The sequence below is a fragment of the Pleurodeles waltl genome, chromosome 4_1 (genome assembly GCF_031143425.1).
Source record: "Pleurodeles waltl isolate 20211129_DDA chromosome 4_1, aPleWal1.hap1.20221129, whole genome shotgun sequence".
In the NCBI taxonomy this organism is placed as follows: Eukaryota; Metazoa; Chordata; class Amphibia; order Caudata; family Salamandridae; genus Pleurodeles; species Pleurodeles waltl.
In genome coordinates this window covers 177623540-177911897 of record NC_090442.1, presented here as the reverse complement: position 1 = coordinate 177911897, position 288358 = coordinate 177623540, and the positions used below count along the sequence as shown (strand labels likewise).

The 288358-nt window shown below is 47.6% G+C and overlaps 1 long non-coding RNA gene across 2 annotated transcripts; it reads left to right on the top strand.

Moving 5' to 3' along the window:
- The first annotated feature begins 133287 nt into the window (after nucleotides 1–133287).
- LOC138287516 (uncharacterized) lies at nucleotides 133288–272408 on the top strand. Of its 2 annotated transcripts, XR_011202229.1 has the most exons (4): nucleotides 133288–133381; nucleotides 154171–154474; nucleotides 270546–270605; nucleotides 271814–272408. It is a non-coding gene; the product is annotated as an uncharacterized lncRNA (long non-coding RNA). The 2 variants fall into 2 exon arrangements; XR_011202230.1 differs by lacking the exons at nucleotides 270546–270605; nucleotides 271814–272408 and adding an exon at nucleotides 160019–162085.
- The last annotated feature ends 15950 nt before the right edge of the window (nucleotides 272409–288358 follow it).

The following is a 288358-nucleotide window of genomic DNA, read 5'->3' as shown; positions in this document are numbered from 1 at the left end:
TGGCTCAGAGCCTTATATGTGATACATTATTGATGGCAAACACTGCGATATTGAGCAGTCCGACATCTACGCATGTTATGTGCTGCAGGGTCCAACCCTTTGGCATGAGCTGTCACAGATAGTGCACACCCTCGACGCGCAGCATCTTCTCACAAGGGCTATAAGTTTCAATCCCAGTACCGGGTTGGGGGCAAGATCGGCATGGATGGATGAGAGCCCTTTACGGGATACATTATTGATTGTAAACACTGTGATATTGTGCAGTTCAACTACCATGCATGTTATATCAGCACCTTTGAGCAATTATCTAGAAACCATCATACAGATACGAAGCCCGACCTTTTGGCGGGAGCTATAATACTTGATGTGCGCTTTCAGCACAAAGCGCTTGCCTAATTTCAGAGACTATTTCTAGTGGGGTGCACGATTGGTTATGATGTATGATAGCCTACATTTGATACCACAGATAGAATGCCCTGAACCGGCTAACTTGATGTCAGGTTCACCCATGACGTGTAATACATTAACACATTGCGTATGGGAAAATAGGTGTGAATTTGATTGGAACTAACCGCTTTGACGCAGAGTTGGACCCCTTGGCGGGAGCTATCAGGCCTGGTACATGCCTATATCACGCAACCCCCTTGCACTAGCTCTACCATCTTGAGACACTATTCCTGGGGGTGTGAAAACCAACACTATATATAAAAACCTATGTGTTATTCATTACATGCCACAACTTTATGATTTATTGCCAGTTTAGAATACTACAAGTAGTCAGCATTACCCGCAAAGACCACTGGTGTACACACATGAGATGCCCTTTCACCACTTTTGTGATTAGAATTAGGCTACACATTTCGGGGACACTGAACATTACCTCAATTAAGGCTGCACAGACACTCAAGTTCTTTTTTATTCTCAGCTTCCACAGTGGCCTACACCATGTTGGTGTATAGTAACAATGTTTCTGTTCTCTCTTCCCTTTAATCATGAGTGCAGATTAATATATTTGTTGAACACCGCAAGCCCAGTGTTATCCCCATTGGGAGCATCCTTCTGATTTGAGGAGGGTAAGAGTCGTCCGACCTACTGTAGGACATCTGTTTTGTGACATGTGGTTGTTAGCATGTCTCATGTTCCTTTGAGCACTGAATTTGTTTGAGGGGTTCCACTGTGATGCTTGACATCTATTGACACTTGACAAATTGTATTACTTGTTGTCAATGTACTGTATGAGTAACACATTCTTCTTACTCCATTTCCAGGTTCCTGCATTGATTACCATATCATCAATTAATCATATGGTATGTGTCTACATGATACTGAGGATTAGGTTGTTCGTTCATAGGTCCTGACTGATTGTGAATAGATCCTTATGACAACTAGAGCGAGAAACATGTTGACAAGTGTAGGAAAGTACCATCTTGCCTGGCATGTTACCCCCATTTTTCACTGTATATATGTTGTTTTAGTTGTGTGTGTCACTGGGACCCTGTTCACCAGGGCCCCAGTGCTCATAAGTGTGCCTGAATGTGTTACCTGTGTAGTGACTAACTGTCTCACTGGGGCTCTGCTAATCAGAACCTCAGTGGTTATGCTCTCTCATTTCTTTCCAAATTGTCACTAACAGGCTAGTGACCAATTTTACCAATTTACATTGGCTTACTGGAACACCCTTATAATTCCCTAGTATATGGTACTGAGGTACCCAGGGTATTGGGGTTCCAGGAGATCCCTATGGGCTGCAGCATTTCTTTTGCCACCCATAGGGAGCTCTGACAATTCTTACACAGGCCTGCCACTGCAGCCTGAGTGAAATAACGTCCACGTTATTTCACAGCCATTTTACACTGCACTTAAGTAACTTATAAGTCACCTATATGTCTAACCTTTACCTGGTAAAGGTTAGGTGCAAAGTTACTTAGTGTGAGGGCACCCTGGCACTAGCCAAGGTGCCCCCACATTGTTCAGAGCCAATTCCCTGAACTTTGTGAGTGCGGGGACACCATTACACGCGTGCACTACATATAGGTCAATACCTATATGTAGCTTCACAATGGTAACTCCGAATATGGCCATGTAACATGTCTAAGATCATGGAATTGCCCCCTCTATGCCATCCTGGCATTGTTGGCACAATTCCATGATCCCAGTGGTCTGTAGCACAGACCCTGGTACTGCCAAACTGCCTTTCCTGGGGTTTCACTGCAGCTGCTGCTGCTGCCAACCCCTCAGACAGGCTTCTGCCCCCCTGGGGTCAAGCCAGGCTTGTCCCAGGATGGCAGAACAAAGGACTTCCTCTGAGAGAGGGTGTTACACCCTCTCCCTTTGGAAAATGGTGTGAAGGCAGGGGAGGAGTAGCCTCCCCCAGCCTCTGGAAATGCTTTCTTGGGCACAGATGTGCCCATTTCTGCATAAGCCAGTCTACACCGGTTCAGGGACCCCTTAGCCCCTGCTCTGGCGCGAAACTGGACAAAGGAAAGGGGAGTGACCACTCCCCTGACCTGCACCTCCCCTGGGAGGTGTCCAGAGCTCCTCCAGTGTGCTCCAGACCTCTGCCATCTTGGAAACAGAGGTGCTGCTGGCACACTGGACTGCTCTGAGTGGCCAGTGCCACCAGATGACGTCAGAGACTTCTTCTGATAGGCTCCTTCAGGTGTTAGTAGCCTATCCTCTCTCCTAGGTAGCCAAACCCTCTTTTCTGGCTATTTAGGGTCTCTGTCTCTGGGGAAACTTGAGATAACGAATGCAAGAGCTCATCCGAGTTCCTCTGCATCTCTCTCTTCACCTTCTGATAAGGAATCGACTGCTGACCGCGCTGGAAGCCTGCAACACTGCAACAAAGTAGCTAAGACGACTACTGCAACTCTGTAACGCTGATCCTGCCGCCTTCTCGACTGTTTTCCTGTCTGTGCATGCTGTGGGGGTAGTCTGCCTCCTCTCTGCACCAGAAGCTCCGAAGAAATCTCCCGTGGGTCGACGGAATCTTCCCCCTGCAACCGCAGGCACCAAAAAGCTGCATTACCGGTCCCTTGGGTCTCCTCTCAGCACGACGAGCGAGGTCCCTCGAATCCAGCAACTGTGTCCAAGTGGCCCCCAAAGTCCAGTGACTCTTCAGTCCAAGTTTGGTGGAGGTAAGTCCTTGCCTCACCCCACTGGGCTGCATTGCTGGGAACCACGACTTTTGCAGCTACTCCGGCCTCTGTGCACTTCCGGCGGAAATCCTTTGTGCACAGCCAAGCCTGGGTCCACGGCACTCTAACCTGCATTGCACGACTTTCTAAGTTGGTCTCCGGCGACGTGGGACTCCTTTGTGTAACTTCAGGCGAGCACCGTTTCACGCATCCTCGTAGTGCCTGTTTCTGGCACTTTTCCGGGTGCTACCTGCTCCAGAGAGGGCTCCTTGTCTTGCTCGACGTCCCTTCTCTCTCCTGGTCCAATTTGCGACCTCCTGGTCCCTCCTGGGCCACAGCAGCATCCAAAAATGCTAACCGCACGATTTGCAGCTAGCAAGGCTTGTTGGCGTTCTCTCGGCGGGAAAACACTTCTGCACAACTCTCCACGGCGAGAGGGATCCGTCCACCAAAGGGGAAGTCTCTAGCCCTTTTCGTTCCTGCAGAAACCTCAGCTTCTTCTGTCCAGTAGAAGCTTCTTTGCATCCACAGCTGGCATTTCCTGGGCATATGCCCATCTCCGACTTGCTTGTGACTTTTGGACTTGGTCCCCTTGTTCCACAGGTACCCTAGATTGGAAATCCATCGTTGTTGCATTGTTGGTTTGTGTCTTTCCTGCATTATTCCTCTATCACGACTTCTTAGTCTTTTGGGGAACTTTAGTGCACTTTGCACTCACTTTTCAGGGTCTTGGGGAGGGCTAATTTTCTAACTCTCACTATTTTCTAATAGTCCCAGCGACCCTCTACAAGGTCACATAGGTTTGGGGTCCATTCGTGGTTCGCATTCCACTTTTGGAGTATATGGTTTGTGTTGCCCCTATCCCTATGTGTCCCCATTGCATCCTATTGTAACTATACATTGTTTGCACTGTTTTCTAAGACTATACTGCATATTTTTAGTACTGTGTACATATAACTTGTGTATATTTGCTATCCTCACTCTGAGGGTACACTCTAAGATACTTTGGCATATTGTCATAAAAATAAAGTACCTTTATTTTTAGTATAACTGTGTATTGTGTTTTCTTATGATATTGTGCAAGTGACACTTGTGGTACTGTAGTAGCTTCACACGTCTCCTAGTTCAGCCTAAGCTGCTCTGCTGAGCTACCATTTTCTATCAGCCTATGCTGCTAGACACCCTATACACTAATAAGGGATAACTGGGCCTGGCGCAAGGTGCAAGTACCCCTTGGTACTCACTACAAGCCAGTCCAGCCTCCCACAACAAGTTTTTGATAGTCAGTGTAGGGATTAACAACACTTGACCTCTTGAATCAGTCCCTAGAGTAGGGGTACATGACATACAACTAGTCATACTTGGAGGAGATTGTGTCATTGTACTTAGATTCCCCCCATTTTTAGTTTTTAACCTTGACATGAGCTCCATCTTCATAATAAAGGTCAGTCCCACTGGATCCCCAGAGTCAATTTTAACAGCTTTTTCACCAATCCCACATTCTTACACTCACCATCGGCAATAATTTCTAAATGATCTCCAACAAAGAGTTCTCTTCAGCAGTCCGTCAGGCATTGCAGTGCCGGCCTGACGAGGAGCATAGCCCGATGATGAAGCATGTCACCAAAAGTTTAGTGAGGGCTCTTGTTCTGACTACATCTTGCTTGTAGGGACCGGCTGACCTATCCCCTAATTGGTAGTGAGGATCCTTCCTGTGAAACTGTGCATTCTTTTTAGGTCGAGCATACCAGTGTGCAAGCGATGCTTTTCCGATGTGTTGGTATGTATCTGGGCTTTTAACAACACCCACCTCACGCCCATCACTACCACTCGTTCGTGGGATTGCCCTTCAAAAATCCTTTGATGACATTGGTGAATGGTTTACGTCTGTCCTTCCTTGGGGAGGTTTTGTTTCCGCCTTGGCTATCACCCCAGTTACATGGCTAATTGTACGTTTACCGATAAGTTTGACTGCGAGCAAACTTCTTTTTCCTTCTTTGTGTCTCTTCACACTAATGCTCATGGCATCTGTGGTGCTGTGAATTGGCTTGCTTATGTGAAACTGTTTTACTTTTCAATTTATGTTGCAAGAAAAGTTTGGTTAGGAGTTTACAAAGCCAATAGCTCTAACTCGAGCAAATGCGAGATCCATTGCATTGCAAATGCTTGTTTGTTTTTGCGGAGAGCCTGGACCAGCCAGTAGCCTTCATTAGTAGGAGGCTACTTCCCCGGGAACATAGGTGGAGTGCAATTAAGCGTGAAGCTTTTGCTGTGGTCTGGGACCTAAAAAAGCTGAGACCCTACATGTTTGGGATTCACTTCCGGGTTAAGACAGATCACAGGCCCCTCAGATGGTTAATGCAGATGAGGGGTGAGAACCCAAAACTATTGAGGTGGTCTATCTCCCTACAGGGAATGGACTTTACAGTGGAACACTGCCCTGGGAGAGAGCACGCCATTGCTGATGGTCTGTCCAGATTCTTCCGCCTGATGAGGAGAACACCCATGAGGTTAGGTACTTCTCCCTACTTTCAGCTGGGGGGGACACATTTTAGACCTGGCATCCTTGGGGTGGTCTCCCCTGTCTTTTTTGGCTCTACGTCCCATGTTTTGACTGTGGGCTGGACTCTGTTTTTGATACTCTGGGCACTTTACCACTGCTAACCAGTGCTAAAGTGCAAGTTCTCTTGTGTAAATTGTTTGTGTAATTGGCTTTTCCATGACTAGTATATTTGATTTAACTAGTAAGTTCCTAGTAAAGTGCACTAGAGGTGCCCAGGGCCTGTACATCAAATGCTATTAGTGGGCCCGCAGCACTGGTTGTGTCACCCACATTAATAGTCCTGTGAACATGGCTCAGGCGTGCCACGGCAGTGTCTCTGTGTGCAGTCTTGCACTGCCAATTCCACCTGACAAGTGTACCCACTTGCCAGGCCCAAACCTTCCCTTTGTGTACATGTAAGACACCCCTAAGTTAGGCCCTAAGTAGCCCCATGAGCAGGGTGCAGTATTTGTTAAAGGTGGGACATGTCCTGATGTGTATTATATGTTCTAACGTGAAATACTGCCAAATTTGTTTTTCACTGTTGCAAGGCCTATCTCCCTCACAAGTTAACATGGGAGCTGCCTTTGAATATCCTTAAAGTGCAGTTTCCCTTTGAGAGCAGATAGAGATGTGGAGTTTGTGGTCTCTGAACTAACAATTTCAACATACATCTTTTGGTAAAGTTGGTTTTTAAATTGTTTGTTTGAAAATTCCACTTTTAGAAAGTGGGCATTTTGTTGCTTAAGCCATTCTGTGACTTTGCCTTCTTATGTATTCCATGTCTGGGCCAGACCGACAGTTGGGCTGTTGTGAATCCCCTCTAGACAGTGACACACAGGGTGCTGGGGTGTAGCCTGCATATTTTGATGGGCCATCTGGAGTGGAGAGAAGAGTGGTAACTTACACCTGAATGGGCTGTTCCTGCCCTCATACAATGCAGTCTCCAACCCCCTGGTGTGTGTCTGGGCCAGGCCTGGGCAAAGCAGGATCTTGTGAACAACAGAGATGTTCCTTTGAAAGGGATATAAGTAGTGGACCGAAAATCCAGGATTTTCAGATCACTTATGGAACCAAGAGGAACATATGCCAAGGAGAAGAGCTGAAGAGCTGGAGGAGGAGTACCGCCCCTTTGCTTGTGACTGTGCTTTGCTGGGTTGGCCTACAGTTGCTTCTTCTGCTTGAAAGAAGACAAAGACTGGACTTTGTGGTATATTCCTGCTTGTGAAGAATCTCCAAGAGCTTGAACTCAACTTGCCTCCTGTTTTGAAGTCTCAGGGCCATCAAAGACTTCCTATGCAAACACCTGGACTCTCTGCGAGACTCCTACCCTGCCAAGTGGTGCCCTATTTAGTCCCTGGGCCTTTGAAAGGTGAAGCTGGAAGAAAAAGAATGAAAATTCACCCACAGGAAGCCGTGCGGAAAAACTTTTGAAGCACCACCCGCTTCGCAGCTAAAATCGACGCTCCAGCTACATCATGGCTGGGAGATCGACACATCGCTGCTGGAGAATCGATGTAACACCCACCTGCGGCTGCTGATAACATCTCAAACCACATGCAGCACAGTTTTCCGACACCGTGTGACCGGATTTCCCATGCATTGTCGCTGGGTGTCAAAGTCATCCTGAACCTGCGCGAATCCGAGGTGCCCTTTCCGGAAATCTATGATTTACTCTCTTGCAGGGAGAAAACTGTTGCATCACCTACCCGATCGGAGAAGAAAACAATGCACGGCCTTACTTGCGAGTAAGGAAATTACACATTGCAGACTTTTCCAATGCACGCTCGCCTGTGCGGCTTTATTTTTGATGCAAACCAGGTACTTTGTGTAGAATCAATGTTTCCATTGTTTTCTATGAAGTAAGACTTTTTACTTTGAAGATTCATATCTTGACTTGTGTATGTTGGATTTTTGTTGTTTTGGTCTTGTTTGATTTAGATAAATATGAACTATTTTTCTAAACTGGTGTGGTGTCCATTTTGTAGTGTTTTCACTGTATTACTGTGTGTTGATACAAATAATTTACACATTGCCTTTGAGATAAGCCTGACTGGTTCTGCTAAGCTACCAAGGGGGTGAGCAGAGGTCGTCTTAGGAGTGTAACTCTCTTACCCAGACTAGAGTGAGGGTCTCTGCTTGGATAGAGTGCAAACTGACTCCCAACCAGAGAACCCATTTCTCCCGAGAGGCTTTTTCCTCTTTCTATGTGTGCTGAAGAATGCAGCACACAGAGAAAGAGGAAAAAAACAAGGAGAAATAAACTTATTTCTCTTCTTTACACCTCTATTAGAGAGGCATATTTTTTGCTGCATACCCAGGTTCACAAGTTCTTGTAAAAATGGGAATGCATCAAAATCCATGGATATTGCATGGGAACCTCACACAACACCCATGGAAATGCCTCCCTGTTGCAGTTTAATGTATTGCAGCGATTTGCACTACATTACATTACTTGAGATCTATGAAGCCATGCAGGGCCACTAAAGTGGTCTTCCGTGGCTTCATAAATTTCACTTAAGGTTTACTTGGCTCTTGCACCCAAACGTATGGTGCAAGAGTGGCGCAAACCAGGCCATTAATAAGGCCCCCATTGTTAAGCAATTGTTTAAACCATTTTATCATAGTATTGTTATTTACTTGGCAAAAAAAAAAAACTTAATACAGTGCATTTCATCATCTACCTAGTCTAATCAAATATTAAAATATTTCAATTGCAAGCAGACATTTGCCCAATTACATGTATAATTAGTCAGAGATTAAATTGAAAACCTAAATTTAAGATATACAACTTTAGCTACAACTGGTTCAATATAATGTGACTAATATTCCTAAATTAGGCTTAAATTCTATGAATTTACAACCAGTGCCACCGAGCCACTTCTTATATGCACCATTGACCTCTTGTACAAACCTAGCAGTAATCAAATGAGTCGAAATCTACAACTCAAATATTCTCAGATTCTTAAGCAATTTGCAAATGTGCCTAAGCTAGCCCAACAATTGACTACCTTCTAGGTTCAAAATTTCCCAGAGCACATCCGGATATACACACAGTTGCACCCAATACAATACCCAATACAAGACGGGTCTTCACTTGGCAATCATAACAACGTTCATAAATAATGGGATTGTCGAAGTGCTAAAGGGCAATCTAAGGAGGTGTTTCAGAAACAAGTCAGATGCATGTGTGTCTCCATAGTTAAGTGCTGTACAGTGTGGCACTTTGGACCTAAGTCGTATAAACCTTGTTGGAGTGTGTTTTGTTAATCAATATTAATATCAAAATTGCAATATATTGTGTGATGAAACTGCATAGAAAATGTGTTAACGTAGAAAATAATGCACGCGTTGAAATGTGCCCACGGGGAGTGGCTACCAATGTAGACGAAAACTAATGAAAAGCTTATTAATTCTGAAATTATATATGCAATAATGTCTGAATTTGTATTAGTATATCATAGATTGCTTTATTAAATCAGAAGCCCTTAGCTTAGCGAGGGTTTGGGCCTAGCTGCCTGGCCTCATAGTGAATTGTATTTTCTAACGTGTAATGTGGTGTTTTCCTGAAGGACACAAAGCTGTTTTTTTCCAGGAGTTATGTGTGTGTAGCCCTTAGTAAATTCTTTCTCATGAGAACCGGCTTGCTCAAGGCAACATTCTTGCTAGATGCAACAGTGTAATTTGTAACAGGTGCAAGGTTAACCGTACTAGGAGAAGACAATGATGACACTGACTGGAGCGCAAAGTGTAACATTTTCTACCTGACATTCCAACTGTTAAAGACGTCAATAACTTGGAACAATCCGCGACATGGGAACTACAAATTGTGGAAAGTTCTAGTAGGGTACTTGTTGGATTATTGGCTAGAGATAATAACGCACCAAACTTCATCCAATGAGGAATTAGGGAATAGTTGGACAGTTTTGATTTAACGGTGTGACCCAAGAAGAAACCGTCTCACTTCACTCCAATTCACTCCATTTCGCCATCTCCATTTGTCATTCCTATTGCTCTAGTGTTTTCCTGAGTTTATTCTGAGTACTTTAAACGCATCCTCTACCCCATTCTTGCTTGATAATAACTTCTCCTCTATCTGAGGGAAGTCATCCGTTCTGGAGTTATGCTATAATGAGACTCTGCCCCGTCCTTTCTCTGCTGATAGTGAATCGACTGATGTCCTGAGGACGAGAACTGACACTGTTTGCTGATCTGTTGGATTGGTAACTATCTGATGCAAATTGTAATTGTCTGTTTGCCTTTTCTTTCTAGGTACCAACTGCTAATTTGATAGAGGCCTTAGTTTAGATGTTTTCCAAATTCGTGTTCACTAAATGTTTTGCATGAAGCCCAACATGCGAATGCTAATTTGGGGTTAGTTAAGGCGCTGACTAATATTTTGTGCAAATAGACAAATGACTGAGATCTTGCTTTGTTGATTCATGTACTAATGAGACTCTGCTAAGTTGATTCATATAATGATGTGCCTAGACGCTAAATGAAATTAGTAGATGCATTGATTAAAATAGCGATTTGATTATTGATTGGATTGTTTTGGTGTGGATTTACTGCTAATGAGACTAACAGACATGATATTAGAGTGTAACCAATAGGGAAATAAATATCTTAACTTTTGACTAAACTCGTGTGGTTATTCGTGCCTGAGAAGTCAATGGTGTGTTCAATAAAACATTTTATTAAATGTTTATCGACTAGTGATTGTTGCTATTGATTGTTTTTTGATCTATTGATTGTTGATTGGTTGTAATTTGCGCGGTTTAATATGTCGATGGTGAAGTCGACGAGTCGAATATGAGTCAAGGTGAGTGATTGAAAATTTCGCTGGAGAGTTGGTGAGTTCTAAAGTGCACTAGAACAATAATCCATTGACAAGTCGAGAGTAGAATTTGCGGGTCAAGTTTTGCTTGCGAGTGCGGGATCTGAGAAGGAGAGAGTAGCTGCCGAGGCTAAGCAAAATCTCTGTAAAGTTCAGAAGTGATTGTGTTACCCTTTCCTGTAGTAAACCTTGCAAATTTGAGTTTATTTGTTTGGTGCTCGCAATATATTGCACTACTTTGTGTGAATCGAGAGTGGGAAGACAAGCCACAAGACTTTGGCCCTCATTACAACCCTGACGGTCGGTGTTAAAGTGGCGGTAATACCGGCAACAGGCCAGTGAAAAAAAAAATGGGATTACGACTGTGGCAGAAACCGCCAACATAGACAGCCACTTTAACACTCCGACCGCCACTGCGGTACAAACAAACAGTGCAGCGGTCACCACCAACAGACAGGCGGGAGACAAAGTGCCGCCCACCCTATCACAACACGGCTATCCGCCACCTTTTCCGGGGCGGAACCAAATCGAATAAAAACACGGTGGAAACAGTACACAGAAGGGAAAACACTCACCTCTCCACACCCCACGAGGAACCAGGACGCCATGGAGCCTGAGTTACAGATACTGCCGGCGAAGGCCTTCCTGCTCCTCTATCAGGAGCTTCAACGACGGCGGCGACGACCACGGTCAGTACTGCACCTACAACACAGGGGAGGGGGGAGGGAAAATAGAGTGACACACACATGCGGCACACAACACCCCCACCCTCACCCACAACACCATACACACAAATACATGCTGCTACATTACAAATACATGCTGCTACATTACATATACACCCCCATACCCCCCCTTGAATAACGCAAGGACAAAAGGAAATGATTGTCACGATTGCATTCAATAAAAATACATAAGTCAAAAGTTCAAATCCAGTATATACAATTATGTACACCAACTACACAAGTCCGGATAGTGCACAAATCATTGTCTGTTGACCACTGGGCCCAAAATGCATGGACGAGGCCCACACTAGATACCTGACTCCAAACGGAGAGAACACTGGAGGGGCATCACATAGTAAATATACAGGCACATCGGGGGCACTTCAGCCTGATGAACGCATGATGCCACTGCTCCACGAGGGGTCCCCATGCCCATTGATGTATCTTGGGGAGTGCAAAGCCACAGTCTCTCAAGTCTTTACAGTGGGTGGTTTGCCCACTGCTTCCTCCTGGGGAGTGCAAAGCCACAGTCTCTCAAGTCTTTAAAGTGGGTGGTTTGCCCACTGCTGCATCCTGGGGAGTGCAATGCCACAGTCTCTCAAGTCTTTACAGTGGGTGGTTTGCCCACTGCTGCACCCTGGGGAATGCAAAGCCACAGTCTCTCAAGTCTTTACAGTGGGTGGTTTGCCCACTGCTGCACCCTGGGGAGTGCAAAGTCACAGTCTCTCAAGTCTTTTCAGTGGGTGGTTTGCCCACTGCTGCATCCTGGGGAGTGCAAAGCCAGAGTCTTTCAAGTCTTTACAGTGGGTGGTTTGCCCACTGCTGCATCCTGGGGAGTACAAAGCCAGAGTCTCTCAAGTCTTTACAGTGGGTGGTTTGCCCACTGCTGCAGCCTGGGGAGTGCAAAGCCACAGCCTCTCAAGTGGATGTCAGTCTCCACTGGTTCTGGAGGGGGCTTTGTGCCCAGAGTGCTTCATCATGCCAAGGACTATGCCCAAAGGGCTTCATCCTGCCAAGGACTGAGGTAGTGGATGTTATACTCCAGTGGTTCTGGAGGGGGCTTTTTGCCCAGAGTGCTTCAACCTGCCAAGGACTGAGGTAGTGGATGTATCTCTCCACTGGTTCTGGAGGGGGCTTTGTCCCCAGAGTGCTTCATCCTGCCAAGGACTGAGGTAGCGGATGTGATACTCCACTGGTTCTGGAGGGGGCTTTGTGCCCAGAGTGCTTCATCCTGCCATGGACTGAGGTAGTCGATGTAATACTCCACTGGTTCTGGAGGGTGCTTTGTGCCCAGAGTGCTTCATCCTGCCAAGGACTGAGGTAGTGGATGTGACACTCCACTGGTTCTGGAGGGGGGCTTTGTGCCCAGAGTGCTCCACGTGCATTGTGGCTGGAACAAAACACTCGCCTGGGTGTGTGTGCCACGAGATTGCCGAGGTACAGGTAGGATGATACTCCATGGAGGCAGAGACATACCCCCACTGCTGCCGCTTTGCATTCCATATGCAGGTGACAACTGTGATGACAGTGATGGTTCATGGAAGCTACCCAGAGCCCACGAACTCACCACCAGCCTCAGACGACTGACCACTGGGGATGGTAGCCATGTCTGCGGTGGTGCCACTGTCTGAGGATGTCACAGGGCAGCTGGCGGTGCTTACGGCAGTGTCAGTGGCGGAGGTGCTGGCTGGGGGCTCTGTGGCGGCGGTGCTGGCGGCAGGGTCTGTGCTGGCGGTGCTGGTTGCGGGCACAGTGGTGGCGGTGCTGACTTCGGGCTCTGTGGCGGTGGTGCTGGCGGTGGGGTCTGTGGTGGTGGTGCTGGCTGCGGGCTCAGTGGCGCGGTGTTGGCTGCGGGCTCTGTGGCGGTGGTGCTGGTGGCGGGGTCTGTGGTGGTGCAAGTAGCGGTGTTCTCCGCCGTACAGGTTGGCGTCGACGTGGATAGAAGGTGTGACACTGGTCCCTCAGTCGGTGCCACCATGCCCTCTGCTGACCTTTTCTTTCAGTTTTTGGCCCTTCCCCACCTTTGATGGCGGCACAGCTGTCTTGCCACTATCCCCTTTCGTTTTCCCTGACCCCTTGGTGGCAGGTGATTTTGGCTTCTCCCTCTGGGATGTGGACACCTTTTTTACTTTGGCAGGTGGCGGAATGTCCTTGCCCTTGCTCCGTGGCACTCTGGCAGCCCTGATGGTTGGTGCACTCCAATACCTCGCAGTTGCTGGCACCACTGTGGCTGGGGATGTGGTGGCTGAGTGTGAGAAAGTAGCCTCTTTCTAGCCTTGTTACCCCCACTTTTGGCCTGTTTGTGAGTGTATGTCAGGGTGTTTTCACTGTCTCACTGGGATCCTGCCAGCCAGGGCACAGTGCTCATAGTGAAAACCCTATGTTTTCAGTATGTTTGTTATGTGTCACTGGGACCCTGCCAGCCAGGACCCCAGTGCTCATAAGTTTTTGACTCTATGTATGTGTTCCCTGTGTGATGCATAACTGTCTCACTGAGGATCTGCTAACCAGAACCTCAGTGGTTATGCTCTCTCTGTACAAATTGTCACTAACAGGCTAGTGACCAATTTCACCAATTCACATTGGCATACTGGAACACCCTTATAATTCCCTAGTATATGACTCCGAGGTACCAGGGTATTGGGGTTCCAGGAGATCCCTATGGGCTGCAGCATTTCTTTTGCCACCCATAGGGAGCTCTGACAATTCTTACACAGGCCTGCCACTGCAGCCTGAGTGAAATAACGTCCACATTATTTCACAGCCATTTACCACTGCACTTAAGTAACTTATAAGTCACCTATATGTCTAACCTTTACCTGGTAAAGGTTGGGTGCTAAGTTACTTAGTGTGTGGGCACCCTGGCACTAGCCAAGGTGCTCCCACATTGTTCAGGGCAAATTCCCCGGACTTTGTGAGTGCGGGGACACCATTACACGCGTGCACTATACATATGTCACGACATATGTATAGCGTCACAATGGTAACTCCGAACATGGCCATGTAACATGTCTAAGATCATGGAATTGTCACCCCAATGCCATTCTGGCATTGGGGAGACAATTCCATGATCCCCCGAGTCTCTAGCACAGACCCAGGTACTGCCAAACTACCTTTCCCGGGGTTTCACTGCAGCTGCTGCTGCTGCCAACCCCTCAGACAGGTTTCTGCCCTCCTGGGGTCCAGCCAGGCTTGTCCCAGGAAGGCAGAACAAAGGACTTCCTCAGAGAGAGGGTGTTACACCCTCGCCCTTTGGAAAAAGGTGTTAAGGCTGGGGAGGAGTAGCCTCCCCTAGCCTCTGGAAATGCTTTGATGGGCACAGATGGTGCCCATCTCTGCATAAGCCAGTCTACATCGGTTGAGGGATCCCCCAGCCCTGCTCTGGCACGAAAATGGACAAATGAAAGGGGAGTGACCACTCCCCTGACCTGCACCTCCCCTGGGAGGTGCCCAGAGCTCCACCAGTGTGCTCCAGACCTCTGCCATCTTGGAAACAGAGGTGCTGCTGGCACACTGGACTGCTCTGAGTGGCCAGGGCCAGCAGGTGACGTCAGAGACTCCTTCTGATAGGCTCCTACAGGTGTTGCTAGCCTATCCTCTCCTAAGTAGCCAAACCTCCTTTTCTGGTTATTTAGGGTCTCGGCTTTGGGGAATTCTTTAGATAACGAATGCAAGAGCTCATCAGAGTTCCTCTGCATCTCTCTCTTCACCTTCTGCCACAGAATCGACCGCGGACTGCTCTGGAAGCCTGCAAAACTGCAACAAAGTAGCAAAGGCGACTACTGCGACCTTGTAACGCTGATCCGGCCGCCTTCTCGACTGTTTTCCTGGTGGTGCATGCTGTGGGGGTAGTCTGCCTCCTCTCTACACTAGAAGCTCCGAGGAAATCTCCCGTGGGTCGACGGAATCTTCCACCTGCAACCACAGGCACCAAAAGGCTGCATCACCGGTCCTCTGGGTCTCCTCTCAGCACGACGAGCGAGGTCCCATGAACTCAGCAACTCTGTCCAAGTGACTCCCACTGTCCAGTGACTCTTCAGTCCAAGTTTGGTGGAGTATCCTTGCCTCCCCACGCTAGACTGCATTGCTGGGTACCGCGTGATTTGCAGCTGCTCCAGCTCCTGTGCACTCTTCCAGGATTTCCTTTGTGCACAGCCAAGCCTGGGTCCCCGACACTCTAACCTGCAGTGCACGACCTCCTGAGTTGTCCTCCGGCGTCGTGGGACCTTCCTTTGTGACTTCGGGTGAGCTCCAGTTCACTTCACTTCGTAGTGCCTGTTCCGGCACTTCTGCGGGTGCTGCTTGCTTCTGAGTGGGCTCTTTGTCTTGCTGGACGCCCCCTCTGTCTCCTCACACAATTGGCGACATCCTGGTCCCTCCTGGGCCACAGCAGCATCCAAAAACCCTAACCGCGACCCTTACAGCTAGGAAGGCTTGTTTGCAGTATTTCTGCACGTAAACACCTCTGCAAGCTTCTTCACGACGTGGGGCATCCATCCTCCAAAGGGGAAGTTTCTAGCCCTCTTCGTTCTTGCAGAATCCACAGCTTCTACCATCCAGTGGCAGCTTCTTTGCACCAACAGCTGGCATTTCCTGGGCATCTGCCCACTCCCGACTTGATCGCGACTCTTGGACTTGGTCCCCTTGTTCCACAGGTACTCTTGTCTGGAAATCCATTGTTGTTGCATTGCTGGTGTTTGTCTTCCTGGCAGAATTCCCCTATCACGACTTCTGTGCTCTCTGGGGAACTTAGGTGCACTTTGCACCCACTTTTCAGGGTCTTGGGGTGGGCTATTTTTCTAACCCTCACTGTTTTCTTACAGTCCCAGCGACCCTCTACGAGCTCACATAGGTTTGGGGTCCATTCGTGGTTCGCATTCCACTTCTAGAGTATATGGTATGTGTTGCCCCTATCCCTATGTGCTCCCATTGCATTCTATTGTGACTATACATTGCTTGCACTGTTTTCTATTGCTATTACTGCATATTTTGGTATTGTGTACATATATCTTGTGTATATTTGCTATCCTCATACTGAGGGTACTCACTGAGATACTTTTGGCATATTGTCATAACAATAAAGTACCTTTATTTTTAGTATATCTGTGTATTGTGTTTTCTTATGATATTGTGCATATGACACTAGTGGTACTGTAGGAGCTTCACTCGTCTCCTAGTTCAGCCTAAGCTGCTCTGCTAAGCTACCTTTTCTATCAGCCTAAGCTGCTAGACACCCCTCTACACTAATAAGGGATACCTGGACCTGGTGCAAGGTGTAAGTACCCCTTGGTACCCACTACAAGCCAGGCCAGCCTCCTACACTGAGGTGCTGGGCTGGGACCTGTAAAGCCTGGCCCTAGGGGAAAGAGGGTGGGGAAGTGTAGGGAAGAGGTAAATATTAGCCAGGAAAAGTGTTTTAGACACACTGGGACGGGTAGATGGAGGGGATTGGGGAGTGGAGGTAGAGGTAGTGGTTGTAGGAGGTGTACGTCTGCTGAATTTGGAGAATACAAAAGGAAGAAGGTGGAGAATGCCACAGCACTCGCACATCAGCACAGGTTTTGTCAAATGTCCATCAATAGTAGTCTTTTCAAGCAGCAGCTAGTTGTGGGTGCCAGGCTTGCCACGCACCTGCCACCTCAGGTGTCAAGAGACCACAGACTGGAAACCAGTGAGTGGTTGCATATACAATGTAAACAAAAAAGGCCAGGGCACACCCAAAGTAAATCCCCGTATTGTGGATCCAAGTGGTCATTCAAGAAAAGTCAAAGTCCAAAGAACAGGTGACACTGGATATTTATTGCCAGGTGAAGACAAGTGGTCAGTGTTCCAGTCAAAGACCACATAAAGCAGAATCCTAACAGCAAACATGCGACATGTGTTTCGTCTCCTAGACTTTGTCAAGGCTGTGAAATAAATAGACGATATATACATATAGATGAAATCGGACGTTAACTACTCTAATATCCACATACAATATAAATTTAGAAAAAGGCCAAACCATCTAGCCCGGTGTAACTGAAAATCTCATATGAGAAGAAATTCTTGAGTATATTTAAAAATAGTGAATTGTGGCATAGTTTAAGGGATGCGCATCTTGGATGACCACTTGGATCCACAATACGGAGATTACTTTGGGTGTGCCCTGCCCTTTTTTTGTTTAGTCTGCTGAATTTGGGTGAAGGTGCATGGGCTGGAGGTTATTGTGAGGTGGATGGCTGTTGGGTGGGTGTGGACCTGAGTTTGTGTACTTTGGGAGGAGGGCTCACAGACACACTGGGAGAGGACACTGGGGATGTGTGAATGGTAGTCGGGGTGGTGATTGAACGTGAGCGGTTCTGTGGTGATGGGCGTGCTGGTGATGGAGGTAGTCGCTGAAGATGTAGTGCATGCAGGTGTGAGTGGAGACGTGACTGGGAGGGAGGAGGGGGACACAGTTTAGGCAGTGGATGTTGGTATGTGTGCATGGGCATGATGCTTGTGTGAGTGCCTGTGGGATGTATGGTGCTTATGTTTGCCTGAGCCACCCTTGTGTGTTGATGTGTGTGCATGCTGGTCTGATGGTGTGCTTGGGATAGGCTGAGGTACAGGGGATTGGGTCTGGGTGGAGGACGTTGGAGCGGGGAGGCTGGACACAGGGACAATGGCTGCCATCAGTGCTGAGGCCAGAGCCTGAAATGCTCTCTGTTGGGCTGCCTGGCCAGAATGAATGCCCTCCAGGTATGTATTTGTTGCCTCTCAACACACTGGAAGGCATTCAGAATGGTAGACTGCACAACAGTGAGGGATCTCAGGAGGTCAATAGCCTCCTCACTGAGGACAGCAGGGCTGACTGGGCGCAGGGCCTGAGGTGCCTGGAGCGAAGGAGATGCCTACCCTCCTGGGTGAGTGGGCACGGGACACACGCTGAGGGGCTGCTGGGAGGGCGGTGCTGCTAGGGGGTCGGTGGATGTACCTGTTGATGGGGGGCACAGAGGGGCCCGCCACCTCAAGAGAGCTCCCATCAGAGGAGGAGTTGCTGTCACTGCTGTCAGCTCCTGTCCCTGCCGTGGAGCTCCCCTCACCCTCCGTCCCACTGGTGGCTTCAGACTCTGTTGTTTCGCCCTTCAGGGCCAAGTGGGATGCAGGTCCCTCCTGCTCCGGTGCCACTGCTCCTCTGCCTGATGATGCTATTGCACACAAGAACAGGCAGACAACAAATAGGCTGGGGAAAGACAGAAGAAAGACATGTTCAGTGCATGCAACACCACTACCGTTGGCGTACACTACAGACACAGCAGCCCTCTGCACTACGCCATGCACTTATAGTTCCTAGATTAATCACATGCCCATGGGGTACAAGGCCTAAGCCCGATTGCTGCACACATGGAAGTCCCAGGAGCTTGACTTGGTGTAGATGGCACTAACCACTAGTGGGGTTGGGGTGCCACTGAGCCTGCCTCACAAGGGACTTTGCCTACCATAATCGCCCTAGCCTAGGGGAATCCACTGCCCAGCTCCCCCAGCCAGACACCTCCAATGCACGCTGAGTGAGGTCGGATGTGACGGTACTCACCCCCTTGTGGCCGCTGTGATGCCCTCAAGCGCCCATCCAACTCCAGATACGCCACCGCCAGGATCCAGAACATCAGGGGGGTCATGGTGCGACGGGCACCTCTCCCACTTTGGGAGGCCATACCCAGCTAGGCCTCTGCCATCTTCTTGCTCCAGTGGCGAAGGTCCTCCCATTTGTTCCGGCAGTGGGTGCTCCGTCTGTGGTGGACCCCCAGGGTCCGTACGTTTTTGGCGATGGCACGCCAAATATCCTTCTTCTGGTGGGCGCTGACCTAGAGGAATAGTACAGGGGAAAAGGAAAATCTTTACCCGTCCGGACCGTCATACTCATTGGCCCACGTTACCACCCTTGCCCTAACGCACATACACTCACTGTCCGCACATGCAGGCCTCAGTCCCCCCCCCCATGTATCTTCCATCCACACCACTTGAAACAGGCGTTGCCCATGCAGCATGCTCACAGTGTACTCACCTGTTTGTCTGGAGGACCGTACAGTTGTGTGTACTGGGGGAGGAACCCATCCACTAGTTTCGCCAACTCCTCCGAAGTGAAGGCAGGGGCCCTTTCCCCAGACACATGAGCCATCGTCGCTTCCAGACTGAGGTCACAGCAGCACTTGTGGAAGGTCAGCTATCAAGTGAGTGAACAGACAGAAAATGGCGGTCACGTCCGCGGCGGTGCATACCGTCACCGCCGGTGCACATCGTCATTGGCTCCTCAGACCCTTAGGGTCCAATGTTAACCAATGCAGGATTGCACCGCGGTTTTCAACCGCCTACTGCGACGGTGTACAACGCCAGTGCAGTTACCTCATATCCCCTTGTTCCACCTTACAGGTCAGGCAGCCGCCATTTCAGGCTGCCACATGGCATTAATATTAACTGTGTCACACCAATGTAGGCCTTGAATATACACAGTAACAGGCACATTGTGCATTAATAAATGTGTGCAAATGACATTTTGTGATACCTCAGTGTTGGCTGACTCTCTGCTCGCTGTTCTCGTCCATAGGGCACGTCTGCTGGGGCAGGTGATGAGATGGCGGCATCCTCCGGTGTACAGACCGCTGGTGGACCTGTTGACAATGGAAGAGAGACATGTAATAGTCACCTACAGACTTGATCGTGCAACAATCCAGGAACTGTGTGCCCAGTTGGAGCCAGACCTTATGTCAGCTATCCGCCATCCCACAGGAATCCCCCCTCTAGTGCAGGTCCTGTCAATGCTCCATTTCCTGGCAAGTGGTTCCTTTCAAACAACAGTGGGCATTGCATCAGGAATGTCCCAGCCAATGTTCTCTAACATGTTGTCCAGAGTGTTGTCTGCCCTGCTGAAACACATGCGCAACTACATCATGTTCCCTCAGGTGGAGGATTTGCCCACAGTGACAGATGACTTCTATGCCCTGGGGCATATCCCCAACATCATAGGTGCCATTGATGGGACACATGTAGCCTTGGTACCCCCCGCAGAAGTGAACAGGTGTACAGAAACCGGAAGAGCTACCATTCGATGAATGTGCAGATGGTGTGTTTGGCCGACCAGTACATCTCCCATGCGAATGCCAAATTTTCGCCTACATTCCGCTTACATTCTGAGGAATAGGAGCATCCCTTATGTAACGGGGCAACTCCAGAGGCACCGTGTGTGGCTAATAGGTGAAGACAAGGACCCTGTACAGTGTGAATAGGTGTCTGGGTATGGGGTTGTCCCTACGGGTTAGTGTGTGTCTAACAGTTGTCCCTCGACATTTGCAGGTGACTCTGGTTACCCCAACCTGTCATGGCTACTGACCCCAGTGAGAAATCCCAAGACAAGGGCAGGGGAACGCTACAATGAGGCACATGGGCGAACTAGGAGGGTGATTGAAATGAGCTTCGGCCTCCTAAAGGCCAGGTACCGGTGCCTCCATATGACAGGCGGCTCTCTCTACTACTCACCAAAGAAGGTGTGCCAGATCATCGTGGCCTGCTGTATGCTGCACAACCTGGCTTTGCGACTGCAGGTGCCTTTTCTGCAGGAGGAGGGTCCAGCTGGTGGTCTTGTGGCAGCTGTGGAACCTGTGGACAGTGAAGAAGAGGAGGCAGAAGAAGATGATATCGAAAACAGAAACAACATAATCATGCAACACTTCCAGTGAGACACAGGTAAGAAGATGTCACTTCCACCCACATCTCATACTATTGTTGGAGCTAGCATAAGTCTGTCATTTTCACTCAGTGTATGGACCCTGACTTGTCACTTTGCATTTCCATTTCACAGATGTGGGTCCCTCTTTGTGTCCTCTACTATATTTCCTCCAACCCTACAGCTGTGTTACATCGGTATGTGAACAATTAAATTGACATTGCTATATTCCATGGTTATTACAATTACACGTTTGTGAAAGCACAGTCTGACTCCAGATTGTTTTGTGATTGAAGTGTGTTTATTTCTGTGCAAATAAGTGGAGGGGGTTGTAAAATGGGCAGGGGTAATGGGGAAGGAATGTTCATGGCAGAGTGCAGTCTATTTGTTTCACAGGTGCATTGTCCATGGGGGCATAGGAAGTGGAGCAGTGGCAGTTTAAGGATGGACAGGGTGACAAAGTGGGACAGAAGGGTGACATTCAGGGGGGTCTCATTTCCTGGCGGGGGTCTTGGCAATGTTCTCTGTCTTGTTCCTGGATCTCAGAGACCGTTTGCGGGGTGGTTCTCCATCTGCAGGGGGTGGGGTGCTGGTGTTGTGTTCCTGTGGCGGTGCCTCCTGTCCACTAGCGCCGGCGGAGGTGGAGGGCTGTTCATCATTCAGGCTAGTGTCAGGGGCCCCTTGTTGTGCCACAGTGTCCCTCCTGGTGTTGACAAGGTCTTGCAGCAACCCTGCAATGGTGACCGGGGTGTTGTTTATGGACTACAGGTCCTCCCTGATCCCCAGATAGTGTTCCTGATGTTGGAGAGGGCCTTGTGGAGAGTGAGTTCCCTGGGCCTGTCCTCCCCCTGTCACACAGCAGTCTTCCCAGTTTCCCTGTTTTCCTCAACCTCTGTCCCCTGAACCGTGTGCCCACTGCCACTGCCCCCAGGTCCCTGATGTTCTTGGGTTGGTGGGTTTGCCTGGGTTCCCTGTAGTGGTGGACACACTGCTACTTGCCGTTCTTGGGGACAGAGGGATGGGCCCGCTGGTTGGGTGCTGTGCTGGTGTTTCGTGTGTGGGGAGGGTCTGTGGTGGCTTGTGCCAGTGTCAGGGGTACCGACTGTCCCGAGGTCCCTGATGGGCTTCGCTGGCCATCTTGATCCAGTTGTGCAGAGCTGCTGTCATCACTGTGGTTCTCTTCTGTGGGGGGACTGGATATGTCTGGTACCTCCTGTCCGGTGACGTTGGTTTGGGGTCCTGCAGGAGTGTAAAGGCATGATTATTGCATCTGTGTGTGCCTTTGTGTGCAATGGGTGAGTGACCCTGTACTCCAGTGCTTGCATTCTTGTCTTGGTCCTTGTGTGATATTTGGTTTGGGGTCTGTGTGGGTATCTGTAGTGGACAAGCTTTGGTGATGGGTGTCCATGCTTTGGTGTTGCATGTAGGGCTTGGTATTGGGATGGGTGGGTTGTGATAGTGGGGCATATGTGAGGTGTTGGAGTGATGAGGTGAGGGTGAGGGTGGGAGTATGTGACGGCATGCAGGTAGGGTGGGGGATATAGTAGTAAAGCTTTGACTTACCAGAGTCCAGTCCTCCTGCTACTCCTGCAAGGCCCTCAGGATGCAGTAGTGCCACGACCTGCTCCTCCCATGTTGTTAGTTGTGGGGGAGGGGGTGGGGGTCCACCGCCAGTCCTCTGTACAGCAATCTGGTGTCTGGAGACCACGGAACGCACCTTCCCCTGTAGGTCGTTCCACCTCTTCCTGAAGTCATCCCTTGTTCTTGGATGCTGTCCCACTGCGTTGACCCTGTCGACAATTCTTCGCCATAGCTCCATCTTCCTTGCAATAGATGTCTGCTGCACCTGTGATCCGAATAGCTGTGGCTCTACCTGGACGATTTCTTCCACCATGACCTTGAGCTCCTCCTCAGAGAACCTGGGGTGTTGTTGAGGTGCCATGATGTGGCGTGGGTGATGTGTGAGGTGGGGTCTGTTGTGATGTGTGAGGGGATGTGTTGTTGTGTGTTGTTAGAGGTACGTGGATGTTGTATGAGTGATGGTGTTGTGTGTCTGTGGATGCTGGAGTCGTGTATGGTGGTGTCTCTCTCTGGAGTGGTTTCAGAATTCTGGTAGTAAGGGTCTGTGGGTGATGTGGGTGTGTTTTTTATATTGGATTGGGTGTGTGGGTGTGGTGTATGTGCCAGGTGTGTGTATTTTGAATTGTCCAATGTGGTTGTGTTTTGTAAATGTGTGTGTATTTTGAGTGCGGCGGTGTGACTGCCAATGGAATACTGTGGTTGAAAGACCGCCGCGTTGATTCGTGGGTCGTGATAGTGTGGGCATATTCCTGTTGGCGTGATGGTGTCGGTTTTGTTATCGCCAGTTTATCACTGACCTTTGGTGTGGTAGACTTATATGGGTGTCTGTATTATGGCGGATTCCGAACTATGGGTCTTAATAGCTGTAGCAGAATTCCACGGCCACAGCGGTAGGTTGGTGGTCTTCAGCACGGCGGTAACTGCCATTTACCGCCAGGGTTGTAATGAGGGCCTTTGTCAGCCGCAATGTGTGTGAGTGTGATGTCATTGGAGCGGCGCTGGGATAGGCTGGTTAGAGAGAAGGGTCGCACACGGATTGGCAGCCCTCTGTGAGAAGGTAGGCAAAGAGAGTTCTGGGAATTAAAGTCACTTCCTGATTTGATTGTGAACAAAATAAAGGACTTAGGGCCAGATGTAGCAAGCAGTTTTGCCCATTCTGTGTCTATGGGAAAATGTGTTAGTACATATGGCCCTTAAAGATGAAAATTTTCAAGGCCTTAAAGAGCGATTTGAGGGGAGATGTATATATTACCACGAGTGTAGGGGAGGTAACACTGCCAGAGGGTACACCGGCTTACCTTGTAATGGATGAAAAGGGCGTCGCGCCATTTCTTTGGTTAAAGCAATGGTGCAAAGCTACAGAGAAAGAGGAGTGCTTAGCGTTTCCTGAAAACGGAACGTTCAATTTGAGGGTTTTAGAAAATTTGCGGAGTGTGCTGAATGATCTGAAGCTGCCTCCGAGACCAGCACAGTTTGAGGCGTTAGCAATTTGGGAACTAACGGCAATACGGCAACAGCAACAGAAGTTTGAGAGGAGAATGAGGAAAGCAGTAAAGACACTAGCGGAGGCTAGTTGGGATAGTGTACAGAGAGTTTGGAGGAGAGAGACAATAGATGGAGTTAGACTGTTTCCAGCAATAGCTCAAGAGGGTGAAGACAAATGGAGGAAAGCTACTTATAAGACGGACAAAAGTCCCTCCCAAGGCAAAGAGGTTAGGAAGCCCTGGTCAGAGGTAGATGATTCAGATGATGATGAATTCCTTAATCAGTTACTTAATGATCAACCACCGCCATATGCGATAAACGAAAATACACCAAGTACCAGTGCATGTCCTGCAGGTTTGATACAAGAGTAGGTGACAATAAATCCGACACAGGTTAGACCTGTCTCGACACAAGCCCCAGTGCAGAGTAGTTTTGGTGTGTCCACTGCCCAGGTTATGCAACCTCAGTTGCAACCGCCGCAGGTTCAGAGGCTTAACCCTGATGTACCTATTTTAGAGACTGACACTCATCTGATGGTGCCGACAGAGCAAGTATATGGGAGACCAAAGTTGACTCAGATTGAACCAACTCCACCTTTACTGACCCAGGTACAGCCGCAAATGATTCCGAGATATACTTTGGTCGCAGGACCGCAATCAGACATGACACCAGTGATGAGCCAGAATATGGGAGTTAGTCTTCCACAGGTTTTGGGAAACAGACAGACACCAGATGACATATCTTTGCCTATTACAGTTGGTCCACCAGTGCCGTTGTATGCGCAGGTGAAGCCTAGTGTATGCGATCAAGGGGCAATGACCCAAGATATGACAAGAGGAGGGTTAGTAGGAAGCTCCCCAGGAACGACTCCAGTGAAACCGACATTTGAAAGATCTAGGTCCCTGTTAGATTTCAGTCTGATTGGGGCTCCTCTAGAAGCCATGAGACAGACAGGTTCTAGACTGTTAACTCTGCAGATCTCGAGTGCGAACGTACCACAGACACCTTTAGTGCAGGCTGGGAATATCTTGTTGCAAGGTCTAACAGCACAACAGCGGACCGATTGGTTAGACAAGTTTAATACTCCACAGACTACTCCTGTAGCAGCAGGGAGAGCGGAAGGAGAGGTGTACCTGAACCAGATGAGGTTGTGTATGGAAGCCAATGAACTTGTTGAAGGAGGCATGGGTGTGAACAGGCTAGAGTCATACACAGAAGCAGAATTGAGGTATTTGCGTCCAAAGATAACCAGAGAGGTGAGCAGGGTGCACCAAAGGTTGGCAAATTTGGCAGATATGTACGGTGCAGATTTAGAAAATACCAAACATCTGAAAAGGAGTTACAGGTTAGATTTTGAGCCAAAGGATTTTGAACACATGAGGACTGCTGGAATGAAAGCGCACCTTAAGGAGTATACTGCAAAGTGCACAGGTTTGGGGAGCCTTACAGAAGTGGGAAGGCAGATGGGTAAAGAAAAGAGACAAGAGGAAGAGTGATTGCATAGAACAGCCAGCTAAAACATTACCGTATACAGGCACGGGAAAGATGTTACCAATGAGAGGGACTGTCGAAGGGGTTCTCGTCCATGTACCTTGGACTAGAGGGAATATTCTGTTATTTACGAATGATGTCCCCAGGCTGAGGGAGAAACCAATAGAGTGGTATCAGCAAACGGACAGGTTTGTGAAACTCGCGAAGTGTCTCTGGGAAGATCTGAATACTCTCTTTGAGATCATAGTTCCAGTCGATTTGTGGATCGAGTGCAAAAGGAGTGTAGATTAGCCGACTGAGGAACCGGCAAGGGACAGAAACACAGGGGCGCCGTCTCCTGATGTGATGAAGTATTATTATAAGGTGATTGAGATTCTGTAAATGAGAGCTTCGCTGAAGAATATTGATTGGCAAAGGATTGATCAAACGGCTCAGGAAGTCAAGGAGTCGATACATGCTTATTATGAAAGGTTGTTGAAGGCGTTTAAGCATTACAGCGGTACAGAGGTCATTGAGGCAAAGGACATGAATCACCTTGTGTTCAGGTTCATGGAAGGGTTGAGACCTGACATTGGCCAGATGATTAAGAATCATCTGATTTGCTGGCAGGCAAAGCCGATTGATGAGGTATTGCAGTATGCGAAATACTGTAGTGACGAGATTGAGTTGAAGCAGAGAAAGTTGAAGGAGAAAGCGATGGTGATGCAAATCAAGGCAGCACAGACAGGGATGCAGGGAGGTTTTCTACAGCAGATGGTGGAGCAGCCGCAGGGAAACAGGATGTTTCAGGCGCAAGTGAGAGGTAGAGGTCGAGGAGGTTTTGTGAACCGTAGTCCAGACTTGAACACCGTAGTAGTTCAAAATGATGCACAGGGAATGAAGAAGATGTTACCTTCTCATGCTTGCGGGGTTGTTGGACACTGGAAGCGGGAGTGCCCAATGGTGGTGCAGGATGGTGTTACTCAACAAAGCAATGATGTCAGTTCATTTCAAAATATGAGAGGGCCAAGATTGAGAGGTCCAAATCCAAATTTTCAGAATAATGTGAATCAAGTGCAGGGTTTTCAATCTATGCAGCAGGAGCAGATGCCACGTATACAGCCAATGCAGTTACAACAAGCGCAACAGCAGGTTCCCATGGTACCTAGACAGCAAATGCAAGTGCCTTTAGCCCCAATGGAACAGCAACAGGTGATGCTTCCTCGAAAGGTCGCAGGTCAAAGAGTGAGTAAAAATCACACAGTGCAACAGTACCCATTGCGTGGTGAGAATGGAATAAAAGATGAATGGTCGGATGAGAGTTCAGACAGTGAGGAGTGTAGGCTTGCAACGTCCTTGGAGGTAGATCAGAGAGGACCCTATGTTCAGGAGAAGGTAATGGGTCACAAGGTTTCATTCTTGGTTGACACAGGAGCTACACGCTCTACACTCAGAAGTGCAGAGGTTCCGAAACAGCCCCTTTCGGGACAGACAGTTAAGGTAGTGGGAGTAGCAAACCAACTCTTGACTAACCCGATCACAGATCTGATTCAGGTTGAGCTTGGCACTTTCCAAGGATTGCACAGATTTGTAGTTTGCGATTCAAGTCCTGTGTCCTTACTGGGACGGGACATAGGGCCAGATGTAGGTAGGAAAAATTTAGCGAGTCGGAAATTGCGAGTCGTTGCGACTCGCAATTTCCGACTCTCTAAATGATATCCAAGAAGAAAAAGCGACTTCAATTTGCGACTCGCAAATGAAGTTGCACCGCAGATTGGGAGTCTGCTGTTTGCGAGGTCGCTTTTTGCGAACACGCTAAAAACGAACACGCAATTTGCGAGTGGGTGTCGCAAATTGCGACTGTGCTGGAAATTGAATGCAGGTGCAGCAGAACACTCTGGAAAACACTTCCTGGCTCCTGATGATGACATCACAGCCAGGAAGTTTACAAGTACACCTTGGAGGAGGGAGGACCACACCCATTTTAAACTGCTGAACTGCAAACAGAAAGAACAGCAGCTACCATGGCAGAGACACCAATAAAGCGCAAACTGAAATTTGCAGACAAAGAGCTGGAGGTGCTGACAGAGGAATGCTGCCAGCACCATGAACAACTTTTTGGGAGGGCAGCCCTCAGTGTGCCAGAGGTGGAGAAGAAAAGAATCTGGACGGAAATACAAGACAAGGTGAACTACATGGGTATCAGCCACCGGAGTATAGAAGAGTTAAAGAAACGGTGGTATGACCTGCGCTCCCGGACCAAGGAGAGGGTGGCAGAGCGGCTACGGGAGATGAGGGGCACTGGAGGGGGACCGTCCACTATACCACCACCCACACCCCTGGAGGAAAGAGTTGAGGAGACCTTGGAGCCAGAGGCAGTGTGCGGGATGGGAGAGCTGGACACTTCAGAGCCAGGACCATCAACCGGTGAGTACCATGAGACATGGATGTACACCCATATATGCCATACCCCCACCCACCTTGTACACAGCAGCATGCAAAACCAAAATAGCTCCATTTCAGAGTAGCAACCACCTGCATGGTGCATTATGGGCAATGTAGTCAAGTAGGCAGTTGATAGGCAACAGTTTATTAGGAAATTGATAACAGATGGTAGATACTGACAGTGTGTTCCCTATGTCTCACAGGTCTTCCACACGACACCACAGCCAGCCAAAGCGTCCAGGGGCCAAAGGTCAGCAACCAGCCTGCAGAGGAGTCAGGACCAGCCACCACAGGGACCTGCACCACCCACACACAGTCCCCTCATGATGCACCAGTTGCCATACTGGTGAGTGAGCCAGTACCTGGTCCCAGCCACAGTGCCACTGTAGATGACACAGAGCCTCCACTGCGTCGCAGGCGACATGTAAATGTACCACCAGAGCCGCAGGCTGAGTCAGGGGACGCCTCCATGTCGCCCGCAGCGGCTGCACTCCTACGGGGTCAGTGCCTGCAGACACTGGAGATAAGCAGAATATCAGAGGCCATGCGGCGCATGGAGCAAAACCAGAACAGTGGGATGCAGCTGGTACACACAGAGCTGCAACAACTCAACACACATGTCGGCGACCTTGCACTCTCAATGAGACAACTGGTGGCAGAACTCATAACTGAGAGAGATGGTGCAAGGCGTTGTGACAGGCAGCTACTGCACTGGCTGGACCGCATGTCTGCCTCCATCGTCAGGCTGGCAGTGAACACCACTGGCCTTTCAAGGCGCACGGCCAGCCTCCAGGTAGACATGGGCCACTTTGCCAGTGATGTGGCACGTGGACTGGGACGTCTCAGCCACGCCGTGGATATCATGGAGGCCCGACAGGTGGCTAGGGGCGCGGATGACATGCCGCAGGACAGCGAGGAGGGCTCCACCATCAGCAGTGTCTCAGCCAGTGACACCAGGGTGTTGCGCAGTGGTAGCACAAGGCAGGGCACTGCTGACACACCAGGTACCAGCCATGCTGGGCGAGGCCAGCGTAGAATGGGAGCTCCGCACTGTCCTGGGGTAGAGGCACATGATGTCAATGTGTCCTCATGCCAGGTGGACTTTTACAGCCCCTGAACTGTAGTTAATGTATAGAGTTTTTTGGTGCACATTATTAAATCCCTTGTATGTTCCACTTCACACCTGGACTCTTTGTGTGTGACATTAGTGAGTGTGGTGACAGTTAGCACGTACCTTCCAAAGTATTGGTTTGCAATGTGGTCCCGTCTCAGTCTGCCTTGATTTGCAATGCTTCTATCCCCATGATGGCGATGTGGTAGCTCTTGCTCTTCATCCTCTGAATCTGGGTCTTCTGGGGTGAGAGGTAGCCCACGTCTGGTGGCAATGTTGTGCAGGATAGTGCATGCGCCAACGATCTTGAAAGCTGTTATTGGGGTATACTGGAGGGCACCTCCACTTCTGCGGAGGCATCTGAATCGTGCCTTCAGCAGTCCAAAGGTCCTCTCTATGATATTTTGGGTCCTCCTATGTGCACTGTTGTATCGCCTCTCTTTCTCATTGCTGGGTGTTAAGTACGGGGTAAGTATACATGGTCGTAGTGCATTTGCACTGTCACCCGTTTGGCACAAAATGCACAATGTTAGCTGGGCATAGATGGGTTCCACATTGACCTGTGTGTATGTCTGCAAGGTGTATTCAGCTATACCTAGGAGGTATCCGTCTCCAAACTCCCCACGTTCTAGGCGTTGGTGTATCCCACTGTGCCTGAAAATGTAGGAGTCATGTGTGCTCCCTGGAAATTTGGCAACCACGTAAGTGATAACATAATGGGCGTCACATACCACCTGGATGTTCAGTGAGTGGGTACACTTCCTGTTGCGGAACAGATATTCCAGATTTTCAGGAGGGCAGATTTGTATATGTGTCCCGTCCACACACCCTATTACATGGGGGAAGTTGGCAATCCTGTAGAATTCCAACTTGGTGCTGTTGATTTCTGCCTCATTCCTGGGTATGTATATGTATCTGGACATGTGTGTGAGTAAGCCATCTAGGAATGCTCTGAAGAACCGTGAGAGTGCACTTTGGGATATCCCACCTGCCACAGCAATGACCCCCTGATAGCTACCCGAGGCCAAGAGGTGCAGTGAGCATAGCACTTGCACATGCGTAGGGATGGTGCAGCCGCGCACAGTCAGGCGTTGAAGCTGTGGATTGAGTAAATCTATTAAATCTAATATTGCTGCACTGCTAAGTCTGTATTTATCATAAATCTCCTCCTCAGTTTGTTGGAAAAGTGTCTGCCTGGTTCTGTATATCTTTTCCTGTCTCTGGCTCCTTCTCCTCATCTGCTGTGCGGTGTGGGCTCTCCTCCTCATTGCTATCACATATATCTCTGCCATCTTGAGTAACCCAGGTGCCTTCTGGGTCTCCTTTTATACTTTGGTTCTGGTTACCACCTGCTCTGAGTTAGTGGTAAATGGGAAGTGCATAATGGTTTTTTTGCGACTAGTCGCAATTTGCGAGTGGCTATTGCATTTGGTTTGCGACTCGCAAATAGCGACTTCCTATTTGTGGGTCGCAAAATGGGGTCACTATTTTTGCGAGTCGGTATTGGCTCGCGTCACATTTTGCGAGTCAGAAATGGGATTTTTGCATCCCGTTTCCAATTTTGCGGGGTCGCAAATTGCGATTCGGGACATTTGCGACTCGCAAAAGTTTGCTACATCTGGCCCTTATTGTGCAAGACGAGGTGTTCCAACACCTATTCCAATGAGGGAATTGAGGTACAGACAAACAGTGATGATGAAGGGGAGCAACGGGGTTCAGAGCCTGAAGCGGAGACAACAGATGAGGAATATCCTCTGATTAACTTCTTTCCGATGTTTACCGTGGCTGATCTCCCGGCAAACTTACAGAGTTACAGGGAACAGTTCAAGAAAAGGTGTGGGGCTTGACAGGGAAAGACGTAGGGTTGGTAAAAGGAGTAGAGCCAGTCTAAGTCAATGTGAAGTCTAACGCTGCGTTCCCCCAGATACTGCAGTATCATATGGCGCAAGATGTCCTTATAAAGGTTGTGCAAATCATTGCAGATTTTGTGAAACAGGGAGTCCTGAAAGAGGTGGTGAGTAGCCCGTGTAACTCACCTATAATGGAGTTGAGAAAGCCTTGTGGGAAGGTTCGAATTGTTCAGGATTTGAGAAAGATAAATGACATAGTGGTGAAATGTTGCCCAGTGGTACCAAATCCAGCTGTGATTATGTTTCAGATTCCATGCGATGCAGAATGGTTCACAGTAATTGATCTGTTCCAAGCGTTCTTTTCTGTGCCTCTTCATGAGGACAGCCAATTTCTGTTCAGTTTTAAATTCTTGGACAAAGTCTACAGTAGGTGTCGAATTCCTCAAGGGTTTTCGGAGTCACCTTCCATATTCAGTCAGATACTGAAGAAGAATTTGGAGTCATTGGCTGCCTTTCCAATCGACTGTAGTGCAGTACATTGATGATCTGTTGATCGCATCTAAAACAAGGGACGAGTGCAAGTACGATTTGATTGCCTTGCTGAATCACCTGGGAAAGAATGGGCACAAGGTTTCCCTGAAGAAATTGCAATATTGTCAGAGAGAGGTGACGTATTTGGGTCATCAGATAGAGAAAGGGTTGAGACAGTTATCCAGATAAAGAGTAACTGCAGTGTTATAGATGAATCCCCCAACGACGTGGAGCTATGTCAGGATGTTTCTAGGAATGGTGGGTTATTATTGCCAGTGGATCCCAAATTTTTCAGGCATTTCTAAACCATTGCAGAGACTGACGGTCAAGGTGAATCAGGACGCCATAGTGTTGGGAGAGAAGGAAATGAGAGCGTTCACTGAGTTAAGAGAGAGCATGTGGAGGGCTCCAGCTTTGGGTATGCCTGATTACACAAAGTCTTTTGTTCTGTTTTGTTATGAACGTGATGCATGTTCTTTGTCTGTCTTGACACAGGTCCATGGAGGTGTAAAACGACCAGTAGCTTATTTTTCAGCTACTTTGGACCCAGTTGCAGCAGCCTTACCGGGTTGTCTGCGTGCAGTAGCAGCAGTTGGACAGAGCCTCACACAGTGTGAAGGCATAGTGATGGGACATCCTCTAACAGTCATGGTCCCTCACTCAGTTGAGATCCTCTTAACCCAAACAAAAACGCAGCACATGACAAAAGCAAGGTTGACGAAATACAAAACGATTATATTGGGGTCACAAAATGTAACGCTAAAGAGATGTACAGTATTGAATCCGGCAACTTTGCTTCTAAGTGAAAATACTGAGGTTGAAAATATGGAAGATGTAGGACATGATTGTCTTGAGGTAACAGAAATGTGCACCAAACCAAGACCTGATATTAAAGATACCCAATTGGAGAAAAATTACCAAATTATCTTTGTCGATGGCTCATGTTTGAGAGACCCAGTAGGCGTACTGAGAGCTGGATATGCTGTATGCACGATTTCTGGAATTCTGGAAGCATCCTGGCTTCAAGGAGTGTATTCCTCTCAGGTAGCTGAACTGGTAGCTCTTAACAGAGCTTGCCACATTTCGGCCCAGATGAGAGTGACTATCTATACTGATAGTCGATATGGATTTGGAATTGTTCATGATTTTGGCGAACTATGGTCACAGAGGGGTTATTTGACCTCTTCTGGCTCGCCAGTGAAAAATGGTGAAAGAATAAAAGAGTTGTTGCACGCAATTCAGTTACCTCATGAAATTACAGTGGTGAAATGTAGTGCACACCTGAAGTCGCAAGACTTTGTTTCAATGGGAAATGGATATGCGGATCAAGTCGCAAGGTTTTGCGCATTGAACTGTATATCGTTTAAGGATCAATGGGAATTGTTGCCTGAAAAAGAAAATGAGACATGTACAGGCTATGCATTGAGTGTGATCGACAGGGTAGAAGAGCTGAGATTGTTGCAGGGTTGTGCCAGCAACGATGAGAAGCGTTTTTAGGTTAGAATGCAATGCGTACAAAGACCAGATGATTTGTGGGTTTCAGATGAAGGGAAAATGGTCTTGCCGAACAGTCTCTTGTCACAGTTTGCAAGGTTTTATCATGGCCAAGCACACATTGGGAGGGATGCCATGATCAGGTTGTTCAAGACTGACTGGTTTAATCCAAAATTTAGACAAGCTGCAGAGGTAATATGCCATTGTTGTATCATTTGCCAGCAGATGATCACTGGAAAAGGGACTGTGGTGAATCTGAGCCACATTGGTAGAGCTGGAAGTTCATTTAGCAGAATGCAATTGGATTTCATTGAGATGCCTGTGTGTGGAGGGTTGAGATATGTGTTAGTGATTGTGTGTATCTTTAGCCACTGGATTGAAGCTTACCCAACGCGTAGAAATGACAGGCTCACAGTGGCGAAGCTGTTGCTTAGGGAATTGATACCGCGTTACAGGTTTCCGATCTCTTTAGAATCAGATAGGGGAAATCACTTCAACAATAAGGTGGTCAGGTTACTGTGTGCATCATTGAACATTGAGCAGAAGTTGCATTGTAGTTACCGCCCTGAAGCATCAGGACTAGTGGAACAGATGAATGGTACCCTGAAATTGAGACTGGCGAAAATGTGTGCAGCTACGAATTTGAAATGGCTCGACGCATTACCTTTAGTGTTAATGTCAATGAGAAATACGCCTAACAAGAAAACAGGACTGTCTCCACATGAGATTCTAATGGGTCGAGCTATGAGACTGCCTGCAGTGCCTGCAAATGCTCTTGTGAATATCACGGATGATATGGTGTTGGACTACTGCAAGGGTCTGGCTGATGTGGTCCGCTCTTTTTCCCACCAGCTGGAAGCTACCACCCTGCCACCAATGAATTATCCAGGACACAACCTGAAAGTTGGTGACTGGGTTGTCATCAAGAAACACGTAAGGAAGACGTGTTTGGAGCCACGTTGGAAGGGACCTTACCAAGTGATACTAACGACTACCACTGCTTTGAAGTGTGCAGGAGGTCCAAACTGGATCCATGCCAGTCACACGAAAAAGGTGACGTGTCCAACTGATGAGGAAGTTGAGTTGTTGAAAGTACCAACAACAGACAAGGAAGTCTCAGGGCCGGAGGGTGATCGAAGGGGAACTGAGACTGAAGGAGAGCCCGCCGAGGACGGATTGGTCACTCCAGTCAGAGACGAAGGAGAAGAGATCCAGAGGGGTGACGGTGAGCCTATCTCAATTGGGGCGACAGGGGAGCCTAGTCAAGGAGAGGTTCTCCCAATAGTAGACGATTATGAGAATGAGCCAGAGCACTTGACAGACCCAGAAGGCAAAGGAGTTGAGGTGGAGGAGATTTAGAGGGTCCAGACTCCGCCTGAGCAGATTGCAGGTCCTTCGAGCGAAAATACCCCAGAGCAAAGAGAGGAAGAAGGGTTGCCACAGGAAAGATCAAAGACTAAGGAGTTACAGAAAGGAGACAAGTGGCGAGAGTTACAAGTCAAGAGGGGAAAAGTGGTTGCCGAAGATGCAACAGAGGAAGAGGTAGACACCACAAGGAGAGAAGACCTAAGTGAAGGAGAGCTGCAAGGTGATCGCAAATTGAAAAGGAAGATAGTGGCGAATAGAAGGTACGCAGGTCCTGAATGGGCGTATGCAATGACAGCTGAATGGCAACAGGAATTCTTGGCATTCTGTTTTGATCGAGAAGTCCCAGGTCAATACTTTGGCACTTTAGTTTGGCGATAGAATCTGAAAAAGGGTGTAGAGACTTGAGCTGCTATTGAACTTGATAAAAGAGACTGAGAAATTACCGGATGAGACTTTGAGAATCTGAGTTGACTTTTGAAAACCGATTTTTTGACAAGCTGCTAACCGGAATTGACAAAGGATCCTGGGAGTGAAATTGAAGCTATAAATAATTGCTGAAAGAAGATTTGCAGAGAATTACTGACCATTCCTTTGTTGTTGTTGTTGTGAATTCGCAGAATTCGCTATTCTTCACTTTCTGATTCTTTACACATCATGGCTAACATTAGGCAGGAGAATGTAGAGAGTATGCGTTGTAAATACTTAGGTGTTAGCTTAGGCATTTTGTGTGTAATATTCATTGTGTTTGTGATTGTGAGTATGACACTAATGGATAATAGTGGGACTAACAATGCTACAGTTCTTGCGACTACCACTGCACTAACAGCTTGGGAGAGGTTTGAGCTGGATGAGAGATATTTGCATGAGGGAACTAATGCAAAAGGGGAACTATCTATTAACGTTTTCTATCGCTTGCTGAGTGAGTATGTTGAGACAATGGAAGCGAAAGATTGCTTTGTGTGTACACAGATTCTTGTTTCAGTACAAGAGGGGGTTACCTATCACAGCTTGTCGTTAACTTATTGGATAAGTTGTAGTCTGATACTAACAAGGTTTTATAACCAAGAGGAGATCCAATATTTTTACTCTAATCATGATTTGGTGTTTTTATATGTACCTATAATAGAGGATTTGAGTGGGATAGCTAGATACTATAGTATGAAGTTAGTTAAAGGATTCTTTGAGCTGACATTGACAATTAGTACATCTTATGCACATCGTAATAATTTGACATGCTTGCTTACCCCTGTAGAGAAAAGCTTTTTAGATCACACGGAGGATAGAAGTGAAGCATTAAAGGGTAAATTAGAAAAAGGATTACAGCAGTGAGCTTTTGCTAGTGTTGAAAGTTATGGCTTTAGATGCATTACACATGGGGAAGTTTTGTAAATCTAGACCGAAATCATATTATGACAGTATGTTTGTGGAAATGAGTGAATGTAAGCATGTGTTTTTGTTTCAGAGTAAATGGACGTTTATGTTAAATAATCAGAATCCGGTAATCCCAGGGATCTACTATATATGTGGGCGTAATGCCTATTACCGTCTTCTAAAGGGATGGTATGGGACATGTTACTTGGGGATAGTTTTCCCAAATATATACCAACTTGACGATTTGAAAAGGTTTCCGAAATTGTCTGAGTTACATCGTACTGGACAGAAGAGAGAAACTGCTGCTGGTGTAGTGGGAGACATATTTGGAGCAATAATTCCTTCAGTGGGAGTTATCTTGAACTATATAAAGATTTGAATGTTGTCTACTATTGTGGACAAAATGCTGACAAATTTCTCAGGAGCTATACTCCTAATGGATACTGAACTTGCTGCGGAGAGGGCGATGACTCTTTAAAACAGACTTGCTTTAGACATTCTGTTAGCGAAAAATGGATGAGTTTGTAGGATGCTTAATGAGCGTCATTGTTGTGCATATATACCAGATAAAAGTAATGAGATTAGAAGTATGCTTACTAACTTGACTAGGGATAGTACAGATTTGAAAGAACTGAAGGAACCTGGTGTTTGGGAAAAGGTTGAAAGAGGCTTTGCTTCAGTGGGAAATTGCCTTAGCAACATTTGGCATGGGATAGTGTCTAAAATAATACAGGGAATATTGATTGTCTATTTGGATTATGGGTGGCATGTAAAATTAGCAAAAGGATAAAATTGAATAAGGCGAAAAATAACAAGAGGAGGGAAGAAAAAGAAAGGGAAAAATTGTTTAGGGAAAAATTAAAGGGGAAGCCAATAAGTGAAGAGATTGAAATGAAAGCGTTCTGAATAATGTAACAATTGGTGGGTAAGGTTTTGTGTGATGACAAATGTCATCAGAGGAGAGATTGTTGGAGTGTGTTTTGTTCATCAATATTAATATGAAAAGCTTGCAATATATTGTGTGATGAAACTGCATAGAAAATGTGTTAACGTAGAAAATAATGCACACGTTGAAATGTGCCCACGGGGAGTGGCTTCCAATGTATACGAAAACTAATGAAAAGCTTCTTCATTCTGAAATTTTATATGCAATAATGTCTGAATTTGTATTAGTATATCATAGTTAGAGTTGTGTGTTAAGAGTTTGCTTTATTAAATCAGAGGGCCTTAGCTTAGCGAGGGTTTGGACCTAGCTGCCTGGCATCATATTGAATTGTATTTTCTAACGTGTAATGTGCTGTTTTCCTGAAGGACACAAAGCTGTATTTTTCCAGGAGTTACGTGTGTGTAGCCGTAGTAAATTCTTTCTCATGAGAACCGGCTTGCTCAAGGCAACATTCTTGCTAGATGCAACAGTGTAATTTGTAACAGGTGCAAGGTTAACCATACTAGGAGAAGACAATGAAGACACTGACTGGAGCGCAAAGTGTAACATTTTCTACCTGACATTCCAAGTGTTGAAGACGCCAATAACTTGGACCAATCTGCGACATGGGAACTACAAATTGTGGAAAGTTCTAGTAGGGTACTTGTTGAATTATTGGCTAGAGACAATAATGCACCAAACTTCATCCAATGAGGAATTAGGGAGTAGTTGGACAGTTTTGATTTAACTGCGTGACCCAAGAAGAAACCGGCTCACTTCACTCCAATTCACTCCATTTCGCCATCTCCATTTGTCATTCCTATTGCTCTAGTGTTTTCCTGAGTTTATTCTAAGTACTTTAAACCCATCCTCTACCCCATTCTTGCTTGATAATAACTTCTCCTCTATCTGAGGGAAGTACTCTGTTCTGGAGTTATTCTATAATGAGACTCTGCCCCGTCCTATCTCTGCTGATGGTGAATCGACTGATGTCCTGAGGACGAAGACTGATGCTGTTTGCTGATCTGTTGGATTGGTAACTATCTGATGCAAATTGTAATTGTCTGTTTGCCTTTTCTTTCTAGGTACCAACTGCTATTTTGATAGAGGCCTTAGTTTAAATGTTTTCCAAATTCGTGTTCACTAAATTTTTTGCATGAAGACCAACATGCTAATGCTAATTTGAGATTAGTTAAGGCGTTCACTAATATTTTGTGCAAATAGACAAATGACTGAGATCTTGCTTTGTTGATTCATGTACTAATGAGACTCTGCTAAGTTGATTCGTATAATGATGTGCCTAGATGCTAAATGAAATTAGTAGATGTATTGATTAAAATAGCATTTTGATTATTGATTGGATTGTTTTGGCGTGGATTTACTGCTAATGAGACTAACAGACATGATATTAGAGTGTAACCAATAGGGAAATAAATATCTTAACTTTTGACTAAACTGGTGTGGTTATTCGTGCCTGAGAAGTCAATGGTGTGTTCAATAATAAATGTTATTAAATGTTTATCGACTAGTGATTGTTGCTATTGATTGTTAATTGATCTATTGATTGGTGATGTCAAGAAAATATTTTGTATTGGGAAGTCTCCAAACGTGGTCCAAAGGTTTGTCTGCCTAAACGCGTCTCCTGGTAAGTTTACTTTTCTAGGCTCTGACGCGCTAACAACCTCCATTGCCAGAAAATGTAAACACCTATCCTTGTCTTGAGCAAAGCACACATTAGCCCCAGCACGCTCCATCACATTCATCCTCAACCTGGCTATTTGTTTTTCCATTTCAGAACCTGGGCAAAATAATTTCTTAAGTACGTAAATTCCTGCACTTATCTAAAGGGTAGAATTTATCCTAAAATTACTTGTTTATACCTTTATGCAGATTGAAGCATCATCAGTTTTGTTTTGCTTGTGTTAACAGATAAACCTTTACTAGAGCAGAACTTGTAGGAGGCTGGCTTGGCTTGTAGTGGGTACCAAGGGGCACTTACACTCTGTACCAGGTCCAGTTAGCCCTTATTAGTGTAGAAGAGGTGTTTCTAGCAGCTTAGGCTGATAGAAGGTAGCTATAGCAGAGCAGCTTAGGCTGAACTAGGAGACATGCAAAGCTCCTACTATACCACTGGTGTCATATGCACAGTATCATAAGAAAACACAATACACAGATATACTAAAAATAAAGGTACTTTATTTTTATGACAATATGCCAAAAGTATCTCAGTGAGTACCCTCAGTATGAGGATGCCAAATATAAACAAGATATATGTACACACTACCAAAATTATGCAGTAATAGCAAAAGGAAGTAATGCAAGCAATGTAAAGTTGCAGTAGATTGCAATAGGAGCACATAGGTATAGGGGCAACAAAAACCATATACTCCAAAAGTGGAATGCGAACCACAAATGGACCCCAAACCTATGTGAGCTTGTAGAGGGCCGCTTGGACTGTAAGAAAACAGTGAGGGTTAGAAAAATAGCCCACCCCAAGACCCTGAAAAGTAGATGTAAAGTGCACCTATATTCCCCAGAGAGCACAGAAGTAGTGATAGGGGAATTCTGCAAGGAAGACCAACACCAGCAATGCAACAACAGTGGATTTCCGGACCTGAGTACCTGTGAAACAAGGGGACCAAGTCCAAGAGTCGCGACAATGTCGAGAGTGGGCAGATGCCCAGGAAATGCCAGCTGAGGGTGCAAAGAAGCTGCCACCGGATGGTAGAAGCTGTGGATACTGCAAGAACGAAGAGGGCTAGAAACTTCCCCTTTGGAGGACGGATGTCCCACGTCGTGAAGAAGCTTGCAGAGGTGTTCCCACACAGAAAGACCGCAAACAAGCCTTGCTAGCTGCAAGGGTTGTGGTTAGGATTTTTGGATGCTGCTGTGGCCCAGGAGGGACCGGGATGTCGCCACTTGGATGAGTCAGGGAGCCCTCACAGAAGGAGGCACCACCTGCAGAAGTACCGTAACAGGCACTTGGAAGAGGAGTGAACCAGAGTCCACCCGAAGAGACAAAAGGGAGTCCCACGACGACAGAGGACAACTCAGAAGGTTGTGCACTGCAGGTTAGAGTGTCGGGGACCCAGGCTTGGCTGTGCATGAAGGAAATCCTGGAAGAGTGCACAGGAGCCGGAGCAGCTACAGATCACGCTGTACCCAGCAATGCAGTCTAGCGTGGGGAGGCAAGAACTTACCTCCACCAAACTTGGACTGAAGAGTCATTGGACTGTGGGAATCACTTGGACAGAGTTGCTGAGTTCCAGGGACCACGCTCGTTGTGCTGAAAGGGGACCCAGAGGACCGGTGATGCAGTCTATTGTTGCCTGCGGTTGCAGGGGGAAGATTCCGTCGTCCCACGGGAGATTTCTTCAGAGCTCCTGGTTGAAGAAGGAGGCAGGCTACCCCCAGAGCATGCACCACCAGGAAACAGTCGAGAAGGCAGCAGGATCAGCGATACAACGTTGCAGTAGTTATTTTTGCTACTTTGTTGCGGTTTTGCAGGTGTCCTGAGCAGTCAGTGGTCGATCCTTTGGCAGAAAGTGAAGAGAGAGATGCAGAGGAACTCTGATGAGCTCTTGCATTTGGTATCTGAAGAACTCCCCAAAGCAGAGACCCTAAATAGCCAGAAAAGGAGGTTTGGCTACCTAGGAAGGAGGATAGGCTAGTAACACAGGTAGAGCCTATCAGAAGGAGTCTCTGACGTCACCTGATGGCACTGGCCACTCAGAGCAGTCCAGTGTGCCAGCAACACCTCTGTTTCCAAGATGGCAGAGGTCTGGAGCACACTGGTTGAGCTCTGGGCACCTCCCCTGGGAGGTGCAGGTCAGGGGAGTGGTCACTGTAGGAAAGTACCATCTTGCCTGGCATGTTACCCCCATTTTTCACTGTATATATGTTGTTTTAGTTGTATGTGTCACTGGGACCCTGGTAACCCAGGGCCCCAGTGCTCATAAGTGTGCCTGAATGTGTTACCTGTGTAGTGACTAACTGTCTCACTGAGGCTCTGCTAATCAGAACCTCAGTGGTTATGCTCTCTCATTTCTTTCCAAATTGTCACTAACAGGCTAGTGACCATTTTTACCAATTTACATTGGCTTACTGGAACACCCTTATACATCCCTAGTATATGGTACTGAGGTACCCAGGGTATTGGGGTTCCAGGAGATCCCTATGGGCTGCAGCATTTCTTTTGCCACCCATAGGGAGCTCTGACAATTCTTACACAGGCCTGCCACTGCAGACTGAGTGAAATAACGTCCACGTTATTTCACAGCCATTTTACACTGCACTTAAGTAACTTATAAGTCACCTATATGTCTAACCTTTACCTGGTAAAGGTTAGGTGCAAAGTTACTTAGTGTGAGGGCACCCTGGCACTAGCCAAGGTGCCCCCACATTGTTCAGAGCCAATTCCCTGAACTTTGTGAGTGCCGGGACACCATTACACGTGTGCACTACATATAGGTCACTACCTATATGTAGCTTCACAATGGTAACTCCGAATATGGCCATGTAACATGTCTATGATCATGGAATTGCCCCCTCTATACCATCCTGGCATAGTTGGCACAATCCCATGATCCCAGTGGTCTGTAGCACAGACCCTGGTACTGCCAAACTGCCCTTCCTGGGGTTTCACTGCAGCTGCTGCTGCTGCCAACCCCTCAGACAGGCCTCTGCCCTCCTGGGGTCCAGCCAGGCCTGGCCCAGGATGGCAGAATAAAGGACTTCCTCTGAGAGAGGGTGTTACACCCTCTCCCTTTGGAAAATGGTGTGAAGGCAGGGGAGGAGTAGCCTCCCCCAGCCTCTGGAAAAGCTTTCTTGGGCACAGATGTGCCCAATTCTGCATAAGCCAGTCTACACCGGTTCAGGGACCCCTTAGCCCCTGCTCTGGCGCGAAACTGGACAAAGGAAAGGGGAGTGACCACTCCCCTGACCTGCACCTCCCCTGGGAGGTGTCCAGAGCTCCTCCAGTGTGCTCCAGACCTCTGCCATCTTGGAAACAGAGGTGCTGCTGGCACACTGGACTGCTCTGAGTGGCCAGTGCCACCAGGTGACGTCAGAGACTCCTTCTGATAGGCTCCTTCAGGTGTTAGTAGCCTATCCTCTCTCCTAGGTAGCCAAACCCTCTTTTCTGGCTATTTAGGGTCTCTGTCTCTGGGGAAACTTTAGATAACGAATGCAAGAGCTCATCCGAGTTCCTCTGCATCTCTCTCTTCACATTCTGCCAAGGAATCGACTGCTGACCGCGCTGGAAGCCTGCAAACCTTCAACATAGTAGCAAAGACGACTACTGCAACTCTGTAACGCTGATCCTGCCGCCTTCTCGACTGTTTTCCTGCTTGTGCATGCTGTGGGGGTAGTCTGCCTCCTCTCTGCACCAGAAGCTCCGAAGAAATCTCCCGTGGGTCGACGGAATCTTCCCCCTGCAACCACAGGCACCAAAAAGCTGCATTACCAGTCCCTTGGGTCTCCTCTCAGCACGACGAGCGAGGTCCCTCGAATCCAGCGACTCTGTCCAAGTGACCCCCACAGTCCAGTCACTCTTCAGTCCAAGTTTGGTGGAGGTAAGTCCTTGCCTCACCTCGCTGGGCTGCATTGCTGGGAACCGCGACTTTTGCAGCTACTCCGGCCCCTATGCACTTCCGGCGGAAATCCTTTGTGCACAGCCAAGCCTGGGTCCACGGCACTCTAACCTGCATTGCACGACTTTCTAAGTTGGTCTCCGGCGACGTGGGACTCCTTTGTGCGACTTCGGGTGAGCACTGTTTCACGCATCCTCGTAGTGACTGTTTCTGGCACTTTTCCGGGTGCTACCTGCTGATGAGAGGGCTCCTTGTCTTGCTCGACGTCCCCTCTCTCTCCTGGTCCAATTTGCGACCTCCTGGTTCCTCCAGGGCCACAGCAGCATCCAAAAACGCTAACAGCACGATTTGCAGCTAGCAAGGCTTGTTGGCGATCTTTCGGCGGGAAAACACTTCTGCACGACTCTCCACGGCGGGAGGAATCCGTCCACCAAAGGGGAAGTCTCTAGCCCTTTTTGTTCCTGCAGAAACCGCAGCTTCTTCTGTCCAGTAGAAGCTTCTTTGCACCCGCAGCTGGCATTTCCTGGGCATCTGCCCATCTCCGACTTGCTTGTGACTTTTGGACTTGGTCCCCTTGTTCCACAGGTACCCTAGATTGGAAATCCACAGTTGTTGCATTGTTGGTTTGTGTCTTTCCTGCATTATTCCTCTAACACGACTTCTTTGTCCTTAGGGGAACTTTAGTGCACTTTGCACTCACTTTTCAGGGTCTTGGGGAGGGTTATTTTTCTAACTCTCACTATTTTCTAATAGTCCCAGCGACCCTCTACAAGGTCACATAGGTTTGGGGTCCATTCGTGGTTCGCATTCCACTTCTGGAGTATATGGTTTGTGTTGCCCCTATCCCTATGTTTCCCCATTGCATCCTATTGTAACTATACATTGTTTGCACTGTTTTCTAAGACTATACTGCATATTTTTGCTATTGTGTATATATATCTTGTGTATATTTCCTATCCTCTCACTGAGGGTACACTCTAAGATACTTTGGCATATTGTCATAAAAATAAAGTACCTTTATTTTTAGTATAACTGTGTATTGTGTTTTCTTATGATATTGTGCATATGACACTAAGTGGTACTGTAGTAGCTTCACACGTCTCCTAGTTCAGCCTAAGCTGCTCTGCTAAGCTCCCATTATCTATCAGCCTAAGCTGCTAGACACCCTATACACTAATAAGGGATAACTGGGCCTGGTGCAAGGTGCAAGTACCCCTTGGTGCTCACTACAAGCCAGTCCAGCCTCCTACATTGGTTGTGCAGCGGTGGGATAAGTGCTTTGAGACTACTTACCACTCTTGTCATTGTACTTTTCATAAGAGAAAAATATACAAAACAAGGTCAGTGTATATACACATAGCCAAAAAGTTTTGCATTTCCTCTTTTCACTCTTTTCTAAGTGCTGAAAAGTACTTCTAAACTTTCAAAAAGTTCTTAAAAGTTAAAAAAGTTTTTTTCTGTCTTTCTAAAAAGTTCTGAAAACTTTTTTCTCTTTTTCTATCACTTTAACTCTCTCTAAAAATGTCTGGCACAGGCCAAAATGTTGATCTGTCCAAACTTGCATATGATCACCTTAGCTGGAAAGGAGCAAGGAGTCTCTGCATAGAGAGAGGTTTGAGTGTAGGGAAGAATCCTTCCTTGGAACTGTTAATTAACATGCTTAGAAAACAGGATAAGGCTAAAAGTGCCCCATCTGTTGAAAAAGTAGCTAATGGTTCTCAATCTGATCCAGGGACTCCCCCAGGAAAAGATTCTGGAAAGAAACTTCCTAGCCTGCCCATTACTAGACAGTCTAGCATAGTTGGTAATGATGATGAGCCACACCATACAAATAGTGTTGTCTCACATCATAGCAAAAGCATTTATTCTCACTATACTGGTAGTGATGTTTCTGTTGGCCAAGCTGTTAGGGTGGCTTCTGTAAGGGACAGGTCTCCTTCTGTTCAATCCCATCATACCTCTGTATCTAGGAATGTCCCTCCCACCAACCCTGATGACAGAATGTTAGAGAGGGAACTCAATAAGTTGAGGGTGGAACAAACCAGACTGAAGCTTAAAAAGCAACAGCTGGATTTGGATAGACAGTCTTTTGAACTAGAGAAGGAAAGACAGAAGTCGGGTTTAGAAACCCATGGTGTTCCCCATAGTCATCCTGCAAAAGAGCATGATTCCAGGAATCTGCACAAGATAGTTCCCCCTTATAAGGAGGGGGATGACATTAAAAAGTGGTTTGCTGCACTTGAGAGGGCCTGTGTTGTACAGGATGTCCCTCAAAGGCAGTGGGCTGCTATCCTATGGCTATCATTTAGTGGAAAAGGTAGGGATAGGCTCCTTACTGTGAAAGAAAATGATGCTAATAATTTCCAAGTTCTTAAGAATGCACTCCTGGATGGTTATGGCTTAACCACTGAACAATACAGGATAAAGTTCAGAGAGACCAAAAAGGAGTCTTCACAAGACTGGGTTGATTTCATTGACCATTCAGTGAAGGCCTTGGAGGGGTGGTTACATGGCAGTAAAGTTACTGATTATGACAGCCTGTATAACTTGATCGTGAAAGAGCATATTCTTAATAATTGTGTGTCTGATTTGTTGCACCAGTACTTGGTGGACTCTGATCTGACCTCTCCCCAAGAATTGGGAAAGAAGGCAGACAAATGGGTCGGAACAAGGGTGAACAGAAAAGTTCATACAGGGGGTGACAAAGATGGCAACAAAAAGAAGGATGTTAAGTGTTCTGACAAGGGTGGGGACAAATCTAAAAATGAGTCTTCATCAGGCCCACAAAAACACTCTGGTGGGGGTGGTGGGCCCAAATCCTCTTTTAATCAGAACAAGGAAAAGAAACCATGGTGCTATTTATGTAAAATAAAAGGCCATTGGACAACAGATCCTAGTTGTCCAAAGAAAGGCACCAAGCCTCCTACCACTACAACCCCTACTGCTACACCTAGTGTCCCTACTAATAGCAGTGGTGGTGGGAGCAAACCTACTAATAGCCAATCCAAGGGAGTAGCTGGGCTCACTATTGGTAACTTAGTTGGGGTTGGCCTTGTTAGGGAGGCCACAGAGGCTGTGTTAGTTTCTGAGGGGGCTATTGATTTAGCCACCTTAGTTGCTTGTCCCCTTAATATGGATAAGTACAAGCAGCTACCCCTAATAAATGGTGTTGAGGTTCAGGCCTACAGGGACACTGGTGCCAGTGTGACTATGGTCATAGAGAAACTGGTCCACCCTGAACAACACCTACTTGGTCACCAGTACCAAGTAACCGATGCTCACAACAACACACTTAGCCACCCCATGGCTGTTGTAAATCTCAACTGGGGGGGGGTTTACTGGTCCAAAGAAAGTTGTGGTAGCTTCAGATTTACCTGTAGACTGTCTATTAGGGAATGATTTGGAGACATCAGCTTGGTCAGATGTGGAGTTGGAGGCCCATGCAGCAATGCTGGGCATCCCAGGGCATATTTTTCCTTTGACAAGTGCTCAGGCCAAAAAGCAAAAAGGACAGGGAAGCTTGGATCCTGGAACAATGGACCAAGTGCTCCCTAAAGCTAGGGCTAGTAGAAGCAAACCACTTCCTACTATCCCTCCCTCTACAGTGGATTCTACTTCTGAGGAAGAAGAATTCCCTCCCTGTGCAGAACCTACACCAGAGGAGCTCGAAGCAGACACTGCTGAGCTTTTGGGTGAAGGGGGGCCTGCCAGAGAGGAGCTGAGTGTGACACAGCAAACCTGTCCCACATTAGAGGGTCTCAGACAGCAAGCTGTCAAACAGGCTAATGGGGATGTCAGTGACTCTCACAGAGTTTACTGGGAGGACAACCTCTTGTACACTGAGCATAGGGATCCTAAACCTGGAGCTGCCAGGAGATTAGTGATTCCTCAGGAGTACAGGAAGTTCATCCTAACCCTGGCACATGACATTCCCCTAGCTGGACACCTGGGTCAAATGAAAACTTGGGACAGACTGGTTCCATTGTTTCATTGGCCTAGGATGTCTGAGGACACAAAGGAATTTTGTAAGTCCTGTGAAACCTGTCAAGCCAGTGGCAAGACAGGTGGCACCCCAAAGGCACCCCTTATTCCACTGCCTGTGGTTGGGGTTCCCTTTGAAAGGGTAGGGGTTGACATAGTTGGCCCCCTTGACCCTCCTACTGCTTCAGGCAATAGACTTATCTTGGTGGTAGTGGACCATGCCACAAGATATCCTGAAGCTATTCCTTTAAGGACCACTACAGCACCTGCAGTGGCAAAGGCCCTCCTGGGAATATTTTCCAGGGTGGGCTTCCCAAAGGAAGTAGTATCAGACAGGGGAAGCAATTTCATGTCTGCATACTTAAAAGCCATGTGGAAGGAGTGTGGTGTAACTTACAAGTTCACAACACCCTATCATCCACAAACAAATGGACTGGTGGAGAGATTTAATAAAACTCTCAAAGGCATGATTATGGGTCTCCCTGAAAAACTCCGCAGGAGATGGGATATCCTTCTACCATGCCTCCTTTTTGCCTACAGGGAGGTACCCCAGAAAGGAGTGGGCTTCAGCCCCTTTGAACTTCTTTTTGGACACCCTGTTAGGGGTCCACTCACACTTGTAAAGGAGGGTTGGGAACAACCTTTAAAAGCTCCTAAGCAGGATATTGTGGATTATGTACTTGGCCTCAGATCAAGGATGGCTGAGTACATGAAAAAGGCCAGTAAAAACCTTCAGGCCAGCCAAGAGCTCCAGAAGCAATGGCATGATCAGAAGGCTGTTTTGGTTCAGTACCAACCAGGGCAGAAAGTGTGGGTCTTGGAGCCTGTGGCCCCAAGAGCACTCCAAGATAAATGGAGTGGACCCCACACAATTGTTGAAAAGAAGGGAGAAGTCACCTATTTAGTTGACTTAGGCACTGCCAGGAGTCCCCTTAGGGTGCTCCATGTCAACCGCCTGAAACCCTACTATGACAGGGCTGATCTCACCCTGCTCATGGCAACTGATGAGGGACAGGAAGAAGACAGTGATCCTCTACCTGATCTCTTCTCTTCCACAGAACAAGATGCTCTTGTGGAAGGTGTAGTTTTGGCTGATTGTCTTACTGCTGAGCAGAAAGACAATTGCATAAATCTCCTAGATCAATTCTCTGAACTCTTCTCTACTGTGCCAGGTACCACTTCTTGGTGTGAGCACACTATAGATACTGGAGACAGCTTGCCTGTCAAAAGTAAGATCTATAGGCAGCCTGACCATGTCAGGGACTGCATAAAGCAAGAGGACCAGAAAATGTTAGAACTAGGAGTGGTTGAGCACTCTGACAGTCCATGGGCTTCTCCTGTGGTATTGGTACCAAAACCCCATTCCAAAGATGGAAAGAAGGAAATGCGGTTTTGTGTAGACTATAGAGGTCTCAACTTGGTAACCAAAACTGATGCTCACCCTATACCCAGGGCAGATGAGCTCATAGATACACTGGCATCTGCCAAGTATCTAAGCACTTTTGACTGGACTGCAGGGTATTGGCAGATCAAATTGTCAGAAGATGCTAAACCTAAGACTGCATTTTCAACCATTGGAGGACATTACCAGTTTACTGTAATGCCTTTTGGTTTGAAAAATGCACCTGCCACTTTTCAGAGGTTGGTGAACACAGTCCTGCAAGGGCTGGAAGCTTTCAGTGCAGCATATTTGGACGATATAGCTGTCTTTAGCTCCAGCTGGGATGATCACCTGGTCCACCTATGGAAAGTTTTGGAGGCCCTGCAAAAGGCAGGCCTCACTATCAAGGCTTCAAAGTGCCAGATAGGGCAGGGTAAGGTGGTTTATCTGGGACACCTTGTTGGTGGGGAACAGATTGCACCACTTCAGGGGAAAATACAAACAATTATTGATTGGGTTCCCCCTACCACTCAGACTCAGGTGAGAGCCTTCCTAGGCCTCACTGGGTATTACAGGAGGTTCATTAAGAACTATGGCTCCATTGCAGCCCCTCTTAATGACCTCACATCCAAGAAAATGCCTAAAAAGGTATTATGGACAGCAAACTGTCAGAAAGCTTTTGAGGAGCTGAAGCAGGCCATGTGCTCTGCACCTGTCCTGAAAAGCCCTTGTTACTCTAAAAAATTCTATGTCCAAACTGATGCATCTGAATTAGGAGTAGGGGCAGTCCTATCATAACTTAATTCTGAGGGCCAGGATCAACCTGTTGTTTTTATTAGTAGGAGGTTGACCCCTAGAGAAAAGCGTTGGTCTGCCATTGAGAGGGAGGCCTTTGCTGTGGTCTGGGCTCTGAAGAAGTTGAGGCCATACCTGTTTGGCACTCACTTCATTGTTCAGACAGACCACAAACCTCTACTTTGGCTAAAACAAATGAAAGGTGAAAATCCTAAATTGTTGAGGTGGTCCATATCCCTACAGGGAATGGACTATACAGTGGAACATAGACCTGGGAGTAGCCACTCCAATGCAGATGGACTCTCCAGATATTTCCACTTAGACAATGAAGACTCATCAGGTCATGGCTAGTCTTATTGTCCTTCGTTTGGGGGGGGGGGGGGTTGTGTAGGAAAGTACCATCTTGCCTGGCATGTTACCCCCATTTTTCACTGTATATATGTTGTTTTAGTTGTTTGTGTCACTGGGACCCTGGTAACCCAGGGCCCCAGTGCTCATAAGTGTGCCTGAATGTGTTACCTGTGTAGTGACTAACTGTCTCACTGAGGCTCTGCTAATCAGAACCTCAGTGGTTATGCTCTCTCATTTCTTTCCAAATTGTCACTAACAGGCTAGTGACCATTTTTACCAATTTACATTGGCTTGCTGGAACACCCTTATAATTCCCTAGTATATGGTACTGAGGTACCCAGGGTATTGGGGTTCCAGGAGATCCCTATGGGCTGCAGCATTTCTTTTGCCACCCATAGGGAGCTCTGACAATTCTTACACAGGCCTGCCACTGCAGCCTGAGTGAAATAACGTCCATGTTATTTCACAGCCATTTTACACTGCACTTAAGTAACTTATAAGTCACCTATATGTCTAACCTTTACCTGGTAAAGGTTAGGTGCAAAGTTACTTAGTGTGAGGGCACCCTGGCACTAGCCAAGGTGCCCCCACATAGTTCAGAGCCAATTCCCTGAACTTTGTGAGTGCGGGGACACCATTACACGCGTGCACTACATATAGGTCACTACCTATATGTAGCTTCACAATGGTAACTCCGAATATGGCCATGTAACATGTCTATGATCATGGAATTGCCCCCTCTATACCATCCTGGCATAGTTGGCACAATCCCATGATCCCAGTGGTCTGTAGCACAGACCCTGGTACTGCCAAACTGCCCTTCCTGGGGTTTCACTGCAGCTGCTGCTGCTGCCAACCCCTCAGACAGGCATCTGCCCTCCTGGGGTCCAGCCAGGCCTGGCCCAGGATGGCAGAACAAAGGACTTCCTCTGAGAGAGGGTGTTACACCCTCTCCCTTTGGAAAATGGTGTGAAGGCAGGGGAGGAGTAGCCTCCCCCAGCCTCTGGAAATGCTTTCTTGGGCACAGATGTGCCCAATTCTGCATAAGCCAGTCTACACCGGTTCAGGGACCCCTTAGCCCCTGCTCTGGCGCGAAACTGGACAAAGGAAAGGGGAGTGACCACTCCCCTGACCTGCACCTCCCCTGGGAGGTGTCCAGAGCTCCTCCAGTGTGCTCCAGACCTCTGCCATCTTGGAAACAGAGGTGCTGCTGGCACACTGGACTGCTCTGAGTGGCCAGTGCCACCAGGGGACGTCAGAGACTCCTTCTGATAGGCTCCTTCAGGTGTTAGTAGCCTATCCTCTCTCCTAGGTAGCCAAACCCTCTTTTCTGGCTATTTAGGGTCTCTGTCTCTGGGGAAACTTTAGATAACGAATGCAAGAGCTCATCCGAGTTCCTCTGCATCTCTCTCTTCACCTTCTGCCAAGGAATCGACTGCTGACCGCGCTGGAAGCCTGCAAACCTGCAACATAGTAGCAAAGACGACTACTGCAACTCTGTAACGCTGATCCTGCCGCCTTCTCGACTGTTTTCCTGCTTGTGCATGCTGTGGGGGTAGTCTGCCTCCTCTCTGCACCAGAAGCTCCGAAGAAATCTCCCGTGGGTCGACGGAATCTTCCCCCTGCAACCGCAGGCACCAAAAAGCTGCATTACCAGTCCCTTGGGTCTCCTCTCAGCACGACGAGCGAGGTCCCTCGAATCCAGCGACTCTGTCCAAGTGACCACCACAGTCCAGTGACTCTTCAGTCCAAGTTTGGTGGAGGTAAGTCCTTGCCTCACCTCGCTGGGCTGCATTGCTGGGAACCGCGACTTTTGCAGCTACTCCGGCCCCTGTGCACTTCCGGCGGAAATCCTTTGTGCACAGCCAAGCCTGGGTCCACAGCAATCTAACCTGCATTGCACGACTTTCTAAGTTGGTCTCCGGCGACGTGGGACTCCTTTGTGCGACTTTGGGTGAGCACCGTTTCACGCATCCTCGTAGTGCCTGTTTCTGGCACTTCTCCGGGGCTACCTGCTGCTGAGAGGGCTCCTTGTCTTGCTCGACGTCCCCTCTCTCTCCTGGTCCAATTTGCGACCTCCTGGTCCCTCCAGGGCCACAGCAGCGTCCAAAAACGCTAAACGCACGATTTGCAGTTAGCAAGGCTTGTTGGCGTTCTTCTGCACAACTCTCCATGGCAAGTGGAATCCGTCCACCAAAGCGGAAGTCTCTAGCCCTTTTCGTTCCTGCAGAAAACGCAGCTTCTTCTGTCCTGTCGAAGCTTCTTTGCACCCGCAGCTGGCATTTCCTGGGCATCTGCCCATCTCCGACTTGCTTGTGACTTTTGGACTTGGTCCCCTTGTTCCACAGGTACCCTAGATTGGAAATCCACAGTTGTTGCATTGTTGGTTTGTGTCTTTCCTGCATTATTCCTCTAACACGACTTCTTTGTCCTTAGGGGAACTTTAGTGCACTTTGCACTCACTTTTCAGGGTCTTGGGGAGGGTTATTTTTCTAACTCTCACTATTTTCTAATAGTCCCAGCGACCCTCTACAAGGTCACATAGGTTTGGGGTCCATTCGTGGTTCGCATTCCACTTCTGGAGTATATGGTTTGTGTTGCCCCTATCCCTATGTTTCCCCATTGCATCCTATTGTAACTATACATTGTTTGCACTGTTTTCTAAGACTATACTGCATATTTTTGCTATTGTGTATATATATCTTGTGTATATTTCCTATCCTCTCACTGAGGGTACACTCTAAGATACTTTGGCAGATTGTCATAAAAATAAAGTACCTTTATTTTTAGTATAACTGTGTATTGTGTTTTCTTATGATATTGTGCATATGACACTAAGTGGTACTGTAGTAGCTTCACACGTCTCCTAGTTCAGCCTAAGCTGCTCTGCTAAGCTACCATTATCTATCAGCCTAAGCTGCTAGACACCCTATACACTAATAAGGGATAACTGGGCCTGATGCAAGGTGCAAGTACCCCTTGGTGCTCACTACAAGCCAGTCCAGCCTCCTACAGTCACTCCCCTTTCCTTTGTCCAGTTTCTCGCCAGAGCAGCGCTGGGGGATCCCTGAACCGGTGTAGACTGGCTTATGCAGAGATGGGCACCATCTGTGCCCATCAAAGCATTTCCAGAGGCTGGGGGAGGCTACTCCTCCCCAGCCCTGACACCTTTTTCCAAAGGGAGAGGGTGTAACACCCTCTCTCTGAGGAAGTCCTTTGTTCTGCCTTCCTGGGCCAAGCCTGGCTGGACCCCAGGAGGGCAGAAACCTGTCTGAGGGGTTGGCAGCAGCTGCAGTGAAACCCAGGGAAAGGTAGTTTGGCAGTACCCGGGTTTGTGCTAGAGACTCGGGGATCATGGAATTGTCTCCCCAATGCCAGAATGGAATTGGGGTGGCAATTCCATGATCTTAGACATGTTACATGGCCATGTTCGGAGTTACCATTGTGACGCTATACATAGGTAGGTACCTATGGACAGTGCACGTGTGAAATGGTGTCCCCGCACTCACAAAGTCTGGGGAATTGGTCCTGAACGATGTGGGGGCACCTTGGCTAGTGCCAGGGTGCCCACACACTAAGTAACTTTGCACCCAACCTTCACCAGGTGAAGGTTAGACTTATAGGTGACTTATAAGTTACTTATGTGCAGTGAAAAATGGCTGTGAAATAGTGTGGGCATTATTTCACTCAGGCTGCACTGGCAGGCCTGTGTAAGAATTGTCAGAGCTCCCTATGGGTGGCAAAAGAAATGCTGCAGCCCATAGGGAACTCCTGGAACCCCAATACCCTGGGTACCTCAGTACCATATACTAGGGAATTATAAGGGTGTTCCAGTATGCCAATGTGAATTTCAGCTTAGGCTGAACTAGGAGACATGCAAAGCTCCTACTATACCACAAGTGTCACTTGCACAATATCATAAGAAAACACAATACACAGTTATACTGAAAATAAAGGTACTTTATTTTTATGACAATATGCCAAAGTATCTTAGAGTGTACCCTCAGTAAGAGGATAGCAAATATACACAAGTTATATGTACACAATACCAAAAATATGCAGTATAGTCTTAGAAAACAGTGCAAACAATGTATAGTTACAATAGGATGCAATGGGGACACATAGGGATAGGGGCAACACAAACCATATACTTCAAAAGTGGAATGCGAACCACGAATGGACCCCAAACCTATGTGACCTTGTAGAGGGTCGCTGGGACTATTAGAAAATAGTGAGAGTTAGAAAATTAGCCCTCCCCAAGACCCTGAAAAGTGAGTGCAAAGTGCACTAAAGTTCCCCAGAAGACAAAGAAGTCGTGATAGGGGAATAATGCAGGAAAGACACAAACCAACAATGCAACAACGATGGATTTCCAATCTAGGGTACCTGTGGAACAAGGGGACCAAGTCCAAAAGTCACAAGCAAGTCGGAGATGGGCATATGCCCAGGAAATGCCAGCTGTAGGTGCAAAGAAGCTTCTACTGGACAGAAGAAGCTGAGGTTTCTGCAGGAACGAAAAGGGCTATAGACTTCCCCTTTGGTGGACGGATCCCACTCGCCGTGGAGAGTCGTGCAGAAGTGTTTTCCCGCCCAAAAGAACGCCAACAAGCCTTGCTAGCTGCAAATCGTGCGGTTAGCGTTTTTGGACGCTGCTGTGGCCCAGGAGGGACCAGGAGGTCGCAAATTGGACCAAGAGAGAGAGGGGACATCGAGCAAGACAAGGAGCCCTCTCAGCAGCAGGTAGCACCCGGAGAAGTGCCAGAAACAGGCACTACGAGGATGCGTGAAACGGTGCTCACCCGATGTTACACAAAGGAGTCCCATGTCGCCGGAGACCAACTTAGAAAGTCGTGCAATGCAGGTTAGGGTGCCGTGGACCCAGGCTTGGCTGTGCATAAAGGATTTCCGCCGGAAGTGCACAGGGGCCGGAGTAGCTGCAAAAGTCGCGGTTCCCAGCAATGCAGTCTAGCGAGGTGAGGCAAGGACTTACCTCCACCAAACTTGGACTGAAGAGTCACTGGACTGTGGGAGTCACTTGGACAGAGTTGCTGGATTCGAGGGACCTCGCTCGTCGTGCTGAGAGGAGACCCAAGGGACCGGTAATGCAGCTTTTTGGTGCCTGCGGTTGCAGGGGGAAGATTCCGTCGACCCACGGGAGATTTCTTCGGAGCTTCTAGTGCAGAGAGGAGGCAGACTACCCCCACAGCATGCACCACCAGGAAAACAGTCGAGAAGGCGGCAGGATCAGCGTTACAGAGTTGCAGTAGTCGTCTTTGCTACTTTGTTGCAGTGTTGCAGGCTTCCAGCGCGGTCAGCAGTCGATTCCTTGGCAGAAGGTGAAGAGAGAGATGCAGAGGAACTCTGATGAGCTCTTGCATTCGTTATCTAAAGTTTCCCCAGAGACAGAGACCCTAAATAGCCAGAAAAGAGGGTTTGGCTACCTAGGAGAGAGGATAGGCTACTAACACCTGAAGGAGCCTATCAGAAGGAGTCTCTGACGTCACCTGGTGGCACTGGCCACTCAGAGCAGTCCAGTGTGCCAGCAGCACCTCTGTTTCCAAGATGGCAGAGGTCTGGAGCACACTGGAGGAGCTCTGGACACCTCCCAGGGGAGGTGCAGGTCAGGGGAGTGGTCACTCCCCTTTCCTTTGTCCAGTTTCGCGCCAGAGCAGGGCTAAGGGGTCCCTGAACCGGTGTAGACTGGCTTATGCAGAATTGGGCACATCTGTGCCCAAGAAAGCATTTTCAGAGGCTGGGGGAGGCTACTCCTCCCCTGCCTTCACACCATTTTCCAAAGGGAGAGGGTGTAACACCCTCTCTCAGAGGAAGTCCTTTGTTCTGCCATCCTGGGACAAGGCTGGCTTGACCCCAGGGGGGCAGAAACCTGTCTGAGGGGTTGGCAGCAGCAGCAGCAGCAGCTGCAGTGAAACCCCAGGAAAGGCAGTTTGGCAGTACCAGGGTCTGTGCTACAGACCACTGGGATCATGGAATTGTGCCAACAATGCCAGGATGGCATAGAGGGGGCAATTCCATGATCTTAGACATGTTACATGGCCATATTCGGAGTTACCATTGTGAAGCTACATATAGGTATTGACCTATATGTAGTGCACGCGTGTAATGGTGTCCCCGCACTCACAAAGTTCAGGGAATTGGCCCTGAACAATGTGGGGGCACCTTGGCTAGTGCTAGGGTGCCCTCACACTAAGTAACTTTGCACCTAACCTTTACCAGGTAAAGGTTAGACATATGGGTGACTTATAAGTTACTTAAGTGCAGTGTAAAATGGCTGTGAAATAACGTGGATGTTATTTCACTCAGGCTGCAGTGGCAGGCCTGTGTAAGAATTGTCAGAGCTCCCTATGGGTGGCAAAATAAATGCTGCAGCCCATATGGATCTCCTGGAACCCCAATACCCTGGGTACCTCAGTACCATATACTAGGGAATTATAAGGGTGTTCCAGTAAGCCAATGTAAATTGGTAAAATTGGTCACTAGCCTGTTAGTGACAATTTGAAAGAAATGAGAGAGCATAACCACTGAGGTTCTGATTAGCAGAGCCTCAGTGAGACAGTTACTCACTACACAGGTAACACATTCAGGCACACTTATGAGCACTGGGGCCCTGGTGAACAGGGTCCCAGTAACACATACAACTAAAACAACATATATACAGTAACATGCCAGGCAAGATGGTACTTTCCTACACAACCCCCCCCCAAACGAAGGACAATAAGACTAGCCATGACCTGATGAGTCTTCATTGTCTAAGTGGAAATATCTGGAGAGTCCATCTGCATTGGTGTGGCTACTCCCAGGTCTATGTTCCACTGTATAGTCCATTCCCTGTAGGGATATGGACCACCTCAACAATTTAGGATTTTCACCTTTCATTTGTTTTAGCCAAAGTAGAGGTTTGTGGTCTGTCTGAACAATGAAGTGAGTGCCAAACAGGTATGGCCTCAACTTCTTCAGAGCCCAGACCACAGCAAAGGCCTCCCTCTCTATGGCAGACCAACGCTTTTCTCTAGGGGTCAACCTCCTACTAATAAAAGCAACAGGTTGATCCTGGCCCTCAGAATTAAGTTGTGATAGGACTGCCCCTACTCCTAATTCAGATGCATCAGTTTGGACATAGAATTTTTTAGAGTAACAAGGGCTTTTCAGGACAGGTGCAGAGCACATGGCCTGCTTCAGCTCCTCAAAAGCTTTCTGACAGTTTGCTGTCCATAGTACCTTTTTAGGCATCTTCTTGGAAGTGAGGTCATTAAGAGGGGCTGCAATGGAGCCATAGTTCTTAATGAACCTCCTGTAATACCCAGTGAGGCCTAGGAAGGCTCTCACCTGAGTCTGAGTGGTTGGGGGAACCCAATCAATAATTGTTTGGATTTTCCCCTGAAGTGGTGCAATCTGTTCCCCACCAACAAGGTGTCCCAGATAAACCACCTTTCCCTGCCCTATCTGGCACTTTGAAGCCTTGATAGTGAGGCCTGCCTTTTGCAGGGCCTCCAAAACTTTCCATAGGTGGACCAGGTGATCATCCCAGCTGGAGCTAAAGACAGCTATATCGTCCAAATATGCTGCACTGAAAGCTTCCAGCCCTTGTAGGACTGTGTTCACCAACCTCTGAAAAGTGGCAGGTGCATTTTTCAAACCAAAAGGCACTACAGTGAACTGGTAATGTCCTCCAATGGTTGAAAATGCAGTTTTAGGTTTAGCATCTTCTGACAATTTGATCTGCCAATACCCTGCAGTCAAGTCAAAAGTGCTTAGATACTTGGCAGATGCCAGTGTATCTATGAGCTCATCTGCCCTGGGTATAGGGTGAGCATCAGTTTTGGTTACTAAGTTGAGACCTCTGTAGTCTTCACAAAACCGCATTTCTTTCTTTCCATCTTTGGAATGGGGTTTTGGTACAAGTACCACAGGAGAAGCCCCTGGACTTTCAGAGGGCTCAACTACTCCTAGTTCTAACATTTTCTGGACCTCTTGCTTTATGCAGTCCCTGACATGGTCAGGCTGCCTATAGATCTTACTTTTGACAGGCAAGCTGTCTCCAGTATCTATAGTGTGCTCACACCAAGAAGTGGTACCTGGCACCGTAGAGAAGAGTTCAGAGAATTGATCTAGGAGATTTATGCAATGGTCTTTCTGCTCAGCAGTAAGACAATCAGCCAAAACTACTTCCACAAGAGCATCTTGTTCTGTGGAAGAGAAGAGATCAGGTAGAGGATCACTGTCTTCTTCCTGTCCCTCATCTGTTACCATGAGCAGGGTGAGATCAGCCCTGTCATAGTAGGGTTTCAGGCGGTTTACATGGAGTACCCTAAGGGGACTCCTTGCAGTGCCTAAGTCAACTAAATAGGTGACTTCACCCTTTTTCTCAACAATTGTGTGGGGACCACTCCATTTATCTTGGAGTGCTCTTGGGGCCACAGGCTCCAAGACCCACACTTTCTGCCCTGGTTGGTACTGAACAAAAACAGCCTTCTGATCATGCCATTGCTTCTGGAGCTCTTGGCTGGCCTGCAAGGTTTTTACTGGCCTTTTTCATATACTCAGCCATCCTTGATCTGAGGCCAAGTACATAATCCACAATATCTTGTTTTGGAGCTTTTAAAGGTTGTTCCCAACCCCCCTTGACAAGTGTGAGTGGACCCCTAACAGGGTGTCCAAAAAGAAGTTCAAAGGGGCTGAAGCCCACTCCTTTCTGGGGTTCCTCCCTGTAGGCAAAAAGGAGGCATGGTAGAAGGATATCCCATCTCCTGCGGAGTTTTTCAGGGAAACCCATAATCATGCCTTTGAGAGTTTTGTTAAATCTCTCCACCAGTCCATTAGTTTGTGGATGATAGGGTGTAGTGAACTTATAAGTCACACCACACTCCTTCCACATGGCCTTTAAGTATGCAGACATGAAATTGCTTCCCTTGTCTGATACTACTTCCTTTGGGAAGCCCACCCTGGAAAATATTCCCAGGAGGGCCTTTGCCACTGCAGGAGCTGTAGTGGTCCTTAAAGGAATAGCTTCAGGATATCTTGTGTCATGGTCCACTACCACCAAGATAAATCTATTGCCTGAAGCAGTAGGAGGGTCAAGGGGGCCAACTATGTCAACCCCTACCCTTTCAAAGGGAACCCCAACCACAGGCAGTGGAATAAGGGGTGCCTTTGGGGTGCCACCTGTCTTGCCACTGGCTTGACAGGTTTCACAGGACTTACAAAACTCTTTTGTGTCCTCAGACATCCTAGGCCAATGAAACAAGGGAACAAGCCTGTCCCAAGTTTTCATTTGTCCCAGATGCCCAGCTAGGGGAATGTCGTGGGCAAGAGTTAGGAGGAACTTTCTGTACTCCTGAGGAATCACTAATCTCCTGGCAGCTCCAGGTTTAGGATCCCTATGCTCAGTGTACAAGAGGTTGTCCTCCCAGTAAACTCTGTGAGAGTCACTGACATCCCCATTAGCCTGTTTGACAGCTTGCTGTCTTAGACCCTCTAATGTGGGACAGGTTTGCTGTGCCACACTCAGCTCCTCCCTGGCAGGCCCCCCTTCACCCAAAAGCTCAGCAGTGTCTGCTTCAAGCTCCTCTGGTGTAGGTTCTGCACAGGGAGGGAATTCTTCTTCCTCAGAAGTTGAATCCACTGTAGAGGGAGGGATAGTAGGAAGTGGTTTGCTTCTACTAGCCCTAGCTTTAGGGAGCACTTGGTCCCTTGTTCCAGGATCCAAGCTTCCCTGTCCTTTTTGCTTTTTGGCCTGAGCCCTGGTTAAAGCAAAAATATGCCCTGAGATGCCCAGCATTGCTGCATGGGCCTCCAACTCCACATCTGACCAAGCTGATGTCTCCAAATCATTTCCTAGTAGACAGTCTACAGGTAAATCTGTGGCTACCACAACTTTCTTTGGACCAGTAACCCCCCCCCCAGTTGAGATTTACAACAGCCATGGGGTGGCTAAGTGTGTTGTTGTGAGCATCGGTTACTTGGTACTGGTGACCAAGTAGGTGTTGTTCTGGGTGGACCAGTTTCTCTATGACCATAGTCACACTGGCACCAGTGTCCCTGTAGGCCTGAACATCAACACCATTTATTAGGGGTAGCTGCTTGTACTTATCCATATTAAGGGGACAAGCAACTAAGGTGGCTAAATCAATAGCCCCCTCAGAGACTAACACAGCCTCTGTGGCCTCCCTAACAAGGCCAACCCCAACTAAGTTACCAATAGTGAGCCCAGCTACTCCCTTGGATTGGCTATTAGTAGGTTTGCTCCACCACCACTGCTATTAGTAGGGACACTAGGTGTAGCAGTAGGGGTTGTAGTGGTAGGAGGCTTGGTGCTTTTCTTTGGACAACTGAGATCTGTTGTCCAATGGCCTTTTACTTTACATAAATAGCACCATGGTTTCTTTTCTTTGTTTTGATTAAAGGAGGATTTGGACCCACCACCCCCACCAGAGTGTTTTTGTGGGCCTGATGAAGACTCATTTTTAGATTTGTCCCCACCCTTGTCAGAAGACTTACCATCCTTCTTTTTGTTGCCATCTTTGTCACCCCCTGTATGAACTTTTCTGTTCACCCTTGTTCTGACCCATTTGTCTGCTTCTTTCCCAATTCTTGGGGAGAGGTCAGATCAGAGTCCACCAAGTACTGGTGCAACAAATCAGACACACAATTATTAAGAATATGCTCTCTCAGGATCAAGTTATACAGGCTTTCAAAGTCAGTAACCTTACTGCCATTTAACCACCCCTCCAAGGCCTTCACTGAATGGTCAATGAAATCAACCCAGTCTTGTGAAGACTCCTTTTTGGTTTCTCTGAACTTTATCCTGTATTGTTCAGTGGTTAAGCCATAACCATCCAGGAGTGCATTCTTAAGAACTGTAAAATTATTGGCATCACTTTCTTTCACAGTAAGGAGCCTATCCCTACCTTTTCCACTAAATGATAGCCATAGGATAGCAGCCCACTGCCTTTGAGGGACATCCTGTACAACACAGGCCCTCTCAAGTGCAGCAAACCACTTGTTAATGTCATCCCCCTCCTTATAAGGGGGAACTATCTTGTGCAGATTCCTAGAATCATGCTCTTTTACAGGATGACTATGGGGAATACTGCTGCTGCCACCATGGGTATCTAAACCCAACTTCTGTCTTTCCTTCTCTATTTCTAAAGACTGTCTATCCAAATCCAGCTGTTGCTTTTTAAGCTTCAGTCTGGTTTGTTCCACCCTCAACTTATTGAGTTCCCTTTCTAACAATCTGTCATCAGGGTTGGTGGGAGGGACATTTCTAGATACAGAGGTATGATGGGAATGAACAGAAGGACACCTGTCCCTCACAGAGGGCACCCTAACAGCTTGGCTGACAGTGTAATGTGAGAGCACATCATCTGTATGATGTGACTCCACCTCAGTAACAACTATGCTAGACTGTCTTGTAATGGGCAGGCTATGAAGTTTCTTTCCTGAACCTTTTCCTGGGGGAGTCCCTGGATCAGATTGAGAACCACTAGCTACTTTTTCAACAGATGGGGCACTTTTAGCCTTATCTTGTTCTCTAAGCATGTTAAGTAACAGTTCCAAGGAAGGATTCTTCCCTACACTCAAACCTCTCTCTATGCAGAGACTCCTTGCTCCTTTCCAGCTAAGGTGATCATATGCAATCTTAGACAGGTAAACATTTTGGCCTGTGCCAGACATTTTTAGAGAGAGTTAAAGTGATAGAAAAAGAGAAAAAAGTTTTCAGAACTTTTTGGAAAGACAGAAAAAAACTTTTTAAACTTTTAAGAACTTTTTTGAAAGTTTAGAAGTACTTTTCAGCACTTTAGAAAAGAGTGAAAAGAGGAAATGCAAAACTTTTTAGCTATGTGTACACACACTGAACTTGTTTTGTATATTTTTCTCTTATGAAAAGTACAATGACAACAGTGGTAAGTAGTCTCAAAGCACTTATCCCACCGCTGCACAACCAATGTAGGAGGCTGGACTGGCTTGTAGTGAGTACCAAGGGGTACTTGCACCTTGCACCAGGCCCAGTTATCACTTATTAGTGTATAGGGTGTCTAGCAGCTTAGGCTGATAGATAATGGTAGCTTAGCAGAGCAGCTTACGCTGAACTAGGAGACGTGTGAAGCTACTACAGTACCACAAGTGTCACTTGCACAATATCATAAGAAAACACAATACACAGTTATACTAAAAATAAAGGTACTTTATTTTTATGACAATATGCCAAAGTATCTTAGAGTGTACCCTCAGTAAGAGGATAGCAAATATACACAAGTTATATGTACACAATACCAAAAATATGCAGTATAGTCTTAGAAAACAGTGCAAACAATGTATAGTTACAATAGGATGCAATGGGGACACATAGGGATAGGGGCAACACAAACCATATACTCCAAAAGTGGAATGCGAACCACGAATGGACCCCAAACCTATGTGACCTTGTAGAGGGTCGCTGGGACTATTAGAAAATAGTGAGAGTTAGAAAATTAGCCCTCCCCAAGACCCTGAAAAGTGAGTGCAAAGTGCACTAAAGTTCCCCAGAAGACAAAGAAGTCGTGATAGAGGAATAATGCAGGAAAGACACAAACCAACAATGCAACAACAATGGATTTCCAATCTAGGGTACCTGTGGAACAAGGGGACCAAGTCCAAAAGTCACAAGCAAGTCGGAGATGGGCATATGCCCAGGAAATGCCAGCTGTAGGTGCAAAGAAGCTTCTACTGGACAGAAGAAGCTGAGGTTTCTGCAGGAACGAAAAGGGCTAGAGACTTTCCCTTTGGTGGACGGATCCCTCTCGCCATGGAGAGTCGTGCAGAGGTGTTTTCCCGCCGAAAGAACGCCAACAAGCCTTGCTAGCTGCAAATCGTGCGGTTAGCGTTTTTGGACGCTGCTGTGGCTCAGGAGGGACCAGGAGGTCGCAAATTGGACCAGGAGAGAGAGGGGACGTCGAGCAAGACAAGGAGCCCTCTCCGCAGCAGGTAGAACCCGGAGAAGTGCCAGAAACAGGCACTACGAGGATGCGTGAAACAGTGCTCACCCGAAGTTACACAAAGGAGTCCCACGTCGCCGGAGACCAACTTAGAAAGTCGTGCAATGCAGGTTAGAGTGCCGTGGACCCAGGCTTGGCTGTGCACAAAGGATTTCCGCCGGAAGTGCACAGGGGCCGGAGTAGCTGCAAAAGTTGCGGTTCCCAGCAATGCAGTCTAGCGAGGTGAGGCAAGGACTTACCTCCACCAAACTTGGACTGAAGAGTCACTGGACTGTGGGAGTCACTTGGACAGAGTTGCTGGATTCGAGGGACCTCGCTCGTCGTGCTGAGAGGAGACCCAAGGGACCGGTAATGCAGCTTTTTGGTGCCTGCGGTTGCAGGGGGAAGATTCCGTCGACCCACGGGAGATTTCTTCGGAGCTTCTAGTGCCGAGAGGAGGCAGACTACCCCCACAGCATGCACCACCAGGAAAAAAGTCGAGAAGGCGGCAGGATCAGCGTTACAGAGTTGCAGTAGTCGTCTTTGCTACTTTGTTGCAGTGTTGCAGGCTTCCAGCGCGGTCAGCAGTCGATTCCTTGGCAGAAGGTGAAGAGAGAGATGCAGAGGAACTCTGATGAGCTCTTGCATTCGTTATCTAAAGTTTCCCCAGAGACAGAGACCCTAAATAGCCAGAAAGGAGGGTTTGGCTACCTAGGAGAGAGGATAGGCTACTAACACCTGAAGGAGCCTATCAGAAGGAGTCTCTGACGTCACCTGGTGGCACTGGCCACTCAGAGCAGTTCAGTGTGCCAGCAGCACCTCTGTTTCCAAGATGGCAGAGGTCTGTAGCACACTGGAGGAGCTCTGGACACCTCCCAGGGGAGGTGCAGGTCAGGGGAGTGGTCACTCCCCTTTCCTTTGTCCAGTTTCGCGCCAGAGCAGGGCTAAGGGGTCCCTGAACCGGTGTAGACTGGCTTATGCAGAATTGGGCACATCTGTGCCCAAGAAAGCATTTCCAGAGGCTGGGGGAGGCTACTCCTCCCCTGCCTTCACACCATTTTCCAAAGGGAGAGGGTGTAACACCCTCTCTCAGAGGAAGTCCTTTGTTCTGCCATCCTGGGACAAGCCTGGCTTGACCCCAGGAGGGCAGAAACCTGTCTGAGGGGTTGGCAGCAGCAGCAGCTGCAGTGAAACCCCAGGAAAGGCAGTTTGGCAGTACCAGGGTCTGTGCTACAGACCACTGGGATCATGGAATTGTGCCAACAATGCCAGGATGGCATAGAGGGGGCAATTCCAGGATCTTAGACATGTTACATGGCCATATTCGGAGTTACCATTGTGAAGCTACATATAGGTATTGACCTATATGTAGTGCACGCGTGTAATGGTGTCCCCGCACTCACAAAGTTCAGGGAATTGGCCCTGAACAATGTGGGGGCACCTTGGCTAGTGCCAGGGTGCCCTCACACTAAGTAACTTTGCATCTAACCTTTACCAGGTAAAGGTTAGACATATAGGTGACTTATAAGTTACTTAAGTGCAGTGTAAAATGGCTGTGAAATAACGTGGACGTTATTTCACTCAGGCTGCAGTGGCAGGCCTGTGTAAGAATTGTCAGAGCTCCCTATGGGTGGCAAAAGAAATGCTGCAGCCCATATGGATCTCCTGGAACCCCAATACCCTGGGTACCTCAGTACCATATACTAGGGAATTATAAGGGTGTTCCAGGAAGCCAATGTAAATTGGTAAAATTGGTCACTAGCCTGTTAATGACAATTTGAAAGAAATGAGAGAGCATAACCACTGAGGTTCTGATTAGCAGAGCCTCAGTGAGACAGTTAGTCACTACACAGGTAACACATTCAGGCACACTTATGAGCACTGGGGCCCTGGTGAACAGGGTCCCAGTGACATATACAACTAAAACAACATATATACAGTGAAAAATGGGGGTAACATGCCAGGCAAGATGGTACTTTCCTACACCACCGGATAGTAGAAGCTGTGGATTCTGCAAGAACGAAGAGGGCTAGAAACGTCCCTTTAGAGGATGGATGTCCCACGTCGTGAAGAAGCTTGCAGATGTGTTCCCACGCAGAAAGGCCGCAAACAAGCCTTGCTATCTGCAAGAGTCGCGGTTAGGGTTTTTGGATTCTGCTGTGGCCCAGGAGGGACCAGGATGTTGCCACTTGCATGAGGAGACAGAGGGGGCAACCAGCAAGTCAGGGAGCCCTCACAGAAGCAGGCAGCACCCACAGAAGTACCGGAACAGGCACTTGCAAGAGGAGTGAACCGGAGTCCACCTGAAGAGACAAAAGGGAGTCCCACGACGCCGGAGGACAACTCAGAAGGTTGTGCACTGCAGGTTAGAGTGTCGGGGACCCAGGCTTGGCTGTGCATGAAGGAAATCCTGGAAGAGTGCACAGGAGCCGGAGCAGCTGCAAATCACGTGGTACCCAGCAATGCAGTCTAGCGTGGGGAGGCAAGGACTTACCTCCACCAAACTTGGACTGAAGAGTCACTGGACTGTGGGAGTCACTTGGACTGAGTTGCTGAGTTCCAGGGACCACGCTCGTCGTGCTGAGAGGGGACCCAGAGGACCGGTGATACAGTCTTTTGTTGCCTGCGTTTGCAGGGGAATATTCCGTCGTCCCACAGTAGATTTCTTCAGAGCTCCTGGTGCAAGAAGGAGGCAGGCTACCCCCAGAGCATGCACCACCAGGAAACAGTCGAGAAGGCGGCAGGATCAGCGATACAAGGTTGCAGTAGTCGTTTTTGCTACTTTGTTGCGGTTTTGCAGGCGTTCTGAGCAGTCAGTGGTCGATTCTTTGGCAGAAGGTGAAGAGAGAGATGCAGAGGAACTCTGGTGAGCTCTTGCATTCGGTATCTGAAGAATTCCCCAAAGCAGAGACCCTAAATAGCCAGAAAAGGAGGTTTGGCTACCTAGGAAGAAGGATAGGCTAGTAACACAGGTAAGAGCCTATCAGAAGGAGTCTCTGACGTCACCTGATGGCACTGGCCACTCAGAGCAGTCCAGTGTGCCAGCAACACATCTGTTTCTAAGATGGCAGAGGTCTGGAGCACACTGGAGGAGCTCTGGGCACCTCCCCTGGGAGGTGCAGGTCAGGGGAGTGGTCACTTCCCTTTCCTTTGTCCAGTTTCACGCCAGAGCAGGGCTGGGGGATCCCTGAACCGGTGTAGACTGGCTTATGCAGAGATGGGCACCATCTGTGCCCATCAAAGCATTTCCAGAAGCTGGGGGAGGCTACTCCTCCCCAGCCCTGACACCTTTTTCCAAAGGGAGAGGGTGTAACACCCTCTCTCTGAGGAAGTCCTTTGTTCTGCCTTCCTGGGCCAAGCCTGTCTGGACCTCAGGAGGGCAGAAACCTGTCTGAGGGGTTGGCAGGAGCAGTAGCTGCAGTGAAACCCTGGGAAAGGTAGTTTGGCAGTACCCGGGTCTGTGCTAGAGACTCGGGGGATCATGGAATTGTCTCCCTAATGCCAGAATGGCATTGAGGTGGCAATTCCATGATCTTAGACATGTTACATGGCCATGTTCGGAGTTACCATTGTGACGCTCTACATAGGTAGTGACCTATGTATAGTGCACGCGAGAAATGGTGTCCCCGCACTCAAAAAGTCTGGGGAACTAGTGCCAGGGTGCCCACACACTAAGTAACTTTGCACCCAACCTTCACCAGGTGAAGGTTAGACATATAGGTGACTTATAAGTTACTTATGTGCAGTGAAAAATAGCTGTGAAATTATGTAGGCATTATTTCACTCAGGCTGCAGTGGCAGGCCTGTGTAAGAATTGTCAGAGCTCCCTATGGGTGGCAAAAGAAATGCTGCAGCCCATAGGGATGTCCTGGAACCCCAATACCCTGGGTACCTCAGTACCATATACTAGGGAATTATAAGGATGTTCCAGTATGCCAATGTGAATTGGTAAAATTGGTCACTAACCTGTTAGTGGCAATTTGTAAAGAAGAGAGAGCATAACCACTGAGGTTCTGGTTAACAGAGCCTCAGTGAGACAGTTAGGCATCACACAGGGAACACATACATATAGGCCACAAACCTATGAGCACTGGGGTCCTGGCTAGCAGGGTCCCAGTGACACATAACAAACATACTGACAACATAGGGTTTTCGCTATGAGCACTGGGCCCTATCTAGCAGGATCCCAGTGAGACAGTGAAAACACCCTGACATATACTCACAAACAGGCCAAAAGTGGGGGGAACAAGGCTAGAAAGAGGCTACTTTCTCACAGAACTCGCCTAACCTATTACGTTCTGTAAGCCAATAGGAGTTTTAGATGTCAGAAAGGTGCCTTCTGCAAACAGAAGTGTCACAATTGTTTTCATACCAATACTGAGGTCATCGTTATGGCAAGACTCCACAAACGTCTTTATGTACAAATACAATAGCATGAGAGCTGACGACCAACTCTGCTGAAAGCCTGGGTTAAAACAGAAACACCTTGTGGATTCCCCAGTAGGGCCCCAACGAATTCTGGTGAAACTCCCTATGTGGAGTCTAACAACAGATACAAAATACACAGGTGGATTCCTTGCTCTGATAACGAAGACCATAAAAAATACCTGGGTACATTAGCAAGGAGATTTCTATGGGCAAATAAGTAATGCAAACTCTTTATGCCACTAAATTGCTCAAGGGCGACAATCAGAAGGCCTTGGTCACCAACGACTCGGGTTCATCTATCATTTCTAGTTTCCTGTCCCAATGCTAATCAACAAAAAATATAAAATCAATCACGGTTTTAGAGAAAACGTTATTAACTGTAAAAGTGCCTTGGAAAGTCATGGATGCACGCTGCCGACTGACTTTCTAATGGAATTTTAATTTTCTCTCGACCAAAGCAGAACAACTCCAAGTTCAATCTTCGCCTTCTTCGGACGTGGCTGACTAGTCCTCATTTGGTTTGAAGGAAACATTAAAGTCACCAGCTGCAACTAAGATAAGCTTATGCCTGTTCCTCATGTGATCATCAATATTATGAAGTCCAGCATCTAGGGAAGAGAGTGTTTATGACTCTTCTTCGTGTTTACGCACTCTGTTATAGATATTACAAGGCAGGATCTCAATGCCCAGTGAAATGTGTAGAATGTGTAGACTCGTTTTCATCCTTCCCAGGAAGTAAATGTTTCATGGAGATCGAAGGACCTTTTGACCCAAAAGTAGTGGGGTGAATCATCAACAATTCTATATCAACACCACCCCTACAATAACGACACCATGACCAATGTGGCCACAGAAGGAAAACTCCAATCAGGAATAAGGTTCAAAGCTTTATTTTTCTAACCACAAAGTTAATATCAAAAAGACAATGAGTAAAATCAAATTGTAAATATATATGATCACCATAGGCTGCCTAAAGCAGTGAAATAAGTTCAAACAAATTAGCATTAACACAATTAGGCATTCAAGAAGAATCAGTCATATCATTAATTAAATTAACTGAGATACAGAAACATATCTCAGGTCAGATTGTATCAACACTTGTCAAGTTTAATTAAGCAGAGTATGCAAAATTAGGGCTGGAAATAGGTTGTCGCTACAGCTAACCAAATTAGGAAATGCATGTGTGGGGACAGACACATGCGGGCAAAAATACAAAAAGGAGACAAAATAAGTTGAAAAAATATATCTTGGACTACAGAATACTAGCCAGAAAAATAAAAAGAAGTGAGTGTCAGCATGATTTATTCTATTCTATAAAAAGGGACATGTTAAGGGAAATGAACTGAGAGAGATATACCTCTCCAAGGGACAGCATTCAGAGATTCTTCATCAGGAAAGAGTCTGGATCAGCATCAAAGTTTACTCAGAAGTGTCACCACAAGAGAGAAAGAAAGACCTGAAAGTCTGATGAGGGTCTGTGGATCTGAGAACTTGAACTAAACTTTCAAAGTCCATTCCTGCTATAAAACATATAAATCAAATTGAATCACCAATCTAATGACATCATGTCATGCAAAAAGGGCATCATCCAATTATAAGCAATGGTGATTCCAAAGTTGCAACAGATCATCAAATTCTCAGACTTTCCCTGAGAACCATCTTCCATCCATGTGAATCCGTAACGTTGTAGCAACATTTTGATCATGTTAAGTCTACAGGCCTGGATGTTTCTTTCCAAGTTCAAAAAAATTAAAAGTCTCTGTGCAATTGAACAAAGAACCTATTGCTAATTGCAAAGCTTTTCATGAGAACAGAACCTAGAGAAAAAACTAATGTAAGGAACAATGATTCATTACGTTTTCATGAATGTAAAATACGAGCTCTGCAGGCCTCATTTAAGCTAACATAAGAAAAATCTATTTCATTACAGTTAATCATTACAGTTTAATAAAACATGTGCAATATAAATGTATAAATCAGTAATATCAATAATTCATTAGCATGAGCAATACATTTTACTTTAAGTGATAACTTTGTCAATACATTTTAGGAAATGTGGCAGAGGAGTGCAATTGTTTTATTTTTGCACATAACTTTAAACTCATAAATCACACATTAAGCATTAGAAACTGAAATTTGTTTGAATACTAGCAATTAGTCTAAGGTCTAAATGAAACCTTAACATCATTTTATTTCACTAACATATTGTTTCATAAGGAAGCAAAACTGTGATCACCAACAAATGCAAACTGATCACAAGCATTTCAGTGCAGCTTTCTATGTTAGGCTGTCAAAGATGAGACATAAATCGTCACCTTCTGCTGACGTCTGGATCACTAAAATTATCATTAAAATTTACACTCCATCAGTCCCTCCTTTGATGTCAATCTATGCTGTCACAAAAAGGGCACAATCTAATTTCAAGGAGACTACTCATAAGTTCAATGTCTTTTCCGGGGTTAGGTGTGCTGTAATTCTTAATTGAGATTACAATAATAAATGCTTCTCCTTTTCTCCTCTTCTACATTTCTATTTCTTCTCTGTCTTAGGTCTTTTCTCCTTGCACATTTTGTATAGTTTATAATCCAAGTACAACTGAGGCAAACAAAGCCACAACCAACACTGGTTTCAAGAGCATTCCCAGTACTCCCCTTTTCAAGTTTCCAAACCATTTTGCAATGGTTGAAAAATCATTACCTATTTCCTCCCATGCACTAGTGGCTGTCGGTTCTTTCAGGTCATTTTTCAGGTTAGTGATGTTTGAGATAAAGGGGGTTATTCTAACTTTGGAGGAGGTGTTAATCCGTCCCAAAAGTGACGGAAAAGTGACGGATTTACCACCAGCCGTATTACGAGTCCATTATATCCTATGGAACTCGTAATACGGCTGGTGGTATATCCGTCATTTTACCGTCACTTTTGGGACAGATTAACACTCCTCCAAAGTTAGAATAACCCCCAAACTTCCTTATCGCCTTACTCTTATCCGGTATGCAAATGCATCAATGCTGCATATGTATATGTGCATGTAAAACTTTAAGACTCCACCCTTCTTTGCAATTAAGATGTCTAACGCAGGACGATTTGGCAAAACCTTCCATCTCACAGCAACCATTTCAGTGTCCATTAATGACATAGCTCCAGCATAATCAGTAGATACTATTGTTGATAATTTCCTAATCTTGATATAATTCAAGAATACTCCAACTGATGGAATGATGGCACCAAAAATATCTCTTGTAATCTTCGCTGCACCAGCTCCTCTCTTAATTATCGAATTCAGTTTCTCTTTCCAGACTGGGCTGTCAAAACTATCCATATGATTAATCTTTGGAAATACTACTCTCAGGTAACAAGTACCATATCAGCCTTTAGGCAGTTTGTAAAAGGCATTTTTACCACATATGAAATAAACACCTGGTATGGCGGGATCTTCTCCATTTAACATAAAAGTCCAAACACTCTTAAACAAAAAAATGCATGTCTACATTCACTGGCACCTACATAACGTGTGTCTGTCTTTGACTTTGGTCTATATATCCATAATTTCCAAACATGTTGCAAGTCTAAAGCTAAATAACCTTGCTTACTGCTACCTGAAACATGTGCAGGGTCTTTTTGCCAGACTTATAAAACTCCTCTTATTTCTATCTTGGCTTTTGATAATTTCCTTCTGTCATCTACTTCCAATGAATTCCTTTTCTACTGGTGTATGAATTCATGTTAAATTGTTCCTTTGTGCATAAGCAGTTCAAAAACTCAGGGTTGGTTCAAAGAAACTTCCCACAATATCAATATTTTTAGCTTTAGCCACTCTACTCAGATTCTGATTAATAGGCACAAAAGAAAATACTAGGTCATGATTGGAATAGAAGTATTGGATATACTCTTGGTCATACACCTGTGTTAGTAACAGAACAAGAAATCCCATATGTTAATGGCAAGCTGTGATAAGTGCTTCCTTCCTGATCTGATGAAGGGATCTGGGTACCAATATAACAATCACACACTTCCATAATTTCAACATACTCTTACAACAATTTATGATAAACATTTCATGTCAAACTTCCTTTACAACTGTCAGTGTGTAACAATCTCTCATATATACGAGATCTCGTTCTGCAGTTGAATCTCTTACTCTCTTAGCATTGGTGTAATTGTGCTCTCAATCTCCTCTTTCACTGGCAGACTCAGTCCAACTATCAATAAAATACTCACAACCTGACAGACTGTTGCTAATCCTGCACACACATACTTCCATTTACTCCTTTTACCTTGATATGGTTTTATGGCGTGTCTAGACTCAGACCAAAATATTGAATTAAAAAATAAAACAGGCAAAAGCGGCTCTCAATTAGTTTACAACATCTTTTCTTTTCTCTATGTGAGCAAAGTAAATACCCAAAATTAAAAATGTATCTTTTCTGTTTGCAAATGTTCAAAATCACTACCAAAAGTGTCAAATGTCTCTAATAATAAACCATCTGCTAATCACTTATGAGCACTTCTAGCAAAAAAGTGTCTCTGTTCATCAGGCGGCAATGAGATTTCGAAGTTCAGTTCTTAAGCAATTCCAGGTTCAAAAATGTGTAGCTGAAGTCGAATTGTCAGCACAAAAGGCAATGAACCCCATCTCCCAATCATCAGCTGCATAATAAGTCCATTCAGGAGCTGAATATTTTCAACTGGGCATTCCTTTTCTTTTTGACCTCCTTGCTACATGACCTTCAATATCACTATCACTTTGACCTAACTCTTCAGTTACTTCAGGAATAGCAGGAGGCACATTTATCACTGGGTCTGGACTTTTCTCGAGCCACTGGCCTCCAAACACTATTCTTTTCTCAGGCACGACTGGGATTTCAAAGTTAGCAGGAGCCAACTGACTTTGACTCGACCCCCCTGCAGATTCGACTGCAACAGACTCAGTCAGAGTTTCACCAGACCATGCATTTTTTTGCAAAAGCCACTTGTTCAGTCCCCACAGCTTGGCTGACCTGGACAACTTCACTTACTGTATCTAACCCAGGAACAGGCACTATTGGGTTGAGGGGAGCTGAAACATTGTAATTCTGGTTTGTGTGTATCCAGTTCTGTAGACCAGCAACTTGGAATGGCCCTTTCCAACGTGGCTCTAAGCATGACTTTCTTACATGCTTTTTCACCAGAACCCAGGTTCCAGGACTCAGGTCGTGACACAGGTCTTGTTGTGGTTGTGCAGTTGCTTCTCCAACCTGGAGAGATAAAGAATGAACCACATCAGCTAGTTCTTGGCAATAATCCAGCACTAAGACATTGGTAATGTTCATAAGTACATTTGCGGGCACAGCTGGCAACCTCATAGCTCTCCCAATAATGAGCTTGTGAGGGGACAATCCCATCTTTCTGTTGAGTGTACTGCGCATGCTCATCAGGACAAGAGGCAATGCATCTGGTCATTTCAACGCTGTTGATGCACACACCTTTGCCAGTCGAGACTTCAAAGTTCCATTCATCTGCTCGAATAATCCTGAGGCTTCTGATCTGTAATTGCAGTGCAATCTTTGCTCAGCTTGTAAAGCTGTACACAACAATTTTATGACTTCACTGTTGAAATGAGTTCCTCAAGAAGTCAGAAAGCCGAATCGAGGTATCAATCACTTCAAAAGCAGCTTTGTAACAGTGAGGCTATCATTCCTGTGAGTTGGGTAAGCTTCTAACCACTGAGAGAAGACAAACACCACCACCAACACATAACTCAGCCTATTGTACATAGTCAATTCAATGTACTCAAGTTACATTTGGTTGATGGGACCTCCCGATCAACCTTTTCGTTGACATGTTACCCATCTGTGACACATTGCTTGATTAATCAATCTGAATTGGGGGTTGTACCATGTTTGTCTAATTGTCATGATCATTGCATACCTACCTATATGTGCCTGTCCATGGTGGTACCTTGCCATCTGACACAACCCACTGTTTGGCAACCCTGCTTTGCCCTCACTGGAAGCCCAAACTTCATCCTCATCTCTCTGAACACAACCAGCTCCCCTCCAACCTCTGTGTTCTTCTTCTGCGACTTCTTCCTGCAATCTTTTGACTTCTTCCCAAGTATCAATTGCTGCCATAATGATGTTTTGATTTGTCTCAATGGCGCTGCATCTATCACTCCATTCCTCATTAAAGGGTGTGTAATGAAGAGTGCAATCACGTGCCACTTGGTCAGCATAGGCATTCCCTAATGAGATATAATCATTTGACTTTTGTTGTGCTGCACATTTGACAACTGCAACTTTCACAGGTCGCTGTAATGCTTTCAACAATTGGTAAACCCATTCACAGTTTCAGATAAGTGATCAAGAAGAGGTCATGAAGCCTTTCTGGGACCATAACTGTCCAAAATCATGAACGTCACCAAAACCATACTGGCTGTCAATACAAATGGTTACTTTGAGCTGTTCCAAAGCACAGCATGCTCTAGTAAGAGTAACCAATTTGGCTACTTGGACAGATAAGACTCCTTGTATCCATGACGCTCCTATCACACCTGAGAGTGTGCAAACTGCATAACCAGATCTCAGATTTCCATCGGAACAGGAGCCATCAATGAACAATGCATAGTCATTTTCATATATTGGGGTATCTTGAATATCAGGTCTTGGTTTGGTCCACAGTTCAGTCACATTGAGACAGTCATGCTCCATCTCATTCTCGAGGTCATTTACATTTTTAACAGGAATTGATGAGAGCATTGCTACATTCAGGACATTACATCTTCTGATGTTGACATTGAGGGACCCCAAAAAACCTGCTCATAGCAAGTTAAACAAGCATTGGTCAGGTACTGTGTCTTCGTACAGGTCAAAAGAACTGCAACAGAATGGGGTACAAAAACATTCAGGGGATGACCCATGACAATGCCTTTGCACTGTCCTCTACTGACACTCACGGCGGCCAGGGCTTTTAACCCCTTCGCTGCCAGGCCTTTTCCCCCTCCTGTGCCAGGCCTTTTTTTGGCTATTTGGGGCAGTTTGCGCTTAGGCCCTCATAACTTTTTGTCCACATAAGCTAGCCAAGCCAAATTTGCGTCCTTTTTGTCCAACATCCTAGGGATTCTAGAGGTACCCAGACTTTGTGGGTTCCCCTGAAGGAGGCCAAGAAATTAGCCAAAATACAGTGAAAATTTCATTTTTTTCAAAAAAATGGGAAAAAGTGGCTGCAGAAGAAGGCTTGTGGTTTTTTCCCTGAAAATGGCATCAACAAAGGGTTTGCGGTGCTAAAATCACCAGCTTCCCAGCTTTCAGGAACAGGCAGACTTGAATCAGAAAACCCAATTTTTCAACACAAATTTGGCATTTTACTGGGACATATCCCCATTTTTACATTTTTTTGTGCTTTCAGCCTCCTTCCAGTCAGTGACAGAAATGGGCGTGAAACCAATGCTGAATCCCAGAAACCTAACATTTCTGAAAGTAGACAAAATTCTGAATTCAGCAAGGGTTCATTTGTGTAGATCCTACAAGGGTTTCCTACAGAAAATAACAACTGAAAAAGAAAAATATTGAAATTGAGGTGAAAAAAACAGCAATTTTTCTCTACGTTTTACTCTGTAACTTTTTCCTGCAATGTCAGATTTTCAAAAGCAATATACCACTACGTCTGCTGGACTCCTCTGGTTGCGGGGATATATAGGGCTTGTAGGTTCATCAAGAACCCAAGGTACCCAGAGCCAATAAATGAGCTGCACGCTGCAATGCGTTTTCATTCTATACCGGGTATACAGCAATTCATTTGCTGAAATATAAAGAGTCAAAAATAGCTATCAAGAAAACCTTTGTATTTCAAAAATGGGCACAAGATAAGGTGCTGAGGAGCAGTGGTTATTTGCACATCTCTGAATTCCGGGGTGACCACACTAGCATGTGAATTACAGGGCATTTCTCAAATAGATGTCTTTTTTACACACTCTCTTATATTTGGAAGGAAAAAATGTAGAGAAAGACAAGAGGCACTAACACTTGTTTTGCTAATCTATGTTCCCCCAAGTCTCCCAATAAAAATGATACCTCACTTGTGTGGGTAGGCCTAGCGCCCGGGACAGGAAATGCCCCAAAACGCAACGTGGACACATCACATTTTTTGAAAGAAAACAGAGGTGTTTTTTGCAAAGTGCCTACCTGTAGATTTTGGCCTCTAGCTCAGCAGGCACATAGGGAAACCTACCAAACCTGGGCATTTTTTAAAAATAGAGACCTAGGGGAATCCAAGATGGGGTGACTCGTGGGGCTCTGACCAGTTTCTGTTACCCAGAATCCTTTGCAAACCTCAAAATTTGGCTAAAAAAACACATTTTCCTCACATTTTGGTGACAGAAAGTTCTGGTATCAGAGAGGGGCCACAAATTTCCTTCTACCCAGCGTTACCCCAAGTCTCCCGATAAACATGATACCTCACTTGTGTGGGTAGGCCTAGCGCCCGCAAAAGGATATGCCCCAAAACGCAACGTGCACACATCACATTTTTTTAAAGAAAACAGAGGTGTTTTTTGCAAAGTGCCTACCTGTAGATTTTGCCCTCTAGCTCAGCCGCCACCTAGGGAACCTACCAAACCTATGCATTTCTTAAAACTAGAGACCTAGGGGAATCCAAGATGGGGTGATTTGTGGGGCTCTGACCAGGTTTTGTTACCCAGAATCCTTTGCAAACCTCAAAATTTGGTTAAAAAAACACATTTTCCTCACATTTTGGTGACAGAAAGTTCTGGAATCAGAGAGGAGCCACGAATTTCCTTCCACCCAGCCTTCCCCCAAGTCTCCCGATAAAAATTATACCTGACTTGTGTGGGTAGGCCTAGCGCCCGCGACAGGAAATGCCCCAAAACGCAACGTGGACACATCACATTTTTTTTAAAGAAAACAGAGGTGTTTTTTGCAAAGTGCCTACCTGTAGATTTTGGCCTCTAGCTCAACCGGCACCTAGGGAAACCTACCAAACTTGTGCATTTTTGAAAACTAGAGACCTAGGGGAATCCAAGATGGGGTGACTTGTGGGGCTCTGACCAGGTTCTGTTACCCAGAATCCTTTGCAAACCTCAAAATTTGGCTAAAAAAACACATTTTCCTCACATTTTGGTGACAGAAAGTCCTGGAATCAGAGAGGAGCCACAAATTTCCTTCCACCCAGCGTTCCCCCAAGTTTCCCGATAAAAATGATACCTCACTTGTGTGGGTAGGCCTAGCACCCGCAACAGGAAATGCCCAAAACGCAACGTGGACACATCACATTTTTTGAAAGAAAACAGAGGTGTTTTTTGCAAAGTGCCTACCTGTAGATTTTGGCCTCTAACTCAGCCGGCACCTAGGGAAACCTACCAAACCTATGCATTTTTGAAAACTAGAGACCTAGGGGAATCCAAGATGGGGTGACTTGTGGGGCTCTGACCAGGTTTTGTTACTTAGAATCCTTTGCAAACCTCAAAATTTGGTTAAAAAAACATATTTTCCTCACATTTTGGCGACAGAAAGTTCTGAAATCAGAGAGGAGCCACAAATTTCCTTCCACCCAGCGTTCACCCAAGTCTCCCGATAAAAATGATACCTCACTTGTGTGGGTAGGACTAGCGCCCACGAAAGGAAATGGCCCAAAACACAACGTGGACACATCAAATTTTTTCATAGAAAACAGTGCCTACCTGTGGATTTTGGCCTGTTGCTCAGCCGTCACCTGGGGAAACCTAGCAAACCAGCACATTTTTGAAAACTAGAAACCCAGGGGAATCCAAGATGGGGTGACTTGCGGGGCTCTGACCAGGTTCTGTTGCCCAGAATCCTTTACAAACATCAAAATTTGGCCAAAAAACACTTTTGCCTCTCATTTCTGTGACACAAAGTTCTGGAATCTGAGAGGAGCCACAAATTTCCTTCCACCCAGCGTTCCCCTAAGTCTCTCGATAAAAATGGTACCTCACTTATGTGGGTAGGCCTAGCGCCCACGAAAGGAAATGGCCCAAAACACAACGTGGACACAACACATTTTTCACAGAAAACAGAGGTGTTTTTTGCAAAGTGCGTACCTGTGGATTTTGGCCTGTAGCTCAGCCGGCCCCAGGGTGGGGCAGAAATGGCCTAAAATAAATTTAACCCCACCCTGCAACCCCCCCCGCCCGGGAGCGACCCTTGCCTACGGGGTCGCTCCCCCTGCGTGACATTGGCGCCAAAAAAAAAATCCCCGGTGCCTAGTGGTTTTGAAACGGTCTAAATACAATTTGCCCCCCAGGGGAGCGACCCTTGCCTAATGGGTCGCTCCCCATCTCTAAAAAAATAAAAAATAAAAAAAAAACACAAAATAAATGTGCCCTGGCGCCTAGAGGTTTCTGACCCCCTGGGGGCAGATCGGCCTAATAATAATAATAATTTGCCCCCTCAACCCCTCCCCCCGGAGCGACCCTTGCCTACGGGGTGGCTCTCCCTGCGTGACATTGGCGCCTCGTCCAAGGCACAGAACAGGTTAAACAGCCAGACAGTGCAGCCGCTACAAGATCAAGGGCCTCATTTACAAGAATCTGACGCATCATCTCTGATGTCTCAGATTTCTTGTGCTGCCCTACACTCCCCTAACAAGGCCAAGGATGTACTGTAGTCACAATACAGACCTCCATGGCACATGTTTTCACAGATGCGTCAAGGATTCTGACGCATCTGTGGAGCTAAACTGACGCATTGATGGACTAGAATCAAAAAATGACACTACTCCAGCAATGCATCCAGCTTCAGAAGCGAGTGGTTCTTGGACATCCAACTTCTATGGTGGACCCTGCCGGGCTATAGGAACCCAGAAAGAAGAGAACAGGAGAGTATATTGTCGACGCCATATGTGGTGCAGGAGTATTGAAATAAAAAGACATGAAGATTTGGCCTGGGGGGCTATAACTCCCAGCAGTGCAGTGTGGCAGGAGGGCCGCCAGGAACTTCACCTGCACCCGGAGGTGCATAAAATTGACTATTTATCCCTGCTGCTCAGTACGTGAAATTTCAGCCAGGGGTGTCCTGATCCACAACTCTCAGCACTGACTATTCGGCCCCACTGCGTAGAACGTGGGACGCATACCCGGGCAAAGAGGTGGCCCGTCGTCACCTATTATCACCAGGAAGAGGCTGGGCCCATTCTCTTGGCCTCTCCCCGTTAGGACAGGAAGGTATTTCCGTCTGAGTGTACTCTCAATATTTAACTAATTGTTTATACATTATATATCATACATCATATATCGTCATGGTCAAAAGGAAGAATCAAGGGATAAAGGATAGCGCCCAGGGAACGCTCAGCACCATTCTGGACTCCTTTTTAGTAGAGGCGGTCGGTATGGTTGATAAGGAAATTGATCTAGCTGAGCATCGTTTGTCCCTTGATTTGTGGGAGCGCTAAGCTAGCTTTGTAATCTCTGAGGTGCCTCTGAGAGAATTGAGCCAATGGGTGAACAACTGAGGAGCACTGGTCCAAAGAATGTGGAACCAAATGTTCAGTTAGTTGATCAGGAGCAGGGTTATAATTTAACTGGGAGAACTACCTCCTTCGTGGATATAACAGTTCAACCCCCTGCAAAAAGCAAACAGCAAACCAGGAATTTAAGTACAAAGGAGGTTTCATGTTTGGGCAGAGTCACTGAGCTCCAATCTGCAGTTAATACTGTCAAATTAGAAATTATAAAATTTATGAAAACAGTTATGTCAGGCTTGCTGTTGCAAGTGAGAAAGACTGTTGAAGCTTGCTTAATCCCCCTAAAGGACAAGTTGCAGGCTGTAGGAGGCTGTCCCTCTATGTAGTGTGGAAAACTAGGCACACTATGTAGGGGGTCTAGGCAACCACACGTTGGTTACCAGAGGTAAAAATCAGATCACCTGATGCCCCAATTTTTATGGTTGATGGTTGAGAAGTTAGGCTAATCCAGGAGATGGGCTAAGCATTTATTGTACTCATAGTATCAATCATGCATCCACCCACACTCATTTAATAACTCGAGCCCAAATTTAGAAAAATACTTTTGTTTTTTATAAAAATTTTAAGACCAGGATGGCGAACATATGTTAAGTACTTTTTCAGTTAGGAGTTTTCAAAGTTTTGATAAAGTTAGTCTTTCTGTGCGTAATTACGCACCATGGGAATCAATAGGCTGTCACTTTTAAAAATGCATTAAAAATCGTACAGTTGGGTTATCAGTCTCTTCTTTTGCAGGATGGTCGAAGCAGACGGTAGACACACTGTGCCAGCTGGAAAGCCTCGGGCGGCTCCCAGTTCTGGTGGGAGCAGAGCTGGGAAGTCTCTTGGCACAAGGCCACTTGGAGGGGCCACCTGGAAAAGGAGCTGGTTTGCATATTTAAAGATGGCGCCTTGGAGTCCCCTTGGGCTATCAAAGTCGCAAGGGGTTAGCGGCCCGTGGCACACAGCTGGTTCCATGATACTGGGCTCGAGGCGGCCGGATGAAGGGCGAGTTGGAGGTCTTGGAAGCTCTGCGCACTGGAGCTCTTTGGAGCTGGAGGTAAGTCTTCTTCTGGGGGCCTTGCAGGATGACGAGGTTGCTTTGGTGGGAGGTCCAGTGTGCTCCTGAAGTCCCTTGACCTTGACGAGGGCTTCCTCCTGGTCAGTAGCAGCTCAGGGAGAGCTGTTTTTGCTGTTGTGGGACGTGCACTGACCTAGGGTATTTGCACAACTCTGCCACAGGAGGCACAGTACCACCAAGGTTGGCACACTTTCAGGTCTTGTCGGGGCTGTTATTGGTGTGCCATTGGGTCTGGCTGCAACTTTCGGTTGCAGAGATATCTGCTAGGTCAGTGAAGTGAGCCTCACCGGTTTGCTGGTTCTTGCTGGTTTATTTTTCTTTTTGAGTGGTGCCTCCAATCAGAAGGGAGATCTCCGGCTATTTGCAAAGCCTGGGAGTCCTCTGGGTCTTTTGATGTGGGTCCTGTGGTCAGCTCCTCTGCAGCGGTGATTGTCGGGACTCTGGTGCAGCAAGTAGGAGTCTTAGAGCCTCTTCTGGTGCAGCAGGTTCTCATGCTGTCGGGTTCTTTGGTGCTGTCTTCTTTCTTCCTGATGAATCTAATTACTTGGTCTAAGGGTGCCCACTAAATACTGAATGTAGTGGATGTTTTAGGGGGAACCTGGGAATGTCCAATGGTACACTTACCTTTGGGTGGCTACACCCACTATAGTGACCACTTCCTGTGGAAAGGGCCACTGCCCTAAACCTAATTGTCTATTTCCTTCCATTCCAAGATGGAAAAACTGAATTTGAGGGTCCACTTCACAGGCAACACTGTAGGGGTGGTGCATGCTAGGTGAGGCCACTCCTCCTAACCTTTGTGTGGTTTCCCGCCTTTGCTCCCTCCAAAAGTAGGGGTTTGCAAAGGGGGAGGCCATCTGCTACTAGCACCAGGCCTGAGTATCGAGCTTCAAGGGCGGTAGCCCTTTGAAGCTCACTGCCAAGGAAGTGCACATTCCTGAGTTAAGGGGTGTTGGCTCCTCCACCCAGGAAGGCATTGTTTTACAAACCAGAGAGAGGGCTCACCCCTGAGGTTTGGGTATTGGCTGTCTGGATGTGGCAGGCTGGCTGGGACCAGTCAGTAACCATGCCACGATAGTTAGCTTTTGCGTGGGGCACATCTAAGGTGGCCCCTGGGTACATTTTTATAATAAATCCAGTACTGATACCGGTTTGGATTTATCATTCTGTGTTGTTTGACACCAAACAACCCAGGGTTTACAGTAGCCATTATGTAGCTGGGAACCTCGTGTTGACCAGTGTCCAGCACATACATTAAAATGGCTGCTCTGTTCACTTACTATGTCCCAGGTTTGGTAGGGACACAGTGGAGGCATATTACTCATGCAGCTATGCCCTCACATATAATATGGAGCACCCTGCGATAAGGATGTAGGGCCTGCTAGAGAGGTGTCTTACCCATAGTAATGTATTGTGGACAGGGCACACAGGTAGTGCGCCAAGTCGAGTTTGTGGTTTAGGTTTTCACCAGGACACACAGCCTGCTATGGCAGTGCTGGGCGCATCTGGCTGTATGGCCCTAGAGGGTGGCACAATCAGTGCTTCTACCCTCAGGGGCCTACCCATAGTACCCCATGCCCTTTTACTAGGGACTTATAGTGGTAGCTAAAGGTGTATCCAATTACCTTTACAATGTTTTAGGAAAAGAACAATGGCACTGGGAACCTGGTTAGCATGATCCCAGTGCATTTCAGCACAGGTTGTATTCAGAAACTAGGCACAAAGTGTGGGGTTACTGCAACAAGGTGCCAGTTTCCCACAAAGACGATCAAGGCAAGTGTTGCAGATTTGGCCACCTTGCACACATTGGGTGCCCCAAATGGTAGTGCTGTTACTGCAAGGCCTAAAGAAAGGGATTATGCTGGTCAAACATGTATCAGTTCAAGGGGAGAGAGAAGCTATCTTTGGAGTCCCTGCCAGTTTCTTTGGGTGACTCCGACAGTGTTGTCAGTGGAGTTCGTCAGGATGTTAGGCAGCCTATTCCTGGCTTTAGGAACCATTTCAGTTCTCTGAAATCTTCCTGCCCGATCTCATCAGCAAGTGCTAAATCATCTATAGGAGAGAAGAGCTCTAGTCACCTATATCTCCCACTAGAGTATTGTCCATATTTTGCTAATCTAATTAATGACCCCTGCATGCTACCTCGAGTGGAGGAATCCATGGTTCAACTAAAAAACAACAGACCTCATTATCACTTTGGCAGTAAATCCCGCTTACCGTCACGCTGACGGGCGCCAACATACCGCTGCGGTGGCGGATATCCATTCGCCATATTATGACACACACACACCATTCCGATAGAATACAGCCACATACACAAATCCGCCAGCCCAAAGGTCAGTGATAAATTGGCAGTCCCAAGACCCATACCATTACGCCAACAAAACAACGCCCATCACATTATGACCCACGAATCACCACGGCGGACAATCAATGGCAAAACCATTGACTGTACATACCGCCACGTTCAGAATGGACACCCACATACAAAACAACACTACATTGGGCAATACTAAAAATACACACCTAACACACATACACACACCAAACCCACACCACTATAAAACACACATCCACATTACTCACAACCCCTTACGAATAACAATTTCCACCAGGAGACTGAGAAGAAGAGCACAGAGACAATAAGATACACACACCACTTATACCCGTACACCCCTCACGCACTCCACATCACACACCCCACCACATCACCCAACACATCCTCACCAACACACATCACACAACACCTATGGCACCACAAAATCATCCCCATTTCACTGAGGAGGAGTTAAGGGCCATGGTGGAGGAAATTGTCAGGGTATAGCCACAGCTCTTTGGAGCACAGGTACAGCAGATATCCATAGCAAGGAAGATGGAGCTATGGTGGAGAATCGTGGACAGGGTCAATGCCGTGGGACACGACCAAGAACAAGGGACGACATCAGGAAGAGGTGGAACGACCTACGGGGGAAGGTACATTCCATAGCAGAAAGACAACAGCACGCCAAACAGAGGACCGGCAGTGGACCCCCACCTCCTCCCCCACAGCTCACAGTATGGGAGGAGCTGGTACTGGCAATACTGCATCCTGAAGGACTCGCTGGAGTTGCCGGAGGACTGGACACAGGTAAGTCAATATTTACTACCTAACACCCCCCAATACCTGCATGCTATCTCACATCCACACCCTCACTCCCTTCACTCCACTCCATCACACACACTGCACCTGCACATCTCACTAACCCCAATGCCAAGCCCTGTATGTCATACCAATGCATGGACACCCCTCCCAGCCCTGCATGGATACCCATCACTAAAGCATGCACAGCATAGTGAAACTAACAATCCCACAATACATCACCATACACTAACAAAAGCTGGCAGGGCAGCACCAACCATAGAGGGGAAGCTAGGGAAGTACAAATGTCATACACTTGAAGCATAATACAACATTTGTATCCTCACAGATACACCAGCCAATGTCAGTGAAGAGGAGGTGCCACCACTATCCAGTCCCCCAACATAAGATGCCCCCAGTGATGACAGTAACTCTGGACTTCTGGATCTGGAGGACATTCCTGCCCCATCAGGGACCACTGGACATGCGGTCACCCAAGCCCATTCACAGACCACCACAGAGCCTCCCCCATCAGGAACCAACACCACAGCGCCCACCCAACGTACCCAAACCTCTGTCCCTAAGACACGTCAATCAGCAGTGTGCCCACCTCTACAGGGACCCCAGGCCACACCTCGCCCCCAAGACAATCAGGGACCTGGGGGCAGTGCCAGTGTGCACACCCTTTCAGGGGACAGGGGCACAGGCCAACATGGACACTGGGAGGACTGCTGTGTGTCATGGGGAGGACAGGACCAGGGAACCGACTCTCCAGGAGGCACTCTCCGAGATCCTGGGACCCTACCAACATTTCCAGGATATGATGGGCCAGGACCATCACCAGGAGATGGAGACTCTCCTGATTGTCCCCCTAGTGTCCCACCCTGTCACCTTGTCCACCTTGAACTGCCATTGCTCCCCTTCCTATGTCCCCTTGGACACTGCACCTGTGCTACAAGCAGACTGGAATAATACCCTGGACTTTCCTCCATCATCACCCCATTCCATTGCACTTTCCCCTCTTTTTCCTTGCACTACAATAAACACCCTTGGATAAAACTCGACTACTAGTATTTCATGTATTTCAAATTTGTATTGATTGAAACAGCTACATCCATTGCAAATGAACTGTACATAGTGAGAACATAGAATGAATGACCTGTTGCTGGCTGTAGTGAGCACATCAGGACATTGTTGTCATATCACCAACATCTGTAAAATGATAATCCATAGGTGACAGTAAGTAGAGGTAACAAGTGGGTAATGCCAGCTTGCCACTGCCACACAGAATACAACAATGGTCATAGAAATGTGAATTTGCTCTGTCTCACCTGTGTGTCATTGGAAGTACTGATGGATCACTAATGTTCTGTTGTCCATATCCTCATCCTCACTGTCCTCAGGGTCCACTGATGCCACAGGGGCATCTCCAATCTCTTCCTCCTGCAGAAAAGACACATGGCGTCTGAAGGCCAGGTTGTCCAACATGCAGCATGCCACTACTATCTGGCAGACCTTCTCGGGTGAGTAGCACCTGTCAGATGGAGGCACCTGAACCTGTCAGATGGAGGCACCTGAACCTGGCCTTCAGGAGGCCGAAGGTCCTCTCAATTATCCTTCTGGTTCACCCATGTGCCTCATTATAACATTCTTCAGCCCTTGTCCTGGCATTCCTCACAGGGGTCAGCAGCCACGATAGGTTTGGGTAACCAGATTCACCTGCAAGTATTGAGGGACAACATTTAGCCACACACTGTCCTATCTGGTTAACAGCAGAGGCAAACACTAACATACACTGGGTGGGGACCAAGGCTCGCCTGTAAGCCACACCCTGTGCCTCTGTAGTTGGCCCATCACATTTGGGATGCTGCTATTGCTCAGAACAAAGGCATCATGCACCGGCCCAGGATATTTCGCACTGACATGTGAGATGTACTGGTCCTCCAGGCACACCATCTGCACATTCATGGAGTGGAAACTCATACGATTCCTGTACACCTGTTCATTCTGCTGGGGGGGGGACAAACGCAATATGTGTTCCGTCAATTGCCCCAATAATATTGGGGATATAGCCCATTGCATAGAATCCGGCCTTCACTGTGGTCAAATCTTCCACCTGGGGGAAAGAAATGTAGCTGCACATGTGTTTTACCAGGGCAGACAACACTCTTGTCAGCATGATTGAGAACATTGGCGGTGGCATTCCTACTGCTGAGCCCATTGTCACTTGGAACAAACCTGTTGCCAGGAAATGGAGCACTGATCGAACCTGCACAAGAGTGGGCATCCCAGTCGGATGACGGATAGCTGAGATCATGTCAGGCTCCAACTGGGCACACAGCTCTGTGATTGTGGCCCTGTCCAGTCTATAGGTGGGTATAATGTGCCTGTCCTCCTGTGTAGCTAAGTCCACCAGGGGTCTGTACACGGGGGTATGTCTCCATCTCCTATTCATCCGTGGTGGTAGGTATCTAAGGGGCCCAAGAGTGAGTAGGCTGTCACAATTTGAACAACTATACCACAACAGCAGTCCACATCCTTCAATTATGTATTGGGACAGTGTAATTTTCTTTATCGGCAGGCCTGTTCACCCCCCCTGAAATGGCGACCACCTGTCCTGTGTGGAGGGACAGGTGGAAGTGTGGTAATTCCGTTGACATTGTGCGGCTAGGCTGTTGACGGTCGTAAACCGCCTTTCAATTCCTCATTGGATAATATTGGGCCCTATGGTGTACAGTGGCCAATGGGGATGTACACCGGCGGTGATGGTGTCCCCCCCGCAGACATGGCCGTCATTTTCTCAATCATTCCTTACTTGTTTTCTGACCTTCCACAGGAGAAGACCTACACTGCATGTGCTACTGGGGCCTGTGTCTGGAACCTATCATGGCCCGTGTGACCAGGGAAAGGGCCCGAGCCCTCACTTCAGAGGAGTTGGAGTGACTGGTGGATGGGGTCCTACCCCAGTACGGACTTCTGTATGGGCCTCCAGACCAACATGTGAGTACACTGTGGGCACGATGCATGTGGCATGGATGCATGGGGATGTGTGCAAAGGCATTGTGTAAGGGGTGAATATCTATTGGTGGTGTACCTGCGTGCGCTGGGCAATGTGTGTGCCACTGGTGATGGAAACGGGCATGGTGGGTCATGTGTGTGACAGCCTGGACTGTTAGTTTAGTGGTGTTTTCCTGTGTTTATTGCTTCTGCAGGCAGGTCAGCGCCCATCAAAAGAAGGGTATATAGTGTGCCATTGCCAAGGACATGCGGACCCTGGCGGTCTATGGCAGGCTGAGCACCCACTGTCGGAAACGGTGGGAGGACCTGAGACGCTGGGCACGGAAGACCACGGAGGCCCAGCTGGGGATGGCCTCCCAACAAGGAAGGGGTGCTTGTCGGACCCTGATCCCCCTGATGTCCTGCATACTGGTGGTGGTCTATCCTGAGCTGGATGGGCGCTTGAGGGCATTACAGCAGCCACAAGGAGATGAGTAAAGTGCCCATCATTACAACTTACGCATTGTAGGGTGGTATCCGGGTGGGGGATGTGTGTCAGTGGGTGCCCCTAGGCCAGGCCTGACATTGCAGAGTAGGTCCCATGTTGGCCAGGGTTCTGAAGTGATAATCCTGCTACCTAGCTTATAGGCATCCACAACTGGTCAGGGCTGTGTGGGTCCCAGGTGTGCTACATTTTGCGGTATGTGCCCCTCCCCATGCCTTGGTGGCTAGCATCATAACTGGTAGTGCAATGCATAGTGCATAGGGCTGTTCCCTGTGTGTGACGGTGGTGTGTACGCCAACAATGGTGTTGGTTCAGCCATTGACCCAGCGTATCCTTTGTCTCTCTCCCCCCTTTTTTGTTTTGTCACCCTGTCCTTATGTGCATTAGCATCATCTGGCGGAGGAGCAGAGGCACCGGCGAAGGAGGGCACTGCATCCCACAGGACCCAGGTGGCAGAGTCCACCGATGCTCAGGGCATCAGTGGGACGGAGGGCAAGGAAAGCACCATGGTGGACACAGAAGGGGACAGTTCTGACACAGATACCTCCTCCGATGGAAACTCCCTGGTGGTGGCGGACACCTCTGTGACCACCCCAGCTACAGGTACCAGCACCTCCCTCCCAGCAGCCCCTCAGCGAGTTGCCCGTGCGTGCTCACCCATGAGGGTGGGCATCTCCTTCTCCCCAGGCACCTTAGGCCCTTCCCCAGTAAGCCCTGCTGCCCTGAGTGAGGAGGCTATTGACCTCCTGAGATCCATCTCTGTAGGGCAGTCAACCATTGTGAATGCCATCTAGGGGCTGGCAGCCCAGATGCAACAGACTAATGCATTCCTGGAGGGCAGTCACACTGGCTTGGCGGCCCAACAGAGACCAATCCAGGCTCTGGCCTCCTCACTGATGGCAGCAATTGTCCCTGTTTCAACCCTCCCCCCTCCAACTTCCTCTTCCCAATCCCATTCCCCTCAACCCCAACCTATCCCAAGCACACAGGCAGACAAGTATGCACACAAGACAACACACAAGAGTGCTACAGGCAAACACAAGCACCACACTTCATCCCACAGGCACTCACACAAACACCATCCAGATGCAGACATACCAACATCCACAAATTCCACTGTGTCCCCCTCCTCCTCCACATCCCTCCCAGTCACGTCCACACTCACACCTGCATGCACTACATCTACATCCACTATCAGCATCACCACACCAAGCAGAACACACACCTCAATGGCAGACACCGCCACAACAGCCATGCACCCGTTCCCTGTGTCCTCTCCCACCGTGTCTGTCCCCCCCCCCTAAAGGACACAAACACAAGCACTCACACACACAACAGCTATTCACCTCATATCAGCATACAGCCCATGCACCTGCACCCAAATACAGCAGACATACACCTCCAACAACCTCTCCCTCATCCTCTCACTACCACTACTCCTCACGCCCGAACATCCCTAAAAAGCTTTTTCTTTCCCAAATTGACCTCTTCCCCACACCTCCTCCCCATCCTTCACATCTGGCCAGGGTGGAAAAAACCCAGGTAAGCACCTCAGCCACCCAGTCCACGGGCCCAGTAATCTCCACACCTACTCGTGGTGGGTAAGGATCCAGGGCACCTGGCAGCCTCAAGGAAAGGGGGCCAGCCCCAGCTGCTGCCCAGAAGGGCAAGGAGCCATCCCCATCTGCTGCCCAGAAGGGCAAGGAGCCATCCCGAGCTGCTGCACGGAAGGGCAAGGAGCCAGCACCAGCAGGCAGGAAAGACAAGGGGCCTAGTGCAGGGACTCAGACGGAGCACCCACCACCAACCATGGTTGTGCAGCCACCACCACCAGCAGTACCACCACCACCAGTGGATGTATTAGTGGTATTAGTGGTGGTAGGCTCAGGAGCTTTACCTAGGCAGGACTTATCCCCTGGCCTATAGCCTTTACCTCTGCACACATAGCACCAGGGATGTATTTATTGTGTGCAGAGTGAGAAGAAGAGGAAGATGATTTATCCCTACTCCCAGAAAAGTGTTGTGGACCTGAAGAAGGATCTTGGTGCTTACTTTTATCCCCAAGCTTATCCTGAGATTTTTCACCATCATTCTTCTTTTCTTTGTCACCCCTGTATGGCCTTTTCTGCTCACCCTTGTTCTGACCCATTTGTCTGCCTTCTTTCCCAATTCTTGGGAAGAGGTCAGGTCTGAGTCACAAGATACTGATGTAACAAGTCAGACACACAACTATTCAATATATGCTCTCTCAAAATCAGATTATATAGACAATGTTAATCCGACACTTTACTGCCATTTAACCAACCCTCCAAAGCTTTCACAGAACAGTCCACAAAGTCATCCCAATCTTGTGAAGATTCCTTCATGGTTTCCCTAAACTTGATTCTGTATTGCTCTGTAGTTAGGCCAAAACCATCAATGAGTGTATTCTTTCAAATGTTGTAGTTGTCTGCATCCTCCTCCCTAACAGTGAGGAGTCTGTCCCTCCCTTTGTGAAAGAAGGACAACCAAAGTATAGCAGCCCACTACTTTTGAGGGGCCCTTTGAACCTTACGGGCCCTCTCAAGTGCAGCAAGCCACTTTTGAATCTCATCCCCCACTGTGTATGGGGGAACAATTTTGTGTAAGTTTCTGGAGCTAATGTTGTCCTCCCTGACCTCATGAGTCCTGAAACTTGCAATGCTGCTGCCACCATGGGGAACTAACCCCAACCCATGCCTTTCTCTTTCAATTGCTAAGGCTTCCCTATCTAGGGCCAGCTGTTGCTGTTTCAGCCTCAGACTAGCCTCCTCCAATCTCAGGTTTCTGAGTTCCCTTTCTAGGGGGTTATCCTCGGGGTGGGAGATGTGAGACCCTTCAGAGACTAAGGTGATATGAGAATGGGCAGAAGTAAATCTCTCCCTAACTGGTGTAACCCTAGTGACCTGGCCTCTAGGTGTGAAGTGTGCCCTACTTGTGTGAGACCCCTTATGACATTGGAGGTAAATCCCACTTACTGTTATGCTGACTGTTGCCAACATACCGCTGCTGCTGTGGATATCCATTCACCATATTATGACATACATGCACCAATCCGTCACTATTCAGCCACAGATACAAGTCCGCCACACCAAAGGTCAGTGATAAACTGGCGGTATCAAAACCCACACCGTTACGCCAACAGAACAACGGCCATCACAGTATGACCCAATATAAGGTCCTCCCAGTATCCCCTCAGCGAGTTGCCCGTGCTCGCTCACCCAGGAGGGTGGGCATCTCCTTTGCCCCTCGCACCTCAGGCTCTGCCCCAGTGAGCCCTGCTGCCCTGAGTGAGGAGGCTATTGACTTCCTGAGATCTATCCCTGTAGGGCAGTCAACCATTGTGAATTCCATACAGGGGCTGGCATCCCAGATGCAGCAATGCAATGCATTCCTGGAGGGCATTCATGGTGGATTGGCGGCCCAACAGAGATCGATACAGGTTCTGGCCTCCTCTCTGATGTGAGCCATTGTCCCTGTTTCTACCGTTCCCCCTCCAACTTTCACTTCCCAGTCCCATTCTCTTCAACCCCAAGCTACCCCAAGCACACATACAGACGAACATGTACACAAGGCAACACACAAGAGTGGCACAGGCAAACACAAGCACCACACTGCCCATACATCCTGCACATATGGACACGGTACCAAGGACACAGCCCAGCACCTCAGCCAAAAAGTCCACAGAGACAGTGGTAGCACCACCTACTCGTGGTGGAAAGGATACCAGACCAACAACACAGAAGGAGAATGAGCCAGACCCACCAGGGAGGAAAGGGAAGAGTCCTGCACCAGCTGTGAAAAAGGGGAAGGGGCCTGCACTAGTTGTGAAGAAGGGGAAGGAGCCTGCACCAGCTGTGAAGAAGGAGAAGGAGCCTGCAACAGCAGTGAAGAAAGGGAAGGAGCCTGAACCACCAGCCTGAAAGGGGAAGAGCCTATCCACCCCTGCCAAGAAGGGTAAGAGATCCACGACCCATGGACAGGAGGAGAGGAGGCACTCTGCACCAGCGGAAGCTGTCAGGTAAACACCACCACCACCACCAGCTGTCAAGGGGTCCCCACCGCCAGATGTGGATGTGCAGCCATCATGAGTGCAGGGGCTGCCCAGGAGCCTCCTCCAACCACCACCACAATGCAGCCATCAGTGAGTGCAGGGGCTGCCCAGGAGCCTCCTCCAACCACCACCACAATGCAGCCATCAGTGAGTGCAGGGGCTGCCCAGGAGACTCCTGCAACCATCACCACAGTGCAGCCATCACCGCCGGTGGACGCCATGTAGGCCACCCTCCAGGGGCTACTTCGTGGGCTGCCCCTTCCAGAACCAGTGGGGTAGTCACTCACCTGAGAGACTGTGGACTTGCACTCTCCAGGACAGAGCAATGGGTATGTTGACCCCTCCAGAACCAGTGGGCAAGTCACCCACTTGAGAGACTGTGGCCTTGCACTCCCCAGGACCAAGCACAGCAAGCACAGAGCATGATGCCCACTCCAGAACCAGTAGTGTTGTTCCATCTGCCTGCTGAGGTGCCCCCCGTTCCCATTCCCCCTTAGGTGCCTGCCTATTTTCCAACTGATGCCCCTGCATTGTTCCCACCGCGTTGGTGCAGGTAAAAAGTGGGGCCTTGGACATTAGCCTATGGCCCTGTGGCCCACGCACAATATGGACTGGGCAGTGTCCCTTGAACTGTACATATGTATAAACCATTACATTGCATTTTCGTATTTCTACTGTGTTGTTATTATTACACTCACTTTTGCACAGTCCTGATGTCCTTGCATTCTTCCTCAAGGGTACGGGGTAAATATGTTTAATTACTGCAGCTCATTGTGTGTATGGTGTTGGGGGTGGGGGTGTGTGTTTTCGTGTGTCACTCTCTTTTTCCTCCCTCCGTCCCCTGTGTGCTAGGCGGCTGTACTCACTGTGGTCGTCTTCACCATCGTAGGTGTTCGTGGTGGAGCAGGACATAGAAAATCATTGGGAATATTTGAAGTTCAGGCTTCATGGTGGTGTGGTTCTTTCCTGTGTCTCCAAAGGTGAGTCCTTTCCCTTCTGTGCAGTGTTTCCGCCAGGCTTTTGATGCCGTTGGAACTGCCCCGGAAAAGGTGGTGGTTTCCAGGGTCTTAATGTGGTGGGTGGAACATTGACTTCCGCCTGGCTGTAGACGCCTATTGCCGTGGTGGTTGTTGTATCCACCCTGGCAGTCGGTGTGGTAAAGTGGCTGTCTATCTGAGTTCTCACTGTCATGGTCATAATTTGGCGGTAGTTACCGCCAATCTGTTGGAGGTATTACCACCACTTTATCACCAACTGCCAGGGTTGTAATGAGGGCCTCTGTGGTTTGTTAAGGGAGAGATCTGTGGAAGGACCCTCCCCTGGATCTTTAGGACCCACTCCTGAATCTACCTGGTCAGAATCCTCCTCTGTCTCCTCTTCTGGCTGTATATGACCCTCTGTATGCTTCTGGTCACTTTGTGAGAGGAAATTCAAGAGGAAATCATTGAAGGGTTCTTCCCATTCCCTAGTCTTCTTTCGAAACAGAGACCCCTCAGCCTTTTGAAATTAAGGTTTTCAGAAGTGGTCTGGACAACCCTAGGGGTAGACTCTACAGAAGACATAGACCCTCATTATGACATTGGCATTAAGTGCTGCTTACCGCCATGCTGACTGCTGGCAAAATACCGCGACCACGGTGGTAAACCGCTACCCGTATTATGACCCACATATAGAAATCCGCCAGTATACAGTCACACACACAAGTCCACCAGATCAAAGGTCAGTGATATACTGGTGGTACCAAAACCCACACCATTACACCAACAGAACTACGCTCACGGCATTATGACCCACGAATCACCGTGGCGGACATTCAACCGCAGTAAATCATTGGCGGTACATACCACTGAGCTCAAAATACACACAAAACAACACCACATTGGACAATTCAAACTACACACACCTGACACACATAAACACACCACACCCACACAACTGTAAAACACACACCCACATTACACACAACCCTTTACCGCTACAAACAATTTACAACAGAGAGAGAGATACACCAGGAGCACCCACAGAACCAAAGTCACAGAACACCATCACCCATACACCATCCACGCACCTCACAACACACACCCCAACACATCACCCCACACACCCTCACACACACCACTCACACTACACCCAGGGCACCACAAAGACACCCCAGGTTCTCAGAGGAGGAGCTAAGGGTCATGGTGGAGGAAATCATCTGGGTAGATCCACAGCTATTCGGATCACAGGTGCAGCAGACATCCATTGCAAGGAAGATGGAGCTAAGGCAGAGGATCATGGACAGGGTCAATGCCGTGGGACAGCACCCCGGAACAAGGGATGACATCAGGAAGAGGTGGAACGACCTACGGGGAAAGGTGCGTTCTGGGGCTGCAAGACACCAGATAGCTGTACAGAGGACTGGCGGTGGACCCCTACCTCCTCCCCCACAACTAACAACATGGGAGGAGCAAGTCTTGGCAATCATGCATCCTGAGGGCCTGGCAGGAATAGCAGGAGGACTAGACTCTGGTAAGTCAAATCTTTACTACTTTCACCCCCATGCCTGCTTGCCATCACATACCCCCACCCCTTCCCTCACCCCCCTCACCCCACCACCTCACATACACCCCACTATCACAACCCACCCTTCCTAGTACCCAGCACTGCATGCAACAACAATGCATGGACACCACTCACAGCCCTTCATGGACACCCATCACCACATTAGCACACTAGTGACAATCACTTAGCCAACCAAATAACAACTCACACAAACCAAAGCTGCCTTGGTAAGAACAACCATAAAGGGAAACATACCCATGCACAAGATGTCACACGCAGAAACAATAACACTGCATTTACAGCCCCACAGGACCCACACAACGTCACCGGAGAGGAGGTGCCAGCAACATCCAGTCACTATTGTATTCTACAGTGTTTGCACTACTTTTCTAACTGTTTACTTACCTGATTTTGGTTTGTGTATATATTTTGTGCATTTTACTTACCTCCTAAGAGAGTATATCCTCTGAGATATTTTTGGCACATTGTGACTAAAAAAAAGTACCTTCATTTTTAGTAACCCTGAGTATTGTGTTTCTTATGATATAGTATCTATATGATATAAGTGGGATAGTAGGAGCTTTGCATGCCTCCTAGTTCAGCTTAAGCTGCTCTGCTATAGCTACCTCTAACAGCCTAAGCTGCTGGAACACTGCTAATCTACTAATACGGCATAATGGACCTAGCACAAGGTGTAAGTACCAATACGTACCCACTATAAGCCAGGCCAGCCTCCTACAATACCTCACCCCAAGACCCTGAAAAGTAGGAGAAAAGTACCACTATTTCCCCAGAAACACACTAAAATTGTGATAAAGGATTTTGCAAAGAACACAACAGTCTGCAAAGCACTGAAGATGGATTCCTGGATCTGATGACCTGCAAAGGAAGGGGACCAAGTCCAAGAGTCACACAAGTGTCCAGGGGGGCAGGAGCCCACTAAACCTCGGATGAAGGTGAAAAAGGGCTGCCTCCGGGTGGAAGAAGCTGAAGATTCTGCAACAACAGAAGATGCCAGGAACTCCTCATTTGCACAGAAGATGTCCCGCGGCATGCTGGAGGATGCAGAGTTGTTTCCATGCAGAAAGACCACAAAGAAGCCTTGCTAGCTGCAAGAGTTGCGGTTGAAGAAAATGGGTGCTGCCTGGCTCAGGAAGGACCAGGAGGTCGCTCCTTGGAGGAGGAGACAGAGGGGGCACTCAGCAGTACAGAGAGCCCATGCAGAAGCAGGCAGCACCCGCAGAAGCACATGAACAGGCGTTCAGGAAATCCGAGCATGGCGGTCATCTCAACACTATAAAAGAGGGTCCCACGAAGCCGGTGGTCAACTCAGCGAGTTGAGCAATGAAGGACAGAGTGCTGGGGACCTGGCTATATTGTGCACAAAGGATTCCTTGCAAGAGTGCACAGAAGCCCTAGCAGCTGCAGATCACAGAGTACACCTGATTACTGTCTGGCATGGGGAGGCAAAGACTTCTTGGCTTCCAGTGCAGGGTGAAGGCAGACAGCCCTCAGAGCATGCACCACCAGGAAACAGTTGAGAAAGTCTACTGGATTAGGTGCTACAATGTTGCTGGCAGTCGTCTTGCTACTTTGTTGCAATTTTGCATGCGTCCTGGAGCAGTCAGTGGTCGATCCTTGGCAGAAGTTGAAGAGAGGGATGCAGAAGAACTCTGGTGAGCTCCTGCATTCGTTATCTGACGAGGAACCCACAGGAGAGACCCTAAATAGCCCTCAGAGGAGGATTGGCCACCTAACCAGGTAAGCACCTATCAGGAGCGGTCTCTGACATCACCTGCTGGCACTGGCCACTCAGAGGCCTCCACTTGGCCTCACACCTCTGCATTCAAGATGGCAGAGATCTGGGACACACTGGAGGAGCTCTGGACACCACCCCTGGGGTGGTAATGGACAGGGGAGTAGTCACTCCCCTTTCCTTTGTCCAGTTTCGCACCAGAGCAGGGGCTGGGGGATCCCTGAACTGGTGTAGACTGGCTTATGCAAGGATGACACCATCTGTGCCCTTCAAAGCATTCCCAGAGGCTGGGGGAGGCTACTCCTCCCCAGCCCTTAACACCTATTTCCAAAGGGAGAGGGTGTAACACCCTCTCTCATAGGAAATCCTTTGTTCTGCCTTCCTGGGACTGGGCTGCCCAGACCCCAGGAGGGCAGAAGCCTGTTTGTGGGTTGGCAGCAGCAGTAGCTGCAGTGAAAACCCCAGACAGCTAGTTTTGCAGTACCCGGGGTCCATGCTGGAGCCCCGGGGATGCATGGGAATGGCACCCCAATACCAGATTTGGCATTGGAGGACACTTCCATGATCTTAGACATGTTACATGGCCATGTTTGGAGTTAACATTGTGAAGCTACATATAGGTATTGACTGATATGTAGTGCACATGTGTAATGGTGTCCCCGCACTCACAAAGTCCGAGGAAACTGCCCTGAACTATGTGGGGGCACCTTGGCTAGTGCCAGGGTGCCCTCACACTTAGCAACTTTGCACCTAACCTTCATCAAGTGAGGATTGGACATATAGGTGACTTATAAGTTACTGAAGTGCAGTGAAAAATGGCTGTGAAATAACGTGGACGTTATTTCACTCAGGCTGTAGCGGCAGTCCTGTGTAAGAATTGTCTGAGCTTCCTATGGGTGGCAAAAGAAATGCTGCAGCCAATAGGGATCTCCTGGAACCCCAATACCCTGGGTACCTAGGTACCATATATTAGGGATTTATAATGGTGTTCCAGTGTGCCAATCAGAATTGGTAAAAATGGTCACTATCCTGCAGTGACAATTTTAAAGACAGAGAGAGCATAAGCACTGAGGTTCTGGTTAGCAGACCCTCAGTGACACAGTTAGGCACCCCACAGGGAACACATTCAGGCCACAAACGTATGAGCACTGGGGCCCTGGCTAGCAGTGTCCCAGTGAGACATATAAAACAGACTGACAAATAGGGTTTTCACTAGGAGCACTGGGGTCCTGGCAGTAGGATCCCAATGAGACAGTAAAAACACCCTGACATATACTCACAAACAGGCCAAAAGTGGGGGTAACAATGCTAGAAAGAGGCTACCTTCCTAAACACATGAAGGCCAACTGGCTCCCTACACAAAATGGCCGCCAGCCACATGGTCCAGCAACAATGAGCAAGGAGGCACAGCCACAACAAAGAACATATACAGGCCTGAAAGCACACTGGCTGCCTACACAAAAATTGCAACCAGGCACATGGTCAAACAACAAGCAGGATGAATAGAAGAAAACAAAAAACACATATTGGACAATACTTGACTATACAAAAAGGGCCCCTGGCCACATGGCATGGGAACAATCATCATCAATCAGTGTTTATAAAGCGCAACTACTCACCCGTTAGGGTCTCAATGCGGTCGGGGGTGGGAGTGTAGCATGTACCGGAAGGTGGATTAAAAAAACCATGTGTTCAGTTCCTTCGTGAAGATGGCGAGGGAGGTGGTTTGTCTTATAAGGATGGGTAGGGCGTTCCCAGCAGTGGCTGCAAGGTAGGAGAAGGAGCGTCCTCCTGTTCTGGTTTTCCTGATGTAGGGTATGTAGAAATTGAGTCGCTGATGAAGGTAGGCTGGTCCAGTGTTGTGGAGGGCTTAGTGTGCATAGGTGAGTATCTTGAAAGTGATTCTTTTCTCTATGGGGAGCCAGTGCACTGTATGTAGGTGTTGCGAGATGTGGCAGTGTCGGGGTAAGTCGACGATCAGTCTGGAGGTGGGTGTTCTAGATGTTTTGCAATTTGCGTGTGAGTTTTTTGTTGATTCCGGTGTAGAGTGTGTTGGCGTAGTCCAGTCTGCTGGTGATGAGTGCGTGTGTGATAGTCTTTCTATGTTCGAGGGGGATCAATTTGAAGGTCTTGCATGGGAGGTGGATAGTGCTGTAGCAGGTAGAGGTGACTGAATTGATCTGATGGTTCATACTGAGGTCGAGGTCCAGGATGATTCTTAGGTTGCGGGTTTGGCTGGCGGGAGTGGGCAGGTTTCCGAGGGTGGGTGGCCACCAGGAGTAGCTCCACGCGTTGGGTTGAGGACCCAGGATGATTACTTCGGTGTTGTTTGTGTCGAGTTGAAGGCAGCTGTCTCTCATCTAGTTGGCGACTGCTTTCATGCCTTCATGAAATTTGTGTCTGGCCTTGTCTGGTTCATTGGCATAGGATATGATGTTTATTCCATAGCTTCTGACGATGGCGGGTAACGGGTCCATGTAGACATTGAACAGTGAGGGAGGATCCTTGGGGCACTCCGCAGGTTGTGGGTGTGGGTTCTGCGAGGAAGGGGGCGAGTCTCACTCGTTGAGTTCTGCCAGAGAGGAAGGAATGGATCCAGTCGAGAGCCTTGTCTCTGATGCCGGCTTCGTGGAGTCTTCTTATCAGGGTGTGATGGGAGACTGTGTCGAAAGCTGCAGAGAGGTCAGGTAGGATAAGTGCAGCCATCTCTCCCTTGTCCAGTAGGGAGTGGATGTTGTCTGTTGCGGACAGGAGGGCTTTTTTGGTGCTGTGGTTTGACCTGAATCCTGATTGGGAGAGGTTAAGGATGTTGTGGTTTAAAAATGTGGTGAGTTGGCTGTTGACTGCTTTTTCAATGACTTTCGCAGGAAATGGAAGTAGGGAGATGGGCCTGAAGTTTCTGAGGTTGGTGGGGTCAGCCGAGGGTTTTTGAGGAGGGCGTTGATCTCGGCGTATTTCCAGTTGTCGGGGAGGTGGCAGCAGCTAGTGAGCAGTTGATGGTGAGGCGGAGCTTGGGGGCGATGGTGTCTGCAGCTCTGTTGAAGACGTGATGGGGGCATGGGTCTGTGGGGGTGCCGAAGTGTATGGACTTCATGGTTTTCAATGTATCTTTGGTGGAGAGGGATGTCCAAGTGGAGATTGTAGATGTGTTGGTGTCAGGGTTTGGAAGGGGAGGTTCTGTGCGTGGGTTGTCCTTGTTGAAGCTGTCATAGATGGTCTTGATTTTGTGGTGGAAGTAGGTGTTGAGTCTGTCCATAGGTCCTGTGAGGTTGGGATGTCCATTGCTTCACTGTTGGGTTGGGCGAACTCCTTGATGATGCTGAAGGCGGGAGCCATAAATCTCATGAAAAAAGGGGGCGGGTCACAGGGCAGCAGTGGCGGGGGAGTGAGAGAGGAGGGACAGCGAGTGTGAGAAGAGAGAGAGCGGAGTGAGGGGAGAAAAACAAGGAAGAGATAGTAAGCGCAGAAAGCCAAAGACACAAAAGATACACAAAAGGAACAGAACACAAAAGGAACAGCACACAGAGTAAAAAGAGGCAAAAGAGGAAAAAAGAGAAAAAGAGGCAGAGGGCAGCCTAGCAGAAGAGCAGAGTTCTCCCACTAAACACCAGGGATGAGGCACAGGCAGAAGCCTGCGGATAGAGGAGGGCCTTGAACTCCTGACAGAGGTCAGAGTTCAGAGGAGAGAAGGGCTTCACTTGCCGGTGGAGCTACGAGGTGGCAGAGCAGTTCACTGACTAGATCAGTGGCACATGGTCAAACAACAAGCAGGATGAATAGAAGAAAACAAAAGACACATATTGGACTATACATGACTATACAAAAAGAGCCCCTGGACACATGGCATGGGGAACAATGACAAATGGTGGCCTGTGCAAACATTCTCACACACTGGCTAGAGAAAGAAGGCATTGGTACAGAAGAAAAAAACAACATTAAGTCACCAATTCCAAAACAAAATTTTAAATGGTCTAAAAGAGTACATTTTACAACAACACACATCATACAAAGGCATCAAATATATTACCCCACCATACACTGTTGGCAGAAAAAAAACATGAAATCCGGCCAAAAGGCATTTTGTAATTATTTAATCCAATGCCATCCATGGTCTAGATGATGTTTCAATTCAACAGACACCACAAACAGTTGTTTCATCATGCACCCACGACTAGTACTGTTCTGGGCCTACAGCTGTAAGGCCCATGCTATTAGCAGACTAGGCCTCATAACATAGTGAATTAAATGAATATTGCAACATTATAAAACATGGAGAAAATGTTCTGAACTGTGAAACATTTTTCCTTCGAAGAAGAAAAATGACAAGGAAAACAATAACTACTAGGCCCCTACTGAAACTACCACCCACCACAATAAGTTTTAAAAATCAACTAAAAGTACAGATAAATCTTGGTGCATTCTCTCTATCAAACAAACACGTTGTACAATACCATTATACAAGTGTTTTGGAACTTACTTGTTGAAATCTCAAATACAATAAAGTCCTTAAATCCAATGAGACATCCAGGAGACCAAAAACATGGGTTCTTTCAGCTCGAAATCCAAATGAAAAGTAACCAGGAGAAGGGCAAAGCACTGGGAGGAGCCTGCTGGACAGGAACAGGAGGTTGGGATCTCTAGGGCACTTCCTGTTGGTGAACAAAAAGTAAATTAAAAAAGTACTATTCCCACAAAAAAATTAACACAGTCAATTAGAGAAGGTTTTTAAATCAAAATTGTCTTTTTGAGGGGATTTTAGCTGCTTGAGCTTCGCCAGGTTGCAGCCGCAGTCGATTGCGCTCACTCGTGTTCACCTATGTCACAAAAAGACACGCCGGAAGTCACTGGCATGGCACAAAATCTCACAGTCGGGTACAAAATCTCATTTGTGCTCGCGAGTGACCGGAAGTCTCTTGTCTCGCTTCCCGCACACACAAAATGACATCAAGCGCGCCAACGGGGGAAAAACTCTGCTCCGTTGCGGAGTCTATTGATAACTCTGCATTCTCCGTGGGATGAGGAGTTGCTGAATTCTGCAAACTCTGCCAGCGGAGTGGAGTTTTTTGCCCAGGTGTAGGAAGGTACCCCCACTTTTGGCCTGTTTGTGAGTATATGTCAGGGTGTTTTTACTGTCTCACTGGGATCCTGCTAGCCAGGACCCAGTGCTCATAGTGAAATCCCTATGGTGTCAGTGTGTTTAATATGTGTCACTGGGATCCTGCTAGCCAGGACCCCAGTGCTCATAAGTTTGTGGCCTATATGCGTTCCATGTGTGGTGCCTAACTGTATCACTGAGGCTCTGCTAACCGGAACCTCAGTGTTTATGCTCTCTCTTTGCTTTAAAATTGTTACTGCAGGCTAGTGACTAATTTTACCAATTCTCATTGGCACACTGGAACACCCTTATAACTCCCTTGTATATGGTACCTAGGTACCCAGGGTATTGGGGTTCCAGGGGATCCCTATGGGTTGCAGCATTTCTTTTGCCACCCATAGGGAGCTCAGACAATTCTTACACAGGACTGCCACTGCAGCCTGAGTGAAATAACGTCTACGTTTTTTCACAGCCATTTTTCATTGCACATAAGTAACTTATAAGTCACCTATATGTTTAACCCGCACTTGGTGAAGGTTAGATGCCAAGTTACTTAGTGTGTGGGCACCCTGGCACTAGCCAAGGTGCCCCCACATTGTTCAGGGCAAATTCCCCGGACTTTGTGAGTGCTATTGGGGAGACAATTCCATGCATCCCCGGGTCTCTAGCACAGAACCCGGGTACTGCCAAACTGCCTTTCTGGGGTCTCCACTGCAGCTGCTGCTGCTGCCAACCCCTCAGACAGGTTTTTGCCCCCATGGGGTCTGGGCAGCCCAGTCCCAGGAAGGCAGAGCAAAGGATTTCCTCTGATAGAGGGTGTTACACCCTCTCCCTTTGGAAATAGGTGTGAAGGGCTGGGGAGGAGTAGCCTCCCCCAGCTTCTGGAAATGCCTTGATGGGCACAGAGGGTGCCCATCTCTGCATAAGCCAGTCTACACCGGTTCAAGGATCCCCCAGCCCTGTTCTGGCGCTAAACTGGACAAAGGAAAGGGGAGTGACCACTCCCCTGAGCAGTACCTCCCAGGGGAGGTGCCCAGAGCTCCTCCTGTGTGTCCCAGACCTCTGCCAACTTGGATTCAGAGGTGTTGTGGCACAATGGACTGCTCTTTGTAGCCAGTGCCAGCAGGTGACGTCAGAAACCCTTCCTGATAGGTGCTTACCTCTTTCAGTAGCCAAGCCTCCTTTCTTAGTAGCCAAACCTCCTTTTCTGGCTATTTAGGGTCTTTCCTCTGGGCTATTCCTCAGATAACGAATGCAAGAACTCACCAGAGTTCCTCTGCACTTCCCTCTTCGACTTCTGCCAAGGATCGACCGCTGACTGCTCCAGGATGCCTGCAAAACTTCAACAAAGTAGCAAGACGACTACCAGCAACATTGTAGCACCTCATCCTGCCGGCTTTCTCGACTGTTTCCTGGTGGTGCATGCTCTGAGGGCTGTGTGCCTTCACCCTGCACTGGAAGCCAAGAAGAAATCTCCAGTGGGTTGACGGAATCTTCCTCCTGCCAACGCAGGCATCAAACTTCTGCATCACCGTTCCTCTGGGTCCTGACGAGCGTGGTCCCTGGAACATAGGAGCTGGGTCCAAGTGTCTCCCACAGTCCAGTGGCCCTTCTGTCCAAATTTGCTGGAGGTAAGTCCTTGCCTCCCGACGCCAGACAGCAAACCTGTGTACTGCGTGATTTGCAGTTGCTCCGGCTTCTGTGCACTTTTCCAAGGATTCCTTTGTGCACAGCCTAGCCTGGGTCCCCAGCACTCTGTCCTGCATTGCCCAACTCGCTGAGTTGAAATCCGACGTCGTGGGACCCTCCTTTTGTGACTCTGAGTTCACAGATCTTCTAAGTGCCTGTTCCGGTACTTCTGCGGGTGCTGCCTACTTCTGCGGGGGCTCTCTGAGTTGCTGAGCGCCCCCTCTGTCTCCTCCTCTAAGGGGCGACATCCTGGTCCTTAATGGTCCCCGGCAACACCCAAAATCCTCAACCATGACTCTTGCCGCTAGCAAGGCCTGTTTGTGGTATTTCTGCCTAGAAACACTTCTGCAACATCCAGTACCCCGTGTGGAACATCTTCCATCCAAAGGAGAAGTTCCTAGCCCTTTTAGTTGTTGCAGACCCTTTTGCTTCTTCCACCCGGAGGCAGCCCTTTTGCACCTTCATCCGGGGTTTGGTGTGTGGTACTGAAAATTCTGGACCCGTGTTATAAACATCGTCGTATCACAACGATTTTGGTATCAGCAGACCGAGAATGATTAGAATAGTATGCACAAGCATTGTATTCATATTCAGGTGACAAAATCACCCGAATATCAGAGTTTCCGTCCTGAAACTCTGAGGTTCCATTTAAACGACAGCCATTTTGTGATTTCCCTCACATAGGCCAATGACTAATGCCGAAAACAAGTCTGAAGGACACGTACATCTTTGCTGACTCTTCTGTGACCTGGGCAAGCTGACTCCACTGCCTGAAGCCAAACCTGTTCGACCAGTTTCATTCCCAGTGGCTGAATGAGATTAGTATCAAGGCACAACACATCATAAAACCTTTAATCACACACAAACCATGCCTAATCTTACACACACCTGTCCCTGTTTCTTTCTTTATGACTTGCTTTACAAGGAGGAGGTGCCTGTTTATATTGGGGGTCCGTCGATATCTGATGAAAGTACTGAGCCTTGCCGGGTAATTGATTGAGGGCTGGACAAACTGAAATATGGCTTGTCATCATAACCCTGCTATTTCTTTGTAGTGAAAATATGTGAATGGTCAACTGTAAAATAAGGAATGTTTGCCTAAAGCATAATATTTTGTATAAAAGAGAAGGTTAGCTTTGCAAGGGGAGCAGTCTCCTGAGAATATACACTGTGTTGTACTTCTAGGATACCTGTTACTGGCTGCAGCCAATAAACAAGATCTTTGACTTCACCAAGAAGACTCTGTGTTTCTGTAGTCTGAAACAGGAAGGACTCGAAGTCTTAGGGTGTGTTCCCTGGCACCACTGGGTTCTGAAAAACCCAGTACTTCAGGTGCACCCCCCGGACACTTTAGTGACTCTTGGACTTGGTCCCCTTCCTTTACAGGTCCTCAGGTCCAGGGATCCGTCTTCAGTGTTTTGCTGGTGCTTGCGGTTCTTGCAGAATCCCCTATCACGACTATTGTGTCTTTCTGGGGTAGTAGGGTAAATTTACTCCTACTTTTCAGGGTCTTGGGATGGGGTATTTTGGACACCCTTACCGTTTTCTCACAGTTCCAGCGACCCTCTACAATCTCCCATAGGCCTGGGGTCCATTCGTGATTCGCCTTCCACTTTTGGAGTATATGCTTTGTGTTGCCCCTATACCTATGTGCTCCTATTGCAATCTACTGTAACTTTACATTGCTTGCATTACTTCCTTTTGCTATTACTGCATATTTTTGGTATTGTGTACATATATCTTGTGTATATTTGGCATCCTCATACTGAGGGTACTCACTGAGATACTTTTGGCATATTGTCATAAACATAAAGTACCTTTATTTTTAGTATATCTGTGTATTGTGTTTTCTTATGATATTGTGCATATGACACCAGTGTCTACCTTTTGCATCCTATTGTGATTCTACATTGTTTGCACTACTTTTCTTACTGTTACTTACCTGTTTTGGGTTTGTGTACATATAATTTGTGTATATTACTTACCTCCTGAGTGAGGGTATCTTTTGGCATATTGTCACTAAAAAAAAGAACCTTTATTTTTAGTGACTCTGAGTATTGTGTTTTCTTATGATATTGTGCTATATGATATAAGTGGTATAGTAGGAGCTTTGCATGTCTCCTAGTTCAGCCTAATCTGCTTTGCTATAGCTACGTCTAACAGCCTAAGCTGCTATAAACACCTCTATTCTACTAATAAGGGATAACTGGACCTGGCACAGGGTGTAAGTACCACAAGGTACCCACTATAAGGCAGGCCAACCTCCTACACCAGGCCTAAAAATAGTGTGTCAGCATGATAGGTTCTATTCTATAAAAACAGACATGTTAAGGGGAACAGCTGAGGGAGATATACCTCTCGAAGGGACAGCATTCAGAGATTCTTCATCAGCAAAGCATCTGGATCAGCAGCAAAGTTCAGTGAGAAGTGTCATCAGTAGAGATGCAGAAACAAAGAGAGAGCTGAAAGTCTGAGGAGGGTCTGGGGATCTGAGAATCTGAACTAACCTTTCAAAATCCATCCTCAATATAAAACACCTAAGTCATATTGATTTGTCTGTCTAATGGCATCTTCCATCCTTCTGAATGCGTACCATTGAAGGAGCATTTTGTTTCACGTTAAGTTCACAGGCCTGGATGTTCCTTTCCAAGGCTACTAAATTAAAAGTCTCTGTGCAATTGAACAAATGACCTATTGCTACTTGCAAAGCTTCTCATGAGAATAGAACCTAGAGAAAAACTCACATTACAGTCATCACTTTTACATGACTACAAAATATGAGCTCAGCAGACCTCATTTAAGCTAACATAAGAAAAATCTATTTCATTACAGTTAATCATTACAATTTAATAAAACGTACAATATAAATTTTTAAATCAGGAATATCAATAACTCATTAGCTTGAGCAAAACACTTAACTTTAAATGATAACTTTATCAGTACATTTTAGTCAAAGTAGCAGAGAAGTGCAATTATTTCATTTTTGCACATCACTTTAAACTCATAAATCACACATTAACCATTAGCAAATGAAATTTGTTTTGATACTAGCAATTAGTATAGAGTCTAAATTACACCTCAACATGATTTTTATTTCACTAACATATTGTTTAATAAGTAAGGCACAATTGAGACCAACAACAAATGCAAATATGAGCACATTTAAAATGTGTGTCAATGCAGCTTTCTACATGAGGCTGTCAAACATGAGACATAAATTATCACCTTCTGCTGACATCTCGATCACTAAAAGCAGTACTAAAATGTATGCTCCATCAAATGTTAGTAGTCCATGCTGAATATCTTGTTTTAATCTTACAATCAAGTGCAATGTTAATTCAAATAGTCAAGGCCTTCCTTTCATTGATTGAGCAGCTGGGCTATTAAATGAGGTCAAACCTGTCTATGCGGGGAAATTAAGGCGTAAGATTCATCAAACACATAGATCTGTTGATCATCAATAATAACTGGTATCATAACAGTCTCCACAGTCTGTGCTCGAGTGACGCACAGGCATTTGTTGCCTTAACATGGTGAGTAATTAACAACTCTAGTCATGTGACTTATGTGGCTGACCTGCTGGAATTAATTCCCCATGACTCATTCAAGTAATCAGGACTGCCAAAGTAAACAGCACTGTCATAGTCAAGTGAGAGGTAATAAGGGCTTGAGCAATAGTTTTTCCTAATTAATCCAGAAGCAGAAGAAGATCTTTCTGTGTATTCTGAGAAGGAAAAAGCAGATAGATGCTACCTGATTGAGTTGACTGGAGAAGACACATTTTTTATCAAATAAGAAACTTAAGCTATTGGGAGATTCTACAGGCAGTAGAGTGACATGGATGGATTGCTTAAAATGTGAAATTAATTTCTTCACTGTTACTTTTGAGGCAGTGTCCCTCATCCATTTGACTGCCTGTTGCGTCTGTGGCTTTTCAACTGCCTGAGCACCTAAGAACTGTTGTACTTTGCGGGGTCCCTCAGTATTTGGGCCTCAGAAGATGACATATTGTATTGTATTGTATTGTAATAGTATTTATATAGCCCTTTCTACCTCTGATGAGGCATCAAAGCGCTTTTCAGCGAGTAGCACGCTACTCCGGAAACCAAAAGGAATGGTACATAATTACATATATATATATATATATATATATATATATATATATATACACACAAACACATACATACACACATGAATACACACACATATACACACATATATGTACATACATAAACATATTTAAACCATGAGTAAATATACATTAGTTAAACAAGTTTAAAGAGTATGTGTATAATTTATTGTTATGACATAGTAGCGATACATATTTCCTAAAGAACTATACATATCTAGAATATACACATAATCAGATATAAATATTTATCAACACAGGCATATGCAGTCCATAGCTGTTTGAATATAGTGGTTATGAATGAAAGAGCCAACTCTTGAGTAGTCTTCTGAGGCAGCTGAAGATTTATGAGTTTTCAATGTTTTTGGGGCATTCTAATTTAGGTAGTATTTGTTTGTCATTTGCACAGTTGTAGCATGTGAGTTGAAAATCATTGATCAATTCTGGTAATGATATCATGTAGATGTTGAAAAGCAAAGATGAGATGATTGATCCTTGGGGGTCCCCTGCTTTTGTGAGGTAGGGTTTGGAGGAGAACAGGGGAGAATAGATGATATTAGTCCTTTTTTGAAGGTAGGATGTAATCCAGTCGAGAGCAGTCCCTTCTGTGCCAGCTTCATGGAGTCTCCGAATTAGGGTGTCATGGTCAACCGTATCAAAGGCAGCCGAGAGGTCCAAGAGAAGTAGTGCAGTCGACTGTGTTTTAAACATCATGCCAGATAGCTATGAGTGCCGATTCATTGCCTCTTCCTGGGTGGAATCCAGTTTGGTAGTCTGAAAGTATAGAATTGTCTTCAATGAATTGTGACATCTGGGTGAATGCGGCTCTATCAGTTTGCCCAGGAAAGGTCCATTTGTGATTGGTCTGTAGTTGTTGGGGTCCTGCGGGCCTAGATTTGTTTTCTTTAATAATGGTCGTGTGTATGCCTTTTTCAGGTCTACAGGAAAAGTTCCTGTGGTGAAAGAGTTGTTGATGAGTCTTCTTATAGGTGTGGCAGCAGAAGTAGATAAAGAATGTTCTTGAAGATGTGTGGTGGACAAAGGTCAGAAGGGCAACCAGAAGGTCTGCTTGCTTTGACCAAATCCATAAATTCACCTTGTGATATTTGTTTGAAGGACTTTAGAGGCTGGGTTGGTTTATTCTTAGAGGGTATTTTAGGAAAGGGGTTAGTGCTGATGGTTTTCTTCTGTTTTAAATAGGAGTCCAATGTGTCTGCCTTGGTTGTATAATGAATTGCCAGTTTGTAAAATCTTGAATAGTGGGATGACTTCCTTCCATGCATGTAGGTTTTCGAAATTCATTGAGAATTTTATAAAATTCTTTGGTTGCAGATTTAGCATTTTGAATTCTGTCTGATTAGTACCTTTTTAAAGCTTTTTTGATTGATGATTTGTATATTCTGTTAAGTTTGTGTAACTGCAGTTTGTCTTGACTGTTGTCTGTTTTGAGCCAGGTCTGCTGCAACTTTCTGATTTGTTGATTTATCTTTTTAAGTTCTGTGTTGAATATAATAGCTAGTCCACCTCCTCTCTTGCCTATATGGTTTTGTGTGATGGTTTGATAACCTGGAGGAAGGGATTCATGCAACACTGGGGCCATGTCATCTCCTAACCATGATTCCTTTATGAATAGTAAGTCAGGTTGTGTGTCTGTGAGCAGGTCATAGATGTGGTGCTTGTTTTTTTAGAGTGACCGAGCATTTATGAGCTGGCATTTTAGGAAAAGTGTGTTAGTGGCAGTGGTGTTTTGTTTAGGAGAAGGGTGAGCAGTATATTTTGAGGTTGTAGCAGGTGTGTTGTTAGTTGCGATAACTGTGTGAGAGTCACAAAAGTCTTGTTTTTCAATATAGTGTTCCTCTTCCAGCAGGTTTAGGAGCCATTTTGTTGGGTCTGTGTGTGTGGGTGGTGGATTTGATAGCTGAGAGAGACATGAAGAGTATACTGTTTTTTGTAGGGTAGCCTTATTATGTAATATGCAAGGGGATGCGAAGTTGTTAAGAGTGACATGTTTATTTTGTTTGCGTCTGTTTAGTGTGGAAGGGGTATGGGTTAGGGGTGGTGGAGGAGCATTGGATCATGAAGTAAGGCTCTAAATTGTGCAATGGATGAAAGGCGGGTGAATGAATGTTGCTGTGTTTGGGTGCTTGTGGTAGATGTTTGTGAAGTTTGAGAATGTAGGGGTAAATATTGGACAGAATTTGTATTTTTTGTGCAGTCATGAGGGTGGGAGTGGGTGTGACGATAAGTATCATGAAAGTTTGTGTTGATTTGATGTGCTGATGTGTGTGGTCTGTATTGTTTTTGTAGAATAGTGAGAGCTGATATTGATGTAGTGGTTTTCTTTGAGAGATTTGTATGTGAGTTAGTGCTGATGAGTGGAATTAGAGTATTACAGGGGGTACTGATGTGTTTTGGAGATGAATGTATGAGGTGTGTAAGAGGGGATGAATGTGTGTCTGGGGAGTTTGTGTTAGTTGTGATGACTGGAAGAAGTAATATGTGTGGTGGAGTGGAGTGTGAGAATTGTATGGTTGTTTCTAATTGGTGAAGAGAGGGGAAGGGCATTTGTAGATGGTGTGTTGGAAGGCTAGGTTTAGGAATTGTCATGATGAAAGGGGGTCTGTGTGGAGCAAATAGAGGATAGTGCTGTAGGTTTGTATGAACAGGGAGTGTGTATCTGGATGGCTGAAAGTAATGTATAATGTGGTTTTGTGTTGTGTGGGCGATGGCAGGTTGTGTTAGTGGGAGTGGACAGAGTAGTGTTTGCTGTGAGAATGAAGGTGTTTTACTGTTGTAGTTGTGGTGGATATGTGTATAGGTATTGTACATGGGGTATCTTTTGGGTGATGAGACATTGCAAACAGGCCCAAACAGGCTCTCTGCCCTTAGCCACGACGCCCGGGCTGAGACGCCCTGAGCCCTAGGCTTAAATAGCCCTACTGGCCAATAGAAACCTAGTCCTAACCCTAACCAATCAGATTTATAGCCCTAAATCTCACAACTAATGGGAAACCCAACCCTAATTACCAATTATATCCGTAATCCAGGAACCAATCACAAGCCCAACCCTAGAACCAGGAGCCAATAGGAATCTCAACCCTACTACCAATTACAAACCCAACCCTAAAAACCAGGAACCAATCGGAATCTCAACCCTACTACCAATCACAAACCCAACTCTAATCCCTAAACCAATAGAAAGACCAGCCCCCAACAACCTATTACAACACCATATGCAAAAACCAATAGAAATTATATAAGGGTCAAGTTAACTGAAGCCCTGTGGGAAGGAAGGAGGGAGTTGCTGCTATATTCAGAATCTCCTTGGATACGGACAGGCTGGATCCACACTTCCAAGCTAGCAGAGTCTACTTTCCAGGTAAGGGAGAGATTGCAAAAAAAAACACATGAAGCCTGGAGCTTGGAGAGTCTCTCACCTGGACCTGTATCCTCTCGTGCTCTGGGGCTTCTGGTTGCTGTTCCTTCCTTTTCAACTCCAAAATGGCAAACACCCACCTGAGGATTTGCAGCGGCCTTTCAGGATGATGTCAGGTTTTCGTTCTCTTCTCTTTCCCCTTTCCATCATGTCTGTTACGCTTTTTTTGACATCTTTAGCTTTAGATAGAGACAGTTACTCAAGGGCACTTGCCAATCCCATATTACTGTGTGTGGTGCCATTGCGGCTTCCCAGAAACAGTCATCCATACATCAGATAGTGGAAGGCCCGGACTAGATTACAGGTAAGCATCTAGACGTGAGCACCACCACAGTCATGCAGGTGCAGAATTGTGATACAGATGACATGCAGATTATAATCACCGTCTCTGAGAGTCTGTCCTCTGTTCTTAGAGATAGTGATGATATTCTGCATACAACATGATGTGGAAGACAAAAAAATGTAACCAGAGAGGCAAGTAGGGTTATGTATATACATGTTGAAGAGATAGAGTCAGGAAGAACAACCCAGGGAGCCCCAAGGAGAGAGGAATTGATTTGGAGCGAAAGGGAGGGATGTAGACTGACATGTTTTCAAAACAGAGTGGGAATGAGCCACCTCAGAGCCTCTTCAGAACATCTTTATAGACACTGATTGTGATAAGAATGTTGTGAGACACCATTATGAATGCTGCTAATATGTGAAGCAGTATCTGAGCAGTTTTGCTCTCTTGAGCTTACAGCTTTCTAAAATCATCCATGACTGATAAAAGTGCTGGTTTGGTGCTTCAGGCCAATACAACTCTGATTGGGCTTCATCCAGTAAATGGTTAGATTCAAGATAGGTGGACAGTTGACTGTTTACTGCGTTTTCGAGAATTTTGGATGGAAAAGAAGGGACAGAAGTAGGTAGGTAATTGCTAAGTATACTGGGGTTTGCCAAAGGTTTTTATCAGAAGGGGAACAATGACTGTGTGCTTCCATGATTTGGGTACACTGAAAGACTGAAGAGAGAGATTAAACATATCTGTTACCAGTGGTGTAGTGAACCACTACTTTAGCCGCTGAAGCTGGGGCTGCAACTGGGCCTCATGGGCTGTGGGACCGGGTCCGGCTAGAACCCTACCTAGTTGTTGATGGTCCTTTTCTGTATACAGGACTGCAGACAGAGGGCTTGTAAACAATACTGTTAAGCAGTACGAGGACAGAGGGGTGTGGGAGGTGGACTAACATTAAGCAAAGGAAGCAGAAAAAGAGAAATGAGGAAATTATGACAATAGGGACATTTAAAGTGTAAGAGACAAATATAAAAAGTAAGCAAAAGAGAATGGAAAGAAAAGGTAAATTTGAGAGACAAAAGATGGATATACGAACGAACAGGAGGAGAAAGGAAGGATGGATGAAAGACAATGTGAAAGGAATAAGGAAGAAAAGGTGAACACTAGCAAGGAAAGGTGAGAGAATAAATGGATGGATTGGTGAAAGGATAGATGGAAGACTGAAAGGATTGATAGGTAAAGGAGTGAATGAATGGAAGAATTAAGAATGGATGAAAGTATGGGCACATGGACATATTGATTGTAATTGTGCGAATGAATGTATGTATATATGAAAGAACAAAATGATGTAATGGGTGAGTGGAAAGGAGAAAGAATGGACAAATGAATGGATAACTAAGTAGAAAGGAGAAAGGTGGTGTTGGAGGATAGATTATTAGTAGGGGTAAACATGCACCTACTATTAGTAATTTGGCCACCACCCCAATATAAGGTCCAGTCAAGGTCTCAATACATTGGCCTTGGCTCAATTCTTGGTAACCGTCTGCAAGCAGGCAGTCTTAACTTAGGAGACAAGTATATAAAACATTTAAGTATACCAAAACAGTAAATAAAAAAAACAACAAACAATAAAATAAAAACAGGAAGTAATTTTTATCTTTAAAATGACACCAAAACAACAAAAATCCAATATAGGGAACTGAGGATATGAATTTTTAAAGATTAAATAAAAGAATATGCTTTCTAGTGCTTAAAACCCAATAACGCCAACCGGGGACATCTTGTCACACTAGACTGTGGTCAAGTCACAATTTGAGGCCAACCGTGATGCAGCCCTGCAGCTAGAGACCTCAGTCAAAATTGTACCTTCGGATTTAGTTGTTTTCTTGAGGATTTTCTCCAAACGTCGTGCGGTCCTCACCAGCAAGTCAACTATTATGCAACATTGTTGGATTGCTTTTCCGCGAGACCCCGGTAAAATCCTGGAAGTCGAGAGCTCCAGAGCTTTCAGCACAACAAACCTGAAATTCAGGCCAGGTCGTGGTTGAAGGTAGTTGGCTAGGTCTTGATTTTGGGTCGGCCTACTTATGGAGCTTTTTCCAAAAGTTGCTCCAAACTTCTCAAAACTCCTGGAATTTCTTCCTGAAGTGCCTCATGAGGGTTCAAAGTATCAAAATCACAAATCCAAGGGTCTAGACCCTCTGAGATGGTCGTTGGAAGGTTGGACTATAATTCCTACAATGCATCTGACAAATCCTCATAAGTCCACTGGACACACTCCACACTCTCTTGATGGAGATGGTGCAGGGAAGCTCTGTTAACCTGTTGCTTTCAGGGAGTCCACTCCGTAATCCTTTAGGAAACAAGACAAAGTCCTCTGGATGTAGTTCCTAGTGGCTAGCAGGAGTAGTCCTTCAGAGATCAGTTCTTTGGCATGTAGACCAGGGTTCCAGCAGGGCAGTCCTTCTGCTTGCAGTTTCAGGGAGCAGATGTGAATTGCTATGCAGCCCTCACAGTTTTATTCAATGGTCTGGGGGGACAAGCAGGAGGGCACCACTGTCCAACGAAATGCAGTGTGCCACCCCAAAATATGACAGCTTCCTCAAATGTGTGGTATATTCTTGTCCGACAAAGCACTACACTTTAAAAATCCAAGATGGAGGAATCCTTTCCAGATTAGTAAAACCTGGCTAAACAGACCTACTGGTGTGGCTCATTTACATTAACACCCCCCTCCAGACCATCTGCAAGTTTCATTCCTTGGTCTGCCATCTGGTTGTGGGGTACAGGAAGAGGGGTTCGGCCTGGCTAGCATCCCTTACTGTCCTGTTCTTTTTGAAGCCCAGTTTGATTTACCCAGACCCCTTTCTGGCCTGTGCTCTGCAGCTGCAGAGCTCCCCCAACCAGATAACCTGCGCTCTACGCAGGCCACGTATGGCTCATCAAAGCAGCCTGGCTAAGCCTGTTAAGGCTGACCAATCAGGAGAGGCTGCTATAAGGTTGCATTTTGGCTCACAGAAAAGAAAGTCGTATAACTTATTTTCTGCAATAGTTATGATAAATTCAACAGTGGCGAATTGTTAGATTTATCATGACCAATCTTTTGAGTTCTTGAATGACATTTCTAGGTCCTTCCTAGCAATAGTTATACTTTAATAAAAAATGTCCAATGTTTTGCCCCCACCTGGGCATATAAATATTCTTAATAATGCCCCTGCTTATAGTTACATGGTACCCCACCCCTGAGGCACCATGGGGAGACCTTAGGGGTGACAAATGTAAACCTAAGGTGGATTATCACATTGGAAGTACCTTTAATTCCAAAGTAAAATTTGCATATATTTCACTTTTAAAGACAGTCTGCAAAGCAGGGCTGTCTTTAAAATTTACAGCAGGCAACACAGCAGTGCACATTCCAGTGCAGGAATCTACTGGGCCTCTAAACCTCCCTGCCCTATAATATACTGGAGACTTATAGCTAGTTTGAATCCCCCATGCCTTATTATATACTAGGGACTAGAGGCCTGTCATTGCCAAGTGTAATTATAACTATTACCATATAACTTTTAAGTTAGAGCACTGGCCCTGGGCCTGGTTAGCAGGACCCAGGGCATAGTCAGAGTCAATTACCACCAGTATCTGTCAGAACAAAATGGGGTGAACAGGGCTAAAAGGATGACTTTCTCACAGATGGATGGAAAGAAGATGAACAGGTAAGAGCAACAGGTTTACTTGGTTTTTAAGCTTGGTTTGATTGGTGTTATGGTTCAAGTGGGTGGTATTTACTTTTCTGGCTACTCCCTTGTCTCTTAGGATAGGGTACAGAGGCCCAGATTTCTACTTGCTTTACATTGAATTTGCGTCTTTTTTTTTAACGTTAATTCGGAGCAAACCGAACTCCAAATTTATACTTTGGCACTAGACCCGTCTAGCGTCAAAGTTTTGGATTTAAAGTAATTTTTTGTTAGCAGGAAACTACCTTGAGTCAATGAGATGCAAGCTAGGCGTTCCTGTGTAAAAAAATGAAGATATGGCCTTACAGCCATATTTATCCCAGTGCTAAAATCAAGCACAGGGGAGGGAGCTTTAAATAATGGCGCTAAGCTTGCTTAGCGCCATTATTTAACGCCTGGGTCAGGGCAGGCGTTAGGGGATCTGTGAGCCAAATTCCATGGTCAAAGACCATGGAATGTGCCCACAGGTGCCCCTTCCTAATCCCAGGGACACCCCCACCCACACCAGAGGGACACCAGAGGATGGGAGACCCCATCCCAGGTAAGTAAGGTAAGTACAGGTAAATATAGTTTTTTTTTTTTAAGTGCCATGAGGGGCCTAACTTGGGCCCCCCCTACATGGCATTGGGCCAATGGCCTTGCCCAGGTGCCCTTCCGTAGCCACAGGGACACCCACACCAGAGGGACACCAGAGGATGGGGGGACCACACACCAGGTAAGTAAGGTAAGTACAGGTAAGTATTGTTTATTTATTTTTAAAATGCCATAGGGGAGACTATCTTCATTATGTTCATGGGGGTTTTACATCAAAAAACGACTCTAGTGTGGTTAGAGGCATTTTTATGCCTCTGGTCATACTAGCGTCATCCTTTAAAGCACAACCTCCTGTTCCCCCTAGGCCTCCCCCACCTGGCTAGAGTCCTATTTTTATGATGCTAGCTGGGCCTTACCACCGGCTAAAGTCATTCCATAAATATGATGCCCGGCTGGTGTCTTGGAATGGTGCTAGCCAGCGGTATACTTTTTCACGCAAAACTGCGTTCGCACATTTTTGCGTGAAAAAATATAAATATTCCCCAGAGTGTCTCTGAGATGTGAGGTGGACATGGGTCTAGCATTGAACCTCATTTCATGGGATGAAGAAGGTTAGAAACATTTTGATTGGTGAGGTCAGAAAAATTGGTGGAATTAATTGTGAATTTAGAAGCAAGATTAATGAATGGTAAGGTTTCAACTGGAATTTCCTGGGTAACAGATGCATGGACAGCAAAGATTTTATTGAAAAAGAAGCAAGATCATTGCACAGCTTCAGCAACACTGAAATCAAAATTTAAGAGGCATCAGGTTGAAGAACACTTTTTACACTAGAAAATTTAGCTCAGTGGGAACTGAAGAACGTTTCAATTATGCAAGCGAAAATCAGATGTCTGTGAAGATAGAATAGAGTGTTGATAGGTTTAAAGCAAGGCTTTCCATCCTTTTTTGCACTTAGTATTGTAGCACTTATGCCAACAACGGTCTAATTGCATGCCGTGATGCTTGGCGGCACAGAGTGCCACTTACATATGACATATGAATGTATAAGTATGTATGTGTGTATATGTACATATTGCACAGTGGCAGTCACCACCATAGTTATGCTTAGGTCAGAGTTTTCATAGGAAGAGCGTTTGTTGTTTCGCTAATATGTTTGGTGCTATTTGACAAATCTTTACAACATATTCCTACAAAAAGTGTATTAATTTCAGCTCCTTACTAGAAAGTTTTGTGTAATTCATCAAGCAGGGGCCAAGTAAAAAAGGGGTGTTCCATTTACCAAATTAATTCCCATAGGAAACTTTCTGAAGCTATAAAGGAAAACACGGCTGAACTGAATTATACTAAATTTGGCAGAAAGTTAGAACTTTACTCAAAGTATATTTTTTGTCATTTGGTGTAAATCCATTCAGCTGTTTTCAGGAATTTGTGTTTTAAAAGGTGCTCGTGGGGGGTCATTAAGGTATATACTGGTGCCCAGGTATACTTTGATTAGTCACTTTAAAGGGGACTAATTAATCCTGATTGACTGCCCAGAACCTGTACAATATGTTGTGGCAGCGATTACGCACTCGGGTCACTGCATACTGAAAATGAATTAAAAAATATATATAAGGGGGCAGGATGAGCACACCCTGACCACAAGAGGGGTGCGGGAAGGTCCCGAGTGGTAAGTTTTGAGGGTAATAAGGAGCACAGACAATGATGTAATTTGAGATGTCATCAGTAATGTCGTCAGTTATGTAATTTAACATGTCATGAGTGATGTAATATGTGAGGTAATAAGCATAACTGTAAACACTTGGAAGGATGCAATGTAAATTTAACCCTAATGTAATTACTCCCAATGTGAAACTGTGTAAAGACTTACATAAATTTCCCTTTATTCTCAGCCTTCTTTTCCCCTGTCATGTGCTCATCTGCTAATCTGAGAAATATGTGTGCATGTGTGCATGATGGTGAATATTCATTTTGTGCACTTTTTTGCACAACTGCCAAGTTTTCAGTTTGCTTATGTGTGATATTTCTGTACTTACAGTGTGTCTATGCATGACATTTCAATACTCCCTGTGTTTCACTTTGAATGACACAATAGCAAGAAACAAATGAAAGCAATTAAGCCCAGGTGATAAGGTTATGTTAACTAATTAGCCCATTTTGTTCATTGTAATAACTTTCTGAGTGAGGAGGTGACCCTGTTGGTGCTATGAGGCTACCTTTGAATCAGGAAGGAAAGGCTGGAAGAAATATGGAGGCCTATTTACAAGGAGCTTGTGCCGCATCTGCGTCATTTCTTTTGATGCATCGGCAGTGCATTCAGAGCTTCATATTTACAAAGTGGCGCTAGAGGCCTCTAGCGTCACTTTTCTCACTCCTGCGTCATTTTTTACTAGCACCAGATCCGGCTGTGTCAGATAACGACAATGACATGCAAGGTAGTCTTTTCCTCTTTAAAAACTACACAGAACTGATGCAGACGTATTGACAAGGAAATCTCAAAATGACACTTCTTTGGCAAAAGACGAGCTGAGTCTCAATAGCATAAAAATATTAATGCATTGTCATACCAGGCATAACAATGATGCATTTGCACATGGCCCATAAGAAGAACATACCCAAATCACTCTGGAGAGCTCTAGGATACAATGGACACATTCCTACTGCAACTTGGAGCCCCAAGAAGACCACCAATGTAGGAAAGTACCATCTTGCCTGGCATGTTACCCCCATATTTCACTGTATATATGTTGTTTTAGTCTATGTGTCACTGAGACCCTGTCAGGCAGTATGTGTTCCCTGTGTGATGCCTAACTGTCTCACTGAGGCTCTGCTAACCAGAACCTCAGTGGTTATGCTCTCTCTGCTTTCCAAATTTGTCACTAACAGGCTAGTGACTAAATTTACCAATTCACATTGGCATACTGGTACACCCATATAATTCCCTAGTATATGGTACTGAGGTACCCAGGGTATTGGGGTTCCAGGAGATCCCTATGGGCTGCAGCATTTCTTTTGCCACCCATAGGGAGCTCTGACAATTGTTACACAGGCCTGCCAGTGCAGCCTGAGTGAAATAACGTCCACGTTATTTCACAGCCATTTACCACTGCACTTAAGTAACTTATAAGTCACCTATATGTCTAACCTTCACCTGGTGAAGGTTGGGTGCAAAGTTACTTAGGGGGTCATTTTGACCCCGGCGGGCGGCGGGCGCTGCCCGCCTGGAGGGAACCGCCATATGGCCGCTCCGCGGTCGAAAGACCGCGGAGGCCATTCTGGCTTTCCCGCTGGGCTGGCGGGCGACCGCCAGAAGGCCGCCAGCCAGCCCAGCGGGAAACCCCTCCCCACGAGGAAGCCGGCTCCGAATGGAGCCGGCGGAGTGGGCATGTGCGACGGGTGCAGTTTGCACCCGTCGCGTATTTCAGTGTCTGCTAGGCAGACACTGAAATACCCAGTGGGGCCCTCTTACGGGGGCCCCTGCCGTGCCCATGCCATTGGCATGGGCACGGCAGGGGCCCCCAGGGGCCCCGCGGCACCCCCTACCGCCATCCTGTTCCTGGCGGGCGAACCGCCAGGAACAGGATGGCGGTAGGGGGTGTCAGAATCCCCCATGGCGGCGCAGCAAGCTGCGCCGCCATGGGGGATTCCCAGGGCAGCGGAAAACCGGCGGGAGACCGCCGGTTTTCCCTTTCTGACCGCGGCCAAACCGCCGCGGTCAGAATGCCCTGCGGGGCACCGCCAGCCTGTTGGCGGTGCTCCCGCCGACCCTGGCCCCGGCGGTACTGAACCGCCGGGGTCAGAATCACCCCCTTAGTGTGTGGGCACCCTGGCACTAGCCAAGGTTCCCCCACATCGTTCAGGGCAAATTCCCCTGACTTTGTGATTGCGGGGACACCATTACACGCGTGCACTGTACATAGGTCACTACCTATGTACAGCGTCACAATGGTAACTCCGAACATGGCCATGTAACATGTCTAAGATCATGGAATTGTCCCCCCAATGCCATTCTGGCATTGGGGGGACAATTCCATGATCTCCCGGGTCTCTAGCACAGAACCCGGGTACTGCCAAACTGCCTTTCCGGGATCTCCACTGCAGCTGCTGCTGCTGCCAACCCCTCAGACAGGTTTCTGCCCTTCTGGGGTCCAGGCAGCCCTGGCCCAGGAAGGCAGAACAAAGGATTTCCTCTGGGTGTAACACCCTCTCCCTTTTGAAATAGGTGTGAAGGCTGGGGAGGAGTAGCCTCCCCCAGCCTCTGGAAATGCTTTGATGGGCACAGATGGGTGCCTATCTCTGCATAAGCCAGTCTACGCCGGTTTAGGGATCCCCCAGCCCTGCACTGGCGCGAAACTGGACAAAGGAAAGGGGAGTGACCACTCCCCTGACCTCCCAGGGGAGGTGCCCAGAGCTCCTCCAGTGTGTCTCAGACCTCTGCCATCTTGGAAACAGAGGTGTCTGTGGCACACTGGACTGCTCTGAGTGGCCAGTTCCAGCAGGTGACATCAGAGGCTCCTTCTGATAGGCTCTTACCTCTCTTGGTAGCCAATCCTCCTTCCTAGGTAGCCAAACCTCCTTTTCTGCCTATTTAGGGTCTCTGCTTTGGGGATCTCACCAGATAACGAATGCAAGAGCTCACCAGAGTTCCTCTGCATCTCCCTCTTCACCTTCTACCAAAGGATCGACAGCTGACTGCTCAGGACGCCTGCAAAACCACAACAAAGTAGCAAGACGACTACTAGCAACCTTGTATCGCTTCATCCTGCCGGCTTCCTCGACTGTTTCCAGGTGGTGCATGCTCTGGGGGTAGCCTGCCTCCTCTCTGCACCAGGAGCTCTGAAGAAATCTCCCGTGGGTCGACGGAATCTTCCCCCTGAAACCGCAGGTAACAAAAGACTGCATCACCGGTCCTCTGGGTCCCCTCTCAGTACGAAGAGCGTGGTCCCTGGAACTCAGCAACTCTGTCCAAGTGACTCCCACAGTCCAGTGATTCTTCAGTCCAAGTTTGGTGGAGGTAAGTCCTTGCCTCCCTATGCTAGACTGCATTGCTGGGTACCGCGTGATTTGCAGCTGCTCCAGCTCCTGTGCACTCTTCCAGGATTTCCTTCGTGCACAGCCATGCCTGGGTCCCCGACACTCTAACCTGCAGTGCACAACCTTCTGAGTTAATCTCCGGCGTCGTGGGACTCCCTTTTGTGACTTCGGGTGGACTCTGGTTCACTTTTCTTGTAAGTGCCTGTTCAGCCACTTCTGCGGGTGCTGCCTGCTTCTGTGAGGGCTCCCTATGTTGCTGGGCACCCCCTCTGTCTCCTCTTCCAAGTGGTGACATCCTGGTCCCTCCTGGGCCACAGCAGCACCCAAAAACCCTAACTGCAACCCTTGCAGCTAGCAAGGCTTGTTTGTGGTCTTTCTGCGTGGGAATACCTCTGCAAGCTTCATCGTGACGTGGGACATCCATCCTCAAAAGGGGAAGTTCCTAGTCCTCTTCTTTCTTGCAGAACTCCAAGCTTCTTCCAACAGGTGGCAGCTTCCTTGCACCCTCAGCTGGCATTTCCTGGGCTCCTGCCCACTCTCGACACTGTCGCGACTATTGGACTTGGTCCCCTTGTCTTACAGGTACTCAGGTCTGGAAATCCACTGTTGTTGCATTTCTGGTGTTTGTTCTTCCTGCAGAACCCCCCTATCACGACTTCTGTGCTCTCTGGGGGTGGTAGGGTCTTGGGGTGGGTTATTTTTCTATCCCTCACTGTTTTCTTACAGTCCCAGCGACCCTCTACAAGCTCACATAGGTTTGGGGTCCATTCGTGGTTCGCATTCCACTTTTGGAGTATATGGTTTGTGTTGCCCCTATACCAATGTGCACCTATTGCAATCTACTGTAACTTTACATTGTTTGCATTACTTCCTTTTGCTATTATCTGCATAATTTTGGTTTGTGTACATATATCTTGTGTATATATCTTATCCTCATACTGAGGGTACTCACTGAGATACTTTTGGCATATTGTCATAAAAATAAAGTACCTTTATTTTTAGTACTTCCGTGTATTGTGTTTTCTTATGATATTGTGCATATGACACCAGTGGTATAGTAGGAGCTTTACCTGTCTCCTAGTTCAGCCTAAGCTGCTTTGCCATAGCTACCTTCTATCAGCCTAAGCTGCTAGAAACACCTCTTCTACACTAATAAGGGATAACTGGACGTGGCACAAGGTGTAAGTACCTCTGGTACCCACTACAAGCCAGGCCAGCCTCCTACAACCACCACCAGCATTACCACCACCACTTCCACCTTCACCACCATCACCACCACCTGCACAACAGAGGCAGCACAGGAGAAGGGAGGGGACATATCAGCAGAGGATTACCGTCATTGGCCTCAGGGAGGAGGATGTCATTGCCCATTAAAGATTCAGGAGGAGTCAATTGTCCAGCTCCTGCATCAGATTGCACCATCGCGGCATACAACATTGCACGGTGCGTGAACATCCCTCCGCAGAACAATCTACTGGCTGTCCTACACATGCTGGCATCTGGAACATTCAAACCCACTGCAGCCAGAGTGGTAGGAGTATCCCAGCCATCCTTCTCTGCATTCCTCCTAACTATCCTGGATGCCATCATAAGTATCACCCCCCTGTACCTCATCTTTCCCAACACACCGCAGAAACAACAGGATTCAAGTAAGGCTTTAATGCCATTGCAGGATTTCCACATGTGTTGGGGGCAATGGACTGCACCCTTGTGCAACTGATGCCTCCTGCAGCTACAGCCCACCTGTACCGCAATCAGAAGCACACACATTCATGAACGTGCAGGCAATCATGGACCATTAGGGCCTCTTCATCAATGTCCTTGCAAAGTGCACAGGGAGTGCTCATGATTCTGTCATAAATGAGCGATTACAGAATGGGAGATATGGGAATGGCCTACTGGTTGGTAAGTATATCTGAAGTACATGACTCACCTATTAACAGTAAATAATGTATAACAAAATAGCCATCTCTGTGTTTGGTGACGGAGACAGTGCATACGTAACAGGTGTGGGCCTACATACTTGCACCATACTACATGGCATATGTGGAACACAAACCAACAAGTCATATATGTTGAGACCGCTTACTCCACTGTGGGCCACATGTACAAGCAGATGGCATTGCTGGAGCATCAATGTCCATTACGCACTGGTGGAGCAGGTCTCCAATTCATATATATGAGCCAATGCAAAGTCTGCCTGCGTGCCCTTGCATAGCCTCATAAATATGGAGTAAGGCAAGCCAGACCAAAGTGAAGCTTTGCCTCACCCTACGTCAAGGATGGGTTCCATAGGCCTTGTAGTGGGTTTTCCCATGCAACAACGATGATCTTACACATTGTCACAGATCCAAGGATCTGGGCCCTTGGACTGTTTGCAATTAGTGTGCCTCACAAGGGGAGGTGTAATGAGGAGAAATAACGACATCTCCTCGTCATTACTACTTTCTATGTGTGCATTCTGCAGGGCACATAGTATGAGAAAATTGCATAGTTTCTTAGTTTTTTGGCGCAGGAATCTGTCCCTCAAAGCTCAAATTATTTGAGATCAAAATGCTGACACACGTGCACCATGGTGCAAGGATGTGTGTGTTGGCAATGGTCACTGATGGTGCATATGCGGAACAACCATGGATGTGCTGAATGTCAGTAATTTGGCACATTCCCACCCTTCCCTTTGTATGCAGGGAAGCACAGCCAAGTGACATCATGTGCTACCTTGTGGCAACAACTGGCAAATGAGGCCCTGTGCGTGCATCCAGATGTTTGAAAGATCCTCACTAATGCTGAACTATGTGAAATGGTGTGAAGAAAGGGACTCCCTTTCTGTTTTCTGTGTGTCCACAGTTAACTCCATTGGTCATGAGGAATGTGATGCATCCATCCCAGACCTGTGAAACTGAGAAATACAGTCCTATTGTAACCTGTCAAGATCATGTGCATCATGCAAAATGACATTCTTCATTATATACACAAGTCCCATCCAATGTGCCCACCATTTTACGACACACATACCACTCTATCAGTCCTCCAAGGCTTCAGAATGTGCAACAGGGTAAAGTCTCATGCACTAAGTACATCTCACTGGACAGGCAGCCACGCAGTCACCTTGGGAATAATGTTCCTGTATTGGAGCAATGCTGCATATTGTGTAACAGGGCAGGCAGCCAACCCGGGACACTGAATCATGTGGAAAATATGTCCTACACTGTCCCCAAGCAGTGTGGCAGTGTAGTGTGGTTTGTGTACCAGTTGCATTGTATATCACAAGACTCCCACATATCTCAAACCCCTTGTGTACTGTCTACGTAGTGGACATAGTACACTGCCATGTGTACACTATCATGCCCCATATTGACATCCAGTCACTACCCTCCCCATGGCAGTAACTACTGAACAACAGTGACTCCAACTCTCACTGCCAAATATGTGTGAATGAAGTACGAAACATCCCCATCCCCAGCCACAGGTAGAAAATGTTGACATGTATCAGTCCAGAAATGTCAATAGTAGTCATAAACAGAGAAAATAGATGAGTGTGAGAGATTTGTCTCCTCAATGGCTTATTGACTCTCGTTACTGGTGACAAATCACCACCTTCATGTAATTGGCACTCACAAGTATGTAAAATATTAAGTGTATCACAGAGGACAGTACACCTGTATGTGTAGTACAGTGTCAGTCAAATTTCAATTCAACTTGTATGCCAAACAATGTCATAGCACGTCTCATACTGTTGGCAAAGTGTATCAGTCAATCAGGACACATAACAGAATGTATATGAATGTAGGGCCATCACCTGTCATTACTATTTACTCATTTTACCACTCCTTTCTTTGAGGCTGACCAAGGATACTATCTGCAGCTGTGGGTGATGACTCATTATAAATACCCCCAAACGGAAGCCCAGCAGACCTTTAATCATGCCCTAAGCAGGACCCGGTCCATAGTAGAATGGACTTTCTGAGTCCTCGAGTCCCTCTTCAGGACTCTGGATATGTCTGGGGACGATTGCTCTACTCGTCATCAAAGGTATGCAAAAGGTATGCAAAATCCTACCCATGTGCTGCATATTGCACAAATTTGTGTGCTGACAAATCTACATGGGCTGATGCCAATGAGGAGCAGGAAGTGCCGGATGATGAGAATGAGGTAGATGAGGAGCAACTACAAAATGTCCCATCAGTAGCAGCAACACAGCAACATGGCTGAGGGACCGTATAGTGAAAAATGTTTTCACCAGTGCGTGAGTGACTTTCACAATGTCACAAAATTATGACCAAATGAAATGGGGTACACATATAAAAATAAATATATGAGCACTACTAGTGTGTAAGCAAGTTAACTTTATAGTCACAGTAAACATCTACACACTCACATCACATCTGCTAGTAATTGCCACACAGAAAACATATGTAGCTACGTGTGACAAACAGCATTGAAAAACATCTGGAACATCCAAAATAGTGTAGTTGGCAACAACCTGTACCAAATATTCCTCCATTGTCAACCACAATGAACACAAAGTGTTAACTTAGATAGTGAGCTATTACTGTGTGTGTCTCATGTACAGCTAGCCATCAGTACGGCCTTATAGTTGTGGAGGATAGTAGAGTTTACTCACAGTATGATGACTGTGAAGTGATCTACATATATGTGTATGGGAACACAGCCCAACCCCTACAATCAGCCTCTGCAACATCCAAATCTACAAACACATATCATATACATTAGGAGATCTCATATCACACATACAAATATTAAATTCTATACTTGCTAGTGCATGTGTGTCTCCCTAGTAACAATATACCCCCATTTGCCCCACTACGCCAAGATGCCAATGGAAAGAGCAGTGATGTAACCTACCACGTTGGTGAGTTTTACTCAGATACAAACGATGGCTTCACTCCCTTCAGTACATTCTTAGTGTGAATGTGAAGACACAACCCCAAGAATCTGAGTATGAAACATATGTTTATCATAAATCACAAAAAGCAAGGTTCATCCACCCAAGGTGTCAGGCATTGATGCATCCCAAGATATAGTGTTTGAATGTGGCTGGAAATTTGCAAGTGAGCATCATGTCTGAATGAATACCCATCAACCAACTTCAAGTAATCACACATTAAAGACACATATTGTGATGGGTGTTAATGGCAAACATATTTATGATTGGACTACACCTGACTAGTTGTGTCTAGACTAGCTGGCCTTGTGATCCACCAATTATATAGCAAGCCTGTGGGTAAAGACAAGGAGCCGTTGCATGTGCAACATATATCCTAAAAAACAAGGCCATATAGTCGCTGTTTGTGTAGGACAACATGCTATGGTGTGTGTTTCTGAAGGCTCTCTGATAACCATTGGTATGCACATATCAACATGGTTCATCAATGCCACCACACATACATAGCAAATGTAGAGAGCCAGTTTGTCCCCTGCATGCCAGTTATACCATAGAGTGGCTGAAACACACGCCTGTCACTCCCTGAGTGGGTATACTGAAACCACAAAACATCTTAGGATAGCAAGTTATATAGATATTGGTCTACGTACCACAGTTCAGTGACGCTGGTGTCACACCACTCTTGGCTCATCTGGTGGCACAAGCCTCTCAAGAATATCCATGAGGCCATGCAAATTCTAGCAATGTGGCTCATCCTGGACTCATAGCTATGGAGGAAATGAAGGCACCCCAAGAGGCTCCCTGGTGTTACTCTATGTAATGGGTGTATTGCAGGGAACTTATTGTTTCATTATTGCTGGACATCCCCATGGATAATCAGGATGAGTCATGTAAACTAATAGATGCCAACATGGGGCTGAGGAAAAAGGCCCAAACCTCCATCCAATCTGCTGTCAACTTGCATTAGAGTTCTCTCCACACTTTCCTGCACATACACCATTCATGGAATAGTCCTACATAGCTAATACGAGCAACAGAATGCAGGACACATGGAAACAGATGAGCCAAGGTCACATCAATTTATACATCCTTGTTCAGACTCAACTGGGGATGTCTGACGAGTTTGGGACTGTGTCATGTCCATATGAGTCTCATTACCTGTCACAGTGTCAAACTACATAGGTGTTGCATATGAACACCCACTGCTACGCACAAGCAACACGGCCTTGATGCAGAGTGTAGTAATGACGTGATGTACGCTACCTTGCTGTCCTCAATATTTCAAAGGTCACGCCAAGGCATGCATGGTGGTCTAGCATTGCGCCATCAGCATGATTGAGAATCATGTGTCCCCAAATGATGAAAGTTTGACTATCCTGGGCACCTTCACATGCTAGCCAAATTGAAAATGGTATTTTCAGTGCCACATTATTCACTCCAGGTGCTGTTTAGTAGAAGTGCTGCAGATGCACAATGGGCTTTTGCATACACTTTATGGTCCCCCGGGGTCCCCCGGAAATGCCTGAAGGTGCTGCATGTGCTCATGCCAACACTTATGACAAAGCTGTGGCTTAGGGATACTTTTACTGGAGTGGCATCAACAAAGGTACACCATCTTGTGAAGGGGTACGTGCCACATGCTAATATGAAAATCACTCTGATTTGGACTGTACTCTGTGCGTAAGATATGGGGCCAGAGGAAAAATCAATCTCCAGAGGTGCACTGGCAGTGCCTCCCCTGATGAGATCCCCCTCGAGGTGGGAATCGGTGCATATGACCCCATTCGGGCATCCCCTTCCTGTTGGGTCCAGCCAGCCACAGCCTTGCCTACAAGGCAAGCTGTAACCCCCTCCCCAAGTTGCCCGACAACCTGCTGCCTGCACTGTGGTACACGGCACAGATGGCAGACGGCTGCGCTGTCTTAGATGCGGATGCGCTGACCCCATGCCAGTGCAAGTTTGTGGCATCCCCAGGGGGATCTTAAGCAATGTAATCAGGTGCCAATACTTATTTGGCACACAGGGCGCCTCTTGTAATGTATGCAGTTGTGCTAACAGAGGGATTGGACCCTATGCGTAGTATGATCCCAGTAATGCATGCACTCTCACATACGTACACTTTCAACACACATTACATACATGTAAAGACAGTAAGCAGGGCACCTCAACTATTCACAGGCAACACAGCACTCCCTGTAAATGTTTACATGCATTGCACAACACAATACACAGAAAAACACAGATTTGCACCATTGCACCAAAAATAAAGACGTGCTATCCTAATTCGTATTTTTTACAGCCATTGCATCAGCTGAAACAGCGCTTCACAACCAAGGCATCTGAATTACTGCATGATGCTTTGTCAGGCCTTGTGTAAAATCCATGCATTGGCTGGAAATTGACACATCTGCTGAAAACATGATGTATCCGCACAGGAAGTGATGCAATGGATCAGCCATGCTCAAACCAGGAATTGTGAAGTTACTTTCATTTTGATTTTTACTCACAGTCCATTTGTCTGTGCTTGTGAGAAGGTATTATCTGGTTGTGGTGGAGAGAGAAGTGTTGTTTTCGGAGATTGCTGTACTGTTTGTTGCCCCTGTAGTGTCCCTAACATTTAAATTGTCCTTTGTAAAAGTCTATTGCATTGTTTTGTGCTGTGTTTTGTCAGGTGGATGTCTTTAGAGGTATCATTGTTGTTAAGGGTAGTTGTGAATATTTTTGTTCTTTAGGGTTTGTTTTGTATCAGATTCTGGGGGTCATTACAACCCTGGCGGACGGTGTTAAAGGTGCGGTAATACCGCAAACAGGCCAGCGGACAAAAAAAGGGAAACCGCCAACAAAGACAGCCACTTTAACACACCGCCCGCCACGGCGGTACAGACAAGCAGCGCGGCGGTCACCGCCAACAGACAGGCGGAAGACAATGTACCGCCCATAGTATCACAACCCGCCAATCCGCCACCTTTTCCGGGGCGGATTCACCGTGGATAAAAACACGGCAGAAACAGTTCCTGCAATGGGAAAACACTCACCTGAACACATCCCACGAGGAAGGACTCCATGGATCCATAATTACAAATCCTACCGGCCCTTGTATTCCTACTCATCTACAAAGAGCAACGCCGGCGCCGGTGAAGACAACAGTGAGTACTGCACCTACGACATAGGGGAGGGGGGAGGCAAAAGTCAGGGAGACACACACGCAACACCCCCACCCCCACCCCCACCCTCGCATATTACAACACACACACCAATGCATTTACAAACATCACAGTAACAACCCACAACCCCCCCGGAAGAATGCAAACACAAAATGAAATCAGTTCAAACATTGTAATGTTTCAATATACATGTCTCAAATATATACAGAAATATGATAAAATCATTCAAAAGTATATACATTACGAGAAGTAGTGCGCTATGCACATATCAATGTCCGTGCACCACTAGTCCAAAAATGCATGGGCAAGGCCCACAATAGATACCTGTCCACAAACAGAGAGAACACTGCTGGGGCATCAGAGAGAAATACAACAGGCACCTCAGGGGGAAGGGAAGGGGGGGCACCTCAGCCGGATGAGTGCAACGCCAGATCCACGACGGGGCTCCATGCCCATTGATGTATCCTGGGGTGTGCAAAGCCACAGTCTCACAAGTCTCTACAGTGGGTGGTTTGCCCACTGTACCATCCTGGGGAGTGCAAAGCCACAGTCTCACAAGTCTCTACAGTGGATGGTTTGCCCACTGTACCATCCTGGGGAGTGCAAAGCCACAGTCTCTCAAGTAGATAACAGCCACCACTGGTTCTGGAGGGGGACTGGTGCCCAGACTGGATTAGTCTCCCCATGACAGTTTCTGTCCCGTCACTGTCCCAGCTGCACATGGGATAACGATGCTCGATGTGGCGGTCTTTTCCTTCTTCAGCGGTGCATGCCCTGTTCAGCGGTGCTTAGCCATGGCGGTTCTGGACTGTTCAGCGGTGCTTAGCCATGGCGGTCTCAGGACTGTTCAGCGGTGCTTAGCCATGGCGGTCTCAGAACTGTTCAGCGGTGCTTTGCCATGGCGGTCTCTGGACTGTTCAGCGGTGCTTTGCCATGGCGGTCTCAGGACTGTTCAGCAGTGCTTTGCCATGGCGGTCTCAGGACTGTTCAGCGGTGCTTTGCCATGGCGGTCTCAGGACTGTTCAGCGGTGCTTTGCCATGGCGGTTCTGGACTGTTCAGCAGTGCTTTGCCATGGCGGTCTCTGGACTGTTCAGTGGTGCTTTGCCATGGCGGTTTCTGGACTGTTCAGCGGTGCTTTGCCATGGCGGTTCTGGACTGTTCAGCGGTGTTTTGCCATGGCGGTTCTGGACTGTTCAGCGGTGCTTTGCCATGGCGTTCTCTGGACTCTTCAGCGGTGCTCTGCCATGGCGGTTCTGGACTGTTCAGCGGTGCTTTGCCATGGCGGTTCTGGACTGTTCAGCGGTGCTTTGCCATGGCGGTTCTGGACTGTTCAGCGGTGCTTTGCCATGGCGGTCTCTGGACTGTTCAGCGGTGCTTAGCCATGGCGGTTCTGGACTGTTCAGTGGTGCTTTGCCATGGCGGTCTCTGGACTGTTCAGCGGTGCTTTGCCATGGCGGTCTCAGGACTGTCCGGCGGTGCTTTGCCATGGCGGTCTCAGGACTGTTCAGCGGTGCTTTGCCATGGCGGTTCTGGACTGTTCAGCGGTGCTTTGCCATGGCGGTCTCTGGACTGTTCAGCGGTGCTTAGCCATGGCGGGCTCTGGACTGGGCATTGGTGTGTGCCATGACGTTCTCTGGACTGGGCATTGGTGTGTGGCATGACGTTCTCTGGACTGGGCATTGGTGTGTGGCATGACGTTCTCTGGACTGGACATTGGTGTGTGGCATGACGGTCCCTCATTGCCCAGCGGGGCTGTGGCTGCCGGGGCCCTCCTGGGCACTGACTACGGCGGTGGTGGTGGTCTTCTGGCCAGTGACGATACTTGGGCCCTCCTGGGCACTGACTCCGGCGGTGGCGGTGGTCTACTGACCAGTGACAATACTTGGGCCCTCCTGGTCACTGACTCCGGCGGTGGCGGTGGTCTCCTGACCAGTGACGATACTTGGGCCCTCCTGGGCAATGACTCCGGCGGTGGCGGTGGTCTTCTGACCAGTGACGATACTTGGGCCCTCCTGGACAATGACTCCGGCGGTGGCGGTGGTCTCCTGACCAATGACGATACTTGGGCCCTCCTGGGCACTGACTCCGGCAGTGGTCTCCTGACCAGTGACGATACTTAGGCCCTCCTGGGCAATGACTCCGGCGGTGGTCCCCTGACCAGTGACGATACTTGGGCCCTTCTGGGCAATGACTCCGGCGGTGGTTTCCGGACCAGTGATGATACTTGGGCCCTCCTGGACAATGACTCCGGCGGTGGCGGTGGTCTCCTGACCAATGACGATACTTGGGCCCTCCTGGGCACTGACTCCGGCAGTGGTCTCCTGACCAGTGACGATACTTGGGCCCTCCTGGGCAATGACTCTGGCGGTGGTCTCCTGACCAGTGACGATACTTGGGCCCTCCTGGGCACTGACTCCGGCGGTGGTCTCCTGACCAGTGACGATACTTGGGCCCTCTTGGGCACTGACTCCGGCGGTGGTCTCCTGACCAGTGACGATACTTAGGCCCTCCTGGGCAATGACTCCGGCGGTGGTCCCCTGACCAGTGACGATACTTGGGCCCTTCTGGGCAATGACTCCGGCGGTGGTTTCCGGACCAGTGATGATACTTGGGCCCTCCTGGGCAATGACTCTGGCGGTGGTCTCCGGACCAGTGGCGACGGTGCTGGCGGTGGCGTCCCGGCCGCCGGGAAGGATGCCGCCCTTCTCCGCTGTGATGCTCACACCAGGCTGTGCAGACTTCTTCTGGCCCTTCCCCACCTTTGGAGGAGTCACAGCTGACTCTGCTATCCCCCTGGGACCCCTGTGAGTTGTTTTGCCTCCAGGAGTCTTCACACGGTCCCGTTGGCCACTTTCCAATTTCAGAGCCTTTACAGGGGGTGGACTGGCAGTGCCTTGACTCCGTGTCACACTGCCTGCCCTGGTGGCCAGTGCACTCCACACACCTTGAACACGCACCACTGGTACTGGATGCTTTTTGGCTGAGGCACTACGACGGGACTGATGAAGTGGAGGGGGTGGGGTGGGGGCAAAAAGGTCAACTTTACAGAGGGACAGTTTCTGACTAACACTGGGATGGGTAGCTGGAGGGGGTCTGGGAGTGGAGGAAGAGGAGGTGGTTGTAGGAGGTGTAACTTTAGGTGTTTTGGGTGCAGGTGCAGGTACTGGAGGCTGTTGTGAGGTGGATGGCTGTTGGGTGGGTGTGTGCCTGCGTTTGTGTACTTTGGGAGAGGACGTCACAGACACACTGGGAGAGGACACAGGGGATGTGTAAATGGGAGTGGAGGTGGTGAGTGCAGGTGAGCGGGGTGTGGTGCTGGGTGTTCTGGTGCGAGTCCTGGTGCCTGTAGATGTAGTGCATGCAGGTGAGAGTGTAGACGAGACTGGGCGGGAGGAGGGAGATGACGAGGAGGGGGACACAGTGGAGGCAGTGGATGTTGCTGTGTCTGCATGTGGGTGATGCTTGTGTGTGTGCCTGTGGGTTGTGTGGTGCCTATGTTTGCCTGAGCTACTTTTGTGTGTTGAGGTGTGTGCATGCTTGTCTGATGGTGTGCTTGGGATAGGCTGGGGTACAGGAGATTTTTTTATCGACGTCCAATGCTATAGTGGGTAAAGGGCTATTCTGTTGTTTATATGCATGGATTGATTGAGCGAAGGATAATTCACATGTGCCAAACTAAAAAACATACCGTTACTTTAGCATTACGGTCGTTTTTTCTCCTATACAATATTTCTGAGATCATGAGTTCAATATGAATTTATGTTGGGATGGAAAAGAGTAAGGTGACATCTGAGAATTCCAAAGAATAGTTGGTTTTCTTGTACTTCTTCCGTTTATGGCTGTACCTAGGAATCAATAAATATATGTTTTTTTATGGCTGATATAATAAGACTCACTGCGAGCTGAGTGTCTATTGAACTCACCATGTCATGGCTTTTTTATATGATTATTAATCCACAGAATTTTAGCTCCTAGTTCTGACAAGCGATCCTTATTGAACCTTATTCTGAAATTGGGGATGGTAAGCAGAAACTTTTTTAATTAATCACATGAGTGTTTTTCCTTGAGCACTTCAAGTTAACATGTGCACTAGTTTTTGTGACTGTATTTTCACTCACGTTGATTCACCATGGTTTTCTGTTTGTATCTATTTAGGGTACCTTATTTAACGAGATGAACTGAGTAAGTGAAAACATTTTTTTGACTACTTCAAGTTTAGTTTTTTGGAGAAGTTTCTTATCCTGAAGAAGCGTCACTGGATCCGGCTGGACCACCCAGACGCGAAACATGTAGACTTAGTAGAGTGAGGTCCCATAATTGGTTTTCTCCTCCTTCATATAGTGTGAGTAGGTGAACATCACATTCACCTAGTACTCCTCTTTTTTGTGTTTTAATCTTGGTCCCCATCATATTAATTGCTGATTAAAATAATGACTCATGGCTTGTGATGGTGAACCAATTTTAATTTTCCCTCTCTCTCCATTAATGCTTTGGTACCAATGACTGGGTACCCACTTGAAAACTAATTTATTTATTGTTTTCATTTTTGCTACTATCTGAGCATTCTGGTTAAGAGCAGCCCATCGGGGGAGCCCGTCAGGCATTGCAGCACCAGCCTGATGAGGAGCTTTCCCAATGATGATGCCAGTCATCCATTGTGATGCATGAGGGTTCTTGCTCCTGGAAGATTTGGATCGCACTTAGTATTTTCCTATGAATAATTTCTTTTTGGAACATTGTACAATTTTTCTTCAATGGTTATAATGGGAGGCCGTACACTGGACCATTAATCTCCCTGGTCCCTCCTTATTTAACTTTGCATACATGTACAGTAGCTTTACTGCGGGGCCTTTTAAGTCAAATTCCAATGAGAAGTTTTTGACTTTTCACTCCTTTTTTTGTATCTAAACTGGATCCAGGAACATCCTATTATGAAAGACTTTCAGGGTCTAAGTTTTGATGATGACATGGTATCAGCCATATTACAGACACCCTCCATCCTGGGTAATGATGATTCCTCTCCATCTGGCAGTCTTAAGGAAGATTGGAACAAACTCTCCAGCCTAAAAAGTGAACTGATTAAGACAGTCATGCATGGGACCATCATTACTGAATACTTATGTGCAAACATAGCACCTAATGGCTTGTTAGTGTCCAATATACCAAGGATTTTCCTACATGATTTAGCTTTTAGGAAAGATTGGGCACAAATCTCCTGGAAGTGTACCAGAGATTGGTTGGTATTGATAATCAACACTTCTAAGCGTATTGCAGATTCCATCACTATACAAATCAGTACTATGGAGAACACCTTAAAGACGACAGTTACATTGACAGCGTTCAAGTGCCGCCTTACTGAAATCAATGCAGAATTAAATGAGACAAAAGATTTTCTTACTCAGCAGAAGATTACAAAACTGCAAAAAGACATAGTTAAGTTCATCAGGGAGAAGGTTTACCCCTATATAAAAGAAGATTATGACATTGACACTCAGTCACGTTCTTCTGATGAATCCACTGGTTCTCTTAAAAGATCTCGCCAATTCAGTAGGGGGTCATCATCTGATGGATGGAGCTCTGATGAAAGTTCACAACCTTTTTACAATTACTCTCCGTATCCCATGAATCAGTCTATACCTTGGCAACCACCTTATCCGTTCTTCCAGCCCCGTCCTTTTATGCCATTCACGCCTTTTTTAGGCCGCGGCCGGGGCAGGGGCAGAGGCAGAAGAAGAGGAAGAGGCAGAAACGTTCAATGGTCCAAGGAAGAACCACAAATGGTGACCAGGAGTCACACAAAGAACCCAACACCAAGAACCTAGTGGTCAACCTATCTCAGAGAAATCTTACAGTTGATGAGACTAACGTCCTTAATAGAGGTTTAGGGTTTGTTCCTACTCCAAATGAAGATTTCTTCCACCTCAACATTGAATTAGCTCAACTCTTTCGAAAGATTCGTCTCCATGTGTTCTTCAAAGACAAAGCAGTTGAACCAGGAGGTGACACAGGCCTAAGAAAACCCTCCACCTTTTTACCTCCTGCTATGTCTATGCCAAGCGAAGTACTGACATTCGAAAAAGCAGTCTTAAATGACATCTCGCACCTTTGTCCAAAACATCCTTTCATTAACATTCCTAAACGGGAGAATCAGGCACTCCACCAACTAGCAAATGACCCCAATATTGTGATCAAACAAGCCGACAAAGGGGGAGCCATCGTGATCATGGACACAGTAGAGTATAGACGCGAATGTCTACGCCTTCTAAGTGACACAACTTATTACACAATGATCAACAGAGATCCCACTGAGAGACTCCAAATTCAAATTAGAAGTCTATTAGAAGAAGTAAAAAGCAATATATGGATCTCCCCTAAGGAAGCTGAATTCCTTGATACTATACATCCTAGAATACCGTACTTCTACTGTTTACCAAAAATTCACAAGGGTATTCAACCTCCACCTGGACGACCAATTGTGTCAGGGATCGGTTCGGTCCTTGAACCATTGTCAGTCTTTTGTGACCAGTTTTTTCAGCCCCTGGTAAGACATTCTTCCACTTATCTCCAGGATACTAAGGATGTCCTTAATCTCATAGAATCTGTGAATCTGACTTCTAAAGTACAAGGGATCATCACCCTTGATGTGGAAGCTCTTTACACCAATATCCCTCAAGCAGCTACCTTAAAGGTATTTGAATCAGCTTTACGGAATGAATCTTCTATTACATCTACACCTATCACTTTCATTATGCAATGTGATACTTTGGCCCTGACGGAAAACTACTTTCAGTTTGAGAAACAGTTCTTCCATCAGACTAGAGGTACATCTATGGGCAGTACTTTTGCTCCCAGCTTAGCATGTTTATATATGTACAATTTCGAAAAGAAAAATATCTTAACACCAACTAATTCTTTTCAACAAGCTATTCGCCTATGGAAGTGTTATATAGATGATATTTTGATCATCTGGCAAGGACCACTATCACTGACGAATGAATTTATCACGTGGATTAACTCTCTTGACCCATACTTGAAATTTACAGCTTCAGTTTCATCTACAGGACTGCCATTTTTGGATCTAATGATCACTATTAACAATGGGTCATTGAGCATAACCACCTACCAAAAACCAACCGATCGAAATAGCCTTCTCCTTTACGAAAGTCATCATCCGAAACAGCTTCTTGTGGGCTGAATGATGACATTCCCTGGACTACTCTCTCATCATAATAGATGTCTTTGAGAATTAATTTCATCGCCCAGTTGTATAGTTTTGGAATTGATCTGGGCCTTACTTAATCCTTTTTGCACTGTCTCTAACATAATAACCCTGTTAGGTGGAAAATAATAGCACCTTAATGTATTCCCTCTCCCCCGCCTCCGCTTGTCTTCTATGTAAGACAAATAAAGTGATGGAGTAAGAATACACTGAATGACAGTTGTCTTTAAAATCTTTTTTTGCTCCTCCTTTACCCTTGTGTCATTCACTTTCCATATATTTTATTGATTTTTTATCCAGCAGTACTTATTTCCTCCTAATAACTCTAGCCTTTTCAACCTGTCCATTCAGTTTTGGACATTTTTTGAACGATCCGCCACTATCGCGGTTTACTTTCCATTATGATTACTATCGAACTACACGTAGTCCTTTTTCGCTTTCAATGACCACGGGAGCCTATGTTGGCTTCCGGGTCCCGCGGATCTGTTCTTTAAATGATCCGACCAGACTCTGCGCCCGTGTTTTGGAGGACGCGCGTCAGACGGGTAGGTGAATCAACCTACACGAGGATACCAGAAGTAAGTCCCCGCAACTGTCAGACCCAAGATTTGGGTTTCACGGGTTGTTTTTTTATCAACGTCCAATGCTAGAGTGGGTAAAGGGCTATTCTGTTGTTTATTTGCATGGATTGATTGAGCGAAGGATAATTCACATGTGCCAAACTAAAAAACATACCGTTACTTTAGCATTATGGTCGTTTTTTCTCCTATACAATATTTCTGAGATCATGAGTTCAATATGAATTTATGTTGGGATGGAAAAGAGTAAGGTGACATCTGAGAATTCCAAAGAATAGTTGGTTTTCTTGTACTTCTTCCGTTTATGGCTGTACCTAGGAATCAATAAATATATGTTTTTTTATGGCTGATATAATAAGACTCACTGCGAGCTGAGTATCTATTGAACTCACTATGTCATGGCTTTTTTGTATGATTATTAATCCACAGAATTTTAGCTCCTAGTTCTGACAAGCGATCCTTATTGAACCCTATTCTGAAATTGGGGATGGTAAGCAGAAACTTTTTAAATTAATCACATGAGTGTTTTTCCTTGAGCACTTCAAGTTAACATGTGCACTAGTTTTTGTGACTGTATTTTCACTCACGTTGATTCACCATGGTTTTCTGTTTGTATCTATTTAGGGTACCTTATTTAACAAGATGAACTGAGTAAGTGAAAACATTTTTTGGTCTACTTCAAGTTTAGTTTTTTGGAGAAGTTTCTTGTCCTGAAGAAGCATCACTGGATCCGGCTGGACCACCCAGACGCGAAACATGTAGACTTAGTAGAGTGAGGTCCCATAATTGGTTTTCTCCTCCTTCATATACAGTAGTGTGAGTAGGTGAACATCACATTCACCTAGTACTCCTCTTTTTTGTGTTTTTAATCTTGGTCCCCATCATATTAATTGCTGATTAAAATAATGACTCATGGCTTGTGATGGTGAACCAATTTTAATTTTTCCCTCTCTCTCCATTAGTGCTTTGGTACCAATGACTGGGTACCCACTTGAAAACTAATTTATTTATTGTTTTCATTTTTGCTACTATCTGAGCATTCTGGTTAAGAGCACCCCGTCGGGGGAGCCCGTCAGGCATTGCAGCACCAGCCTGATGAGGAGCTTTCCCAATGATGATGCCAGTCATCCATTGTGATGCATGAGGGTTCTTTCTCCTGGAAGATTTGGATCGCACTTAGTATTTTCCTATGAATAATATCTTTTTGGAACAGTGTACAATTTTTCTTCAATGGGTACAGGAGATTGGGTCTGGGTGGAGGAGGTTGGAGGGGGGAGGCTAGACACAGGGACAATGGCTGCCATCAGTGCTGAGGCCAGAGATTGCAGGGTTCGCTGAAGGACAGCCTGACGAGAATGAATGCCCTCCACGAATGCATTACCGTGTTGCAACTCCCTTTCTTCACCCTGGATGGCATTCACAATGGTAGACTGCCCAACAGTGAGTGACCTGAGGAGGTCAATGGCCTCCTCACTGAGGGCAGCAGGGGTGACTGGGGTGAAGGTGATGCCCACCCTCCTGGGTGAGCGGGCATGGGGTGAAAGCTGAGGGGCTGCTGGGAGGGCGGTGCTGGTAGGGGAGGTGGCGGCAGTACCTGTAGAAGTGGGGCGCACAGATGGTGCCGCCACCACAAGGGAGCTCCCATCGGCGGACGAGTCCGTGTCGCTGGGTGGTGATCCGGTGGCCTACGTGAAGCTCCCCTCGCCCTCTGTCCCACTGGTGCATTCAGAGTCCGTGGTGTGGCCCTCCATGGCCATGTGAGATGCAGCTCCCTCATGCTCTGGTGCCACTGTACCTCTGCCTGATGATGCTGATGCACAAAAGAACAGGGAGACCACAAAAAGGGGGGGGGAACGACAGAAGAAAGACAGGTTGAGTGCATGGCATACCGCTACCGTTGGCAGACAATACAGACACAGCAGCCCCCTGCACTACGCCGTGCTCCTGGCCTCTACAGATGCAATTTCTGGGATCTGGCCTACATGGCTATGGTGGACTTCTGCACACATGGATGCCACAGGGGCATGTATACCTGTACTTGGCACTCTACTGCGGTGGGGTAGAGTGCCACAAGGCCTGCATTACGGAGGGGCCTAGCCTACGTATTTCTGCCTGGCCTAGGTACACCCACAGGCCTCCTCCCACACCCAGACCCCTCCACTGCGCGCAAAGTCCGCAGAATGAGAGTGTACTCACCCCCTTGTGTCTGCTGTGATGCCCTAAAGCGCCCATCCAACTCAGGGTAGGCCACCACCAGGATCTGGAACATCAAGGGGGTCATGGTGCGACAGGCACCCCTCCCACGTTGGGAGGCCATCCCCAGCTGAGCCTCCGCCGTCTTCTTGCTCCAGAGGCGAATGTCCTCCCATCTTTTCCAGCAGTGGGTGCCCTGTCTCTGGTGGACCCCCAGGGTCCGGACGTCCTTGGCGATGGTACGCCAAATGTCCTCTTCTGGTGGGCGCTGACCTACATGACATGCACAAGGGAAGAAGAGTAGTCATTACCAACTGCACCGTCAATGTGAGTGTCCCCCCTCCCTACCCTAGCCATGTGGCACATTCATTCACATGCATTAATGTTCCCTGAACTCTGCCCCCTTCCCTCTTACAACCAGCCCTCTCCACCCAGGCCTAGCCCATACAACGTGCTACCTGTGTACTAACCTGTTGGTCTGGAGGACCGTAGAGTAGCGTGTACTGGGGGAGGACCCCGTCTACTAGTTTCTCCAACTCCTGAGCAGTGAAGGCAGGGGCCCTTTCCCCAGACGCAGCAGCCATCGTCGCTTCCAGACCGAGGTCACAGCAGCACGTGCAGTGTAGGTCCTCTCCTGTCGAAGATCAGGTATCTAGTGATTGAACAGATAGAAAATGGCGGTGACGTCCGTGGCGGTGACGTCCGCGGCGGTGCGTATCATCACCGGCGGCGCACTTGTTCATTGGCTCCTGGGACCCATAGGGTCCAATGTTAACCAATGCAGCATTGCGCCACAGTCTATGACCGCCTACCGCGACGGTGTGCAACGGCAACGCAGTTACCCCACAATCCCATTGTCCCAGTTTAGAGGTAAGGCAGCCGCCATTTCAGGGGCCCACATGGCTTCATTTACTTCTGCGTCACACATAGCTAGGCCTACACTCAACACACATACAGGAAGGGTTTTGTGTTTGGTGTCGTGTTCTGTGCAACTGTGGGTACGTACCTGGAAAAAAGTTCACCCTGTGGTCGCTGTTGTCCTTCCTAGGCACCGTCATTTGGGACAATTGAGAAGATGGCGGAATCCTCAGGTGTACCGACCGCTGGTGGACCTGTTGACAATGGAGGAGCGACATTTAATCGTCACCTACAGGTTTGACCATGCCACTATCCAGGAACTATGTACCCAGATGGAGCCAGACCTGATGTCACCAATCCGCCATCCCACTGGAATCCCCCCTGACATGCAGGTGCTGTCAGTGCTCCATTTCCTTGCAAGTGGCTCTTTTCAGACAACAGTAGCCATGGCATCAGGGATGTCCCAGCCTATGTTTTCCAACGTGTTGTCCAGAGTGTTGTCTGCCCTGCGGAAACACATAAGGAGATACATCATTTTCCCTGAGGTGGAAGATTTGGCTACAGTGAAAGGTGACTTCTATGCCCTTGGACATATCCCCAACATCATAGGTGCTATTGATGGCACCCATGTAGCTCTGGTCCCCCCCCCACAGGAATGAACAGGTGTACAGGAACCGGAAGAGTTATCATTACATGAATGTACAGATGGTATGTTTGGCAGACCAGTACATCTCGCAGGTAAATGCTATGTTCCCTGGCTCAGTGCATGACGCCTACATCCTGCGGAATAGCAGCATCCCTGATATGATGGGTCAACCCCAGAGGCACCGTGTGTGGCTATTAGGGGACTCTGGTTACCCCAACCTGTCCTGGCTATTGACACCAGTGAGGAATCCCAGGACCAGGGCAGAGGAACGGTACAATGAGGCCCATGGGCGGACTAGGAGGGTGATCGAACGCACCTTCGGCCTCCTGAAGGCCAGGTTCAGGTGCCTCCATATGACAGGTGGTTCCCTATTCTACTCACCGAAGAAGGTGTGCCAGATCATCATCGCCTGCTCAATGCTTCATAATCTTGCTTTGCGATGCCAGGTGCCTTTTCTGCAGGAAGATGGTCCAGATGACGGTGTTATGGCAGCTGTGGAGCCTGTGGAGCCTGTGGACAGTGATGAGGAGGAAGCTGAGGAAGAAGACAACGACAACAGGGAGTCAGTCATACAGTAATATTTCCAGTGAAACACAGGTGAGAACATTTTCATTTTTACCATTACATTCACTGTCACACTTCTTCCTCTATCCTGTGTGTAATTTCATAGGATTATTTGGTAACAGAGTTGTTCCTTTACATTACGGTTTCACAGGTTTGCTTACCAACGTGTGTCATCTGCATGCATCCTTCAAGGACTTGTGATGTGTGACATAGGTATGTTGCCTTTACAACTAGAAACGCATTTTGACGCTGTCATTGATAATAAAAATTTCCAAAACATAGACTGACTCAACATTGTTTTGTGGTTCAAGGGTGTTTATTGAAGTGCTCAAAAATGGAGGGGGGTTGTAAAATGGTGATGGGTGATGGTGGAGGAATGTCCATGGCAGAGTCCAGTCTATTAGTCTCACAGGTGCACTGGCCATATGGGCAAAGGAAGTGGAGCTGGGGCAGTTTACGTATGGACAGGGTAACAAAGTGGGACAGTGGGAGGACAATCAGGGTGGTCTCATTTCCTGGCGGGGGTCTTGCCATCTTGCTCTGTCCTGTTCCTGGATCTCAGGGACCGCTTGCGTGGTGGTTGTCCGTCTGCAGGGGGTGGGGTGCTGGTGTGGTGGTCCTGTGGCGGGTTGTCCTGTCCACCAGCGCCTGCGGAGGTGGTGGGCAGTTCATCGTCCATGCTAGTGTCAGGGGACCCTTGGAGTGCCACGGTGTCCCTCAAGGTCTGCTGTATGTCCTTCAGCACCCCTACGATGGTGCCCAAGGCGGAGCTGATGGTCCTGAGCTCCTCCCTGAACCCCAAATACTGTTCCTGCTGGGTGGGTGCTGTGCTGGTGTTACCAGAGGGTGGAAGGTCAGTGTTGGGCTGTGCCTGTGCGAGGGGAACCGACTGTCCCAAGGCCCACGATGGTCCGGGCTGGTCATCAGGATCCAGTAGGGCAGAGCTGCTATCGTCACTGTGGGCCTCTTCTGTGGGTGGAGTGGAGTTGTCTGGACCCTCCGGGGTGGTGACGGTCCTTCGTGATCCTGCAGGGGCATAAGAGCATGATTATTGCATGTGTGTGTGTCATGGTGTGCAATGGGTGGGTGAGCGTGTACCCCAGTGCAAGCATTTCTGTGTGGGGGCTTGTGTGATGATGGTTAGGGGTTGCTATGGGTATGTGCAGTGAGCATGCTTTAGTGCTGGGTGTCCATGCTTAGTTGTGTCATGCAGGGCTTGGTGTTGGGATGTGTGGTTTGTCTTCTTAGTACATTAGTGAGGAGTTTGGGTAATAGGGGAGGGTGTGAGGGTGGGGGTGTGTGATAGCATGCAGTAGGGTGGGTGATAAGATAGTTACGAATGAACTTACCAGTGTCCATTCCTCCACTGACTCCTCCGAGGCCCTCTGGATGCATGATGGTCAAGACTTGCTCCTCCCATGTTGTTAGTTGTGGGGGAGGACGTGGGGGTCCGCCGCCAGTCCGCTGAACCACGATGTTGTGCCTGGAGACCGCTGAATGCACCTTCCCCCGTAGGTCGTTTCACCTCTTCCTGATGTCCTCCCGATTTCTTGGATGCTGTCCCACAGCGTTGACCCTGTCGACGATTCTTCGCCATAGCTCCATCTTCCTGGCTATGGATGTGTGCTGCACCTGTGAGCCAAATAGCTGTGGCTCAACCCGTAGGATTTCCTTCACCATGACCCTGAGCTCATCCTCAGAAAAGCGAGAGGGGTCTTAGGCGTAACATGGGGTGGTGTGTGTGATGTGTGGGGCGGTGTGAGTGTTGATGTGTGTGGATGTTGTGTGGGTGATGGTGTTGTGTGCCTCTGTGTGATGGGATTGTCTATTCTGTGCTGTCTCTCTGGCCTTCGTGAATACATTTTGGTCGATGGGGTTTGTGGGTGATGTGGGTGTGTGTTTTATATAGTGTTGGGTGTGTGGGAGTGGTGTTTGTATGTGTATCAGGTGTGTGTATTTGGAATTGTCCAATGTGGCGGTGTTTTGGAGATGTGTGTGTATTTTGAGCGTGGCGGTGTGTACCGCCAATGGAATACCGCGGTTGAAAGACCGCCGCGTGGATTACTGGGTCGTAATAGCATGGGCGTGTTTCTGTTGGCGTGGAGGTGGAGGTTTTGTTTTTGCCAGTTTAACACTGACCTTTGGTGTGGCGGACTTGTGTGGGTGTCTGAATTTCGGCGGATTCCGAGATGTGTGTCATAATAGCTGTGGCGGAATTCCGCGGCCGCGGCGGTGTATTGGCGGTCTTCTGCACGGCGGTAAGCGCCTTTTACCGCCAATGTTGTAATGACCCCCTCTGTTTGGGAAGGGACATGTTGGGGAAGGGAATGGCACGTACTATGAATGCCCAGAAGTTTGTAGGTTCCTGTGGATTATCACCACTACCTTCCCAACATAGTAGCCAGTGATGGACGGGTCATCTACGGATACAAGATGAAGACGCGAAGTTCAGGTGGTAGATGGTCCGGTATCACATGCAGAGGCTCCTTGATGTAGACCGGACAACCCACCAACTGAAACATTGCTGGGCGAATGTTAACAGCTGGGAACGTGACTCCTGGATTAAATTGAATTCCAAACTGGTGAAACTGTTGGTAAGTACACCTAGTCTGTGAATTCTTCTTTAGGTCTGATTTGCCTATAGATGGTTTGTGCTCATAGTGTCTGTGGCTCACATATGTTCTATAGCAAAAGTGCCATGCCCCCACAAAATATTGTTTAAAAGACAAAGCATGCCACAGAGGCATTCAAACACTGGGCTGTCATGAGCCCACACTGACCAGTGGCCCTATCATACCTAGTGAACATTTTCTCTGTTTGCGCTATGGTGCACATGTCAACAGGCGTGCTGTGCGTAAACTGAGAAAGTGTGCACCTTTCCTTTTCGGGTACCTTGCATTGCCTTGGCATACATGCTCTTTCTGGAGCTTTTTATGTTGTTTATGTCTCATGTAAATGAGGCCCAATGTATGTTACCTTATCCAAAGGTCTGACAGGTGGAATTGTTACATCTGAACACATCTCATACATGTTGGTGTTCACTTTCTAAAAATTAACCTTTGGGGATGCACAGGATATGTAGGGTCAATGTCTAGCACTATGCAGCACTGACAGATACTGATCTCCATTAAATGGAAGAACAAGGATGACTAATGTGTGATGTATATAGTGTATTCATGTACATGTAGATAAAAGACTAAGGCTATACCTTGCTGAGTGTGGTCTGGGAGTTATGTAGGCGCAGAGAGCCATGAACATCTGCTACCCTTGTGAACTTTTGTAGTAGTGAGTTATTTGAACTGATTCTGCAATGTGTCCACTTGATGCATATTTTGGCTCATCATGTGTGTGTACACGTCAGTCTGCCTTACCAATGTGTATTTTTGAGGCATGTCACATGAGCCATTTGATTTGTTACAACCGGAAGGGTTACATAGCCAATTGCTATGCATATGTACTATGCTACACTTGACCACAATGTACAGGTTCTGCAATCACGGTGCAATGTATCATGTTATGTCTTGTAGGTGGACCTGAGCCTTACACAGCCGGAGAGGTGTAGAGCTTCAAGGATCCAGACATTACTAGTAAGTGTCATCCTGAATGCTTATTGTGAAGTGCAAGGATTGTGTGTGATGCTGGATGCTTTACACAGTGCCATGTTCAATGTGCATCCCTTACACTAAAATAAACAGGTAACACAAAGATTTGAACAGAAATGTAGACGTTAATTGTTGGATATGCAGTCACCTCTGACTAATTGCAAGGTGGATTTATTTGTTATCAATGAGGGACTACATGATTGATTGTCTGATTGAAGAGCAATGACCACAATGCCATAGTCTGTGAACATATGTGGTAGTGAATTGATAGGTGAATATGGCTGGGGATAGGTAACCTAACAAATGCATTTCAGATGCACAAATCTACTGTTGTTGTTCACATTGCAATTTCTGTCCGATGTGCATGGCTACTCCACATAGGAGGGGGGATTCACACCACAGTAATAACAGAAAGACTATGGTGGTAATTACGAGTTTGGCGGACACATGTCCGCTACGCCTGCAGTGGCGATCCGACCGCCAACAGGCTGGCGGTGCAGACCGCCGTAATACAACTGTGGCGGTGAACAGGCCAGCACACACCCAGTACACCGCCTGTACCACCAGTGCGAACCGACTACCAATGACAGGGTGTATTAGGGATCAGCACACCACCCCGATTTCCGGGGTGGGCCAACCTCCACGCAAAGCATGGCGGAAAGGAACAGTATAAACGGAAACACTCGCTGAAGGAACACAGAGGAGGTCACCGACGACATGGAGCGTGAACTGGAGATCTTCACGATGCTGGTACTGGCTATCTGTCTCCAGGACATACAGCACTGACGAAGACAACAACGATGAGTATCCTGCCTACCACGCAAGGGAGGGAAGGGGACAATTACACATCCACACGCCACACACACCCCGACTGCCACGGCCCCACACAAACACATCCACAGCAATGCCCCAACCCATAGACAAACACATGTACACACACACACGCACACTCACAATACACTCACTCACAACCAGAACACACACCATGCCCCACACACATGACACACATACACCACACATACACCAAACAACAGCAACCATAAACACGTCACGACACAGATACCCAGCCACACACAAACTGAACACAAAACCACGGCTGACACAAACACCAGGCAGAAGATGACATACCAGACACACATATCGCATACAACCACAAGTGCCAACCACACATACACTGGTAGCATACCATGACGCCATCGTCCATACCACTCACTCCACCCACACCATGCACAACAACTGAACAGACATCACAAAAAAATACAAACACACATACCATCCACACCAACTTCTAAAACTATCACCACACAAACAGCTTTGCACACACAAATAGAGACTGGGCCAAAAATGAAAAATAGAAGTGATGCACCCACACAAGCACAATACACATGCACAGATGGGGACAACGATGCACATACCTGTGCAAACGAGGCAGCCATAGTCAAAAGCAAGACAACTTGATCAAAGTGCACCAACTGTGCTTGTTGTCCAGATATGTTAAATTAAAGTTGGCAATCAAGAACTATTTACAAACAGGCCTATTGGGCAGTTCAGAGGTCATGACCATGCGGCCAAACAGGCACAACAAGGCCCCAACTTGACTCCTGACTCGACCATGGTCTCCACAGGGCAGAGGCATCAATGGGGCAGGCACCTCTGGGCGCAGGGGGAGAGGTTGGTGGTCGGGACTAAGGTCATGAAGTAGGGGGTCTTGGGCTTTGGTGGGGGTGGCTTGGGCTTAGGAGGGGGGCTTTGTCATCGGCTTGGGAAAGAGGGCTTGGCCTTAGTACCTGATGGAGAACGGTGGATGTTAGCAGGATCAGGGCTCTTGCCAGGTGTCTTCTTGGAGGAGGAAGGGACATGAGAACTTGAAGGAAGGTCCAGGGAGGAACATGAGGTGGAGGTCCTGGGGTTGGGGAGGCCACAAGAATGTGCAGGGACAAGATGGGGTAGGCCAGGAGGTTCAGAAAGGTCAATGCGGTAAAGTAAACGTTTCTTTGGAGCACAGGGTGGGGCTGAGCAAACAGGGGTGGGAGCAGAGGTAGAGGGAGTGGTCGTAGGACTTGTACGTGTGCTGGACGTGGTTGCAGGTGGGTGCTCAGTCTGCTTGTGTGTGGTGGGTGAATGTGGGGTGCCTGAGTGGGTGTGTTTACGTGTGTTGGGAGGAGGTGGGTGAAAAAAGGGTGGGAGAGGACAAACAGGTCGTGTGAATGGAAGTTGCGGTGGTGTCGGCATGTCTGGTGTGTGTGCTGCAGGTGTCTGTAATGGTTGTTGTGGTGACTGCGGGTGTGGTGTCTGGGGTGCATGTCTGGGTGACTTGTGTTGTGATGACTGTGTCAGTGGGGGCAGGATCTGAGAGTGAGGATGCAGTGCTTGATGGTGGGTGTGGTGAGGTCACTGTAGGGGAGGAGGGGGTAGGGGAGACAGTGGAGGACGTGGCTGTTGTTGTGTTTGCATCTGTATGTTGAGTGTGTGCATGGCTGTGGTGTGACTTGTGGTGCCTGTATGTGTCCTTGTGTGGTGTGTGTGTTGTTCTGTGTGCATGCTATTTGGCTTCTGTGCTTGGGATGGGTGAGGGGAGAGGAGTTCTGAATGGGGCACAAGTGGAGGGGGGACAGAGGTACCAGGGATACTAGCTGCCGTCAATGAGGAGGCCAGAGCCTGGAACGATCTCTGGAGGCCAGACAAGGCACCATGTATGCCTTCCAGGTAGGCATTGCTCTGCTGCATCTGGGATACCAGCCCTTGGATGGCATTCGTGATGGTTGTCTGTCCCCCAGAGATGGTCCTCAGGAGGGCAATAGCCTCCTCATTGAGGGCAGCAGGGCTGACTGGGGCAGGGGCTGAGGTGCCTGCAGCGAAGGAAACGCCCAACCTCCTGGGTGAGAGGGCACGGGCAACTCAATGGGGAGCTACTGGGAGGGTGGTGCTGGTACGGGTGTGGTGGATGAAGATATTGTTGTGGTGGTCCCAGAGGGGTACGCCACCACCAGGGAGCTGCCATCGGGGGAGGAATCAGTGGTCCCCTACAGAATAAATGCACATGTCCTGCAACTCCAACTGAGTTATCCATTCAATGTTCAGATGTCATGAGTACCACTACGTCACTTAGCAAGACAACCGGAACAGTACCTGACTGACTGTACTATACAATTCCCACCTTACCTGGGCACACATGTCCCCTACACAACAAGGTAACATAACCTGGCCAAGAAGCTGAACACCTGCATATCCTGACACCTATGAGTTACTATAACAGCAACCTTTCACCACATTGCCTACCATCCCCCCAGTACAGTTGGCATGCAGGACTGTGTGAAAACTCACCCCCTTGTGGCTGCTGTGATGCCTTTAGGCACCCATCCAAAGCTGGGTAGGACACCACCAGTATGCGAGGGGTCAGGGTCTGACGTGCACTCCTCCCTCGTTGGGAGGCCATCCCCAGCTGGGCCTCCGCGGTGTTCCGGGCCCAGCGTGTCAGGTCCTCTCACTGTTTCCTGCAGTAGGGGCTCCACTGGCTCTAAACCCCCTGGGTCTGCACGTCCTTGGCGAAGGCTCGCTATAACCCCTTCTTCTGATGGGCCCTGACCTGCATGGGAGAAATTTGGAATATAGATTAATTTAGACTGACCACACGCATGCTGACTGCTGACATAGGATACAATTGCACTGACAGTTGACAACAATACATTCCATCTTCCTATAGGTACACATTGATGGCCTACTCCACTACTCCTATACGCTTGGCAATCCTACATTCACACACCTGCACTCAAGCAATCATACTCACTGCTAGGACACTGTTCATCCGCTCACCAGCTCCTTTGGTCACCCATACAACTTTGCTTACAGGGGTAGGACCCTGCCCATAAGCCTCCTCAGCTTCTCCTGGGTGAACGCTGGGGCTCTCTCCCCTGTATCATGTGCCATCTTCCTGACCAGATGCAGGACACAGCAGCACATGATTGGAGTAGTGGTCGTGGTTAGTGCAGGAGCCAAGTGGCTAAGGGAAATCAAGATGGTGGTGAAGACTGCGGCAGTACACACCGTTACCACCGCCCCCCATTGACACCAAAGTTAACCAATGGAGGACTGCACAGCGGTACAGAACGCTTAACGCAATGATGATTTACACCAGTGGAGTCATGTCACATCCATCTTTCCTCAGCATGTAGGACAGACGGCCATCATTTGAAGTATAAAAGAGTGCAATCTCTACGCGCTCTCCATGCTGTCATATCTTCCTCAACATGTCATGCACACCAGTCATACACAGCAATACATGCCATATGTGATGTGTGGCATAAGTTATCTGCATTTGTAAGTTGCATGGCACCGTGTATACATGTCGATTGTCACAGTGTTAGCTGCATGCATCCCTTCCATTATGTGAAGGCTACGTTTGTGCTGTTGTGTGTGCGGTGACATCATCCATAATGTGTTGGTGTGGTGAAATATGTGTGTTGTCCCTCCCTAGGTACCGGAACGACACATCATATGGACCTACCATCTGAACCGGATGACCATACATGAACTGTGTTCCCAGTTGGAGCTAGATCTGCTGCCAGGTCTAGGTAATCCCTATGATATTCCACCTACTGCGCAGCTACTATCTGTGCTACATTTCTTGGCCAGTGGGTCAATTTAGGCGACAGTCACCTGGGCAGTAGGTGTGTCACAGCCAATGTTCAGTAACATCTTAAGGGATATCCTGACTGCCTTGCTGAAACACCTCCACACCTACATCAAATTTCCCCAAGTTGCTACTTGCCCACTGTGAAATCAAATTTCTATGCAATTGCACGGATTCCACATATGACTGAGGCCATAGATGGCCCCCATATTCTCTTGATTCCTTCCAAGAGAATATTCCAGGGTCAATGAACAAGTGTACAGGAATAGAAAAGATATCACTCCATTAATGTACAGGTGGTGTATCTTGAAGACCAATACATCTCCCAAGTAATTGCCAAATTCCGCGGATCTGTGCATGACTCTTACATTTTAAGTAACAGCAGTGTCCCACACCTGATGGCACAACTACAAAGAGAGAGAGCCTGGTTTGTGGGTGAGTGAGATGTGAGAGTACAGTAGCTGATAACCTGCCTTTCTGACTCTTTGCCCTCTTCACAATGCTGACATTGTCTGTGTATTCTCACTCTTCCCAGGTGATTCTGGCTATCCAAACCTGTCCTGGCTGTTGAGACCAGTGAGGTATCCCAGGTCAGGGAATGACATTTGCTACTATGAGGCACATGGAAGGACAAGAACAGTTATTGAAAGGACTTTCGGCCTCCTGAAGGCAAGTCTCCGGTGCCTGCATTTGTCAGGCAGATCCCTGTTCTACTCCCCAAACAAGGTTGCCAGATCATCGTGGCCTGCTGTATGCTGCACAACTTGGCACTAAGGAGACCTGTACCCTTACTGGAAGATGAGGAACAACATGATCCACCCGTGGCAGCTGAGGGCACAGAGGACAGCAATGAAGAAGGGGAGGGTGATGTGGACTCCAGAACTCAGCTCTTTCAACTATACTTCCAATGAGTTGCAGGTACATTTAGCCTAATGTTTCCTACAACATTTCCTACGTGGAGTTGTGTACAGTTGTAAGATTGTACAACCAGTGCTGGAGACACAGCAGTGTATGTGTGGTGCAATGTGTGTACTGTCACATACCCCTTACTGCTTCATATGTTTGATGACTCTCAAAGGTAGTTCCCACATAGAAGTTTTGTTTTCCTGGATATGTTTCCTGCCTTCACATGTATGGACTGTTTTACCTACAGTTGTACTAATTTGAAAGATGCATATGTATGTGCATAACTGGTGTATAGTACAACTGACAAATGGTAATACTGGTCAGTGAATAAGTGACAGTACTCTGGCATTGGTGTTCAACTTTGGACACAATGCAGGTACATGTGTCATTCAACAAACTACCTAAGTGTATGCTACATATTTGTTCCTCATAGGTCTTACTATGCAGGGATACCCTTTGCCATGCCTTGTACAAGGAGTATTAGGACATTCCTAGTGCAAGTGTGAGGAACCATTTCTCAGATTTAGATTGTTACATGCCTGCAGACATTCGCCCTAACCAATTTCTGGCACTGTTTAATATTTGACATAAAGTAATACGTCACATGCATGTATTAGGAATAAAGCACATATACTTTGGGTGTGAATGTACAACTTTTAATTAAGTGCAGCTACATAAGGGATGGTAAAATACAAGGGAGTGGGCAGATGGTGGACGGAATAGTCTGTTTGGTGTTCACAGCTGTTGGTAGCACAGGTCCAGAGTCCATGGGGCCATTGGGTTATGGAGGACGGACAGTAGATGGTCAACAAGGTGTGTCAGTGGGACACAAGGGAGACAGTACAAGAAGGGATCACTTCCTGGTGGTGGGTTTGGTCATGGCTACAGTTTCTGAGGTATGTCTGGTTGGACAGCCACGTTTGCGAGGGGGTTCTTGGGCAGCAGAGAAAGGGGTGCTGGTGTCCTGTGATTTCCCTGGCAGGGCCACTAGTCCACTACCAGCAGCAGATGTGGAGGGCTGGGGTGTCTCGTGCCTTGTGGATGGGGCCTGCATGCAGGTAGAGATCTCATGCAGTACTCCAGTCATGTCCTGCAGCACCCCTTTGATGGAGGCCATGGTGGCATTGTGGGCCTGCCATTGCTCCATTACCTCCTGATGGTGTAAAGTCTGCAGCCTCTGGATCTTGTGCAAAGTGGGCAGAATCGGGCCCATCCTGTCCTGTGTGTGTTGGGAAGCTGACAGAATTTGGGAAATGGCCTCATGGCCAGTCGATACCCTTGTTTGGCTACCCCCTTTTCCCACAGATGGCCTCCCACTGGGCCGGTCCCCCTGTGCCTGTGACCCGGTTACAGTCATGCCACTCTCATTTGCACCAGTGCCTTCATCGTCTTGCCTAGTGACAGGTGGTGACTCTGGTATCTGTGCAGGTGGCACAAAGTGGCTGAGCCAGGGACACTGGTTTGTGGGCATTGGGCCACAGCTGTTGGTGGTGGCTGTGTAGTGAGGGTCTGTCTGGTGGGCTGGGTGGGGCTTCTGGAGGGTGACTGACCAGAGGTTCCCGATGGGCTAGGCTTCTTGTCCAGATCCAGACATCTGGTGTCATCACTGGGGCCTTCTTCTGCTGTGTGACTGGCACTTCCTGGCACCTCCTGGTAGCTGCCATGGACAGTGTCACCTGTGGAGTAAAACAAACCAAGTTGATTGGGTGTCCTGCAGAGTGTTTGTCTGTGTGTTAGCTGGGTGCCAGTAGTGTTCAACAGCTTCAAGGGATACGGAATTGACAGTTATCTGTCAATGGTGGACATTGCACATGTGCATTGCTTGCACACATTCGCAGTGGCATGTGTTTCCTTCTGTCTCTGTCCTTTGTCCTGTCATTGCCATTTCCCTGTCAGCATCTGCCACCAGTTGATTGTGCTTACATCCCCATATATCTGCATGCAGGACTCCCATTGGGATGGGTGCAGTGCATGGAATTAGTGGGATGTTTGATGCATTGTGGGACTTGTGTTTCAAACATTACAGTCAGGGACTGGTGGTTGTGTGCTGATTGGTTGGGTCGGTGTTAGTGAGATGCGTGGGCATACAGGGGATGGGTGTGGGTGGTTGATGGGGTGTCTTGGGTTCGGTACAGGGGGACGGGATGACATGCCTTTCAGGTGCAGGTGGTTGGAGGGGTATTTCATTGACTTACCTGAGTCCAGTCCTCCAGTGAGTCCAGTGAGGCCCTCAGGATAAAGGATTGCCATGACCTTCTCCTCCCACTCAGTCAACTCGGGGGGAGGTGGTGGGGGACTATCACCAGTCCTCTGGATGGCAATCTGGTGTTGTGATGCCATTGCCCGGACCTTCACCTGCATGTCGTTCCACCTCTTTTTGATGTCGTCCCTTGTGTGTGGATGGTTTCCCACTGCATTCACCCTGTTGACGATCCTCTGCCATAGCTCCATCTTCCTGGCTATAGATGTCTGCTGGACGTGTGAACTGAACAGCTGGTGCCCCACTCTGATTATTTCATCCACCATGGTCTGCAACTCCCTGTCAGTGAAACAGGAGTTCTTAGCTGGTGCCATAGTAGGTTGTGTGGGGAGATGTGTGATGTGGTGGTGGTGTTTGGGGTTGTGCAGTGTGTGAGTGAGTTGGTGGCAGGTGTGATGAAAATTGAAGGCGCAGTTGTGGGATGCGTGGTTGTGTGTTTGTGAGTTATATGTAGCGTGAGGTGTGCAAAGATGTGACTTGAGTTTGTGGTGCCCATTTCCAGTTGGTCAGTAGTTGTGTGGCTCATGTAGGAATAGCTCAGGTTTGTGGGTATTGTAGGTGTGTGTTTTATAGTGGAGTATGGGGGGTGTGAAGTGTATGTATGTGTCTCAGGTGTGGGGTTTTCAAATTGTTCAATGTGGGGTATTGTTGGTGAGTCTATTTTGTGACTGCGGCTGTCTGTTCCGCAAATGGCGCACAGCCGTTGCATGACCGCTGTGCTGATTTCTAAATCGTATTTGGGAGGGCGGTTTAGTTTTTCCCATGGCAGTGCCAGATTCTGTGCAGCCAGTTTCCCACCGTCGTTCAGCCTGGTGGGGTCTGATGCTTCGCTCTTTTCTGGCAGAATTGCCTTTGGGGTCGTATTACAGCATAGGTTTTCCGCGTCCACGTCAGTCTTTTCACAGTAGACTGAACTGCGGTTGGTGGCAATTACCGCCAAACTTGTAATGACCACCTATGTGCCATATTTACAGGGTCAAGACAAGCCATGCAGGATGACTTTATGTAGTCTTTTAAATATGGCAATGCTGTGAGTGTACACATGACCCTCACAAAAAATGAGATTCTGCTGGAGCATAAAACGAACAATGTGATTCTGCTACTCATTGAAATCAAGCAGACTGTGGACAGATAGTCACACCCAAAATGAGCCACTGGGGCCCTTTCTTCCCTTCCCTTGTACATATTTTTTTTTTTTAGGATAAGCTATTTTTAAAGCTTAGTTTAGGTTCGGTGTTGTAGAATAGGGTAGGTACAGCAGTTTATAGGTTTTAGTAAGGGTGGGTACAATGTTAGGGTTTGGGGTACTTAGCTTTTTTTGTGGGTGGGGGTTGATGTGTAGTATATGAGTTTATAAAAACAAAATACAACAAAATCTAAAACTTAAAAAATCATTAAATATATATATATTTGTTTAGGATTATATGCGTAGAGAGTTGATGTATAGATGTAGTTTCTGTTGTCTTTGTCTGAAGATGTGTTTTGAGGGGGTTGATGTTTGTCATGTTGTGTTAAATGTATAGAGTAAGGTAGGTTTAGTTAAGGTAGTTGTAGTTAGTATTTAGGATAAGGTAGAGTAGGTTAGGTTAGACTTGTTAGGTTTTGTAGGTTAGGTACTTGTAGTCATAGAAATGTTTAAGGTCTCATTTAATATCAGTGTTTGCTACATATAAGTGTACACCATGAATTACTGTGCAGCTGTTAGCATGTCTTCTCAGGTAATGTTAAGTACATGCCTTTGGCTTTGCAAGGAGTGTTTGGCAACATGTGGATGACTAGGTGATTTACCTGTGGACAGGTACCTGTCAGGTTGGCAATGGAATCTCATGAACTATCTACAAACATTGTCAAGCAGTGCACATAACAGTCTGAATGTGAATAAATACATAGCCCAAAACAGGTATTCACATGCAGTTGCTCTGTGTGGGTAAGTCATGCAACATGCATTGGATGGGTGTTGTTTTAAAAGCATTCTCCCTAATCCAAGGATTTTTAACTCACACACTGATGCCTGCCCGTTACACACTCACACGTGCATCATTTGCTTGTCATGGCAATAGTATTTGGTTGCTACTATTCATTGGTAAATCAGCCTGCTGGGGTGTAACTTAAATCATCTTTAACACTGACTGCTTGATACCTGTTGCACTTCATGCTTGCAAGCTTGTTCAACTGCTTGCTAGTCAACATGCACATCGTGTTAACCAAATATGAACCAAATATGTTTCACTCTGTCTGTGTAGCTCTGTCCCCAGCTCCAATTGACACATGTCCCTTTTGCAAGTAGTTGGTATATTTGTTACACACAATGCACCATGTTCAACTTAGTCCTGACACAAACACAACACACAGGTTGTACTAATTGCTTTTATTTAAATGTGCAAATAATTAGAAGGTTCACAGGAACAGTTAATAGGACAACAACCCCAAAAATTGTATAGAGCCAGTGGGTGTCCAGACAGAGTCCATGGGGAGGACAAGAGTGCTTCAGTGAGGGAGGAGGAGGAGGACCATATTGTCATTAGGGTATATAGAACACATTGACAGTCCACAAATTTGTGAGGTCAGCAGGTGGAGAATGAAATTGGGGACAGTTTCAGTTGATGTTACACTAGCGTGTTCATAGGCAAAAGTGAAACTGGAAATGTGCCACAGAGAAATGCTACTGTTGTAGGTTAATTTTACACTCTGCTTGGGCACACATATTGTAGTTTAGCTTAGGCCTGTGGCCTGTGCCCTGTGCCCTTTCACCTGCATATGCGCTCTGATTTCATTTATTCAGTTGTATTAATTTTAGTTAGTCTTCTTTCAGTGGGGATGTTTTTATTTTCTAATCAGCTGTAACTCTGTGATTCTGCAAAATAATAATAATTATTATGTGCACAACACTTCACCATGTACCTCTGTTCAACCCTGACAAGAATAGTGCATGATAATCCTGCTAGCAATTCTCACCACAAGAGTTTGTAAACAGCTGACACTTATGCACGTACTCACATCAGGCCTTCTCAAGGAACAGAAAGTTTCTCATAAAAACACTGTACAAGCCAAGGAGCAACAGGGAGGTCATTCTGGCCAGCATGTCCATCCACGCTGCTTGCCATTTTATTGCTGACCTCAGCCCTGTCTCTACAACCGGCCTAGGAGACAGCAGGCAGACCCCTATCTTCCAGGCAATGGGGTGGGTGCTCCTGTCATGGACTAAATATGGACCGATTGGGCTATCGCCATTATGCTCTTGTTTAGGCATTAGGGGTTAGGTAGAATGCATCTATGTATGTTCCTCCAATATGTTGGAACTGTTTATTTTCTTCTCACTAGTCACCACCATCCTAATCCTGTTATTTCTCTTTGCCCCAATAATTGCAGCTCATATATTTGATTATAGATTGCAGTCTTTTCACTAAATGTATTGAAAACTATCCTGTCTCCTTTTCTTTGGCCTATGTGTGTGTATGAGACCTTTTGTTAAAGAGAGAAACGGGTGAGATTTATCAACCACAATTTCCCCTGAGAAGTCATAGAGTACCATGTGTCAGTCTGCCACAAATCACCTTTTCCTTCAGGTTTAGGTGAGTGCTGCTAGCTAGCCGAAAGGTTTGGGTGACAGTTGCCAAGACGGTGTGAGATTGACTTAAACGGTGGTGCTGCCACCCCCAATCCAGCAGTCTCATTCCAATAACGAGAGTACTATGACATGGTGCAGCCAACCTTGGAAAGGCACTAATTATACAGGTCTCCTCAGTATCTCTGTTTCATACATACTAAAGGTACCCTACATACTATTATATGGAGACATCTGGGGTTTTAGGGATAATCCTCCTCAGCTGAATAGGGAGTACCTATCTAGGCTGTAGGTTGTTCAAGTTTGAACCATATAAGGATTTCCCCATTGGTGTTCCCGACTTTGATACCTAGTCCTTAATATGGCACAACCAGTAAATATTCGAGAAAACTGTAGACAAGCAGTTACACCATTTTTTTTTTAGCAAATGGATTAACAAATGAGGGCAGGGATGTCACATTCATAGCTGAAGTTTAGGACTCGTTCAGAACAGAAATATTTTACTCATGAGCTACCTTCCCAGAAATAAACGCTGATTCCAGCACATTTCATACATACAGAATAGCGAATGTAACACAACAGTACAGAGAATACCAATATTTAAAAGTACCTTTAAATTACCAAGAACACCAAGACGGGTTTAATGGCGCCCTTCCACATGTAATGCAACCCATTAGGTTAGGTCCCTCAAGCAATGACGGTCCAACATGTCCAACATTGTCCACATATACACCACATCCCAATTTGTAAGCTTTGTCAGTAGCTGAAGTATGCACATTATACAATGAGCTAGTAGCAATATATAGACGATCAATACAATTCGTAATCCAGGTATAAATCAATTGGCCGTTACAGGGATACATCCACACTGTCCATTTAATAATGGAAAAATCACCCACTGAGCAGGAGAAGATTCTATTCTGGGATGTGCAAAAAACAAATCAGCTGGAAGCAGTGTCTCCCCATACTGGACCCCAAGATAAACATAGAATTGTCACAATGTGCTTGCCATTCAGAATGGTTTCCTCAATAGAGTACTGCGTCACTTGGAGCACAGTCTTTGCCACAATATATACCACTGCACATGGTACACTTACAGTTGCGAATTTACCTGAAGTGTTTAAACAAATTCAAAATAAACATGGGGCAGCCCCGGCCCTGGATTTGGGATGACACTGATGCGTAATTTTGACACAGTGTCTACAATAATTTTAAGCAATATGAAAGGGGAAGCAGCAGCACTGGCAATTCACCAGCTTCTCAGCAAGACCAGGAGCATGAGCTGCCAAAGATTATTTCCGAAATATATACTAGTATAGGTTGGGATAGTCTGGGGGCCAGACCAATTAAAACCATAGAGTACTTCCACTAAGGAGAGTACTAAGCAAGCATAAGAGAGCTCTAAAAAACATTGGAATAAACAAAAAATAAAGATAGGAGAACTCAAAGACGAGAATCTCCACCACCAGAGACCTGAAAAAAAGATATAACTTAGAAATAGGGAAACATTAAAAACACCAGATATATATCAATATACTAACATTATCCAATCTCATTCCTTCCAGGACACACCAGATAAATGGAGCGACAGAGGAGGGCGGTCAGAGCATCGAAGTCACTATGTGAAACCAAAAAAAGACCTTCACAAAAAAGGAAGAGAAACTGCCACAGCAAAAGACCCAGTTTATAAAGAAAAATGGTGACATCAATTTCGTCAAAGATGCCAAACGTATGGAGAATGTTGTTGAAGAACAGGACTCAGGCAGTGACTCTGCTAGACAGCGCATCAGAGGTCACAATATGTCGTCAGAGTCTTACGGATCTTATGGATGTGACACACGACTTTATTGAAGTCAAAACCGCACACAGGTATGCAGATTAAAGTTTCAGATTTAGGGAGACATAACGTGTACTATTAAAGTAATCTTCTGGATAACATTAACACAAAATTATGATATTTTATTGGCAGAAAAAGATTGGCCACCTGAATCTGTCCGCATGCTCCCGCAAGGGAAAGATGTAATTTTGCCTTTGTTCTCAGTCCTACTTCCACACATAGTAAATTAAGCCGATTGGGCTTTGGCACAGGCTCCTGAGCTGTATTGCAACCACGTAGGGTGGGATAGAGATTCCCTCTACGGTGTGATACCAATTAGAGCCACTCCACAGATCTAGCCTCAATATCCAATTAAATATGAAGCAAAAGCACCCCTGAAAGAAATTCTCAAACAATGTGAGGCCCAGTGAGTAATAGCGACCTGCATCTGTGCAATAAAACCCGTTATGTGACCGGAATAACCCATTATTCCCAGAAGCAAAACCTGACCATTCATATAAAATAGTCTTAGATTACAGACAGTTAAACAGTCATACAAGCACATGTGCAATCTGTAGGAAGCTGACTCTGCATATACTATCTAAAAGTGAGAGACAGTGTGAACAGAGTCCAGGGGTTCCCCAAGAGGCTTGACAGAGGCAATAATAGATAATACTAATGCTCTATTTGTGGTAGTGTGGTCAAGCAGTTAGGCTTATCAAAGGGTAGTGTTAAGCATTTGTGGTACACGCACAGGCAATACATGAGAACATACACTCAATGACAACTCCAGGCCAATAGGTTCTTTATTGTGAAAAATATTATTTTCTTAATTTAATGATTTAGAACCACAAGAGTCAAATTGCATGTAATGACATTAAATGTAAGGTACTTTGCATAGGTATAGATAGAACTTTGAATCAAAACAGTAACGTACACAGTTTGGCATAAAATGGCAAGAAGCTATTTTAAAAGTGGACACAGTGCAAAATTAAACAGTTCCTGGAAGAGGTAAGTACAGGTTAGTTTTTGAGGTAAGTAAAGCACTTACACGTTCAGTCTCTGGGGCATAGGCAGCCCACCGTTGAGAGTTCAAGTCAACCCCAAACACCCAGCACCAGCAACATACGGCCAATCAGGTGCAGAGGTCAAAGAGGGGCCCAAAAAACATAGGCGCCTAGGGAGACTAGGGTTGCTTCGTTCCAGTCTACAAGCAGGTAAGTACCTGCGTCCTCAGGGAGCGGACCAAGGAGATTTTGTAGAGCACTGTGGGGGGTCCCAAGTAGGCACACAAAATACACCTTCAGCAGCACGGGGAGGCAAGGTGCAGTGGGCAAACAAGACTTCGGGTTTTGTATAGAGAACAATGGAGGGACCCGGGGTCACTCAGACGATGCAGGCAGGGCACAGGGGGGCTAGGCACCGACTGGGCAAGGGTGAGGGCCGCATGCTGGTCACTACTGCACCAGTGGTTGGTTCTTCATGGGCCTGGGGGCTGCGGGTGCAGTGCTTACTCCAGGTGTCGGGTTTCTGTGTTACTGGGCAATCGCTGTTAGGGGGGTCCTCTGGATTCCCTCTGCAGGCATAGTCGTAGGGGTGCAGAGAGGTCCGCTCAGGGGGACACGTCGTCGGAGTCACCTGGGGGTCTTCTCTGCTGCGTTGGTTTCTCTAGACACGGGCCAGGGGCGTCCGGTGCAGAGTGGTAGGGACTCACGCATCTGGAGTGAGGTGAGAGTCCCTTTAAAGATGGTTTCTTCTTGTTGCTTTAGACAGGGCCGCTGTCCACGGCAGTTTCTTGGTCCTTTGGAGTTGCAGGGCAGTCCTCTGAGTCGGCGGAGGTCGCTGGGCCCGCAGGATGCGTCGTGGTGCAGGTTCTTTGAGTCAGGAGATAGGCCGGTAGGGCTGGGGCCAAAGCAGTTGTTTTCTTCCTTCTTCTCTGGGGAGTTTTCAGGTCAGCAGTACTTCTTCTTGTTAGGTCGCCAGGAATCTGATTTTCTGGGTTCAGGATTTAGGGGTATGTTTAGGGCTGGAGGGCAGTAGCCAATGGCTACTGTCCCTGAGTGTGGCTACACCCTCCTTTTGCCTCCTCCCTTTGGGGAGATGGGCACGTTCCTAATCCTATTGAGCTAAATCCTCCAAAGCAAGATGGAGTATTTTCTAAGGAGGGGGTCACATCAGCTCTGGTCACCGTAGGGGTGGACCTGACTGAGGGGATGACTCCTTCTTGTTTTTCTCATTATCTCCTCGGGACTTGCTGCCAAAAGTGGAGGCTGTGTCCGGGGGTGGGCATCTCCACTAGCTGGAGTGCCCTGGGGCATTGTAACACCAGGCTTGAGCCTTTGGAGCTCACTGCCAGGTGTTACAGTTCCTGCTGGGGGGAGGTGTGAAGCACCTCCACCCAGGACAGGCTTTGTTCCTGGTCACAGACTGCACAAAGGCACTCACCCCATGTGGTCAGAAACTGGTCTGGAAGTGGCAGGCTGGCAGAGACCGATCAGCCTAGCACTAGCAGTTGGACTGGCATGCAGGGGGCATCCCTAAGATGCCCTCTGTGTGCATTTCTCAATAAATCCCACACTGGCATCAGTGTGGATTTATTGTGCTGAGAAGTTTGATACCAAACTTCCCTGTATTCAGTGTAGCCATTATGGAACTGTGGAGTTTGTGTGTGACAAACTCCCATACCATAAACTTTTATGGCTACCCTGCACTTACAATGTCTAAGAATTGGCTTAGACACCGTAGGGGCATAGTGCTAATGCAACTATTCCCTTCCCTGTGGTATAGTGCACCTTCCCTTGGGGCTGTAGGGCCTGTTAGAGGGGTGACATACCTATGCCACAGGTAGTGGGCTGTGGGCATGGCTCTCTGACGGGAGTGCCATGTCGACTTAGTCTTGTTCTCCCCACCAGCACACACAAGCTGTGAGGCAGACTGCATGTGCTGAGTGATGGGTCCCCAGGGTGGCATGATACATGCTGCAGCCCTTAGAGAGCTTGCCTGGCCACAGGGCCCTTGGTACCAGGGGTACCTTTTAAAAGGGACTTATCTGTGTGCCAGGGCTGTGCCAATTGTGAAGACAAAGGTACCGTTTTAGGGAAAGAACACTGGTGCTGGGGCCTGGTTAGCAGGGTCCTATCACACTTTCAATCAAAGCTGGCATCAACAAAAGGCAAAAAGTTAGGGCGTAACTATGCCAACAGTGGCATTTTCCTACACAATCCAAAATGCACACAGCACATCACTTATCAACACAAAATAGTGCAAAAAAAATGCAAAACAACCTTGGACATTTCCAGTGTTTTTTATGCCAAAATGTAGCACCTGAAAGGTGGGATTAAGCGCCGTTAGTGTACTAGGCTCTCAGAGGCATCTTTGTTGTTTGCCTCAGTGGTATAAGAACATACCTGGGGTATTATCTGCTCGTGTAAAATCAAAATTACATTATTTTGATCCCACGGCGTTGTCTTATGTTGATGACATCTACCTCGCAGATGATGACCTTAATGCATATCTGGCCCAGGTGGAGCACATAATTTTAGGATTTGCTGTCCAAGTCTACAATTTTAACTTCAAGAGAACCAAAATTGCTTTTCTTTGTGTCCTATTTTTAGCACACAAATTATCTGATGAAGGCAAAAGCCTAGCCCTGCACTTTTTAGAAAAGTGTGCTCATTTCCAACCTCCAAATACCATCAAAAATCTACAGTCATTACTAGGTTTCTTTAATTTTGACCGAACATACATTCCTGGCTATGCACAATACACAAAACCACTTTATAATTTAATTTTTCCAGATTTTTCAAGCAAACACTGGAAACTAGAACATACATGCATACTCAAAGATTTACAACAAGACATGTTAGAAGCACAACACTTACACATGTGACAACAAAACAAATTTAGTCATCAGAATAGTTCCTTGTGCCATTGGGTTCAACTATGTCACATTTAATGAGGGTAACACAGTACCCATAATATACAAATCAGCCCTTGAGCAAATAACCAAAGCTAGCGTTCCAAACATGAACGCCTCACAACAATGTTGGATTCAATGGGCAACCTCCCTGACCGCCACTGATGATGGTTATGTTTTCGACACCAAAATACAGGCCCAAGAATTTATATAATACCAACTTGAGTTCCCCGTGCCCTCTAACATCATGCCTCTTCATTAATACAGAACAGTCATTTATGCTGATGGTTCAGCACAACCAGCTGTAGGTACAAAACACCAGTACTCTGCTGCTTGTGTAGCTGTTAGCAGAGTAGTGACAGATGGTACATTCCACCCGCAACATACCTTCACCCAGACCCTAGGGGACTACACTGCACAACTTGCAGAGCTTAAGACTTTGATTTTGGCACTGGAACATATGGATCCTGAACAGACCACATTGACGTGTGTGATTTGTACTACTGTGTCCACTCCTTCAATGATTACTTACATCATTGGGGCCTTAACTGGATCAGAGACTCAAAAGGGAACTCCATCAAATTTAAAAACTTGTGGGGGAGGGAAGCAGATCATAAGGACAGACTACCAAGAGCTCATGTAATTCATACATTGGGCCAACAGCTTGTAGGAGTAAACGTTGTAGGAAACACTTTGGCTGATGAAGTTGCCAAATCCGCCCTAGCTATGGCTTTTGTTGCTGCACTTACTCACTCCCATATGAGACTGGATAATGAGACATTGGCTGCTGTGAAAGCTTTGGCTGATGGCAACCCTTTACCAAAAGCATAACTTGCTAAATACACCTAACACCTCAGTGCACAAAATATTGCATTTGCAACAGTTCAAGGGGTAGGTGATTGTGTGATCCCCAACCAAGCTCATAGATCAGATCTCATTAAAGCAGCACATTAGGGTGCTGCATCTGCCCATGCTGGTGTGACAGCTACTATTTCCCTCCTACAAAAACACTATTGCTGGCCAGGTCCATACAAACAGAAAAAACAGTATGTCCTTTGCTGTGACATCTGTCAACAAATTAAAGGGTCCACCATCAAACGCCCACTGCAGACACCCCTCTAGGTGGTCAACAAATCACTACAATGGAAAAAACCTAGACCAATGTAGTCCCTCAAAACCTGGTTTTGCATGCAAATATATTTGTGTCGCTGCTGATTCATGTTCTAGATTCCTGTGGGTATGGCCACAATGATCGGCTGATGCCTGAACTGATATTACAGATTTGCAAGTCTTCATCTGGACATATGCGGTTGCAGCATTCCACTTGGACCAGGGCCATGCCTTTGCCTCTACGGCCCTCAAGGACACCATGGAAATGATGGGTGTTCAGCTTCATTTCTGGTCTCCATAGCATCCTGAGGTAAATGTTGTTGTGGTGTAGAAGAACTGAGAGTTAAAGCAATCCTTAACAGCAAGGGTATGAGGTTCTGGCCGTAGTTGGCTTAATCACCTATATGTGGTCCAGACAGCATTAAAAAATCTGTCCAGAAGGTCCTTAGGAGGATGCACCCCTTTCGAGGTCCTGTTTGGGATACCTATGTATGTCCCAGATTTTTATTGCTCTGGAGTGTTGGTGGCAGAAACACCTTTCAACATAAATGAACATGTCACTGTTTTACAGGAAACACAACAATTCTGTGATGAAAAGTTATCTGCCTATGCCGCCTTGGGAATGAGGGATTTGCCAACATCTACCAGCTAGATTCCTAAAGTTGGGGATCTAGTCTGAGAAAAGATTGCTGTAAAAAAGGTTTTTGGACCATTCTATAGAGCACCGGTTCTACTCCTGGGAATACATGGTACCAGAACTGTCATAATACCACCGCTGCCTGGTTCTAAAGAAAGCCATATTGTTTCAATTGACAATGTCAAATTGCACCATGTAGCCAATCTTGCACAGTAGACCAAGAAGATTTCTGGGTAGTTCCCTAACCTCCCTCACTACCCAATGGGATATACCTCTTCAAGCAATCAACAATGCTTCAGCAAGTACCATGCTACAGTTGTCTCCCTGAGCTTGGGGAGGGAGGAGAGTGAACTTTTGCTTCTTACTGTCACCACTTCACTGACAAGAAACATCCAAACTATGGATCTCTACTATTCCAATTCAACACAGTCAGATGACATTGTTTGTTATGAAGCACAACCATTGGGTCAATTTACTAGTTCTGTACTGGCCTTTGCACAAACAGCTTCTGGTTATTTTGTGGACATTCGTGACTTTTCTTCAAATTTCTCTGCATCTGCAACTGCACCTGTTTAAACATCACAAAAGTTTTATGACTGGCTTAAAAGCAAATTATTTGGTTCATCCATGTACTATATACCAGGATACTACTGACATTGCTTATCTTCCTGCTTTGGATTGGGTTTGTCATTGTTTTCTTTTTATTGATAAATGGTCACTATCTTTCCTGAATGCGCTGCTGTTGAACTGCTAGATGAGGTTTTGACACCTTACCTTTCTTCCCATAAGGTCCAAAGAGACTTGTCCCTTGTGAACATTTCAGCTGTTTCGATCCCTGATGGATTGTATGGGATAAACTCCCATTTGATATATTCAGTCTTACTAAGGTCATTCAAATTCCATATATCTTCAAAGTTTCTATAAACAAGATTATTACACCTGTGGCTGTTTCCGAAGATTGGGATGTTAAAACAGTTGATTCCATGATTTCTGAGCTTGAAAATTATACTGTATTTGGAATTGAAAATGTATATATGAGAACAGCGAATTATGGGGAAATGTTCTATTACCACCAGTATGAACATCACTTTCTGCACCAAGCTAGGACCCTGAGATCAGTTTTTAATTACACATAATGGAAGCATTGCCCAACTCTTCTGGTGGGGAGTTCCAACACATATGTAGAATGTTTTCATATTTTTCTGGGCACAATGCCAAAAATGCAGAGTCATGTTACTTTAAATTACATCCTTCTAAAGTGAGAAAAATATTGCTAACTCACACCAAATTAACCTTTTGTGATTCCTTTGTTTCCCAGCTGGCCATTGAGGGCTATGCATTCTGGAAAAACCCTGTTGATTTGAAGAATGTATGAGGAATACGTGATTGGTAAATACAGGGTTGGGAAGCTTTATTTAGAGCATGCCTTATTCCTTTACAAATAATACTTCTGAATGATGCAGTTCAGCAAACGACTTGCCTGGGGTAAGCAAAAATATAAAAACTGCATGCACCCAGTATCCCAACACCAGCTAATTTTAATAATGGGCCGATACTTTCAAATGTCACTGAAAAACAGCTCGCTAAGTGGGTTCAGAATGGTACCTTAAACTTCTCACTTTCACATCCCGGAGGGTGGTTATTGTGGCCAAAGGACAAAATAGACTGTCAGATATGTTTTGTAAATTCCACACAGGAGTTCAAAGCAAGCTGACGGACCCTCGCTACATCACAACTCAACACTCAGGTTCAATACAACATATAGGGCCTAATTTTTGAGGCCCTTGTTTCACAGGAGCATCACTTTTAGCGATGCTCGGGTGGCTCAATGCCTTACGCCATATTTACAAGGCACTTTCTGTAGCTTAACGCTGCCTTGTAAATACGGACCCTTCACACTCATCACTTAACGTGGAAGGGGCATGAAATAAGTTTTGCTGCAGGTGTTCCACTGCAACACCCATTCCAGTTTGACGTTGCCCCAGATTTACGAGGAATCATAATTATCCCAGGGGTGGGGTTGGCATGACACAATGAGGAGAAATACTTTTATTTCTCCTCGTTTTTGCTTACTTGTTTTCTCTCGCAGTGTGCAGCAGACATAGAAAGAGCAAAATGCCATGAATGATTGTTTATGTGACGTTCCCTTCTTGCACATAAACAATCATTAAATAATGATGATTTGTTACTTCTATTTGTGCTGCAGAATGCAGAACTAGCAAATCGCCATTATTGATTGTTTATGTACAGGAAGGGGCACCTTCCTGCACATAAACAATCATTTCCTGCAACGCAGGCACCCTTGTACTATGGTGCAAGGGTGCCTGTGTTGGCACTAGGCAGCTAAATTTAGCACCATCGCTAGGGAAAACACGAGGGTCCGCCAAATGTTTGTAAACACAATTCATCCATTTGTTTCTGAAGTGATGAAGCAGTGCTGCCAATTTTGGTGCAGCGCTGCACCACTTCCTCGTAAATGAGGTCCATTGTGTGGATAAACTTTGCCAACAGTGGTTACATTGTTCCACATTAGCAGCTGAGAAAGAACACCTTAGTCTCCTTTCAGAAGAGGTCGACTTACAAGATTTGTTGTTGGGTCCTCGAAAGCCACGCTCAAAATGTGTTTTTACATGCCATATATAACGAAATTTGGAAGCTTTCGCATATGGAAGCTGCTGTACATCGATAATGGTATGAACACATTGTCCAACCACATTTATACGCTAAATAACATTGTGTCATTTGCAATAGACAACATTGTGAATGATATGTCATTTTTACATCATTGAAAGAGTCAACTTAGGTCCATTATGCAGCTGGGTTGGACACTGCAGGTTCTTAGATGTGGCTGTGTGCCCTGGCAGCATGTTAGCTCTACTGAGCTATTTGCCACCTTCAATTTGACCAGACAAGAACAGATAATTGCTAAGAAAGAAGTTACATCAAGCTTAACATTGAAAGATTGGAAAAGTTGCCTTTTACTGTAGTGGAAATTCCATTGGCAGTATGGCTAGTACACAGGGTGATTAATCTGCCCATTTCTACACTTCAGTTTAGCAAGGTTTGAACATTTTGCAGTTGGCAGATTTGAGCAGTTAGGGGATAGTTACATCCCTGAGGTGTGGTAGTTGCCTTTCGATTACAAATGTTGAAACAGCGAAACACAAAGCTTTTTTTACTGAAGGCAAATGTGAGACTACTGTTAGCCATTCTATGATTTGCAAGCAGTTGTCCTTGCACGGCACTTGTAATGTGGCCATAGCAAACTTGGCATGCTATCTCAGCGGTACTCCCATCTCTTTGATTCACCCAGTATGTCAGATACTTTCAAATGGAAGTTATGTGATGCTGAATAGCAAAGAGTGTTGTGTAATGAAACCTGGAATTGCCTATGTGATTTCAGTTTCTCAAACTGTACCTTGCTGCGGCCATGTGTTATATTCCCCCACACAAGAGATAAAAGTAGCAGAAATGTGTCCGCAAATTGCTACTTCAAATGTAAATTTTGACAAGCCGAGCAGACTAAAGGCGCTATTGTTTCAAAAACTGACAATAGGGAGGGTGTCAGGGATAATTTTACACTTTTCTTGGGCACACATATTTTAGCTTATCTGAGGCCTGCGACCTGTGCCCTTTCACCTACATGTGCACTCTGATTTCATTTATTCAGTTTTATTCATTTTTAGTCAGCCTGCTTTTCAGTGGGGATGTTTTTATTTTCTAATCAGCTATAACTCTGTGATTCTGCGAAAGAATTATTATTATTCTGTGCTTAACATTTCACTATGTACCTCTGTCTAAGGCTGACAAGAACAGTACATGATAATCCAGCTTGCAATTGTGGCAACAAGAGTATGTAAACAGTCCGACACTTAGGCACATGTCCATGTCAGGCCTTTTCACAGGACAGAAATTTTTTCTTATAAAAACACTGTACAGGCCAAGGGATAACAGGGAGGCCATTCCGGCCAGGATATCCGTCCATGCCATTTCATTCTGATCTCAGCCCTGTCTCTACAACCAGCTCAGGAGATGGCAGGCAGACCCCTATCTTCCAAGTAATGGGGGTGGGTGCTCCTCTCATGGGCTAAGTATGGAAAGATTGGGCTATGACAGCTATGCTCTCACTTTGGAGTTAGGTAGAATTCATCTATGTGTGTTATTCCAATATGTTCGGACTGTTTCTTTTCTTTTCACTGGTCACCATTCGAATCCTGTTATGTTTCATTACCCTAATACTTGCAGCTCATATATTTTATTGTAGATTGCAGACTTTTCATTAAATGTATTGAAAACCATCCTGTACCTTTGTCTTTGGCCTATGTGTGTGTATGTGATCTTTTGCTAATAAGAGAAAGGGGTGAGATTTGTTGACCACAACTTCCCGTGAGAAGCCAAAGAGTGTCATGCATCAGGCTGCTACAAATCACCTTTTCTTTCAGGTTTGGGTGAGGTGCTACTAGCTAGCCAAAAGGGTTGGGCCGACAATTGCCAAGATGGTGTGAAATTGGCTCAGTCACCCACAAACGGTCCTACAATACTACCAGGCACTTTTGCGGGTAAAAGAGGTGCAGCCCCCATCTTCTTTCTCTGATGTGTGTGATTCCTCCAGTGAGAGGGGTGTTGTATGTGCTGGAATAGAGGGTGGCACACACATCAGGGCAACACGTAAGGCAGCACAGAAGCAAGGATGATCTGCTGGTTTTACAACACAGCAGCAACGTCACAGTGGTAGGCAGCTATGGTAGCAATGAAGGAGTCCTGCTTCTGCTCCATGGACTCCAATATGGTTCTGATTGACACCACCTCATTGGCATCCTCCCTGGTGCCACTTTGGGAGGGAATTTGTTCATGCCTTTGCCTCATGACTCCAGTGATGTTAGCCAGGGACTGCTGGAGGCAATGGAACAGAGAGTAGGTGCCTCTTATGGCAGCAGAGTTGTCCTTATTTGGACGGAGGCCTCTATGGACTGCCTCTAGGGTTCCTGACATGATCTCCATCCCCACCTGCACCTGATCTTCCAGCTCCCGCTGGACTCCTACCACAGTCTGTTGGAATAGTATTTGTGGGTCCTGGGAGTCCAGGCCTCTGGGTGGGGTGGCAGGTGGTTTCTGTTAGATGGTAGGTGGATCATCTGGAGACCCCACAATGCTGTTGAGCCTTCCAGCAACTAGAGATGGTGTCTGTATGGAGCCCAGGGTTTGCTGGCAGGTGTCTGTTTTTAGGGTTTGCAGCTCATCATCCATATCATCTCTGAAATCTGGAACAGTCTGCTCGCCAGGAGTTATGAGTTCATCCTCTGCAATGAGAAAGAGAAAGGGAAATGGTAACCTTTGTAAGATGTTGACATGAGTAATCAGGTTGAGAATCAAGGTTTCTCATTTTTTGCTTCTTGGGACACAAGTTAGTGCCACACAGTGATGCTACTCAGATCATATATTCACTCTCATGCCTACAACATGTAGTTTAGGTGTGACCATATCCAATGAAGCTACATGTTGAGCTGTTTTTGAGGGCTATGGGTCAGGCATCACCCTATATGGAAGTAGCACTAGAGGTAATAGTGCCAAGTACCTACCTATGTTTCCCACATCACTAGGTCCACCCAATTCAGCCTTGCACCTTCCATGACTCTTGTCATTTGTGGTGGCTAATTAGTTCTTACTATCCCTTGTCAGTTACCACTTTGACGTCCTCCAACATATACATGTTGAACCATGAGACTTCCTCCTTGCAAATGCTACATCTTCCCCCAGCTCCACATGAAATGTAGGATGTAGTACCCCAATTGGCTGTTCTCTGCCATCCCTATCCTTCTGTGACACAAGTGTGGCACAGTCAGACACAGCAGTGCATGTGTATTAGTGGGGCTATCTTGCAGTACACATGTCCATTCTCACCTCTCTGGTATGCACAGCCTCTCCTATCAGACCGAGTGGCAGTTTTACGTGCACAGCCAGCACCTACAATGCACACCACTATCAGTGGCCCACCAGGCCTATTCATCATCATTAGTTTAGACACACATGGTCCTCTGTTATGAATCGCTTGCATTCCACCCCTAAACCCAGTCCGATTTAGTGGATGAGAGGAGTTCCAGTGGTGCCTTCCATGGCAGCTGACACCTGTGTGCTCCCACCCAGCATGCCAGGTCAGTTGGGTGCAATATAATTTCATGCAGGGTATTACAGGCATGTCTCCTGCCATGTCCCTCTGTGTAGATACTTCCCATGGGCCACACCTGAGCCCCCTCTCAGATGAGTGTCTATTCCTCTGACACACCCACTCCATTCAGAGGCTTTACAGTATAAATTAGTGTGCATGGGCCCAAGTGAGACTGAGTAGCTTCATGATGCAAGGTGGCCTGCATTGTCAGAGTCAGGTTGGGCTGGGTAGTAGTTTTGATGCATTTGGTGCTCAAAAGTGATGCTAGGACCGCTTGCATTTATTTACGTGATGCACATCAGCCTGCCGTCACTTTTACAGCAGTAGCATGAGATTTCCGAACAACAGAGTGTAGGAGGCTGGCCTGGCTTATAGTGGGTACCTTGTGGTACTCCCTGTGCCAGGTCCAGTTATCCCTTATTAGTAGAATAGAAGTGTTTGCAATACCACTTATAGTTACACAGTACTTATACACAAATAAAGACAATGCTCAGTGTTATCAAAAATAAAGGTCGTTTATTTGGGTGACACAAGGCCAAAAATATCTTAGAGGCAACACTCCTTATGGAGGTAAGTATTATACACAATATATACACTAGACACCAAAATAAGGTAAGTAATTAGACATAGGATAGTGGAAACAATAGGAAATGCTATAGAATGCAATGGGAGAAAATTGGTCAAGGGGCAACACAAACCATATACTAAGAAAGTGGAATGCGAATCACGAATTCCCCCCTAGACAAGTGTAGTGTATAGAAAATCATTGGTAGAGTAAGAATACAGCAAAGGTAAGTAAAATACCCCACCCAGAGCCCAGAAAAGCAGGAGTAAAGTACTACAAGTTTCCTTAGGACACTCTACAAGTCATGATTAGAGTTATTGCAAGAACCAAGCAAGCCTGCAAACAATAAATGGTGGATTCCTGGACCTGAAGACCTGCAAAGGAAGGAGACCAAGTCCAGAAGTCGAAAGAAGTTCCAGGAAGGACAGCAGCCCCTGCCAACCCAGAAGAGGGTGCAAAAGAAGAGTCCTGGGTTGGACAAAGACTGCAGAAATGCATCCTAGGAAGATGCCAGTGGGTTCCTGCATGATGCACTGGATGTCCCACAAAGAGAAGTTGGATGCAGGTGAGTATTGGCGCTGGATTCCTCCAAAAGGCCTTGGTTCTGGCAAAGTCGCATTTTGCATCAAGTAGTCACTATCTGGACCCAGGAGGGAACTGGGGGCCTCAACTCTTTGTGAGGAGGAAGAGGATTCGCTCAGCACTTTAGAGAGCCCTCAGAACACCAGATAGCACCCAAGGGAGTCCCAAGATATGGGGACAAATGAGGTGCAAAATTTGGTTGGTGCAGCACTATAAGGTGCCTGCTTGAGCAGGGGAGTGGTCCTTCTGGTGCAGGGTGAAGACAGGGAGTCCTCAGAGCATTCACACCGTGGAAACTTTTGCAGTTGCTGGCTGGAGCTGAAGTTGCAGATGAAAAGTAGCACTTCTGGATACTTTGTTGCTGGAGCAGTCTGCGGTTGATCCGAGGTCAGAGGATGAAGTAGTAGTTGCAGAGGATTTCTGCTGGAAACTTGCAAGTAGAATCTGAAGAGAACCCACAGGAGAGACTCTAAAGAGCCCTGAGAGGGGGATTGGCTTCCTTATCAGGTATGGACCTATCAGGAGGGGTCTCTGACATCACCTGCTGGCACTGGCCACTCAGAGGCCTCCTGACGGCCACCACACCTTGCAAAGCAAGATGGCTGAAGTCTGGGACACACTGGAGGAGCTCTGGGCACCACCCCTGGGGTGGTGATGGACAGGGGCATGGTCACTCCCCTTTCCTTTGTCCTGTTTCGCACCAGAGCAGGGACAAGGGGTCCCTGAACTGGTGTAGACTGGCTTATGCAAGGAGGGCACCATCTGTGCCCTTCAAAGCATTTCCAGAGGCCAGGGAGGCTACTCCTCCCCAGCCTGTAACACCTATTTCCAAAGGGAGAGGGTGTAACACCCTGCTCCCAAAAGGAAATGCTTTGTTCTGCCTTCCTGGGACTGGGCTGCTCAGACCCCAGGAGGGCAGAACCCTATCTGTGAGGTGGCAGAAGCTGTAGCTGCATTGCAAGCCTCGGAGAGCTGGCTTGGCAGTACTGGGGGTCCATGGTGGAGCCCCCAGGATGCATGGATTTGGTTCCCCAATACCAGATTTGGAATGGGGGGACAATTCCATGATCTTAGACACCTTACATGGCCATATTCGGAGTTACCATTGTGAAGCTTCATATGGGTATTGACCTATATGTAGTGCACAAGTGTAATGGTGTCCCCACACTCACAAAGTCCCGGGAATTGGCTCAGAACTATGTAGGGGCACCTTTGCTAGTGCAAGGGTGCCCTCACACTTAGTAACTTTGCACGTAGCCCTACATTAAATGAAGGTTAGACATATAGGTGACTTATAAGTTACTTAAGTGCAGTGAAAATGGCCGTGAAATAGTGTGTGCACTATTTCACGCAGGCTGCAGTGGCAGTCCTGTGAAAGGGTTTGTCTGAGCTTCTTATGGGTGGCAAAAGAAATGCTGCAGCCCATAAGGATCTCCTGGAAGCCAAATGCCCTGGGTACCTAGGTACCATATACTAGGGAGTTATACGGAGGGTCCAGTGTTCCAATTGAAATTGGTAAATGAAGTCACTAGCCTACAGTGACAAATTTAAAAGTAGAGAGAGCATAGGCACTGAGGTTCTGGTTAGCAGAGCATCAGTGACACAGTTAAGCACTACTGACAACAAACACATTAGGCCACAAACTATGAGCACTGGGGTCTTGGCTAGCAGGATCCCAGTGAGACAAGCAAAACACACTGAGATATAGGTTTTTATCTATGAGCACTGGGGTCCTGGCTAGCAGGATCCCAGTGACAGAGTAAAAACACATTGGCACTCACTCACAAACCTGCCAAAAGTGTGGGTAACCATGCTAGAAAAAGGCTACTTTCTCACAGGAAGCTACTTATGAAGTTGCCCCACTAGGGGAGATAAACAAAAAACAGACAGAGAAGCATCAGTACCTTGGTACACTGGTGATCTCAAGGCCCTTCAGAGGCAATGTAGGAAACAAGAAAGAAAATATAAATTAGACTCTGGCAGTTGGAAAAATCGAAGCTTAGGGAGCTGTGGAGATCATACAAAGATGCCATTAGAGCTGACAAATCATGCTTCTGCTCCCAGAAAATCAGATGCCCTTCCAACACCCCTAAAGAATTATTTAAAGTGATAAAGGCACTAGCTGCTCCCCCTTCCTCTCAGGAATTAGATAGCTCTCAAATCTTTTGTAATCCAGTAGCCGAGTTCTTTAGAGACAAAATCCAAAAAATTCACGCTGAATTTTTCCCTGTGGACGCTGATCGGGGAACATTTTGCCACCAGCATCAGAGAAGGAACTGATGGAGGCCCTATACTTGCAACATTTGCTCCTCTAGATACCAGCAAGATTAATTGTCTTCTAGCTGGAATTCACTCAGGGTTCCCCAGAGACCCCTGCCTACCTAGAGTACTTCAATTAGTAAGTGACTCTATTGCAACGCCACTGGAGACAACATTTGCAGAAGTTCTGGACTCCGGGGCCTTTCCAACCGCTTGGAAGGATGACCCGTAATTGGCTGAAAATGAACAGGGATAAAACGGAGGTCATCATCTTTGGGGCAAATACCTCCATTTGGAGCCATAGCTGGTGGTCTAAGATTCGTGGGTCCCTTCCCACTCCCATTTCTGAGGCCAAGAATCTTTGGATTATCTGTGATTCAGACCTGAATTTTAACTCACAGATAAATACCTGTGTAGGAGGCTGGACTGGCTTGTAGTGAGTACCAAGGGGTACTTGCACCTTGCACCAGGCCCAGTTATCCCTTATTAGTGTATAGGGTGTCTAGCAGCATAGGCTGATAGATAATGGTAGCTTAGCAGAGCAGCTTAGGCTGAACTAGGAGACGAGTGAAGCTCCTACAGTACCACTAGTGTCACTTGCACAATATCATAAGAAAACACAATACACAGATATACTAAAAATAAAGGTACTTTATTTTTATGACAATATGCCAAAGTATCTCAGAGTGTACCATCAGTATGAGGATAGCAAATATACACAAGATATATGTACACAATACCAAAAATATGCAGTATAGTCTTAGAAAACAGTGCAAACAATGTATAGTTACAATAGGATGCAATGGGGACACATAGGGATAGGGGCAACACATACCATATACTCCAAAAGTGGAATGCGAACCACGAATGGACCCCAAACCTATGTGACCTTGTAGAGGGTCGCTGGGACTATTAGAAAATAGTGAGGGTTAGAAAAATAGCCCACCCCAAGACCCTGAAAAGTGAGTGCAAAGTGCACTAAAGTTCCCCAAAGGACAAATAAGTCGTGATAGGGGAATTCTGCAGGAAAGACACAAACCAGCAATGCAACAACAATGGATTTCCAGTCGAGGGTACCTGTGGAACAAGGGGACCAAGTCCAAAAGTCACAAGCAAGTCGGAGATGGGCAGATGCCCAGGAAATGCCAGCTGTGGGTGCAAAGAAGCTGCTACTGGACAGTAGAAGCTTAGGTTTCTGCAGGAACGACAAGTGCAAGAGACTTTCCCTTTGGAGGACGGATCCCGCACGCCATGGAGAGTCGTGCAGAAGTGTTTTCCCGCCGGAAGATTGCCAAAAAGCCTTGCTAGCTGCAAGTCGTGCGGTTAGCGTTTTTGGATGCTGCTGTGGCCCAGGAGGGACCAGGATGTCGCCAATTGCGTCCGGGGCACAGAGGGGGCGTCGAGCCAGACAAGGAGCCCTCTCAGAAGCAGGCAGCACCCACAGAAGTGCCAGAACAGGCACTACAAAGAGGAGTGAAACGGTGCTCACCCGAAGTTGCACAAAGGAGTCCCACGTCGCCGGAGAGCAACTTAGAAAGTCGTGCAATGCATGTTAGAGTGCCGTGGACCCAGGCTTGGCTGTGCACAAAGGATTTCCGCCGGAAGTGCACAGAGGCCGGAGTAGCTGCAAAAGTCGCGGTTCACAGCAATGCAGTCTGGCGTGGGGAGGCAAGGACTTACCTCCCCCAAACTTGGACTGAAGAGTCACTGGACTGTGGGAGTCACTTGGACACAGTTGCTGGATTCAAGGGACCTCGCTCATCGTGCTGAGAGGAGACCCAAGGGACCAGTGATGCAGTTCTTTGGTGCCTGCGGTTGCAGGGGGAAGATTCCGTCGACCCACGGGAGATTTCTTCGGAGCTTCTAGTGCAGAGAGGAGGCAGACTACCCCCACAGCATGCACCACCAGGAAAACAGTCGAGAAGGCGGCAGGATCAGCGTTACAGAGTTGCAGTAGTCTTCTTTGCTACTTTGTTGCAGTTTTGCAGGCTTCCAGCGCGGTCAGCAGTCGATTCCTTGGCAGAAGGTAAAGAGAGAGATGCAGAGGAACTCGGATGAGCTCTTGCATTCGTTATCTAAGGAATCCCCAGAGACCGAGACCCTAAATAGCCAGAAAAGAGGGTTTGGCTACTTAGGAGAGAGGATAGGCTAGCAACACCTGAAGGAGCCTATCAGAAGGAGTCTCTGACGTCACCTGCTGGCACTGGCCACTCAGAGCACTCCAGTGTGCCAGCAGCACCTCTGTTTTCAAGATGGCAGAGGTCTGGAGCACACTGGAGGAGCTCTGGACACCTCCCAGGGGAGGTGCAGGTCAGGGGAGTGGTCACTCCCCTTTCCTTTGTCCAGTTTCGCGCCAGAGCAGGGCTAAGGGGTCCCTGAACTGGTGTAGACTGGCTTATGCAGAAATGGGCACCATCTGTGCCCATGAAAGCATTTCCAGAGGCTGGGGGAGGCTACTCCTCCCCTGCCTTCACACCATTTTCCTAAGGGAGAGGGTGTAACACCCTCTCTCAGAGGAAGTCCTTTGTTCTGCCATCCTGGGACAAGCCTGGCTGGACCCCAGGAGGGCAGAAACCTGTCTGAGGGGTTGGCAGCAGCAGCAGCTGCAGTGAAACCCCTGAAAAGGCAGTTTGGCAGTACCAGGGTCTGTGCTACAGACCACTGGGATCATGGGATTGTGCCAACTATGCCGGGATGGCATAGAGGGGGCAATTCCATGATCATAGACATGTTACATGGCCATATTCGGAGTTACCATTGTGAAGCTACACATAGGTAGTGACCTATGTGTAGTGCACGCGTGTAATGGTGTCCCCGCACTCACAAAGTCTGGGGAATTTGCCCTGACCAATGTGGGGGCGCCTTGGCTAGTGCCAGGGTGCCCTCACACTAAGTAACTTTGCACCTAACCTTTACCAGGTAAAGGTTAGACATATAGGAGACTTATAAGTTACTTAAGTGCAGTGGTAAATGGCTGTGAAATAACGTGGACGTTATTTCACTCAGGCTGCAGTGGCAGGCCTGTGTAAGAATTGTCAGAGCTCCCTATGGGTGGCAAAAGAAATGCTGCAGCCCATAGGGATCTCCTGGAACCCCAATACCCTGGGTACCTCAGTACCATATACTAGGGAATTATAAGGGTGTTCCAGTGAGCCAATGTAAATTGGTAAAATTGGTCACTAGCCTGTTAGTGACAATTTGAAAGAAATGAGAGAGCATAACCACTGAGGTTCTGGTTCGCAGAGCCTCAGTGAGACAGTTAGGCACCACACAGGGAACACATACATATAGGCCACAAACTTATGAGCACTGGGGTCCTGACTAGCAGGGTCCCAGTGACACATAACAAACATACTGAAAACATAGGGTTTTCACTATGAGCACTGGGCCCTGGCTCGCAGGATCCCAGTGAGACAGTGAAAACACCCTGACATACACTCACAAACAGGCCAAAAGTGGGGGTAACAAGGCTAGAAAGAGGCTACTTTCTCACACAACCCCCCCCGCCCCCAAACGAAGGACAATAAGGCTAACCTTGGCCAGTTGAGACTTTATTGTCTAAGTGGTGATAAGTAGAGAGTAGCTCTGCAATAGACTGGTTACTCCCTTTATCATCCACTATATGGTTTCTTCCCTGTGGGGATGTAAACCACCCTGTTTGAAGTTTATTAGCTAAGCAACAATGTGAAGATGTATTTTCAGAGTTTCTATCAGTAAGTTTTAGTTTAGAGCAGTGGGAATTGTCCACTGAACCTATTTGTAGTGATGGAAATGCCAGACAGGGATGCTGTCTCAATAAAGCCATAGCTGGGCAAACACTTTGTCCATATGGCGGGAAGAGAGAACAGGGATGCTGTTTCTCTTGAGTTGGAGCAGGGCAGGGATGCTGTCCTATGAGCTCCACACTAGGGCAGGGATGCTGTCCTAAGTGTTGTGAGGTAGTGCAGGGTTTCTGCACTAAAGTTTCTCTGGGGGGTTGGAGGGATGCTCCATGTTAACTAAAATGGTGCTCTTTTTGTCACCAATGTTAGTTATCCCACAGAGAGGTACTTAAACCTCAGGGAGTACATTTTTGCCAACTGATGATTCCCTTGGAACAGGTGCCACCCCAGGAGAGGTTTCTCCCACCACAGGAATGGTATCCTGAATGGTAGGGTGGATAGGGGATACTGTGATACCCTTTTTACCTGTTGATGGAGAGGGATCCTGAGTTTTCAGGCCTTCTCTCCTTTGCTTTTTCATTTCAGTAGAAATGAGAGGGAACAATTCCTCTGGGATGCCCAGCATGGCTGCATGGGCATAAAACTCTACATCAGCCCAACCTAAGGCCTCTAGGTCATTACCTAAGAGACAGTCTACAGGTAAGCTAGGTGATACCACCACCTGCTTAGGGCCAGTAACTCCACCCCAACAAAACTGAATTATAGCTAAGGGAAGAAACTTAGTGGAGTTATGGACATCAATAATCTTATACTGTTGTCCAATGATGTGTTGATCAGGGTGCACTAGGTTTCCAGTCACCAAAGTGAAACTGGCACCTGTGTCCCTGTAGGCCAAGGCCTCAACACCATTTATTGAAACTGTCTGCCTGTACTTATCCATTGTAAGGGGACAAGCAGCCAGTGTGGCAAGGCGAATGCCACTAGGTGTGACAGAAACTGTCTTGGGAGTGACTACCCCAGTTTCTACTATGGACCCATAAGTGAACCCAGCTACACCCTTAACTTGACTGTTGCCAGCAGTCCCACCACTAGTACCACTACTGCTAGGGGCACTAGAACTTGATGTATTAGTGGTGGTAGGCTCACGGGGTTTACCTGGACAGGACTTATCTCCTGGCCTATGGCCTCTGTTTTTACACACAAAGCACCAAGGCTTTTTAAATTGTGTAGGTTGAGAAGAAGAGGAAGAATTTGTTTTATCCCCACCCCCTGAAGAGTGTTTAAGATTTGAAGTGGAATCTTTGGTTTTACCCTTATCCCCATGCTTATCTTGAGATTTTTCACCATCTTTCTTCTTATTGTTCTCTTTGTCACCCCCTGTATGAACTTTTCTGTCCACCCTTGTTCTGACCTATTTGTCTGCCTTCTTTCCCAATTCTTGGGGAGAGGTCAGATCAGAGTCCACCAAGTACTGGTGCAACAAATCAGACACACAATTATTAAGAATATGCTCTCTCAGGATCAAGTTATACAGGCTGTCATAATCAGTAACTTTACTGCCATGTACCCACCCCTCCAAGGCCTTCACTGAATGGTCAATGAAATCAACCCAGTCTTGTGAAGACTCCTTCTTGGTCTCTCTGAACTTTATCCTGTATTGTTCAGTGGTTAAGCCATAAGCATCCAGGAGTGCATTCTTAAGAACTTTGTAATCATTGGCTTCATTTTCTTTCACAGTAAGGAGCCTATCCCTACCTTTTCCACTAAATGATAGCCATAGGATAGCAGCCCACTGCCTTTGAGGGACATCCTGTACAGCACAGGCCCTCTCAAGTGCAGCAAACCACTTGTTAATGTCATCCCCCTCCTTATAAGGGGGAACTATCTTGTGCAGATTCCTGGAATCATGCTCTTTTGCAGGATGACTATGGGGAATACTGCTGCTGCCACCATGGGTTTCTAAACCCAACTTCTGTCGTTCCTTCTCTACTTCTAAGGTCTGTCTATCCAAATCCAGCTGTTGCTTCTTGAGCTTCAGTCTGGTTTGTTCCACTCTCAATCTATTGAGCTCCCTTTCTAACAATCTGTCATCAGGGTGGGTGGGAGGGACATGCCTTGAAACAGAAGTATGGTGAGAATGGACAGAAGGAGACCTGTCCCTTACAGAAGGCACCCTAACAACTTGATTAACAGAAACATCACTTCTACTGTGGTGAGAATGAATGCTCTTGCTATGATGTGAGACAACACTTTCTGTATGGTGTGACTCTTCATCATTACCAACTATGCTAGACTGTCTAGTAATGGGCAGGCTAGGAAGTTTCTTTCCTGAATCTTTTCCTTGGGGAGTCCCAGGATCAGATTGGGAACCATTAGCTACTTTTTCAACAGATGGGGCACTTTTGGCCTTATCTTGTTCTCTAAGCATGTTAAGCAACAATTCCAAAGAAGGATTCTTCCCTACACTCAAACCTCTTTCTATACAGAGACTCCTTGCTCCTTTCCAGCTAAGGTGGTCATATGCAAGTTTGGACAGATCAACATTTTGGCCTGTGCCAGACATTTTAGAAAGAGTTTAAGTAACAGAAAAAAGTGAAGAAAAAGTTTTTCAGAACTTTTAGAAAGACAGAAAAAAACTTTTTAAACTTTTTAGAACTTTTTAGCAAGTTTAGAAGTACTTTTCAGCACTTAGAAAAGAGTGAAAAGAGGAAATGCAAAACGTTTTAGTTATGTGTACACACACTGAACTTGTTTTGTATATTTTTCTCTTATGAAAAGTACAATGACAAGAGTGGTAAGTAGTCTCAAAGCACTTATCCCACCGCTGCACAACCAATGTAGGAGGCTGGACTGGCTTGTAGTGAGTACCAAGGGGTACTTGCACCTTGCACCAGGCCCAGTTATCCCTTATTAGTGTATAGGGTGTCTAGCAGCATAGGCTGATACATAATGGTAGCTTAGCAGAGCAGCTTAGGCTGAACTAGGAGACGAGTGAAGCTCCTACAGTACCACTAGTGTCACTTGCACAATATCATAAGAAAACACAATACACAGATATACTAAAAATAAAGGTACTTTATTTTTATGACAATATGCCAAAGTATCTCAGAGTGTACCCTCAGTATGAGGATAACAAATATACACAAGATATATGTACACAATACCAAAAATATGCAGTATAGTCTTAGAAAACAGTGCAAACAATGTATAGTTACAATAGGATGCAATGGGGACACATAGGGATAGGGGCAACACAAACCATATACTCCAAAAGTGGAATGCGAACCACGAATGGACCCCAAACCTATGTGACCTTGTAGAGGGTCGCTGGGACTATTAGAAAATAGTGAGGGTTAGAAAAATAGCCCACCCCAAGACCCTGAAAAGTGAGTGCAAAGTGCACTAAAGTTCCCCAAAGAACAAATAAGTCGTGATAGGGGAATTCTGCAGGAAAGACACAAACCAGCAATGCAACAACAATGGATTTCCAGTCGAGGGTACCTGTGGAACAAGGGGACCAAGTCCAAAAGTCACAAGCAAGTCGGAGATGGGCAGATGCCCAGGAAATGCCAGCTGTGGGTGCAAAGAAGCTGCTACTGGACAGTAGAAGCTTAGGTTTCTGCAGGAACGACAAGGGCTAGAGACTTCCCCTTTGGAGGACGGATCCCTCATGCCATGGAGAGTCGTGCAGAAGTGTTTTTCCGCCGGAAGATTGCCAACAAGCCTTGCTAGCTGCAAGTCGTGCGGTTAGCGTTTTTGGATGCTGCTGTGGCCCAGGAGGGACCAGGATATCGCCAATTACGTCTGGGGACAGAGGGGGCGTTGAGCAAGATAAGGAGCCCTCTCAGAAGCAGGCAGCACCCACAGAAGTGCCAGAACAGGCACTACAAAGAGGAGTGAAACAGTGCTCACCCGAAGTTGCACAAAGGAGTCCCACGTCGCCGGAGACCAACTTAGAAAGTCGTGCAATGCAGGTTAGAGTGCCATGGACCCAGGCTTGGCTGTGCACAAAGGATTTCCGCCGGAATTGCACAGAGGCCGGAGTAGCTGCAAAAGTCGCGGTTCCCAGCAATGCAGTCTGGCGTGGGGAGGCAAGGACTTACCTCCACCAAACTTGGACTGAAGAGTCACTGGACTGTGGGAGTCACTTGGACACAGTTGCTGGATTCAAGGGACCTCGCTCGTCGTGCTGAGAGGAGACCCAAGGGACCGGTGATGCAGTTCTTTGGTGCCTGCGGTTGCAGGGGGAAGATTCCGTCGACCCACGGGAGATTTCTTCGGAGCTTCTAGTGCAGAGAGGAGGCAGACTACCCCCACAGCATGCACCACCAGGAAAACAGTCGGGAAGGCGGCAGGATCAGCGTTACAGAGTTGCAGTAGTCGTCTTTGCTACTTTGTTGCAGTTTTGCAGGCTTCCAGCGCGGTCAGCAGTCGATTCCTTGGCAGAAGGTAAAGAGAGAGATGCAGAGGAACTCGGATGAGCTCTTGCATTCGTTATCTAAGGAATCCCCAGAGACCGAGACCCTAAATAGCCAGAAAAGAGGGTTTGGCTACTTAGGAGAGAGGATAGGCTAGCAACACCTGAAGGAGCCTATCAGAAGGAGTCTCTGACGTCACCTGCTGGCACTGGCCACTCAGAGCACTCCAGTGTGCCAGCAGCACCTCTGTTTTCAAGATGGCAGAGGTCTGGAGCACACTGGAGGAGCTCTGGACACCTCCCAGGGGAGGTGCAGGTCAGGGGAGTGGTCACTCCCCTTTCCTTTGTCCAGTTTCGCGCCAGAGCAGGGCTAAGGGGTCCCTGAACCGGTGTAGACTGGCTTATGCAGAAATGGGCACCATCTGTGCCCATGAAAGCATTTCCAGAGGCTGGGGGAGGCTACTCCTCCCCTGCCTTCACACCATTTTCCTAAGGGAGAGGGTGTAACACCCTCTCTCAGAGGAAGTCCTTTGTTCTGCCATCCTGGGACAAGCCTGGCTGGACCCCAGGAGGGCAGAAACCTGTCTGAGGGGTTGGCAGCAGCAGCAGCTGCAGTGAAACCCATGAAAAGGCAGTTTGGCAGTACCAGGGTCTGTGCTACAGACCACTGGGATCATGGGATTGTGCCAACTATGCCAGGATGGCATAGAGGGGGCAATTCCATGATCATAGACATGTTACATGGCCATATTCGGAGTTACCATTGTGAAGCTACACATAGGTAGTGACCTATGTGTAGTGCACGCGTGTAATGGTGTCCCCGCACTCACAAAGTCTGGGGAATTTGCCCCGAACAATGTGGGGGCGCCTTGGCTAGTGCCAGGGTGCCCTCACACTAAGTAACTTTGCACCTAACCTTTACCAGGTAAAGGTTAGACATATAGGAGACTTATAAGTTACTTAAGTGCAGTGGTAAATGGCTGTGAAATAACGTGGACGTTATTTCACTCAGGCTGCAGTGGCAGGCCTGTGTAAGAATTGTCAGAGCTCCCTATGGGTGGCAAAAGGAATGCTGCAGCCCATAGGGATCTCCTGGAACCCCAATACCCTGGGTACCTCAGTACCATATACTAGGGAATTATAAGGGTGTTCCAGTAAGCCAATGTAAATTGGTAAAATTGGTCACTAGCCTGTTAGTGACAATTTGAAAGAAATGAGAGAGCATAACCACTGAGGTTCTGGTTCGCAGAGCCTCAGTGAGACAGTTAGGCACCACACAGGGAACACATACATATAGGCCACAAACTTATGAGCACTGGGGTCCTGACTAGCAGGGTCCCAGTGACACATAACAAACATACTGAAAACATAGGGTTTTCACTATGAGCACTGGGCCCTGGCTCGCAGGATCCCAGTGAGACAGTGAAAACACCCTGACATACACTCACAAACAGGCCAAAAGTGGGGGTAACAAGGCTAGAAAGAGGCTACTTTCTCACACAACCCCCCCACCCCCCAAACGAAGGACAATAAGGCTAACCTTGGCCAGTTGAGACTTTATTGTCTAAGTGGTGATAAGTAGAGAGTAGCTCTGCAATAGACTGGTTACTCCCTTTATCATCCACTATATGGTTTCTTCCCTGTGGGGATGTAAACCACCCTGTTTGAAGTTTATTAGCTAAGCAACAATGTGAAGATGTATTTTCAGAGTTTCTATCAGTAAGTTTTAGTTTAGAGCAGTGGGAATTGTCCACTGAACCTATTTGTAGCGATGGAAATGCCAGACAGGGATGCTGTCTCAATAAAGCCATAGCTGGGCAAACACTTTGTCCATATGGCGGGAAGAGAGAACAGGGATGCTGTTTCTCTTGAGTTGGAGCAGGGCAGGGATGCTGTCCTATGAGCTCCACACTAGGGCAGGGATGCTGTCCTAAGTGTTGTGAGGTAGTGCAGGGTTTCTGCACTAAAGTTTCTCTGGGGGGTTGGATGGATGCTCCATGTTAACTAAAATGGTGCTCTTTTTGTCACCAATGTTAGTTATCCCACAGAGAGGTACTTAAACCTCAGGGAGTACATTTTTGCCAACTGATGATTCCCTTGGATCAGGTGCCACCCCAGGAGAGGTTTCTCCCACCACAGGAATGGTATCCTGAATGGTAGGGTGGATAGGGGATACTGTGATACCCTTTTTACCTGTTGATGGAGAGGGATCCTGAGTTTTCAGGCCTTCTCTCCTTTGCTTTTTCATTTCAGTAGAAATGAGAGGGAACAATTCCTCTGGGATGCCCAGCATGGCTGCATGGGCATAAAACTCTACATCAGCCCAACCTAAGGCCTCTAGGTCATTACCTAAGAGACAGTCTACAGGTAAGCTAGGTGATACCACCACCTGCTTAGGGCCAGTAACTCCACCCCAACTAAACTGAATTATAGCTAAGGGAAGAAACTTAGTGGAGTTATGGACATCAATAATCTTATACTGTTGTCCAATGATGTGTTGATCAGGGTGCACTAGGTTTTCAGTCACCAAAGTGATACTGGCACCTGTGTCCCTGTAGGCCAAGGCCTCAACACCATTTATTGAAACTGTCTGCCTGTACTTACCCATTGTAAGGGGACAAGCAGCCAGTGTGGCAAGGCGAATGCCACTAGGTGTGACAGAAACTGTCTTGGGAGTGACTACCCCAGTTTCTACTATGGACCCATAAGTGAACCCAGCTACACCCTTAACTTGACTGTTGCCAGCAGTCCCACCACTAGTACCACTACTGCTAGGGGCACTAGAACTTGATGTATTAGTGGTGGTAGGCTCAGGGGGTTTACCTGGACAGGACTTATCCCCTGGCCTATGGCCTCTGTTTTTACACACAAAGCACCAAGGCTTTTTAAATTGTGTAGGTTGAGAAGAAGAGGAAGAATTTGTTTTATCCCCACCCCCTGAAGAGTGTTTAAGATTTGAAGTGGAATCTTTGGTTTTACCCTTATCCCCATGCTTATCTTGAGATTTTTCACCATCTTTCTTCTTATTGTTCTCTTTGTCACCCCCTGTATGAACTTTTCTGTTCACCCTTGTTCTGACCCATTTGTCTGCCTTCTTTCCCAATTCTTGGGGAGAGGTCAGATCAGAGTCCACCAAGTACTGGTGCAACAAATCAGACACACAATTATTAAGAATATGCTCTCTCGGGATCAAGTTATACAGGCTGTCATAATCAGTAACTTTGCTGCCATACCCACCCCTCCAAGGCCTTCACTGAATGGTCAATGAAATCAACCCAGTCTTGTGAAGACTCCTTTTTGGTCTCTCTGAACTTTATCCTGTATTGTTCAGTGGTTAAGCCATAAGCATCCAGGAGTGCATTCTTAAGAACTTTGTAATCATTGGCTTCATTTTCTTTCACAGTAAGGAGCCTATCCCTACCTTTTCCACTAAATGATAGCCATAGGATAGCAGCCCACTGCCTTTGAGGGACATCCTGTACAGCACAGGCCCTCTCAAGTGCAGCAAACCACTTGTTAATGTCATCCCCCTCCTTATAAGGGGGAACTATCTTGTGCAGATTCCTGGAATCATGCTCTTTTGCAGGATGACTATGGGGAATACTGCTGCTGCCACCATGGGTTTCTAAACCCAACTTCTGTCGTTCCTTCTCTACTTCTAAGGTCTGTCTATCCAAATCCAGCTGTTGCTTCTTGAGCTTCAGTCTGGTTTGTTCCACTCTCAATCTATTGAGCTCCCTTTCTAACAATCTGTCATCAGGGTGGGTGGGAGGGACATGCCTTGAAACAGAAGTATGGTGAGAATGGACAGAAGGAGACCTGTCCCTTACAGAAGGCACCCTAACAACTTGATTAACAGAAACATCACTTCTACTGTGGTGAGAATGAATGCTCTTGCTATGATGTGAGACAACACTTTCTGTATGGTGTGACTCTTCATCATTACCAACTATGCTAGACTGTCTAGTAATGGGCAGGCTAGGAAGTTTCTTTCCTGAATCTTTTCCTTGGGGAGTCCCAGGATCAGATTGGGAACCATTAGCTACTTTTTCAACAGATGGGGCACTTTTGGCCTTATCTTGTTCTCTAAGCATGTTAAGCAACAATTCCGAAGAAGGATTCTTCCCTACACTCAAACCTCTTTCTATACAGAGACTCCTTGCTCCTTTCCAGCTAAGGTGGTCATATGCAGGTTTGGACAGATCAACATTTTGGCCTGTGCCAGACATTTTAGAAAGAGTTTAAGTAACAGAAAAAAGTGAAGAAAAAGTTTTTCAGAACTTTTAGAAAGACAGAAAAAAACTTTTAAAACTTTTTAGAACTTTTTAGCAAGTTTAGAAGTACTTTTCAGCACTTAGAAAAGAGTGAAAAGAGGAAATGCAAAACTTTTTAGTTATGTGTACACACACTGAACTTGTTTTGTATATTTTTCTCTTATGAAAAGTACAATGACAAGAGTGGTAAGTAGTCTCAAAGCACTTATCCCACCGCTGCACAACCAATGTAGGAGGCTGGACTGGCTTGTAGTGAGTACCAAGGGGTACTTGCACCTTGCACCAGGCCCAGTTATTCCTTATTAGTGTATAGGGTGTCTAGAAGGATCGGCTGATAGATAATGGTAGCTTAGCAGAGCAGCTTAGGCTGAACTAGGAGACGAGTGAAGCTCCTACAGTACCACTAGTGTCACTTGCACAATATCATAAGAAAACACAATACACAGATATACTAAAAAAAAAGGTACTTTATTTTTATGACAATATGCCAAAGTATCTCAGAGTGTACCCTCAGTATGAGGATAGCAAATATACACAAGATATATGTACACAATACCAAAAATATGCAGTATAGTCTTAGAGAACAGTGCAAACAATGTATAGTTACAATAGGATGCAATGGGGACACATAGGGATAGGGGCAACACAAACCATATACTCCAAAAGTGGAATGCGAACCACGAATGGACCCCAAACCTATGTGACCTTGTAGAGGGTCGCTGGGACTATTAGAAAATAGTGAGGGTTAGAAAAATAGCCCACCCCAAGACCCTGAAAAGTGAGTGCAAAGTGCACTAAAGTTCCCCAAAGGACAAATAAGTCGTGATAGGGGAATTCTGCAGGAAAGACACAAACCAGCAATGCAACAACAATGGATTTCCAGTCGAGGGTATCTGTGGAACAAGGGGACCAAGTCCAAAACTCTCAAGCAAGTCGGAGATGGGCAGATGCCCAGGAAATGCCAGCTGTGGGTGCAAAGAAGCTGCTACTGGACAGTAGAAGCTTAGGTTTCTGCAGGAACGACAAGGGCTACAGACTTCCCCTTTGGAGGACGGATCCCTCACGCCATGGAGAGTCGTGCAGAAGTGTTTTTCTGCCGGAGATTGCCAACAAGCCTTGCTAGCTGCAAGTCGTGCGGTTAGCGTTTTTGGATGCTGCTGTGGCCCAGGAGGGACCAGGATATCGCCAATTGCGTCTGGGGACAGAGAGGGCGTTGAGCAAGACAAGGAGCCCTCTCAGAAGCAGGCAGCACCCGCAGAAGTGTCAGAACAGGCACTACAAAGAGGAGTGAAACGGTGCTCACCCGAAGTTGCACAAAGGAGTCCCACGTCGCCGGAGACCAACTTAGAAAGTCGTGCAATGCAGGTTAGAGTGCCGTGGACCCAGGCTTGGCTGTGCACAAAGGATTTCCGCCGGAAGTGCACAGAGGCCGGAGTAGCTGCAAAAGTCGCGGTTCCCAGCAATGCAGTCTGACGTGGGGAGGCAAGGACTTACCTCCACCAAACTTGGAACGAAGAGTCACTGGACTGTGGGAGTCACTTGGACACAGTTGCTGGATTCAAGGGACCTCGCTCGTCGTGCTGAGAGGAGACCCAGGGGACCGGTGATGCAGTTCTTTGGTGCCTGCGGTTGCAGGGGGAAGATTCTGTCGACCCACAGGAGATTTCTTCGGAGCTTCTAGTGCAGAGAGGAGGCAGACTACCCCCACAGCATGCACCACCAGGAAAACAGTCGAAAAGGCCGCAGGATCAGCGTTACAGAGTTGCAGTAGTCGTCTTTGCTACTTTGTTGCAGTTTTGCAGGCTTCCAGCGCGGTCAGCAGTCGATTCCTTGGCAGAAGGTGAAGAGAGAGATGCAGAGGAACTCGGATGAGCTCATGCATTCGTTATCTAAGGAATCCCCAGAGACCTAGACCCTAAATAGCCAGAAAAGAGGGTTTGGCTACTTAGGAGAGAGGATAGGCTAGCAACACCTGAAGGAGCCTATCAGAAGGAGTCTCTGATGTCACCTGGTGGCACTGGCCACTCAGAGCAGTCCAGTGTGCCAGCAGCACCTCTGTTTTCAAGATGGCAGAGGTCTTGAGCACACTGGAGGAGCTCTGGACACCTCCCAGGGGAGGTGCAGGTCAGGGGAGTGGTCACTCCCCTTTCCTTTGTCCAGTTTTGCGCCAGAGCAGGGCTAAGGGGTCCCTGAACTGGTGTAGACTGGCTTATGCAGAAATGGGCACCATCTGTGCCCATGAAAGCATTTCCAGAGGCTGGGGGAGGCTACTCCTCCCCTGCCTTCACACCATTTTCCAAAGGGAGAGGGTGTAACACCCTCTCTCAGAGGAAGTCCTTTGTTCTGCCATCCTGGGACAAGCCTGGCTGGACCCCAGGAGGGCAGAAACCTGTCTGAGGGGTTGGCAGCAGCAGCAGCTGCAGTGAAACCCCTGAAAAGGCAGTTTGGCAGTACCAGGGTCTGTGCTACAGACCACTGGGATCATGGGATTGTGCCAACTATGCCAGGATGGCATAGAGGGGGCAATTCCATGATCATAGATATGTTACATGGCCATATTCGGAGTTACCATTGTGAAGCTACACATAGGTAGTGACCTATGTGTAGTGCACGCGTGTAATGGTGTCCCCGCACTCACAAAGTCTGGGGAATTTGCCCCGAACAATGTGGGGGCGCCTTGGCTAGTGCCAGGGTGCCCTCACACTAAGTAACTTTGCACCTAACCTTTACCAGGTAAAGGTTAGACATATAGGTGACTTATAAGTTACTTAAGTGCAGTGGTAAATGGCTGTGAAATAACGTGGACGTTATTTCACTCAGGCTGCAGTGGCAGGCCTGTGTAAGAATTGTCAGAGCTCCCTATGGGTGGCAAAAGAAATGCTGCAGCCCATAGGGATCTCCTGGAACCCCAATACCCTGGGTACCTCAGTACCATATACTAGGGAATTATAAGGGTGTTCCAGTAAGCCTATGTAAATTGGTAAAATTGGTCACTAGCCTGTTAGTGACAATTTGAAAGAAATGAGAGAGCATAACCACTGAGGTTCTGGTTCGCTGAGCCTCAGTGAGACAGTTAGGCACCACACAGGGAACACATACATATAGGCCACAAACTTATGAGCACTGGGGTCCTGACTAGCAGGGTCCCAGTGACACATAACAAACATACTGAAAACATAGGGTTTTCACTATGAGCACTGGGCCCTGGCTAGCAGGATCCCAGTGAGACAGTGAAAACACCCTGACATACACTCACAAACAGGCCAAAAGTGGGGGTAACAAGGCTAGAAAGAGGCTACTTTCTCACACAACCCCCCCCCCCAAACGAAGGACAATAAGGCTCACCTTGGCCAGTTGAGACTTTATTGCGTAAGTGGTGATAAGTAGAGAGTAGCTCTGCAATAGACTGGTTACTCCCTTTATCATCCACTATATGGTTACTTCCCTGTGGGGATGTAAACCACCCTGTTTGAAGTTTATTAGCTAAGCAACAATGTGAAGATGTATTTTCAGAGTTTCTATCAGTAAGTTTTAGTTTAGAGCAGTGGGAATTGTCCACTGAACCTATTTGTAGTGATGGAAATGCCAGACAGGGATGCTGTCTCAATAAAGCCGTAGCTGGGCAAACACTTTGTCCATATGGCTGGAAGAGAGAACAGGGATGCTGTTTCTCTTGAGTTGGAGCAGGGCATGGATGCTGTCCTATGAGCTCCACACTAGGGCAGGGATGCTGTCCTAAGTGTAGTGAGGTAGTGCAGGGTTTCTGCACTAAAGTTTCTCTGGGGGGTTGGAGGGATGCTCCATGTTAACTAAAATGGTGCTCTTTTTGTCACCAATGTTAGTTATCCCACAGAGAGGCACTTCCACCTCAGGGAGTACATTTTTGCCAACTGATGATTCCCTTGGAACAGGTGCCACCCCAGGAGAGGTTTCTCCCACCACAGGAATGGTATCCTGAATGGTATGGTGGATAGGGGATACTGTGATACCCTTTTTACCTGTTGATGGAGAGGGATCCTGAGTTTTCAGGCCTTCTCTCCTTTGCTTTTTCATTTCAGTAGAAATGAGAAGGAACAATTCCTCTGGGATGCCCAGCATGGCTGCATGGGCATAAAACTCTACATCAGCCCAACCTGAGGCCTCTAGGTCATTACCTAAGAGACAGTCTACAGGTAAGCTAGGTGATACCACCACCTGCTTAGGGCCAGTAACTCCACCCCAACTAAACTGAATTATAGCTAAGGGAAGAAACTTAGTGGAGTTATGGACATCAATAATCTTATACTGTTGTCCAATGATGTGTTGATCAGGGTGCACTAGGTTTTCAGTCACCAAAGTGATACTGGCACCTGTGTCCCTGTAGGCCAAGGCCTCAACACCATTTATTGAAACTGTCTGCCTGTACTTATCCATTGTAAGGGGACAAGCAGCCAGTGTGGCAAGGCCAATGCCACTAGGTGTGACAGAAACTGTCTTGGGAGTGACTACCCCAGTTTCTACTATGGACCCATAAGTGAACCCAACTACACCCTTAACTTGACTGTTGCCAGCAGTCCCACCACTAGTACCACTACTGCTAGGGGCACTAGAACTTGATGTATTAGTGGTGGTAGGCTCAGGGGGTTTACCTGGACAGGACTTATCCCCTGGCCTATGGCCTCTGTTTTTACACACAAAGCACCAAGGCTTTTTAAATTGTGTAGGTTGAGAAGAAGAGGAAGAATTTGTTTTATCCCCACCCCCTGAAGAGTGTTTAAGATTTGAAGTGGAATCTTTGGTTTTACCCTTATCCCCATGCTTATCTTGAGATTTTTCACCATCTTTCTTCTTATTGTTCTCTTTGTCACCCCCTGTATGAACTTTTCTGTTCACCCTTGTTCTGACCCATTTGTCTGCCTTCTTTCCCAATTCTTGGGGAGAGGTCAGATCAGAGTCCACCAAGTACTGGTGCAACAAATCAGACACACAATTATTAAGAATATGCTCTCTCGGGATCAAGTTATACAGGCTGTCATAATCAGTAACTTTACTGCCATACCCACCCCTCCAAGGCCTTCACTGAATGGTCAATGAAATCAACACAGTCTTGTGAAGACTCCTTTTTGGTCTCTCTGAACTTTATCCTGTATTGTTCAGTGGTTAAGCCATAACCATCCAGGAGTGCATTCTTAAGAACTTTGTAATCATTGGCTTCATTTTCTTTCACAGTAAGGAGCCTATCCCTACCTTTTCCACTAAATGATAGCCATAGGATAGCAGCCCACTGCCTTTGAGGGACATCCTGTACAGCACAGGCCCTCTCAAGTGCAGCAAACCACTTGTTAATGTCATCCCCCACCTTATAAGGGGGAACTATCTCTTGCAGATTCCTGGAATCATGCTCTTTTGCAGGATGACTATGGGGAATACTGCTGCTGCCACCATGGGTTTCTAAACCCAACTTCTGTCTTTCCTTCTCTACTTCTAAGGTCTGTCTATCCAAATCCAGCTGTTGCTTCTTGAGCTTCAGTCTGGTTTGTTCCACTCTCAATCTATTGAGCTCCCTTTCTAACAATCTGTCATCAGGGTGGGTGGGAGGGACATGCCTTGAAACAGAAGTATGGTGAGAATGGACAGAAGGAGACCTGTCCCTTACAGAAGGCACCCTAACAGCTTGATTAACAGAAACATCACTTCTACTCTGGTGAGAATGAATGCTCTTGCTATGATGTGAGACAACACTTTCTGTATGGTGTGACTCTTCATCATTACCAACTATGCTAGACTGTCTAGTAATGGGCAGACTAGGAAGTTTCTTTCCTGAATCTTTTCCTTGGGGAGTCCCAGGATCAGATTGGGAACCATTAGCTACTTTTTCAACAGATGGGGCACTTTTGGCCTTATCTTGTTCTCTAAGCATGTTAAGCAACAATTCCAAAGAAGGATTCTTCCCTACACTCAAACCTCTTTCTATACAGAGACTCCTTGCTCCTTTCCAGCTAAGGTGGTCATATGCAAGTTTGGACAGATCAACATTTTGGCCTGTGCCAGACATTTTAGAAAGAGTTTAAGTAACAGAAAAAAGTGAAGAAAATGTTTTTCAGAACTTTTAGAAAGACAGAAAAAAACTTTTAAAACTTTTTAGAACTTTTTAGCAAGTTTAGAAGTACTTTTCAGCACTTATAAAAGAGTGAAAAGAGGAAATGCAAAACTTTTTAGTTATGTGTACACACACTGAACTTGTTTTGTATATTTTTCTCTTATGAAAAGTACAATGACAAGAGTGGTAAGTAGTCTCAAAGCACTTATCCCACCGCTGCACAACCAATGTAGGAGGCTGGACTGGCTTGTAGTGAGTACCAAGGGGTACTTGCACCTTGCACCAGGCCCAGTTATCCCTTATTAGTGTATAGGGTGTCTAGCAGCATAGACTGATAGATAATGGTAGCTTAGCAGAGCAGCTTAGGCTGAACTAGGAGACGAGTGAAGCTCCTACAGTACCACTAGTGTCACTTGCTCAATATCATAAGAAAACACAATACACAGATATACTAAAAATAAAGGTACTTTATTTTTATGACAATATGCCAAAGTATCTCAGAGTGTACCCTCAGTATGAGGATAGCAAATATACACAAGATATATGTACACAATACCAAAAATATGCAGTATAGTTTTAGAAAACAGTGCAAACAATGTATAGTTACAATAGGATGCAATGGGGACACATAGGGATAGGGGCAACACAAACCATGTACTCCAAAAGTGGAATGCGAACCACGAATGGACCCCAAACCTATGTGACCTTGTAGAGGGTCGCTGGGACTATTAGAAAATAGTGAGGGTTAGAAAAATAGCCCACCCCAAGACCCTGAAAAGTGAGTGCAAAGTGCACTAAAGTTCCCCAAAGGACAAATAAGTTGTGATAGGGGAATTCTGCAGGAAAGACACAAACCAGCAATGAAACAATGATGGATTTCCAGTTGAGGGTACCTGTGGAACAAGGGGACCAAGTCCAAAAGTCACAAGCAAGTCGGAGATGGGCAGATGCCCAGGAAATGCCAGCTGTGGGTGCAAAGAAGCTGCTACTGGACAGTAGAAGCTTAGGTTTCTGCAGAAACGACAAAGGCTAGAGACTTCCCCTTTGGAGGACAGATCCCTCACGCCGTGGAAAGTCGTGCAGAAGTGTTTTCCCGCCGGAAGATTGCCAACAAGCCTTGCTAGCTGCAAGTTGTGCGGTTAGCATTTTTGGATGCTGCTGTGGTCCAGGAGGGACCAGGATGTTGCCAATTGCGTCTGGGGACAGAAGGGGCGTCGAGCAAGACAAGGAGCCCTCTCAAAAGCAGGCAGCACCCAGAGAAGTGCTGGAACAGGCACTACGAAGAGGAGTGAAATGGTGCTCACCCGAAGTTGCACAAAGGAGTCCCACGTCGCCAGAGACCAACTTAGAAAGTCGTGCAATGCAGGTTAGAGTGCCATGGACCCAGGATTGGCTGTGCACAAAGGATTTCCACCGGAAGTGCACAGAGGCCGGAGTAGCTGCAAAAGTCGCGGTTCCCAGCAATGCAGTCTGGCATGGGGAGGCAAGGACTTACCTCCACCAAACTTGGACTGAAGAGTCACTGGACTGTGGGAGTCACTTGGACACAGTTGCTGGATTCAAGGGACCTCGCTCGTCGTGCTGAGAGGAGACCCAAGGGACCGGTGATGCAGTTCTTTGGTGCCTGCGGTTGCAGGGGGAAGATTCCGTCGACCCACGGGAGATTTCTTTGGCGCTTCTAGTGCAGAGAGGAGGCAGACTACCCCCACAGCATGCACCACCAGGAAAACAGTTGAGAAGGCGGCAGGATCAGCGTTACAGAGTTGTAGTAGTCATCATTGCTACTTTGTTGCAGTTTTGCAGGCTTCCAGCGCGGTCAGCAGTCGATTCCTTGGCAGAAGGTGAAGAGAGAGATGCAGAGGAACTCGGATGAGCTCTTGCATTCGTTATCTATGGAATCCCCAGAGACAGAGACCCTAAATAGCCAGAAAAGAGGGTTCGGCTACTTAGGAGAGAGGATAGGCTAGCAACACCTGAAGGAGCCTATCAGAAGGAGTCTCTGAGGTCACCTGGTGGCACTGGGCACTCAGAGCAGTCCAGTGTGCCAGCAGCACCTCTGTTTTCAAGATGGCAGAGGTCTGGAGCACACTGGAGGAGCTCTGGACACCTCCCAGGGGAGGTGCAGGTCAGGGGAGTGGTCACTCCCCTTTCCTTTGTCCAGTTTCGCGCCAGAGCAGGGCTAAGGGGTCCCTGAACCGGTGTAGACTGGCTTATGCAGAAATGGGCACCATCTGTGCCCATGAAAGCATTTCCAGAGGCTGGGGGAGGCTACTCCTCCCCTGCCTTCACACCATTTTCCAAAGGGAGAGGGTGTAACACCCTCTCTCAGAGGAAGTCCTTTGTTCTGCCATCCTGGGACAAGCCTGGCTGGACCCCAGGAGGGCAGAAACCTGTCTGAGGGGTTGGCAGCAGCAGCAGCAGCTGCAGTGAAACCCCTGAAAAGGCAGTTTGGCAGTACCAGGGTCTGTGCTACAGACCACTGGGATCATGGGATTGTGCCACCTATGCCAGGATGGCATAGAGGGGGCAATTCCATGATCATAGACATGTTACATGGCCATATTCGGAGTTACCATTGTGAAGCTACACATAGGTAGTGACCTATGTGTAGTGCACTAGTGTAATGGTGTCCCCACACTCACAAAGTCCGGGGAATTTGCCCTGAACAATGTGGGGGCACCTTGGCTAGTGCCAGGGTGCCCTCACACTAAGTAACTTTGCACCTAACCTTTACCAGGTAAAGGTTAGACATATATGTGACTTATAAGTTACTTAAGTGCAGTGGTAAATGGCTGTGAAATAACGTGGACGTTATTTCATTCAGGCTGCAGTGGCAGGCCTGTGTAAGAATTGTCAGAGCTCCCTATGGGTGGCAAAAGAAGTGCTGCAGCCCATAGGGATCTCCTGGAACCCCAATACCCTGGGTACCTCAGTACCATATACTAGGGAATTATAAGCGTGTTCCAGTAAGCCAATGTAAATTGGTAAAATTGGTCACTAGCCTGTTAGTGACAATTTGAAAGAAATGAGAGAGCATAACCACTGAGGTTCTGGTTCGCAGAACCTCAGTGAGACAGTTAGGCACCACACAGGGAACACATACATATAGGCCACAAACTTATGAGCACTGGGGTCCTGACTAGCAGGGTCCCAGTGACACATAACAAACATACTGAAAACATAGGGTTTTCACTATGAGCACTGGGCCCTAGCTAGCAGGATCCCAGTGAGACAGTGAAAACACCCTGACATACACTCACAAACAGGCCAAAAGTGGGGGCAACAAGGCTAGAAAGAGGCTACTTTCTCACAACCTGTCTTTGGATAATTAGAATCCTAAAAAAAAGTTCCCCATTTATTCCACCAGACCTCAGAGTGACAGTGGTAATGGCCCTCATAATCTTTAGGATGGACTACTGTAGTGCCTTGTACTTAAATATCAATCAATCCTCCCTCCACAAGTTGCAGCGAATCCTTAATGCTGCCGCTCGACTAGTGCTTGGTCTGCCAAATTTCACCTCCATTAAAGAAGGTTTGAGGAAACTGCAGTGGCTCCCTATTAGAAAGTGCATCACCTTCAAGGCATTGTGTTTGATTCACAAGGCCCTGCACTTTCAAGGATCAGGATATCTTCAAACTGCAGCTAATCCGTACACTCCCAACCGCCCTTTAAAATCAGCTGGGCTTAGGTTGGCCCAGTCTGGAAGGAGCAAAAAAGCTAAATGGGGAGACAGTGGCAGCTGTCAGGCTATTGAATTCGCTCCTTCTTGAAATTAGAGAGATATCTCCCCTCCTGCCATTTCGAAAGCATCTAAAGACAGCTGTTCTCACTATATGTGGCTGCTCCTCATCAGCCTCTTCTTACTTGTCTAGCACTTCGATACCTCTGGTCTGAATGCATTTTATAAATAACCAAATACAAATACAACTGGTCTCTGTCATTCAGACCAGTTTTGGATTGTGTGCAGCCCATGTTTTGATGCCTCTGATGCCTTTTCAAATGTGCACTGAAAGTTTGTCTTTCTGTGCAAGGCTTACTTTCATTGGACACTGATCAGTTGATGTTGTCGCTGAGGGCTCATTACCAGACATGCCCGTTCAGGGAAGCCATTTACCAGCTACTCTTCATGGATCATGCAGCGCTTGACTTAATATCGGGCACCACATGGAATGCTGCTGTCTCAGCTAGAGCTCAAACTTTGGAACATGAGTGCTCTTTGGTTTTCCTTGGCACCGATTTGGTCACATTACCACCTGCCAAAGTGGAACATTTCCTTTCTTCAAATGTCCCGGCTGTAATTGGAGATTTTAAAACTGACATTGGCTTTTAAATTTGGTTTCATTGGTGCCACTGCTAACATTGTAAATCGACCCTTCTAATATTTCACATGCTCAAGTGTGATTTGGCCTGCAATAATTGACATTTATGTATATATGTTGAAAGCATTGCATTTTATTTGCTTTTTAATTAAGAACTAGGCTGCTTTATCACGTCTGAACCGACTAGGGGAGTGTGTTTTAGAGCCATTTTAGTGATGTCTTTGGGCACGTTATTTTAGCAAATAGGCATGCTGCTGTGAGAAATGGCCTCTTTTGACATGGTTAGCCCTCACTTTTTCCCTGTGTTTTGATGTAGCCTAGAAGTTGTAGTGCACAGGGCCACTGTTAACCAGGTTCCCTGGGCCAGAGCTCTTTCACTTAAACTTGTGATGCATTGGCGCAATTGGATACACCCTTAGCTACCACTATAAGTCCCTAGTAAGTGGGCACCTATGTGCCCAGACATGGGGTACTATGGGTAGGCCCCTGAGAGCAGCATCACTGATTGTGCCACCCTCTAGGGCCAAGCATCCAGATGCACCCAGCACTGCCATTGCAGGCTGTGTGTCCTGGGGCAAACCAAAAACACAAACTCAACATGGCACACTGCCTGTGTGCCCTGTCCACCCTACACTGCATTAACTATGGGTAAGACACCCCTCTGGCAGGCTTTACAGCCCTAAGGCAGGGTGCACCATAATATATGTGAGGGCATAGTTGCATGAGCAATAGGCCCCCACTGTGTCCTTGCCAAACATGGGACATAGTGAGTGAACAGAGAAGCCATTTTAATACATGTGCGGGACAGTGGTCAAACACGAGTTCCCCAGCTACATGATGGCCACTCTGAACCCTGGGTTGTTTGGTATCAAACAACTCAGAATGATAAATCCAAGCTGGTACCAATATTGGATTTATCCCTAAATGTACCCAGGGGTCACCTTAGAGGTGCCGTTTGCAAAAGCTAACTATCCTGCCATGGTTGCTGACTGGTTCTATCCAGCATGCCACATCCTGACAGCTAATATACAAACTGTGGGGGAGAGCCCTGTCTCTCTGGTTTGTAAAACAATGCCCTTCCTGGGTGGAAGAGCTAAAACCCCCTCCCTCAGGAATGTGCACTGACCTGGCAGTGAGCTTCAAAGGGCTTACTGCCCTTGAAACTCGACCCCTGGGCCTGCTGCTAGCAGCAGATGGCCTCCCCCTTTGTAAACCCCTACTTTTGGCGGGAGCAAAGGCAAGAAACCACACAAAGGGTAGCAGGAGTGGCCCAACCTAGCATGCACCACCCCAGGTGTTGCCTGAGAGGTGGACCCTCCATTTCATTCTCCTCCATCTTTAATAGAAGGAAAATAGCCAATTAGGTTTAGGGTAGTGACCCTTCCCACAGGAAGTGGTCACTATAGTGGATGTAGCCACCCAAAGGTAAGTGTCCCATTAGACACTACAAGGTTCCCCATAAAACGCCCACTAAATTCAGTATTTAGTGGGCAAGCCTTGACCAAGAAATCAGATTTGAAAGAACAAAAAGAAAACAGAACCAAGCAGAACCGAAGCACGAGAACTGTGGACCTACTGCAGGAGAGAAAGGCACCTTACCCTGCCTGCTGCACCTGGGTCCCAATAATCACCGCTGCGGAGGAGCTGACCACTGGACTGACCTCAAGAAACCCCGAGGACCTCCAGGCTTCACCAATACCCCGAGATCTCCCTACAGAGTGGAGGTACCACTCGGCAACCAACCAAATACCAGCAACCCAGTGAGGGTCCCTTAACTGACCGGCTGATATCCCCCGATCTGGAAGTCGCAGCTAGACCCAATGTGTAGGAAAGTACCATCTTGCCTGGCATGTTAACCCCATTTTTCACTGTATGTATGTTTGTTTTTGCCTGTGTCACTAGGATCCTGCTAGCCAGGACCCCAGTGCTCATAAAGTATGCCCTGTATGTGTTCCCTGTGTGGTGCCCAACTGTATCACTGAGGCTCTGCTAACCAGAACGTCAGTGTTTATGCTCTCTCTGCTTTTAAAATTGTCACTGCAGGCTAGTGTCTAATTTTACCAATTCTGGAACAACCTTATTATTCCCTGGTATATGGTAACTAGGTAGCCAGGGTATTGGGGTTCCAGGAGATCCCTATGGGCTGCAGCATTTCTTTTGCCACCCATAGGGAGCTCAGACAATTCTTACACAGGACTGCCACTGCAGCCTGAGTGAAATAACGTCCACGTTATTTCACAGCCATTTTTCACTGCACTTAAGTAACTTATAAGTCACCTATATGTCTAACCCTCACTTAGTGAAGGTTAGGTGCAAAGTTGCTTAGTGTGAGGGCACCCTGGCACTAGCCAAGGTGCCCCCACATTGTTCAGGGCATTTTCCCCGGACTTTGTGAGTGCGGGGACACCATTACACGTGTGCACTTCATATAGGTCAATACCTATATGAGGCGTCACCATGGTAACTCCGAACATGGGCATGTAACATGTCTAGGATCATTGAATTGTCACCCCAATGCCATTCTGGTATTGGGGGGACAATTCCATGCATCCCTGGGTCTCCAGCATCGAGCCCGGGTACTGCCAAACGAACTTTCCGGTGTTTTCTCTGAAGCTACCGCTGCTGCCAACTCTCAGACAGGTTTCTGCCCCCCTGGGGCCTGGGCAGCCCAGTCCCAGGAAGGCAGAACAAAGGACTTCCTCAGAGAGATGGTGTTACACCCTCTCCCTTTTGAAATAGGTGTCAAGGGCCTGAGAGGAATAGCCTCTCCTGGCCCCTGGAAAGGCTTTGAAGGACACAGATGGTGCCATTCTTGCATAAAGCAGTCTACACCGGTTCAGGGATACCCCCAGCCCTTCTCTGGCGCGAAACTGGACAAAGGAAAGGGGAGTGACCACTCCCCTGACCAGAACCTCCCCGGGGAGGTGCCCAGAGCTCCTCCAGTGTGTCCTAGACCGCTGCCATCTTGGATGCAGAGGTGTGAGGGCACAAAGGACAGCTCTGAGTGGCCAGTGCCAGCAGGAGACATCAGAGACCCCTCCTGATGGGTGCTTACCTTTCTCTGTAGCCAATCCTCCTCTGAGCGCTATTTAGGGTCTCTCCTGTGGGTATCTCACCAGATAACGAATGCAAGAGCTCACCAGAGTCCCTCTGCACTTCCCTCTTCGACTTCTGCCAAGGATCGACCGCTGACTGCTCCAGGACGCCTGCAAAACCGCAACAAAGTAGCAAGACGACTACCAGCAACATTGTAGCGCCTCATCCTGTCGGCTTTCTTTACTGTTTCCTGGTGGTGCATGCTCTGGGGGTCATCTGCCTTCACCCTGCACTGGAAGCCAAGAAGAAATCTCCCGTGGGTCGACGGTATCTTCCCCCTGATAACGCAGGAAACCAAAACACTGCATCACTGGTCCTCTGGGTCCCCTCTCATACTGGTGAACGTGGTCCCTGGAACACAGGAACTCTATCCAAGTGACTCCCACAGCCCAGTGATCCTTCAGTCCAAGTTTGGTGGAGGTAAGTCCTTGCCTCCCCACGCTAGACCTCAAACCTGTGTACTGCGTGATTTGCAGCTGCTCCGGCTTCTGTGCACTCCTCCAATGATTCCTTCGTGCACAGCATAGCCTGGGTCCCCAGCACTCCATCCTGCAGTGCTCAACCCTCTGAGTTGGACTTCGACGTCTTGGGACCCTTCTTTGTGGCTCCAGTTCACAAATCTTCTAAGTGCCTGTTTGGGTACTTCTGCGGATGCTGCCTCCTTCTGTGGGGGCTCTCTGAGTTGCTAAGTGCCCCCTCTGTCTCCTCCTCCAAGGGGCGACATCCTGGTCCTTCTTGGTCCCCAGCAGCACCCAAAAACCTACTGAGACTGTTGCAGCTAGCAAGGCTTGTTTGCGGTATTTCTGCGTGGGAACACTTCTGCTACCTTCAGCACGCTGTGGGAAATCTTCCATCCAAAGGAGAAGTTCCTAGCTCTCTTCATTGTTGCAGAATCCTAAGCTTCTTCCATCCAGAGGCAGCTTCCTTGCTCCTTCATCCGGGGTTTCCTGGGCTCCTGCCCCTCCTAGACACTATTGCGACTCTTGGACTTGGTCCCCTTGCCTTGCAGGTCCTCAGGTCCAGGAATCCGTCTTCAGTGCTTTGCTGGTGTTTGTGGTTCTTGCAGAATCCTCCTATCACGACTATTGTGTCCTTTTCGGGTGGTAGGTGTACTTTACTCCTACTTTTCAGGGTCTTGGGGTGGGGTATCTTGGACACCCTGACTGTTTTCTTACAGTCCCAGTGACCCTCTACAAGCTCCCATAGGTCTGGGATCCATTCGTGATTCGCATTCCACTTTTTGGAGTATATGGTTTGTGCTGCCCCTAGACCTATGTGTGCTTATTGCATCCTATTGTAATTCTACCCTGTTTGCATCACTTTTCTTACTCTTACTTACCTGTTTTGGGTTTGTGTACATATAACTTGTATATATTACTTGCCTTCTTACTGAGGGTACTCACTGAGATACTTGTGGCATAATGTCATAAAAATAAAGTACCTTTATTTTTAGTGACTCTGAGTATTGTGTTTTCTTATGATATTGTGCTGTATGATACAAGTGGTATTGTAGGAGCTTTGCATGTCTCCTAGTTCAGCCCAAGCTGTTCTGCTACAGCTACCTCTATCAGCCTAAGCTGCTAGAACACTACTACATTTCACTGATAAGGGATAACTGGACCTGGTGTAAGGTGTAAGTACCCAAGGTACCCACTACAAACCAGGCCACCTCCTACATTGGTGGTGAAGCGGTGGGATAAGTACTTGCAATTGCTTTACCACTTTGTGGATCAAGAAAAGCTTGATCCAATACTTAGAGCATACATACTATATACCTAGAAGTAATTTTCTAACTTTGTAAAAAGTTCTTTAAACTTTGCAAACGTTTTTACAAAGTTCTGAAAAGTTTTCTTCTTTTCTCTAAAAAGTTAGCTCTGTTAGTCTACTAACTTTTTCCTCACTTTCCTAAACTTTTTCTCTTTCAATATGTCTTTTGTAGAAGCTACCCCTAGAGTTGTAAAAACTACCTATGAGAATCTAAACTTTAAAAGTTTGAGGGGTCTCTGTATTGAAAGAAATCAGGAATTGGTAAGAACCCCAATAAGGAATTCCCCTTATATCTTCTCCTCCAAGATGACCAGGGACTCAGCACTGGTCCAGATCAGACAGAGTGGGGGTAGCTAGAGGAAGATTCCAATCAGGCAGCCTCAGAGGAGCAAAATGATAATCCTGGGGAGGGTCTTTCCACTGATATTTCTGTTAACAGTCCCCTAGTATAACTGGGAGTGGCAAGAGTTAACACACTAGTAGGGCTCCCTTCTCCCCTAGAGGCTAGGTCACTAAAGAGACTCCAGTTAGAGAAAGATCAGCCTCAGCACATTCCCATGTTACCTCTGTTTTAGAGGTATCCCACACTTCTAACCCAGAGGACCGGTCCCTAGATAGGGAACTCAGAAAGCTGAGGTTAGAGGAGGCAAGACTGAGGCTACAGTTGCAACAGTTTGCCTTAGACGGGGAATCCCTGGTTGTAGAAAGGGAAAGGCAGGGTTTGGGGTTAGTTACCCATGGTGGCAGCAGCAGTTTCAGAAATTCAAAGTTAGGGAACCCTCATTTGACTCTAGGAATCTGCATAAAGTTGTCCCTCCTTAAAAGGATGGTGATGCCATATATAAGTGGTTTGCTGCACTTGAGAGTGCCTGTAAAGTTCAGAGGGTCCCTCATGTTTAGTGGGCTGCTATCCTATGGCTATCCTTCTCTGACAAGGGGAGAGACAGACTCCTTATTGTTAGAGAGGATGATGCTGAAAATTACCAAATTCTTAAAAGTGCACTCTTAGATAGTCTGGGCTTAACCACTGAACAATACCGGATAAAGTTCAGAGAGACCAGAAAGGAGTCATCACAGGATTGGACAGATTTTGTAGTCTGTTCAGTGAAAGCCCTAGAAGGTTGGTTAAATGGCAGTAAGGTGACTGACTATGAAAGCCTGTATAACTTAACTCTGGGAGAGCATATATTGAATATTTGTGTGTCTGGCTTCTTGCATCAGTATCTTGTGGTCTCAGATCTGACCTCTCCCAAAGAATTGGGAAAGAAGGCAGACAAATGGGTCAGAACAAGGGTGAACAGAAACGTTCATACAGGGGGTGACAAGGACAACAAAAAGAAAGATGGTGAAAAATCTCAGGACAAGCATGGGGGTAAAAGTAAACATAAAGATCCTTCTTCAGGTCCACAACACTCCTCTGGGGGTAGGGATAAAACTTATGAATCTTCTTCTCACTCTTCACACAATCAAAAAAAGCATTGGTGCTATGTGTGCAGAGGTAAAGGCCATTGGCCAGGGAATAAGTCCTGCCCAGGTAAAGCCCCTGAGCCAACCACCACTAATACATCAAACTCTAGTGCCCCTAGCAGTAGTGGTAATAGTGGTGGGACTACTGGCAATAGTCAAACTAAAGGTGTGGTTGGGTTCACTTTTGGGTCTATAACAGAAACTGGGGTAGTGTAGGAAAGTACCATCTTGCCTGGCATGTTACCCCCATTTTTACTTGTGTGTCAGTTTGTTCTTGCCCGTCTCACTGGGATCCTGCTAGCCAGGACCCCAGTGCTCATAGTTTGTGGCCTAAATGTGTTCCCTCTGTGGTGCCTAACTGTGTCACTGAGGATCTGCTAACCAGAACCTCAGTGCTTATGCTCTCTCTGTCTTTAAACTTGCCACTGCAGGCTAGTGACCATTTTTACCAATTCTGATTGGCACACTGGAACACCCTTATAATTCCCTGGTATATGGTACCTAGGTACCCAGGGTATTGGGGTTCCAGGAGATCCCTATGGGCTGCAGCATTTCTTTGGCCACCCATAGGGAGCTCAGACCAATATTACACAGAACTGCTACTGCAGCCTGAGTGAAATAACGTTCACGTTATTTCACAGCGACTTATAAGTCACCTATATGTCTGTTACTAAGTGTGATGGCACCCTTGCACTAGCAAAGGTGCCCCCACATAGTTCAGGGCCAATTCTCTGGACTTTGTGAGTGCGGGGATGCCATTACACGCGTGCACTACATATAGGTCAATACTTATATGTAGCTTCACAATGGTAACTCTGAATATGTTCATGTGAGGTGTCTAAGATCATGGAATTGACCCCCTATTCCAAAATATGGTATTGGGGAGGCAATACCATGCATCCTGGGGTCTCAACCATGGACCCCCAGTACTGCCAAACCAGCTCTGAGGCTTGCTATGCAGCTACAGGTGCTGCCACCTCACAGACAAGGTTCTGCCCTCCTGGGGTCTGAGCAGCTCAGTCCCAGGAAGGCAGAACAAAGCATTTCCTTTGGGAGCAGGGTGTTACACCCTCTCCCTTTGGAACTAGGTGTTACAGGCTCGGGGGGGTAGTCTCCCCCAGCCTCTGGAAATGCTTTGAACGGCACAGATGGTGCCCTCCTTGCATAAGCCAGTCTACACCAGTTCAGAAACCCCTTGTCCCTTTTCTCGATCAAAACTGGACAAAGTGAAGGGGAGTGACCATTCCCCTGTCCATCACCACCATAGGGGTGGTGCTCAGAGCTCCTCCAGTGTGTCCCAGACTTCAGCCATCTTGCTTTGCAAGTTGTGGGGACACTCTGGAGGTCTCTGATTGGCCAGTGCCAGCAGGTGACGTCAGAGACCCCTCCTGATAGGTCCATACCTGACAAAGGTAGCCAATCCCCCTCTCAGGGCTCTTTAGAGTCTCTCCTGTGGGTTCTCTTCAGATTCTACTTGCAAGTTTCCAGCAGGAATCCTCTGCAACTACTACTTCATCCTCTGACCTTGGATCAACCACAGACTGCTCCAGGAACCCCTGTAACAGCAACAAAGTATCCAGAAGGGCTACTTTTCATCTGCAATTTCAGCTCCAGCCAGCAACTGCAAAAGTTTCCATGGTGTGCATGCTCTGAGGACTCCCTGTCTTCACCCTGCACCAGAAGGACCAAAGAAATCTCCCTTGGGGTGACGGAGTCACTCCCCTGCTCAAGCAGGCACCTTCTAAGTCGACAACCAGTTCTCTTGGACTCCTCTCCTGGCGACGAGCCTGCTCTTTGGAACACAGAGGGTGGACCCCATCAACACAGAGGCCCTCATAACAACCCTGGCGGTCGGTGGTAAAGCGGCGGTAAAACCGCCAACAGGCCAGCGGAAAAAAAAAATTGAATTATGACCATGGCGGAAACCTCCAACATAGACAGCCACTTTAACACTCCGACCGCCCGGCGGTACAAACAAACAGCATGGCGGTCACCGCCAACAGACAGGCGGAAGACAATGTACCGCACACACTATTATGACAGGCCAATCCGCCACCTTTTCCGGGGCAGATTCAACGCGAACAAAAACACGGAGGAAACAGGACTTGGAAGGGAAAACACCCACCTCTACACAGCCCACGAGGAACCAGGACGCCATGGAGCCTGAACTCCAAATACTCCCTGCAATAGTCTTCCTGCTCCTCTACCAGGAGCATGACTGACGGCGGCGACGACCACGATGAGTACTGCACCTACAACACAGGGGAGGGGGGAGGGAAAAGAGAGTGACATACACACGCAACACCCCCACCCCCACCTCCACCCTCACCCACAACAACACACACATCAATACATGCTGAAACATTACATTTACACCACCCAAACCCCCTGGAAGAACGCAAGGACAAAAGGAAATGATTGTAACCATTGTAATCAATAAACATCCATTAGTCAAAAATGTATATACACTATAAACAAATATGTACACCAAGAATTCAAGTCCAGGTACTGCACCTTTATAGTCCGTGGACCACTGGGCCCAAAATGCCTGGGCGAGGCCCACACTCGATACCCGATCGAAACGGAGAGAACACTGCAGGGGCATCAGATCGAAATAAAACAGGCACCTCAGGGGGAAGGGAAGGAGGAGCACCTCAGCCGGATGAGTGCACAACGCCAGCTCCACGAGAGGGCTCCATGCCCATTAATGTATCCTGGGGAGTGCAAAGCCACAGTCTCTCTAGTCTCTCCAGTGGGTGGTTTGCCCACTGCTGTATCCTGGGGAGTGCAAAGCCCCGGTCTCTCAAGTGGATGCCTTTCTCCACTGGTTCTGGAGGGGGCCTTGTGCCCAGAGTGCTTCATCCTGCCAAGGACTGAGGTAGTGGATGTGATACTCCACTGGTTCTGGAGCGGGCTTTGTGCCCAGAGTGCTTCATCCTACCAAGGACTGAGGTAGTGGATGCCTTTCTCCACTGGTTCTGGAGGGGGCTTTGCGCCCAGAGTGCTTCATCCTGCCAAGGACTGAGGTAGTGGATGCCTTTCTCCACTGGTCCTGGAGGGGGCTTTGTGCCCAGAGTGCTTCATCCTGGCAAGGACTGAGGTAGTGGATGCTTTTCTGCACTGGTTCTGGAGGGGGCTTTGTGCCCAGAGTGCTTCATCCTGCCAAGGACTGAGGTAGTGGATGTGAATCTCCACTGGTTCTGGAGGGGGCTTTGTGCCCAGAGTGCTTCATCCTGCCATGGACTGAGGTAGTAGATGTGACACTCCACTAACGGTGGGGCAACATCGAAGCTGCCCAGGCCCCTGGAACTGACCACCAGCCTTGTACGAATTACCACTGAGGATGGCAGCCATGTCTGTGGTGGTGCCACTGGCTCAGGATGTCGCGTGGCCGCTGGCTTGCGGCGGTCATTGGGCGGCGGTGCTTGCGGCGGTCATTGGGCCGGTGGTGCTGGTGGCGACCTCACTGAGTGCAGTGCAGGTGGCTGGCTCACTGACTGTCGTGCTGGCGGCGGTGTCAGTAGCGGCTGTGCTGGTGGCGGGCTCACAGACTGCGGTGCTGGCGGCGGTGTGAGTAGCAGCAGTGCTGGTGGCGGGCTCACTGACCATGGTGCTGGCGGCGGTGTCAGTAGCGGCGGTGCTGGTGGCGGGCTCACTGACTGCGGTGCTGCTGAAGGGCACAGTGTCTGCGGTGCTGGTGAAGGGCTCAGAATCTGGGGTGCTGGCGACGGTGTCCGTGGCGGCGGTGCATGTGGCTGTGCCGGTGGTGGTCTTGTCCGCCGTTCAGGTTGGCGGTGACGTTGACTTGCCTTTCTTTTTCAGGCCCTTCCCCACCTTGGATGGTTGCACAGCTGTCTTGCCACTCTCAACTATTGTCTTGGCTGAGCCCTTGGTGGCATGTGTTTTGGCCTTCTCCCTCCGGGATGTGGGAAACTTCTTCTGTTTTGGAGGTGGGGGAATGTCCTTGGACTCGCTCCTTGGGACACTGGCAGCCCTGTTGCTTGGTGCACTCCAGAATCCGGATGTTTCTGGCACCAGTGTGCCCGGTGATGTGGTGGCTGAGGTGCTGGGTTGGGACCTGGAAAGGTGGGCCCTAAGGGACGGACGGGGGGGAGGTGTAGGGAAGAGGTCAACATTTGGGAGGAAAAGCTTTTTTGACACACTGGGATGGGTAGATGGAGGGGGTTTGGGAGTGGAAGAAGAGGTAGTGGTTGTAGGAGGTGTTCGTATGCTGACTTTGGGTGAAGGTGCATGGGCTGGAGGCTGTCATGAGGTGGATGGCTGTTGGGTGGGTGTGTGACTACGTTTGTGAGGAGGGATCACAGACACACTGGGAGAGGACACAGAGGATGTGTGAATGGTAGTGGGAGTGGTGAGTGCACGTGAGCAGTGTGTGGTGATGGGCGTGCTGGTGATGGAGGTAGTGGCTGAAGATGTAGTGCATGCAGGTGTGAGTGGAGACGTGACAGGGAGGGAGGAGGGAGACATGGAGGAGGGGGATACAGTGGAGGCAGTGGATGTTGGTATGTGTGCATGGGTATGATGCTTGTGTGAGTGCTTGTGGGATGTGTGGTGCTTATGTTTGCCAGAGCCACCCTTGTGTGTTGAGGTGTGTGCATACTGGTCTGATGGTGTGCTTGGGATAGGCTGAGGAACTGGGGATTGGGTCTGGGTGGAGGAAGTTGGAGGGGGGAGGCTGGACACAGGGACAATGGCTACTATCAGTGCTGAGACCAGAGCCTGAAATGCTCGGTGTTGGGCTGCCTGGCCAGAATGAATGCCCACCAGGTATGCATTTGTCTGTTGCAACTGCCTCTCTACACCCTGGATGGCATTCAGAATGGTAGACTGCCCAACAGTGAGGGATCTCAGGAGGTCAATAGCCTCCTCACTGAGGGCAGCAGGGCTGACTGGGGCAGGGCCTGAGGTGCCTGGGGTGAAGGAGATGCCCACATTCCTGGGTGAGCGGCCACAGGACACACGCTGAGGGGCTGCTGGGAGGGCGGTGCTGGTAGAGGGGAGGCGGCTGTACCTGTAGATGCAGTGGGCATAGAGAGGCCCTCCACTGCAAGGGAGCTCCCATCAGAGGAAAAGTCGGTGTCGCTGGTCTCAGCTCCTGTACCCGCCATGGAGCTCCCCTCGCCCTCCGTCCCACTTGTGACTTCAGACTCCGTTGTCTCACCCTCCAGGGCCATGTGGGATGCAGCTCCCTCCTGCTCCGGTGGCACAGCTCCTCCACCTGAGGATGCTAATGCACACAAGAACAGGGATACCACAAAAAGACGGGGGAGAAAGAAGAAAGACATGTTCACTGCATACAATACCGCTACCGTCGGCGGACACTACAGACACAGAAGCCCTCTGCACTACGCCATGCACTTAGAGTTCCCTAATTAGTCACAGGGACAAAGGGGACATGGCCGATGCCCAATTGCTGCACACATGGAAGTCACAGGAGCCTGACTAGGTGTAGGTGGCTCTTACCACTGGCGGGGATGGGGTTCCACTTAGCCTGCCTCACAAAGGGTCCTTGCCTACAAAGCTCGCCCTAGCCTAGGGGAACCCACTGCCCAGCTCCCCCACCCAGACACCTCCAATGCATGCAGAGTCAGATGGATGTGACGGTACTCACCCCCTTGTGGCTACTGTGATGCCCTCAAGCGCCCATCCAACTCCAGATACGCCACCGCCAGGATCCAGAACATCAGGGGGGTCATGGTGCGACGGGCAACCCTCCCACATTGGGAGGCCATCCCCACCTGGGCCTCCGCCGTCTTCTTGCTCCAGCGGCGAATGTCCTCTCATCTTTTACGTCAGTGGGTGCTACGTCTGTGGTGGACACCCAGGGTCCGGACATCCTTGGCGATGGCACGCCAAATATCCTTCTTCTGGTGGGCGCTGACCTAGAGAAATAGTACAGGGGAAAATGTAAAACTTTAACTGTCCGGACCGTCACAGTCATTGTCCCACGTTCCCATCCTTGCCCTGACGCACATACACTCACCGTTCGATAATGCAGGCCTCATCCCCCCCATATCTTCCATCCACACCACTCCAAACAGGCATTGCCCATACAGCATGCTCACAGTGTACTCACCTGTTTGTCTGGAGGACCGTAGAGTAGAGACCCCATCCACTAGTTTATCCAACTCCTCCGATGTGAAGGCAGTGGCTCTTTCCCCAGACACATGAGCCATTGTCGGTTCCAGACTGAGGTCACAGCAGCACTTGCAGTGTAGGTCCTCTCCTGTCGAAGATCAGGTATCAAGTGTGTGAACAGACAGAAAATGGCGGTCACGTCCGTGGGGGTGTGTACCGTCACCACCAGCGTACATCGTCATTGGCTCCTGGAACCCATAGGGCCCAATGTTAACCAATGCAGGATTGTGCCGCGGTCTTCAACCGCCTACCGTGACGGTGTACAACGCCAGCGCAGTTACCTCATATCCCCTTGTCCCACATTACTGGTCAGGCAGCCGCCATTTCAGGGGGCCTCATGGCATTAATTTTAAATGCGTCACACATATATAGGCCTTGCATATACACAGAGACAGGCACATAGCGTATTGAAATATGTGTGCAATAAAATTGTTTTTTTACTACCTCAGCGTTGGCTGACTCTGTGCTCGCTGTTCTCATCCATAGGGCACATCCGCTAGGGGCAGGTGAGGAGATGGCGGCATCCTCCGGTGTACAGACCGCTGGTGGACCTGTCGACAATGGAAGAGAGACATGTAATAGTCACCTACAGACTTGATCGTGCCACAATTCAGGAACTGTGTGCCCAGTTGGAGCCAGACCTGATGTCAGCTATCCGCCATCCCACAGGAATCCCCCCTCTCGTGCAGGTCCTGTCAGTACTCCATTTCCTGGCAAGTGGGTCTTTTCAAACAACAGTGGCCATAGCATCAGCGATGTCCCAGCCTATGTTCTCCAACGTGTTGTCCAGAGTGTTGTCTGCCCTGCTGAAACACATGCGCAGCTACATCGTGTTCCCTCAGGTGGAGGATTTAGCTACAGTGAAAGGTGACTTCTATGCCCTGGGACATATCCCCAAGATCATAGGTGCCATTGATGGGACACATGTGGCCTTGGTCGCCCCCGCAGGAGTGAACAGGTGTACAGAAACCGGAAGAGCTACCATTCAATGAATGTGCAGATGGTGTGTTTGGCCGACCAGTACATCTCCCATGTGAACGGCAAGTTTCCTGGCTCAGTGCATGATGCTTGCATTCTGAGGAATAGCAGCATCCCTTATGTGAGGGGGCAAGTCCAGAGGCACCGTGTGTGGCTGATAGGTGAGGACAAGGACCCTATACCCTGTGAATAGTTGTCTGGGTCTGGGGTTGTCCCTAAGGGTTTGGTGTGTTTCTAACAGAATTCCCTCGACATTTGCAGGTGACTCTGGTTACCCCAACCTGTCATGGCTACTGACCCCAGTGAGAAATCCCAGGACAAGGGCATAGGAACGCTACAATGAGGCACATGGGCGAACTAGGAGAGTGATAGAAAGGACCTGCGGCCTCCTGAAGGCCAGGTTCCGGTGCCTCCATATGACAGGTGGTTCCCTATACTACTCACCAAAGAAGGTGTGCCAGATAATAGTGGCCTGCTGTATGCTGCACAACTTGGCTTTGCGACGACAGGTGCCTTTTCTGCGGGAGGATGGTCCAGAAGGAGGTCTTGTGGCAGATGTGGAGCCTGTGGACAGTGAAGAAGAGGAGGCAGAAGAAGAGGACATAGACAACAGAAACAACGTGATCCAGCAATACTTCCAGTGAGACACAGGTAAGAAGACATCACTGCCTCCTACATCTGATAAAATTGTTAGACCTATTATCTGTCTGTCACTTTCACCCAGTGTATTGTCCCTGACTTGTCACTTTGCCTTTCCATTTCACAGAGGTGGGTCCCACTGTGTGACCTCTGCTATGTTACCTCATGGACTAGAGCTGCGTGACATAGGTATGTTGACAATAGAATGGACATTGCTATTTTCCTCAGTTATTGCAAATACACATTTGTGAAAGCACAGACGGACTCCAGATTGTTTTGTGATTCAAGGGTGTTTAATTAAGTGCTAAATAGTAGATAGGGTTGCAAAATGGCCAGGGGTGATGGTGGAGGAATGTCCATGGCAGAGGCCAGTCTATTTGTCTCACAGGTGCATTGTCCAAAGGGGCATAGGAAGTGGAGCTAGGGCAGTTTAAGGATGGACAGGGTGTCAAAGTGGGACAGAAGGATGACATTCAGGGTGGTCTCATTTCTTGGTGGGGGTCTTGGCATTGTTCTCTGTCTTTGTCCTGGATCTCAGGGACCGCTTGTGGGGTGGTTCTCCATCTTCAGGGGGTGGGGTGCTGGTGTCGTAGTCCTGTGGCGGTGCCTCCTGTCCACTAGCGCGGGCGGAGGTGGGGGGCAGTTTATCGTCCAGGCTAGTGTCAGGGGCCCCTTGTTGTGCCACAGTGTCCCTTCTGTTGTTCACAAGGTCCTTCAGCACCCCTACAATGGTGTCCAGGGTGGTGTTGATAGACTTGAGTTCCTCCCTGAACCCCAAATACTGTTCCTCCTGCAGCAGCTGGGCCTCCTGAAACGTGGCCAGTACCGTTGCCATTGTCTCCTGGGAATGATGGTACGCTCCCAAGATGTTGGAGAGGGCCTCGTGGAGAGTGTATTCCCTGGACCTGTCCTCCCACTGTCGCACACCAGACCTCCCAGTTCCCCTGTTTTCCTGTGCCTCTGTCCCCTTAACCGTGTGCCCACTGCCACTGCCCCCAGGTCCCTGCTGTTCTTGGGGTGGTGGGTTTGCCTGGGTTCCCTGTAGTGGTTGACACACTGCTGCTTGATGTGTTCTGGGGACAGAGGTATGGGCCCGCTGGGTGGGTGCTGTGCTGGTGTTTCCTGAGGGGGAAGGCTCTGTGGTGGCCTGTGACTGTGTCAGGGGAACCGACTGTCCCGAGGTCCCAGATGAGCCGGGCTGGTCATCTAGATCCAGTTGGACAGAGATGCTATCATCACTGTGGGCCTCTTCTGTGGGGGGGTGGACATGTGTGGAACCTCCTGTCCGGTGACGTTGGGTAGGGGTCCTGCAGGGTTGTAAAGGCATGATTATTGCATCTGTGTGTGCCATGGTGTGCAATGGGTGGGTGACCCTGTACCTCACTGCTTACATTCTTGTGCAGGACCTTGTGTGATAATTGTTTTGGGGTCTGTGTGGGTATGTGTAGTGGACATGCTTTGTTGTTGCATGCAGGGCTTGGTGTTGAGATGTGTGGTTTGTGATAATGGGACATATGTGAGGAGTTGGAGTGATGGAGGTGAGGGCGAGGGTGGGGTTTGTGATAGCATGCAGTTAGGGTGGGGGATATGGTAGTTAAAGATTTGACTTACCAGAGTCCATTCCTCCTGCTACTCCTGCGAGGCCCTCAGGATGCAGTATAGCCAAGACCTGCTCCTCCCATGTTGTTAGTTGTGGGGGAGGAGGTGGGGGTCCGCCGCCAGTCCTCTGAACTGCAATGTGGTGTCTTGAGACCACGTAACGCACCTTCCCACGTAGGTCGTTCCTCCTCTTCCTGATGTCATCCCGTGTTCTTGGATGCTGTCCCACTGCGTTGACCCTGTCCACGATTCTGCATCATAGCTCCATCTTCCTAGCTATGGAGGTGTGCGGCACCTGTGATCCGAATAGCTGTGGCTCTACCGGATGAGTTCCTCCACCATGACCCTGAGCTCCTCCTCAGAAAACCTGGGGTGTCTTTGCGTGCCATGCGGTGGTGTGGGTGATGTGTGAGGTGGTGTGTGTTGTGATGTGTGAGGGGATGTGTTTGTGTGTGTTGTGTGAGGTGCGTGGATGTTGAGTGAGTGATGGTGTTGAGTGCCTGTGGATGCTAGTTTGTTGATGGTGGTGTCTCTCTATGGCCTTCTGTCGCAATTCTGGTCATAAGGGTTTGTGGGTGATGTGGGTGTGTGTTTTATATTGAGTGTGTGGGAGTGGTGTGTGTATGTGTATCAGGTGTGTGTATTTCTAATTGTCCAATGTGGTTGTGTTTTGTAAATGTGTGTGTATTTTGAGCGCGGCGGTGTGTACCGCCAATGGTTTACCGCGGTTGAAAGACCACCGCGTAGATTCGTGGGTCGTGATAGTGTGGGCGTATTCCTGTTGGCGTGACGGTGTCGGTTTTGTTATCGCCAGTTTATCACTGCCCTTTGGTGTGGTGGACTTTTGTAGGTGTCTGGATTTTGGCGGATTCCGAGCTGTGGGTAGTAATAGCTGTAGCGGAATTCCGCGGCCTCGGCGGTGTGTGGCGGTCTTCTGCACAGCGGTAAGCGGGATTTACCGCCAATGTTGTAATGAGGGCCAGACTGTCCTGAGGTCCTGCTGCCACAATTTGGAGGAGGTAAGACCTTGCCTTCCCCAAGAACTACAGTACCCCTGCGCACCACGTCTCCTTCGCGTCCTGAGGCCTCTATGCACTATTTGCAAAATTCCTTTGTGCACACCCTGGCCCAGGTCCCCAGCACTCTATCCTGTGATGTTCAACTCGCTGAGTTGTTCTCCGGTGGCGTGCGACCTTCCTTTGTAGTGCTGCACCAACTGCATTTTGCACCTCCTTTGTCCCCGTGTCCTGGGAGTCCCGTGGGTGCTATCGGGTGTTCTGAGGGCTCTCTAAAGTGCTTAGCGCCCCTTCTTCCTTCTCACACAGAGTTGAGGCTCCCCGGTCCCTCCTCGGTCCAGATAGCGCCTAATTGACGCAAAACGCGACTTTGACAGACAAAGGCTTGTTGGAGGACTGCAGTACCAAAACTCGCCTACATCCAACTTCTCTTCATGGGAAATCCAGTGCATCATGCAGGAACCCGCTGACATCTTCCTAGGGTGAATTTCTGTAGTCTTCGTCCAACTGGGGACTCTTCTTTTGCACCCTCTTCTGGGTTGGCAGGGGCTCCTGTCCATCCTGGAACTCCTTTCGACTTCTGGACTTGTCTCCTTCCTTTGCAGGTCTTCAGGTCCAGGAATCCACTATTTATTGTTTGCAGTCTTGTTGGTTCTTGCAATAACTCTAATCACGACTTGTAGTGTGTCCTAAGGAAACTTGCAGTACTTTACTCCTACTTTTCTGGGCTCTGGGGTGGGATATTTTACTTACCTTTGCTGTATTCTTACTCTCCCAGCGATTCTCTATACACTACACTTGTCTAGGGGGGAATTCGTGATTTGCATTCCACTTTCTTAGTATATGGTTTTTGTTGCCCCTAAGCCTATTGTCTCCCTTTGACTAGAGCATTTCCTATTGTTTGCACTATCCTATGTCTAATTACTTACCTTATTTTGGTGTCTAGTGTATATATTGCGTATAATACTTACCCCCCAGAAGGAGTATTGCCTCTAAGATATTTTTGGCCTTGTGTCACCCAAATAAACTACCTTTATTTTTGGTAACACTGAGCATTGTCTTACTTGTGTATAAGTACTGTGTAACTATAAGTGGTAATGCAGGAGCTTTGCATGTCTCCTAGTTCAGCCTAAGCTGCTATGCTATAGCTACCTCTAACAGCATAAGCTGCTAGAACACTACTACATTTCACTGATAAGGGATAATTGGACCTGGTGTAAGGTGTAAGTACCCAAGGTACCCACTAAAAACCAGGCCAGCCTCCTACACTTCTCTTATCCAGGAGTCAAAGTTCTGTACCCGTGAACCCTGTCCCCTTCAAATCTCTCCTGATGCCTCTCCAAGGCCAAACTCAGGTCTTCCTTTTTGACACGCCCCCAATTTCGACTATAAGTATTGGGATTGTGCTTGGGGTGAGTGCAGCTTCTGTGTATAATTCCGAAGGGGATCCAACAGTGTACTGACCATTCTATCTGCTGACGATTTCCCACTTTGACCAATTCCAGTATGGAGAAAACGCCATCCAGTACATGACCTGCTACGTGAGTGCTCAAGGTAACCAATTGACTCCAGTCAAAGCTGGACATGAAGTCCAGAAGGGATAGTGTGTCCTTGTCCTCCCTGTTCTCCAAATGGAAGTTAAAATCTCCCAGTATTAGACACTGCTCGAGCGAGATGAGAGGTTCAGTGATTTGAGACTGAGGGCCAGATGTAGTAAGCCGTTTGCATGTCGCAAACTGCAAAAATCACAGTTTGCGGCATGCAAACGGCCGAATGCGATGCTCATTCCCAAATTGCGAGTCGGTACCGACTCGCAATTTGGGAATGCAACTCGCAAATAGGAAGGGGTGTCTCCTTCCTATTTGCGACTTGCATCACAATTCAGAGTTGCTTTGTGACCGCGAATGCGGTCGCAAACCAACTCGCAGTTACCACCAGTGTCACACTGGTGGTAACTCATTCGCAAATGAATGTGAATGTCGACATTGGACCACTGCCTACTCTGAAAAAAATGAAACCAAATGGTTTTGGTTTACTTTTCATTTTGCAACTTGTTTTCCTTTAAGGAAAAGGGGCTGCAAAATGAAAAAAAAAACTGCTTTATTTATAAAGCAGTCACAGACATGGAGGTCTGCTGACTACAGCAGGCCACCATCCCTGTGAGTGCAGGGACTCGCTATGGGGTCGCAAAATGCGACCCACCTCATGAATATTGATGAGGTGAGTCTTTGCGATCCCATAGCGAGTCGCAGAAGGTGTCTGAGATACCATTCTGCATCCAATTTTGCGACTTGCAAATTGCGAGTCGGTCAGTCTCGCAATTTGCAAGTCGCAAAATTGGATTTTCCTACATCTGGTCCCAATTCCCTAGGAAAAGCTTCTTTGGACCTGGTGGGTGAAAGACTTGGAGTCCTTCCAGCCATTTAGGATTTCCTTGCTGGAGTGTAAAATAGCCTCCTTCGCAAACATCTGCAGGAGTAATTAAGGGACCGAGATTACAGCAGAGGTTGCTTTTAAATATAACTGCTAACCCTCCTCCCCTCCTGTGTTGTCTATCTAGCCTTTCCACTCCATATCCCACAGGCAGGGGCGGGGCAGTGAGAAAGTCGGGATCAGAGTGCTCTCTAGCCCAGGTTTCTGTCAGGAAGCGATATTCAAGCCCAAGATCCAAAATGGCTTCCGGTATCTCCAGGCTATGTTTGATTAAGGAACAGGCTTTTAACAACCCACATCTAAGGGTGTTCTGCGAGTCCGTCAGTTGTATTTGAGTGCATATCCCCAAGGTAGATACTATAGGCCTAGCTAAGGGGTACATGTAGGTCTCTTCCCTGGGTTCTAGGTACAGCACTTGCAACACCAGGTCCCACCCTCTATGGAGGGAGAGGAACTGCATCCTCTGTCTCAAAGAGGGTTCTAGAATAAAAGATAATGAGCTGTTCCCTTGTGTAGTGTAACCCGGAAAGATGTCCCTTCCCACTGGCAGCATCCCTCCAACCTGGGCCCGGTAGGACAAGGACAGGCACAGATGGGCTTGCCTTAGGCTTTAATGCCGTCTTTCACCACATGAGGTGCTAGGGGCGTGGGCTGAAAAAAAGAGACTGGTCCGTTCTCTCCCTGTCCCACTAGTTCACCTAAAATGGCCACTAGTGAATAAATAAAAGACCCCGGGATCTTATACGGCCTTAATCCCCTATAAAAAAATGCACAAGAGTTAAAACACACACATAAAATTCTCTGAAAGCTTAAGGTAGCAAGAATTTGAAGGAATAAAATAAATACACGTCAGCACTCCAGTTCTTCCAGGAGTGGTGCTCCGAAGTACTGCATCATGCATTCACTACACAGTTGCGACGGTGGAGGCGCCATCAGTCCTCCTTGTTGTAATGGGACAGTCATTGCGAATAAAATACAGCAACAGCAAGATGCCACCTATCATAGCCAAAGTAATCGGAAATCCCCAGAACATACTCGAAAATATTGAGTGTATGGCTGAAGGTATTAAGCCAAATATAGAGGAGAAGGTGTGAAAGAAACCAGAACCAACAGACTTAAAGTAATGTACAATCCCAGTTGTAGTAGACACGTTGAAAATGTGTCCCACAAGCTCACCAGTGTCTCGTAAAGTTTGTATTTAAAAGGGACTATATTTCTGCGTATGACCTCGCCATTTGGAGTGCACAGGCCTTGCTTGCAGATGTCAGCGCCACATGTTTTTTAAACAAAGCCTTTAGTCTGTTTAACTTGTCAAAATTCACATCTGCAGTAGCAATGTGAGGTCAAATATCTGCTACTCTTGTTTGTCGTGTAGGGTGAAAAAGAACATTCCTGCAAAAGGTGACAATTTGGGAGACCGGAACGACGTAAGCAATTCCAGCTCACATTCCACAACAGCGCTCACTGTTAAGAAGCACATAGCTTCCATTAGAAAGCACCTGGCATGCAGGTCTAATCAAGGAAACTAGAACTCCCTTCAGATAGCAAGCTAAGTTCACTGCCGCAGCATTACATGCCTCGTGCAAGGACAGCTGCTTACAAATCATTGAATGGCTCACAGATGTCTCACATTCAATACCGCTAGGAAAGACCTCTTTCATGCCATTGAAACATTTGTGCGGAAAGGAAAGCTCCCACACCTCATGGATGTAACTATCTCCTAGCCTATCATATTTGCTTACTGGAATGTGTTTCAAGCAGGACGTGAATTGCAGTGTTGAAACAGGCGGATTAATAACCCTGTGTATAAACCATTCAGCAGATGCTATTTTAGCTGCAGTAAAAGGCATCTTTGCTAATTTCTCGTTATTAAGCATAACATATGTCGCTTCCTTCTGAGCCATTATTTGCTGCTCTCGAGTCAGAACATAAATCCCTCGCGCTGACATGTTGCCAGGGAACACAAATAGATTTCAGTGTTTGTAGTGTTCAATGCAACTGCATAATGGACCTTAGCTGACTCTGTTCATGTTGTAAAAATTACATGTCACTTTGTACAATGTCTATTGCAGATGTAACAAGGTTGTTTAAAGTGTGTATGCGGTTTGACAAGGTGTGAATCCCGTTATCTACAATGGCCAAAGCTTTCTGTAAGTTCTCCTGATCTATTTGCCTTAACCAGGAAGCAGCTTCTTGTTGTGAAAGTTTCCAAATTTCATTGTAGACTGCATATAAGAAGCACTTTTTTACGTTTTCTTCTGGGGCCTAACAGGAAATCCTGCAAGTCTGTATTATTAGACAGGAGACTGAGGCGTTCTTTGACAGCATCTAGTGAGGAACTTTTTAACCATTGCTGGCATAATTTCCCTACACTGTATGTTGTTACTATACCCAAATGTTCTGATGATAAGTAGTGAGAGTTTGGTCTATTCATTCTAAAACCCCCTGTGGAGTGAACAAAACATGCATGACAACCATTGTTGTCTACGGGTCACAAAAACCACCCGCCAGGATGTGAAAGTAATGTGTTTAATGTTCCATTTTGGACCCACCCGTTGAGCTGATCTTCAGTTTCATTAATTTATTTCTGCCACTTATAAAATTTTGCAGGGGCAGAGATGCTGGGTGCATTCAAATTCTTAATCTTTGCCAAGCCTAAACAACTTGTCAGTTTCATTTAAAAATATAATTTGAAGAGGTATCAGGCATGCTCTTAATAAACCCTCCTTTCCCATTATTTGCCAATTTTTAGTTCCCCATACACTTTTCAAATCAATTGACTTCAGCCAATATTCATAGCTTTCTATAGCTTACCGGGAAACAAAGGAATCAGAATAAATCAATTTTGTATCAGTCAATAAGATATTTTACATTTCCATCACTGGCAATTTAAAATAATACAACTCAGCATTTTTAACATTGTGCCCAGAAAAATATGCAAACTTTTCAAAACATCGGCGTAGTTGGACAATGTTCCCATTGTGTGTAATTAAAAATAGTCTTTAGGGTACTTGCTCTGTGAATGTAATGATATCCATAATAATTATAACAGAACATATCTCCATACTTTTCTTTTGATTGATAAGCATCTTCACTTTCAAATACAGTAAAATATTCTCATTCAGATACCAACTGTCTTTACATCTCAATCATCAGAAACAACTCCAGATGTGTTTCATTGAAAGTTTAAATACATATGGAATTTGAATAACCTCTGTCAGGTCATATATCTCAAAAGATACTTTATCCTAAACAATCCCATCAGGAATTGGTATAGCTGAAATGTTCACTGGGGAAAAGTCTCTCCGGACCTTATAGGAGTTAAAATGTGGTTTTAGGACCTCATCCACCAGTTCAACTGTAGAGCAGGAAGGTAATGACCATGTATTATTAAGAAAAAGACGATGACAAACCCAGTCGAGAGAAGGAAGGCAAGTACAGTTAATAAGAGCCACAGATAGTCCCCAGGATGAATGAAATAGTTAAATTTGAGCCAATTTATCAGCTTACGTGCTCTTGACAGTCTTGTTGCAGAAGAGGCAGATGAGTCGGTGAAAGAGTCATTGACGTCGGCAAAACATCCAGAAGCAGTTTGTGCAAAAACTGGAGCTGTGTTTATTTGAGGAGAGCTGGCAGAAGTCTCCCTTGGTGGTTCATAGAAGACTATTCCATCAGTTTGAGTTGAATCTGAGTAAAATCTCTCAATATTGTTGACATTGCTTGTCACAGAAGAAGTTAACAGGACTAATGAAAGACCATTTTCCACCCTCCCCAAGCTCGAGAGATGTCAGCGTTGCTGCTTACAACCTGTAGAGGAACATCCTGGTCTGTAGTGAAAGGGAGTTGGGTACTACCCAGGAGTCCTCGGGATCTGCTGTGCAGGATCGGCCATATGGTGTAGCTTGACAATGTAGATGGAGACAAAACGATTTTATTTAGAACCATGCAGCGGTGGTAGAATACCGGTTCTGTTCCTGTGTATTCCCATGACTGGAGCCGGTGCACGATAAGAAGGACAGAACTCCTTTTTCACAGCAATCTTTTCATGCACTAGATCCCCAGCTTTTGGAATCCAACCTGTTGGTGTTATTTGTGCATCTGCTATTCCAGAGGAGGCGGCACTGGCAGATGTGTTGTCATCAGGGAACTGTTGTAATTCCTGCAAGAGAGTGACACTTTCATTTATGTCAAAAGGTGGATCTGCCGCTTTGCGCCAGAACCATCAAAATCTGGAACATACATTTGTGTTCGGAACAGGCATTCATAAGGGGGTTACGCTTTCCCAGGGACCTTCTGTGCAGATTAGTAAGTGCTCTCTGGACTCCATACAGGTGATTCAGCCAACTACGACCAGTACCTAAAATCTAGCTGTTAAGGATTGCTCTAGATCACGTTTTTTTTGCTCCACAACTGTTTCCCTCAGGTGATATGAAGACCAATAATACAGTTGGACCCCTAACGAAGCCAGGCGAAAGCAGGGCCCTGGACGGAGCAGAAAGCCACAACTGTGTATGTGCCGATAAAGCAAATCTGTAATAACAGTTAGAGCATCAGCCAAGCTTTGTGGCCATACCCATAGAAATCTGGAGCATGAGTCAACAGTGACTAAGATGTGTTTGTGTGCACCATCAGGTGTCAGGGGATCACAATAGTCCAGGTACACACATTGCAGAGGTTTGTTAGAAAAAATAGGAGGGGTGTCTGTGCTGGGCGTTTAACGGTGGACCCTTTTATTTGCTGACAGATGTCACAGAAATGAACATACTGCTTGGTCTATGTGTATAGACCTGACCACCAGTAGCGTGCTTGTAACAGTGAAATAGTAGCCACCATACCAGCATGCGCAGAAGCAACTCCCTCATGCACTGCTTTAATCAACTCAGGGCTTTGATCTTGGTTGGGGATCACATGACCACCCACCCCTGGTATTGTTAATAGGGAATAATTGAGGCTAGATATGCGGTAGGAATATTTGGCAGAATGTGCCTTTGTTTATGGGTTTGCCTTCAGCCGAAGCTTTCACAACAGCCAGTGTTTTATCATCCAACTCGTGAACGAGTTATGGCAGCAACAGAAGCCGTAGCTACGGATGACTTGGCCACTTCATCTGTGAAGGTATTACCAGTAACGTGTTTTCCAACACATTGATGTCCCAATGGATGACCTACATGGACACTGGGTAGCGTTTCTTTCAGATCCGCTACTTTACAACACAGTAATTTGTGTTTAATGGTGTTTACTTTAGAATCTTTGAACCCATTCTGGTGCCAGTAATGCAGATATTCATTGAAGGACTGGACACAGTAATACGAATCATGGACAATTAATGTTCACTGTCCTGGATCCATGGATTCCAGTGCCATCAACAGAGCCTCTGCTACTTGTGCAGTGCAGTCTCCTAAGGTCTACGTGTAAGTGTGTTGTGGAAGGAAATCACCATCTTTCATGTAACCACTCACGACCGCACAGGCAGCGGAGTATTGATGTTTAGTGCCTACTGCAGGTAGGGATGAGCCATCAGTGTACATAATTATTTGATATTGTTCAATGGGCAATGTGTTTGCTGGAAATGGGTTTTCAAGCTCATATTGTAGAAATTCTTGATTTTGTAATTTTGGGTCAAAAACATAGTCAACATCAATGGCCGTCAGAGACGTTACCCATTGAATCCAACGTGGATTTAGGGGCATATTTATACTCCGTTTGCGCCAAATTTGCGTCGTTTTTTTTTACGCAAATCTAACTCAATATTTATACTTTGGCGTTAGACGCGTCTAGCGCCAAAGTTCATGGAGTTTGCGTCATTTTTTGGCATGAACACCTTCCTTGCGTTAATGAGATGCAAGGTAGGCGTTCCCGTCTAAAAAAATGACTCCGATGCATATGCGTCGGATTTATACTCCCGGGCAAAAATGACGCCCGGGAGTGGGCGGGTCAAAAAAACCTGCATTTGCGCCTCTTTTTAACGCCTGGGTCAGGGCAGGCGTTAAGGGACCTGTGGGCTCAGAATGAGCCCAGAGGTGCCCTCCCCTGCCCCCAGGGACACCCCCTGCCACCCTTGCCCACCCCAGGAGGACACCCAAGGATGGAGGGACCCATCCCAGGGAAGAAAAGGTAAGTTGGGGTAAGTATTTTCTTTTACTTTTTTTGGTGGCATAGGGGGGCCTGATTTGTGCCCCCCTACATGCCACTATGCCCAATGACCATGCTAATGGGACATAAGTCCCCTGGGCATGGCCATTGGGCAAGGGGGCATGACTCCTGTCTTTGCTAAGACAGGAGTCATGTTAATGGCGCCTGGGCGCCCCAAAAAAATTGCTCAAATCGGGTTGAGGCAATTTTTTTGCCTCAGCCTGACTTGCCCCATTTTTGGACGCCCAAACGCCATTTTTCCCTACGCCGGCGCTGCCTGGTGTACGTCGTTTTTTTTTACGCACACCAGGCAGTGCCGGTCGGCTAACGCCGGCTAACGCCATTCAATAAATACGGCGCCCGCATGGCGCTTCAGAATGGCGTTAGCCGGCGCTAATTTTTTTGACGCAAAACTGCGTTAGCGCAAGTTTAAATACGGGCCTTAATGCCTTAGCTGTAGGAACACTGGCTATGGTCTCAAGAGCTGGGATTGGAGATACGACAATGATGCCTTTCCCTGGGCCAGAGGTATCCCTTTGATGACAGCCATCTGAAAAATAGTCAGTATTTTTTCTGTGGGAGCTAAGCGTTGTTTGACTGTGGAATACAAATGTGATTTGTATACAATAGGGATGGTATCACCCTCATTGAACGTTACATAGGTGAAACCCTTGGCACCAGCAAGTACTCTGATGACCAAATGTGTTTTTCTCTCTCTTGCGTGTAAGTGTTTAGCTGCAAGCATGTCCTGTTGAAATATTCTGTGAATGCATGTGTGTTTGACTGGCCAATATTTGCTTGCAAAGTCAGGACGTATTAAGTTAAGGAATGGTTTAATGCATTGTGCATAACCTGGAATGTATGTTCTGCCAAAGTTTAAAAATCCCTAGAGTGACTGGAGCTTTTTAATAGTGTTTGGTGGATGTAGTTGTTCGCATTTTTCAAAAAATTGGGCCGCTAGGCTCTTGCCTTCATCTGATAGTTTGTATCTGTAGGAGGCTGGCCTGGTTTGTAGTGGGTACTTTACTGTAGGAGGCTGGGCTGGCTTATAGTGGGTACCTTGTGGTACTTACACCCTGTGCCAGGTCCAGTTATCCCTTATTAGAAGAATAGAGGTGTTTCTAGCAGCTTAGGCTGATAGAAGGTAGCTATGGCAAAGCAGCTTAGGCTGAACTAGGAGACATACAAAGCTCCTAAGATACCACTTATATCATATAGCACAATATCATAAGAAAACACAAGACTCAGAGTTACTAAAAATAAAGGTACTTTATTTTAGTGACAATATGTCAAAAGTATCTCAGAGAATACCCTCACTTAGGAGGTAAGTAATATACACACGATATATGTACACAAACCCAAAACAGGTAAGTAACAATGTAGAATCACAATAGGATGCAATAGGTGAATATAGGTCTAGGGGCAACACAAACCATATACTGCAAAAGTGGAATGCGAATCAGGAATGGACCCCAGACCTATGTGAAGTTGTAGAGGGTCTCTGGGACTGTAAAAAAACAGTAAGGGTGTCCAAAATACCCCACCTTAAGACCCTAGAAAGTAGGAGTAAAGTTACCCTACTACCCCAGAAAGACACAATAGTCGTGATAGGGGGATTCTGCATGAACCACAACCACCAGCAAAACACTGAAGACAGATTCCTGGGCCAGAGGACCTGAAAAGGAAGTGGACCAAGTCCAAGAGTCGCAATAGTGTCTGGGGGTGGGGTAGGAGCCCAGGAAACCCTAGATGAAGGTGCAAAAGGGCTGCCTCCGGGAGGAAGAAGCCAAAGATTCTGCAACAACGAAAAGGGCTAGGAACTTCTCCTTTAGATGTCCCACGGCGTGCTGGATGTTGCAGAAGTGTTTCCATGCAGAATTACAGCAAACAAGCCTTGCCAGCTGCAAGGGTCGCGGTAGAGGTTTTTGGGTGGTGCTGGGGACCAGGAAGGACCAGGATGTCGCCCCTTGGAGGAGGAGACAGAGGGGGCATTCAGCAACTCAGAGAGCCCCCGCAGAAGCAGGCAGCACCTGCAAAAGTACCGGAGCAGGCACTTGGGAGTTCTGTGAACTCAGAGTCACAAAAGGAGGGTTATACGACGTCGGAGTCCAACTCAGCGGGATGAGCACTGCAGGACGGAGTGCTGGGGACCCAGGCTAGGCTGTGCACAAAGAAATCCTTGGAGAAGTGCACAGAAGCCGGAGCAGCTGCAAATCACGCAGTACACACGTTTGCTGTCTGGCGTGGGGAGGCAAGGACTTACTTCCACCAAATTTGGACAGAAGGGCCACTGGACTGTGGGAGACACTTGGACCCAGCTCCTGTGTTCCAGGGGCCACGCTCGTCAGGATGAGAGGGGACCCAGAGGACTGTTGATGCAGTCTTTTGGTGCCTGTGTTAGCAGGTGGAAGATTCCGTCGACCCACGGGAGATTTCTTCTTGGCTTCCAGTGCAGGGTGAAGGCAGACAGCCCTCAGAGCATGCACCACCAGGAAACAGTCGAGAAAGCCGGCAGGATGAGGCTCTACAATGTTGCTGGTAGTCGTCTTGCTACTTTGTTGCGGTTTTGCAGGTGGCCTGGAGCAGTCAGCGGTCGATCCTTGGCAGAAGTCGAAGAGGGAAGTGAAGAGGAACTCTGGTGAGCTCTTGCATTCATTATCTGAGGAATAGCCAAGAGGAGAGACCCAAAATTGCCAGGAAAGGAGGTTTGGCTACTGAGAAAGGAGGTTTGGCTACCAAGAGAGGTAACAACCTATCAGGAGGGATCTCTGACGTCACCTGCTGGCACTGCCCACTCAGAGCAGTCCAGTGTGCCAGCAGCACCTCTGTTTCCAAGATGGCAGAGGTCTGGAGCACACTGGAGGAGCTCTGGGCACCTCCCCTGGGAGGTGCAGGTCAGGGGAGTGGTCACTCCCCTTTCCTTTGTCCAGTTTCGCGCCAGAGCAGGGCTGGGGGATCCCTGAACCAGTGTAGACTGGCTTATGCAGAGATGGGCACCATCTGTGCCCATCAAAGCATTTCCAGAGGCTGGGGGAGGCTACTCCTCCCCAGCCCTGACACCTTTTTCCAAAGGGAGAGGGTGTAACACCCTCTCTCAGAGGAAGTCCTTTGTTCTGCCTTCCTGGGCCAAGCCTGGCTGGACCCCAGGAGGGCAGAAACCTGTCTGAGGGGTTGGCAGCAGCAGCAGCTGCAGTGAAACCCCGGGAAAGGTAGTTTGACAGTACCCGGGTCTGTGCTAGAGACTCGGGAGATCATGGAATTGTCTCCCCAATGCCAGAATGGCATTGGGGTGACCATTCCATGATCTTAGACATGTTACATGGCCATGTTCGGAGTTACCATTGTGACGCTATACTTAGGTAGTGACCTATGTATAGTGCACGCGTGTAATGGTGTCCCTGCACTCACAAAGTCCGGGGAATTTGCCCTGAACGATGTGGGGGCACCTTGGCTAGTGCCAGGGGCCCACACACTAAGTAACTTAGCACCCAACCTTTACCAGGTAAAGGTTAGACATCTAGGTGACTTATAAGTTACTTAAGTGCAGTGGTAAATGGCTGTGAAATAACATGGATGTTATTTCACTCAGGCTGCAGTGGCAGGCCTGTGTAAGAATTGTCAGAGCTCCCTATGGGTGGCAAAAGAAATGCTGCAGCCCATAGGGATCTCCTGGAACCCCAATACCCTGGGTACCTTAGTACCATATACTAGGGAATTATAAGGGTGTTCCAGTATGCCAATGTGAATTGGTGAAATTGGTCACTAGCCTGTTAGTGACAATTTGGAAAGCAGAGAGAGCATAATCACTGAGGTTCTGGTTAGCAGAGCCTCAGTGAGACAGTCATCACACAGGGAACACATACAGGGCACACTCATGAGCACTGGGGCCCTGGCTGGCAGGGTCCCAGTGACACATACACTAAAACAACATATATACAGTGAAATATGGGGGTAACATGCCAGGCAAGATGGTACTTTCCTACAGTGTGTCTGTGCTGATTGAGCGGTCTCCAGGGTGGCATAAGACATGCTGCAGCCCTTTGAGACCTTCCTTGGCATCAGGGCCCTTGGCACCAGAGGTACCAGTTACAAGGGACTTACCTGGATGCCAGGGTGTGCCAATTGTGGAAACAAAAGTACAGGTTAGGGAAAGAACACTGGTGCTGGGGCCTGGTTAGCAGGCCTCAGCACACTTTCAAATCATAACTTGGCATCAGCAAAGGCAAAAAGTCAGGGGGTAACCATGCCAAGGAGGCATTTCCTTACACAAACCTCCCCCCCCCCCCAACAAAAGAGGATGAGACTAACCTTTCCCAAGAGAGTCTTCATTTTCTAAGTGGAAGAACCTGGAAAGGCCATCTGCATTGGCATGGGCAGTCCCAGGTCTGTGTCCACTGTAAAGTCCATTCCCTGTAGGGAGATGGACCACCTCAACAGTTTTGGATTTTCACCTTTCATTTGCATTAGCCATCTGAGAGGTCTGTGGTCAGTCTGAACTACAAAGTGAGTACCAAAGAGGTATGGTCTCAGCTTCTTCAGGGACCAAACCACAGCAAAGGCCTCCCTCTCAATGGCACTCCAACGCTGCTCCCTGGGGAGTAACCTCCTGCTAATGAAAGCAACAGGCTGGTCAAGACCATCATCATTTGTTTGGTACAAAACTTCCCCTATCCCATGTTCAGGGGCATCAGTCTGCACGATGAACTGCTTGGAGTAATCTGGAGCTTTGAGAACTGGTGCTGTGCACATTGCTTGTTTCAGGGTGTCAAAGGCCTGTTGGTATTCTACAGTCCAGTTTATCTTCTTGGGCATTTTCTTGGAGGTCAGTTCTGTGAGGGGTGTCACTATAGATCCATATCCCTTCACAAACCTCCTGTAGTACCCAGTCAAGCCAAGGAATGCCCTGACTTGAGTCTGGGTTTTTGGAGCTGCCCAGTCCGGAATAGTCTGGATCTTAGGCTGGAGTGGCTGAACTTGGCCTCCACCTAAAAGGTGTCCCAAGTAAACCACAGTTCCCTGCCCTATCTGGCATTTGGATGCCTTGATAGAGAGGCCTGCTGCTTGCAGAGCCTTCAAAACCTTCTTCAGGTGGACCAGGTGATCCTGCCAGCTGGAGCTAAAGACAGCAATATCGTCAAGATAAGCTGCACTAAAAGACTCCAAGCCAGCAAGGACTTGATTCACCAACCTTTGGAAGGTGGCTGGGGCAGTCTTTAAACCAAAAGGCATAACAGTAAACTGATAATGCCCATCAGGTGTGGAGAATGCTGTCTTTTCTTTTGCTCCTGATTTGCCAGTACCCTGCTGTCAAGTCAAAGGTACTTAAGTATCTGGCAGCACCTAGTTTGTCTATCAATTTATCTGCCCTTGGAATGGGATGGCCATCTGTCTTGGTGACAGAATTAAGTCCTCTGTAGTCCACACAAAACCTCATCTCTCTCTTTCCATCTTTGGTGTGAGGTTTGGGGACTAAGACCACTGGGCTAGCCCAGGGGCTGTCAGAGTGCTCAATTCCAGCATCTTGTGGACTTCCACCTTGATGCTTTCCTTAACTTGGTCAGACTGTCTGAAAATTGTGTTTTTGACAGGCATGCTGTCTCATGTGTCCACATCATGGGTACACAGGTGTGTCTGACCAGGGATTAGGGAAAAGAGCTCAGCAAACTGTTGCAGGACCTTCCTACGGTCAGATTGCTGTTGGCCAGAGAGGGTGTCTGAGTAGATCACTCCATCAACTGAACCATCTTTTGGGTCTGTGGAGAGGAGATCAGGGAGAGGTTCACTCTCAGCTTCCTGGTCCTCATCTGTTACCATCAACAGATTCACATCTGCCCTGTCATGGAAGAGTTTGAGGCGGTTCACATGGATCACCCTTTTGAGGGTCCTGCTAGTGCCTAGGTCCACCAGGTAGGTGACCTGACTCTTCTTCTCTAGCACTGGGTAAGGGCCACTCCATCTGTCCTGAAGTGCCCTGGGAGCCACAGGCTCCAGAACCCAGACTTTCTGCCCTGGCTGAAACTGAACCATAGCAGCCTTTTGGTCATACCAAAACTTCTGGAGTTGTTGGCTGGCCTCAAGGTTTTTGCTTGCCTTTTCCATATACTCTGCCATCCTTGAATGTAGGCCTAGTACATAGTCCACTATATCTTGCTTAGGCTCATGAAGAAGTCTCTCCCAGCCTTCTTTCACAAGAGCTAGTGGTCCCCTTACAGGATGGCCAAACAGAAGTTCAAAGGGGGAAAACCCTACTCCCTTCTGAGGCACCTCGCTGTAGGCGAAAAGCAGACATGGCAAGAGGACATCCCATCTCCTTTTGAGTTTTTCAGGGAGCCCCATGATCATGCATTTCAATGTCTTGTTAAATCTTTCAACAAGACCATTGGTTTGTGGATGGTATGGTGTGGTGAATTTGTAAGTCACCCCACACTCATTCCACATATGTTTCAGGTATGCTGACATAAAGTTGGTACCTCTGTCAGACACCACCTCCTTAGGAAATCCCACTCTGGTAAAAATACCAATGAGTGCTTTGGCTACTGCAGGGGCAGTAGTCGACCTAAGAGGAATTGCTTCAGGGTATCTAGTAGCATGATCCACTACTACTAGTATGTATTGGTTCCCTGAGGCTGTGGGAGGTTCAAGTGGACCCACTTAGTCCACACCCACTCTTTCAAAGGGGACCCCCACCACTGGAAGTGGAATGAGGGGGGCCTTTGGGTGTCCACCTGTCTTATCACTAGATTGACAGGTGGCACAGGAGACACAAAACTCCTTGACTTTCTGGGACATGTTGGGCCAATAGAAGTGGTTGACTAATCTCTCCCACGTCTTGGTCTGTCCCAAATGCCCAGCAAGAGGAATATCATGAGCTAAGGTCAGACTGAACTCCCTAAACACCTGAGGTACTACCACTCTCCTAGTGGCACCAGGTTTGGGATCTCTTGCCTCAGTGTAAAGGAGTCCATATTCCCAATAGACTCTAGGTGTTCCTCTTATTTTTCCATTGGACTCTTCAGCAGCTTGCTGCCTAAGGCCTTCAAGAGAGGGACAGGTTTCTTGCCCCTTACACAACTGTTCCCTTGAGGGTCCCCCTGGGCCTAGGAGCTCAACCTGATAAGGTTCTAACTCCATGGGCTCAGTTCCCTCAGAGGGCAGAACTTCTTCCTGGGAAGAGAGGTTCTCTTTTTCTTGTTGTGTTGAAACTGGTTCCCCAGTTTTCCGTCCTTTTCTCTTGGAGGGTTGGGCCCTTTTTCCAGGCTCCGACACCACTTTTTCACCCTGAGCCTTGCACTGTGACTTGTCTTGACACACACCAGTTCAGGGATACCCAGTATGGCTGCATGGGTTTTGAGTTCTACCTCAGCCCAGGCTGGGGACTCCAGGTCATTTCAAAGCAAACAGTCTACAGGGGTATTTGAGGAGACCACCACCTGTTTCAGGTCATTGACCCCTCCCCACTCTAAAGTTACCATAGCCATGGGATGTACTTTAGTCTGATTGTCAGCGTTGGTGACTGGATAAGTTTGTCCAGCCAGGTATTGACCAGGGGAAACCAGTTTCTCTGTCACCATGGTGACACTGGCACCTGTATCCCTCAGGCCTTCTACACTTGTCCCATTAATTAAGAGCTGCTGCTGTATTTTTGCATATTAGGGGGCCAGGCAGCCAGTGTGGCTAAATCCACCCCACCCTCAGAGACTAATGTAGCTTCAGTGTGAACCCTGATTTGCTCTGGGCATACTGTTGATCCCACTTGGAGACTGGCCATTCCAGTGTTAGCTGGAGTAGAGTTAGAAGTGGAACCTTTCTTGGGACAGGCCTTGTCTCCAGTTTGGTGTCCTGGCTGATTACAGCTACGACACCAGGCCTTTTGGGATCAAAGTTTTTACCCTTGTACCCAAAATTGGATTGTGAAGAGGCTCTGGGCCCTCCCTCCTGAGCAGGTTCTTGGGGCCCTATAGAAGACGCTTTACTTTTTCCCTTGGATGTCTCAACACTCTTCCCCTGGGGAGGCTTTGTGCCCCTTTCTTTTGGTCACCCCCTGTGGAAGTCTTGGTCGCCCTAGTCTTGACCCAATGGTCTGCCTTCTTTCCCAATTCTTGGGGAGAAATTGGTCCTAGGTCTACCAGATGCTGATGCAGTTTATCATTGAAACAATTACTTAACAGGTGTTCTTTCACTAATAAATTGTACAGCCCATCATAATCATTTACACCACTGCCTTGAATCCAACCATCCAGTGTTTTCACTGAGTAGCCAACAAAATCAACCCAGGTCTGGCTCGAGGATTTTTGAGCCCCCCTGAACCTAATTCTATACTCCTCAGTGGAGAATCCAAAGCCCTCAAGCCCTCAAAGCCCTTCATGAGGTCATAGGATTCTGCATCTTTTCCAGAGAGTGTGAGGAGTCTATCCCTATACTTTCCAGTGAACATTTCCCAAAGGAGAGCACCCCAGTGAGATCTGTTTACTTTTCTGGTTGCACAAGCCCTCTCAAAAGCTGTGAACCATTTGGTGATGTCATCACCATCTTCATATTTAGTTACAATCCCTTTAGGGATTTTCAACATGTTAGGAGAATCTCTGATCCTATTTATGTTGCTGCCACCATTGATGGGACCAAAACCCATCTCTTGTCTTTCCCTTTCTATGGCTAGGAGCTTTCTCTCTAAAGACAATTTTTTGGCCATCCTGGCTAGCAGGAGGTCCTCTTCATTGAGGCTATCCTCAATGATTCCAGAGGTGCTGGACTCTCTGTGAGAGAAGCAGCATCTCTGACTATCACTTGTGGAGTCAGGGTTTGAGGGACCCTGGTCTCCCTAACTAGGACTGGAGGTGGGAATTCCTCTACATCACTAGCTTCCCCCTCTGTGAGGTCATCCTCAGAGGGGTTGTTCTTGGCAAACTCTTCCAAAAACTCCTGGAGCTGTCCTTTGGTAGGGTTTGAACCAGTTCTAATCTTTTTGGTTTTGCAGAGAGACCTTAACTCTGACATCCTAAGATGCAGGTAAGGGGTGACGTTGAGTTCCATCACATTCTCTTCTGCATTAGACATTATGGGGGTCATTACAACATTGGCGGTAAAAGCCGCTTACCGCCGTGCAGAAGACCGCCAAAACACCGCCGAGGCCGCGGAATTCCACCACAGCTATTACGACCCACACCTCGGAATCTGCCGAAATTCAGACACCCACACAAGTCCGCCACACCAAAGGTCAGTGATAAACTGACGATAACAAAACCTCCACCGTCACACAAACAGAAACACGCCCATGCTATCATGACCCACGAATCCACACAGCGGTCTTTCAACCGCGGTATTCCATTGGCGATACACACCGCCGCGCTCAAAATACACAGACATCTCCAAAACACCGCCACATTGGACAATTCGAATTACACTCACCTGATACACATACAAACACACCACTCCCACACACCCAACACAATATAAAACACACACCCACATCACCCACAAACCCCTACGACCAAAAAATATAAACGAAGGTGACAGACAGAGAGCACAGCAATAAAGAACCCCACCACACAGAGGCACACAACACCATCACCCATACAACATTCCACGCACAAAACACCACACAACACTACACATCACCACACTTATCAAGACATACACCACCCCACACATCACCTACACCACCCCATGTCACGCCAAAGACACCCCAGGTTTTCCGAGGAGGAGATCAGGGTTATGGTGGAGGAAATCGTACGGGTAGAGCCACAGCTATTTGGATCACAGGTGCAGCACACCTCCATAGCCAGGAAGATGGAGCTATGGCGAAGAATCGTCGACAGGGTCAACACTGTGGGACAGCATCCAAGAAATCGGGAGGACATCAGGAAGAGGTGGAATGACCTACGGGGGAAGGTGCGTTCAGTGGTCTCCAGGCACAACATCGCGATTCAGCGGACTGGTGGCGGACCCCCACCTCCTCCCCCACAACTAACAACATGGGAGGAGCAGGTCTTGACCATCATGCATCCAGAGGGCCTCGGAGGAGTCGGTGGAGGAATGGACACTGGTAAGTCAAATCTTAACTATCATATCCCCCACCCAACCTGCATGCCATCACACACCCCCACCCCCAGTCTCACCCCCTCCCCTATCACTCCAACTCCTCACTAATGTACTAATAACACAAACCACCCATCCCAACACCAAGCCCTGCATGACACAAATAAGCATGGTCACCCCTCACTGCACATACCCATAACACCCCCCCAACCATCATCACACAGAAATGCTTGCACTGGGGTACACGCACACCCACCCATTGCACACCATGACACACACACATGCAATAATCATGCTCTTACACCCCTGCAGGACCAGTACGTAAGGTCACCAGACAGGAGGGTCCAGAAATCTCTACTCCACCCACTGAAGAGGCCCACAGTGACGACAGCAGCTCTGGCCAACTGGATCCAGATGACCAGCCCGGACCATCGTGGGCCTCGGGACAGTCGGTTCCCCTTGCACAGGCACAGCCCAACACTGACCTTCCACCCTCTGGTAACACCAGCACAGCACCCACCCAGCGGGCCCATACCTCCGTACCCAGGACACGTCAATCAGCTGTGTGTCCACCACTACAGGGAACCCAGGATAACCCACCACCCCAACAACAACAGGGACTTGGGGGCAGTGGTAGTGGGCACACAATCCAGGGGAAGGAGGCCCAGGAACACAGGGGAACTGGGAGGGCTGCTGTGCGACAGGGGGTGGACAGGCCTAGGGAACCCACTCTCCACGAGGCCCTCTCCTCCATCATGGGAGCATACCACCACTCCCAGGAGACGATGGCAACGGTCCTGGCCAAGTTTCAGGAGACCCAGCGCCTGCAGGACGAACAGTATTTGGGCTTCAGGGAGGAGCTCAGAACCATCAGCTTCGCCCTGGGCACCATCGTAGGGGTGCTAAAGGGCATACAAAAGACCATGAGGGACACCGTGGCACTCAAAGGGACCCCTGACACTAGCCTGGACGATGAACTGCCCACCACCTCCGCCGGTGCTAGTGGACAGGACGCCCCGCCACAGGGCCACCACACCAGCACCCCACCCCCTGCAGACAGAGAACCACCCCGCAAGCGGTCCCTGAGATCGAGGAACAGGACAGAGCAAGATGGCAAGACCCCCGCCAGGAAATGAGACCACCCTGATTGTCCTCCCAATGTCCCACTTTGTTACCCTGTCCAGATTGGAACTGCCCCAGCTCCACTTCCTATGCCCATATGGGCAAGGCACCTGTGGGACGAATAGACTGGACTCTGCCATGGACATTCCTCCACCATCACCCATCACCATTTTACAACCCCCATCCATTTTTGAGCACTTAAATAAACACCCTTGAACCACAAAACAATCTGGAGTCAGTCTGTGATTTTGAAAATGTGTATTAGCTATGACAATGACAAAATCCGTTCGAAATTTTAATGTCAACATACCTATGTCACACATCACAAGTCCATGAAGGATGCAAGCAGATGACACACGTTGGTAACCACACCTGTGAAACTGTAATAGAAATGTACAACTCAGTTTCCAAATACTGCTTCAAATTGACAGACAGGATAGAGGTAGAAGTGTGAAAGTGAATGTAATAGTAAAAAAACTTTCTCACCTGTGTGTCACTGGAAATATTACTGTATGACTGACTCCCTGTTGTCAATGTCTTCTTCCTCAGCTTCCTCCTCATCACTGCCCACAGGCTTCACAGCTGCCACAACACCGTCATCTGGACCATCCTCCTGCAGAAAAGGCACCTGGCGTTGCAAAGCAAGATTGTGAAGCATCGAGCAGGCGATGATGATCTGGCACACCTTCCTTGGTGAGTAGAATAGGGAACCACCTGTCATATGGAGGCACCTGAACCTGGCCTTCAGGAGGCCGAAGGTGCGTTCGATCACCCACCTAGTCCGCCCATGGGCCTCATTGTAGCGTTCCTCTGCCCTGGTCCTGGGATTCCTCACTGGGGTCAGTAGCCATGACAGGTTGGGGTAACCAGAGTCCCCTGATAGCCACACCTGGTGCCTCTGGAGTTGACCTATCACATACAGGATGCTGCTATTCCGCAGGATGTAGGCATCATGCACTGAGCCAGGGAACATAGCATTTACCTGGGAGATGTACTGGTCTGCCAAACATACCATCTGTACATTCATGGAATGATAACTCTTCCGGTTCCTGTACACCTGTTCACTCCTGCGAGGGGGACCAGAGCTACATGGGTTCCATCAATAGCACCTATGATGTTGGGCATATGTCCCAGGGCAGAGAAGTCACCTTTAACAGTAGCCAAATCCTCGACCTGAGGGAAAACGATGTAGCTCCTCACGTGTTTCAGCAGGGCAGACAACACTCTGGAGAACACGTTGGAAAACATAGGCTGGGACATCCCTGATGCCATGACCACTGTTGTTTGAAATGACCCACTTGCAAGGAAATGGAGCACTGACAGCACCTGCACTTCAGGGGGGATTCCTGTGGGATGGCGGATTGGTGACATCAGGTCTGGCTCCAACTGGGTACACAGTTCCTGGATTGTGGCACGGTCAAACCTGTAGGTGATGATCAAATGTCGCTCCTCCATTGTTAACAGGTCCACCAGCGGTCGGTACACCGGAGGATTCCGCCATCTCCTCAAATGTCCCAGCTGACGGTGCCTAAGAAGGACAACAGCGACCACAGAGTCAACAAATTCTCAGGTATGTACCCACAGCTACACAGAACACGACACCAAATACAAAACTCTTCCTGTATGTGTGTTGAGTGTAGGCCTAGGTATGTGTGACGCAGTAGTAAATAAAGCCATGTGGGCCCCTGAAATGGCGGCTGCCTGACCTCTAAACTGGGACAATGAGATGTGAGGTAACTGTGCTGGCGTTGTACACCGTCGCGGTAGGTGGTCGTAGACCGCGGCGCAATGCTGCATTGGTTAACATTGGACCCTATGGGTCCCAGGAGCCAATGATGAAGTGCGCCAGCAGTGATGATACGCACCGCCGCGGACGTAACCACCGCGGATGTGACCGCCATTTTCTATCTGTTCAATCACTCGATACCTGATCTTCGACAGGAGAGGACCTACACTGCAAGTGCTGCTGTGACCTCGGTCTGGAAGAGACAATGGTTGATGCGTCTGGGGAAAGGGCCTCTGCCTTCACTGCTCAGGAGTTGGAGAAGCTTGTGGGCGGGGTTCTCCCCCAGTACACGCTACTCTGCGGTCCTCCAGACCAACAGGTAAGTACACAGGGAGCACGTTGTATGGGCTATGCCTGGGTGGAGAGGGCTGGTTGTAAGAAGGAAGGGGGCAGAGTTCTGCGTGCATGAAGCATTGTTAATGCATGTGCCACATGGCAAGGGTAGGGATGGGGGCCACTCACTTTGACGGTGCAGTTGGTAATGACTTCACTTCTTCCCCTGTACATGTCATGTAGGTCAGCGCCCACCAGAAGAAGGACATTTGGCGTGCCATCGCCAAGGACGTCCGGACCCTGGGGGTCCACCAGAGACGGAGCACCCACTGCCGTAAAAGATGGGAGGACATTCGCTGCTGGAGCAAGAAGACGGCGGAGGCTCAGCTGGGGATGGCCTCCCAACGTAGGAGGGGTGCCCGTCGCACCATGACCCCCCTGATGTTCCGGATCCTGGCAGTGGCCTACCCTGAGTTGGATGGGCACTTGAGGGCATCACAGCAGACACAAGGGAGTGAGTACACTCTCATTCTGCGGACTTTGCACGCAGTGGAGGGGTCTGGGTGGGGGAGGAGGGCTGTGGGTTTCCCTAGGCCAGGGCGAGTTCCGTAAGCTAGCCCCTCCGTAATGCAGGCCATGTGCCACTCCACCCCACCTCTGTAGAGTGCCAAGTACAGGTAGACATGCCCCTGTGTCATCTATGTGGGCAGATGACACCCATAGCCATGTAGGCCATATCCCAGGAATTGCATCTGTAGAGGCCAAGAGCACGGCGTAGTGCAGGGGGCTGCTGTGTCTGTATTGTCCGCCAACGGTAGCGGTAAGCCATACACTCAACCTGTCTTTCTTCTGTCGTTCCCCCCCTTTTTCTGCTCTCCCTGTTCTTTTGTGCATCAGCATCATCAGGCAGAGGTACAGTGGCACCGGAGCACGAGGGAGCTGCATCCCACATGGCCATGGAGGGCCACACCACGGACTCTGAATACACCAGTGGGACAGAGGGCGAGGGGAGCTTCACGTCGGTCATCGGATCAGCAAACAGTGACACGGACTCGTCCTCCGATGGGAGCTACCTTGTGGTGGCGGCAACATCTGTGCCCCCCATTTCTACAGGTACAGCCGCCACCCCCCCTACCAGCACCGCCCTCCCAGCAGCCCCTCAGCCTTCGCTCCGTGCCCGCTCACCCAGGAGGGTGGGCATCACCTTCGCCCCAGGCACCTCAGCCCCTGCCCCAGTCACCCCTGCTGCCCTCAGTGAGGAGGCCATTGACCTCCTCAGATCACTCAATGTTGGGTAATCTACCATTGTGAATGCCATCCAGGGTGTAGAAAGGGAGTTGCAACACACTAATGCATTCCTGGAGGGCATTCATTCTGGTCAGGCTGACCATCATCGAACCATGCAATCTCTGGCCTCAGCACTGATGGCAGCCATTGTCCCTGTGTCTAGCCTTTCCCCTCCAACTTCCTCCACCCAGACCCAATCCCCTGTACCCCAGCCTATCCCAAGCACACCATCAGACAAGCATGCACACAACTCAACACACAAAAGTAGCTCAGGCAAACATAGGCACCACACAACCCACAGGCACTCACACAAGCATCATCCACTTACAGACACAACAACATCCACTGCCTCCACTGTGTCCCCCTCCTCGTCGTTTCCCTCATCCCTCCCAGTGTCGTCTACACTCTCACCTGCATGCACTACATCTACATGCACTAGGACTCGCACCAGAACACCCAGCACCACACCCTGCTCACCGGCACTCACCACTACCACTACCATTTACACTTCCCCTGTGTCCACTCCCAGTGTGTCTGTGATGCCCCCTCCCAAAGTACACAAACACGGTCACCCACACACCCAACATCCATCCACCTCACGACAGCCTCCAGTACCTGCACCTGCACCCAAATCACCTAAAGTTACACCTCCTACAACCACCTCCTCTTCCTCCACTCCCAGACCCCCTCCAGCTACCCATCCCAGTGTTCGTCAGAAACTTTTCCTGAGCAACGTTGACCTCTGTGCCACCACCCCCACCCCTCCAATTCATAGGTCCCGTAGTAGCACCTCAGCCAAAAAAAGTCCGGTACCAGTGGTGCGTGTTAGAGGTCTGTGGAGTGCACCGGCCACCAGGGCAGCTAGTGTGACATGGAGCCAAAGCACTGCCAGTCCACCCCCTGTAAAGCACCTTAAGTTGGACAGTGCCAGACGGGAGGGAGTGAAGACTCCTGCCGGCAAAACTGCTCACAAGGGTCCCGGGGGGAGTGCCGAGTCAGCTGTGACTCCTCCCAAGGTGGTGAAGGGGCAGAAGAAGTCTCCAAAGTCTGGTAGGAGCAGCACGGCGGGGAAGGCCTCCATCCTCCCCGCTGGCCAGGATGCCACCGCCAGCACTATTGTCACTGGTCCGGAGCCCACCGCCAGAGTCAGTGCCCTGGAGGGCACCACTATCGTCACTGGTCCGGAGACCACCGCCAGCGTCAGTGCCCTGGAGGGCCCCGGCAGCCACAGCCCCGCTCGGCACTGAGGGACCGTCATGCCACACACCACTGAACAGATCAGAGACAGCAAAGTCAAGCACCGCTGAACAGGGCAAGGACTGCCATGGCAAAGCCCCGCTGAACAGGTCAGAAACAGCAAAGTGAAGCACCGCTGAACAGGGCAAGGACCGCCATGGCAAAGCACCGCTGAACAGGTCAGAAACAGCAAAGTCAAGCACCGCTGAACAGGGCAAGGACCGCCATGGCAAAGCACCGCTGAACAGGTCAGAAACAGCAAAGTCAAGCACCGCTGAACAGGGCAAGGACCGCCATGGCAAAGCACCGCTAAACAGGTCAGAAACAGCAAAGTCAAGCACCGCTGAACAGGGCAAGGACCGCCATGGCAAAGCACCGCTGAACAGGTCAGAGACAGCAAAGTCAAGCACCGCTGAACAGGGCAAGGACCACCATGGTAAAGACCGCTGAACAGGGCAAAGACCGCCATGGCAAAGCACCGCTGAACAGGTCAGAGACAGCAAAGTCAAGCGCCGCTGAACAGGGCAAAGCACCGCTGAACAGGGCAAAGACCGCCAACTCAAGCATTGTTAGCCCATGTGCAGAATGGACAGTGACGGAACTGGGACTGTCACGGGGAGCGTGATGCACTCTGGGCACCAGTCCCCCTCCAGAACCAGTGGAGACATGCATCCACTACCTCTGTCCTGCACAGGATGAAGCACTCTGGGCACCAGTCCCCCTCCAGATCCAGTGGAGACATGCATCCACTACCTCTGTCCTGCACAGGATGAAGCACTCTGGGCACCAGTCCCCCTCCAGAACCAGTGGAGACATGCATCCACTACCTCTGTCCTGCACAGGATGAAGCACTCTGGGCACCAGTCCCCCTCCAGAACCAGTGGAGACATGCATCCACTACCTATGTCCTGCACAGGATGAAGCACTCTGGGCACCAGTCCCCCTGCAGAACCAGTGGAGACATGCATCCACTTGAGAGACTGTGGCTTTGCACTCCCCAGGATGGTACAGTGGGCAAGCCACCCACTGGAGAGACTTGAGAGACTGTGGCTATGCACTCCCCAGGATGGTACAGTGGGCAAACCACCCACTGTAGAGACTTGAGAGACTGTGGCTGTGCACTCCCCAGGGTGGTACAGTGGGCAAGCCACCCACTGGAGAGACTTGAGAGACTGTGGCTTTGCACTCCCCAGGATGGTTCAGTGGGCAAACCACCCACTGGAGAGACTTGAGAGACTGTGGCTTTGCACTCCCCAGGATGGTACAGTGGGCAATCCACCCACTGTAGAGACTTGAGAGACTGTGGCTTTGCACTCCCCAGGATGGTACAGTGGGCAATCCACCCACTGTAGAGACTTGAGAGACTGTGGCTTTGCACTCCCCAGGATACATCAATGGGCATGGAGCCCAGTCGTGGATCTGGCGTGCTGCTGTAATCCGGCTGAGGTCCCCCCCCTTCCCCCTGAGGTGCCTGTTGTATTTCTATCTGATGCCCCTGCAGTGTTCTCTCCGTTTGTGGGCAGGTATCTAGTGTGGGCCTCGCCCATGCTTTGTGGGCCCAGTGGTCCACGGACATTGATATGTGCATACCTGCACTACTAATTGTAATGTATAAATTCTAGAATGTGTATATATATCTGTATATATTTGGTTACTGTGGTTTGATACATTACAGTGGTTGAACTCATTTCCTTTTGTCTTTGCATTCTTTCGGGGGGGTTGTGGGTTGTTACTGTGATGTTTGGAAATGCATTGGTGTGTGTGTTGTAGTGTGCGAGGGTCGGGGTGGGGTGGGGGTGTTGCGTGTGTGTCCCCCTGACTTTTGCCTCCCCCCTCCCCTATGTCGTAGGTGCAGTACTCACCGTTGTCTTCAGCGCTGCTGTTGCTGGTGTTCGTAGAGGAGCAGGAAGACAAGGGCAGGGAGTATTTGTAGTTCCGGCTCCATGGTGGCCTCCTTCCTCGTGGAGTGTGTTAAGGTGAGCGTTTTCCCATTTCAAAAGCTGTTTCCGCCGTGTTTTTATCCACAGTGAATCCGCCCCGGAAAAGGTGGCGGATTGGTGGGTTGTAATGGTGTGGGCGGTACATTGTCTTCTGCCTGTCTGTTGGCAGTGACCGCCGCGCTGCTTGTCTGTACCGCCGTGGCGGTCGGAGTGTTAAAGTGGCTGTCTATGTTGGCGGTTTCTGCCACGGTCATAATTCCCTTTTTTTTCCGCCGGCCTGTTTGCGGTATTACCGCCACTTTAACACCTTCCGCCAGGGTTGTAATGACCCCCTATGTTTCTAAAAGTTGGAATACTTTTTAAGAATATAAAACTATCTCTAGAACTTAATTCAAACTTTTTCAAAACTTTTAAACTCTAAAAGAAATGCTAACAGGGACTAACACAAGGCCCTAGCAGGACTTTTAAAAATTTAGAAAAATAGCTCAAATTTCAAAAATCAGTTTCTAATGACAATTTTTAGAATTTAGTCGTGTTATCAGGTATTGGCTGAGTAGTCCAGCAAATGCAAAGTCTTGTACCCCACCGCTGATCCACCAATGTAGGAAGTTGACTCTGTGTGTACTATTTCAAAGTAAGAAATAGCATGCACAGAGTCCAAGGGTTCCCCTTAGAGGTAAGATAGTGGCAAAAATAGATAATTCTAATGCTCTATTTTGTGGTAGTGTGGTCGAGCAGTAGGCTTATCAGAGGGTAGTGTTGTACACACACAGGCAATAAATGAGGAACACACACTCAAAGACAATTCCAGGCTAATAGGTTTTTGTATTGAAAAATATATTTTCTTAGTTTATTTTAAGAACCACAGGTTCAAGATTTACAAACAATACTTTAAATGAAAGGTACTTCACTTAGGAACTTTAGGAACTTTGAATTAGCAAAACAGCATATACAGTGCAATTTTCAACAGTTCCTGGGGGAGGTAAGTGTTTGTTAGTTTTGCAGGTAAGTAAACCACCTACGAGGGTCAAAGTTGGGTCCAAAGTAGCCCACCATTGGGGGTTTAGGGCAACCCCAAAGTTACCACACCAGCAGCTCAGGGCCGGTCAGGTGCAGAGGTCAAATTGGTGCCCAAAACGCATAGGCTTCAATAAAGAAGGGGGTGCCCCGGTTCCAGTCTGCCAGCAGGTAAGTACGCGCGCCTTCGGAGGGCAGACCAGGGGGGTTTTGTAGGGCACCGGGTGGGACACAAGTCAGCACCAAAAGTACACCCTCAGCGGCACGGGGGCGGCCGGGTGCAGTGTGCAAACAGGCGTCGGGTTCGCAATGTAATCCAATGGGAGACCAAGGGATCTCTTCAGCGATGCAGGCAGGCAAGGGGGGGCTCCTCGGGGTAGCCACCACCTGGGCAAGGGAGAGGGCCACCTGGGGGTCGCTCCTGAACTGGAGGTCGGATCCTTCAGGTCCTGGGGGCTGCGGATGCAGTGTCCTTACCAGGAGTCGTCTTTGAAGCAGACAGTCGAGGTCAGGGGGAGCCTCGGGATTTCCTCTGCAGGCGTCTCTGTGGGGGCTCAGGGGGGTCAACTCTGGCTACTCACGGGCTCGTAGTCACCGGTATGTCCTCCCTGTAGTGTTTGTTCTCCACAAGTCGAGCCGGGGGCGTCGGGTGCAGAGTGCAAAGTCTCACGCTTCTGGCGGGAAACGTGTGTTGTTTCAAAGTTGCTTCTTTGTTGCAAAGTTGCAGTCTTTGTGGAGCAGAGCCGCTGTCCTCTGGAGTTCTTGGTCCTTCTAGATGCAGGGTAGTCCTCTGAGGCTTCAGAGGTTGCTGGACCCTGTGGAATGCGTCGCTGTAGCAGTGTCTTTAGAAGTGGGGAGACAGGCCGGTAGAGCTGGGGCCAAAGCAGTTGGTGTCTCCGTCTTCTCTACAGGTTTTTCAGCTCAGCAGTCCTTCTTCGTCTCTGGTTGCAGGAATCTATCTTGCTGTGTTCTGGGAGCCCCTAAATACTCAATTTAGGGGTGTGTTTAGGTCTGGGGGGTTGGTGGCCAATGGCTACTAGCCCTGAGGGTGGCTACACCCTCTTTGTGCCTCCTCCCTGAGGGGAGGGGGCACATCCCTATCCCTATTGGGGGAATCCTCCATCTGCAAGATGGAGGATTTCTAAAAGTCAGAGTCACCTCAGCTCAGGACACCTTAGGGGCTGTCCTGACTGGCCAGTGACTCCTCCTTGTTTTTCTCATTATCTCCTCTGGCCTTGCCGCCAAAAGTGGGGCCGTGGCCGGAGGGGGCGGGCAACTCCACTAGCTGGAGTGCCCTGGGGTGCTGTAACAAAGGGGGTGAGCCTTTGAGGCTCACCGCCAGGTGTTACAGTTCCTGCAGGGGGAGGTGAGAAGCACCTCCACCCAGTACAGGCTTTGTTACTAGCCACAGAGTGACAAAGGCACTCTCCCCATGTGGCCAGCAACATGTCTGGTGTGTGGCAGGCTGCTAAAACTAGTCAGCCCACACTGGTAGTCGGTTAAGGTTTCAGGGGGCATCGCTAAGATGCCCTCTGGGGTGTATGTTACAATAAAATGTACACTGACATCAGTGTGCATTTATTGTGCTGAGAAGTTTGATACCAAACTTCCCAGTTTTCAGTGTAGCCATTATGGTGCTGTGGAGTTCGTGTATGACAGACTCCCAGACCATATACTCTTATGGCTACCCTGCACTTACAATGTCTAAGGTTTTGCTTAGACACTGTAGGGGCATAGTGCTCATTCACTTATGCCGTCACCTATTGTATAGTGCACCCTGCCTTGGGGCTGTAAGGCCTGCTAGAGGGGTGACTTATCTATATCTATAGGCAGTGTGAGGTTGACATGGCACCCTTAGTCATTTTATCCCCACCAGCACACACAAGCTGGCAAGCAGTGTGTCTGTGCTGAGTGAGGGGTCTCGAGGGTGGCATAAGACATGCTGCAGCCCTTAGAGACCTTCCTTGGCATCAGGGCCCTTGGTACCAGAGGTACCAGTTACAAGGGACTTACCTGGATGCCAGGGTGTGCCAATTGTGGAAACAAAAGTACAGGTTAGGGAAAGAACACTGGTGCTGGGGCCTGGTTAGCAGGCCTCAGTACACTTTCAAATCATAACTTGGCATCAGCAAAGGCAAAACGGCAGGGGGTAACCATGCCAAGGAGGCATTTCCTTACAGTGTTGTTATGAGCATCAGTCACTTGGTACTGCTGACCAAGTAGGTGTTGATCAGGGTGGACCAGTTTTTCTATCACCATAGTTACACTGGCTCCTGTGTCCCTGTAGGCCTCAACCTCAGCACCATTGATTACGGTTAGTTGCTTGTACTTACCCATATTAAGGGGACAAGCAACCAAGGTAGCAAAATCAATGCCACCAACAGAGACTAAAACAGCCTCTGTGGTCTCCCTAACAAGACCAACCCCAACTATATTGCTAATAGTGAGCCCAGCTACACCCTTGGATTGGCTGTTTGTAGTAGATTTCCCACCACCACTGCTATTACTAGGGGCACTAGAGGTTGCAGCAGGGGTTGTGGTGGTGGGAGGTTTGGTGTTTTTCTTTGGACAAGTGGAATCACTTGCCCAATGGCCTTTGACTTTACACAAATGACACCAAGGCTTTTTCTGATTGCTTGAAGAGGATTTGGACCCACCACCACCAGAGGATTTTTGTGGGCCTGATGAAGACTCAGAATGTTTACTTTTGTCCCCACCCTTCTCAGAAGACTTACCATTCTTCTTCTTGCCATCCTTGTCACCCCCTGTATGAACTTTTCTGTTCACCCTTGTTCTCACCCATTTGTCTGGCTTCTTTCCCAATTCTGGGGGAGAGGTCAGATAAGAGTCCACTAGATACTGGTGCAACAAGTCAAACACACAATTGTTAAGAATATGCTCTCTCGGAATATGATTATACAGGCTTTCATAGTCAGAAACTCTACTGCCATGCAACCAACCTTCCAAGGCCTTCACTGAACAGTCCACAAAAAATGTCCAGTCTTGAGAGGGCTCTTTTCTGGTGCCTCTGAACTTAATCCTGTATTGTTCAGTGGTTAAGCCAAATCCATCCAAGAGTGCATCTTTCAAAACTTTGTAATTATTGGCATCACTTTCTCTGACAGTAAGGAGCCTAGCCCTACCCTTTCCAGTGAAAGATAGCCACAAGATAGCAGCCCACTGCCTTTGAGGGACCAACTATACCATACAGGCCCTCTCAAGTGCGGCAAACCACTTGTTAATGTCATCCCCCTCCTTGTAAGGGGGGACTATCTTATGCAGATTCCTGGAATCTTGCTCTCTAACAGGATTGCTATCAGAAATACAGCTGCTGCCACCATGTGGAACTAACCCCAATCTCTGTCTTTCCCTCTCTATGTCTAGGGATTCCCTGTCTAAGGCCTGGTCTCTTCTACCCTCAGCTTTCTGAGTTCCCTTTCCATTAAGTTATCTTCAGGGTGGGTGGGTTGGGAATGTTTGGACACAGAGGAGATGTGGGAATTTTCAGAGAGAGACCTGTCCCTAACTGGCTGGACCCTAGTAACCTGGCCTCTAGGAGTGAAAGAGGCCCTACTAATATATGACCCTCTAACACTACCAGTGTCACTAGGTGGTCTGCTAGGGGGCAGGGCTTTGTAAGAACCCTCCCCAGCATCTTCAGGGAACTCCGCTGAGTCTGACTGGGAAGCCTCCCCTTTTTCTACCCTCCCCTGAGATGGGCCAGACTGGTTCTGGTCATCCTCAATGAGCAGGTTAAAGAGAAACTCTTTTGTTGGGTTCTTACCTATACTTAAACCTCTATCCAGGCAGAGACCCCTCAAACTTTTATAGTTCAAACTCTCATATGTTGCATTAACAGTTTTGGGAGTGGGCTCTACTAAAGACATGATAGAAAATGTTTAAGGATAGTGAGAGAAAACGTTTTAACTTTAGAAAGCACAGAGAAAAACTTTTTCAAACTTTGGGAAAACTTTTAGAAGTTTTCAAAACTTTTCAGAAACTTTGTTAAATGTTTTAGAATAAAAAAGTAAACTGTTTTGGTTCAATGTACATATACTGAACTATTTGGTATATAGTTTTCTTATGAAAAGCACCAAATGAAAAGGGGTAAAGCAGTTGCAAGTACTTATCCCACCGCTGCACCACCAATGTAGGAGGCTGGCCTGGCTTATAGTGGGTACCTTGTAGTACTTACACCCTGTGTCAGGTCCAGTTATCCCTTATTAATAGAATAGAGGTGTTTCTAGCAGCTTAGGCTGATAGAATGTAGCTATGGCAAAGCAGCTTAGGCTGAAATAGGAGACATGCAAAGCTCCTAATATACCACTTATATCATATAGCACAATATCAAAAGAAAACACAAGACTCAGAGTTACTAAAAATAAAGGTACTTTATTTTAGTGACAATATGCCAAAAGTATCTCAGAGAATACCCTCACTTAGGAGGTAAGTAATATACACAAGATATATGTACACAAAACCAAAAGAGGTAAGTAACAGTAAGAAAAATAGTGCAAACAATGTAGAATCACAATAGGATGCAATAGGTGAACATAGGTCTAGGGCCAACACAAACCATATACTCCAAAAGTGGAATGCGAATGACGAATGGACCCCAGACCTATGGGAAGTTGTAGAGGGTCGCTGGGACTGAAAGAAAACAGTAAGGGTGTCCTAAATACCCCACCCCAAGACCCTAGAAAGTAGGAGTAAAGTTAACCTACTACCCCAGAAAGACACAATAGTCATGATAGGGGGATTCTGCAAGAACCACAAGCACCAGCAAAACACTGAAGATGGATTCCTGGACCTAAGGGCCTGAAAAGGAAGGGGACCAAGTGCAAGAGTCGCGATAGTGTCCGGGGGGCAGGAGCCCAGGAAACCCCAGATGAAGGTGCAAAAGGGCTGCCTCTGGGTGGAAGAAGCCGAAGATTTTGCAACAACGAAAAGGGCTAGGAACTTCTCCTTTGGATGGAAGATGTCCCACGGTGTGCTGGATGTTGCAGAAGTGTTTCCATGCAGAAAAACCGCAAACAAGCCTTGCTAGCTGCAAGGGTCGCAGTAGAGGTTTTTGGGTGCTGCTGGGGACCAGGAAGGACCAGGATGTCGCCCCTTGGAGGAGGAGACAGAGGGGGCACTCAGCAACTCAGAGAGCTATCACAGAAGCAGGCGGCACCCGCAGAAGTACCAGAGCAGGCACTCGGGATTTCTGTGAACTCAGATTCACAAAAAGAGGCTCCCACGACGTCGGAGTCTAACTCAGTGGGTTGAGTACTGCAGGACGGAGTGCTGGGGACCTAGGCTAGGCTGAGATTTACCTCCACCAAATTTGGACAGAAGAGCCACTGGACTGTGGGAGACACTTGGACCCAGCTCCTGTGTTCCAGGGACCATGCTCATCAGGATGAGAGGGGACCCAGAGGACCGGTGATGTAGTCTTTTGGTGCCTGCGTTAGCAGGGGGAAGATTCCGTCGACCCACTGGAGATTTCTTCTTGGCTTCCAGTGCAGGGTGAAGGCAGGCAGCCCTCAGAGCATGCACCACCAGGAAACAGTTGAGAAAGCCGTCAGGATGAGGCGATACAATGTTGCTGGTAGTCGTCTTGCTACTTTGTTGCGGTTTTGCAGGCGTCCTGGAGCAGTCAGGAGTCGATCCTTGGCAGAAGTCGAAGAGGGAAGTGCAGAGGAACTCTGGTGAGCTCTTGCATTCGTTATCTGAGGAATAGCCCAGAGGAAAGACCCTAAATAGCCAGGAAAGGAGGTTTGGCTACCAAGAAAGGAGGTATGGCTGCCAAGAGAGGTAAGAACCTATCAGGAGGGGTCTCTGACGTCACCTACTGGCACTGGACACTCAGAGCAGTCCAGTGTGCCCCCAACACCTTTGAATCCAAGATGGCAGAGGTCTGGGACACACTGGAGGAGCTCTGGGCACCACCCCTGGGAGGTACTGGTCAGGGGAGTGGTCACTCCCCTTTCTTTTGTCCAGTTTCACCCAGAGCAGGGCTGGGGGATCCCTGAACCGGTGTAGACTGGCTTATGCAGAGATGGGCACCATCTGTGCCCATCAAAGCATTTCCAGAGGCTGGATGAGGCTACTCCTCCCCAGCCCTTCACACCTATTTCCAAAGGTGTGACACCCTCTCTCAGAGGAAATCCTTTGTTCTGCCTTCCTGGGCCTGGGATACCCAGCCCCCAGGAGGGCAGAATCCTGTCTGAGGGGTTGGCAGCAGCAACAGCTGCAGTGGAAACCCCGGAAAGGCAGTTCAGCAGTACCCGGGTTCTGTGCTAGAGACCCGGGGGATCATGGGATTGTCCCCCCAATACCAGAATGGTATTGGGGTGACAATTCCATGATCTTAGACATGTTACATGGCCATGTTCGGAGTTACCATTGTGAGGCTACGCATAGGTAGTGACCTATGTGCAGAGCACGTGTGTAATGGTGTCCCCGCACTCACAAAGTTCGGGGCTAGTGCCAGGGGGCCCACACACTAAGTAACTTGGCACCTAACCTTCACCAAGTGAGGGTTAGACATATAAGTGACTTATAAGTTACTTATGTGCAGTGGTAAATGGCTGTGAAATAACGTGGATGTTATTTCACTCAGGCTGCAGTGGCAGGCCTGTGTAAGAATTGTCTGAGCTCCCTATGGGTGGCAAAAGAAATGCTGCAGCCCATAGGGATCTCCTGGAACCCCAATACCCTGGGTACCTAAGTACCATATACAAGAGAAATATATGGGTGTTCCAGTGTGTCAATGAGAATTGGTCAAATTAGTCACTAGCCTGCAGTGACAATTTTAGAAAGCAGAGAGAGCATAAACACTGAGGTTCTGGTTAGCAGAGCCTCAGTGATACAGTTAGGCACCACACAGGGAACACATACAGGGCATACACTTTGAGCACTGGGGTCCTGCCTAGCCGGATCCCAGTGACACAAGGGGAAAAACAAACATACATTCAGTGAAAATGGGGGTAACATGCCAGGCAAGATGGTACTTTCCTACACTTACACCTTATAACAGGTCCAGTTATCCCTTATTAGTGAAATGTAGGCAGTGTCTAGCAGCTTAGGCTATCTAGGGATAGCTGTAGCAGAGCAGCTAAAGCTGAACTACGAGACGTGCAAAGCTCTTGCAATACCATTATAGTCACACAGTACTTATACACAATAAAAGACAATACTCAGTGTTACCAAAAAATAAAGGTACTTTATTTTAGTGACACAAGGCCAAAAATATCTTAGAGGCAATACTCCTTCTGGAGGTAAGTATTATACACAATATACACACTAGTAACCAAAATCAGGTAAGTAAACAGTCATAGAATTGTGCAAACAGTAGAACATACAATAGATTGCAAAGGGGCAACACAAACCATATACTAAAATAGTTGAATGCGAATGTCGAATTCCCCCCTGGGTAAGTGTAGTGTGTAGAGGGGTACTGGGTGTGTAGGAAAACACCAAAGGTAAGTAATGTACCCCACCCAAGAGCCAAGGAAAGCAGAAGTAAAGTACAGAAAGTTTCCTCAGGACACACTACAAGTTGTGATAAAGGATTTTGCAAGAACCAAGCAAACTGTGAGCAACACAAACAATGGATTCCTGGACCTGAAGACCTGTGGAGAGAGGAGACCAAGTCCAGAAGTCGAGGAAGGACCGGAGCCCCTGCCAACCTAGAAGAAGGTGCAAAAGTGGATTCTCCGGTCAGAAGAAAAGTACAAAAGAGCACCAAAGAAGATGGCTGTGGGTTCCTGCTTGGTGCAGGAGATGTTCCATGTCGAGTTGTTGGATGCAGGCTGTTTGTGTTGCTGGATTCTGCCAACAAGCCTTGGTTCAAGCAAGTATGTGGTTTGCATCAAAGAGGAGCTGCCTGGACCCAGGAGGGACCTGCGGGTCTCAACTCAGACTGAGGAGACAGAGGGGGCTCCCAGCACTTCAGAGATCCCCCAGAAGACCAGGGAGCACCCACAGGAGTCCCAGAACATGGGGACAAAGAAGATGCAAAGTGTGATTGTCGCAGCACTACATTGGAAGGTCCCACACCACTGGAGAACAATTTAGGGAGCTGTGCATCGCAGGATAGTTTGCTGGGGACCTGGGCTACGCTGTGCACAAATGATTCTTAGAAGAAGTGCACAGAAGCCCAAGGAGCTGCAGAAGACACAGTGCACAGGGGTACTGTTGCAGCATGGGGACGCAAGCTCATACCTCCACGAAATTTGGACAGCTGGACCTTTGGACAGTCTGGGTCACTTTGGTCTACCACCTGTGTTCCAGGGACTATGCTCATCATCAGGAGAAGAATCCCAGAGTACCGGTTGTTATCGCAGAATGGTGTCTGCAGAAGCGGGGAAGTGAGTCCATCACTCCACGGGAGATTCTTTCAGTTCTTCTGCTGCAGGGTAAAGACAGGCAGTCCTAAGAGCATGCACACTTTAGAAACTGTTGCAAAAACTGGCTGGAGCTGAAGTTGCAGGTCACAGGAGTCGTCCTGGATACTTAGCAGTTTCTGGAGCAGTATGCGGTTGATCCGATGGTCAGAAGCTGAAGCAGAGGATGGAGAGGAGTCCTGGAGGAACCTTGCAAACCGAATCTGAGGAAACACCCAGAGGAGAGACCCTAAATAGTCCTGAGAGGGGGATTGGCTACATACCCAGGTATGCACCTATCAGGAGGGGTCTCTGACGTACCTGCTGGCACTGGCCACTCAGAGGTCTCCACAGGGTCCCCACATCTTGGAATCCAAGATGGCTAACGTCAGGGACACCCTGGAAGAGTTTTGGGCACCACCCGTGGGGTGGTGATGGACAGGGGAGTGGTCACTACCCTTTCCTTTGTCCAGTTTCGTGCCAGAGCATGGACTGGAGGTCCCTGAGCTGGTGTAGACTGGATTATGCAAGAAGGGCACCGTTTGTGCCCTTCAAAGCATTTCCAGAGGCTCTGGGAGGCTACCCCTCCCAGGCCTGTAACACCTATTTCCAATGGGAGAGGGTGTAACACCCCTCTCCTAAAGGAAACACATTCTTATGCCTTCCTGGGATTGAGCTGCTTAATCCCCAGGAGGGCAGAAACCTGTCTGTGAGGTAGCAGCAGCTGGGGCTGCAGTGGAAACCTCAGAGAGCTGGTTTGTCAGTACTCGGGGCCCATGGTAGAACCGACAGGGTGCATGGGATTAGCTCCCCAATACCAGATCTCGATTGGGGGGTCAATTCCATGATCTTAGACATCTCACATGGCCATGTTCGGAGTTACCATTGTGAAGCTACATATATGTATTGACATATATGTAGTGCACACTTATAATGGTGTCCCCGCACTCACGAAGTCCGGGGATTTGGCCCTGGACAACGTGGGGGTACCTTTGCTAGTGTAAGGGTGCTCTCACACACAGTAACTTTCCACCTAGTCTTCAGTAAATTAAGTTTAGACATATAGGTGACTTATAAGTTACTTAGTGCAGTGAAAAATGGCTGTGAAATAGTGTGTGCACTATTTCAAACAGGCTGCAGTGGCAGTCCTGATGAACGGTTTGTATGATCTCCTTATGGGTGGCAAAAGAAATGCTGCAGCCCATAAGGGTCTCCTGGAACCCCAATGCCCTGTGTACCTAGGTACCATATACTAGGGACTTATAAGGGGGGGGGTCAAGTGTGCCAATTAGAATTGGAATATGGAGTCACTAAAGTGTAGTGACAAATTTTGTATGTAGAGAGAGTATAAGCAATGGAGTTCTGGTTAGCAGAACTTCCGTGACACAGTCAAGCATGCTGACAACACACATAGGCCGCAAACTATGAGCACTGGAGTCCTGGCTAGCAGGATCCCAATGAGACAGTAAAAACACACTGACAAACACTCACAAACAGGTTAAAAACTGGAGTAACCATGCTAGAAAGAGGCTACTTTCTCACAGTGTGCGCAAGCAGTTAGGCTTATCTTGGAGATGTGCTAAGCATCTGCTGTACTCCCAATATCAATAAATGTGGGCACACACTGGCAAGAATAACTTGAGTCCAAGTCACAAAAATACTTCAAATTTTTATAACATTTTTAAGACCAAGAACATCAAAATATGGTAAATACTTTTTTAGTTATGACTTTTCAAACTTTAGAACATGGTCTGTGTCTGTGCATAATTATGCACCATATGAATCAGTCGGAAAACTTTAAAATTGCATATAAAATCAGGCAATACTCTCACAAGAGTCACCTTTTGTTTCTAGGTCAAGGTCATCAAGATGTCCTGTGTATCACCTGTAGAAGGTTTGGGGGTTCCCAGTTTTGGCAGGAGCAGCGGCTAAAAGTCTTGGGGCTGGTGCACAATGGAAAAGGGGACCACTTGGAAACACAATTCACAGATGGACTTAAAGAAAAGCCTGGTGGGTCCCCTTGGAGTGTAGAGGTCACAGTGGGTTAGGGATCTCTAAAGCACAGCTGGTTTGTCGATGCAGGGGCCAGGGAGGACAGGTGCAGCATAGTTAGGTCAGCCAAGAGTTGTGCTTCTTAGGGTCCTTGGAGCCAGGGGCAGGTCACTTGGAGGGTGGATTGCAGATCAGCAGGGTCACACTCAGGGTAGTTTTTGGGTGTCCTCAAGTTCCTTGATTGGTGCTTGCTTCTCGGCTTTTGAGAGTCCATAGCAGCCCACTGCCTTTGAGGGACCCGCTGCACCATACAAGCCCTCTCAAGTGCAGCAAACCACTTGTTAATGTCATCTCCCTCCTTGTAAGGGGGAACTATCTTGTGCAGATTCCTAGAATCATGCTCTCTCACAGGATTGCTATCAAGAATACTGCTGCTGCCACCATGGGGTCCAAACCCCAACCTCTGTCTCTCTTTTTCTAAGTCTAGGGATTCCCTGTCTAGAGCCAGCTGTTGCTGTTTAAGCTTCAGCCTGGACTCTTCCACTCTCAACTTATTGAGTTCCCTTTCTAACATCTTGTCATCAGGGTGGGTGGGTTGGGAATGTTTTGACACAGAAGAAAGATGTGAATGAGCAGAGGGAGACCTCTCCCTAACAGTTGGCATCCTAACAACCTGGCCTCCAGGAACAAAAACATCCCTACTGTGATGGGCGCTTCTATTACTACCAGCATTGCTAGGTGGTCTGCTAAGGGGCAGGTTAAGAAGGGAACCCTGTAACACTCTCTCAAGGGGCTCCCCTGAGTCAGAGTGTGAGCTATCTATCAACTTTTCAGATGAGGTGCCACCCTGGGCCTTATCATTCTCAATAAGCATATTAGACAGTAACTCTCTAGAAGGGTTCTTACCTACCACTAAACCTCTATCAATGCAGAGACTCCTTAGGATCTTAACGTTAAGGTGGTCATAAGTAGTACTGACCAAATTAAGGGGAGTTCCTACACCAGACATGATAGAAAAAGGTTTAGAGACAGATAAAGGATAGAAAAAGTTTTAGGACTTTTTAAAGAACAGAAAAAAAACTTTTTCAACTTTTTGAAACTTTTTGAAAGTTTAGGAGTACTTTTCAGCACTTAGCAGATAGTGTAAGAGAAGAAAAGCAAAACATTTTGGTTAGGTGTACATATACTGAACTTGTTTTGTATATTATTCTCTTATGAAAAGTACAAAATGACAAAGTTGTAAGTAGTTACAAGTACTTTTCCCACCGCTGCACAACCAATGTAGGAGGCTGACCTGGCTTGTAGTGGGTACCAAGGGGTACTTGCACTTTGTACAAGGTCCAGTTATCCCTTATTAGTGTAGAAGAGGTGTTTCTAGCAGCTTAGGCTGATAGAAGGTAGCTTTAGCAGAGCAGCTTAGGCTGAACTTGGAGACATGCAAAGCTCCTACTATACCACTGGTGTCATATGCACAATATCATAAGAAAACACAATACACAGATATACTAAAAATAAAGGTACTTTATTTTTGTGACAATATGCCAAAAGTATCTCAGTGAGTACCCTCAGTATGAGGATGCCAAATATACACAAGATATATGTACACAATACCAAAAATATGCAGTAATAGCAAAAGGAAGTAATGCAAGCAATGTAAAGTTACAGTAGATTGCAATAGGAGCACATAGGTATAGGGGCAACACAAACCATATACTCCAAAAGTGGAATGCGAACCACGAATGGACCCCAAACCTATGTGAGCTTGTAGAGGATCGCTGGAACTGTCAGAAAACAGTGAGGGTTAGAAAAATAGCCCACCCCAAGACCCTGAAAAGTAGGTGTAAAGTGCACCTATAACCCCCAGAGAGCACAGAAGTTGTGATAGGGGGTTTCTGCAAGGAAGACCAACACCAGCAAAGCAACCAAAGTGGATTTCCGGACCTGAGTACCTGTGAAACAAGGGGATAAAGTCCAAGAGTCGCGACAATGTTGAGAGTGGGCAGATGCCCAGGAAATGCCAGCTGAGGGTGCAAAGAAGCTGCCACCGGAAGGTAGAAGCTGTGGATTCTGAAAGAACGAAGAGGGTTAGAAACTTCCCCTTTGGAGGATGGATGTCCCACGTCGTGAAGAAGCTTGCAGAGGTGTTCCCACGCAGAAAGACCGCAACCAAGCCCTGCTAGCTGCAAGGGTCGAGGTTAGGGTTTTTGGATGCTGCTGTGGCCCAGGAGGGACCAGGATGTCGCCACTTGGATGAGGAGACAGAAGGGGCGCCCAGCAAGTCAAGGAGCCCTCATAGAAGCGGGCAGCACCCGCAGACATACCAGATCAGGCACTTAGAAGAGGAGTAAACCGGAGTCCACCCGAAGACACAAAAGGGAGTCCCACGACGCCGGAGGCCAACTCAGAAGGTTGTGCACTCCAGGTTAGAGTGTCGGGGACCCAGGCTTGGCTGTGCACGAAGGAAATCCTGGCAGAGTGCACAGGAGCCGGAGCAGCTGCAAATCACGCGGTACCCAGCAATGCAGTCTAGCGTGGGGAGGCAAGGACTTACCTCCACCAAACTTGGACTGAAGAGTCACTGGACTGTGGGAGTCACTTGGACAGAGTTGCTGAGTTCCAGGGACCATGCTCATCGTGATGAGAGGGGACCCAGAGGATTGGTGATGCAGTCTTTTGTTGCCTGTGGTTGCAGAGGGAAGATTACGTCGTCCCACAGGAGATTTCTTCAGAGCTCCTGGTGCAAGAAGGAGGCAGGCTACCCCCAGAGCATGCACCACCAGGAAACAGTCGAGAAGGCGGCAGGAGAAGCGATACAGAGTTGCAGTAGTTGTCTTTGCTACTTTGTTGTGGTTTTGCAGGCGTCCTGAGCAGTCAGCGGTCGATCCTTTGGCAGAAGGTGAAGAGAGAGATGCAGAGGAACTCTGGTGAGCTCTTGCATTCGGTATCTAAAGAATTCCCCAAAGCAGAGACCCTAAATAGCCAGAAAAGGAGTTTTGGCTACCTAGGAAGGAGGATAGGCTAGTAACACAGGTAAGAGCCTATCAGAAGGAGTCTCTGACGTCACCTGCTGGCCCTGGCCACTCAGAGCAGTCCAGTGTGCCAGCAACACCTCTGTTTCCAAGATGGCAGAGGTCTAGAGCACACTGGAGGAGCTCTGGGCACCTCCCCTGGGAGGTGCAGGTCAGGGGAGTGGTCACTCCCCTTTCCTTTGTCCAGTTTCGCACCAGAGCAGGACTGGGGGATCCCTGAACTGGTGTAGACTGGCTTATGCAGAGATGGACACCCTTTGTGCCCATCAAAAAATTTCCAGAGGCTGGGGGAGGCTACTCCTCCCCAGCCCTGACACCATTTTCCAAAGGGAGAGGGTGTAACACCCTCTCTCAGAGGAAGTCCTTTGTTCTGCCATCCTGGGCCAGGCCTGGCTGGACCCCAGGAGGGCAGATGCCTGTCTGACGGGTTGGCAGCAGCAGCAGTGAAACCCCAGGAAGGGCAGTTTGGCAGTACCAGGGTCTGTGCTACAGACCACTGGGATCATGGGATTGTGCCAACTATGCCAGGATGGCATAGAGGGGACAATTCCATGATCATAGACATGTTACATGGCCCTATTCGGAGTTACCATTGTGAAGCTACATATAGGTAGTGACCTATATGTAGTGCACGCGTGTAATGGTGTCCCCGCACTCACAAAGTTCAGGGAATTGGCTCTGAACAATGTGGGGGCACCTTGGCTAGTGCCAGGGTGCCCTCACACTAAGTAACTTTGCACCTAACCTTTACCAGGTAAAGGTTAGACATATAGGTGACTTATAAGTTACTTAAGTGCAGTGTAAAATGGCTGTGAAATAACGTGGACGTTATTTCACTCAGGCTGCAGTGGCAGGCCTGTGTAAGAATTGTCAGAGCTCCCTATGGGTGGCAAAAGAAATGCTGCAGCCCATAGGGATCTCCTGGAACCCCAATACCCTGGGTACCTCAGTACCATATACTAGGGAATTATAAGGGTGTTCCAGTAAGCCAATGTAAATTGGTAAAATTGGTCACTAGCCTGTTAGTGACAATTTGAAAGAAATGAGAGAGCATAACCACTGAGGTTCTGGTTAGCAGAGCCTCAGTGAGACAGTTAGGCACCACACAGGGAACACATACATATAGGCCACAACCTTATGAGCACTGGGGTCCTGACTAGCAGGGTCCCAGTGACACATAACAAACATACTGGAAACATAGGGTTTTCACTATGAGCACTGGGCCCTGGCTAGCAGGATCCCAGTGAGACAGTGAAAACACCCTGACATACACTCACAAACAGGCCAAAAGTGGGGGTAACAAGGCTAGAAAGAGGCTACTTTCTCAGACAACCCCCCCCCCAAACGAAGGACAATAAGGCTAACCTTGGCCAGTTGAGACTTTATTGTCTAAGTGGTGATAAGTAGAGAGTAGCTCTGCAATAGACTGGTTACTCCCTTTATCATCCACTATATGGTTACTTCCCTGTGGGGATGTAAACCACCCTGTTTGAATTTTTTTAGCTAAGCAACAATGTGAAGATGTATTTTCAGAGTTTCTATCAGTAAGTTTTAGTTTAGAGCAGTGGGAATTGTCCACTGAACCTATTTGTAGTGATGGAAATGCCAGACAGGGATGCTGTCTCAGAAAAGCCATAGCTGGGCAAAAACTTTGTCCATATGGCTGGAAGAGAGAACAGGGATGCTGTTTCTCTTGAGTTGGAGCAGGGCAGGGATGCTGTCCTATGAGCTCCACACTAGGGCAGGGATGCTGTCCTAAGTGTTATGAGGCAGTGCAGGGTTTCTGCACTAAAGTTTCTCTGGGAGGGTTGGAGGGATGCTCCATGTTAACTAAAATGGTGCTATTTTTCTCACCAATGTAAGTTATCCCACAGAGAGGTACTTCTACCTCAGGGAGTACAGTTTTGCCAACTGATGATTCCCTTGGAACAGGTGCCACCCCAGGAGAGGTTTCTCCAGCCACAGGAATGGTATCCTGAATGGTAGGGTGGTTAGGGGATACTGTGATACCCTTTTTACCTGTTGATGGAGAGGGATCCTGAGTTTTCAGGCCTTCTCTCCTTTGCTTTTTCATTTCAGTAGAAATGAGAGGGAACAATTCCTCAGGGATGCCCAGCATGGCTGCATGGGCATAAAACTCTACATCAGCTCAACCTGAGGCCTCTAGGTCATTACCTAAGAGACAGTCTACAGGTAAGCTAGGTGATACCACCACCTGCTTAGGGCCAGTAACTCCGCCCCAACTAAACTGAATTATAGCTAAGGGAAGAAACTTAGTGGAGTTATGGACATCAATAATCTTATACTGTTGTCCAATGATGTGTTGATCAGGATGCACTAGGTTTTCAGTCACCAAAGTGATACTGGCACCTGTGTCCCTGTAGGCCAAGGCCTCAACACCATTTATTGAAACTGTCTGCCTGTACTTATCCATTGTAAGGGGACAAGCAGCCAGTGTGGCAAGGCCAATGCCACTAGGTGTGACAGAAACTGTCTTGGGACTGACTACCCCAGTTTCTATGATGGACCCATAAGTGAACCCAACTACACCCTTTGCTTGACTGTTGCCAGCAGTCCCACCACTAGTACCACTACTGCTAGGGGCACTAGAGCTTGATGTATTAGTGGTGGTAGGCTCAGGGGGTTTACCTGGACAGGACTTATCCCCTGGCCTATGGCCTCTGTTTTTACACACAAAGCACCAAGGCTTTTTAATGTGTGCAGGTTGAGAAGAAGAGGAAGAATTAGTTTTATCCCCACCCTCTGAAGAGTGTTTAAGATTTGAAGTGGGATCTTTGGTTTTACCCTTATCCCCATGCTTATCTTGAGATTTTTCACCATCTTTCTTCTTATTGTTCTCTTTGTCACCCCCTGTATGAACTTTTCTGTTCACCCTTGTTCTGACCCATTTGTCTGCTTTCTTTCCCAATTCTTGGGGAGAGGTCAGATCAGAGTCTACCAGGTACTGGTGCAACAAATCAGACACACAATTATTAAGAATATGCTCTCTCAGGATCAAGTTATACAGGCTGTCATAATCAGTAACTTTACTGCCATGTAACCACCCCTCCAAGGCCTTCACTGAATGGTCAATGAAATCAACCCAGTCTTGTGAAGACTCCTTTTTGGTCTCTCTGAACTTTATCCTGTATTGTTCAGTGGTTAAGCCATAACCATCCAGGAGTGCATTCTTAAGTACTGTAAAATTATTGGCATCATTTTCTTTCACAGTAAGGAGCCTATCCCTACCTTTTCCACTAAATGATAGCCATAGGATAGCAGCCCACTGCCTTTGAGGGACATCCTGTACAACACAGGCCCTCTCAAGTGCAGCAAACCACTTGTTAATGTCATCCCCCTCCTTATAAGGGGGAACTATCTTGTGCAGATTCCTGGAATCATGCTCTTTTACAGGATGACTATGGGGAATACTGCTGCTGCCACCATGGGTTTCTAAACCCAACTTCTGTCTTTCCTTCTCTAATTCTAAAGACTGTCTATCCAAATCCAGCTGTTGCTTTTTAAGCTTCAGTCTGGTTTGTTCCACCCTCAACTTATTGAGTTCCCTCTCTAACAATCTGTCATCAGGGTGGGTGGGAGGGACATGCCTTGAAACAGAAGTATGGTGAGAATGGACAGAAGGAGACCTGTCCCTTACAGAAGCCACCCTAACAGCTTGGCTAACAGAAACATCACTACCAGTATGGTGAGAATAAATGCTTTTGCTATGATGTGAGACAACACTATTTGTATGGTGTGGCTCATCATCATTACCAACTATGCTAGACTGTCTAGTAATGGGCAGGCTAGGAAGTTTCTTTCCAGAATCTTTTCCTGGGGGAGTCCCTGGATCAGATTGGGAACCATTAGCTACTTTTTCTACAGATGGGGCACTTCTAGCCTTATCCTGTTCTCTAAGCATGTTAAGTAACAGTTCCAAGGAAGGATTCTTCCCTACACTCAAACCTCTCTCTACACAGTGACTCCTTGCTCCTTTCCAGCTAAGGTGGTCATATGCAAGTTTGGACAGATCAACATTTTGGCCTGTGCCAGACATTTTTAGAGAGAGTTAAATTGATAGAAAAAGAGAAAAAAGTTTTCAGAACTTTTTAGAAAGACAGAAAAAAAAACTTTTAAAACTTTTTAGAACTTTGTAGAAAGTTAGGAGTACTTTTCAGCACTTAGAAAAGAGTGAAAAGAGGAAATGCAAAACTTTTTGGCTATGTGTATATACACTGACCTTGTTTTGTATATTTTTCTCTTATGAAAAGTACAATGACAAGAGTGGTAAGTAGTCTCAAAGCACTTATCCCACCGCTGCACAACCAATGTAGGAGGCTGGACTGGCTTGTAGTGAGTACCAAGGGGTACTTGCACCTTGCACCAGGCCCAGTTATCCCTTATTAGTGTATAGGGTGTCTAGCAGCTTAGGCTGATAGATAATGGTAGCTTAGCAGAGCAGCTTAGGCTGAACTAGGAGACGTGTGAAGCTACTACAGTACCACTTAGTGTCATATGCACAATATCATAAGAAAACACAATACACAGTTATACTAAAAATAAAGGTACTTTATTTTTATGACAATATGCCAAAGTATCTTAGAGTGTACCCTCAGTGAGAGGATAGGAAATATACACAAGATATATATACACAATAGCAAAAATATGCAGTATAGTCTTAGAAAACAGTGCAAACAATGTATAGTTACAATAGGATGCAATGGGGAAACATAGGGATAGGGGCAACACAAACCATATACTCCAAAAGTGGAATGCGAACCACGAATGGACCCCAAACCTATGTGACCTTGTAGAGGGTCGCTGGGACTATTAGAAAATAGTGAGAGTTAGAAAAATAACCCTCCCCAAGACCCTGAAAAGTGAGTGCAAAGTGCACTAAAGTTCCCCTAAGGACAAAGAAGTCGTGTTAGAGGAATAATGCAGGAAAGACACAAACCAACAATGCAACAACTGTGGATTTCCAATCTAGGGTACCTGTGGAACAAGGGGACCAAGTCCAAAAGTCACAAGCAAGTCGGAGATGGGCAAATGCCCAGGAAATGCCAGCTGCGGGTGCAAAGAAGCTTCTACTGGACAGAAGAAGCTGAGGTTTCTGCAGGAACGAAAAGGGCTAGAGACTTCCCCTTTGGTGGACGTATCCCTCCCGCCATGGAGAGTCGTGCAGAAGTGTTTTCCCGCCGAAAGAACGCCAACCAGCCTTGCTAGCTGCAAATCGTGCGGTTAGTGTTTTTGGACGCTGCTGTGGCCCTGGAGGGACCAGGAGGTCGCAAATTGGACCAGGAGAGAGAGGAGACATCGAGCAAGACAAGGAGCCCTCTCAGCAGCAGGTAGCACCCGGAGAAGTGCCAGAAACAGGCACTACGAGGATGCGTGAAATGGTGCTCACCCGAAGTCGCATAAAGGAGTCCCACGTCGCCGGAGACCAACTTAGAAAGTCATGCAATGCAGGTTAGAGTGCCGTGGACCCAGGCTTGGGTGTGCACAAGGATTTCCGCCGGAAGTGCACAGGGGCCGGAGTAGCTGCAAAAGTCGCGGTTCCCAGCAATACAGCCCAGCGAGGTGAGGCAAGGACTTACCTCCACCAAACTTGGACTGAAGAGTCACTGGACTGTGGGGGTCACTTGGACAAAGTCGCTGGATTCGAGGGACCTCGCTCGTCGTGCTGAGAGGAGCCCCAAGGGACCGGTAATGTAGATTTTTGGTGCCTGCGGTTGCAGGGGGAAGATTCCGTCGACCCACGGGAGATTTCTTCGGAGCTTCTGGTGCAGAGAGGAGGCAGACTACCCCCACAGCATGCACAAGCAGGAAAACAGTCGAGAAGGCGGCAGGATCAGCGTTACAGAGTTGCAGTAGTCGTCTTTGCTACTATGTTGCAGGTTTGCAGGCTTCCAGCGCGGTCAGCAGTCGATTCCTTGGCAGAAGGTGAAGAGAGAGATGCAGAGGAACTCGGATGAGCTCTTGCATTCGTTATCTAAAGTTTCCCCAGAGACAGAGACCCTAAATAGCCAGAAAAGAGGGTTTGGCTACCTAGGAGAGAGGATAGGCTACTAACACCTGAAGGAGCCTATCAGAAGGAGTCTCTGACGTCACCTGGTGGCACTGGCCACTCAGAGCAGTCCAGTGTGCCAGCAGCACCTCTGTTTCCAAGATGGCAGAGGTCTGGAGCACACTGGAGGAGCTCTGGACACCTCCCAGGGGAGGTGCAGGTCAGGGGAGTGGTCACTCCCCTTTCCTTTGTCCAGTTTCGCGCCAGAGCAGGGCTAAGGGGTCCCCTGAACCGGTGTAGACTGGCTTATGCAGAATTGGGCACATCTGTGCCCAAGAAAGCATTTCCAGAGGCTGGGGGAGGCTACTCCTCCCCTGCCTTCACACCATTTTCCAAAGGGAGAGGGTGTAACACCCTCTCTCAGAGGAAGTCCTTTGTTCTGCCATCCTGGGCCAGGCCTGGCTGGACCCCAGGAGGGCAGATGCCTGTCTGACGGGTTGGCAGCAGCAGCAGTGAAACCCCAGGAAGGGCAGTTTGGCAGTACCAGGGTCTGTGCTACAGACCACTGGGATCATGCGATTGTGCCAACTATGCCAGGATGGCATAGAGGGGACAATTCCATGATCATAGACATGTTACATGGCCCTATTCGGAGTTACCATTGTGAAGCTACATATAGGTAGTGACCTATATGTAGTGCACGCGTGTAATGGTGTCCCCGCACTCACAAAGTTCAGGGAATTGGCTCTGAACAATGTGGGGGCACCTTGGCTAGTGCCAGGGTGCCCTCACACTAAGTAACTTTGCACCTAACCTTTACCAGGTAAAGGTTAGACATATAGGTGACTTATAAGTTACTTAAGTGCAGTGTAAAATGGCTGTGAAATAACGTGGACGTTATTTCACTCAGGCTGCAGTGGCAGGCCTGTGTAAGAATTGTCAGAGCTCCCTATGGGTGGCAAAAGAAATGCTGCAGCCCATAGGGATCTCCTGGAACCCCAATACCCTGGGTACCTCAGTACCATATACTAGGGAATTATAAGGGTGTTCCAGTAAGCCAATGTAAATTGGTAAAATTGGTCACTAGCCTGTTAGTGACAATTTGAAAGAAATGAGAGAGCATAACCACTGAGGTTCTGGTTAGCAGAGCCTCAGTGAGACAGTTAGGCACCACACAGGGAACACATACATATAGGCCACAACCTTATGAGCACTGGGGTCCTGACTAGCAGGGTCCCAGTGACACATAACAAACATACTGGAAACATAGGGTTTTCACTATGAGCACTGGGCCCTGGCTAGCAGGATCCCAGTGAGACAGTGAAAACACCCTGACATACACTCACAAACAGGCCAAAAGTGGGGGTAACAAGGCTAGAAAGAGGCTACTTTCTCACACAACCCCCCCCCCAAACGAAGGACAATAAGGCTAACCTTGGCCAGTTGAGACTTTATTGTCTAAGTGGTGATAAGTAGAGAGTAGCTCTGCAATAGACTGGTTACTCCCTTTATCATCCACTATATGGTTACTTCCCTGTGGGGATGTAAACCACCCTGTTTGAATTTTTTTAGCTAAGCAACAATGTGAAGATGTATTTTCAGAGTTTCTATCAGTAAGTTTTAGTTTAGAGCAGTGGGAATTGTCCACTGAACCTATTTGTAGTGATGGAAATGCCAGACAGGGATGCTGTCTCAGAAAAGCCATAGCTGGGCAAAAACTTTGTCCATATAGCTGGAAGAGAGAACAGGGATGCTGTTTCTCTTGAGTTGGAGCAGGGCAGGGATGCTGTCCTATGAGCTCCACACTAGGGCAGGGATGCTGTCCTAAGTGTTGTGAGGCAGTGCAGGGTTTCTGCACTAAAGTTTCTCTGGGAGGGTTGGAGGGATGCTCCATGTTAACTAAAATGGTGCTATTTTTCTCACCAATGTAAGTTATCCCACAGAGAGGTACTTCTACCTCAGGGAGTACAGTTTTGCCAACTGATGATTCCCTTGGAACAGGTGCCACCCCAGGAGAGGTTTCTCCCACCACAGGAATGGTATCCTGAATGGTAGGGTGGTTAGGGGATACTGTGATACCCTTTTTACCTGTTGATGGAGAGGGATCCTGAGTTTTCAGGCCTTCTCTCCTTTGCTTTTTCATTTCAGTAGAAATGAGAGGGAACAATTCCTCAGGGATGCCCAGCATGGCTGCATGGGCATAAAACTCTACATCAGCTCAACCTGAGGCCTCTAGGTCATTACCTAAGAGACAGTCTACAGGTAAGCTAGGTGATACCACCACCTGCTTAGGGCCAGTAACTCCGCCCCAACTAAACTGAATTATAGCTAAGGGAAGAAACTTAGTGGAGTTATGGACATCAATAATCTTATACTGTTGTCCAATGATGTGTTGATCAGGGTGCACTAGGTTTTCAGTCACCAAAGTGATACTGGCACCTGTGTCCCTGTAGGCCAAGGCCTCAACACCATTTATTGAAACTGTCTGCCTGTACTTATCCATTGTAAGGGGACAAGCAGCCAGTGTGGCAAGGCCAATGCCACTAGGTGTGACAGAAACTGTCTTGGGACTGACTACCCCAGTTTCTATGATGGACCCATAAGTGAACCCAACTACACCCTTTGCTTGACTGTTGCCAGCAGTCCCACCACTAGTACCACTACTGCTAGGGGCACTAGAGCTTGATGTATTAGTGGTGGTAGGCTCAGGGGGTTTACCTGGACAGGACTTATCCCCTGGCCTATGGCCTCTGTTTTTACACACAAAGCACCAAGGCTTTTTAATGTGTGCAGGTTGAGAAGAAGAGGAAGAATTAGTTTTATCCCCACCCTCTGAAGAGTGTTTAAGATTTGAAGTGGGATCTTTGGTTTTACCCTTATCCCCATGCTTATCTTGAGATTTTTCACCATCTTTCTTCTTATTGTTCTCTTTGTCACCCCCTGTATGAACTTTTCTGTTCACCCTTGTTCTGACCCATTTGTCTGCCTTCTTTCCCAATTCTTGGGGAGAGGTCAGATCAGAGTCTACCAGGTACTGGTGCAACAAATCAGACACACAATTATTAAGAATATGCTCTCTCAGGATCAAGTTATACAGGCTGTCATAATCAGTAACTTTACTGCCATGTAACCACCCCTCCAAGGCCTTCACTGAATGGTCAATGAAATCAACCCAGTCTTGTGAAGACTCCTTTTTGGTCTCTCTGAACTTTATCCTGTATTGTTCAGTGGTTAAGCCATAACCATCCAGGAGTGCATTCTTAAGTACTGTAAAATTATTGGCATCATTCTCTTTCACAGTAAGGAGCCTATCCCTACCTTTTCCACTAAATGATAGCCATAGGATAGCAGCCCACTGCCTTTGAGGGACATCCTGTACAACACAGGCCCTCTCAAGTGCAGCAAACCACTTGTTAATGTCATCCCCCTCCTTATAAGGGGGAACTATCTTGTGCAGATTCCTGGAATCATGCTCTTTTACAGGATGACTATGGGGAATACTGCTGCTGCCACCATGGGTTTCTAAACCCAACTTCTGTCTTTCCTTCTCTAATTCTAAAGACTCTTCTATCCAAATCCAGCTGTTGCTTTTTAAGCTTCAGTCTGGTTTGTTCCACCCTCAACTTATTGAGTTCCCTCTCTAACAATCTGTCATCAGGGTGGGTGGGAGGGACATGCCTTGAAACAGAAGTATGGTGAGAATGGACAGAAGGAGACCTGTCCCTTACAGAAGCCACCCTAACAGCTTGGCTAACAGAAACATCACTACCAGTATGGTGAGAATAAATGCTTTTGCTATGATGTGAGACAACACTATTTGTATGGTGTGGCTCATCATCATTACCAACTATGCTAGACTGTCTAGTAATGGGCAGGCTAGGAAGTTTCTTTCCAGAATCTTTTCCTGGGGGAGTCCCTGGATCAGATTGGGAACCATTAGCTACTTTTTCTACAGATGGGGCACTTCTAGCCTTATCCTGTTCTCTAAGCATGTTAAGTAACAGTTCCAAGGAAGGATTCTTCCCTACACTCAAACCTCTCTCTACACAGAGACTCCTTGCTCCTTTCCAGCTAAGGTGGTCATATGCAAGTTTGGACAGATCAACATTTTGGCCTGTGCCAGACATTTTTAGAGAGAGTTAAAGTGATAGAAAAAGAGAAAAAAGTTTTCAGAACTTTTTAGAAAGACAGAAAAATAAACTTTTTAAACTTTTTAGAACTTTGTAGAAAGTTAGGAGTACTTTTCAGCACTTAGAAAAGAGTGAAAAGAGGAAATGCAAAACTTTTTGGCTATGTGTATATACACTGACCTTGTTTTGTATATTTTTCTCTTATGAAAAGTACAATGACAAGAGTGGTAAGTAGTCTCAAAGCACTTATCCCACCGCTGCACAACCAATGTAGGAGGCTGGACTGGCTTGTAGTGAGTACCAAGGGGTACTTGCACCTTGCACCAGGCCCAGTTATCCCTTATTAGTGTATAGGGTGTCTAGCAGCTTAGGCTGATAGATAATGGTAGCTTAGCAGAGCAGCTTAGGCTGAACTAGGAGACGTGTGAAGCTACTACAGTACCACTTAGTGTCATATGCACAATATCATAAGAAAACACAATACACAGTTATACTAAAAATAAAGGTACTTTATTTTTATGACAATATGCCAAAGTATCTTAGAGTGTACCCTCAGTGAGAGGATAGGAAATATACACAAGATATATATACACAATAGCAAAAATATGCAGTACAGTCTTAGAAAACAGTGCAAACAATGTATAGTTACAATAGGATGCAATGGGGAAACATAGGGATAGGGGCAACACAAACCAAATACTCCAAAAGTGGAATGCGAACCACGAATGGACCCCAAACCTATGTGACCTTGTAGAGGGTCGCTGGGACTATTAGAAAATAGTGAGAGTTAGAAAAATAACCCTCCCCAAGACCCTGAAAAGTGAGTGCAAAGTGCACTAAAGTTCCCCTAAGGACAAAGAAGTTGTGTTAGAGGAATAATGCAGGAAAGACACAAACCAACAATGCAACAACTGTGGATTTCCAATCTAGGGTACCTGTGGAACAAGGGGACCAAGTCCAAAAGTCACAAGCAAGTCGGAGATGGGCAAATGCCCAGGAAATGCCAGCTGCGGGTGCAAAGAAGCTTCTACTGGACAGAAGAAGCTGAGGTTTCTGCAGGAACGAAAAGGGCTAGAGACTTCCCCTTTGGTGGACGGATCCCTCTCGCCGTGGAGAGTCGTGCAGAAGTGTTTTCCCGCCGAAAGAACGCCAACCAGCCTTGCTAGCTGCAAATCGTGCGGTTAGCGTTTTTGGACGCTGCTGTGGCCCTGGAGGGACCAGGAGGTCGCAAATTGGACCAGGAGAGAGAGGGCACGTCGAGCAAGACAAGGAGCCCTCTCAGCAGCAGGTAGCATCCAGAGAAGTGCCAGAAACAGGCACTACGAAGATGCGTGAAACGGTGCTCACCCGAAGTCGCACAAAGGAGTCCCACGTCGCCGGAGACCAACTTAGAAAGTTGTGCAATGCAGGTTAGAGTGCCGTGGACCCAGGCTTGGCTGTGCACAAGGATTTCCGCCGGAAGTGCACAGAGACCAACTTAGAAAGTCGTGCAATGCAGGTTAGAGTGACGTGGACCCAGGCTTGGCTGTGCACAAGGAAGGCCCGAAGCCAGTGAGGTCTCAAATCCTCCCAGCTCCGTCGGCCAAGTACCTTCTAGAGGAGGCTGGACAATCATGTCCATTGGGTTCCTAAGCCCCAGCCCCAGCTCCTCTCCTTCACCTCCAAAAGGCTGTTCTCCATAGCAAAAGCAGCAAGGGACTGTTTAGTAGGAGGAGAGAAGGTGCCCAAGATGGGTGGCATCTTGGTGTCAGAGAGTGTGACTGCTAAGCGTCAATCAGAGCTGCTGATGTTGCTTTCAGGGTCACCTGATCGAACTTTGCCATCGCAGGTGGGAATCCCGAAGTACTGTGCACTGGAGCCGACATGGATACGAGTATGGATCCAGAGGGTCTAACTGATGCCGAGGGCGAACCCACCAGTGTGGATTCAGGTAGGACACCTCTCACCTCCTTGGGGCTCGAAAGAGCATCAGGGGGAAGTAGAGGACCAAAGATGGCATGGAGGTAATAATAGCAATCCCTCATCTCGGCCAGAGTCGTCCCGGCTCCAGGGAAAGCAGCGAGGCATAGGGTTGACTTTTGCAATGACTCCTCAGCCAGAAGCTGAGAGAGGATATCAGAAATGCAAGACTTTTGTGACGATGCTGCAACTTTGACTGCCTGCATTTCGATGTCTTATTTTTCAATGGATGTTCAGGGAAACGGCTCCTGGATCAGTCTCCATGTGGGGCCTCCACCAGTTGCACTGCCAGGATCTTCATGCACCACTCCTGCAACACCTTTGGGCAAAGGATGATGGCAGAAGCCACAATCCTCTGAGTTGTGGTGTCCACCAAAGCACTCATATAAATTGTACTCTGTGTTTAATGATTGTGAACTTGGAGCGAAAAGGGGGAGGGCAACTGCCTGATTGCAATCCGACATGTACAGGCAGACACAATCTCATACAGTGCCGCCCGCTCCAGTCGAGGCCAGCCTGGTCAGGAGCATGTTATGGCTGACCGTATCGAATGTGGCAGCAAGATCCAGAAGAATCAGAACCACTGACAGACCCTGATTGACCTGCATCCCGAGTTTGTCAATTGCAGTAATTAAGGCTGATTCGGTCCCGTGTTCTGGGTGAAAACCAAATTGTTCTTCCCCTAGTAAGTTGTGATCTTCCACACATTGAGACAGTGTTTTACTGACAAAGAGCTGCAAATTTTTAACTGGGTACGGCAGAAGGGAAATAGGCCTATAGTTACTGAGAACTGTTGGGTCAAGTAACAGTTTCTTTAGAATGGGAGTGACTAAGGCCTTTTTCCAAGCAGAAAGGCACTGTGCCTGTTTGTAGCGATTGGCAGCATATTTGCCATAATAATGGGAAAAACTGATCTACCAATACTTTTCGGCGCCTATGAGGTAGGGGGTCAAAGGGTTGAGCCAGAGGAAGTGGCCATAGCAATGGCTCTGAAACAATCCTCTATTAGGGGTTCAAAACTTTCCAATGTATTCCCCTGAGTGAGTGGTGTATGGGTGAGTGAAGATATTACCTCTTTATTAGTGATAGGGCAAAACTCCAACCACTCCTTATGTGAAGTCAGTTGTCTTCTACTACGGCCCCATTCAGTGTAAAATTGGGTAGAAAGGATTTGCTTGGACTGAAAGAAGTCAGCCAAATCCAAAGAGAGGGGCATATTTATACTCCGTCTGCGCCGAATGTGCGTCAAAAAGTTTGATGCACATGCGGCGCAAACCGTGCACCATATTTTAACTTTGACGCCCGCGGACGTCAAAATCCCGCTCTGTGCGTCATTTTCTGGATGCGGGAAACCGCCTTGCGTTAATGAAATGCATCGTAGGCGTTCCCGTCCAAAAAATTACACAAACACCCGTGCGCCTTATTTATGCTACTGTGCAAAAATCCCGCACAGCCGGGAGGCGGAAAATGACGCACAGCCCGATTTGCGTCAAAAATGAATGCCTGGGTCAGGGCAGGCATTAAAATGGGGCAAACACACCTGTATTTGATCAAAACACACAGAAGCAACAGCAGAGCTACAAAAGGAAGACATGGAGGTGCTTTTCATCCAGTGTGCGTGCAGACGCAGAGCACAGGACCAGCAACAGCAGCTTCCACTACACCAGCAGGGACCCCAAAGGCAACGCAGAAGGCAGGAGAGGATATTCCGCACCAGGACAACCCTTCATGTCCTCAGGGAACATGACATCATCGAGAGGTACAGGTTGAACTGGCAAGCCATTGAGCAGCTGCTGCACAACATTGAGCCACAGTTGGCACCCAGCTTGCAGACACCCCGCACCATCCCACCAGAAACTAAGCTGCTAGCTATACTACATATGTTGGCAAGTGGCTCCTTTCAAACCACTGGCGCCCTGGTTGCTGGGATCTCACAGCCATTATTCTCCGCCTTCCTTCCCAAGGTACTGGATGCCATCATCACACTCACACCTCGCCACATCTGCTTCCCCAACACACAGCAGAAGCAGCAGGATACCAAACAGGGGTTTTACCTCATTAATGGATTCCCACACGTCCTTGGTGCCATTGACTGCACACATGTACGCCTTGTGCCACCTGCTACAACTGAACATCTATACCACAACAGGAAGCACACACACTCTATCAATGTGCAGGCCATTGTGGATCACCAGGGATTGATCATCAACATCGTGGCAAAGTATCCTGGGAGTGTTCATGATTCATTCATCTTCCGTCACTGTACCATCAATCAACATTTCCAGGATAGACGATATGGAAATGGAATACTTGTTGGTAAGTACAGAAACCTACTTATATACACACTGCACAGCAACCCTCTAGGACAACCAACACATACACCACGACAGCAACATGTGGACAGGAACACACTGAGGTTGTGACACCGCTAGGCATGTTTGATATCCTCACCCAATGGGAGAAACACCTAGGGACAACGTACCGTTCCAAATAAAAACTGATGCCACTCCACAGACACAAGGGGAAAATGTAAAACAACACAATGACAAGCACATGGTGCCAACTGGCATTACATCTGCGAAGATAAAACTCCAATAACACATCAATAACACCCAATCAAACACCCTTCCAGCCAATACGTACTATGTAAGGCGTGTGGAATGTAATTTGCTGCAGGTCAAACACCGTGACTCACATGGCATGATGATAACTACAATCAAGGTCACATGCAATCATTGAGGCCATTCCAATATCTCACATCACTCCTGCTCTCACATTGCCCACTACCAAGATACAAGTGTACTGTGCGAAGAACACATCTTGAGGGTACTATATGGAAGGTGCACATTCCTACACATACACATTGTGACAAATTAACACACACACAACAGATGTACTGCCATACGGACCTTCTGAAACTCAAAACGACAACCTCACAACCAAGTTAGCCAGCTGAACTAGACCATGTGCAGTAGTCTAGGTAGAAGTTACAACCCGAGTCAACTTGCCAAGGGCAGAGAAATAGGTCTGCAGTGAACTTGTCACACGTGAATTTTGTGTACAGTCAAATGTTAAGACGTCAATGATCACAACGTATGGAGAAGTGTGGCTAATTGTCACCTTGCCAAATGTAAGAGTCTCACTGATGGTTAAATTAATCTATTGCATTTGTCAAAATGTATGGGATGTCCAGGATACATAGATGCAAACGTGTTACCACCACTGTTGAATTGATTCTGTGTATGGAACTATCATCTCACCCCCAGTGAAGACACAGGGACACCTGTATCACAAGTCAAAATGCAAGGGAGTACACACTGTACTGTAACTCTCAAAATATACTGCTGACAACCGGTCAGCAGCCAAACACTTGTTCAGCCAAGGAAACAACCCAATGCTGATGGTACATCCTAGAAGCCTAGGAATCAACACAATAACACAATCACAAATGAGTCACAGACAACACAAGAGAACTACTGCCATGCAAGGTGATATTAATGGGGCAAGCAACATCAACATGATCTCAATCATTTTCTCTTTCAGCTGATCAGGGGTATGGGATCCAGCCATGGATTATTACCCCATTTGGCAACCCAAGCACTGCAGCAGAGCATGCCTACAGTCAGGCACATAGGAGGACATGCACTATAGTCGAGAGGACCTTTGGCATCCTGCAGTCGGGATTCAGGTGCCTCGACATCACTGGAGGCAGCCTCCTATACTCACCAGAAATGGTCTGCAAGATCATTTTAACCTGTGCCATCCTGCACAACATTTGTGTACGAAACAACATTCCCCTATTAGAACCAGAGCCACAAATGCCTGAAGAGGAGGAAGAGGAGGATGCTGGCCATCAACATGAGGGGGACCAACTAAACACAGCTGCAGGATTGCGTAGGCGCCAACATATTGTTAACAATTTCTTTTGAATCAACTCACCATCACCACTGTATTAACATATGTAAATAAACACCTATAATAATCACCATATCATGGTCTGGGTAATCATTTTTCCTCACCTTTATCACTAACTATCAGAATAAGAGTGTAGCATCATGGAGCATTGCTGATATACTGATCAGGACACAGAAATTTCCAAAGCAATTGTGATGCGTATTAATCAACAGTCACATTCACACACACTGTAAATGACATATATCCTGTACTTTTCACCTTTGAAGGGCAGTACCAGAGGACCACACCTATTTCACACATACATGTTGGCAACATGATTCTTTGCAGCATATGGCACACAACTAAGACACCATCAGCCAATAATGGAACAAAATGCATCATACATGAGGCAGTGGATGTGCTATTGCATTAGTAACATTAATGTAGGGCCACACCCTTGACAGCAGTAACTGTTACATCATCTATCTTTGCAAGGACCATGTGTGACTAGAATTCCATATAAGCAGAACCTAGATAGCACAAGTGCCACACCTATGACAAGCATTGCGCGCATGACATTCGAAGTACATGTCAGCCCATGTCCTAAGTCCTGACACACCCATGTTCCCGGTCTCACCCCACCCGTCTTAAGAGGTCCCTGGAATGGTAATATGTGTACCCAGATATTCCCTCCTCTACACACACACAGACTAACAATTTTAATACAGTGTGCTTCACCCTTTAGTATGGTATGCCATAGTCATTGTACATCTGTCTGCATGGACGTCAGGATAAATAATTCACTGGCTTGCAGTCTATAAGCCCTGTTATCACCTGTAGATTGCTTCCCATGTGAAAGGTACTGTTGACCATTTGAACTAGAATCTCACCAACAGGACTTGTGAGAGACTGATGCAGCACACACCTGTGAGCACCTCCATGCAGACCAGCCATTTGAACATGTACTGCCCTTGCAGATGCTTGGAACAGCAAAGAAGCTGCCATTTTATCAATTACACTGTTATGCCTTGCCATAAAAATCAGCTGTGTAACACAGCCCTTGGGTTAATGTGTCACCTTCCAAAACACAGGACAAACACAGTTTTCCATGTCAACTGTCTTGTTCCTCCTCCAACCAGTCTCAGTCAGACCACTGAGTATGTACCTTGTGAAATTGCTGGATCCTGATTAACCCTGCATCCTGTTAGCCTGACTGGCACCTGTCTGTGCGTTACCCTAAAGGTTCCTTGTGGCTACATATGCATCCTAGTTGCTTTCCCAACCCTCACATTCCTCCTGGGGTATTTTGTCGGGTGGTTCTTCAATGCATACTCAAATACATTGTATAGCATAATCTGCTTATTTATCGTACCATAGTTGGGAACTTGTCTCCAAATACCCAAATCATGGCCTATCCCTTGTCTGGGTCTCATGTATGCATGAGCGACAAATTGTGACAGTGCACCATGGCCGTATGCAGGGATTGGGTATGGTGCCTCCCGCAGAACCAGCAACGTCAGATAATGTGCCTGAAAAGTCCACACATGTTAGGACCCTGACAGTTCACACGCTGATTCACATTGCTCACAACATATTGATGGCCCATGCGTGGTGAATAGCTGTGTTTCCAGATGCAGTGGGAATTTTAGAGGCCAACCTGTGTACAAATGTTGTGATGACACCTGCCGGTACAAGAATCCTGAGATATGATTTTACTCAGCACACCAAGGTTGCCCTGTTGACAGTCTCATAACACGTCTGCAGTGACAGGGTAGGACCATCCCCATGTGGGTTCTCAAATCCTCATTGGCTTTACTTCCATTGATCTCTGAAGGATACTCAGTAGATATAGGAATAGCTGCCACAGACTCATGGCTAGACCTGGACGTAACTGTGATAATATAGACCCCTAAAAATATACAGGATAACATTGGCCCACACACATGAACCAGACACCTCTGTGCAATTGATCACTGGAAATATGTGGCCACGTGCTGCTTGGTCTGCTGGTCCTCCACTGCCACAGGAGAGTTGTGGCTCAGTTATATGACCCCAACTGTGGTGTGACATTACAAATGTGGTTTATCTTTGGCTCTCCGTGTCACAAACACAGTACCCACTTAGTATGTACATGTGGCTGACTCATTGTGGGTTTACCAACAAGTGCCTAGGAAGAGGTATCCAAAATTCTAGGACATGTGATGGACAATTTTTGGACCATTGACATGAACAACCATCTGCTATCTATCCAGTGCATGCTTTGTCATTTGTGGTGTTTATGTTACCCAAAAACTAGAAAGTGCACACAGCAGTTGTTGCTACATGTATGACTAACACATGTCCTCTCTCATTTCCACACTGACTTGCATCTGAGGGTTGGACACGTTGACTCCACATGCATACAAGCATATTTACAATAATGCACCTTGTGAAGGTCACACAGTAGGTCAACAACAATATTAGTAGCCAAAGCACACACACTGAGCCCTAGACATTGAGTTATTGTACTTATGTGCATCACCTTGCTATCCTCTCCTGACGCCAAACATGCCCAATTTGTGTAATACATAAATGTAGGCCACACGTTTGGCCATCTATTGAGTCAGTCAAGAGTGAAAATCCTGTACATGAAGTAGCGGATCATGGTCTGCAGTAGTATGATGAGTCACATGTGCCCATAAACCGTCATGCTAAAGTGGGTGCAATCAGCCTATCTCAGTATTGTCACAACTGTAATATACCTTTAAAATGGTAAAATGACCCAAACTCAGTTAATGCTTGAAATTTTGCCGCATGCGCGTCAAAAAATGTCGCACATGCATCTAAAAATGACGCTTATGGCTGAAAAACGACGCATAATGCCCTGAAAGAACCATTGGCCCTGAGCGGTGTCTTCCACACTGTACCTCCGAAAATTGGTTAAGTTTGAAACAATTTAGAAACATATGGATGCAGGCTTAAATCTACTCCTGTGCGTTGATAAAAATGACGCACAGACTGTATGCGTCAAAATATTTTGACGCATGACAATAAAAACACCCGCCATTTTAGGCAGGAAGTGATGTAATAGGATATCCTGTTTACAGAATAGGTACAGTGGGTGTACTTTCACTTTCACTTTGCAGTCTGTGATATTTCCTGACTGTGTGGCTGTGTCTCAATTTGTCTCTGTGCATTTAGTAATTTGTCTCCTGTGTGGTGTTTTTATTGTCTTTTTGTGATTAAAAACTTGTTGTAGTATTCTGTCTGTGTGTTTTTTGTGATCATTTGTGTTGTAAACTATTGTCTTTCTTTGGTTGGGAGTCTGTTGTGGGTAGTGTTAGTTTGGGTATAGTTGGGCTGTGTTAGTAGTTTATTTGAATTTTTCTTGTCCTACTTTCCCCCTATTCTCCTTTGTTCCCTTTATCCCCTATTTCTCTTTTTGTACGAATATGTTGGGTAGGCCTCGTCTTGGCAGGATGGGAGAGGAGGAGCTGGGTGGGTTCATTTGGCTGGTGTGCCATTTCCTACCCCTGATGATTGAGGCAGGTGGGCATGTGATACAGGGGTATCACACTGAGGCACGGAGGCTCCAGTGGGCAAAGGTGTTGCATCATCTGCAAAGGATTTCCAACACACCCAGAAACGACCACCAGCTGAAGCACCGCTGGGCTGACCTTGTCTCCAGGGAGCAAGATCTGCTGGACCACTTGGGGATTGTGATTGGTGGCCCTGCTGTACAAATCATGTTAATGTGCACGTTTAAATGCTCTGTAGTGACATCAGCTGATTTTTACAATATCTGCTGGCAATGTTGTTGAGTGTGTGGAATGCTACTGAAACATACAGGGTCATATTTCTACTTTGTTAAGGACCACAATTGCGAGCTGTTTGGAAGCAAGAGCTCCGCAAACTTACTGAATACATTTGCATTATGTAATTTAGTGCTGCCTTTGTGTTAAACAGCAATACAAATCAGGAGCCAATTATGTATAGATATGGGCCACAGTTGCCTGTGAGGTATAGATTTTTCCAACTCATTACCGTCAGTTGTTGACGCAACAGCTAGACTGACTTTCTAAACACAACAGGAGGCTGAAAATGATTGCAGCCTTCACATCAATTGATGATAGCAGTGTGTGGCAAACATATGTCTCATGTGTGTTTGGTGAGTGTGTAAGGAAACCTATCATGGAAATTCCGAAAATCTTAGGGATTATTGTGCCCATCCTTCGTTTCGAAAACATGTCTGATCTGGATTTGGACACATAGGTAACAAGTTCTAGCTGCGCTCAGCTAACATCTTAGACTGGTATTTGGAGTTTGTAGTGCAATATTTCAATTAGGGATGGCTGGCCAAAGGTATGCACCTGGGTTCATATCTCTATGGTTGGTGCAACTCATCATAGCTGTGCCACATCAAATGAAGAAACTGTAATAAAATGAGGGCTAACAACTGTCCCTGGCCCTCTGAACATTGTACCTGTGTGTCATAAATTTGTCATAGTCACAATGGCTGGTTGACGAATACACTCCATGATTTTGTCTTCTCACTAATGAAGGAGCATGTTTGCCACCACATGATAGCTAGGGCCACTACATGTGTGCAGATATGTGTGTATCACTCACTGGAGTCCCTGGGTCTGTACATGTTTGGCGTGGTATGTAGGATGCAGTATCATCATGTCTGAGAGACTTTACCTTCTGATGTAATCTTACACATAGTATTTGTCTTTGGAATTGTTGTACAGTGCACAGACATTGTACACATTTCTCCCTTCAATGCCTTACAGGTGGACCGGCACCCTGCACTGTTGGCGAGGTGGCTCGATTTGAGGACTCAGACAACTCCAGTAAGTGTTGATATGTCTGTTATGTGTTGTGTTTGCTGGTGATGTGTGATGGACTCCTGTGTGTTGGACACATAGCAAGGTGTGATGCGCTGGCCAATCATTTGTTTTATTCCATGAGTGGAATATCATTTTATCACCATCTTTGAGTTGGCCAATCCTTACCGTATTGTCATATTTTGGTATTCTATGTCAGTCCTGTAGGCACGGCAATGTGAATAGGGATGAGTAATGTGGATAAAACTTGATTCAGGAAAAGTCGCACTGGACCATATTAGTGAATTAGTCAGTCAGTCAGACCCGAAATCTCCCAGAATAGGGATGCCAAATGCTTACCCACAGACTTCTGCTTCCCTATTCACTAATGTACTTATTGAACTGTATGTTAAACTTCCTAGCAGCATGTAGCTCCATATGTAGTGCTACGAATATGTGGCACTTGAGTGCAAAGGCCTAGGTGTGCATGCAACTCATGGCCAGAGGTGTTCTTGCATCTCTCTGTTTGTTGTAAGTCATGGCTTACTGGTAGTAAATGATGTGGACAAAGGTCTGCATTTCCAAACATGAGTGTTGGGCGATGGGATTGGTCATGGGTCAACTGTCTCCTATTTGGAGATCCTCTTTACCTGTGGTGTGTGTGCTGGGCCAAACCCATGTCCAGCTTTCCTAAGCTTCCTGGGTGCCCTTGTTGTTGAAATTATTAGTTGATAGTCCACCCCCCCTCCTCAGACACAGGCATAGGGTTGTGAATAGTGTACCTAGGACTTATGATACAAGTTTGGTACACAGACATGTAAATCAGTGAATCACTTGTCTGAACCTAGTGGACGCACTCATGATTAGCACATGATTACTATACTGGCAAGTCCATTTACAACTCACAGATCATGTGGCCCTAGATTTCCATCCCGTACAATGACATTTGTAGCCCTGGCAGTGGTGGAGGATGTGCAGCATGATTTTGAGCTGACAACTGGCAGAACTATGATGCCAAAATCATGCCAGTTGTTACCCATCTTGTAGAGTTTGGATGTGCTATGTGTGATAGGACCTTTGTAGGCTGGCTTGCCATGTACTTCCTCAGGGACAATCAATGATCTGTATGATGATATGGGCTCTTACAAGTACAATAGATGTATTGTCTGATTTACTTCTTGTGCCATTTCACACAATGCAGTACCTAATGTTAGATTTTCTATTTGTCTTAACAGCTGCAAATATGACTCCCATCCAGGTCAGGGAGTTTCAACGGCGGGCAATGAGATACTGCCACATACTAGGTGTTGAGTCTGGGTACCGCAACATGGCCCGCAGATATCGCCATGAACGAGCCTGGACTGCATTTGTACAATGCTGCCCTTTTTTGCCTACCACAAACACCACCACCACTACCACCCAGGTGGCACCACCAGCAGCTGGGACCTTTGCAGGACCATCCACAGCAACTGCTCCTGGACCAAGCACAGCACCACCTGCAGGGCAGCCTACAGCCATTGACGCAACAAGGGCCCATACTTCCTCGGCTGGCACCCAGACAACCGCTGCGGCAGCCATTGGCCCTGCTGCTTTTTCAGGAATGCAACGGAAATTGGACCGTGTCCTTAGAAAGATGAGCAGACTGCGGCAGGAGGTGCGACAGGTCAACCGGCGGGTGCGTTCCATCAAGAAGACCCTCCGGAGGGCCAACCTATAAACATGTTGATGGACATGAGTCCCTCCCCTCCCTCCTCTTTCCTGGTTCTTATACTTTGTGGGTTAAGGGGGCTTAGTATTAGGTTAGTATAGGCTGTTAGTTTAGTTAGTGTTAGTGGGTGGGGGGTGGGGGTTCCTGAATATTTCTACAGTTTATTTTTATGTGTGCGGGTGGGTGGGGGGCAATGTTGGGGTTCTTGTGTTTTAAAAAAGAAAATGAAAAAAATAATAATTAAAAAATAAATAAATATATATATATATATATATATATATATATATTTGTTTAGTATAGGATGGTATGTGTTTAGGTTAGTATTTGTTGTCCTCCATGTGTCCCGTCTCATAAGGGGTGTGGGGGGTTGAAGTTTAGAATGTTTCATTAAATGTGATAAGTAAGTTTAGCTTAGGTTCGTTAGGGACAGTTGTGGGTACTGAGTAGTTAGAGTAGATTAGGGTAGGTAAGGTCTGTCCCCGAGTTTTCACTTCTGTGTTTACTGTTTCATAAATATCTAGGTAACCCTTTACAGTAATTGTCAAATGCTTGTAGATCAGGGCCTTGGCATGAGTGTACAGTGTTTCTTTTGTATTAGATTTTGTGTCCTATGCTGCAAACATATCCCAACTGAGCTGTAACATTGGCAGCTACCCCAAAGCTACTTAGCTAAGATTCGGCCATTCATTGCAACCACCAATCACGGTTACTATGGATCCCAAAGTGTTTTTTTTTCATGATGTATGTTTTCAATGACACATACTGTGCTTCCAGATTTAGTATTAGGGACACTGTGTTAAGTCTGACTGCAGTCTGATGTCCAAGGAAATCCTTATAAGATGAGTGGTAGTAAGCTCTCTTGTAGTATAGTGTACTTAACTCCCATAGATCATTTGTAACACTGTTCAGCATGATTACTCATTTGGATGTAAACTCATACACCTCCATTCATGCAGTTTGGTGTGTGTTAGCTTAAATTTGTGGGAAATGTCACATACGTTAGTTTTGCTTTGAAGCAACAGTTTGAAGGCACTATTTTCTGGTTTTGACATCCCTTGAGGAAGTGTTATTCTGTCCAACACAGCATTATGGTGTATAGTTTCTCTTTTCTTCAGAAATAACCCTCAGGAAGGGCAGAGTATGGTAGAATCCAGGCCATTGTGCATAGTTATCAGCCCACATTATTTCAGGACAGTTGTATTGGCAATCTATGATAATTGACAGGAGGCAAAATTCACTGATCTACTGCAAGGTTGATGTGTCACATCACACAGAGACAAAGTAGTTGTGTAAGTGCTATTTATTTAAAAGTGCTGTAGTGCTATATGTACATTGTCCATGATTGTGAGTCCATTATAGTGACATCTTCCATTGTTATACTACACAAGTGCAAAAGGACATGTCATTGGACATGCTGGGGTTAAGTATCAGACAGTGCAGCGGGACAGGACTTGCCAACGAGTTAGTGAGAGACAATCACAGGGCAGGCTGACAAGATAAACAGTGGTTTGCAGAACAGTGCTTGAGTACAGTTGTTGCAAGACTGGCATGTTACAAAGTGCAGGACTTTGGTAATAGGTGGCCATGTGGCAGGGACTAGTGCTACCGGGTACTCTTACGTGTGAAGGTGATCTGTTCCTGGTCTTCAACTTCTGATGTGTGCGTTGCCTCCTCTGCCCTTGGTGGTGGTGGTTGTGAAGGGGCAACACACACCTCAGTGTGTGTAGACGTGGAGTCAGACATCCTGGTAGCTGCTACCTATGGGGGTCTTAAGGGCAGTGCTGCTGCCAGGAGGATCTGCTGGTTCTTAAGAATAGCAGCCACATCACGATGGTAGGCAGCCAGGTCAGCCCTGAGGGGTTCAATGTTGCATTTGTGCACACGTTGACAGGATTGCTGTTGTAGGTGTTGGGTCAACTGTATTACAGCTGTGCTGATTTCCTTCAGCCTTTTTTCTACTTCCTGCAAGATAGTTGTTCGCCCTTGCATAGTTGCTACCTGTTCTTCAATTGACATCATGCACAAACTCACCCCCTCTAGGCTGGCTGCCATAGTTTGCATCCCCACCCGCACCTCCTGGGCCAGCTCCAGCTGTACTCCGACTAAGGTTCTCTCAAAGCTGGTGCCAGTGTCGTCAGAGTTCTCAGCTGTATTGGAGATGGCCGGTCGTACAATTGGGGTGGTGGGTGGGCCCTCTGTGATGGCTGCTGTATCTGTGCTCCTCCTTGTGACTGAAGGTGGGGTCTGTAGGGTTTCAAGGACCTCTTGGAGGGTCTGCTGGCTGATGTTTGTCAGCTCATCATCCATGTCAACAGGGTAGTCCTGGACAGGCATATCTGCAGGAGATCCATCGTCCTCTGCAATGAAATAAAGTACAATTAGTGTGTCTGTGTTGTGGGCTTTGTAATGTGACATGCCTGCCTTGTGATGATTTACACATTGTGATCTTGGTTCCTGTTCATTGCTCCTGTCTTTCAGATGGGCATTCTCCCAGGCCTATGCCCCACCTGCATGTCACATGTACTGTGGTCAGTTTGTGGACTTGTCAGCATCATCTCCTCTAGGTGTTGGTTCTGGCCAAATAGTGATTTGCCTCCTTCTTGTCCTACTCAACCCTCCGTCTATTTCCATTCTCATGGTGAGGCCTTTCACTGGCTGTGGGTGCTCTGATAGTACTAGCAGCACACTTAACAATCTGGACCTGCCCCAGTCTCTGATCTTTCACATCCACCTATATGTAGTTGAAATGTAGCGTATACTATGTATATCATTGTTATGGCACAAATGGATGTCAGCATTGGTAATGTGTACTGCTGATGTTGGGGAATGTGTGGTACATTGGATTGCCTTGATAGTCGTAGCAGTGTCCTATTTCCTCCTCTGACTGTGCAGGTGTATTTCTGTGACCAGTTCCATGTGTCCTCCCCCTCAATGCTGTTGTCTGAGCAGTATGACATTTGGGATGTTGCACTGTGACCCAGGCACAGGATGGACCCTGACATATGCAGCATGGGTGTGACATTAATGCTGTGTAACTCCTAATGTGGATGACATTGGCTGATGTTTTGCGGCAACTATGGACATTCACATTTGACAGGACTGGAACATTTGTCTTGTTTCAGGGGATTGTTAACGTTGTCATCCTGAACCCTATAATTTGGGTGTTTTAGATCCATGGGGACGTTACTGCCATTAGCTACTTGACCAGCACACACGGCGGAGGTGGTAGTGGCAATTGTTGTCAATGTTACATTCCAGTTGTCGGTATGGCTAGAGGTTGTTAATTGGGCCCTAGTTAATGTAAGGAGTATATTGCGTGACGTGTGACGGGATGCCAGTTTGACGTTGTGCCCTTCCCTCCTGGCCTGGCTTTACCTTTGCAACATCGTTGGCATGGCAGCATACACCCATGGAAAGGTTGTTGGTGTTGTGTAGTGGTATGCCCCTTTACCCATGCCACTCCATGTATATAATTACTTACATGCATTGTGTAGTAGGCATTACCCCCGCTGGCAGTTAACATTTGTGCATTTTAATTCCCCATGCGACTTACCCTGCATGTGCGTTGTCTCCTGGTAATCTGCGCTGTCCTGTCCTTGAATCCCTGTGACGATCTCCTCAGGGATGACGGCTGCGACCATCTTCTCCATGTGGTCCAGGGCCTCCTGGTGTGCTGGACTCCCACCTCCAGTCTGCAGTGCTGCCTTCCTGTTCCTGGCCATCTTTTCCTTGGTCCTGCGCTTGCAGTCATGCCAGCATTTCTTGCACTCGATGACAGTTCTGCGTACTTCTGCCACACTGTTAATCTTTCAACAATTTGTTGCCATATTGCCTCTCTCCTACGGATTGGCAACTTTGAGGTGACAAACAGTTGGTGCAAGTGTTCTGTCACCTCTTTCACCAGAATTTCCTGCTCCTCTGCACTGAAGTGACACTTTCTTTTCTTCTTCTCCCTCTCCTGGGTCTTGTGTGGGTCCTCCTGGCTGGTTCCTGGTCTGTTGTCATCTTCCTGGGGTCTGTGCAAGCAGCTGGGATCCATTTCTCCTCTGCACAAATTGCTGTGTTTGCGGTGAGTTTTGACGCTATTGCGTAAAAAAACGCTGCATATCCGGTTCGCGGTGTCGTAAATCGGCTCACAGTCATTTCCACCGCGTTAACGTCATTTTCCTTTACGACGTGATGCTGTGGTGTGCGTCAAAGAAAATGACTTACACCTGTGGTTTGCGCCACCGTATGTCAAAGTATAAATTTGACGCCCGCACGGCACACAGAAATGGCGTTAGCCGGCGGTAATATTTTTGACGCAAAACTGCATCAGCGCAGTTTTGTGTCAAAAAGTATAAATATGGGCCAGAGCCTTTAAGTAGGTAAGGGTTTGGGTAAATGATGTGTTGCTTTAACTAGGTAAGTATATCTTGAAAACAGCTCTCTAGTAGAATTGTTAGCTGATGCTATTTTATGGTAGTAATAATTTTACCTACAACTTCTCAGCAGCTTTCTATACATTCCAAATTCTGCTTTTAAGACATCTTCTGCGTAGTCTTTCCTCCAGAGTCGCTTCGAACATATAGCTTGTACTAATTTTTGGGTATACCAAAGAGCCGGTGGTATTTTACAACACACAGTTCTAATTTTAAGTGACAACACTATGTCAAGAGCCCCCTCAATCCAAAAGTTAACTGTTCTAAAGACATGTTAATATTATATCAGGCTGGATATTAGGTGCCGTTTTTTCTAAATATTCCTTTAATGTAGCAAAATCAAGTTTAGATCGGGACCAACAACATTTGGTAATGGGTGGTTGTCGAAAAGGCTCCATCTTTGTGAAAAAGGAAATAATTAACTTATGATCAGACCGTAGAACCACTTCCACAGTTCGACATTGGTCAGTCCTTTTCTAGCATACCTGTGGTCCAGTACGTGGCCTGGGATGTGAGTGGATTGATGGACCCGTTGCGTCATTTCCAAGACTGAACAAATATTGGTAATGTGCGAGATAGAGGTATTCATCTCATTATCAAATTGAACATTCAGAACATTCAGATTCAGGGTTGACGCTTCACTTCTGTAGTATTTCAGAAGTAATAGATACTTTGTCAATTTTTCTGGCTTCTGAGCAGTGTATGGTAACGTTTAGGAAATACAGGAAGTAAATGTGTGATTAGAACTCTCTTTTGGGCATTGTTTAGAAACGTTTTACAATCAATGAACATGGTCGATATTCAGGCATCACTTTCTGCCTTTTATTTAATTCATCTATATGGTGAGCCTCGTGCAGTTTCTTGCCTGAACATAAGCTGGATTCTCCAATCTCGTGGTCTTCTCCAGTGACTGTAGAGCAGGCTGACAGGTCCGTGATGCTGATGCACTGTGGGTCAAGCTGCACAGGCCTACGAAGGTGGCACATGGGTCCCAGATCTTTGTGCCACTTTCAATGTTTTTACTGTGACTAGTCAGGGGTAGGCTACCACTTGCTCACAGTGGCGGGGAAGTCTGATATTGATGAAAGCTGCCTCAATTTCATTTTCTTTAGTCATAATGCTCACAACTGGAAAGAATGATGACTCAATATCTCAAAGTCAAAATATATTTTAACTTAGAAGAGCCCTTTGAAGTTACAACATTCCATTTCTTCAGTCACGAGTGGTGTTTTGACATCGAGCCACCTCTCGATGGTGAGTGGGTGCCAGCCCTACTTATTCTCACCAACAATGTCTTTAATGTCCAATTTGGAGCTTCGTTACCGCTTTTGAATCTCCTTTGGAGGTCTCCACAGTGGTAGTTGTGTCTCGTAGGCTCTCATTATTCTAATGAGACTACTGGATTTTGAGCAGCAAAATCGCCTGTGGTGTGGGAGACTGAGTCTAACCCACTGCGGGTGACACATGTCGCTCCAATCCGGGTTTTTCTCCGGCCAACTAGCAGTGCCTCATCCCTATCACAGGATAGTGATGATTGGGCAGCCGAGCGCATGACATACTAGGCTTCTCAGGGAAGTCGTGGTCACTCAGGTCGCATCCGGTTCACTCTCATTTACTACTTAGTCTCATATATAAATGGCAAACAGAAGCAGTATATGGTTCAATGATTAGTTTAATAAAAACGACTGCATCTTAGATAGCAAAGCGTGAGCTGCAATAACCATGACGACACAACATGACAATATTAAAATTGTGACGAGAAGAGTGAAGCATAAAAACAACGCTATCTTATTGGCACTATAATCGAAGGACTATTTCCTATCTAAGTTTAATTTGAGCACAGCATGTTAAGCTCAAATTCTGCCTTTCAGGTTCCCCTGGGAAGACATCAACCCCCATACCTGAGCAAAGGCCTGTAGTCTGCGTTAGCATCTGTAGCGAAGCATTCAGCAATCAGCATACAGTCGTGGTTCCCTGGCTGGAGTTTCTCTCTAACGTGTAAGGGACAAGGAGGTGTTTATATAATAACACAGCTGATGTTCTGAGAAAATATCCCTACGTAAGGATGTGTATTTTCTACGAATGTTGGAGACTAAACTGTTACCACGTTCACCGGCACTGTACCGAACTGCAGCCTTGAATGAAGCACAGAGTGATCAAGAATGTCTTGTTTAAGAACAGAGTGCTGGCCTAGGCAAAAACAGTTAGATAGGTGAAAATAAACAAGACCGTAAAAATGGTTATTGCAATTATAATAAAGCAAAGCTGAATAAAATATATCTAGGTTAAAGTGCACAGCAGCCTAGTGTGTTAAAATAATGTGCATGGAGCCATAACTAAACTGACTGGGACAAAAAGCTTTCTCTGTATGCTCCTGAGCGCTTTCCTATCTGGCTTTCGTCACCTCAGTATGCTTGCGATGTTCCTCCTGCCTTTCATGAAGACATATTTTATATGTCTGACCTTCTATTTTGTCCTGGTCATCTTTACACAGAAGGGCTTTTCTTCTGCTGAAATGTCACTGACGAAGGAAAATGATGCATAAAGCACGGGGTCCTTTACACCCAGGAGAGGCACTTCACGGATATGGATGCCGTAAATAAATTTTACCTCCTATCAGAAAAAAAACCACTCGTAAATGTAAAATGAGTTGAGTGAGATGAATTTTAGAACGGTTCAGATTGATTTCCCAGCACGAAATGGCGAAAGAGCTAAGCTTTGTTAGTGTTCTTGTATCCTGTTCAAAAGAACCAGAAAAAAGAACTGAGATAACTGCCACTTCCAAGGCATGATGCAATACTGATGGTGTCAGCTGGCCTACAGGAGCACTGTCAGTTTTGTTTCTTCAGGCTGTTTCCTATCTGGTTACATTATCCTATTTTATCCAATGCTTCCTTTAAAACAAGGTGTGTGAAGGATACTTCTAGTCACTTGTTAGGTTGAGCTTGCAGGCAGCGCGCATGCGCTGTTGCTATGGGGCGATCTGTTGTATCTAGGGCAAAAAAAACTCTACAAAAAGGGGCTTTTAGCCCGCCCATCTCTTACCATTTGCTAGCACCATTACGACTCTTGTTTGCTGCCTTCTAATGCGGCAGTCCGTGGCATGCCGTCACTTCCTTGTCGCTGTGTGGAGCATCGCCCCAAGTACAGATTAATTTAAATAGTCTCCCTCCGCCCCTATCACTGCAATTGAGGTACTAGTTCTTTTTGTTTTGTAATTTTAAGTAGCGGAAACTCAGCCTGATTAATTGACACTTTACTTGTTTAAAGTAAGTAACAATGTGGAAACACGCTGAGATCAACCCCCTCCTCAAGAAACCCTTGGCTGACCCCACTGACCTCAAAAACGTCAGGCCCATCTCCCTACTTCCATTTCCTGTGAAAGTCATAAAAAAAGCAGTCAACAGCCAACTCACCACATTTTTAGAAAGCCACAACATCCTCGACATCTCCCAATCCGGATTCAGGTCAAACCACAGCACCGAAACGGCCCTCCTGTCTGCAACAGACGACATCTGCTCCCTACTGGACAAGAGAGGGATGGCGGCACTCATCCTACTTCACTTCTCGGAAGCGTTCGACACAGTCCTCCCATCACACCCTGATAGGAACACTCCACAAAGCTGACATTAGAGGCAAGGCCCTCGACTGGATCCAATCCTTCCTCTCTGTTGGAACGCAACAAGTGAGTCTCGCCTTCTTCCTCGCAGAACCCACACCCACCACCTGCGGAGTGCCCCAAAGATCCTCCCTCAGCTCCACGCTGTTCAACAACTACATGGCCCTGCTAGCCACCATCATCAGACGCTACGGAATAAGCATCATCTCCTACACTGACGACACGCAACTCATCCTCTCCAACAAACCAGACATGGCCAGACATAACTTCCACAAGGGCACGAAAGTAGTCGCCAACTGGATGAGAGATAGCTGCCTTCAACTCAACACAAACAAGACCGAGGTACTCCCCGCAACCTTGGAATCATCCTGGACCCTGACCTCAGCATGAACCATCAGATCAACTCAGTCACCTCCACCTGCTACCGCACCGTCCGCCTCCTATGCAAGACCTTCAAATGGATCAAATGGATCCCCCTTGTGCTTGCCCACTGCTTTATCCTGGGAAGTGCAAAGCCACAGTCTCTCAAGTCTCTCCAGTGGGTGAGTTGTCCACTGCATTATCCTGGGGAGTGCAAAGCCAGTCTTTCAAGTCTTTCCAGTGGGTGGTTTGCCCACAGCTTTATCCTGGGGAGGGCAAAGCCACAGTCTCTCAGGTGGATGCCTTTCTCCACTGATTCTGGAGGGGGCTTTGTGCCCAGAGTGCTTCATCCTGCCAAGGACTGAGGTAGTGGATGCCTTTCTCCACTGGTTTTGGAGGGGTATTTGTGCCCAGAGTGCTTCATCCTGCCAAGTACAGAGGTAGTGGATGTGATACTGCACTGGTTCTGGAGGGGGCTTTGTGCCCAGAGTGCTTCATCCTGCCAAGAACAGAGGTAGTGGATGTGATACTCCACTGGTTCTGGAGGGGGCTTTGTGCCCAGAGTGCTTCATCCTGCCAAGGACTGAGGTAGTGGATGCCTTTCTCCACTGGTTCTGGAGGGGGCTTTGTGCCCACAGTGCTTCATCCTGCCAAGGACTGAGGTAGTGGGTGCCTTTCTCCACTGGTTCTGGAGGGGGCTTTGTGCCCACAGTGCTTCATCCTGCCAAGGACAGAGGTAGTGGATGTGATACTCCACTGGTTCTGGAGGGGGCTTTGTGCCCAGAGTGCTTCATCCTGCCAAGGACTGAGGTAGTGGATGTGATACTTCACTGGTTCTGGAGGGGGCTTTGTGCCCAGAGTTCTTCATCCTGCCAAGGACTGAGGTAGTGGATGCCTTTCTCCACTGAAGGTGGTGCATCATGGAAGCTGCCCAGGCTCCTGGAACTGACCACCAGGCTCGGTCGACTGACCACTGGGGATGGCAGCCATGTCTGCGGTGGTGCCACTGGCTCAGGATGTCGCGGGCCGCTGGCGGTGCTTGCGGCGGTGTCAGTAGCAGCGGTGCTGGCGGTAGCCTCTCTGGCATCGGTGCTGGCGACGGCCTCTGTGGCATCGGTGCTGGCGGTGGGCTCTGTGGTGGCGGACTCTGTGGCGGCGGTGCTGGTAGCGGCGCTGGTGGCGGGCTCAGTGACTGCGGTGCTGGTGGTGGGCTCAGTGACTGTGGTGCTGGTGGCGGGCTCAGTGACTGTGGTGCTGGTGGCGGGATCAGTAACTGTGGTGCTGGTGGGGGGCTCAGTGACTGCGTGCTGGTGGCGGTGCAGGTGGCGGTGCAGGTGGCGGTGCAGGTGGCGGTGCAAGTGGTGGGCTTCTCCGCCGTACCAGTTGGCGTCGACGTGGACAGAAGGTGTGACACTGGTCCAATTGTGGGTGCCACCATGCCCTCTTCTGACCTACCCTTGATTTTCTGGCCCTTCCCCACCTTGGATGGTGGCGCACCTGTCTTGCCACTATTCTCTTTTGTTTTCCTTGAGCCCTTGGTGGCAGGTGTTTTCGCCTTCTCCCTCCGGGATGTGGGCAACTTTTTCACTTTCGCAGGTGGCGGAATGTCCTTGCCCTCACTCCGTGGCACACTCGCTGCCCTGATGCTTGCCGCACTCCAAAAGCCCGCTGTTGCTGGGACCACTGTGCCCGGTGATGTGGTGGCTGAGGTGCTGGGTTGGGACCTGGAAAGCCTGGCCCTAGGGGATGGAAGGGGGGGGGGAGGTTTAGGGAAGAGGTCAATGTTAGCCAGGAAAAGTTGTTTAGACACACTGGGACGGGTAGATGGAGTGGGTTTGGGAGTGGAGGAAGATGTAGTGCTTGTAGGAGGTGTACGATTGCTGTATTTGGGTGAAGGTGCATGGGCTGGAGGCTGTTGTGAGGTGGATGGCTGTTGGGTGGGTGTGTGCCTGCGTTTGTGTACTTTGGGAGTAGGGCTCACAGACACACTTGGAGACGACACAGGGGATGTGAGAATGGTAGCGGGGGTGGTGAGTGCACGAGAGCGGTGTGTGGTGATGGGCGTGCTGGTGATGGAGGTAGTGGCTGAAGATGTAGTGCATGCAGGTGTGAGTGGAGATGGGACGGGGAGGAGGACGACGTGAAGGAGGGGGACTGTAGGAGGCTGGCCTGGCTTGTAGTGGGTACCAAGGGGTACTTACACTCTGTACCAGGTCCAGTTATCCCTTATCAGTGTAGAAGAGGTTTTTCTAGCAGCTTAGGCTGATAGAAGGTAGCTATAGTAGAGCAGCTTAGGCTGAACTAGGAGACATGCAAAGCTCCGACTATACCACTGGTGTCATATGCACAATATCATAAGAAAACACAATACACAGATATACTAAAAATAAAGGTACTTTATTTTTATGACAATATGCCAAAAGTATCTCAGTGAGTACCCTCAGTATGAGGATGCCAAATATACACAAGATATACGTACACAATACCATATGCAGTAATAGCAAAAGGAAGTAATGCAAGCAGTGTAAAGTTACAGTAGATTGCAATAGGAGCACATAGGTATAGGGGCAACACAAATCATATACTCCAAAAGTGGAATGCGAACCACGAATGGACCCCAAACCTATGTGAGCTTGTAGAGGGTCGCTGGGACTGTAAGAAAACAGTGAGGGTTAGAAAAATAGCCCACCCCAAGACCCTGTAAGGTAGGAGTAAAGTGCACCTACAACCCCCAGAGAGCACAGAAGTCGTGATAGGGGGATTCTGCAAGGAAAACCAACACCAGCAAAGCAACAACAGTGGATTACCGGACCTGAGTACCTGAAAGAGAAGGGGACCAAGTCCAAGAGTCACAACAGTGTCGAGAGTGGGCAGATGCCCAGGAATTGCCAGCTGAGGGTGCAAGGAAGCTGCCACTGGATAATAGAAGCTTGGTGTTTTGCAAGAACGAAGAGGACTAGGAACTTCCCCTTTGGAGGATGGAGGTCCCACGTTGTGAAGAGGCTTGCAGAGGTGTTCCCACGCAGAAAAAAATGCAAACAAGCCTTGCTAGCTGCAAGGGTCGCGGTTAGGGTTTTTGGATGCTGCTGTGGCCCAGGAGGGACCAGGATGTCGCCACTTGGATGAGGAGACAGAGGGGGCGCCCAGCAAGTCAGGGAGCCCTCACAGAAGCAGGCAGCACCCGCACAAGTACCAGAACAGGCACTTAGAAGAGGAGTGAACCGGAGTCCACGCGAAGTCACAAATGGGAGTCCCACGACGCTGGAGGACAACTCAGAAGGTTGTGCACTGCAGGTTAGAGTGTCGGGGACCCAGCCTTGGCTGTGCATGAAGGAAATCCTGGAAGAGTGCACAGGAGCCGGAGCAGCTGCAAATCACACGGTACCCAGCAATGCAGTCTAGCGTAGGGAGGCAAGGACTTACCTCCACCAAACATGGACTGAAGAGTCACTGGACTGTGGGAGTCACTTGGACAGAGTTGCTGAGTTCCAGGGACCATGCTCATTGTGCTGAGAGGGGACCCAGAGGACCGGTGATGCAGTCTTTTGTTGCCTGCGGTTGCATGGGGAAGATTCCGTCGACCCACGGGAGATTTCTTCAGAGCTCCTGGTGCAAGAAGGAGGCAGGCTACCCCCAGACCATTCACCACCAGGAAACAGGCGAGAAAGCCGGCAGGATGAAGCGATACAAGGTTGCAGTAGTCGTCTTTGCTACTTTGTTGCGGTTTTGCAGGCATCCTGAGCAGTCAGCGGTCGATCCTTTGGCAGAAGGTGAAGAGGGAGATGCAGAGGAACTCTGGTGAGCTCTTGCATTTGGTATCTGAAGAACTCCCCAAAGCAGAGACACTAAATAGCCAGAAAAGGAGGTTTGGCTACCTAGAAAGGAGGATAGGCTAGTAGGAAAGGTTAGAGCCTATCAGAAGGAGTCTCTGACGTCACCTGAGGGCACTGGCCCCTCAGAGCAGTCCAGTGTGCCAGCAACACCTCTCTTTCCAAGATGGCAGAGGTCTGGGGCACACTGGAGGAGCTCTGGGCACCTTCCCTGGGAGGTGCAGGTCAGGGGAGTGGTCACTCCCCTTTCCTTTGTCCAGTTTCGCGCCAGAGCGGGGCTGGGGGATCCCTAAACTGGTGTAGACTGGCTTATGCAGAGATGGGCAGCATCTGTGCCCATCAAAGCATTTCCAGAGGCTGGGGGAGGCTACTCCTCCCCAGCCATCACACCTATTTCCAAAGGTAGAGGGTGTTACACCCTCTCTCAGAGGAAATCCTTTGTTCTGCCTTCCTGGGCCAGGGCTGCCTGGACCCCAGGGGGGCAGAAACCTGTCTGAGGGGTTGGCAGCAGCTGCAGTGCAAACCCTGAAAAGGCAGTTTGGCAGTACCCGGTTTCTGTGCTAGAGACCCGGGGGATCATGGAATTGTCTCCCCATTGCCAGAATGGCATTGGGGTGACAATTCCATGATCTTAGACATGTTACATGGTCATGTTCGGAGTTACCATTGTGACGCTATACATAGGTAGTGACCTATGTATAGTGCACACGTGTAATGGTGTCCCCGCACTCACAAAGTCCGGGGAATTTGCCCTGAACAATGTGGGGGCACCTTGGCTAGAGTCATGGTGCCCACACACTAAGTACCTTTGCACACAACCTTCACCAGGTGAGGGTTAGACATATAGGTGACTTATAAGTTACTTAAGTGCAGTGGTAAATGGCTGTGAAATAACGTGGACATTATTTCACTCAGGCTGCACTGGCAGGCCTGTGTAAGAATTGTCAGATCTCTCTATGGGTGGCAAAAGAAATGCTGCAGCCCATAGGGATCTCCTGGAACCCCAATACCCTGGGTACCTCAGTACCATATGCTAGGGAATTATGTGGGTGTACCAGTATGCCAATGTGAATTGGTGAAATTGGTCACTAGCCTGTTAGTGACAATTTGGAAAGCAGAGATAGCATAACCACTGAGGTTCTGGTTAGCAGAGCCTCAGTGAGACAGTTAGGCATCACTCAGGGAACACATACATATAGGTCACAAACTTATGAGCACTGGGGTCCTGACTAGCAGGATCCCAGTGACACATAACAAACATAGTGAAAACATAGGGTTTTCACTATGAGCACTGGGCCCTGGCTAGCAGGATCCCAGTGAGACAGTGAAAACACACTGACATGCACTCACAAACAGGCCAAAAGTCGGGGTAACAAGGCTAGAAAGAGGCTACTTTCTCACACCCCACCCCCCCTCCCCCCAAACGAAGGACAATAAGGCTAACCTTGGCCAGTTAAGACTTTATTGTCTAAGTGGTGATAAGTAGAGAGTAGCTCTGCAATAGACTGGTTACTCCCTTTATCATCCACTATATGGTTACTTCCCTGTGGGGATGTAAACCACCCTGTTTGAAGTTTTTTAGCTAAGCAACGATGTGAAGATATATTTTCAGAGTTTCTATCAGTAAGTTTTAGTTTAGAGCAGTGGGAATTGTCCACTGGACCTATTTCTAGTGATGAGAATGCCAGACAGGGATGCTGTCTCAGTAAAGCCATAGCTGGGCAAAAACTTTGTCCATATGGCTGGAAGAGAGAACAGGGATGCTGTTTCTCTTGATTTGGAGCAGGGCAGGGATGCTGTCCTATGAGCTCCACACTACGGCAGGGCTGCTGTCCTAAGTGTTGTGAGGCAGTGCAGAGTTTCTGCACTAAAGTTTCTCTGGGAGGATTGGAGGGATGCTCCATGTTAACTAAAATGGTGTTCTTTTCTCACCAATGTTAGTTATCCCACAGAGAGGCACTTCCACCTCAGGGAGTACAGCTATGCCCTCTGATGATTCCCTTGGAACAGGTGCCACCCCAGGAGAGGCTTCTCCCACCACAGGAATGGTATCCTGAATGGCAGGGTGGTTAGCGGATACAGTGATACCCTTTTTACCTGTTGTTGGAGGGGGAACCTGAGTTTTCAGGCCTTCTCTCCTTTGCTTTTTCATTTCAGTAGAAATGAGAGGGAACAATGCCTCAGGGATACCCAGCATGGCTGCATGGGTATAAAACTCTACATCAGCCCAACCTGAGGCCTCTAGGTCATTACCTAAGAGACAGTGTACAGGTAAGCTAGGTGACACTACCACCTGCTTGGGGCCAGTACCTCCACCCCAACTAAGTTGAACTATAGCTAAGGGAAGAAACTTAGTGGAGTTGTGGACATCAATAATTTTGTACTGTTGTCCAATGATGTGTTGTTCAGGAGTCACTAGGTTTTCAGTCACCAAAGTGATACTGGCACCTGTGTCCCTGTAGGCCTGAGCCTCAACACCATTTATTAAAACTGTCTGCCTGTACTTATCCATTGTAAGGGGACAAGCAGCCAGTGTGGCAAGGCCAATGCCACTAGGTGTGACAGAAACTGTCTTGGGACTGACTACCCCAGTTTCTATGATGGACCCATAAGTGAACCCAACTACACCCTTAGTTTGATTGTTGCCAGCAGTCCCACCACTATTACCACTACTACTAGGGGCACTAGAGATTGATGTATCTGTGGTGTTAGGCTCAGGGGGTTTACCTGGACAGGACTTATCCCCTGGCCTATGGCCTCTGTTTTTACACCCAAAGAACCAAGGCTTTTTAATGTGTGCAGGTTGTGAGGAAGAGGAAGAATTTTTTTTATCCCCACCCCCCGGAAGAGTGTTTAAGATTTGAAGAAGGATCTTTGGTTTTACTCTTATCCCCATGCTTATCTTGAGATTTCTCACCATCTTTTTTCTTGCCATCCTTGTCACCACCTGTATGAACTTTTCTGTTCACTCTTGTTCTGACCCATTTGTCTGCCTTCTTTCCCAATTCTTGGGGAGAGGTCAGATCTGAGTCCACTAGATATTGGTGTAAGAAATCAGACACACAGTTATTAAGAATATGCTCTCTCAGGATTAAGTTATACAGGCTTTCATAGTCAGAAACTTTACTGCCATGTAACCACCCCTCGAAGGTCTTTACTGAATGGTCAACAAAGTCTACCCAGTCTTGTGAAGACTCCTTTTTGGTTTCTCTGAACTTGATCCTGTACTGTTCAGTGGTTAAGCCATAACCATCTAGGAGTGCATTCTTTAAAACTGTAAAATTATTACCATCACTTTCCTTCACAGTAAGGAGCCTATCCCTACCCTTTCCACTGAAATATAGCCATAGGATAGCAGCCCACTGTGAGAAGGTAGCCTCTTTCTAGCCTTGTTACCCCCACTTTTGGCCTGTTTGTGAGTGTATGTCAGGGTGTTTGTCACTGTTTTCACTGTCTCACTGGGATCCTGATAGCCAGGCCTCAGTGCTCATAGTGAAAACACCATGTTTTCAGTATGGTTGTTATGTGTCACTGGGATCCTGCTGGTCAGGACCCCAGTGCTCATAGGTTTGTGGCCTATATGTATGTGTCACTGGGACCCTGTCACACAGGGCCCCAGTGCTCATAGGTGTGCATGTGTATGTTCCCTGTGTGGTGCCTAACTGTCTCACTGAGGCTCTGCTAACCAGAACCTCAGTGGTTATGCTCTCTCATTTCTTTCCAAATTGTCACTGACAGGCTAGTGACCATTTTTACCAATTTACATTGGCTTACTGGAACACCCTTATAATTCCCTAGTATATGGTACTGAGGTACCCAGGGTATTGGGGTTCCAGGAGATC